At 42.2% G+C, this 288,358-nt stretch overlaps 2 protein-coding genes across 4 annotated transcripts; both read right to left on the bottom strand.

Moving 5' to 3' along the window:
- Positions 1–88,888: 88,888 nt before the first annotated feature.
- Positions 88,889–228,114, bottom strand: LOC121453360 (synphilin-1). 3 transcript variants are annotated; one of them, XM_041660086.1, is made up of 12 exons: positions 228,028–228,114; positions 159,204–159,306; positions 146,654–146,726; positions 127,734–128,602; positions 125,694–125,873; positions 118,675–118,788; positions 109,185–109,310; positions 105,903–106,072; positions 99,397–99,489; positions 97,795–98,854; positions 96,527–96,597; positions 88,889–89,448 (listed from the first exon to the last, which is right to left on the bottom strand). In XM_041660086.1, the coding sequence occupies exons 2-12, from the start codon at positions 159,258–159,260 to the stop codon at positions 89,364–89,366; spliced, it is 2,898 nt and encodes a 965-aa protein (XP_041516020.1). In that variant the 5' UTR covers positions 159,261–159,306; positions 228,028–228,114; the 3' UTR covers positions 88,889–89,363. The 3 variants fall into 3 exon arrangements, with proteins under 3 accessions (XP_041516020.1, XP_041516019.1, XP_041516021.1); XM_041660085.1 differs by having other exon boundaries at positions 227,696–228,038; XM_041660087.1 differs by lacking the exon at positions 96,527–96,597 and having other exon boundaries at positions 89,342–89,448; positions 227,696–228,038.
- Positions 171,124–172,095, bottom strand: LOC121453361. Its single transcript, XM_041660088.1, has one exon. The coding sequence runs from the start codon at positions 172,093–172,095 to the stop codon at positions 171,124–171,126; it is 972 nt and encodes a 323-aa protein (XP_041516022.1).
- Positions 228,115–288,358: the final 60,244 nt, after the last annotated feature.

Genomic DNA, 288,358 nt, shown 5'->3' on the forward strand with positions numbered 1-288,358 from the left:
TTTGACAGTTTTTGTAAAAACTGATATAATTTATAGTCTAATCTCATAAAGTTTTTTGTATACTGAAAGCCTCAATTATTTTTGCAAAATGAATTTGGAGAAAAATTCCATCACAGGCAGTTGCAAGTGATCTCCTCAGCTGCAGGAGGTGGGGTTGCCTGGTAACCATGCTCTCTCACTGTGAGGCAAGGGATGGACTGCTGACATTGAAAGGCAGGCTTGCTAGTCAAGCAGGAACTGTGCTGGAGCTTCCCTGGTGAGAACCTTGTGCCTGCCATTACTCACCTCCTCTGTGAGCTAGCTACACTGCCTTCCTCTCTGTAGCTAGAATCTTGCCTGCTATTCCCCCTAAACTGGGTCCGCTTTGTTTTTTCTTTTTTCTTTCTATTTTTACTTTTTCCAAACAGGTTTTCTCTGTTTATTCCTGGCTATCCTGGAACTCATTTTGTAGACCAGGCTGGCCTCCAACTCACACAGATCTGCCTGCCTCTGCCTCCCAAGTGCTGGGATTAAAGGCCTGTTCTACCATAGTCCATCGAAGCTGGGCGCTCTTGCTCTTAAAACTCTTTCTCATTTTCAGGACCAGATCCCTTGCCTCAGACAGGTGTTCCCACAGCCCCTCTTGACTTATCCTCTCCTAAACATGCATTTCCAGCAGCCTGTCTGTAGTGAAGGTCCAGGCTGACTCTCTTATGTGAGGTGCCCTTCTGCATGCTATGAATATGTTTCATTACCATTTGTTAATAAAGAAGCTGATTTGGCCAACAGCCAGGAAGAATAGATCTAGGCAGAAAAACCAAGCAAAGATAAAGGGAAGAACAGGAAGGTAACATCAGGGAGATGCCAGCAGCTTCTGGGGAAGCAAGATGTAAGGTGACAAGCCACTAGCCTCATGGTAAAATATAGAATAATAAAGATGGGTTAATTTAAGTTGTTAGAGATAGTTAATAATAAGCCTGAGCTAATAGGCCAGTTTGTGATTAACAATATTAAGTCTCTTAATGTTTATTTGGGAACTGGTGGGTGGGAGAGTTACACTCTCCAAATCCAGCATTTCTGATATTTGTGGTTTTGTGTTTGGGTCTCGTTTCTCCTGAAGAAGTCACAATTTGAATCTCACGGATGCCCACAGAAAACATCCAGCCCACTGACCTCCCACACATGTTCTTTGTGTATCTAAACACATTCAGAATTCCCTTTCGCATCTGTTTAAGGTCCATGGTACAGCACTGTGTTCCTTGCACGTAAACATCCCAGAAAACACCGTTCGCTCTTGCATTAAAAAGAGACTTTGATCAAAATGATGATTTCTGCATCTGAGGAAATGATTAAACCTAGGAATCTAATTTGACAAATAAAGATGCAAATGATAAAAAAATTAAAAAAAAAAAAAAGATGCCAATGATATCCGGAAGGTGAGTTTTTCTGTTCGTCTTGTGTTTTTCGGTACCGTCCTCATCTTCACACCGTGGCCTTCACTCTGGGAGGTTCCACAATTTCCTGAAGTATCGCCTTTCCATTAAACAGCAAGCTCGGCAGCCAAACCTTGCTTTCTTCTCTCCCTACGGTTTCTCTGCTTTCAAAGCCTGTGGGAAAGGCAGAGATTGCCTTCCAGAAGGGGACACAGAGCCGTGGAAGTGAAACTTACTTGGTCTGCAGCCCAGGGCTTCAATGTTTAGAATTCCTCAGGCTCTGTGGTCAAAGATCTTGCTTGGTATAAATCCTTGCCAAGGTGCACAGAGGTTTTCAAATGGAAAATTCTAGGCCGGCTTTCGCTTCCAGGGTGCTGGTGGGTTACAGGGAGTGGGTCTGTCAGGCCCGCTTGAAGATTCTCGTTCGTGTTATCACAATGTCAGTGCGTTTTAGACGTTTTATTCCTTTTGTACATTAATACGGCAGTGGGCATGGTGGGTTTGTCATGGAGGAGTTACGTTGGCCTGACCACCCACTTTGTCGGTTCCTTGAGGATCAGGGACACGATTAGACACAATAGGAAGGAAGGAAAGCTGCAGGGGGAAGGTGAGCCATGTCCTAGTCTTACTTTTGTGTCCCTGCCAGCCCCCATCCCTGCCCCCGCATGGAATTAGTGTCCTAGAAACTTTATCCTGCCTCATCCTTTGAAGCAGCTGGGGATGACGAGCACAAGCCACCATGCCCAGCCAAAACCGAGTTTGTCTGCCCCTCCACATTTTTCCTTCTTTGGCCTAATTCTCCCTGACTCATTCAAAAGGTTTACAGATTCACTTTACAACTTAGGGGTAGATTTTTTAGATCTCTTGTATTAGCTCAGGAATATCTTGTCCAGTTAGATAATCTATTGGCCCGTCTGTGTAGGAGCATTTTAAAGACGCGAAGTCTTTGTATCTCATTCACAGTCTCAGGCCCTGTCTTCTCCTTGTCTGTTTCTCTCTCCTTTTCTGTTTTCTCCTTTTCTCCATCCTTCCCTCCCTCCTTGATTTTTTTTGTCGTATCTCTTGTTTTGTTTGTTGGTTTGTTTTTGCGATAGTCTCGCTTGCTATTACAGCCAGCCTCAAGTCTGAGATCTTTCTATCTCCACCCCTGACTGCTGGGCTCACAGGAATGTGCCCTGGCTTTCATTTTACTCTTAGACTTTGAGTTCCCACTTAGCTTTGTTTAGCTGTCTTGGTTACTAAATTTGTTTCTGTCGGTAGTAATGTAATCCTAAAAGATGAGATGTTAGAGTAATCTGAATAAATACAGTGTCTTCTAAATGAGGCTCTTCAACCAGTATCAGAGTATACTTAAAATACACTCATGCACACCACACATATAAAATATTATATATGTATATATGTGTATTGTATATTATATATTTGTACATCTCTCTCTCTCTCACTCTCTCTCTCTCTCTATATATATATATACATATATATATATATATACATACATACACACACAGTCTCACTATGTAGTCTCAGTATGTAGGCCTAAAATACCTCAGAACTGGGATTAAATATGTACACTAGTGTGCCTTGCTAAAACTCTAATTTTTATCAATTAACTAATTAGCATCTTTTATTTGTATTTGTTTGGTGAATTTTGAGGACTCAGAAGACGACTAAACAGGATAGCTGCAAACCTACATTCCAAACTCCTTTATTTGGCTTAGGTCAGAGGGTAGGGAGACTCCATAGTGTCATGGAAGCATTTGACATCTTTTTACAGAGCATGGACTAGGTGAACTTTTCTGTTCCAACAGCCATTTTCCAAATAACCACACAGAGACTTAATACTCATTATACATGCTCAGCTAATAGCTTAGGCTTGCTCGTTTTCAGCTAGATCTTATAAGTTAAATTAATCCATTTCTATTCATCTACGCGCTGCCCGAGGCTTGTTTACCTGGTATATGTACTTCCCATCCTTCTCAGCCTGTTTCTTATGGCATCTCCTCGATTCCACCCTTCTTCCCATGGTTCTTTGCCCTGAATATCCTGCCTAGCCCTCAGCCATCAGCTTTTTTATAAACCCAATCACAGTGACATAGATTCACACAGTGTAAAGGAGTATTCCACGCTTCCTAGTTTCTAAGATTTTGATTAACCCTCACAATAACCCTGAGAGAGAATGGAGGGTGTTTGTCTACTGGGGTTCCATTTGCAAAAACCATGGTGGAAAAAAGTAAGGTATGAATTTAAGAACCCAGGACTGTAACATGGTGTTGTAGTACGAGCGGCGGGCTGTGTCCCCGGCACCAGACTGCCCGCACGGCTAGCTTTACCGGAAAAAATTACACGGAAACTGTATTCTTTTAAACACTGCCTGACCCATTAGTTCCAGTTTCTTATTGGCTAGCTCTTACATATCGATCTAACCCATTTCTAATAATCTGTGTAGCTCCACGAGCTGGCTTACCAGAAAAGATCTTAACCTGCGTCTGTCTGGAGTGGGAGAATCATGCTGACTCCTTGACTCAGCTTCTTTCTCCCAGCATTCTGTTCTGTTTACTCTGCCTACCTAAGGGTTGGCCTATCAAATGGGTCTAGGCAGTTTCTTTATTAATAAGAAATCATTCCCACATCAACATGGTGACCCAGTTTCATGCTTTTTCGCACTATTCAAGACAGCGGTTCTCAGCCTCCACCTTATTCTGCTGGTCTCCTTTATGCCCTGCCTTTTTCTCCGTAGGACAAGACCTGCATGAACTAACCCTGCATGAACTAAGGCACCTTCAGTTTGTGTCTCACGACTACTCTCTGCTATTGGCTTTCATATTCAAAGTTTCTCATCTGATCCTGAAGGCCAAGGGTTTTCATCTTTTGCTAATTCTCTCTTGATAATGGGGGCAATGCGAGTTTTGTTTACTGAGATTCCCTTCTCTTCATCCAACATTGATTCCATGCCCTCAAACACATTATGTGAGAACCTGTGATTCCCAACCCCCCCCCCCCCCCCTGCAATCAAGCCAGGGATGAAGTTAATCTCAGCCCATTACACTGCTAATGCTTATATTCACCTCGGGAAGCTTTCCAGAGAACTTCGAAGTCATTATCCCTCATAGGACTTAGCACTTTGCTGCATTTCCACTTTGCTTAAAGTTAACATGAACGTGTGATTTATTATGTCGATCAGGATGCACTGGGTGGGAAAGCAGGTTCTATTAATGATCACACCGGGGACCACTGGCCTTCTGTGGGACTGTACCACCCAGCCAGCCGCATGTATTCACCTGACTGAAGGAAAATATTAAGGCAGAATACCTACATGAGACTGTTGGGGACCAGGGTGTGTGGCTCCACAATCCCGGAGATTTTCTACTTTAGCCAATTGTTGCTTTTGCACAATATATGTAAGAACGCATTTCCTTGAGTACTTCAGAAGTATCTGTTTCTCTCATGTGACTTTTTCCTGTAATCCAGACGGTAACACTAGCATCCCACACAGGGTAGAAGCTCAGTAAATGCTTCTTAGGTGAAAGGATGAACGCCAACAGACCAGCTTTTATGTAAAGGCACAGCTATAATAGATTATTTAAGAGTATCTCAAGGAAAGTAGGTTTTGGCAAAGGAAGGGTGGAGCCAGTCACTGAAGTCTCTTCGGTGACCTTCGGGTCTGGATACTTGCACTATATGTTTTGGTGTCTGGAGCTCCCATCATGCCTCGCATCAAAGGCATAGCAGTAGAGTTTGCTTTGAGAAACATTAGAGTTGTAGTTGCTTGGGCAAAAATGGACTGTTAGTGACAACCAGGGATTATCTCTTCACATGAAAGTAGGGAGGCTGGAATCCTGGAAGCTTCTGAAGCCCTACTGATGCCCACTGGAGCCTCCACTGAAGCAACCCCCAAAGAAGACCCCTGAAACCTCATCTGAAGCGCCACTGAAGGCTTCCTTGCACCCCTGAAACCCCACCTGGAACCCAACCTGAAGTCCTACCTGGAGCAGGGTTTGGGTACAGTCTCTGGGGCTACTCAGTACCAACACATGGTCAGTAGTGAAATTCTGTCACGTGGCCAAGTTAGCCAGGCTCCAGAGGATAGTATCATGTGGATCAAAGTTCAGCACACAATAATCCACAATGAGCTGGAACATCAACTTTAAAGATGGTTGAAGCGAAACAACATTTACGTCTACTGGTCGACCTGGTCTTTCCTGTTTAGTCTTGGTACCGAGGTAAGAAGTCTGCTTAAGAAGGCAGGGTTAGGGAGGTGTGTATGGCACAGGGTTGCAGGGGAGAGAGGAAATTAGGGAGGTAGTTATTTGATGGTTCTGGCTGGAATCAAGATTCTAAATGAAACCAGGCACTAGAGACTTGTCCTGTACAAGCATCTCTGCTTGTTCTTTGCACATGTTTTGCCCCATGCACAGGCAGATAAGCATAAGTGTTTATGATCTTCTCAAGTGATTAAAAATTCCTTGCAATAATACATATCATAAACAGGGTAAGCTTTTTGAAGATTTAAGCAAGAAAAAGAGGAAAATATAGTACGGTAAAATCCTGTCTTCTTGACAGCGGTGGTTCATAAATTTGAGCTCAAGTTCTTCAGTAGCTAAAATGGAGACAGGAACTGATCAATTTTTTGTCTCTGTTCCCATTTATCATCTCCTCATGCCTGACATGTTACCAAATAACTGGGTAATTAAGTTATATGCCGCTTTCAAAGATTGCATCATTTTGAGAGACAATCTAATTTTTCCAGGTATAGACCTGTGTACCATTTCCCAGCCATGGTCTTCTAAAAAAAAAGATTCATTTTTATTTATTTGTGCAGATGCATGTCTACACTCGCAGTTGTGAGCTTCCAGATGTGGATGCTGGTCCTCTGGAAGATTAGCATGTGTTCTAATCCACTAAGCCATCTTTCCAGTCTGGCTTTAAAGATGTGTTTCTAATGGTTATTTCATCTTTATTTCAGTTCATAGTTTTTGTGTGTCTGGCTAAATTCCAAAGGTACATGCACACACCTTGACTAAAAACCAAAAAACCACTTCATTATTTAAAAGACTTTTTTCCCTTCTAGTTCTTGACCAAACATGGCATCTTGTACATACTAAGTACACATTCTACCGCTGATCTACACCCATAGCTAAGCACACATTCTACCACTGATCTACATCCATAGCCATTTTTATGTTTTGTTTTGAAGGCAGAGCCTTGCTTTGAAGCCCACACTTGCCTCGAACTTGCGATCCTCCTTCCATTTCGCAAGTGTTGAGATTACAGACAGAAGAAACAGTGCCCACGAGCACAAGGCACTCTCAAATTAAGTGCTATCAGTTTTCCAATGTGTAAACCACTGTTTTTCTTTTTTGAAGGAGTTTTACTTTCCTTCTCTGCCGTATGTATTGTCTAGCATAAACGAAGAACCACTCTGACTCATTTTACTCATGTGTTGGCATAGCAAGAGTGAGCTTTCTTCTTTGATCACCTACCATCCTATCTTCCTCCTCACAATGTTGTGTGGATCACCAGAAAGAAGTTAGTTTGAGGCAGGGATTGTCATGTGACCTGCCCTCTGTTCTTCATTCTTCCAGCGAGATGAGAATTGCCACTGTGAGCATAGATTTCCCCTGGAGGGCTGGGGGTGCATTGAGAATGGCTGCCATGAGTAACCTTAGTTGGGCTGAGCACTTTAATCCCAGCACTCAAGAGGCAGAGGCTGACAGATACTTGTGAGTTCAAGGCCAATCTGATCCACAAGGGCTAGTTCCAGAACAGCTAGGGCTGTTGCGCAAAGAAATCATGTCTCAAGAAACAAAAACAAGCAGCCACACAGGTGGCTCAGAGGCTAAAAGTGCTGACTGCTGTTCCCAAGGTCCCGGGTTCGAGAACAGCTCACGCTCTATGTAAATAATGGAAAAAAAGAAACAAAAACAAACAAACAAAAACATTATTTGGGTGAAGACGGAAAATTTTAATGATTAAAAAAGTCACCTTAACTCAATTATTGGCTCAGCCTTGACTGGTTGTTAGAATCATGTATATTTTGCCACGATCAGCAAGAGATTTATCAAAACCCCACCTTTGTTAAACTTTAAGATACTGAATAGGAGCACTATACATTGGCGAGAACTTGAGAGGGACTTCGCAGTAACACAAAGAAAATGACCCATCAAGCCACACTTTAAAAAGCATGCTAATGCTGTGTAGGTGGCAATAATTGCTCCAGCTAAGGATGGATGACAAGCTTTATGTTAGGGATTGCATTCAACTAAGCATCTGATAATTCCTTCCCTCATTAGAGATAATCAGCAGTGTCTAGAAACTAGATTGATGGCTTAAATGACATAGAAGAAATTATAGTGGAATGATAGCAAATTCACGAGAAAATGATTTAGTAAAAAGACTGCAGCTTACAAATAAAGCAGCCTCTTATTTCCCTAGGAGTCTTGTTTTTAAAAGCTATAGCACGATCTTACTACCACAAAATGTAAAAAAAGAAACACTTCATTTATATATTAGAAAAACCCACAACCAGCTCATGAAGCCAAGAACTTTGTATAAAATAAGTATAATATTCCAATTTAGAAAATGATGACACTTGACATGTACCTCCTGTGAATGTGATAAATGCATGGGTGTGTTTCCAAGGTCTGGTATCCTTGGCTCGCATCAGGTTCCCACAAGGACTTGTAACTTTCAAAAGGTTAAGGGTTCCTGTTTTTCTGCCCTCCTTGAGGGTCTGTATATAGCCAAGGGTTGATTGGCTGAGAATATGGCTAATATGATAAAAAATATGATCTTAACTTACTGATAATACAGGAGGATAGTTACTAGGTAGGCAAAAACCAGCAGCCTCAGAAAAGAAGACTTCAGAGGACATCCTTGGCCATAGTTTCCATAAGACGAAATAAGAAACTAATGCATAAGAAATAATTACAGAATTTTAAAGATCTGTTTATTGGTTATGTGCCAGGCTTCCACACAGTCTGTAAAGTTCCTGTTGGTGGCATTACTTCTCTTTTCTTTAGGATTTATTTTTTACCCTGCGGCCTCTAATAGATGGGAAGAAACTCGAGACCACGAAGCTCATCACATCATTGTCTCCGATTCAATTGTAATCATTTGGAACTCAATAATCTGAGAGCATGTACTTCTCTGTGCTCTGTGCACCTCTGGCTAGGACTAGCATTTCCAAAACATGTCTGGTAGGTGAAGAGTCATTGGGCTCATTCTACTCTGCAGATGCAGAATAAGGCCTTGCTGATGGAAAGGGAAATTTTGACATGATGGAATTAGGAGTAAATGTTCCTAGATTGGTGGATGCATGTCCCATCCCATGCTCATCTTACATATAATTATCATACGAATAACTATATTCTAAAATTATATAATAATGAATTAGATAGGGGGTAAATGTGACCTTGGTAATAACTATGACAATCCAGCTACATACACCATTGGCTCTGGAATTTTGTGCTTCGGTACTGGCTGCTCATCTTTTTGGTAGTCAACGGTCCTCTTTGTTCTGGCTTAAGTCTGGAACGTTCTCAGCAGGTTCATGTTACAAACGCTTTTCTTTAGTAGGAGGCCCTGTTTTGTAGGGCTATGGAAGGTTTAGGATGTAGGGACTGCCTAGGGGGAGGAGTTCACTACTGGTGTCCTTTGAAGTTCATTTAGCCTGTTCTTCTGTTCCCAGGTCAGCTACCATGTGAACGGCTACTGCTGTTCACTCCAACACTGTTCACTTCCCCTATAATGGTCTGAATTTGTCAGGAATTTTGAAGTGAAATAAACCTTTCCTCAATTGTCTTTTTTTTTTTTTTGATCAAGTATTTTGCTCTCAGAAAAAGTAACAAATGCCCAATTCACAGACCATTCCAGAGACACCATGTAGTAGAGTTGACAGTTTGACAGTATTGGCAGTATAAAAAGTGGCATGGAGTGGCACCTAGTGGCATCTGCATGGGGCTGAAACAACACCAGCTGTGAGATGTTCCCATGCTAAATTACCAAATCAGTTTTTTAACCAGAACCATAGGTTCTAGGTTCTGGGGATTAGGTTCTCAGGAGCCACATTTTGGTCTACCATGGGAATGCTGGAAATGTTTTACTCTTTTTAAACTATAATAAATGTGTCTTTAACCATAGAACTAATAAGATATGAGTACATTCACACTGTGAAAGAGGATATGCTGCAGAAAAATCCGAAGCTCTCCTTCCCCCCTCTAACTCATGGACGTCTTCTCGGTTGTCATTGTAGGAACCATTGCTCATATTGTTGTAGGAATTCCTACCGCCAGTAGCCTTTAAGTACCCGCCCACTTGGGCGTGGCCTCTTATACTATATATGCGGACGTAAAGCGCGAATCTGGCCTCTCTTCTGTTTGTGGGATTCGGTTGCTGTTTCCCGTTCCAGCAGAGGCCAGCCTGGTCTACAAGAGCTAGTTCCAGGACAGGCTCCAAAACCACAGAGAAACCCTGTCTCGAAAAACCAAAAAAAAAAAAAAAAAAAAAAAAACAAAAAAAAAACAAAACAAAACAAAAAACAAAAAACAAACAAACAAAAAAAACCGTTCCAGCAGAGGACCGTGATCTGTGAGTCTACCCCTAAATAAATAACCCTCTATTGTACTCAATTCTGAGCTAGTGTGGGTTTTTTTTTTTTAAGCGTCCTTCTTTATCACATCCTCTGTCACTTTCTTTGAACTCTATATTTGGATGTGAACAAAGTTGTATGGTTGGTTCTCCTCTCCCCTTTGCTCCTTTTCTGGCATGTTGTGGGAATTTGATGTGGTTACCCTGTTGGTTAAATTGAGTTCCCTAGTCACAGCGGCAATCTGCCATGTTTAACTTTCCCATCTTGAAACATGGCATAATAATTTCAAGGTTCGTCTCTGTCGTTGCCTCATTTGGCAGAATTTCTTTTTAAATGTCTGGATACCATTCTAGTAAATCACATTTGCACATCAGCTCATCTGTTACAGACATTTATATCAGTTCTATATTGTAAATATATAGCTGACCATAAGAGGGCATGTGTCTCTTCTATATAAACAGGAACAGAGTTGGGCTGCTCTAGTTTGACTTTCATGGAAAATTACCAACCGCTTTCCAAAGTGACAGCCCTATTTTACATCCCTGCTCACGGTAAGTGAGGGTTCCAGTCTTTCCCTGTATCCTTTTAGCCTAGAAAATGGTTATCCTATTAAATGTGATGCTAACTCCTTGTGGTTTTGATTTGCATCTTCCTGAAGATTAGTGATGTGTCCATCACCTCAGACACCCTTTGCCATTTTTCTATCTTGGGAGAAATATCTATTCAAGTCCTTTGCTTGTTGTGCTTTGCTGTTGGGTTCTAAGGGTTCCCTTTGCACTTTGGATATTTGCTCTGTATTGTACTCATGTATAGGTGTATGTAAGTATGTATGTGCAGGTGGGTGAATGGATGGATGGATGGATGGATGGATGGGTGGCAAGTATTTTTCTCCATTCTTTAGGAAGCCATTCTACTGTTGATGGCCTCCTTTGCAGAACAGATTTTTTGGTGAGATATAGTCCACAAAGCATGCACACACACACTTTTTTTTTTAAGACAGTGTCTCTCTATGTATCCCAGGTTATCTTCAGATCTAATACATAGCCCAGGTTGGATCCATGTTCCTCCTGGCTCAGATTCCCTAGTGCTGGGATTACAGGCATCTAGTGCCATCTCATGTTTGTTGGAGTATATTTCAAGAAATCAGTTGAGCCCTGGCATAATCAGTGCCCCCTTTACTCCCCAGCTGTGTCTTAACCTTCTCTTCCTCTGCCATTACTTCAACTTTGCTTTTGCCTCTAAAGCACTAGGGCTCCCCGCAGAAAGCATCCCTTTACTTTGAGACCAGCTTTAGCTGTTACCTCCTAACAGCTATGTGAGATATTCAGCTGTTCCTTAATCTGCCCATGAAACTACCCAAAGATGTACTGCCAGGTCTTGTCTTAGGTTGTCTACTATGGTTATCATTATTCATTTTTACATCTTATATTCCATCCTAAAACTATAATTTACCTTAAGATATGAAGCTTAAAATTTTGGAAATGAAGATAAAAGCTTGGCAGTAGAGTGTCTCTGTTGGGACCATTTGGAGTCCTGGCCTCCAGCTGCTCTCCCCTGCTAGAGATCTTTACTTTCCTTCAGATTTGAGTTACTGAAAGCTGTGTCAAAGTTGTTTACCAGCTCTGCTTCACGAGCACGTGTTGCCTTGGCCTTGAGGATCAGAGGATAAGGTTTCCGCCTGTTGGCTCACCTGACTGTGTTGGGTATATAAGCCTCTGTGGCACTATTGAAAAAAGGGGTTTGTTACCAGTGACTAGAGGTCTGTGTCTCTGTCTCTCTGTCTGTGATTCTTTGTGTGTTTCAACCTCCAGCCCCTTGCCCAAAGTTCGCGAACTGTATGGTAGCACAGACCGCAGACAGGCATGGTGTGCTGCATGTCTCAAATATACAAAGCTCTGAGTTCAATAGCCACCATTCCACAGTACAAAAAAAGAAGAGGGAGGAGAAGGAAGCGGAAAACAAGGAGGGGGAAGATGGTGATTTAATATTTTGGAACTCACTTGAGTGTTTCTCTTATACAAAGCATTTAATGGATAGAATGCTCAAAAATATTTTTATGTGCTTGAGATTCTTTGAAACCCAAAATAAAATTGTGGTTATTTTTAATCATCTTAATTCCATATTTATTTAAGATGGTATATACATTTATATGTGAGTCTAACCACATATTCTTAAACATATATGCATTTATGTGTGTACATCCAATGATTAATCAAAGACTCCCTTTTGTGTTGGTGGGCTCAGGGGATCAGCCCAAGGGACTTGCCACTGAGTATGTCCCCTCTGCCAATGGCTTCTTTCTTACTGCAGTCAGCTGGGTCTCTCACTGTAGGGCCCCTTGATGGTGCTGTTTGGCGAATCAGCAATGATTTGGGGAGTCGCCTTCATGGCCCTAGTTTTCAAAGGTGTTGATGGTTCATAAAGAATGCTCAGAAAACGTATGGCATCTTGCCTTTCTGCGGTCAGAGAACCAACATAAAAGCTTATTAAGTAGGGTATGAAGAATCACTCCTAGCAGTGCATTAGATTGCATCTCCACCTTAGGAATTAACTCTTGCTACTATAAAAAAATTTGCAATCAATGTTGAGTTTCTTTTAATGCATAACCCATAGTTATTTTAGCATAGTGTAATAAAAATAACTTGTTTTGACATGAAGAAATATTGTTTTTGAAGAACTCAGGCTTCTCATCTTTGATCCTCTTGGGCTCTTTTCTCCCAACAGATAAATAAATTAAAAGAAGTTCAAAGTAGCTGCCTGGATCCCCAAAGTGTCTCAGAGGGGAAAAAAAAGTAAAATACTCTTTTCCTACACCACAGTGTAGTGAAATAAATTAGTATAATGATTTATGTTTACTGTTTTAGTCAATTCTGATAGAGATTATAGAGACAAAATGACAAACTGCCTCCGTGGTAAACTTAAATCACGTCAGGCAATCTTTAGTTTTTCCTCACCCTAATTGCTCCTCCTGCTCATTTATCTTCCCAGGCAATCTTTGGAAGAAATACTAGTTCAATCAGGGCAAGTGCAAACCGCCCGAGATAAAAAGTTTAGTCTAATTTGTCTCACTAAATTGTGGTGCCTCTGGTAAACAAATCTTGGTTTGAAGGACTAAAGAAATCTGAATTATTATGGGTTTCGAATGCCTTCTTTTTCCATTCCTAAAGATACCATTTTTATACCAGTTTTCCTCTGTCTGTGTGCTTGTTTGCTTGCTGTCTTGCAAGATGTGTCCTTTTTCCAAATTAGAGCCCAGTATTATATGCAATATTTTATTTCCACACCATATTGTCTGATCAATTTTAGATGGAGAGATATAGACTTTTTAAAGGTAAAGAACCCAGCAATTGTTTTACATTAACACAAAGAAGGCAATGCTGAGAAGTGGTTATTTTATAGGGAGAGGTGAGAGCAGCAATGGTAGTTTAATATAGAGACAAAATCCTAGCCACTCAAAGACGAGTGATGAGTGGCACAGCAAGGGTGTGTTCCCAGGGCTGGAGAGGTGTCTCAGTAGTTAAAAATGCTTGCTACCCTTCCAGAGGACCTAAGTTCAATTCCCAGTACCCAGGTCAGCTCCAGGGGATCAGATACCTTCTTCTGGCTTCTATTGGCCAGAATATTCACCTCATGAACGTGATCACATGGTACACACACACACACACACACACACACACACACACACACACAAATATTATGGACATTAGAGAATATATTCTCCCAGATTTAATTAATAAAATTTTTTTAACAAATATTCAGAAAGGAGTAAGTTCTTTGATTGTAAGGGAAATCTTTATAATGAGTCAGCTATGCACCAAAACCTGCTGAGTTCTGGTCACATCTCTTTTTAGTTAACAGGGACCAGGGGATCCAGAGAAACTGGCTTTTAATCAGATTCTTCTCCACATTAGATCAGGATGACTATGGTTGCAGTACTTTAGTATATTTTTGCTCTGAATCCACAGTAAGAGTGACTGCTGATTCTCTCCACAGATATTAGAGAAAAGATTCTGGATTTGTGCTGTTAACTGATCCCAGAGACAAGCTGGGTGGCCTTGTCAACAAGCGTGGGGTAAAAATTAGGAGATGCAGAAGGCAGGCTTCTTTGCTCTTGCACGCCTAAGACAAAATATCCGTAGCCCTGTGGTCTGTAGAAATCTCAGTGTTTGCTTACAGCCCACTATAGAAGTGTCTGATCTGATTCTCCGGTTGTGGGTGAGAGCCCCTTCTCAAGGCCACACACTTAACAGTGTCCTTCGAATGCACAAGATGGATTGTTTCGTTTCCTGTGAAGTGTTAGAACTAAGAGAATTAGAGACAATACATGCAACGAGAGACGTGGATACAGGGTGACGCTGTGATCTAGATAGAATGGATTAAAGGTACTCTTAAGGACACAACGGGCAATAAGGTTGAGAGCTGGGGTGGGACATGGGACTTTAAAGAAGAGACACAGCTTCCAATGTTGGAGCAAACTTGGCTCTCTCCTGATTGGAAGAATCGTCCTTCCATCTCCAGGCTAGGACTTGGCAATAGGCCATTTTCTTTGACTCTTTTTCAGAGGAGTGATGAGCACTGAATGAATCACTGTGCACAGATTACTACACCTGGAAATTTTGGGGGAAATGCAGGAGATAAGAGTGGAAACTTCCAGAGGTGTACGGTCTAGGAGATGGGTGGGTTGTGAATTATCCACAGGCAAAGTCCAGGAAAACAAGAACATTTCCACAAAGGAGATTTTTATCGCTTAAGAAATCCTTGTGGCCAGGAGAAATCTTTTTGACACAGAATTTGTCTTCCTTGGTGAATCTTTTACTTTGCTGGGTCACATATTGGCTGATACACATCCACACTAAGATGGTGTACCTCATGAGACAGTAAAGGCCAACAGACTTACATAAAGCTTAGGCTGGAGAGATGGCTCAGGCATTAAAGACCAGGCTCACAACAACAACAACAAACACAAGTTACATGAAGCTTACCTACTTTCCTTTCTTCTCCCCAACTCCAAAGAAGCTATGAAGTGTATATGGACAAGAAAAAGATAAGTTGTTTTCTTAATGTTCTAAGTGTTCACTTTATTATACATGTAATGTTTTATTGCTCATTTGCGGGAGTCATTGCAATGCAGTGTTTAGGAAATGGGGACTCTAATGTAGAATCGCTGGCTGCTATCAGAGGGACTTCGGTGTGTTTTACATCAGTCGCCCATCCCACAGTCTATAGGGAATTGTTTCCATCCCCACTAAGAGAGGAGAACATCAGATTTCAGACAGATTGGATATTCTGCTCAGGGCACATAGATAATAACTGCCTGAGTCTGAATCTGAATTACATCTGAAGAGCCCAGTATGGATGCTCTCCTTCCTGTTGCCAGAGAGAACGTAGAAGACAATGCCATCACAGCAAAGAGAAGCCAGCACTTCTCACAGAAGAGGGAATGGTATGTACTGCAAGGGACAGGAGAGAGAAGGAATTTGGGACTGGGTGTGACATTCAGAGGCACACACCTTAGGCTGTCTTTAGGTAATACCCTCCTGAGGGTCCTGCGCTAGAAAGACGTAAGAGCCACATACAAAGGTGAGTCAGGCTGGGCTCGAGTGTTCCATTCAGCAGGGTGGAGCAGGAAGCTGGACACTCAAGGGACAGGTTCAAGTTAGAATGTATATTTTTATGTAGGTAAAAGATGTTGTCAGGTGGCCATAGCTATAAACCTCCCATGGCAGGGTTAGAAAGAAAGATAAAGAAGCGGGATAGAGGCTGGAACTTGACACATGCAAAATGGATTCCTGGTGCCCGCTCTGATGACAATTTTCTGTTTGCTATTTCAGTAACAAAGCATTTCTATTAAAGGAAAACAACTTCAATATTTAATAGGGAATGTCATCTTTTATTAAAAACCCTCTCAACAACAAAATGAACAGAATAGTCCCAAACAAAACATAAATAAGAAAAAGATCCCAGAGTGAAGCATTTTGGTCTCAGACAATAGCCTTGAAAATGTTCTGAATGGGTCAGATTTTATTTGTAGTCAGTAAGTAATTCAAGAGTAAAGATAAGAGGGGCTTCACTTCTGCGAGAGCCAGGAGGGTGTAGCTTAGGCCACACCTCTGAATTCTTATCTTTCTCCTGTATCAAGGTCATCTATGCACTTATCAGACCTGTTCCAGGGAACAACAGCAAAAGCAGCAGCAATCCTGAGTCCTTGCAGGAGCCAGGAGACTTGGGCCTGACCTTTCAAAGCATCACGGTGCTGTGTCAATGCTCACGTTGCTGGAGAGTAAGGGCTAAAGATTAAAGACTTCGTGTTGCCAGGAAAACAGAGCAAGCTACCTTTTAAAAAGAGATAAATGTCTTTCCTCAGCTCCGGGCTTTTTTTCCTGATGTTCTCGGCCACTGACTCAACACGGAATTGCTTGGTAGTCATTTTTATGATGAGGAAGGGCTGAAGGGGAAACCATGATGTTGAGAATTTAAAGGATTATTTATTTGCGTTATCAGCCAGGGTCTCATAGGTTATCTGCCTTGCCAGAATTTTAACTTTCAAAGCCTCTGGAATATTGACGAACAGGGGAGCTGGCTGGCAGGAAAGGTATGGACAGAGCGATGACTGGACACGTCGTTATCAGGTTTTGAAGCCTCGGGTTGGTCCTGAGTCAAGGCGTTTTACAGCAGTAAAGGCTGTTTTTCACCTTTTTATAGAAAAGGTTGCCTTTCTGTAGTGGAGACTGTTCGGTCCCATGTGTGACCAGCAAATGCTCTGCCACTGAGTCACACCCCCTGCTCTCTTCATTTTTTTAAAATTATAAACTGATTGGCCTAGAGGCTCAGACTTCTTATTAACTCTTATAGCTTATATTAGCCCATTATTCTTGTCTGTGTTAGCCACCTGGCTCGGTACCTTTTTCGGCAAGGCAGTCACATCTTGCTTGCTCTGTGTCTGGATCACGACTGGAGACTGTGCTTCCCTTTTCCCAGCATTCTCATTGCCCCGCCTCTACTTCCTGTCTGGTGGCCCCACTTATACTTCCTTCCTGGCTACTGGCCAATCAGCATTTTATTAAAAAATGATACAAGTGACAGGATAAAAGACCATTGTTCCACATCACTTCCCCCATTTTTTTTAAACAAGAACTCTGAATCGAATCTTCTTTGTTTAGCTCTTCTACTGACCATTATCTGTAACAACTTGTAACCAACATTCTAAACAAAGGCAAATATTCATGTCTTAGCTGCTTGACAAGCAAAGCGAATGTGTGATCTAGAAAACTATATTTTTAAAATTGAGGCCCAATTTTGGTTTCAGGTTTTCACACATTTCTTTCGCTCCATCAAGATCTTTCTAGTGGCCTCTGAGGAAGGCTCATATTTTATCTCAATGTTGCACCTGTCTGAGGCTGTTGCCTTCCTAGCAACATCAAGTTGGTAGAAGGAAGTGGCCATTTTACTGGTGCTCATTTGACAGCAGGGAAGTTGTTTATTTTCATTAGCCTAAAATTCAGATTTTCCCCACTTGGGGTTGTTGGTTGCATTAATTTTTTTTTCTTCTTAAACTGTGTCTTATCAGATCGTTAATATTTTTACACTTTCCTCTACTGTTTGTTGTTCTTGACTTGAAAACAGTAATCTGCATCTACTTTCCCTTAGTATTTTTAAAATACTCATATTTATATTTTCATGGCAACATCCATAAAGTTTTTCAGGATTTCTAGCTTCTTCCTAAACATACCATGAGATTTATCAAGCTAAATCCCACCAACATTTACATACCCATATTTACACCAATGTATATACCCATAGGTGTAGAGATGTAAGCCTGTAGTTCCAGTTACTTGGCAGGTTGAGGCAGGAGGATCACTTGCTAGAGCAAAGTTAATGAGACTCCCATCTTGAAAAACAACAACTTCCTCCATGACCCCATCAAACCACCTCAGATTTTCCAAGGCTATTCGTTGCTCTCCACAAACTGATGGTAAGGCCTTATTGCAGAAGATGATAACACCTACATATCTCATTGAACATGGAGAAGTCAAGTTGGTGCCTGCCTAGAACCTTCACCCCTACTGAGTAGTGTTCATGGTACTGAGGGGCACCCTGCACACTCACTCCCAGAGGAGAGAGAAACACCCACCAAGCTACAAACCCATTGATCTCCAATGGTGATCTGTCTGCATGATATGCTCATGCAATAGTGGCACAAAGTTGTAGGAGTTATCAACCACTATAAAATTAAATTTAAGGTCTGCTCCATGAGCTGGAACCCATACCTGACACAGCTCAGGTGACCAAGAACCTGAGTCTGAATAGGCCTTGGTGTTCTGCTAAAGGAACGCAGCAATAAAATAACTCCTCTCGACATTCTGCTATACCCATAGATCCGTGCCTTAGACAGCCATCACCGGAGGAGCATCCTCCTGCAGTAGATGGGAACGAATACAGACACCCACATCTGAACAATGTGCAGAGTGGGAGACCTTGGAGCACACTCAGTCCTAAATGGGATCTGTTCATCAAAGCCCACCCCTCTGGGTTCAGGAAACTCCACAGAAGAGGAAACAGAAAGAGTGTACGCCAGAGAAGATGGAAGACTCTAGGAAAACTGTGCCATCCAGATAATAGGAATGACGCACATATGAACGCACAGGGTCTGTGATAGTGTGCACAGGACCTGCACAGGTCCCAGTACTGAAGGAGTGGGACATGAGCTCTCCATCCTTAACCCAGAAGTTATATTCAATTGACAGCTCACAAAGGAAACATTAGTTTTCTCCAATGAAGCTTCACTGGCTGGTGTACAAACCACACTCAAGGGAGGCTTTATCCTAATCAGTAGCTGGGCAACACAAAATAAACTCTGTGGTGTTCTTGGAGATGCTTTGTTTTATAATGCTTTGTTTGGGCACTTTTAAACCTTAATTGTCTTCTGTTTATGTATATGGTTTCCAGTTTTGTGTTTTTGTGTGTGTGCATGTGGATGTTTGCTTTTTATCCTCCCACCCCCACCCTGTTTGCTTTATTTTATTCTGTTATGTTTGCTTATTAGCTTGTTTTCTTTTTTCCTTCTTCCCTCCCTCCTTCCTTTCCTCTCTTCCTTCCTCCCTCTTTCCTTTCTTCCTCCCTTTGGTTTTTTTAAGACAGGATTTCTCTGTGTAACCCTGTCATTCCTGGAACTCACTCTGTAGATCGGGCTGGCCTTGCAGTAACAGATATTCATCTGCCTCTGCCTCCTGCGTGTTGGGATTAAAGACGTGTGCCACCACTGCCCAGCTAGCTTGTTTTCTAAAGAAAGGGAGAGAAAGAAGAAATGAAACTGGGTGGTTCGGGAGGTTGGGAGGATCTGGGAGGAGACAGGGGAGGGGAAGCCATGATCAGAATATACTACATGAAAATAATTTATTTTCAATTAAAAAAGAAAAGAGTATTAACTCTATCCCCTAAAGTTTAGTTTTACTTTTCATATACTCCAAAATCAGTTTTGACTTATCAGTTACTCATTTTCTCCACTCTTGCTGAGAACCACGGGCGTGGGTGAGTCTAAGCAGCCATCCATCGTGGTTCGAAAGTAATTGAATTCGTTCCTTACAGACTTTTCACCATTTGACCTCCTGAAGTCTAGTTGTGGATCTTAAGTGGTGTTATAAGCAGATGAATGGGGAAATACTCTCAGTTTCACAAAAATTAAAAGTGGCAAAGAAACGAGAATTTTAAGCTCAATTCATTTGTTTCCAGGGAATGTTCTTTCACCAATTTCTCGACTCACCAAACCAGAAGAGCCTGGCATCAGAAAACAAAGGGTTAATCTTTGTAATGTACCTTAGGTATGCAGGTGAAGGTCTCCGGAACCAAACTGTATTTAGTACACAAAAAGTTCCTCTTTTTTAAACTTTTTAAAAAAGTGACAGAAAGTTGTTCCTTAATTAAGAGTCAAATTTCTAAACCACTGCTAATTAAGTAGACGTTATTGAGAAAGATGGTAGCTCCCGATGCATTGATTTACACAAGGCGGTGGCCATTATCACACCAATTCAAACCTTCTGGGAAGGCAGAGCACAAACCCGGAACTTAAATAAGATTCAGAGTTATTCTAAAAATGGCATGAGTCAATATTTAATCAATCAGAACAAATCTGTTTTTGTATAAAAATTTAAACACACACAATGAACACCTTGAGACACTTCTGGAATACATAAGGCAAAGAATTAAGAGACAAACACCGTCTTCGCTGGTGAGTAAAACCCTCCGTTGTTGTGGGCTGCTGCATAGCCGCGCGGTGTCGACACGGTATGATAGGGCCGTAGATCATGGTAATAACATTTGCAATAAACAATAACAGAACAAAGCCAACATCTATAAGAATCCCGGGAGGAATTTACGTTATCCATAATTTTTCTTTACATTTGAGAAGCTATGGCAGGAAAGGCCATTACATTCAATGGCACCAATTAATTTCTGCAACTTTTAACGACATCTTTCTGAGTAAAAACCTCACAGAGTGCCCCGAGCGGATGATAGATAGCAGCTCATGTTTGATTTGTACTGGATTCCTGATTTTTTTTTCTTTTAGTGTTTTTAAAGAGTCCCTCTGCAGCCAATCAAGCAATCAACATGAAATACTCAGATTCTCTCCTGAAAATACAAGAAAACAAGAAAGACAGCGCGGCCTCCATTGCTGGCTAACAGACGATCGGTGATGTTATTTAAGGACTTTTCGGGATGATGGATTACAGAGGTCTTTTACTTCAAGAGAAAATGACAGCCAGAGAAAACCATTTAATGCTTGTTCTAGCCAGGATGTCAGGGTATCACCCTTCCTTTAAGTAGAGATTTGTGCTTCATAATTTTCCTTTATTGACTTTTTTAGACTTTACCCAAAAAAGTATTATTTCTCTCTATTGTAGAAAATGCTTCCAGTTTGTGATGTCAGTGGAAAGATTTAAATGGGACAAGTAGGACCACACAATAGCTCATGTGTTTTCGGAGGGCGGGAGGGTGAGAGATGAAACCTTTATCGGCAGGGGATTTGGTCACAGTACACCTTTCTTTAATCATGTAAGCTCCGGTTAAAACGTGGTTGAGTAGTTTGCAAAACAGATCTGTAACCTGAAATAGTCTATTCAGCTGTGTGCTAAGAGTACATAAAATACCTTATGTTATTGACTCCTTATAAGGGTCTCCTGAATGGAAAATACAGTGATGGGGAAGCAGGGTGGTGGTGGTGGGAGGTGCTATTAGCATCTATGCAAGGGGTGTCTGCAAAGCAAAAATGGTACATACTGCCCAGACTGGCCAGTAATACCACAAGGAGAACATGCTGGCTAAGTAAAAATAGTGATTTCATAAATACTGTCTATGGCAGGCGAGGCAGGGCTAAGTTCACATACTTATGGAATACAAGTTAGAGGAGGAGGAAGACTAGGAGGAGTCAATGACATGCACAAGGGCACAAAGTAGGTAGCAGAGCTGGGGTTATTGAATTTACTCTTATATCCTAGTCTGTTACCTGCAGTTGGATTTTTTGTTGTTGTTAGTTTTTTTTTTTTAAATTCTTTGGGGGCTCACCACCCAGCCCTCAAATAAATACACAGAGACTCATTCTTACTTATGAGTGCCCAGCCCTAGCTTGGCTTGTTTCTAGCACATTTTTCTAATTTAAATTATCCCATTTCTCTTCTACATTTTGCCTCTGGGCTTTTTTACCTTTCTTTATTCTATATATCTTTCCTTCCTTCTTAGTCCACGAATGGCTGGGTGCTGCCTGGCTGCTCCCGGTGTCCCCCTCGACCTCTCCTTTTCTTGCTCCTCTCTCTTTTCTCTTTAGATTTCTCCTCCTATTTATTCCCTCTGCCTGGCAGCCCCACCTATCTCTCTCCTTCCTAGTCTTTGGTCATTCAGCTCTTTATTAGACCAATCCGGTGTTTTAGGCAGGCAAAGTAGCACAGCTTCACAGAGTTAAACAAATGCAACATAAAATGCAACTCAGCTTTGCATCATTGAACAAATGTTCCACAGCATAAATGAATGTAACACATCTTCATCTAATATCCCACAACAGTGAACAATCAATCCACTGTGGTTTCCTGAAAGCAGAACAAATAAAATAATGGTGAATCTTATTACTTAAAAACTTAAGTGAAAATTAGTGAAAAGTTTTCTTATTGATTAGTAACTTAATTATTTCTGAACTATTTTAGCCACTGGTTATGCAAAGGACTCTTAACTATAAGCAAGCACGTGTTAATAGAAAATTTTATTGTCTAGGTACTTGATAAATAACCTAGCTCCCTGTCTTTCAATTTCTGTAACTTGGGGTTGAGGAGGAGCTCAGCAGTAGAGTGCTTGCCCAAGATGTGTGAAACCCTAGGTCAAGTTACCATAAAGGGGAAAAAAAATCCTATTATTTTTCTAGAAATTTCAATGTCCCTAATATACTAACTTAAGAGTTCCAGATTACCCAGAGATCACTGGATCTCTACAAACCTCTGCTGGCAAGGTTGAGAATGACAGACAACTGGGTTAGAAATGACAAAATTCAGAATTTTCTATGGCTGTCAAAAAATTACAAACTGCTGCATGGTTTTAGATTATGCTCGGTTTGAATAGTTAATATAGGTGACTTACAGACCACAGGTGACAATAATGACAAAAGTGGAGCTATTGTTTTGGATCTATTTTTCTTCACTGTTTTTACTTATAATGTTACTTCTTAACTCTTCAGCTTCTAAAATATCCTTTCTAGGTAACTCCTCAGGGTCATCGCTCAGGATCCAGAAACTCAAGTGATCTCAAAGAGATTTACTCCGTCCACATTTTATGAACTTAAGAACGGAAGCTTTGGGATTGATATTGCTTGCCCAAGACTATAGACAGAAGTTTCTGTCCTGCTCAGTCCCGCAGCCATTCAGTTGCAAATAAACACACAGAGGACTATACTAATTATAAACTGTTTGGCTTATTGTTCAGGCTTATTACCAACTGTCGCTTGCAACTTAAATTACACATAATTCTTATTTATGTTTAGCCACATGGCTTGGTACCTTTTCTCACTAAGGCATTATCATTTTGCTTCCTTTGCTTCTGAATGACGACTACATCTCTGCCTTTCTTCTTCCCAGAATTCTCATAGTCTGCTTGCCCTACCTATACTTCCTGCCTGGCTACTGGCCAATCAGTGTTTTATTAAAGCAATATGAATTACAAATCTTTACAGTGTACAAGAGCATTATCCCACAGCACAAGACTACTGAGTTAGCCTGTACTAGCTTACGATAGAACCTTAGGACTAGACACCTAGTAAGTCGTCCTGTTTATAGTATCAAAGTAGAGTAAAGAAGAGATAGGATAGTATATTGTTCTCCTCAAAAAACTACATGAGTCCTGTTAGATACTGGAATATTCTTCTGTCTGTCCTTAAGGAACCACACAATAAACATTGCTTAGGAAAATCAGGTTCCTGGCTGGGGCATGGCTCAGTGCTCTCCCAATTTTCTAGAGGCTCTACAATCAATCCCCACCAGTGGAGTGGGAGTGGGGGAGCCAAAGTTGAGTTTAAAATTCTTAAAGCATTCCCCCTAGTATTCCAAATAGTCAGTGTTGGTTCTTGCCGTCCCCATTCTTCTCAGCCTCCTCCCTCCTTCCCTTCCTCCCTCCCTCCCTTCCTCCCTCCCTTCCTTCTTCCCTTCTTTCTTTCCTTCCTTCATTCCTTGCCCCTTCCTCCTCTCTCCTCATTATGTGACTCTGGCCTAGAATTCCTATGAAGATCAGGCTGAAACCGGTCTGCCTCAGCCTCCTGAGTGCTGGGATTAAAAGTGTCTGCCACTGCACCTGTCTTACCTATTTTATTTTTATCAAACAAAATGCACTCCCTGTATCAGAGAAGTGATTTCCTTATTCAACTTTAAACAAGTGTAAAGAATGGGAAAGGCAGGTTGAGAGGTCCATAGTGTAAAGAATGGGAAAGGCAGGTTGAGAGGTCCATAGTGTAAAGAATGGGAAAGGCAGGTTGAGAGGTCCATAGTGTAAAGAATGGGAAAGGCAGGTTGAGAGGTCCATAGTGTAAAGAATGGGAAAGGCAGGTTGAGAGGTCCATAGTGTAAAGAATGGGAAAGGCAGGTTGAGAGGTCCATAGTGTAAAGAATGGGAAAGGTAGGTTGAGAGGTCCATAGTGTAAAGAATGGGAAAGGCAGGTTGAGAGGTCCAGAAGAGAGAAGAAGAGAAATGAAATATGGACAGAAGAAGATACAGAGTGAGTACCAAGGTGGCACACCACACAGGATGCTATCATTATTTAATAATAAAATCAAGGGTGATAACAGGTGCTGGTGAGAATGTGGAACACATACACGTGGGATTATCATATGATTTAGCTGTTGGATAGGACTCAACATGGTAAACCAGGGGTAGGTATTTATTCATTCACAATACTTGAAAAGTTCAGGTCACCCACATGTTAATTGGCAGAAGAGTGGTCCTCCCAGAGTGGAATATTAGATCCGCATGTTGACTGATGAAGGATGGTCCACACACCGTGGGATATTACATCCACATAAAGGAAGGACATGTTGGTGAGTGTGGTCATATAAGACAACCCTAGTGCAGTAAAGAAGTCTGAAGAAGACTTATGTGAGATATTGGCTATATTAGAGGTCGATTCATACACAGAAGAAGGAAGCTGCAGGTGGAGGCAGAAAAAGACCACGGGTGGGAAAGGAAATAGTAAGCGAGCACTCTTTGGGGACAGTTTCACTGAGGGAAGACGAAAGTTTTCTGGGGCAGGAGTGGTGGTGACTTCACAGCCACGCGAATGTATGCAAGGCCATGGACTTGTGCTCTTAAAATATCGAAGATTTTCTTTTTCATGCAATATATGTTTTAATCTACACAAGGATATTGAGAAAACTTAGGAAATAAAAAAATTAAAATACTCTTCATATTTTAATATGTAACTCACCCTCTTTCTTAAGAAATATTTATTATTTTTAGCAAAGATGATTATTTTACTTTTCAAGAAAAGCAGTTATTGTTTGTAAAGGTTGAATTGGAGATGATTCTTCTCTCTCTCCCCTCTGGCAGTGTCTGCCAGCAGATACACTGGTGAACTCTTTCCAGCTAAGGAAATGGATCAGAGGTTTCACAACTAGACACTTTATAGAGCCAGAATCTTTCCCCCTTGTGCAGCGCAATATCTGCTTTGATTATTTTTATTTGAAAATAAATAGCTAAGTCTTTATTTTTGTAATACTCTCTCTGATCGATCCAAAGGCAGCAGCCATGAAATATTTGTTCTTTCTGCTCTTTTACAGTTAGTTTTTCTTTAATTACAGGAAACTCTCATTATAAATATGTTCTGTGTTATCAGGCAGCATTGGCTATTGGATACTGAGCCTCCCACGCCAAATTAATTTTCATCTTTACAGCTCCTACCTTGCAAGAATGTTCCAGCGTTTCCCATACCCATTTAGAGATCCATCAATGGGCAAACTGCAGAAGCAGAGGTAATACCAGGCATCAAATTTAAGATATTGAAGTCGATGCTCATTTCATATACACAGTATCTTGAGATGAACACCTGCCTAATCACCACTGCAAGTCTCTTACAGCCACTATGCAAAGATGCTTTAGGAGACTCTGACCGGGAGCAAGGTGACATGCTATGTTGCTCTGAGACAAAGGGACAAAGGACAAGGGTCCTTGCGCCAAAGGGTTTTTACCAGTGAGTACAGGCATTCCATGGACAGAACTAGTATACTGGATTTACATAATTTTGTGATTGGAATGGTTTCATAGCCTTTTCACCCCAGTGTTGCCAGGAAATGTGTCTGCTTGTGAATCCCCATTTCCTAGGTGTCTCCTAGTTAGCTTCAGCACCCGACTTGACAAGGTCCAGAGTTATCGGAGAGAGTCTCAGCTGGGGGACTGCCTTGATTAGACAGGGATTGTGCCATCCCCAGGCGTTTGGGCCAGGGCTGTATGAGGAAGGTAGCTGAGCATGAGGAGGAGAGCAAACCAGTAGGCACCATTTCTCCATGGTTTCTGCTTTGCATTTCTGCCCTGAATTTCCTCAATGATGAGCTGTAAGCTGGAGGATGAAACAAACCCTTTTCTCCCCAAGTTGCTTTTGGTTGTGGTGTTTATCACGGCATCAGAATGCAGACTGGGGCATGATGTATGAATAGGGACCATCATGCCACAGGGCTTTCTATTTACACTAGCATAATGCGATCATTTCAAGGGTGTCTAGTCCAGACCAATAACCGACCTGTTTATTAATAGGGATTTCCAAGAGACCCTCCTATCCTGGTTAGAGAATAGTGATAGGAATTTGTCTCCGAGACTCTGAGCCCTGGCCTCCATGTGCTTGTGTTTCTGTGCCCCCTAAACTGCTCTGTTGTCATCCTTACTTGGTCCTGTTCACATCTCTGCTTGGAAAGATGAGCCTTAAATCCAGACTTCAAAATGCTGATAAATCAGATGTTTCCTTTCTCTCGAGTCTGTAGAAGTCACAATAGTCAAGAGGGGAAAACAAAAGCTCCAGTTCCCGAGATCAGCTGCCCATTAATGGGAGAATGAATGAAGTATGGTATACCATATGAGAAATACTATCCAGTCAAGAAAGGAAACAACATACCTTTGCATGTTACAACATGGATGAAACCAAAACATGTTAAGTGAAAAAAATTCATATAAAGGATTGCGTATTATATGGTGCCATTTATAAGAAATGTCCAGAATAGGTAAATCCATACAGGAAACAACTAGCAGTTGCCAAAAGGGACGTAGGGCAGGAGTGGTAGGAAAATGAGGAGCAAATGTTTAATATTTACAGTGTTTCATTTGGGAACGATGGAAATGTTTAGGAAATATGGCTGATGAGATGGTAAGTAGGGAAATGCGCTTGCTGCCAGGCCTGGTGACCTGACTTCCATCACTGTGTCCTACATGCTGGAAAGAGAGAGCCAAAGCCCACAACCTGTCCTCTGACCTCTACACACGTACATAACACACACACACACACACACACGTGCACACACACACACACACACACACACACACGATCGCGTGTGTGCACACGCACGCATGCACGCACGCGCGCGCACACATGTGTGCGCGCGCGTGCGAAGTAAATAAATAGATAAATAAATAATGAAATGCTTTGGAACTAAATGGAGTTAATGACTACATAACATTGCAGGCACACCAAATGCTACTGAATTATATACTATAATTTGTTTTTATCTTTCTTGGCCATGAACTCCCTCACAGTTTAGAAGCAATGGTTAGGAAATTTGTAGAACTGATACACTCTTTTACCTTAACATGTGATGAAATGTTGTCCTAACAGTATCTGGGCAGCTAATTTTCAGCAGGTATGAGTTAAGTCAGAGACCATCAGTGCCTCCAAGGCTTTGAAAACCGTCACCATCAGCACGGGTGTCAGCCTTAATGACTTCGAAAGCTGGATCACCATGTGTCGTCTTCTCCCGTGAGTAGAGGTTCCCTTTGCTAGCGTGTGTCACTCGGGTTTCCATGCCCATGTCCTGGCAGTCTCTACCCTGTTGCTGATCTAATGCTCCCTTCCTGTTATACCACAACCTCTGTGTAGCCTGCTCTACATTTCCATCCCATAATCTTCCCTTTCTTTCTGATGTATCAGTCCTTAAAAATGGCTGTGTTTATTTGCATGTAGTATTTGCTTATCCATATACTACTTTTCTTGTATTGAAAGTACAAAGACTGTCCCAAGCCACCTCAGACAAGGAGGTCTATGCAGGTGAGCAGCACCAAGGTGAGGAGGGGCAGGCTAGTCTCTGTCTCCTTAAATGCAAATAAATCTCTTCCTGCCTCCCTCGTGAACATCGTTTGGCTCCTGCTGGGCTGTCTTCTCCTCACTGACACCTATTCCAACATTTTCTTGACGTTTTTTTTCGATTTGATCAAAGCACAACAGAGCCTCAACACATTCCAGGAGTAAGGTAGTGGGGAGATGCCCCACACCGCATAACTACTGCCCGGCTCTTCTCCATGTCGCAGAGTAACTCAGATCTACACAGGTACTAAGTCGCGGGTGATTTGTGCTCAGGGTGCATCTGCTTTGTTCAAAGACAACTGTTTTATCCTAGAGTCCGGCTCTGTAGATTTATCTCCCACAATTACAGGGCTTTGATCAGCTCAGAATAGGTGATGTCATGGGGTATGTAGCTGCCCTTTTTCCGTGCACTTCCCTTATCAGGATACATGTCTGTTGATTTGTGGGAAGCTGGCTGTTTTTCGTTCCTGACAAACGCCAGTGATTAAAATGTAGTGGCTTGCTCTTGTTGCCCTGATAAAGGTGACAGCTGCAGAGTTTGCAGTGGTGGTGGATATCGTCCATGCAGATTGCTTTTTAATGAAAGCAATATATTATCTACCTTGAGACCCCAAAGCCTTACCTTGTTAATGTATTTTATCCTGGCACCCCATTTATCTATGAATTAGTTGCATTAAATACACTCCTTACTATTTATCCAGCCTTTAAAGAGTTTTTCTAGTGAGAAGGTTTTGCTTTCTTCCTTCCCTTTCATAATTACGCTCAATAACAGCCAGGCCAGGATTTTAAACCATAGTTTTGTATAAAACACTGCCAGGTGGAAATATATTAGAGTACCCCCGGAGCTAAGACCTTGAAAATCCTTTGCTACACTGAGCCATTACAGGAATAACGAAAGGCAGACATGGCCATGGTGCCTGTTTCTCAGCACTGTTTTATAGGGGTGGCAATAATATTAAAAAGCCAAACCTACTGAAAGGCATGGTGAACCACATCAAAAGACAAAGCCAACTTAAGACATGTGCTTGTGTCAGGGGCTGTGCAAGCTGAAAGTTTACTTAAAGTTTAGATTTAAAGCTTTTCACTGTACGGAATGGAACACTAGCTTATGTAGGATAATGAAAAACCCCCAAACCAGCCCTAGAAACCTCAGCAAACCCTTAGTCATGTAATAATGTCTTTGCATCTCCACAGGACATACACAATGGTGTCATAGTTACATAGAGTGCTTGTCACTCTGCTGGGAGTGACTGGCGCCTCTTGTCCTCCCAGAGGACTGCAGAGCAAGGCACCAACTCCACACTGTGGCTTCGCAAATAACTACAGCTCGGAGACCTTGTAATGACCCACACACCAAAATTGGAAACAAATAACTATTTGGCGAATGTGTCTTCTCTGACCTAAACCCGATATTAAACTTTTTACAGAACAATAAATCAAATCCATTAAAGACAAAAAAGCCCAGTGAACCAGTCTGAACTAAATCCAAACCTACATATTTTCTCAAACAACTGAACTGTAACAAAACCAAAACATCAAAATATTTTCCAGCCTGAATCGATATGTCATTTGTTTCCAGCCTCTCAGCCATGTTTTCTATTTCAGGATTATTGTCAAGTGCTAACCATCCCATTAAAGAGGAAGCAGGGAGAGGAAGTGAAAGTCGTGTTTGGTACCTCAGACAAGTAAAACAAACAAAAAACAAAAACTGTAATCAATTATTTGAAAAGTACGTTTTAGAATGCATGCAGTCAAAGAGATGGCAGAATATGATCTATCAGAAAGAAGAAAATGTCAGCATATCATGCTTTAACACACCAAAAAGATGCAGCTTCTGGGAATGACTGAGTAGACATGGGGTCCGGGTCCCCCACTGTCAAACATATGAGTTACGTTAGACGTTAATGCAATATTTAACTTGGATCCCAGAGAATTCCTCGACCTCGGAATTCTCCTCCTTTGATAGCTAGTTTTTCTTAAGTATGAGTGATACTGAAAAGTGTGCAGAAGGAAATGTGGGGGTGAGCCTTGCAGAAGACAAGAAAATCCAGAACCTTGATGTTTCTGGTACCCCAGATAGATTAAGATTTTTGATGGTTCTAAAAAGGTAATTCATACTTAATATAACACGAATCTCCACATACATTTTATGAATTTTTTGTGGTGTAGATCTAGGATTATACCTTTGAAATGTATTTGCCCTTTATATTTAACTAACCTGTTGCATCCATATACGTGTATGTGCACATATGAACACATTTATCTAAAGGAATTGAGTTTCTCGTTGATGGCATTATCTTTATGGAAAAATAAAGATAAGAATCCATGAGATTTCAAAAGAAATGCAAAACAAAACCCACCTTTTTCTGCATTATTTCTAAAGCAAAAGATGAGAAAGTAGATGTTTGATATGTATTTGATATTTGCAAGATAATAAAAATTTCCTTTGATTTTGAACACTTAAAGCAGTAACTCCGAACGAGAGATTTACCCATACTGAGTATATAAATCTATGGCTGTTACTGGTAGCTAATGACCACCTTTCTTCTTCTTAGGACTCAGCCTACAGTGGCCACATGATTAGGTTCTATCAACAGAGTGTGGGAAGGGATAGTTTGATGTGTGCCTCTCTAACTGACCATTGTCTACCCCGTTTTGCTTCCTGATTGTCCTAGAAGCTGGGTTTTATGATGGCAAAAACCTAATAAGAAAGAGTAGACCTTGAGTGAGTCCCCAAGTCACCATTTGAAAGAAAGCACCCCGAGAGTTTCTGTGAGCATGATAATGTCCTATTCTGCCAGCTTGTTGCGGTTTCAACTCCTGTCTTCTGAGTGTTGCCTTAACCTACAGTCTGCATATGCACGTGTACGTTTGATGTAGGGTCTTGCTGCAGAAGCCAGGCTGGGCTTGAATTTATTCTGTAGACCAGGCTGTCTTCAAACTTGCAATCCTTCTGCCTCCGCCTCTCAAGTAGTTCACAGTCTAAATATCCCGAAGAGTCACAGTGACTACTCTGCCATGGTAGAGGCCATGGATGGGTGGAATTTCCTTCCTTATACTGTCAGAGGTACCCTTCATTTTCTGCCACACGAGTGTATAACATCTGCAGCTAACGTACACAAATTAACCATTTTCATGTTATAAAAATTAGATCAAAGGCATGTAATTTGATGATGTGCCATGATGTGTTTGGTGATATTCAGAAACCATGAAAACTGTGTGGGAAGAACAGCTCATGCGGGGGGGGGGGGGGGGGGGGGGGGCGATGATCTTTTCTCTTTCTCCTCTGAACTGACTTGGTTTTATCTAATAGAAAAGCAGTGATTTTATGTTAAGGAATATAGAAGGTCAACTCCTGTGGGTAGCCTTCTACACACAGCTGTGTGTGTGTACTCCTCAGGGCTCACACCTAGACATGGCTAAGCACATGGTTGTAGCATGAACGAATATCCAACACACCTAAAAGTCCCATTGCATCATTGCCTAACTTTCCTAAAAACATAAGGGCCAACTATCATCTGAGAGCCAACCCAAGTACAGAAGAAGATGTTCGTTTTCTTTTATATTTGCTAAATTTTATTTTAGGCTCAATTATATGGTTGATAACACTTTTCAGGATGGCCTTTATTTTTATTATGCAATCAGCTCTACGTCATTTACTTTATTAAAGTTAGGTGAATATTGAGCCTTATTTGCATTGTGCCTGTGATCGTAGTTTATTGTATGTCTCTCACTTGGTGGCAACAGACGTGTTCTGTCTGAAGTTCATGGGATGCTGAACACATGTAGTTAATAGTTTATGTCCCAATACAGTTATGTATTTTTAGAGATATGGGTTGCACTGTCGGATGACTGGGGACTCTTGGGTGTGAGATTTGCTCATATAAGCTAATAAATTAGCTTAGTATTTCATGGATCCTGGACAAAGCCAGAAGATTACTGAATCAGAAACCAAAAGGGCTTCATAAGGAAATGAGTTTGCCTAACTTGGCGCCTGTACCTGCTTCCCCATAAGTTGCAGTTCTAATGAGTCTGCTTTTCTTTTTTGTCTAGTCATTGTCAAACAATAACTGAGACTATTAAGGGACCCACGGGAGACCTAAAGCAAAGATCTCCCGTATTTCTCAGAGTGTCTAGTAAAGGCTGCACTAGCACCCTCATGTCAACATCTGTGTGATTCTGTTTGCTAATAGATTTCCTTTCACAGGTCCTCTCTTCTCTTTCTCAAAAAGAAAAAAAAAGTATCCTTTTAGGTTGTTGCAGATAACAGGTAGCTTTCAGGTTCTAGATCTCTCTTGAAAAGACATCTGATGACCACAGGATGGCTTTCAGGGAGAAAGTCCACTATCAGTGGGTCGTGGTGGCACATAGTTGTGATCCCAGCACTTGGAAGGTAGAGGCAGGTGGTTCTCTGAGTTAGAGGCCAGCATGGAATACATAGCAAGTTCTAAGCTTGTCAGGGCTCTATAGTGAGACCCTGAAAAAAAATAAAATGCATTTGTTTATGGAGAAAAAAAATGTGTACCATGTTGTTATGTTATTGTGCTTGAACTGTCTAGCTAGGGCATTCCAGAGAGCAGCGTTGTCTTTGACCAAGCTGCTGATGTTGCCTCTGACAGTGGATACTAAAGTTCTCTCAATATGCTTGTGTGTGGCCATAAGCCTGGGACTGAGAAAAAAAGGGGGGGTATGTGGGGGGCGGTAGGTGTGAATGGCCTGATGTGAAGAGTTTCTGGCCTCAGTCATCAGTGGAATTGCATTTCTGAGCACCCTGTGGCTCAGGGGACTTTGCTTTTACAAGCCCAAAGTGTCTTGTAACATGTGGGCAGTAAGGCCCATAAACACTGTGACACATTTGCACTAACGGGTTCTAACATTTAAAGACTTAGTTAATGGATCCTGTGGAAGTTTGGCTCTTAATTCTTGCTGAGAGTAAATTGTGTCGAAAAATGCTTCAACCCAGTCTTCATTTGGTAAATTAGTAGCTTGACATGTGCTAATATGTTAAGAAATATTAAGGGTGAAAGGGGCCTTTGTGGAGAAAACAGAAACTAAAACTAAAACTTGCTCCAAAATTTTCCTAGTGGTTACCCTCGCCGAAACCAGGGCAACCTTGACCATCACGCTCTCCCTGAGCAAGCATGGCTGCCCTGCTGTGTGAACCTCCTCCTCTTGCTACTTCACCATCTCGGTATCAGGAGCATCCAGATCTCCGATTGACCAAAATGACCTTGTGAGGCTAAAGAAGCGAGTGTCTCCAGCCATAGATTATCAGAAAACAAAGAAAGAGATCATCAGAGATCTAAATAAAAGCGAGCAACAGCAAAGATTCCCAGTAAATCATAGAGCGCAGTGCAGTGAGATAGCACTCTCTATACACAATTACGCTGTTTGGCTCCCATGATAGCCTTTAAATGTGACATGTTATTTGACATGTTTGCAATTAGGGCTTAGGAAAAAAATCAATTTTTTTTTCTATTCCACTTAAAATAAAAAATGTACTGTTTTCCAATGTAATGCACCTTTTTAAAAATTCAAGACAGACAAAAAAAGTACCAGTAGAACAAACATATCACAGCGACATTATGAAGATAGACATTTTAAGTCCAATTTTATTAGATCTTGTGAAAGGGCAGAATTCAGGAGTAATTACCAGCATGCTGTACTTACTTCCACATCGTTATCCTGAGTCATGCTACCCCCGACTGTGAGTGGGCAACACGTTGGCAGGAGTGAGCAGTCTACGAAGTCCTTTGAGAACTGTCCCATAGAGTATCGGCTCCTTCTGTCCTCATCTGGAGACGCAGGAGGACCAGAGGAGGGAGCTCTCCATCCCTAGCCTCCCGCCCTCCTTCAGGGTCAGTCACAAACTGCCCTGAGTTCGTGTACACCGGCTAAGGACAAACACCCCCAAGGTCAGATTCTCAATCGAACAGATGCTTTCCATTTTGCCATTTTTCCCTTTCCATAGCTTCTTATGCTTCTTAGATCCACTAAAAAACTGTGGTTAAACATTTGGTTACTTTCCCTCTTCTAGGAAGACATTTTGACCTTACCCTATTTGCCTCAACCACACTTGTAAGTGGTATGTCATAGTAATAATAACAGCAGAAGATTTGCATCGATGGCCCCATACTTCAGGCGCTTCCCCCGTGACTTTCTGAATCGTCTCAGCTGACCTCCCTGTGACCCTGTAGTAGCCAATTTTCAAAAGACTAAGGGATTCCGACAAATCCCAAGTAAACCATTCTCGTTCTTCTGTTTTCCTAATTATAGCTTAGTTGTCATAAAGAACTCGCTGTTCATCTCAGACTGGCCTGGTACTGTTCCAGAACTTTCACCCTGGTCTCCTTGGTGTCTTGTTACCCCAGGAGTGAAACTCTGGGATGGATTTTAGCTAGAACAAACCAAGCTTTGCAATAACCCGAAAACCTGCTGGTCCCGATCTTCCATACTGTGACTATGTCACCAAGAGGGCAAAAGGGACTTTGCAAATATGACTGAGATGGGAATGCCATTCTGTATTGTTCAGCGGGTGCAGTTTCCAAGGTCTCTGCAGGAGAATGAGTGTCAGAGTAAGAGAGAGATTGGGAGAGGAAAGTGATGGTGGGGGTGGGTGGTGGGTGGAGGGACCTTGGTAGGAATTCAGGTGGTGATGGAAAAACCATGAATAGATGCATGTCCCTTAGCTTCTATAAGGAATATAGCTCCTTTGATCTGAGGCCACTGAAACCCATTGTGGATTTTTGACTTCCAGAAAGACAAAGAATATGTGTTGCTTTAAGCCACAAAGTTCTGGTAATTTATTTCGGCAGCTTTGGTAGCAAATTCGAGCTTTCTTGCTATCTTAAGTGTTATTATATGGTCTGAAGAACTACCAGGGTTCGTGAGGGGCAATTTTAATTGGCAGCTTGACCCAGTTTAGAATCCCTTAGGAAGGGGTTATTCCAACAAGGCTGGCCTGTGGGCGTGTCTGTGGAGGATGGGTTTGATTATGTTAGTTGATATTGGAAAACACAGCCCAGAAGGAGGTGGTGTCAGACCCTGAATTGGATAAAAGAGAAGATGAGCGGAGTCTCACCATGTGTGGATTCATTCTCTGTCTGCTCCTGGATTTCCTCGCATAGATGCATTGTCTCCTGGGAGTGGGAGCAAAAAAAAACAAAAACAAAACAAAACAAAACCAACGGTTCCTCCTCTAAGTTGCTTTGGTCAGCAACAGGGAAAGAAACTAAGACAGGGCCCCAGAGAGGAGCCTGTAGAACCTGGAGGGCCTCTTGGGAGGAAGCCATCCTGAGAGGCCCTCAGGTCAGGCAGAGGCTCGCACCCAGGCCTGCACCCTCACCGCGAACACCAGCAGCACGTTCAGTGGGTTAAACCGCCCATGGAGGGGATAATGATTCAGGACACAGAACTCAGGAAGCCGCTGCGCTCACAGCTGTGGTGGTTACCACAGACCAGGATTGGGTCTAGATTAAAGTCAGCCATGGGAGGAAGCACAAGGGATAGCAACCTGGTAGCGTCCCAAACCCAGAGGCTCCCACCGAATCCTGTACAGTCTCACGTTCCTGGCACCCACATGTGACAGAGTTGGTATGTGGCAGGACGGGATTGCCAACCAAGGAGTCTCAAGGGAGATTTCATTGGGGCTCCATCACATGGGCACAGTTAGTGATTGATTGCCTGTGTGCTTGATCTCAGAGTTTGTAAGTCAACTGATACTGTGTGACTCAGAAACTCTATCCTATTTTGTGCTGTGGTGTGTTTGGGTCAGTCCCAAACCTAAATACAATCCGGTGTGTGTGTGTGTGTGTGTGTGTGTGTGTGTGTGTGTGTCCAGTTTGTGCTGAATATTACAAGGTCAGACTATTCGGCTTGACCTAAAGACTCCCAGGTACACCCACAGAATTGATTAAATATAAAAACTAACTGAATGGCATCTTTCACTTGGGAAAATTATATTCTTTATTTTCTGAAGAGAGAAGCTACTGCAGGATTCAATTCTCAGGAACATAGTATTAAAAGTCGTTCACCTTCTGTGTGATTTTTTGAGTTAATCATCTACCTAATTTTAATGTGTAAAATGGAAATAAGTGGTTTTTCAAAAGGAGAGCATTCTTCATAGTTTAATAGCATTAGTCCTAGCTCATGTCTATAATCCCATCACTTGGGATGCTGAAACAGGAGGATTGCCATGACTTGAAGGAGAAGCTGAGCTATGTGGTTCCATGCCAGCCTGGAATCCGGAGTGAGACCCCGTCTTTCTTTCTTTCTTTCTTTCTTTCTTTCTTTCTTTCTTTCTTTCTTCTAAGACATGGTTTCTCTATGTAGTTCTGGCTGTCCCGGAGCTCACTATGTAGACCAGGCTGGTCTCAAACTCTGAGATCCATCTGCCTCTGCTTCCTGAGTACTGGGATTAAAGGTATGCACTACCACTGCCTGGCTGAGACCCTGTCTTAAAGAATTGAACTAACTAACTAAATACCAAAAACTTCGGGGGAAACGTTGTTTTCTGTAGTAAAGCCTCTGGGGAAACAGAATAAAAATCACCAGAGGTGAGGGATGGGGTGGAGGATGGGAGTGGGGAATGGAGGTGAGTGGGTGGTGGGTGGTGGTCGGGGTGAGTAGGTGGTATATGAGGGTGGGTTGTGGTGGTAAATGGGGTGGGGATTGTGGGCGTAGATGGAGGTGGGATAGGGCATGAGGATGGGAATGGGGTAAGTGGGAGGTAGGGGTGGGGGACGGGTATAGTCTTATTATCTTAAGAGCTACTTGCTTAGACATTTCCACAAACTCAAAAGATTCAGCAGGTTGACAATACAGAATTCTTTATAAAATCTGAATTTCAGATAAATGCTGAAAAAAGTTCTCTCTCTATACCCCAGATATATGTATAATTACTACATGCCATACAAGTTATGTGTGAGTATGTGGGTATATATGAGATTTCGGGACTGGAACCCAGGGTCTTGTGTGTATTAGGTAAGTGCTGTATCAGTAAGCAATATCCTCAGCTCTCAATAAACATGTTAGGGAAAAAAATCAGTTAAAACCCGGCTTATGAAAGTGCATAGAGTATGATCTCATCTAATTAACACTTGTATTTGAGTGCTTGTTTATACTTATATTTACACACGTACTCAAAACGGGGGTGGAAGGAGGTAGGAGAGAAAAATGATGGGTACATGCAGCATCTCCACATGGTAAGTGTGTGAAGACTTCTTTATTTCCCTCCCTCCCTCCCTCCCTTCCTTCCTTCCTTCCTTCCTTCCTTCTTTCTCCTTTTTAAAAAAATTTATTTATTTTTAGAATGAGGCTCATGTAGCCTAGTCAGGTCTTTAACTTGCTACATTGCAGAGAATGACCTTGAATTTCTGTTCCCCCTCCCACCTCCCAAATGCTAAGATTATTTGCATGCGCTATCCTGCTCAGTTGATGTGGTTCTAGGGAACCCAAAGCTTCCTGCACACTGGATTAATTCTCTACCATCCGAACTTCATCCTTAGCACAACAAAGGTTTTTACTCCATTGTAATTCTCATTAGTGTCATTTTCATTATACATCTTATTATTATAACGTAAAATATTTAAGACTGCTTGTCCTTCCATTTCTTCTAACAATAAATATTCTTCAACGCATTGCGTATAAAATACAGCTGAAGCTCATTGGAGAAAAACATAGTATTTCCTCCTTTGTTCGACTGAACATTGACTAAGCAGTTTCTGAGTTCCCCTCCTTAAGATGCCTAGGATCTCCATAGTGACAGCAGGCCTGGTAAGTGTTGGTGGCCACAGCGTTGATCTTGGAGGTTTTCTTTGTTGCAGGAGTGGAGGGGAGTTAAAATGTGGCTTCTGCATGACTACCTTTCCCTTGCTATTTTTAGCACATAATCTCTTGTTCATTCTGGGGAGCCAAGACATGACTTTTCTATTTCACCACCGTGCCTTTGTCAGGGAGTGAGATTAAAGGAGCTGGAGTGAAATTTAAAAGCCTATGAACGTTTTCTTTTTTTTTCTTGAAGGCACCCAGATGGTTAATTCATAAAAGATGAAAATTCATACATTTGCCCCAAAGATGTGCTCTGCTTTTTCTGGTCCATGGAAAGCACTGTGGTCAGCACCACTAGGAGAAACTGAATACTCTTGAGAAGAGAGAGAGAAAAAATAAGATCTTATTTAGTTTGGATTCGTTTTGAATGACTTCCTTCTTACCACGAGTCCTGTGGATTTTGTTCTCACTGTAGAAAGAAGAGATAAAATAAAACAAAGTCAGGGGAAGGGAAAGGGAAAACACTTCTGTCACCATGGACAGTCCTGGGAGAAATCAAGGAGAGAAATGGGAAGCCTTTAAAAAAGGAAGCCCAGTGGTCTCGTGTGCTCTGAGCAGAAAAACACACCTTCTTGGGGCACATGGAAAATTTCCTCCACCAGCCTTGTTCCTGGGCCTACTCCGGTCAGGCTGACAGCCATGCCCCACAAGCAAACACCGAGCATCTAGATTTTATGACAGAAGTGTGAACATTTATTCCTCCGACAACGTACCGCAAGACTGCTTTGTGGCGGCCACTAAGATCTCAGAATGGTCCCTCTGAGGGAGAAGAAGGCGTTAACAGAGTCAGGTCATGTGAGGGCTGAGCTTTCTGCCAGCTGCCACCTTCTGGGTAGTATAAGTTCCACAAATCAATAACAGAAGGCTACTGCGAGGACATAAGATGCGGAATAACCAAATGGGAAAGAAAGCAGGGGACAAGGGAGGGAGCACCACTTGCTCATCCGGGTGGTGCTGGAGGCCATGGAGAAGGCTTCTCAGGACAGTGAACTGCTCAGCTGAGCCTTGAAGAGCTGGTGGGGATTGTAAGCAGAGGGGAGCTGAGGGGTCGTGAAGTTGTAGGGTCCAGGATACAGCTGGGAAATCTGTGGAGAGAGACGGGAGCCTAACTTTATGGTTCGAGTTGAGGCTGTGGGGATAAAGGGACAGGGCAGGTACCAAATGTATTTACAAGACAAAGTAGACAAAATTGGGTGAGAAATGAAGAGTGCTTGGTGGTGATCATGGGCAGTCGCGTGGGACAGGCTTCTCTGCTGCCTCTCGAACAGCTGAAGATAGTGATAGGGTCCCTGGTGATGAAGGCGATGAGGCCCACATAGTAATGACATCGTCCACTAAGGTATAGTTAAGGAAAGGGGGGGAATTAGGGACAGGAATAATGACAATTTGGGTTTGAACATCCTGAGTTTCAGATTTCTGGTGGATTGTGCTTTCCAGACATAGTTCCAATTATTATCTTGTATCCCATGTGCTCTTTTTCCCTATGTGATGCGGACACATTTTGTAATGGAGAGCTAAAGGGGTTCTGTGTTCTTCTGCTTTGAGCCTGGGTAGGCCTTTTGTAGGCAGAGTTTTACATGGGACTATGGATCAGCTCTGCTCCACCAGCCTGGCTCCCAAATAACCACACAGAGAATTAATATTATTTACAAATGGTAGGCTGATAGCTTATGCTTGTTATTAACTAGCTCTTACAACTTAAATTAACCCATATGTATACATAAATATACATATATATGGGTTATTATATATGTATACACACACACACACACACACACACACACACACACACACACATATATATATATATATATATATATATATATATATATATATATAGTTTTTCAAGACAGGGTTTCTCTGTGTAAAAGCCCAGGCTATCCTGGAAGTCGCTTTGTAGACCAGGCTGGCCTTCAATTCACAGGATCTACTTCCCTCAGCCTCCCAAGTGCTGGGAATAAAGATCTGTGCCATCACGACCCATCTTAACCCATATTTTTATCTGTGTTCTACCACGTGGCTCGGTACCTTATCTCAGAATTCATCTCCTGATTTCTCTGCCTCTCATTTGCAGCCTCTGAGACTCTGCCCTTCTTCTTCCCAGAATCCTCCTAGCCTGGCTCTCCCGCCCAGTCTCTTCCCACCCAGCATAGGCCAGTCAGCTCTTTGTTAACCCATGAAAGCAATACATATTTACAGTGTCCACAGCAGCTTTGTCATTGCCATGACAAAGGCATAAGGGAATCTCTTCTCTGTCTTCCAAGTCTTGCTCTATGTACCATGCTCTGCCGTCCTGGGATGCTGCCTTCCAGACAGCTGTAAGACAGAAAAAAAACCCAAAACTGACTCCTGTAGAGAAATCGTGTGGAGGGATCCCACGGAAGCCTAGCTCACAGACTAGCTGAGATCCTAGCCAGAAGGAGTATCGGCCCTCAGATATGCAAACATATACATACACAGATGATTTTAGGTCACAACGACTGAATAGCTGACAAACGACTCTGGAATATTCTGCTGGAGTTCCAAATCCTTCACAGACAAGTCCTCTCGGCTGTGGACTATTTAACATTAAGACCAGCGATCTGCAAGCCTCGTGTCGCTGAGCTTTGCCATTCAGCAGTACCTGAAACAGACAGGTGTGAACGAGAGCATCACAGAGCACTCTGATGCAGTTGTGGCAGAAGAAATCTGGAACTCTGAGTGAGCCTTAGGGTTGGGAATGTGGAACCTGGGGTCATCATGTATAGACGCTAACTGAAATCACAGAGAGAGATGATCCTGTGGCCAGGAATTTACCCAAAGAGCTCTTGGAAGAAAAGGAAGGTGCAGAAGGCATGAAAAACACTGCCAGTGTTCTGACAGAGAGGCAGAAGTAACTTGAGGAAGATTGGGTAGATACTGGCATGCTTGGGTAGAGCCATGGGACCAGTGGGCCAGCTACTGGTCACCTTCAGTTCACTGTCCCGCCAGTACCGTCACAGGGAAGAGCCCAGGGATGTGCAAAACTGTTTCCCACCTCCCTGGGTCCCTTCGTAGAGATGGCGGAAGCAGGCATACAGAGAGAAACAGAGGCTGCTGCAGATCTAGGCAAGGCCTGACATTGCATCCTGAATGCAATTTTTATTAAGAACCCCGGAGCAAGGAGGTATAAGGAAAGTTACCTCAGACTTCTTCTGGGAGAGAGCAGAGAATGAGGGAATGGGAGTGACTGCTAATTACAAAAATTCAAACAAAACGCAGCCTAGGACTCTCCAGTGAAAGAGGTGCAGAGGAGTCCAGCTCTGAAGTCAGGTCAAGCGGTGACACCAAGGGGCCGGAGGACAGTGTTGAAGTCCAGCGATCTTCAGTTGAAATTCCCTGGTAGGTCTTGTGTTTCCACCACGTCCCACTGTTCCAGGATTCTATTTCCTGGACTGCCAATCAAGGGTAGCAGGCACTGCAGGAGAGCAGGGAGGATTGACCAGAAGGTATTGGGGGTATGCAGCACCAAGAAGGGAGGAGCAAGTGGGAAGGAATTCTGTGGCCACAGTCTCTGAGCCTCTCTGGGACACACTGTGCATGGCGCTGAGAAAGAACAAGAGCACAGAAGCATTAGTCAAGCAGAAATTTCTGGACTACCATTTGCCAGATTTTATTCACAAGTCCTTGATGGAACATTGCTCCTTTACCACCCTAGGTCCAAGATGGAGACATCTTTGTAGGAAGCTGCTTTGAACAAAACCCTGAAAGAAACAGGGCCACATCCCAGCAGGGGAAAGCAGCAAAGAGACATTTGCACCAGCTCATCTGAACTGAGGGCTTCCAAGTCCAGCCTGCGCCTCTTTAGGATTTGCTCTTACTCTGCAGGAGACACAGGCTTCAAACATATTGGGAAGGAGACAATCTCTTCTTCCTATTGGACTATTTCCACGGCCAAGTCACAATCTAAAAGATGGACCTATTAAAACCCCAGTGTGATTTATCTTTGGAAAATAAAGATTTATTTTATCTTATATTTTTAAAATATCTGTGTCTATGTGTTTCTATACAAGGACCCCCGGGGTTGGGAGAAGCAGGGGAGCCAGAGATCTCAGCAACAGCACACTCCTGAATATGAGTGTTGGGAGCCTAGCTCGGATTCTCGGGAAGAGCGGCTAGCACTCTCAACCTCAGAGCCGTCTCTCCAGGCCCATCTGCTAGACCTTTAAGAAGGTTCAGTGTGACGGAGTGAGGTGATGAGAGCTGGACATAAAAAAACCCCGTGGTATTTCTTTTCAGCAGAGCGAATTCTGAACCTAAACCCGAGTTTCCTCAGGAACATCGTGGCATAAAATGTACTAAGCACCCTGCAGAATTTTTAGGAAGATTAATTAAGTCGACAAATGATGTCGTACGTATGTCCCAATTTACTGGGTCAGAGGCTGTGCAAACGGGATGTACAAATATAATGTATAGTCAGCGATTTCAGCTCTGTTTCCCATGAGAATTTATTGTCTCTAAGGTGGAGATAAGAAAACTGACATCTTGAAGAGATTACAGAATTTCCCCACGAACCAACACAGGTCTTAAATTTGCTGCAAAAGCAGGATTTGAACTCAAGCTCTCCTAGATGAAAACTTATTTTTAAAACAGTAGTGAGTCCCTTGCTATGCTAGATCCTAACCTTATTGGTAAGGGGCAGAGCCAGGCTTAAACCAGGTCTCCTGTCTCTGAGCTGGGCTTGTGTTAGGGTCTTGGTCTTCTGGGATCAAATCCTAGGAAGCGCGCACCAGTAGGCAGTGAATTATCACATATGCGTGTCACGAGCGCCCTCTACTGGCCCTTTTGAGAAGTGACAAGGGCCATCAGAATTCACTCTGTTTACTGCATCTCATAGCCTTTGATCTCACCCCACTCACCACCCGTTTTTCTTAACCGGACACTTTTGTCAGTTTTATTCATATTTTTAGACCTTTATTTATATTTTATTAGAAAGTCATTCTAAGTATTTGGAAACCCATGACTCTGTATAGTGAGTTTTGTTTTGATATTTTTTTTCCTGATTCTCCACGACCATGCCCCTAGGATTCCAACACATTCTCCCTGTGCCCCAATCCACCCCCGCCCTGCCCCAATGTCATTCAAAAATAATTTTGCTTGGAGAATTGTCTTCTGGCCAGTAAGAGAGCATGGGGCACAGTCTCACAGGGCGATCCTCTTCCACCTTGTGATGGGAGATGTCTTGCCTTGATGTCTTTGAGAGGATGGAGGAGAGCATTTGATACAGTATCTAACACCAGGCTGTGCTTTTATGCACACCAAGCTGCCTGGCAAAGCTTCTGACCCCTCTGATGTGCTGAACTTGGAATTACAATGTCCAAAGCTTCTTGACTGCAAAAGCCTCGGTTAACGTTCCTCTGCTTGAAGCGTGGCTGTCGGATTTCTTGGCATGGCTTAAATGCTACACTGTGAACTGTTAATTAGCTCCCTAGGTAAATGCGCTTTCTGGGCAAGTTCGGGCACCTGACTGTAAGCGCGGACACCCACTTGAGAAGAAAAGAACTGACTCCCAAAAGTTTTCCTTTGACCTCCTCTCATAGGCCATGTTACCTGTGTCCACAAACAGACATCATACATGCCATGATTACAAAATAACTGGATACTACACTGGTTGAAGTCTAATTTTAAAAATAACTCACAGCCTCTCTTCTCCCTTCTTTGTTCCACTCCCAGTGTAGAGAGACTGGAAATGCACACTAGGAAACATCACAGTAGCTTTTTTACTGGCTCAAATGTATCCATGAGTCAAAAATAGCTTCTAGAAACATGTTTAGGATTAAGTTCTTTTGTTGTTGTTGTTGTTGTTGTTTTGTTTTTTAGAATTAACTTCTTAAGTGAAACAAATCCAGACGTTTGGGAATCTAACTTCAAAATTCAAGCAAGTTGGTTTGACATGCCTATATTATCTCTCTCTCTCTCTCTCTCTCTCTCTCTCTCTCTCTCTCACACACACACACACACACACACACACGTGTGCGCAAGCGCCTCTTTGACTAAGGGTGTCATCGTGTCCCTAGTCTGGCTTTGAGATCCAGCCCTTCCTGCCTTGGTCTCACACGTGTCAGGTGACAGGAATGAGCTGACATGCCCATCCCGTCACTATGATTCTAAGTTAATACTGCTGTATCTGAAGAGAAGCACACTGCTGGTCATATGGTTGCTCCCACGGAGTGCGTAGGGAGACAGTGCTTCTAGGTGAATTGCATGGGACCACTGTTCCCAGAACCATAACAAGCTCTATAAACGTCAAAGGACGCAAGTATAAGGAACTTTTTGCTGGGTATTTCATAGTCTGTATTAGTTACTGACCCCTGATGATGCTGAGGTGTGTCTATAGTCTGCATCCGTTACTGGATCCTGATGATGCTGAGGTGTGCCTATCCCCTCTATCAACCACTGGCTCCTGATGATGCTGAGACATTTCCGCTTCTCCTTGCACGAGGGCAAATATGTTATTGTAAGCATCCTCCTGCTCGGTTCTCCAGCAGTTAGCAAAGAGTCCTTCATTTTCAAATTTGAGAAAACTCATCCAAACTTTTCCCTGATAGCTTACTTCTTGCAAATGAGAAAAGATTGTGGGGCACGGAGACAAGGAACTCAATCACAGCGCCTACAGGATCTGTCAGTGGCAGCCTGGAGGGGCTTTTCTATCTTATTTAGGTGGCATTTTCAGAGTTGGGACCGGGTGGCAAAGTCCTGGTGGTGTATGCAGTTGTACAGGAGTCTCTGCCGCTCCTTTCCTTCAGACCGACTGTGTTGTATAAGCATTTCATTTGAAGAGGTCAGTTGAGTAAGTGCACAGAATAAGATGGCCCGGGCTGCAATTCCACATCTGTCACCGGCCTGCGAGGCAGGCTGAGGTTGTTTGTTACCTTCCTTGCATTCTTCAAGTCTGAAATAGGAATAAGAAGGTCTCCACCCCCAGCATCCTGAGAGTCACAGGCTGGCAGTATATGGAGATTGCTGGGGTTTGTGTCTGGAAGAGTGGCCAGTGGCTCGTTCCTGCGCTTGACATAAACTGAATGGCTACGAAGTGCCAGGGGCTGACCCACATTCCGGAGATTCATCCGAAGCTAAACACACAGACCTAGTGTGCCCAGTGGGCCTGATTCTAGTTGAGAAAGACTAAGGATAAACTATGGCGGCTCGGGCTATGAAGGAAACCGAGGCAGAGTGAAGGTGGATGTTGATGGTGGTGCTGCCTTTGACAGAGAAAGAGTAGTCTCTGCCTCCATCTCTCTCTGCCTCTTTCTATGTCTGGCTTTTCCTTTCTCCCTATCCCCTCTCCATTTCTGTGACACCAGAGTCAACTATGAAGGAAGATAAGTTTCAGGCTTGGAAGCAGGCGCTAAGCACTGGCTTGGGGCTTGGGACAGGGCAGCAGTGGTGGTGTTAGAAGTCCAGCCAGCAGGGCAAAGGTGTCTTTCTGCTTCCTTGGTACCTTTGCATCATCTCATGCTGGCACCTGAAACACTCAGAGAAAGTATGAGTATTCATTCAATGCAGTCTTGAGAGTCCTTCTCTTTGTGAACATCCTTTGACCCGTCCTCAGCTCCAAGGGGCTTCACAGCCGGCTGAGAGCTGGAACTTGGGAAGCCTGGCTTGGGAAAGAAAATTAAACTTAACCCCAGCCCTCACTCACTCTGCCATTTCTATCAGTGCTATTCAGTGTCATTGATATTATTGTTAGCATCTGGGTTTTATTATTAAAAAATCTTGAATTTGTTTTTATTTTATGTATATGGATGTTTTCTTGAATGTATGTCTGTGCAGCATGTGTGTGCTTGTTACACTCAGAGGCTAGAAGACGGGGTCGGATCATTTGGAACTAGAGTGCCAGACAGTCGTGAGCCACCTTGTAGGTGCTGGGAATTGAACCCTGGTCCTCTGTGAGAGCAGCCAGTGCTCTTAATCCCCGAGCCATCTTTGCAGCCTCTAGCTTTTGCTATTATTTTAAAAGGATTTCTTAACAATAGACACTACTGTCCAGAAGGTTTTATATCTGTACATTAGGGTGGAATATACAGATACTAACTCCAGTTAGTCTTTGTGGAAATTAACCTAGACTGTTCGCACGTGCGCTAAGTAGGAAAGCTGTGTTCGCCTTTCCCAGGCAAAGAACCACAGCGAGCGGTGGTGCCTTCACTCCTGGGCACAGAATTCTGCTGGCGCTTTATTTCCAAACTTGAGAAAGAGCAACAAGTAGCACGCCTTCCTGCAAACACAAGCCTGTCCATCAAGAACACATTTGATTTCACAGAGGTATGAAGCCACAGGACCGTCATGTACCAGGGGCCGAATCCTTTTTGGAAGGATGCTAGGCTGTGCCTGGATTCTGATTGGTCCCACCTGTGATATCTGTTGCTTTCTTTTTACAAGTTAGTGTTTTTTTTTGGGGGGGGGCGGAGTGCAGGCCACAGCAGGCATGTGGGAGTCAGATCAACTAAGCGGGAGTTAGTTCTCTCCTTCTACCACATGGGTAGAACCAGGCTGTCAGGCTTGGTGGTAGACCCTGCCAACTACTGAGTCATCTTGCCAGGCCAAAACTTGCTTTTCAAACTTGTTTTGTGCCCATTTTGTGACCTATTAATAGAGAACAAATAGGCAGACATAGATGATGTGTTTTAATTTTAGCTCTTCTTCAATAGCTGGACCAACTCCCAAAAGATCCAGGTTCCTACAGCATAGAAACTGGAAAACACGCAAACATTTAAAACCATTTGCTAGATACATAAATTTATTATTGTTACTTTTAATAGAAATGGGGTTTTATGTAGCCCAGTTTGGCCTCAAACTTTCTCTAAAGATGAGGATGACCTGAACTCCTGATCCCTGAGTCTTCCTTACCAGTGTTCTTGATTCAGCTGTGTGCCACCATGGGTGGTTTATGTGATCCTGAGGGCTGCATGCTCGCTCAATAAGCACTCTGCCAACTGAGCCACATCCCCGGCCCTCAAAGCATTTTGAGCTGAAACCATTAAACAATGGTTCCTGAGTTCTTCCCACCATTCTACACTGCTCTAATGACCCATTTAAAACCAGTTTCCCACTCTGTTTGCACTGGTCTGTGTGGGTGTCTGCTACGGTGCAGAGCATGGGAGATGCCAGGACTTAACCCAGCCTCTGGGAGTTCACAGTTGGCATGACACAGGTTTGGCAAGCTAGAAAGCCCCCACCCCACTCCAAGGAGCAGTTCCTGTAGGCTAGAAGAAATGTACTCTGTGGGAGTGTTGGTGTTTGTCCTCCTAAAAAGCCATTTAAGCTGGATGATAAGCAATGAATCAGGCCTGAGAAATTATCCCTCTTATTTATCTGAAAGATTCCACCAGGTACAGAGGAGTATAAATGTTGTTTAAGATTGTAGACCGAAATAATTGTGCAGGACTACAGGGATGGGTTACTCCCATGTAGACACTTGCCTACTGATACACAGCTGGAGGCAAACCAAAAAATAGCCTCTGGAACACTGAGTCGGCAGCGAAGTAAATCGCTGTGTTTATGGAGGCAAAAGGGTCTTGGATAAACACATAAATAAAGTAAGAATAAGGAGCTCTGGTGTAATTGTGGGCCCTTTCCAACTGAGGAGAACCGGAGAAGTGCAAATTCTACTTACTAGGCTATCAGGGAGCCCCAAATACTTCATGGTAGAGTCAGGAAGTAAATGAGACTGGAGTGGAACTAGATATGCTGGCGAGGACATCTCTAGGACTCATATTCAGAGTCATAAAGTCAGTCTGGAAAACCAGTGCATGCAATAAATATATTTGTTTTTATCGGGGGCTCAGGCTGGGATGTTTGCACCCCACGCGATATGACGTAGACCGAGAATCCCTTCTCTCAGAAGGCCCTGTGGTCTTCACAGTGCATTTTCCATGAGGGGTACCTGGCTACCTGCTCTTCTGTGTTGCTAATGGGAAGACTGAGGGCCATGGCTAGAAAATATCATGTTCCTTACAGGCTCCTGCAGTTGAATGCTTTGTCTCATTACTTGGGAGTCTGGTCCTGGCCAGATGCTCTAAGTTGGGGGTCTTTGGTAGTACCTTATGCCTGACTCTCACACTTATTTTTCTTCCTGGTAGCTGGCCATGGAATGACCAGCCTCATTCTCCTGGTGACTTGGACAGAGTTGTTTGTGCTGCCATGCTTTTTCACTGCAATATTTGGGAGTCCCTTTTGAACACTGGGCCCCCAAAGTTTCGTCCTCCCTCAAGCTTCATCTCTCCGGGATTTTTTGTCACAATGAAAAGCAAGCGTGTTAATACTGAGTTCAAGCATGCGTAGGCAGGACCACATTTCAACAAGAATTAGCTCAAGAGACCAGTAAGGGTTTCACACTCAACAAAAGCCACATTTATTTACAGCAGGGCATTTTCAGGCTAACCAAGACTTCACTGTTTTAGGAAACCGACGTCCAGAATGTCATATTAAAATTGTGTATTAACCACAAGAAATGGAACGGTGTTGAGTGAGGGGACCCAGCTGGACTTCTAACTGCTTCTTCTTGCAGGCCCTCTAGCCTGTCAGTTAACATCCAGGGTTTCATCCCAGGTTCCGTAAACAGGAGATGGGGCACCAGGGGCCAATGTCATGGGGTGTTGAGAATCAAACAGGACAACAGCAAAGGACCTTAGAATTTGTAACATGATATTAAAGAGGATTTCTCCAGCTAGGAGAAACATCAAAAGATATTGATAACATATCCTAATTCCGTTTTTTATTAAACCACTCACTGCCTTGTAACCTTAGTCATGTAACTTAATATATCTGAGCTTGGACTTCCATATCTGCTCAGTGGGAATAATAATATAACTTGGGTAATGGCACTGTTGTGATGGCCAAATTTAGGGTTATGAAAATATTTAGAAATCCAATCATCTATTCAATAAAGCCTGCGTAATAAAGTGTCTCAGGAGACCAGATAATTTTGTGATAAAACAATAGAGCCAGTGAGAATGGCTCAGTTGGTAAAGGTGTTGGCCACACAAGCCCAGCAACCCACGTTCAAGCCCCAGAACCCACATAAAAGTGGAAGGAGAGGATGGAGTCCTCTGACATTCGTAAATACATAGCAGCATGTGCATCTCCCACAGGTACATTAAGTTAAAGCAATTTAACCAACAATGCAATGCCATCTCCTGGAAACTCCTGCTCACCATCTTTGATGATGTTCAGCTTCCCTTCTGCAGGTGTCTCAATCTCGGGGACTCTATTCTTGCATTTGGTAGTGAAGGACTAACAAAGACCTCTCTTAAAATGCCACCCAGAGAACTGTGGCCACAGATGATGAGCCAAGGTCAAAGCTCAGTCCCATGAGCTACAGAGCAAAACTATGGCTCTTACTCTCTCCTGAAATTGTACCTGTGTCATATGTACATTGAGTGCTGGGTTTGAAAATATTTATGTCCTCAAATTGGGTGACAATCTTTTAAGACTCCTACGTATTACTATTCTTTGAGGGTCCTTGTGACTCTGGTACCACCACACAGAAGAGGTGTAGTCTCAGACACCTTCAGTGCTAACCGTGTACTGTCAACTTGGATTTGTCCATCTCACTGATGTCTTCTGAGGGCCCATCTTTCTGGTTCCAGCCACACCCCTACTTTTATCTTCAGATATTTTGTCATCACCCCTTTCTCACTTGAGAGATTTTCTCCACCAGAATACTGCAGATATTTACAAACAAAATGTAATTTGATAGCTAGAGACTTTGGGAACCCGCAATGTTGTCAACTATGCTTTCCTGCAACCGTGTGTTCTGCTACAGAATCAACACCAACCAAACCATCTGTTCAGAGGAGAGGATTCCGGAGTCTCCCTTGCAATTTTATATGCAGGTCTTTCTGTTAGACACAATTCAAGTCACTCAAAGGTTTCACACTATCCCATCAAGAATGACCTAACTAAGGTGAGTGGACACTGTAACCTGTTGGCTTATCTACACTGTAGGTGGCCTGTCCCTCAGATAGGAGCTGGCACCTGCTTGTGGGTAGTAAGGGAATATGAGCTTTCACTTCTGGCCACAATGGTTAAGCTCAGATGTTCTTCTTGATCCAGGCTGGGTTAGTCTTAGCTAGAGAAGACTGGACTTGGAACACAATGACAACTTTGAGTTCAAAGGCACGGAGGTGTGCCGGGGAAGGTGCTTTCTACTGAAGACAAAGTGAGGCAGATGGAGCCGTGGGTGGGGTGGGGGAGCAGGTGTGCAGAGGGGCAGGAGGGGATGAAACTGAGCAAGTGAGCAGAAGAGCAAGACTGAGGAGGCTGCAAGTTATCCGCGTCTTGTTCTTCTTCCACTGAGGCCATCCAGAGGCCATGACACCCCGTCCTTCGCCATGTGAAAGATCCTTGAGCCTTTCCCATGTCCTAATGTGTTCTTCCTTCACAGCCACATTGAGCAGGCCTTTGCTGGTTTTAACCAGCTGACCTCTGACTAGGATGAGTGTGGGGTCTTTATTGCGGGGCTGGATTGGGGCCTGCCTGGGAGGGCTAGTCATCTCAGGTGGGCAGGCAAGCACTGGCCTTTCTTTCCCAGGATAGGCTCTGTGTGACCACAGATCTATCATCCATTAAGGAATTCCATAAGCATCACAGGAGATATCTACATGAATAAAATAAAGTTCTCTCTCTTTAGAAGCTCAATGCCAACAGCCTAAATATCTTCTTTAATCATATCTACAGCTCAAGAACAAAATATGATTTTAACTTACGATTTAAAAATATTTTTTTACTTTCCACTGTGTAGCAAATGTTATAAAAAGAAACCTTAAGAAAGTTTAACGCCAAGATATTCTAATTAGTCCTTTAGAAAACAATCTGATGTTATGAGGATAGTTTTATGTATTTATTATACAGAATATTTCAATGTTTAAAATTTCAATGTAAAATTCCTAAGACAAAAATTATGTGGATTGCTTATGCCTCAGAGATTATATATGTATGTACACATATATATGCATGTATATGTATGTATATATGTACACACTCACATATATAGTGTTACTTTCATGTTTCTGCCAAGGCCTGAAGCTCTGACATGGGAGCTATGCACATTCTCTCTGCCATTGCTTTTGCCCGCCGCTGCTCCCCAGACTTCAGATGTGAGGCTGCGGACAGAGGGGATAATCACGTCATCAAATTCCCTTTGTTTTCCTTTTCTCTCGCACTGCTGAGATAGAACACAGGGCCTTCCACATGCTACATAAGTGCTCTGCTGCTGAGCCGCAGCCTTTAGTTTGAATTTTTCTCTTTGAACCGCACATTCTGGCATGGCAGTTCCATCCACAGCCCTTGGAAGGAAGCATGAGAACAAGAAGGGGGGAGAGGGTGAGGAGAGCAGGGACCAAGGACTAGGAGAGGCGGCAGCAGAGGGAGTCACACCGAAGCAAAGGGTCCTGCCGAGCAGTGACAGCCTGCAATGTCTAAAGCTCTGTCTCCCTCTGGTGACCATTCTCGCATCTCTGATCTCCCGCTGTCCAGCCTGTTTCTCTGAGAAGTTGAAGCCTCTATTGGTTGGTCCCTGTCTTCACTTTCTATCTGAGGACCCTAATGCAAACCATAGTAGAGTACTGTTAACGGTGCTTGGTTCTAGAGTGTGGCTGCCTGGCTTTGAGGGCAAAAAAGCAAAATAAGAGTAGAGTAGGTGTGTACTCAGAGCCGTTAACAGCTTTTCAAGAGTCTGTGAAATAAGGGTCAAGAGTCTGTGAAAACACCGTGACAATTCTGTAAAGGTGGGATGGTCTTCTGGACGTCAACCTGCCCCATTGCCTTTTGAAATCCTCTCCCATCTGTTTGTTACCCATTTGAAACCAGAGTTATAACGCAGGCACACACACAAATCTAATTAGCAGCCAATGGTAAGAGAAGCATTATAGCCGGGCAGTGGTGGTGCATGCCTTAATGCTAGCACTCAGGAGGCAGAGGCCAGCGTGGTCTACAGAATGAGTTTCAGGACAGGCTCCAAAGCTACACAAAGAAACCCTATCTTGAAGAGAGAGAGAGAGAGAAAGAAAGAAGCATTATAAGGAAATAGCTTCCATGAGCAAATGTGGAGGAACTCTTGGGGAAGGGAGGCAGGGCCACAGGAGGAGGCTACCTCTAGATTTGTGGTAAGGGACTCTAGAGGAATGCCACTGGGGTTCCATTTGACCCAGGTCAAGAGACCTACTGGGAATAATACATCATTTACCTGCTACCAAATGCTTCTCAAGGGTGTACTTTCTGGGAAAGTGAGGGGAGATGGGAGTAGTATTGGAGAGATTAAGCAAATAACTGGTCCTTTGGTTAGCAAGGAGAAAAGGGGACACAGGAAAGGAGCACTTCCTGGAGAGGTAGGGTCTCTAGGGAATCTAGGGACCACAATTAGCAACCAAACAGGGCAGTGCCAGGAAGCCCTGCAGGATCACACATCGCTTTCCAGCTTTCCACCCCGTGGTAGATTGCCTGGCAATGCTACTTAGCTTCCCAAGGCCCTGGATTCCTATCACACCTGGAAAATGGCGATGAAGGTACGTGAGAGCCGTCGAAAGCTCAAATGTCTATCAATGGACCTAAAAGCAATGGAAAATAGCATCCACACCAGGAGCACTGAGAAGTGTTTGGGAGACACTGGGCCATACTCAGTAATAGTATTACTTTTTTTTTTTAAATTCAAGGCTAAAGAAGCACATTCAGATGTCAGAGACTGACAATTTTATCAGAATAGAAATGACTGCAGTGGAAAGTGCTGTTGAGGTCATCGAGGGTGAGACTTTGCTCTGGGAGGAATTCCTTTACTCCCTTTGCGAAGACCCTTCCTTAAATTCTGCAGTGGAAGAAGCAGCAGCCCAGAGGGAGCTATGTCAAGAATGCAGGGCCAGCAGTATCCTCCTCAGTGCCTGCAGGGGATGCTGCAGGAGAAAATGCAGACAGTAGTCTGTAGCCCTTTTGCACCCCAAGAGCTTAGTTACAGAAGGAATGGCAGGCTACCATGCCTTCCAGAACAGGAGTTGGTCTGTGGCGTTCTTGTTCTATGGATGTCTACAATTAAGCTACATGGTTAGGTCTTGCAGCACTCTTTCCCGCTTAGGTGGCAGCTGGTTGCTGAACTCTCATTCCTGAAGGGAGAGGCCCATTCATTCCAGAGGTATAGTTTTCCCACTATTTCATATGTTGGGGGCAATGCCATACATTTAGGTGTATGCATGGGTTTTTACGAGCAGCCACAGGGAACTTTGGAATGTGAGATAAAGGGACCCAGGCCTTCATGACTGGCTGTGACAAATGCAGAGACTTTGTCTCGTCCCATGCTTTCTGTGCAGAAGGGGATGGGAAGGCATCCTGCTAATTCTGGCTCAGATGGGAGAGTCACATGCCTGGTAAAGCTGGTTAGTTGTCCTTTTTAGTTCCACCTCTGTCACGGTTTAGGAAATCAAAGGGTTCATAACTCTCCAGGTATCTCTAGCCAGAGGGGAAAAAAACCCAAGGTGGTAAAAGAGAACAAAAACAAAACAAAACAAGCAAACAAAAACCAAAATAGATTCAAAATGTAATAAAAGAAAAGGAAAATCCATTTGATGGGCTCTGTGGATGAAGATATCACCTACAGTTTCTCCACCAAAGGTTTTTCAAAGATATCAGACTTCTTAAATCAATTAACATTTTATAGCCAGTGTCCCACAAATTTCACATCTGCAATGGATTTTCTTATTAATTGGAAGTGTTGTTGCTGGAGGAATTGTTAGATGTTTGCCGGGCACAAATGAGGGCCTAATTAGAAGGCGGGATGTACGCTAACAAGGCTGATCAGTGTTTACAGCAACAGAAGACTCGCTCACGGTTCTTGAGGCTAATGTCTAGGAGAGTGTTGTGTGGGCGGGAGCACCAGTGTGCAGCAGGTTTTGGCACCGCACAGTCTTCAGAAAGAAGATAAACCGTCCAGAGTCTTCTAGCCCCAGGTCCACTGGAGGAGATTATAACCACTCAATGCACCTGGTATGGGGTGAGATGCTTCTGCCGCTGTTCAGCTAGATGCTGGAAGGCTGTTAGACGGTGACTTTGATGACTTTGAGCAGGTCTCCCCTTTGGGGTACTCCCAGCTCGGGAGATCTCATGGGGAGTAAGACAAGGGCCAAGCTTCCAGTTGCCTGGTCCAGCTGTAGTTTCCATTTCCACAGTCATTGCTCTGACTGTTACCATAGTTACAGAAGACAGTCTGCTAAACCAGTCGAGAGCAGAGGATTCTCTACATGGCTAAAACATATGCATCTGCCACAGAAGGTGAGGTCTAAGGCATTTCAACTGCCTATGAGGTATTAGCTCGTTTATTGATGAAACAGTGTATACTGAAGGCCAGTACTGTGATGTGGGTAGTCGTTAATGTTGAGTTTCTGTGAAGACTCTGAAGCCAGAGCCCCAGACCTTGCCCTCAGGAGATGCCGAAGCTATTGAAGCCCTGTACACATGCCTATGGAATCCATATTTCACATGGTTATGATCCCTTGATAGAAGGAAACTGCCGTGCAGACCCTGTCAGAAGTCATCGCTGGCGTATGACACCAGCCTGCTGTTAATACAATAGCCATTAGTTCCCCTCAAGATCATCCTTCCAATGTCACCCAGACTACTCTATGGCCCTCCGAACCTTCACAAAGATATGTTTAGAGCCCCCGAACCTTTCCCCTGGTCTTGTGCCGTTGTTCAGCTTAGGACAGGTGTGTATGTACTGCATGATCCAAGAAGTTCTCAGCCAGTCACTAGGTCCATTTGGCCACACAGAAGAGCTGAACCGGTTGGTAGCACCTCCATCTAGCCATTTCTTACAAGCCAATGTCTACAAAGGTGACTGGTAACACAGATGCATAAAGACATTGGCCAGTTGGATGAAAAAGCAGCTATCATTGTTCCAGACACACAATAGCACGGACCAGACCGTTATGATCTGTTCAAAAGAACCCAAAACATACTATGGTGCAGAAGATTCTTACTTCATTTTACAAGCAGCTTAGACTGACTCTGCCATAGGCTGGTCATTCTATTCTCAAGAGACATAAACAGAAAGTGCTAAGAAAATTTAGAAATGAATGATTGGCATGACCCGAGTGACAGAGACCACATAGGGGCCGGGACACTGCAGTCAGGCAGCACACGAAGGGGGTGATCTCTGGGCTCTTTTTATTACTTTTTTAAAAAATAGCTGATGACTTTAGAAATGATAAGATGTTTTAAATTATAGATATAGTCTATATACATGACCATATTAAGTCCATATGTCCCTCAAAAGCTGTTCCTGGCTCCCCGTGCATGTTATTTTATGATGTAATATGTTATGAACGGGGTAAATAAATCCTTCAGGCAAAACACCTCTGAAAACTCAGAAATTCTAACACACGCCATCATTTTAAAATCCTGATAGCAATACTCTGCTTAAAGAACACTTAATCTCCGAAGACATATCTGCAGCTGAATGTTGCCCTAAGGACCTGCCCCACTTACCCTGAACTTGTATATGAAGTAAGATTTCAATAATGTTCCAAAGACAAAGTACTTATTTTAAAACAATTGAATGAATTATTGCTTGGTATGCATATGCTGATGTGTGTGGGCATATGCTTGTGTGTGTGTGTCTATGTGTGTATATATGCATTTTGGGTGTGTATGTTTGTATATATGTTTATATGTGTGTACATTAGTGTGTATGTGTGCATATATGTCTGTATGTATGTGTATACATGTGCATATGTATGTGTGCACATATATTCATGTGTGTGTATATATGTGTATGTATGTGTACATGTACATATATATGTGTATATGTGCACGTATGTGTGTATATATGTGCATGCATGTGTGTATGTATCTGTGTATATATGTGTGCATTTATGTGTGTATCCTATGCGCGTGTATGCATGTGTATATATGTGCGTGTATGCATGTGTATATGTATATATGAGTGTACATGGTCATGTGTAGAATGTCAGCACAGGGGTACATGTGTCACTGCATTCATGTAGAAGGCAGGTGACAACTTTCAGGAGTCTTTTCTCTTCTCCACGGTGGGTCCTGGAACTCAAATTTGGGTCATCAGGCTTTTGTAGCAAGTGCTTTTACCCACTAAGCCATCATGTCAGCTCAAGTGCTCCTTTTTGAATAAAAACAAGGTGATGTTTCTATAATCACACACACACACACACACATTTGTGTGAAGTTTTTCTTTACCTTGTTATAATAGGCAGAGTTACACTTCTAGAGGAAGGGGTAACTTCCTGTTCTGGTTCTTGTGCTTTATTACATTTAAAGAAATTTAAATGAATTTTTGTGGATCTGAGACACATTTCCCAAATGTGCAACACCAAAATCCTAAATGTAGAAGTTCTGAAATACAATCTTGAAAAATTGTTATAATTTAAAAATTTATTAAAAGGACATTAGTTTCCTTTTTGGGGCTTTTTTAAAAAGGGTTTATCTGTGTGATCTTGGCTGTCCTGGAACTTGCACTGTAGATCAGGTTAGCCTCCAACTCACAGAGGTTCACCTGTCTCTGCCTCCCAAGTGCTTGGATTAAAGGCATGTGCCGCCACCACCTGGCTTATTTACACTTTTAAAAGATTCATTTTCTTGAGGAATTATAATATGTATATAAATATGTGTGTGTTTATGTAACAAGTAGATACACACACACACATATATATATATACACATACACATATAAATATATGCGCACAGAACATAGAACACTTCACAGTGAAAGAGGCAACAATAAGGTATAATAATGACAGGTGCATGCATATGCAATAAGTAGAACTATTAATAAAATACAAGAATCTCAACTTAAAAACCCATATCTTTATGGCTTGTAATTGTTTACACTCATTTTTTTAAAAGATTTATTTTATTTTTTATGTGTGTGTGTATCTACATTTTCTGGACGCCAGAAGACGGCATCTGATCCTCAAGCTCTGGAATTACAGGCTCTTGTGAGCCCACCAATTGGACAGGCACCTTTTTTGCTATATCCATCTAAAATACTGTTATAGAGATTCTAAGTTTTTGACCACATAGGGGTAAAACTGAGGTGGCTTCACTACTGAGTATGCAGTTGCCCTGGAGCTGAGTTCTCTGTACTCAACTCAGTCCATAGGCTAAAAGTCCAAGACAGAAGGTCTGGGGAAACTGCAAGTGTAAACCACTCTGGGCCCAAAGCCAGAGCACCAGGAGCCTTAGGCAGGGTCCTGTTCGGATGTCTAGGGAAGCAGAGCTGAGGCCCAGCTCTTAAAGCTTTCTTCGTGTGTATTTGTGCTTCCCACGTTTCTGCTGAATGGATGGTGCTGCCTACCGGAAGGATGGCTCTTCTCGCTTATTCCACCAGAGACCCGGATTAACCCGTCTGGAAACACTTTCACAGGCCCATCCAAAATAAAGCTCTCTCGGATTCTACCAGGCCCCCATTCCACCTAATGTGGTGTAACTAACCAATGCACCCAATTAACCTAGTAACCGCTTCGCGAATTAACCTAGTAACTGCTTCACGAATTAACCTAGTAATCGCTTCGCGACTCAGCCGTCTGCTGTCCTCCATACCTGTCACGCCCCCGATGGAAGTTTCAGTTTTTCGGATTTGGGTTTTCACGGTTGCAAAGTTAGGGATTTTAATCTTTCGGGAATTTAGATTTTAATCTTCCTGGATTTCAACCTTTGGGATTGTGGCATCCAGGATGGGCTTTTGAGGATTACGGTAGACACTGGATTTATACACATCAGAATTCAGCCTGTTTATTTTAAAGTTCTGGGGCTGGATGAGTGCGTATCCCTGTGTAACCTCTACGGTTTTGTTTTGACAGGAGACAGAAAATACCGCCCGAGCCTTAAACCTGGGTTTATGGACTGTTTCAGATTAGACTTCACACTCAGCTACATCAACTCCTATAATGTACCAGGAACTGGGACTGTGGAAGAGCACATGTGGCCCCGGCACGAAAGGAGCTTGCTGTTTAATAGCACCGTTAGAGACTTGAAAATGCAGCTGAGTATAGTACCTGATCAAGGACATCCATCCATCCAGCACAGCCGCTTACTTGTTTCCCTAACACAGTCAGATCCCGAGCCACCTGTCAGCGTAGCGTACTGCGGGGTGTTGGAGATGAATGGTGAGTTTGGGCTAGGGAAGGACAGAGAACCAGAAGGACGTATAGGAGTACCCACTTTGTGCGTGCATGCATGGGTGTACGTGCATGCGTGGGTGTGGACGTGGGCATGCGCATGCGTGTGCACTCGTGCACTCACACGTGTGGGTCAGATAGCTTAAACCTCAGAGCAGCAGAAGCCAGGCTGAGAAAGGCACCGGGGCTCTTCAGTCCCCTCTGTGATTCTTCCAGCTCAGCCCAGGTCTGGAAGGGGTTGTAGAAAACGCCACAGAGGGGTTAAGAGATTGCTTGGTAGATTGATTTATGACTGCTTAATGATGGAGAAATTGCGTGAGAGAGCATCTCATGAAATGACACCCCCCCCCCCGTTTCTGTTTTTCATGCTCCATTCAGGCATAGAAAAATGTCTGTCTAGCCGACAAGAAGTCTATGCCGACACCGATCCATGTGGCAGCCGCGCCAGGAAGGCCATTTATTAGTAAAGGGAGGACAGAGAACAGGCCTGGGTGTCTGGTACCAGCCTCCCCACCCAGCCCTGCTGGCCCAGCTCCAGGTGCTGACAGCCAGAGGCTGGGCAGTGATGAAGTAGACACCGGCAGGCATTCCCAGCCAGCAGCAATGCTATTGAGATAAGCAGGCTGCGTGGCTGCCTGTGTCCCCTCTCTGTCACCAGGCAGGCAGACGAAGGCAGCCAGAGCAAGAGACTCCTGGACCAGAATGCCTGCTTTTGTCCAGAATTGGCCAGACTCTCTGTATCCTTGGTCGTGCCGGGTTTCTACACGGCCAGCAAAGAGGACGTTAATAGAAACAATCAGATATTTGGTGGCTCACCCCCTCCACCTCTGGCCAGGCAGCTGGATTTGGTTTTTTAACCTCCGGCCACTTCTCCACAGTCTCTTCTGTGTCTCCATACATTTTAATGCAGATGGGATACACAGAGCCAGCTTAGCATTGGAAAGCCTGTTTGGGCCCCGGCACTGAGGGCATTTATGGTGCAAAGCATTGCAAAGTCTTTTTAAGGGCATCCCTAATCTACCCACTAGGTGCCAGCAGTGCTCCCTCCAGCTGTAACCATCAGGGACCTCGTGAACTTTAAACTAAATGTCCCCTAGAGAGCAAAGCTACCCATAGTGGATGAGCACCTGTCATTCATTCATTCATTCATTCATTCATCCATTCAGTTTGAACCCCAAGGCTTTGTGAGCACTAGACAGCCACTCTAATATATCCCAAGCCCTCAGACCTGGGTTCTCACCCCGACTTTGAAACTTAGTAAGTCGCTTACTCTACCTCTGGCCTAATTTCTTTACTCATATTCTTTAGGGGGCTGGAAGTTTCTGAAACATAAGCATAAAGACCTAAGTTTGAGCCCTGGCACTCACCAGCAAAGCCAGGCACTGAGATGCTCATCTGTTATCCTACTTGCTGCGGGGTAGAGACAAGTTGATCCCTGGATTTGCCTAGTGAATACATGCTCTCCAGGTTCAGTGAGAGACTGCCTCAAAAATAAGGTGGAGAAGGGTAGAGGGAGACACTTGATGTTGATGTCTGGCCTCTAAACACAGGCACACACGAACATGTGAGTATACTACACACACGTACACACACACACACACACACAAAATATGAATGTAAATGTTTTCTATGGTTGTTACACAAACTGGGGAATAGTAAGTTGGTTATTTCCTGCTTGTGGCATTCCTTCAAAATTGGATCGTGTCATCCTGGGTAATCTTTACTTTCGTAACTTCAGGGTTCTGGTGACAGAGTGGCTCGGAATGGTGGTGACAGAGATGGTGGAGCTGGCAGAAAGTTCCTTGGCTCTGTAGCCTACCATGTAAGGGAACTTAGCTTGGTTACATCACTTAAGGCATAGTTTGGGGCCTCTGTCCGGGAAAGTTACTGTTGTCCCCATTCCTGAAGAATGCACGCAGATGCTCCAGGCAGGAGCAGGGAGAGGCCCTGTGTTCTCACTGTGACTCTGAGTTTTGCACGTCAGCCATCTCTCTTATGAATAAGTGGATCACTCATGGTTTCCGAGGCCCAGATTTGAATTCTGCAGACTTCCTGAGTCAGGGCTTAGAGTGGCTCCAAACTGAATTAACAGAAAAGTTCCTAATGGGTTGAAAGGGGGATCATTTTGTAAGAAAATATAATTTCATTTGTTTGTTTTAAGTTAATTGATTAAAGTTTGGTTTTTTGAGACAGGGTTTCTCTGTGTAGCTTTGGAGCCTGTCCTGGTACTTGCTCTGTAGACCAAGCTGGCCATGAACCCCTAGAGATCCATATGCCTCTCCCTACTGAAGTTTCCCCTCCCTACTCTCCTCCCCCCACCCTTTCTTCCCTTGGCCCTTCTATCCAAGAGATGTAATTTTTTGAAAGACAAAAAGTTTAAGAGCTTTTAGAGTTGCCGATCAGGGTTTAAAGAATGTCTGTTCTTTGTGTCCGTCCACCACGTCCTTGTTCCTGACTCTTATCCTGACTATATCACACTGAAATGTGTTGATCAAGTAATTAACATTCTCTTCTTGCTTCATAGGAATGGAAAACAGAAAGAAGCCCAGAAAGATGAGGCACGTTTTGGAGTTCACCGGAAGCATGACGTGGTGCTAGAGATACGGTTTAATGATGAAGAGCCCTCACCGTTCCTGCATAGGACCAGGGTTCAGGGTCCCAGCATTCGCACAGCCGCTTATCACCGTCTGTGACTCTAGTTCCAAGGGAGCTGATGCCTTCTTCTGACTTCCAAGGGCAAATGCATGCACATTGTACACATACATGGGAGCAGGCAGAACACTCGTACACACTGAATAAATCCTTTTAAGATGAGTATAAATGACACGCCACTCCTTCCTCCTATGTTCCTCCCCTTCCTGTCCCGCCCTCCTCACCCATCTGTCTTCTTTCTCCTTATAGCCCTTTTTTTGGTTAGGATCTGCCACTCATGATATTTCAGAGGGAAGATAAAATAGCAGAGAAAGGATGGAACAGTAAACTTTTCCATTTCATGAGCCACGTGTGAAATAGAAGTGTCCACTTCAGTTTTGTAAAAGTTGGGTGAACGTGTCACTGTTTGGGTGGAATAAATGTTCAGTACCTAGGATCCGAAGAAGAAAGAAGGATCTACATCCAGACAGGAGGGCATAAAGAAGAGAGGTGGGAAGATCCTATTAGGAAATTAACTGATGTTAAATGAAATCAGAAATTAATTAGAGCCGTGTTTGCGTAGATTAGGTGGTCAACATATTTCAGGGGAAAGAGAAGAGGAGGAAGGATTCTGCAGGGCAGTAAGTGTTACAGTAAGAACACGAGAAGGGAAGATGACTCCTCAGGAATTCAGAGGCTCTCACAGGCGTGGGTGAGTCAGAGGAAACTCCTGAGGTAAACATGGAGAGACATGTGTGATGTCTAGTTGAGTGGAAGCAGAGACCTCAACCCAGCCAATATTTAAGAACTCCTAAGAGACAGGCACTCATGGGACAGCATTCCATTACACAGAACCTCTTGAATTGCTAGAATTTTTCTCAGCTCCTTAAGCTCTCACGATAGTGCAGGAAGCAAAACGTGGTGCTTAGTGTCTTAACCAATCTATTTTTAGAAGGTGGGAGCATAAAACGTGCCTGTGTGATGTGTGTCCTGAGTCTCCAAGGCTTGCATAGGAAGAAACACAGCTGTCTTCTACATGGAAACAGGAAAGATGCTCCCCCTACTCACTGCCCCCAAGCCTGGCTGTGGCTCTCAAATTTTCTTTGATCTCTCCAGACAGGCATGTAGTAAGTCCATGTACTGGACCTGCTTTAGACTCACACAGTTGCGTCTGAGTTCTCGAATGTTCAGTTTCTGATCTCTAAACCCACACTTTCCCATATGAGAATGAACACATCCAACTCTATGTCTTCATGTCAGTCACGCTGTTTATTCTTGCCAAAATATGGTCTTGGGGTCACCTGATCCCTTCTTTATTTCTACTTAAGGCACGAAAGTCTAGCTTGGTCTCATCCGAGGAAAGGGCACCCCAGAAGGGCTGGACCTAGACTATGAGGCTTGAAAAAATCTTTCAGACTTAGGCTTCTCTGGTATTTGTTTAAACTGTATTTTTAAAATATGAGCAGGTATTGAATTTTTTAAATTAATAAAACATCTATATTGTTTTCTTAATGCTGAAAATAAGACTAAAGTACATATAAAGTATGAAGTCACATTTTTCTTTTTGATATCATTGTAATTGTCTATGAATGTTTCTATTCTGCACTAATTTATCGAGGAGCATGGTAAAGTATCTGCAGATAATAAAATGATTGATTAACCAGTTGTTCCCAGTAAATAACCCTCTGCCACGCTGTTTTCTTTGGTCTCAGGAAACTATAATTGTCACTGACTGCGCGCTGGTTTCAACATTTGTATGCGTCTTTGGGGTGCAATTATGTACATAATTCTCCTTGAGTTGTCTACTTTGTCAAAAGAGGGATCTATTTATACTTTAGCAGTGTGGGCTGTCTACTGAGTTCTGGATAGCAATGGAGGCACTATGTTTTAAACTTATGTCATCTAGCTGACCACCTGGACAGCAAATCTGGCCCCTGGCTCTGAAGGTCCAGGGGCATCCAGCTGGGGCCCTTCTCTCATCTTCTTCAACTACTCACTGTATGGAGCTTGTCCCTGAGGGGCTTAATGTCTTAGCAACTTTCTTCTTAAGGGGATAAAGCACCCTGACAAAGGTAATTTAGGGAAGGATGGGCTTATGTTGGCTCATAGTTCAAGGGAACAATTGTCATAGCAGGGGAGTCAAGGAGTTTGAAGCCTTATAAGCCCAGGTGCTGCAGCCCTTTAGCGTGGGTCTTCTTACCTCATCCAGTTACCACAATTCTTCCCTTGATACCCAGAGGCTAACCTAATTCAAAGAATCCCTCACAGGTGTGTCGAGAGGCATATCTCCCAGGTGATTCCAGAGTCTGTCAAGTTGACAATGGAGACTAATCATCAACTGAACTTCTACAAACTTCCCTGTGCAGATATAAAATAGAACCTTGAATATCCAATTAGTAGAGTTTGTTAGTGGAAAGTAGGGGAAAGGTGATTCATTCCCTTTGGATGCTGTAATGTCATTCATGGTTTAAATATTCCAGATAAGTCTCCCTATGTGCCATTTTCTTTCATAGCTTCATTAGTCAACCGCATCCCTTTGGGGATTATTTATTCCTCTCTCATGCACCCTCCTGTTTTTATGGGGCCTATTTAAAAATGCATGATAACTGGTCTCTAAGGGTTATGGATTACACTGTGGCTTCAGAAACAGGGACACACTCAGTTTTATCTTCAGAAGCCTCCTGTGTGGTGGGCTGGGCTGATTACCGCTGTGATTTGGGGATTCAGTTGTCCCTCCAGTCCATTCAATGCCTTCGCCCTGGCGGCTTGCTCCTGACTTCCCTGTCTGCAACTCTGCCCCATTTGCTCTCACTCTGTATTAACTCCAGAGGGTTCCCTGTTTTGCCTTAATGAGTCCACATTTTGTTTTTTGGTTGGAATAGTGCCTCCAGAATTCCACCTTCTTTCTTTTTATGAACATGTCTACTTGGGCCCTTTTCCTTTAGAAACCTTTGTAATCATTCCATCTACATCTTTGTGACCTCCCTGGGACTTTTTGTTTCTACCTTTTGGCACTCTTGGGTGTTACAGTACTTATTTACGTGTGCATCAATTACCCTATTCACTTAGAGTGTGAACTCTCCTGGGGTGGGACTTTTATCTGTTTTTACACGATCATGGTTTTACTATTGTAACTCTAGAGTTAAAAAAAAATGATTAAGGCTGATATAAAGAACAGATCCAAGAGACCTTCCAAGCCCACGCTGAGAGAAATCCCTGGCCACCAGCTCAGAGTAGGACAAGAAGGGAGATTGACTTCCAAGGGTCTGTCTTCTGATTCTTGGCATGTAATCTGGGTTTAAATCGTATGTATTTTGCATACATAGTTTTATATGTGAAACTAAGAGTTTGGGCTTGACTCTTTCCAATGCCATTTCTAGGTCTAAAACTTTGAAACGTGAAAAATCCTATAAACGTCATTTCATGTGGTAAAACAGAAAAAGGGCCCCTTCAGAATTCTTCTGAGCTCTTAGGGGAGGAAGAGTCTGTCACCTCCGTCTTGACAAGAATGTTGAGGGTGGGAACAGGGTGGACACTGTTCTCTCCTTTTGCTGCAGAGAGTCAGGAAGACATAAAGAAGCAGAAAGCTTCAGGTGCAGCCACGGTGCTGCCGATCCTGGCAGACAATGGGCTCTGTTTCCCAGAGTAACCTTGTGAGAATTAGCAGCCTACGCCAGGGCCCCAGCAAAGCTGCAGGGAAGGTCAGTCTCGTGCTCTGCATTCCAAAGGGCATTTACTGCTCTCTAGATATCAACTTTTCCCCAGCTGTCACCTGCCTTCTAACACCCTCTTCCCTGCCTGGTCTATGGATACACAGAGATTTCCCTTCTCCCTTCTTCCCTTTGTTAATTCCTCTGCGACTGGTTAAAGCACTTATTAAAGGATGAAGAAGACCCAAGGAATATTCGCAGTTGGAAAAGGGGTCTAATGTCTTACCCTATCTTCTAGGACCTGCACTGTGTAGACGGGACAGCCGCCTCCTGTGTATATGAAGTCCCCTTTGTAAGCTAGGGGTTGCTAAACAAAGCCTTGCTTCAGTGGAAGTCATATGTAAGCAGTCACGGCCCTCTACGTGACAAGGGTCTCGTGTACAACCCGAAGTCATGGTTTTGGAGGTATGACTGTTGACGGTTTTCTAATCAGACCAAGTAGCAAATGACGGCTTTCAGACAAAGAGATTTCCTAAACACTGTGATTGTTGTGGTCTTGCAGCACAGACTGCAGAAAGTGCATGCTGTGACTTAAGAAAATAGTTAAAGAGTAAGAATTCCTTAGTCATCTTGATTCCCAAGCAGAGCAGAGTCCCTGCTTAATTTGCCGTTAGGGGATTTCATTCATAATCCCAGGTCTCTGGGGCGAGTGGGAGCGCCCACTCCTGTGATGTGCACTGACAGAGACTGAGCCCCATTCCTGTGCGTACATCATCTCTCCTGGAGAGGCTGGGGATTACTAAAAGGAGAGGGCCCTGGACAAAGGCTGGGATTTCTGTTTATTTGTCTCAGAGCCATCACAATTCTGTGAATAAATGACAGGAATGACATCATTTGTCTCTTGAGCTGCTGAACTTTGAAACACGGCTGTTATTAAAGAAGTAGGGCCAGGGTCCAATGACAGTCTCAGACACAAGGGGGCATTGAGCTCCAACACACAGCCTTCCTTGCAGCAGTAACTACGAGTCAGATGCAGAGCAGTGTGAGCAATGAATGTGGGACCCTGTGCTGCCTTGGGCTGGGGAATTCAGATCAGAATCCCCAGGGATAGCACCCAGAAATCTGTGTTTTCAATATAAGTGGTTGGTAGTCCCGATGCATGGCCAAATTTGAGATTTATGCCCAAAAATACTCTTTTAGGACATCAGATAAGAGCTGGGGGGTGGTGTGCTGGTCCTCAGAAGAGGAGGTGTCCCAGAGATTTCAGCAAGAGATCTGTGCATATGCAAGAAAATGCATTTGCTGCAGTTTAATGAATCATGTATGTATGTGTGTATGTATGTATGTATGTATGTATCTATCTCTCTATTTATCATCTATCTATCTATCTATCATCCACCTATCTGTCATCTATCTATCTACTATCTATCATCATAATTTGTCTATCTTCACTCATCATTGATCATCTACTATTTACATCTGTGTAATAAAACCCTACTCCATAATATAGAATTTTCCTAGATAGCTTAAAAATTCCTGCATATTATTTCATGGTGTATCCACTGTCAATATGGTGTACATACTAGGCAACCATTACTTTTGTTTTTAAAACAATATAGTTAGTTGTTTCTGTTCTTGAAATAAGCGCAAAGGAACCACAGGATATATATTCTTTCTTCTGAGGTCCTCTGCTCAGAGTAACGTTTTTGAAAATAATCTGTATTGCATAAGGGTTTTTTTGTTGTTGTTGTTCAGTGTATGAATCTGCAAAATTTTGTTTAACCATGTATCTATTAATGGCTATGTGGACTGGTTACAGTCTGGGGACACTATGAATAGAGCTGCTATGAACATTGCTGCATGTGCTCTATGGGTATATGTTTTCATTTCTCTTGAGTTAATTAATATCTAGTAGAAATGTTGGTGTGTATGGTGAGTGTACGTTCAACATAAAAGTTATGAAAGAGGCCATATCATTTTATATTCCTATCCAAACACTGCATGTAAGTGGTTCTTTTTAAAGTGTTGGTTCTGGTGACGAGGATACTGGTGTCTCATTTTGTTTTCATTTGCCGTTGCTCCTAATAAATGGTGATAGTGAGAGCTTTTTCCTACTTTGCTGTGGTAACTGGAACTTTCATTACCACCTGAGGAGCTGTGAACGTTTTTGCTGCTAATGTTAATCCCAGGAAAGGCAGGGAGTCTTTGATGCTCAGACAGGATATTAACTTCAGGCTTCTCCTAGAAGCCCTTTATATGTTAAGAATATTCTCTTATCACTCAGTAAGGGTCATGACAAATTAAAACAATAAATGCATGGAGAATGGGAGAGCTCTGGCACCTCAGGTAAAGACTAAAGCTTTGAATCATTGGCTTTTATTAGAAGGAGAAGAATATTGCACCAAAGGCACAGAAAGTATGTTCAGTAAAGCCATAGAAGAATAATTCCCAAATTTAGAGAAAAATCTCCCTACCTTGTTACGAGAATCCTAAAAAATGCCAAATAGAATGAGAAAAGAAAGTCTCTTGACACATTATGTTTAAAACATTAAAAATACAGGGAAAATAAAGCATACTAGGAGCTGCAAGAGAGAAGGATTAAGTTACTAATAGAGGTAAGATGCACTAGAATAACATCTGCTTATCCAACAAAAACTATTAGAGCCAAGGATTTATCCTGAGTTCTGAAAGTCCACAACTGCCATTCCAGACTATCATACAAAGCAAAGCTATGTCTTGGGAAAAGAAATAAAATATTTCCATGATAAAAATAGACTAAATGAATTTATGATCACTAAACTTGCTCTAAAGAGGATACTTAGGCCTAAAGATAAACACCAAGATGTCACAAGAGTAAATAAACAACACCAGGACAGTTAATCCAAAGAGGTCAAAGAAAACACTACAAAGTCAATAAGCTGACAGGCATCAACACAAACCTTTCAATAGCAATCTAATCCTTTATGGTTTAAATTTCACAATACAAAGACAGCCGGAGAGACTGGATTTCTGTCTTTGCGCAGCCTCCAAGAAACAAACCTCAACCAACAAAGATAGATACCATTTTAGAGCAAATGGACCAAAGACTGCAGCATGAAACTTTATACCCCACAATTGCTAGAGGAAAAAGCTGGGAGTGTGCTCTCATTTACAGGTTGAGGTTAGGACTCTCTGAAGAAGGTTCTGATGGTGCACGGGACAAGTCCAACAATCAACGTGTGAGAATTTATGCAACTTAAAAGCTTATGCAATGGGAAAGGACCTGATATGCAAGTGAGGAAGCAGCGCAGAGAACGGGAAACAGTCTTTGCCAGACAGAAGTGCAGTAATATTTTGTTTGTGTTTTAACAAATAAAGCTTGCCTGAAGATCAGAATGCAGCGCTGAGCCACTAGAGGCCAGGGAGTAGTGGCACACACCTTTAATCTCAGGACTCTGGAAACAGAGGCAGAGGGATCTCTGTTAGTTCAAGGCTTCCCTGGGCTACATGAGATTAAATCTGTCTAAAAGAGAAACAGTTCACACAAAGGTGATACCGGCACTTGGTATCCCACACCTTTAATCCCAGCACTAGGGAGGTGGAGACAGGAGTGATATGGCTGGGCAGAGAGAGGAATGTAAGGTAGGATGAGACAGGAGCTCAGTGCAGTCTGAGGAGGCACTGTGAGGTGCAAGCTGAAGCAGTCAGTCAGAGGACCAAGGCTGAGGAGGCAGTCTGAGGACAGCATCTCCCCTTTCTGTCTGAGCATTGGTAGAGGTAAAAGGTTTCTCTAGTGCCCGGCAGCTCTGTTTTTTTGGTCTTTCAGCTTTCACCCACTAATATCAGACTCTGGGTTTTTATTAAGAACAATGGGAATTTGTGCTACACAGAAGATCAGTGTCTAGAACCCCAAAACTTACACATTAGAAAAAAAGATAAACAACCCAGTTTAAAAATGGCTGTGGAAGTTAAGAAAAAATCCAAAAAAGAAATACAAAAACATTTAAAAATTGCTGGACAACCTTAGCCTTCAGGGAAATGGAAATTAAAACTACTTTAAGATTCCATCTCCCCCCAGTCAGAATGGCCATCATCAGGAATAAAAAGGAGGACAAATGCTATGGCGGATGAGGAAAAGGGAAACTCTTCAAACTCTCTTGGTGGGAGTGGAAACCAGTTTAGAGGTTTCTCAAAAACAAACACCAAACAAATCAATCAAAAGCAAGCAAACAAACAAACAAAAAACAAACACCCCCCCCACCACCACCAAACTATCCCCAACAAACCTAGACTGGAACTGACATATGGCACAGCTATGCCCCTCCTGGGCATGTACCCAAAACCTCAAAACATTGCTTATCTTACTGTGGAGACACATACATTCTTGTTCATTGATGCTCTATTTATAATACCTAGGACACGGAACCAATACAGATGTCCATCAACAGGTGAACCGATAGGACAATCCGGTACATATACACAATGGGATACCACTCAGTTATAAAGACGAAGGAAATCATAAAATTTGCTGGTAAATGGCTAGAACTGGAAAAATTGATACTGAACCAGGCAAATGAGGCCCAGAAAAATAAATACGCTATGTTTTCTCCCTTATGCGGAGCCTAACAAATCTTTTGTTATGTGTGTTAAGCATAAGTGGAAGCCAGGGGTTGTGGTAGTCTGAATGTAATTGTCTCTCATAAACTCACCGGACATGGCATTATTAGGAGGTGTGGCTTTGTGGAGTGGGTGTGGCTTGTTGGAGGAAGTGTGTCACTGTGGAGGCAGGCTTCCAGGTCTCATATGTGCTCAAGCCATGCCCAGCGTCTCAGTTCTCTTCCTGTTGCCTTCGGATCAAGATGTAAAGAGCTCCTGCTCCAGAACCATGTCTACCTGAATTCCCCCATGTCATACCATGATGATAATGAACTGAACCTTTAAAAATGTAAGCCACTCCAATTAAATGTTTTTCCTTTATAAGAGTTGCCATGGTCGTGGTGTCTCTTCACAGCAGTAGAAACACTAACCAAAACAGGGATCTTTTATGGGGACATTATCAGATAGTAGGGACTGTAGATAGATGCAAAAGCAGAGAAGCAAAAGACTGGAGTGAGAAAGGTTTAAGAAGGGATAGGCTTGAAAAACCAAGGGTAAATCAGAGGGTTAATCAAAATGAAAAACCTACAGTAGGCTAGACATTCTTACATCAAAAGCAATCAAAACAAGGCCTCCAGAGATGCCCACAGACCAATCTGGCTAGGTAACTTTTCAATTAAGGCTTCTCTTCCCAGGTGACTCTAGGCTATGCCATTTACTTTGCTCATCCCGACCTTTATCCTCCTCTTGCTCTCTTTCCCAATCTCCCTTACCCCAAAGTCTGTGTCTCCTCTTCCACCACGTCTATTTAAATCTAGATCTTGTCAATGAGAGGAAATATGGCATTTATCTTTCTGAGCCTGGTTTATTTTGCTTAGCATGATTATCTCCAGTTTTCCCACTTTTCTGCAAACGACACAAGTAAATGTCACAGTTTTGTTCTTTTTTATGGCTGATTGAAAACTCCGCTCTGTGAGCAAGCATGTGTGCACTTGTGTCTATATCTTCTTTATCCATCCCTCTGTTGATAGACACAGGCTAGTTCCATCTCTTGTATGTCCGTAAACAAGAATGTGGAGGTATCGCTGTTGTGTGCTGACTTCCGTTCCTTTGGGAATCTAGCAGCAACATACCAATGCTCTTCGGCTAACATGCCCCATTCTTGCCAACATCTCCTTAATTCTAGCCATGCTGACTAGGGTGAAGTACTGCTGCTCTTTTCGCAGCAAGAGAATGGACTCAGCATAGACATCCATCAACAGATAAACGAATAATGATAAATGGTAAATACCCACAATGCAAACTTTTTCAGATGTAAAGAAAAATGAAATTATTTGTAAGAAAATTCATAGAACTGGAAAAAATGTTATTTTAAGCAAGATAACGGGGCTGGAGAGATGGCTCAGAGGTTAAGAGCATTGCCTGCTTTTCCAAAGGTCCTGAGTTCAATTCCCAGCAACCACATGGTGGCCTACAACCACCTATAATGGGGTCTGGTGCCCTCTTCTGGCCTTCAGGCATACACACAAGACAGAATATTGTATACATAATAAATAAATAAATATTTTAAAAAAAGAAAAGAAAAAAAAGCCTTTTCTTTAAAAAAAACTCAAGATAACCCAGGCTAATAAAGATAGAAGCTATATATTCTTCCTCAAATGCAGATCCTAGCCTCTAACTGTTAAATGTGCATATCTAGGTGGGAGAAATATGGGCCAAGGCCAGGAAACCAGAAAAAGGCCTTTGTAACTGATGTTTAACGTTTTAGTTCTTTGTTTATATTCTAGATATAATCCCCTGAAAGATGTATAGCTGGCAAATGTTTCCTCTCACTCCATAGACTGTCACTTGACTCCTGCTTCCTTCTCCGGGTAGAAACTTTTTTATTTCTATGCAATCCCACTTGTCAACTCTTGCCATTGTCACTTTCACTTCCCAAAGGGTTTGTCCCCTTCTTTTCAGGTGTCGTCTTCACAGACTTGGTCATTATATGCTTATTATCCTTTTTAAGTGATTGTAGAACACATAATGAAATTATTATTATTTTGTCTTTGATACTGATAGTTTTGGTGTTTCCTGACTTTGGTTTTTAATGCTGGGGCTTGAAACTCAGAGTCTCATGTATGCAAGGCAAGCACTCTATCAACTAAGCTAATCCCTGGATCTCTGTTTTTTTTCTTTCTTCAATACAGGGTTTACTACTTTTATAAATCTAAAACAGCTGACTTTGCTTTTTATTGTAACTTTCTCTACTGTTTGGTTTATTTTTCATTGACTTCATCTCTTTATTTTTATTATGTTACGGGTGTTAGAGCCTGGGCCATGTTTCCATGTTCTTTGACTCTTCATCAAGGAATTGAAATAAAGCATCATATAGATTTGCAAAATTTGCAGATTGATTTTATTCAAATCAAAGCAATGAAGCAGGTCAGGTCTACTGTGAAGAGTGACAGGTGACTGCAGGCCACATGAGTGAGGATACCCATAGGGCTTCAATAATTAGAGAGAGTTTTCATCATTCTTTCTTTTTTAAAATTGAAAACAGTTTTTTTAAAAATACAATATACTCTTATCATGATTTCCTCTCCCTCATCTCCCTTCAGTTCCTCCCCACCTCTCTACCCACCCAACTCTAAGCCCTTTTTCTCTCTTTCCTTAGAAAAGAAACAGAAAAACAGAGAACAAGAAAAAAAAATAAAGCCAAATACCAAAACACAAATACCATAACAACAAGAAAAAGCTTAAGGAACGCATACCAGCAGAATGAAAACTCAGAAGAACACAAAATTAGAAACCACAACCTATAAGCAAAAGGTCAGTAAGGTTTAAAGAATAGAGCCCAAATAAAGCATTATGAAATACAAAACAAAACAAAACAAAAGCTCCCCAAATACCACTGAGTTTGTTTTGTGTTGGCCCTCCTTCTACTGCTGGGCAAAGAGCCTGCCCTTGTTTGAGGTTTCTCGTGGGGCCCACAGGAGGGGGTCCGCTCCACCTTGACTGAAGGTCGAAGAGCTTAAGACTACTCTTGCTCTTTAAAAGTTATTGATAAGAGGTCTGATTTAAGGTGTGCCTACAAACAAGATATCTTCATCTAGGGTATGGTTACTTGGTGCTTTGGGAATTAAGATGACTCAGAGAGGTGGATCTACTCCACCTTGACCAAAGTTCAGAGAATTCAAGTCTATTACTGCTCCTTCAAGGCTATGACAGGAGGTTTGACCCAGGGAGTATCTGTCTACAGGATACTTGGTCTAAGGTGTGTCCTGCCTCAATGACAGAATGCTTAACTATATCCTGAGTTAAGTTGCTTGATGTTTCAAGTATTAAAGCAGGTAATTGCTCTGTTTGCTGTCTGTGTCATGTTAAAGGAGTCCATTGGCTTCTTCCTCCCTATTTGGATTGGAAATAATGGAAAATAAACACAAGCATAGCCAGTATTCACTGGATTGCCCTCCTGGTTCTATCCTATGCCTCTGTGTTTCTTTTGTATCTCTGTTCCTCCTGCTAATTTTTATAATCCACACACCCCTACCCTGTAATGTGTGAACCTCAATGAGGCTGGATCCCGACAGATTTCACCCCAACATGTGGCTATAACAGTTTGTATTCTCAGTGAGACTCCATTGGAGAACACTAATTTCTCCTTTGTGAGAGGTTTTCTATTGTGGATATCTTCGGGGTTAGGAGTGGCAGATTATATCTATACCCCCCCAATATGTAGCATTTTTTATGGGGATCAAGAGAAAAAGTTTAATTGCTAAGGGATGTTGTATGGGTGGCTAATTTGATTGACAGGCTTTTAAGTTATGTAACTTTTCTCCTACTTCCCTTCCCATAATGCATTTTGATTTTAATCATATGCATTTCCAATCATGCATACGTAGGAGACGATGTCTTGGTTAACTTTTTTCTTACTTGATATAGGCTAGAGTTATCTGGGAAGAGGAACCTTAAGTGAGAAAATGCCACCATTGTATTACCCATATGGACAAGTGTATAGGGCATTTTCTTCATTAACGATTAATGTGGGAGGCCCCAGGCCACTGTGGGTGATACCCTTCTGGGCAGGTGGTCCCGGGCTGTATGAGAAAGCAGGCTGAGCAAGCCAGGGGGAGCAAAGCAGAAAGAAGTGTTCCTCCACAGTCTCTGCTTCCATTCCTACCTCCAGGTTCCTGCCATGACCTGCTTTCAGGATGAACTATAAACTGTAAGCTGAAATAAACTCTGTATTCCCCAAGTTGATTTTGGTTATGGTGGTTTATAGTAGCAGTATAAAGCAAACTAAGACAGATGGTAAACAGGGGTTTGTAGTTGGTGTAGTTGGTGTTTGGTCTTTTGTGGACCAGCCACTCAGCTTCCAAATAAATACACGGAGTTTTACTCTTTCTTATGAATGCACAGCCGTAACTTGACTTTTTTCTAGCCAGTCTTTCTTAAATTATCCCATCTATTGTTTGCCTCTGGGCTTTTACTTTTCTATATACCTTTCTTCTTACTCTGTGCCTTGCTGTGTAGCTGGGTGGCTGGATGGCTGGAAGACAGGATGACTGGATGGCTGACTTCTGGCATCCTCTCCTCTCCTTCCACTCCTCCCTCTTCTATTTTTCTCCTTCTATTTATTGTCTGCCTGAAAACCTCGCCTATCCCTCTCCTGCCTAGCTATTGGCCATTCAGCTCCTTATTAGACCAACCAGGTGTTTTAGGCAGGCAAAGTAACACAGCTTCACAGAGTTAAACAAATATAACATAAAAAATGCAAGACATATTTACATCATTAAACGAATGTTCCACAGCATAAACAAATGCAAACACATCTTTAACTAATATTCCACATCAGGGGTTTCTCCCTAAATCTTCACTTTGAGGACACAGTGTGCATTATCAGGCAGGGACCTAAAAATCTGTCTAGGTGGGATTTGTCCTCTTTTCCAGTTATATTGTGAACGTGTGTAAGTAGCAACTGCCCAAGTTTGATTGTTATCAGGTGCAGACACACTCGTTCCTTTGTTGGAGTAGAGTGTGTATGTAGATCAGTACAGGTGGGGGTCCTGGGTTACTGGATGTATTGTTCAGAGTCACGTAAGTGTGCACAGTGTATGCAGATAAGGTCTCAGGATGCCAAGTGCATCATTAAGAGAGGCGTGTGTGCATAGCCCAAGGCAATTCCAGGTTGCTAAGCTAGTCCCCTGCCAGCCTGAGCAAAGCCCTTGATTCTACTCTTTGGAGTCAAGTCCCCTCTGAAGAATACCATTCTCATAGAGAAGCTTCTAAAGTGCTAGTGTTTCTTCTTTTCTAGTGGAGGCAATAAAATAGCAGCCCTTCCTCCTGTCTCAGCACTGCTGGAATGTGTCGTACCAGTCCAGGTGTATGTGTTTATAATAACATTCACTTTGAATTGTTTTCTGGTTTCCTTTAGTTTTGATTTTTATCCAAAGATAAAATCCCAAAAGCATAAACATGTAAGAAAATGGAAAGGTAACTGATTTGCCTTCTTCTTGTTTGCGATGAAATAATTTCCAACAGCATCACTTTCAGAGTGAGTAGTTTTACACGCCACATGCATAGACATACAAAATGGACCCACACCAAGTTCCCGCTGCTGCAGAACTTAGTTGTTTCCAATGTTTTGGGTACAAATTCATGCCATACATATCCTGATATATTTAGTAAATCTGTTATAATCAAGAAGATTGTGTGTGTATGTGTGTGTGTGTGAGAGAGAGAGACAGACAGAGAGAGAGAGAGAGAGAGAGAGAGAGAGAGAGAGAGAGACGTTCTGTAAGAGCAGTGATTGATTTAAAGTTGTCTTCGCTCAGGGTATTTTTCCATTTCACCCTGACTTTTACTTTGGCCTGAGCTTATATATGTTCCATGGCTAACGAAATTAAATTACTTGGTAAAATTCCCATTTTATTTTCTTAAAATAATTTTTATTTGGTGGGGGGTGGTTTTTGCAGTTTATTCTATTGAATATTCATATTGACGCAGATGTGAGTCCAAATACTTGTTTGAAGGCTTTTACTGCTCCTATACCCATCCTATACCCTGGCCCGTGAACCACATAAACCGGTAGACATGGGTATCTGGCCTTCAGATGTAGCACAAATATTAAACCTTGGGCGAGAAGAATTGGGAAGTTATGGCATATGGCATTTTATTTTCTTACGCTGTTACGATCGAGTCTAGTAACCTTGGGTTGGCCTTCCTGTCCTGTAACAGTGACAGAGGCGGGGTGGTACTTTGAGTTCTGATAAGTCATACTCTTGCCATTTGGCCATGGTTCTGAGTCAGTCTCCCAGTGCCTCTGTGTGGAAATGCTGCCTACTCATTGAATTCACAATACTTGGAGGATAGAATCTATTAGGTGATCAGCACTAGCTAAGACCTGCACCTCCTAGCTTGTCACCCCAAACCTTGAGACAATGGTTTTCACAGATAGGCATTATAATACCCCAGGGCTGTGAATGGCCTTCTTTCATGGCTTCTTTCCTTTCCCTCTTTTGTAAATTGTAGGTTCCACTAGGCAACCTACCAGACTCATTGTTCTGAAAGGGAACTGGACTGTCTTGAGATCTCCTGGTCTGTTTTTATAAACACAAGTTTCTCCAGTCAAACCTCTATTATCTTAAGACTATAATAGTATCCTACACACACCTCCAGGATTTCTCATGTCTTAGTTTTGATGGTAAATTTAGTGTATGCTAGGCAAGCACTCTAACGTTATTCTGCCTCCCAGCCTAATCTTCGCTAGTTTAAAAAATGTTTTTTAGATATATTTCTTTTATGTATATGCATAGTTTGCATGGATGTGTGTGCACCATGCCTAGTGCCCATAGAGGTCAGAACAGAGCATCGTATTTCTCAGAACTAGAGTTACAGATGATTGTGAGCTATCATGTGTGTGCTGGGAACTGAGCCTGGATCCTCTGCAAACGCCACAAATGCTCTTAACCTCTGAGCTATCTCTCCAACCCCACTTTTGCTAACAGTTTGTGTTACATCATTAAACATACACGTTGGGATCAAAGTTAATACAGGATGCTTACCATATCTTCTGTCCCCTCCCCAGCTAAAGAAGAACCCTCTAAGTACCAGATCAAATTCCTGCTTCTGTGCTGTAAGTGGAAGAGACCCTTTTATGCTAGGAAGGACATGGGGTCACTCTACAGCACAAAGTGATTCTGAATGAGGGAAGAACAGGGAACCATGAGCTGAGAGAAGTCATGGGAAGTGAGAATTGAAGTGCTTCCTCCCATTGGCAGTGAATGGGGCCAGAGGTGGAAGATGAGATGGTCTAGATAAATATTGCTATGGGCTTTTAGTTTGGATCTCTTTTATTATTCCTAAGAAACCTAAGTAAAGTGCGTCAGTAGCTTCAGAATCTCGGTTGGCTGTGGGAAGAGCTGCTTCACTACAGACTTGATCTGAGACTGAATACTGTCTGCCCTAGATTTCCAAAGACCCCAGAGGCCTGTGGACAGGGAAACTTGACCATGTCCATCTTGGTTGTGCACCAAGATTATACGTACTTACTGGACACCTGTTTAAACAGATTGAAAGCTGTTTCTCCTGTCCTAGGGTTTTAGTGTGCACCCTCATCCCCAAACCCCAAGATCTGGACAATTGAGACACACAGTTCTGGCCTCATTTTATTTACATTTCTCATCCTGTGGTTTTTCTAAGGTGGGGAGCCCATCCATGTGAAAGGTCCTCCTGCTTCTGGCTCGAGGATTTGATTTCTTAAACACATCCCAGGTCAACCAGAGTGTTAGAGTTTATTGCTTTTCACAAAGCAAACTCCTGCCAAGTGAAAGGCGAGAAGGGCATGTTTAGATGAAAGTGTGCGATCTTCAAATCCTGTAGTTTGTTGGCGTTTTATTGCTCGATGCAATTTCTCCTACCCTTCAGGGCATTTTGCTTAATGGTTTCCCAAGAACAGGATGACGAGGCTTCAAAGCAAACCCAGGTTTCAGCAACAATGCTCTTATTACAGTTTATATGAGTCACATGTCCCAACCCTTGTATAAATCTAAAGTTTTTCCCATAAACACTTTTGCCTGGAAAATATAGTGAGCTCTGTTAACAAGCCATATTAGATATCAAGCACTAACATGGAAAGAAACCAGGTAAATCCCACAAGATAGACCTTCGTGGGGGATAGAGGGAGGAAATGGAAGCCTAATCTATATTTTAGATGTGCAATGTAAAAAATCATTCGACAATATCTATCTAGTGTGGTGGACAACACTAATGATTGATATGAATTCCTCATTAACAACTGGCCTCAAAGAAATGCCTTTAAACACTGGATTATTATAAATACACCAAAAGAGAGATATATAACCCTAAGAAGCTTGTCCTTCATGATTACTTATTTCATGGGTCAAAGCGAATATGGGCCATTTATTAGCTTTAAAGTGGTTTTCACATCACCGGACCACATATATATCAATAAAACACGGCTTTATGAGGGAAATGTATTTTAGTTCTTTTTATGGTTAAAAGACAAAGTGCCAATTCTTACACTTATAGAGTTATTCAATCCTTCTTTTACTATTTTCGGCTTCTAGAATTGACTCCCCCTGAACCCTTCTACATTTGTGCTGGGTTAAAGACTTGCGTGGCCAAGCGAGGCAGTCTAAACAGGAATGTTTCTGGGAATGCAGGCCCGTGGAAACTATGAGGCGTGGAGAAAGATCTGCTTGGCCTTCGTGGCTGCAATAACTGAAGAGAGTTAATGTGCAAGAGGGGGGAGAGGAGGGAACAGAGAGGAGAGGCGAAGGATGGAGGGAAGATAGAGAAGAGAGAAATCTCATTGTTTGGGGGTTTAGTTAGCAAAGATCATGAGTTCTTCTGCCTGGCACCATGTACGAGTCCTAACCGCAAAAGAGTGTTGGGAAGTTGCTGATCTCCAAGCCTCTGCCCAGGACACCATACTTTCCCATGGGTTTATTACTAAAAAGCAGAAGAGATGGCGGCCTTGGCCTTGCAAAAAGGTCTGAGAGCAAGTGCTGCTCATACTGCTAATGGTTTTGAAGAGGGCTGGCTTTGAAGCCAGTCACCCACCCAGCCTGCAACACGTAGGGACTGTGGAGTCTGCATAGGAGTCTGGTAAAGTGCTAATGTTTTTGAACCATCCTCTGACAGACAGTCATTCTGCAGTTATCATTGCACAACAGAATTTTTAGCCCCCCCCCCCTTTTTTTTTTAAGTTTCTTTGTGTGTGTGTGTGTGGGCTTGGAGACAGACCTCAATGTTATTGGAACTTAGTTTCCTCCGGGCCAGATTTACTTAATTGGGTAGCCAATCAAGGAATCTCGTTACTGAACATTTTTGTATGGTGAAGGCCATGTGCTCCTTAGGGCTGTGGTATGTCTGGAAAACAAAAGGAGTTTGGGGGAGGAAGCTTGGCCTTTTAAAGGGCTCTGGAAGGAGGCTGGACGATATCAAATAAAGTAACTATTTTTAAATGTTCATTAGGCCAAAATAAATTCCAGCACATAGTCATGATCTTTCCTGCTGGTGGCAAGTTTTAAGTCTGGGGAAGACGGGTGGTCAGGCCTTCACCTGGAAGGTTGTCATTACACACAGAGCAGAACAATGGGTTTCCTGTCTTCTTCTGATCCCACTGAAGCTCGGGGATGATTGCTTTCAGCTGGGACATTTTTCACGCTCTGGCCATTGTTGGGAATGCAGCACCATGGCATTCTTGTCCTAGAGGAGTGTGCAGACACCTTGCACCCATAAATCTGGGACTCAGATACGTGGTTCCCTTTACAGGTCATAGAAATTCTGTCTACAACAGAAGAAAGAAAATCCTGTATATGGGCCGGCCTGTAAAGACAGCTGCCATCAGCAGCGTAAGGGCAGAACCTTCTGAGACTTCCTTTAGCATTCAGCTTCTGTACCTGCTGTCACATTTTTAAAGGGATTTAAATTTCTTCTTAACTATGGGCATGCATGCATGCATAAGAATGCACATGTGAACGCAGTTGTCCCTGGAGGCCAGGAGAGAGCTTTGGATTTCCTGGAGCTGGGCTTACAAGTGATGGTGAGCTCTCTGGTGTGGGCGCCGGGAACCAAACTTGGGTCCTCTGCAAGAGCAGTGATTGCTCTTAACTGCAGGGCCATCCTTCCAACCTTGCTTGTAACAATTTTATTAACAATTTAAGTATGATCATTCCTTCCAACAAAGATAAATGGTAATAGTAAATGTTAGAATCAATGGGAGATGATCAGTAAGTCATTTGCTTGTGAGTTCTACACATTAAATTAGCATAAATATGGGGACTGATGATGGGAAGGGAGAATCTGAGGGGAAAGAATGGAAGAATTTCATTCTTTTTTCACACGGATAGCAAAGTTTTTGAATAAAGCGGCTAATTGAAGAGGCAATTCTCCTCTGCTTCTTATTGAGAATTGACTCTTGGAACTCAGGTCATGTATTTTGTCCATGTTGTAAAGTGAGTTTCTATAGCCATATGCCACCTCTCCCACCTCAACTAAGTCTCTTACTCTCCTGCTAAGTTAAGGTCTGGCCCTTAATCTCGCAATTTATGGGGCATTAAGGAATAGAGCATAACTCAAGCTGGGGAAGGAAATAAAGTCTTTCTGTATAAGTTATAGGGTTCACATGTAGTTGCGCTGAATTAACTTTTGCTGTGAGGCCTGTGCCCCTTCCTGTTCCACCTTGAGAACCATAATCACCAGGCCTGATGGTCTCCTGCCCACCTAGCAGAGGAAGGAGAAAAAGCAGAGAGAAGAGCGAGCCTGAGCCAGACGCTTAACTGGATGGGAGACTGCTGGTCCTGAGAACAGGTGTGAGAGGACAAATAGGGCACAGGAGCCAGGGTCATCAGCTCAGGGCGTCTGAGAAGCAGCCAGAAAGTAAGAGATGCCTAAGGGATTTCCAGACAGACATAAGGTGGCAGGGTAGGCAGAGAATGCTCAGCAACATAAGAGAGGAAGAAGGATCTCTGGGGAGGAAGAGCCTCAGCGTGCAGCACAGCTAGGGAGAGTTTCCATGGGGTGGGCAGAATCCCAGGCCCCCTACTGTTCTTTAGAAGAGATCCCATGTGTGAAGACCTCACTCAGCCCCTGAAGAGTGGTCTTGGGAGTAAAGATAGAAATGAATGTTTTCCTCCTAGTGGGGTCTTTCCTAAAGCACACTCATTCAAAGCTACCAGAGGAAGAATGCCGTACGCACACGTCACAGTAAAAATGCTCAGGATTCAGGACTCTGTCCCTATATTTGGGTCACAGCTAGGAGACAAACTGAATAGCACTGGAAACTCTCTTCTGAGTATTTGCTACCTGTCTGTGGGTGGGAAAACACGGATTGATCAAGAAAGGCTGATTGAAGGTTTTAACGCTTATGTGAGTTGTGACAAGCTACTGGGAGTGGTGTCTTGTTGTGCACAGTTAGTACTGTGTGTGTACCTCTATTCCCCCCTGAGCACAGCAAGCATGCAGAGGCCACGGGAATCTCATGGATCTCTATTGACTTGTCTTGTCTGCCTCTGTTAAATGTGAACTTTAAATGTCATGTGCCTGGAATCAGGTGTAGAGGGGCACAGTTTTCATCCCAGCACTTGGGAGGCAGAGGCAGGTGGTTCTCTGAATTTGAGCCTAGCCTGAGCTACAAAGTGAGTTCCAGGACAGTCGGGGCTATACAGAGAAACCCTGTCTTGGAAAAAGCAAAAACCAAAACCAACCAAACAGAAAAGTCATGAGCCTGTCTCAACCAAATCCAAGGTGATTTCTCCCTCTTTTCAACACTGACCCTCCCATCCCCACCTCATATTGTTTCCTGATTCATTCTTTATACATACTTTTAAGTGATTTCTCTCATCCTTGCTAAACAACAAGTAAACTGAAGGCAGCAATTGTCTTACACTTTGAGCATGGACTTGAACAAATGCAAGATTCAGCATCAGAAATAAAAGAAGCAGGCTTAAGGTATGGTGGGGATATTTAGATTTATTCCACTCAGAGTATTTTAGAAAGTTTGGAGACACAGTAGAATTCACAGATACATTTCAATCATCAAGATAAGATGAAAAATTAAGAACAAAAGAGGATGACGGTATTGGTGAGATGGGTATTCTAGGAAAATCTTGGATAAGGATTGCTACTTAGATTGAGTGCAAACTTCACTTTTGACCTTTTTCTGGCAGGCAAGAGGAAAAGGAAAGCAAGTTATATAAGGTTCTTATTAGCTAATAAAAAGCACCAGGCCAGTTTTCTATGGAGGTAGATTTCCCCCCTAGTACTAACTCTAAGAGGAATTTACTTTATGGCCCCTTATGGAGTTATTGGCTTTTTTAAAACATATGATGGTTTCAATAAGTTTTATAAAAATATATATGGAAACATTTTTCTACACGGCCATTTCTTATATTGACTTTTGATAAATGTCATAGTGTGGAGGTGATATGGTTTTTGGAGACCCAGGGTATAATTCAACCATCAGCAATGACATGAAGTTGATGGATTGCATCTGGAATCATACCTATGGAAGGATGCTAGGAATGGTGTGTTTCCATAATCATGACCACAGGCTACTATATTAAGTATCAATTTGGCATCATTAGCAAACAAATGAAATTATAGTCATATAGAATGTAACTTTCATTGAATTTCTTTTAAAAAATTATCTGGACAGTTATGCCGTAACCTGCATATTTTGGCCCCAAATCTCCATGATGATAGAATGGTCTAAATTCCACATATTAGAACTGATTATAACAAGTTTTAAGGGAAAAAACTACTCTGGGAGAAGTGAAACTTTCTTAAAGCCATTTAATATACCATTTGGATTAAGCATCAACTAGAGTTAAGCAAGTTTCTTTTGTATAAGCCTAGGGCACGTTGACAAGCTATCACAGATTGTATATCTTGATAAGAAGATATGATCTCAAGATTGGTTGCAGGAAGTCTGGTTTGGACATCTCTTAAGATCATGACCCTCAGAGGTGTAGGAAGAAGGAGTTGGCTGGGAAGATGGGCCAAACCTACAATTTGCTCTTGAGCTAAGATGACTTTTGGGTGAGGGACTGGGTCGGTGTGTACTTACACACTGAACAGTCAAGGGGTTTCTAAGGAGGTACTTGCTTTTTGGTCAGGGAGAGCCTCCTCAGCCAAGAGTGACCCCTAAAGCAAAACACTGAAGGGCTCTGGGCCAGCAGTACTGCCTGCTGGCAGCTGAGGAATATGTCCTTGTGTCATAATATTACAGTATGAGATTTTACTTGCATTATTTTTTCAATGAGCTATCAAAACTGAATTCAATTCTGAAACACAAGTAATGTTTCCATGACCTAGGAGTAAACAGAAAAAAAAAAACCCAGAAATGTTGCTTGAGTCTAGTGATCTGATGCGTTCTGTTCTGTTAACTGAATACACCAATCAGGGTTCTATTTGATTGGTCTCACCAAAGGCCAGATACCAGTATTTAGTTAATAGAGCATATTCAAAAAAACACATAGGGTACTATTCGGAGCTTAGGCAGCTAGTCAAGTAACTGACTGTCTCCTGTCTTCCCTTCCTCCCTCCTTCCCTTCCTTTCTCTCTCTCTCTCTTTAAAAGGTTTATACTTTTGTATATGAGTGCTGTTTGCATATATGCCTACATGAGAGAAGAGAGTATCAGATACCAATATATATGGTTACCAGCCAACACATAGTTGCTGGGAGTTGAACTCATGACCTCAAGAAGAACAGCCAGTGCTCTTAACTGCTGAGCCACTTCTCCGGCCTCCTTCCTTCCTTCTTTCCTCCCCCTCTTCCATCCTCCCTCCCTTTCTCACTTTCTTTCTTTGCATGAAACATTTGTTCTCATAGCTAAAGAGGAAGTGCCGAGCCCAGGGAGGAAGAAGAATTACATGTAAGGGGCAAAATATGAGGGCCAGGTAAAGTGCTTCCTCAACAAACGTTCCTAAAACCCTTTGCTATGAATTTCACTCCCCTCTGCCACTGGCCATACTGAGCTGCATGCTTTAAGAGTATCCGGAAGTCTAAACTAACTTTCATGATCTCAGCTTCTGATGTTAACTTCTGGGACTTTTTTTGTTTGAATGCCTTCTTCATAGCATTGGCCCAGACACTGTGTTGAATTCATTATCATGTAGTGTTTGCTCATCTGATATTTTTGACAAGAAGGGAGCATCTTAATTTTCACACAAACCCGCGCATTTCTGCTTCCTAGGATTCCTTCAGTTATAGTGTGTTGGTTAATCTTGGTTGTCAACTGGATGCTGACCATATCTAGGGTCAGCATCCAGAAGCTGATGGAGTTGGGGTTCAAGGGAGTCAGGCTCCATTTTGAGTGGCAAGAGAGTTTGGTAGTGACATCCCTATGACACTGATTTTACAGATAGAGAAGGGGCAAGACTGAGGGGTCAAGGAGTACTGCTCCATAGTTTCAGAAAGCAGCCGAGGCTAGGCATGCGTAACTTGATCAGATCCCCTGTAAAGAGGTCTGAAAGGCCTTGTTGGTAAGCTGTGAAAGTAAAGTCCAACTTATAATGATGACATCAGAGTATTAGAGATACTAGGAACACGGGACATCTACTGAGGAAAGCCACATACACAGGATGGCCCAAGAGAAAGGTGAAATGGGTAACAGGCAGTGGTGGAGGAACAGAGGTGGAAGAAGGACCTGAGCTGCTAAGTCCCGTTGGAGCCCAAAGATTACATTAGGAGGCCAAGATGCCAGACATGGAGCTGTGGGGTTTAATAATTTCCCTACTGGATTTTGGTGTTGCTTTATTCTAATCATTCTTTGTTATGCCACGATTTTTCAAGTGGGAACAGTTACTCTGTCATTATATGTTGAAATCATACAACTTGTCGTTAAGTTTTGTTAGGAGCTCTCAATTTTTAGAAATTGCCTTTAATCTCAGATGAGACACGGGCTTTGGACCTTGATACTGTTAAATTGCTAAATACCATTGGAGCTTTTGAAGTTTGATTATATTTTGTGTTTTGAGATGGCCATGAAACTTTGGGCACAAGGAGTGTAAGATTGTGATTTAAAATGATGTGTTTGGGTTTCAGGTTGGCAAGGTTTGGTCATTGTCATTAACCATATTTGTTGACTCGATGGAATATAGAATAAAATATAGATGTAATACAGACTCACCTGGGATACTACCTTCCGGGCTCACCTATGAGGGATTATCTCAATTTAATTAGTTAATATGGGCCCGTTTGTCCACTGTGGGTGACATTTCCCTTGGCTGCGATCTGTATTAAATACATGAAGTTAGTGGAACGCTAACATTCATTGCTGTTTGCTTCCTGACTGTGAATACAATACAACCAGTTTCTTCTAGTTCCTACCGCCTCGAATGCCCTGCTCTGATTGAGCCTCACTTCTAGGTGAGCCAAAGTAAATTCATTCTTCCTTACATTCTCTTCATAGGGGTGTTTTACCTCAGCAACAAGAATAAAATAAGGGGTTCCAAGGTCTTGAAGACAGAGGGCAGGGAAGAATGAAACATTGGAAGATGACCTTAAAGGGAGTTGAGAGGAAGTGAAGAAGGGAAAAGAATTTGGAGGATGAGAGACAAGGAGGACGAGAAAGAGCCAGAAGAACAAAATGAAAAGGAAAGGGAGATTTGTGCTATGGAAAGAGATTGCCAGTGTCTGTTGACCAGCATCTCTAAGGTGATGCAGAAATCTTGTTAAGATTATTAGATTTACTGTTTCAATAAAAGACAGGGATCAATTCCATGAGACGTCTTACAAAACTATGCAGTGGTTAATAGGGGGAAAGCCATAAAAGCAAACCCGATCCATCTGCCATGAAAGTCATGAGCAGCAGACAGGATTGGGAAACAGTACTCCCTGCTGTGATGAATTCCTTGTACTCACTTAGCCTTATCAGGACAACACAAACTCACAGGAAGGCAAGGAAGAATAAGCATTTAGCCCATTTGTATCAAAGAGGTTCCGAGGGGTTTAAGCATGTTTGCATAATTTCTGTTATGTGTCACCATGTTGTTATGGTTCCTCACTTTTGAAATGGCATCTATGTGGCCTTAAACTTGTGATTGTCCAGCTTCTGACTTTGGAACAATAGGATTAGAGGCGTGTGTCTGCATTCCTGGCTTGTCTTTGTCCTTTGAGGGGGAAAATTCTTTTTTTTTCTGTTTATTTATTTAAATTTATAAAAAAACTATCTTTTCTCATTTTACATGCCAAAATCAGTTCCCATTCTCTCCTCCTGCTTCCTCCCTTCCCCCATCCCACCCTCCATCCACTCCTTAGAGAGGGTAAGGCTTCCCATGGGGAGTCCAAAAAGTCTAGCACATTGCTTTGAGGCAGGACCAAGGCACTTGCTTGAGTTCCATCCTCATCAACACACACACACACACACACACACACACACACACACACACACACCTTATTTGAAGATAGTCTCATGAGTCTTATTCCCCACTACCAAACCCATGGTAAACACCTAGAGTGTTCTCATTAGGAGTGGGGTCTTGACACTGTTTAGCACGAATAAGCAACAGGAATTCAATCTGTTGAGTGTGTGGTGAGAGTGTAGTGTCGTCTGATTGTTTCTGAGAAGCATTCTTAATTTGATGTGTTGAACTCTGGCAATACAGGTCCCTTTGGAGACATAAAAGAAGCCAACCTTTACAAGATGTTGACAGACGCTGTGACTGCTTTTTTACTGTGCAGCCAAGTTTCCTACTCTGCTGCATGCCATTAGGCATGTTGATAGGGCTCTGCTCGTTTTACTAGCCCGATGGGAAGGGGAAGTTGGGGCAGGAACCTCAAAGTTTCGCTCCTACTCTCTTTCTTTAACTTGCACATGTGTCTCAATTCCTAGAGAAAAGTAAGTTTCCATATTCATTTTGTATTTGTTGCACGAAACTTTGTGGTTAAAAAAAAAAAGGTCACCACTATTGTTAGGCCTCTCTCGTTTATCCATTTCCTTGGGAATTTGGGCAGTAAAGACATACCCATGTATGACAAGGACCAGCATTTTCAGTGACCAGCAATGTCATTAGCCAGAGAATGTGTGGGTTTCAGGCCAGCTTATAGGAATCTTCTCAACCTTCCTGAGTTACTCCCTTTTTGCTCTGCCATATTCATGCACTATCCTAAGGTTTAAATGTTCCTCTACACAGCTGGATCACAGAATTTTCTGGGTTGAAGTTCATTCAAACTCTTGACATTTTTTTTTGCTGTTTTGCCTGCATGTATGCCTGTGTATCATGTGCATGCCTCATGCCTGCAGGATGTCAGAGAGGGCATAGATCCCTTAGATTGCAGCTATAGATGGTTACGAGCCACTGTGTGGCTGCTGGTAACTGAACCCTCGTTCCTGTAAGAGCAGTCAGTATTCTTAACTGCTGAGACATCTCTCCAGCCCCATTTTCTATGTTCAATTATTCTCTCTGTATTGCTTTATAAACCTGTAGGATGGTTGGACCCTTCACTTTTCACCTTTAAAATCAGTTTCAGAAGAAAACTGGGACCTCTTGGGAACAGAGGGAACACTTTCTGGATCTCCATTTTTGCAGGCCACATTTTGGGCCAAGAACCATGTGCTACTTCATCATGTGGCTCCCGTGGTGGCCTCCTTTGCATCAGGCAGAAAACAGGAAGGCACACTTTATGAGCACTTGTCTAGTGTTTTCTGCTAGAATTACAAGCAATAGTACAAAGCACGCAAATAGAGCAGAAGTGGGGACGTCCCCAAACCAGACACAGGGCATCTTGTTTGAATACAAGGCACCACGAGAAATGACACCAGGCTGTGCAGGAGCAGCTACTTGCGGCACTTTGAACTCACTGAAACTTATAGGCATGTTGCATTGTAGACTAGAAGGAACCTTTCTTCTTCCTTCCTTCTATCCTTCCTTCTATCCTTCCTTCTATCCTTCCTTCTATCCTTCCTTCCTTCCTTCCTTCCTTCCTTCTTTACGTCTGTCTCTGTCTATCTCTCTCTCTCTTTTGTTTTTTTTGAGATAGGGTTTTTCTGTGTAGCCTTGGCTGTCCTAGAATTTGCTCTGCAGACTAGTCTGGCCTCTGACTCACAGAAATTCACCTGCCTCTGCCTCTCAAGTGCTGGGATTAAAGGCATGCACCACCACTGCCTGACCAGAACCTTCTTTTGAGCTATGTGTGTAGGTTAATCTTACCATTTTCCTGATTTCCCAAGAAGGCAGCCTTGCTTGTGCCATACCAAAGGGCTGTCCATGGCTCTATCCCAGAAAGATAGCATAGCAAAGATTGAAGGATAGCATGGCAAGTGTTAGTATTCAGGCATCTGTACTGACTGCCCTTGGGGTCTTGGAAGAATGCATCCTCAACTGCAGCCACTAAGAGCACCTCCTGTGCACATTTGCTCCATTCCCTTTTAAAAGGTGGACCTTGCTTACCTTCTATCTCTTTCTCTCTCCCTCTCTCTTTTTTCCTCTTTTTCTTTCTCTCTCTTCCACCACTCTTGTCCCCAGGGGCCAGTCTCTGCCCCCCTCTCTGCCTCCTTCTCTGTCCTGTTTTTGGCCCCTTCTCTCCTTTTCCAATAGACCTCCCATGTGAGCCCTGTTGCATGGTGCAACTTCTCTTTGCCGCATTTTAAAATAAATTGCAACATTGGTTCATAGTAACTTTTCTCTCATGACTTAGCCAAGCTATTTTTAATATAAGACTTAGACTCCTTAGGATAGGATAACTATTGAAACATATAGCATATGTTTCTTGCTTGATATAGTTTGTGGTGGTTGTAATTCTAAATTTTGCAGTTGATATTTGCTCTTATTGTATATAGTTTTGTATTAGGCTTAGAACTCTCTTATTTAGACAAAAGGGGGAGGTGCTGTGGGAACTTCTTCAGCCAGTAGCCTTTAAGATACCAGCCCACTTTGGGCATGGTCTCATGTACTATAAATGTAGACAGCCTCTTGGCTGTTGGATTTGGTTCCAGTTACCAGTGAATGCAGAGGACTGCAGATTTCTACCCTTTCTGTGAGTTTATCCCCAGATAAAAAAAAAACCTTTGTTATACTCCATTTTGGGCTATTGTGGAACTCTTTTGTACACCAACAGAATGTTAGTACTCAGGCATCTTTACTGGTCTGCCCTTAGGGTCAGGACAGGATACATGCTCATCATAGGATGCAGCCACTAAGAGCACCTCTGTGTATATTCGCTGTGTTCCCTTATACAAGGTGGGCCTTACCCACCTCCTGTCTTTCTGTCTCTTTCTCATTCTCTCTCTGTCTTTCTCTTCTGCCACTCTTGTCCCCATGGACTAGTCTCTGACCCCCTCTACCCCTTCTTTGTTCCCTTTTCTGCCCCTTCTTTTTTCTCTTCCAATAAACCACTCAAGGGAGCCCTGTTGCATGGCGTGATTTCTCTTTACAGTGTAGCAAGAATAATGAACAAGCTTTTTTTTTTTTTTTTAACCAATGTTTCATCTGCTATCAACTAGTGGTATAAACTTTGAACACAGAACTTACATGTCCTTAATTGTCTTTCTTTCTCTCTTTTTCAGGTTGCCTTTCTAATTTAAAACAGGAATGATGATATTGCCACATGTGGTAGTGCACAAAAGACTCTCAAATATCAACTCCTATTTGTCATTGTATTTCATTAAATCAAGTAGGCCCACATTTGCAAGCCTAACCATCAGATTCAGACACTGGGCCTGCTCTGTGCACCAGGGCACACAGTGGCCCATATTACATGACACGGGCATTATGAAGACACCACTATGGCAGTTTCAGAGCTCATAGACCATGCCAACGCTTTGAAAATAAAACTCTTGTAGTTTCAACAGAAACGTATTTTTCCATGATAAGATGAACCTTCTTGTAAGTCATTGCTTACAGGGATTAAGAGGTCTATGTCAACAATAGGGCTGTTATAAACTTAGGCTCCACACTGTCTCCCACAGGAATTAGACAAGCCTCATGATGTGCTGGAGGCAGAAAAAAAAAAGTAGCCCAAGAAAGGACTAAATCTTCGGTTGTTATGTGTTTTCCCATGTCAGCACTGTGTTTTGAGAAGGCAGAGGGACGGCTTGCTCCACAAACTTGTCTGATCTTCCTGTGCTTAATGAAGTATAGAATGTTTTATTTGACCCCCCACCCCCACCCCAGGAAACAAGATAAACAGGCCAGTTGGTCCTTGATATCGAGTATCAGCAGTCAAAATACTTGCAGAGCCTTTTAGAAATCAGAACATCACAGACTTAACAGGAAATTGATGCCCCGTACTCATACATGGCTATTAACAATCTTTTATTTTCTTTATTAAAAAAGTAGAAATGACAGGGGAAAAAAACACACTCTTGACAGAAAATAATACCAGTGACCTAGACTCACTGAGCTGAGCCAAAGCTGCCCTTGTTATGGAGGAAGGAAATATCAATCAACACTAGCAAATCCTCATGCAATTGACAGAACACCAGCGGTGTCAGAGCCTGGGGGATGTGCGTCGAGAAGGCTGAATCAGCCAAACAGCAAATGTTTCAACGCACACATTGCCCAATCATGTTTTCAAATAGCATCTTAAAAAACAAAGTTCTATATACAGATATGGTCCAAAATGTATCTTATGACAAGTCTCAGATATAAATTTAAGGCATCCAGATATTCTGCTCTGCTGGTGAGGTGTTGTTTCCGTGGTCTTGTTGCCGCCGTCTCCAGGAACTCCCGGTGGTGGCCGGACAGCATGCGTAAGACTTATAAAAAGTGATCTATAAGAAGAGTTCCTTTGATTCTGACTCAGCATTGTGCTTTCTGCCGTAGGTTTTCTTCGTGTTTCTCTTGATGTCATTATGCCTAAGCAGAAGAGAAACCACAGGCCAAAATTAGATAAAACCATGGTCAGGTTACACGACGACACTGCCAAACAGCTCGCCCAAAATGGAAGTTATCCATCCCCAAACCATCCTGAAGAGCAGCACTTCATTCCAGGAGGCAGATTAGTTGCTTTTCATACACACTACTGTTTAAATGTGATGAAAGCAGTCGTGATATAACAAGGCACACTCACTGAGCACATTTGAATGTGGCTCCAGGAGCAAATTCTTAGCCACACTGATTAGAGTCCAGGCACTCTGTAGTCAAGGGGATTTTATCAGAGACAAGCATGATAGGACGTATAATGTTGCTGGTTGCATGGAAGCAAGAGTTTTGTTTTTGTTTCTGTTTTGTTTTATAGTTTCAAGTGATTTCAAGGAATCACTGGGGACACTGTGGATTCCACAAGAAGCTGGAGTCTTGAAGGTCTGAAAAGGATGTCTTTAGGAATGACGGCAGCCTGGCATGCTGAAGGACTGCAAATAGGTGAGGGTATGGGAAAAAGAAAAGTCTGAACCCTGAGTGCTGCTTCCAGCCTAATCCTGACTCTGTACTGTGGAAGAAGAGGACAAAGAGAGAGATGTTCTTCTATGAGTGATTTTCCCCTCTGGATAAGATACATTCATTTTCATGATGTATTAGATGCATTTATTTAAAGATTCCAGAGAGGAGTGAGCCTTATTTCTGGGCAAGCCTGTCTACTACTAAGTTCTTACTGCTGCTACATGAGATATGATCAAAAGCTTCTTTTTGGTAATGGTTCTAATATGTAGATGCAGGACAAGCTTAAGAGTGTGGCTTTATGACCTCAAAACCACACTTGCTGCTTGATTACTGGTATGGCTTGGACATGGTTGGAATGTGTCCCCAAGGCTCAAGGCAGCTATGGAACCTAGAGGAAGAAATCTTGGGGTCCCGATTGAATCCTTGTGGGTTCATAAGAAGCATCAGTCAGGGGATGTAGTTCAGTGGTAGAGTGTTTGGCTAGAACGTATAAAGCCCTAGGTTCAATATCCAACTCTCAGAGAAAAAAAGGAAAGAGAAGAGGGGTGGGGAGGAGAGGCTAAAATAAGACTTACTGTTAATACGAACTCTTGAGCCAGACTGGTCAAATTCAAATCCTGGCTCCACAATTTATAACCATCATTACTGTGTAATCTTGGGCAAGATGCACAATTATCTATGTCTTTTTCCAGTGTGCAAATGTGAGTAATAATAGGATATCATTGATATCATAGATATCATTGTGAAGACTGAAAGAGCAGAGATGTGTAAAGCGTCTGGAATACTCGCTGGCCCATTTTTACAATCCATAGTAGGATGCCAGTAGATGTTAGGGACACTGACAATTTCTATGGCATTGTATATAGGAATAATAGAATGTGAAGAAAGTCGGGAAGAAAAGGCACAGCACATTCAGAAGAACATGAATAGTGGATGGAGGGCACTCTGCAAGAGGTTGAGAGCTTTTTTTTTTTTTTTTATTTTGTCCTTGGACAATGTCTCCATGTATATACCATACTCTGATCACTCCCTCAATTCTCTCTTCTCTCCCTCCCTTTAGATAAGTGTGCCCCTCCATCTCTACCAGTTCCTCTCTGAGACTTCTGCCCTTTGCTTTTGTTTTGTAACCCGTTTAATTTAAGAGGGGCCATTGGTGCGAGCATTGGATTAAAGCAACCCATTGAGTTGGTTACAAGAGGAACTAGTAGGCACACATTTGAAGACAGCCATTCCTCCTTCTCAAATCAACAAACAGTTCAATAGGAAGGGGTGGGGTCCCCTCAGCCCTTCCTCATATAACATTTCTTGTTATTATTACTCAGATGTATTTATATATTCTTGATGAAAATCCAATTAATTAAGTTGAAGGGTTTAGTTCTTGAAAGGGTATCTTTGCTTTGAGATAGGGGACATTGCTTTGAACACCCACAAGTGAACCCTCTTTCTGCAGGAAAAACCTAGTTTGATTAGAGAAAGCCAAGTCCCAACCAAGTGAACTGTTAATTTAATATGAGACATTTAATATGATAATAACTCAGTCTTTCCCGAATCCTTCAATTGCTCAATCTTCAATTGCCAGATTTCAACAGAACAAAAGTGGGTAATTCTGGCACAAATCATTCGGATAATTGTTGTGCCTTGATTTCACTCTTGGATATGAAATCACATTCTGAGTGACCAAAATTAAAAAGGAGGAGAGCCTTATATTTAAATAACTGGTTTTCAAGTGTTCCAGCGTGCTGAATCATCTAGGCACACACTGTATTTCCACAGCACGTGGCGCTCCCACAGCTACTTATGGGATCAATGTGCCATGGCCTGCAGCCTGCCACACAACCCACCCCCCGCCCCCCACTAACCAAAAGAAGAGCTTGCTAAGTGTGCTCTCTCTTCCGGCTTTACTTGTAGCCAATCTGTACAATTTATTTACTAAAAGGGGGAATTGTGGTTCAAAATCAAATATATACTTTAATACTCAAATAGAAGCTTACTGCAGAAGACTGAATTCAAATGCATCCACAGAGCATAATAACACCCCTCTCCCGGTAGGATAGTAGAGGCAAGATTTTGTCCTGCTTTCCACTCCCCCCTTTTCTTCCTCCTTTTCATCTGTTAGGCTCTTTTTCTTTCCAAATATTTAGGAAGCCTCTTCCATATTCCAGACACCATTCCAAACACTGGGAATACAAGGGTCTCAAGAGAGACTGCTCTCATGGAGCTCTGGTATGAGTTTATTCCTATTCTCCTGGGAGTGTCTTCACTATGACCTGTCTGAGTTCAGAGGCCAGGCCTTACTTGGGGGAAAACATCTTTTGTGTATGGGAGTGCACAGATGTGTACCTATTTATGTAAGTACAGCTGTGTGCACGTGGGTATGCATGCACATGTGTATACATGTGTCTGGCGGCCAGAGGACACCCTCAAGTGTTGTTCCTCAAGAGGTGTCTAACTTCTTTCTTGGGCTTTGGATTGCTTGTTGGTATGGGGCTCACTGGTTTTGGTTGATTGGCTATGTAACAGGCTGAGTCTGCCAATCTGTTGACTCAGCACTGGGAGTCCAAGTCCACACCACTCTGACTGACATTGTTATGTGTGTTCTAGGTTCAAGTCTTCATGTCTACACAGAAAGTACTTATAACCGACTGAGCTATTTTCTCAGTTCCCCCAAATTCATGTGTTATTGATAAAAATGCTGAAAAAAAAGGTGTGGCTTTATCAGCTAGGAGTAGTGGCATATGTCTATAATCCCAGAATTTAGGAGTCAAGGGAGGTGGACCTCTGAGTTCTAGGCCAGCCTGGTCTACAAAGCAAATCCCAGGGCAAGCATGGTTACACAGAGAAGCCCTATCCTGAAAAAATTCCTACTACTGGCTTGCCTTGTCCATCCTTGGCATGAGTGTTTGTGCCTAGTAGTCTTTTCCCATGTTTGGATGTTCTGTGGATATCCCTGGGAGAACTGATCTTTTCTGAGTGGAAACAGAGATGTGGATCTGGGGGAGAGGGGTGGTGGGGGAGGGACGAGGAGGAATGAATAGAGGGGAAACTGTGGTTGGTTGGGATGTAATGAGTGAGAGAAGATGAGGTCCAGACAAGGTTTGTATTTGTGATTATTTCAATCAACCTATACACCTCTACAATTCAGCCTTCAGAGAGATTATGGGGAATCCCTGCTCTCACAATATCGTAAGATGTCCTTAGTAATGGCAGACTACTAGTACGGATATAGAACTGGGAGACAGATTTCTTCTCTGAACTTAATTCACAACTGGACCTTCAGGAGTGGGAAAAACAGAGAAGATGAAGAAATGAGCTTTTGTCTTAGGATTTTTGTCTCTCTAGTGATAGTCAGAGAGTTAGGATAAGCAAGCTAAAGAACGCATCCTGGTGGGGTGGTTTTGGTTCCCAGAGAAGATTTCTTCTTTCTCTTCTATGAGCAACAGCAGATGAGTGACACTGTGGACATCAGCCCCAGCCCTGGGCCAAAAATATGATTCTCTTTGAAGTAGCATTGGGAACCTTGAAATCTATACAAAATACTTGACATTAGCTCTTGGCTCTGGATATATAATTCTTAAGTGGCTAATTCATGGGTAATAAAAAGCATTCTAAGCATGTTGACGGCTTCATGTGGTTTTCAAGGAGTCCTCCAATGCTGGTGCTAGGATAGGGGTATGACTCCTTCAAGAAACAGTGCCACGTGGTCAGAGAGGGTGTTATTGGAGGTAGCCAAGGTGGAAACAAGCCATCATAGGCAGACCCAAGACTTCATTAGCATTTGAAGACCAGGGATTGCAAATATTCCCCCAAAGCTGCAAAAACTCTAAGTCAACTTATCTTCTGTAAGAAAAACAGAAAAGATAAATTTGCTCTCTGTAAACCAAGTCATTTTCCAGAGCTGACATACTGAAGAGGCTGTTCAAAGCAATGAAGCTGAAGCTGATTTTAGAGGCCATTGAAATCCATTCTCTTTGCTAATCATGCTGTGATCAATTTAGAAAGATAAGTAGCCATCAGAAGCTGAAAAAAGAGCTGAAAGACAGTCTTTAAAATGCTGTGTTTATTGTTCTTACTTTTCTTCTCCTCCTCCTCCTCCTCCTTCTCCTTTCTCTCTCTTTCTCCTTCCTTTCTCTTATTTTTCTTTAATTTTTTTAAAAATATTCTCTGTGCAGCCCTGGCTGTCCTGGAACTTTCTCTGTAGACTAGGTTGGCCTCAAACTCAGAGATCCACCTGCTTCTGCCTCCCAAGTGCTGGAATTAAATGTGTGTGCCATCACTATCCGACTTCCTACTTTCCTTTTAGCTAGAAGAACTAAAAATAAAATTCTTAGAAACTAATGTAGACTTTGATTCCAGGGTTCTGGAGCTACTGCCACTGTTTCATCTCTGCTAACAAGAGGGTCAGTAGCAGGGAGCTGTCAACATCTCTACCCCAAGTTGAGGCAGCCCTCTACTATTTCAAGAAGTCATTTGATCTTCTAGCAAGTTCTTAGGTCAAGATTTGACTGATACATGAACCCTTGCACTCAGGTAATGCTGCAGGCACCAGAGTTGATTATGTATTACTCATTTAAACATTTCATTCTAGCCTCATTTTCTTTGAGGAATCTTTCTTTTAAGTAAGAGAGGCATTCTTGGTTCATCTGTGGAGTGGACCAGGCTTGTGCTAGATGCGTGCATGAGATGCAGAGAGAATAGGAAGAACTTAGTCTCTCCAGAGTGAAAAACAAACATCCAACAAACAAACTCAACTCCTTTATAATGGAAACCCATGCCAAACTAAGAGCATGGTAAAGTGTGCATGAGGGTATAGGGCAGTGAGAGGAAGAGGTCTGGGGGCTGACTATACATGTTGTTTGAATTTTCTAAGTTTTTAGCATTGAATTCAAGCCTTGTCACTACACAAGGCCAGTAAATCTGCTAGCTTAATGACCGAGCCCTTAGAAGGACGGTTCCTTAAGTGCTGTAGGAAAGTGTTCTACTCCTCTCAGACATCCAAGTGGCTCTGTAACCTCATTTTGTGCACTGAAGTTTTGTAATCTTATTACACTAAAATGCCCAGCTTTGTTCTTTTCCTTGTAAAAAGACAGGGTGAAATATTTCTGGCGAGAAAATCTGTCGTGACACTAATTATCTTGTTCCCAGTTGCTGTAGGAGCCTGGAAGCCACGAGAAACATTTTCATCTGTGCTCCCAGGGAGTTTGCCAAGTCTTTGTGCTTTCCTTGTCTTTGGGACAAAAGCAGAATTTTCCAGGCACCAAGAAGACCCATGCAGCCCAAGACAGGCACAGGGAAGGATGTAAGAATGGGGACCGAGGCCAAGAAGAACAAAAGGGGGAAAGCATCGATGTTTGGAAGGACGTAGAACTTTTCCCTGCCACTTTCTCATCTCTAACACTGGCCCAGGAGCCTCTGTCATGGGATGGCAGGAAGCAGTCCTGACTCTCATGTAGACTACCTGCTGGTAGCCAGCTGGTCATTAGTGACTATTAAGAGTCTAAGACTGTTCCTTTAATGCACTGAATTAACAAGACCCCTGATGACATACCTAACATGACTAATGTCTGTTTTCCATTCAGACTGGGAAGCAGACTAAATTTGACCTAGAGAGGGCAAGGAAAAAAAAAGAAAGAAAGAAAAGGAAGATCTTCTGGAAATTCAGTATTTTGAACTAAAATCTGTATGTATAGTAAACACATTCTTTGAAGGATTTTGGAGGAATGCTGAATACCATGCAATGCTTTTCAAATTATTGAAATGTTTTAGACCCAACAGTTTGCTTTTATAATGGGTTTTGATGTTAAACGCTTCTCAAATAAACCAGTCCAAAGGCACTGACCACATTAACTCAGGCACCTTTCCTGCCACTTCACCCCCTTCCCGCCAGGTCTGGAAACACATGCTGCGCCTCAGAAGGAGGAGTCCCATTTATTGGCTACAGGCTCCTCTCTCTTGTATGTATATACTCTATGCATCTGGGCTTGTGAACGTTTCGTTGGAGGAAGATCCTTCCTTTATCGGTAGACCTTCATCCTAATGGCGTCTGGACTGGAAGCCGTTCACCGTGCTAAATGAGAGAGCTTCTGCAGAAGCAGAGGCATGCTTCTTCTCCCAAGAACAGCAGTCCTGACAAAAGGCACCTCCAGTCTGTAAGCGGCGCTGAAGCAAAGCCCCAGCTCACACTCGAAGTTCTGATTTCTGATGGACAACTGGCCTCTTCTACCCATGAGTGAACCTAATTCTATACTTACTTGGCACCTTGCTCCCTTAAAAATGCAAACCGAAGGGCTAAAGTCAACTAGAAACAGGGTGAGTTTATGTACAGAGTAGATTCTCCTGACTGATGCTGGGATAAAGCCCCTGCAATGACTACCGGTCACCTTCCCAGGATCTAGTTGCCACCTGAACCCTTATCTCTTTGGGGGGCGGGGAAGACTTGCAAGTTTCTTCTCCCTTGGTGTTATCCCCTGCTGAAAAGGGTTGCAGATGCATCATTTCAGAGCGCATGCAAATCCAAGCAAAGGCATGGCCGTGCCTCACGGTGCACCCCACATACCGTGCATAGCCACGCAGATGTTCTTCAACCAGCGCGTTAGAGGGAAGGTGGATACAGCTGCTGTACACCTCCTAGAGAAGCGCAAGTAAGAATTATCTGAAGACATGCAACAAGCTCATCCCATGCACGGGTCCCGGTTAATGCAAGGCATGCAGGGCACATTCGAGGGAAGGTTCGTGCGAAACTGCGGAGATGGCTTTAGTGTTATTGCCGATCCTGAGATCCCCTTAAGTTATCGGGGGAGAAAAGTTAGGCTTTAATTTTTTAATGCAAGAAGTCTGCTGTCTTAGCTGGCGGGTGTGCCCTTTCTAGATGTAACCAATACATGGTGAAGTCTTTCATAGCAAGGGAGCTGGTAGATAATTTAAAAGTCAGCGAGGAGGCTGTTGGAAAGAAATTAACTGAAACTGGATTTGGCATCACAGCAAGAAACACAGACAGTTCTTAAGACTATGCTGTAATAGGAATTTAACAACCCAACGAGGAAAACCGATAAGCTTCGGACACTACTGGGCGGCTTAGTAACTGCAATAGGGAAAAGATCCGAGGCATTCCTTCCACAGGGAGCTATGCATTTTGGCTGCTATACTGTTTTTGGTGGCATGACAAGCACAGAGCGTGCAGAATTCATTGCCTAAAAAGATGTTCCTATCTCTTCTTCATGGATGTGAGTTACAGATGGGTTTCCAAGAAATGGTGCTATGAATGACTTCAACAGTGCCTTCTGCTATCTCCTGTATACTGGCAAGTACTTCAGCCTCTCCAGTATCTAATCAACGTGGAGAGATCTGTGTAGTATCATGCCAGGGGCCAGTCCCTGGGGGAGGGTCATTCATTTCAAAGGTCACTTGAGGTAAGTAGCTTAGATATGGGCTTTCTGTTTATTTGCTTTTTAAGCTGGGCTAGAGAATACCAGGTCCAAGAGAACAAACTCTTCCCGAGGCAGGATCAGAGCCAACAAAGGACTGATTTTATGCTGATGGGTAGTTTCATCTTATATGAATGCCTCCCAGTTTACAATTCCTAATGCCCAGAGCACAAGAAAAAGGGATCAGAACGAACCCGTGATTTCTTTACCCACTTCTCTCATCATTCTCCAAAGGAACGTGCAAGGGTATATATTTTAACCTGGCACATTTCATTAAAAAAATATGGATTTCTGAGTTTTGGGGTAACCCTTTCAAGATGGCACAAATCGGTAACCTGGGCTTTAACAATAACACAATCAATGAACAGTCATATAAGCACAGTTTGCAAATAGCACTCACGGGCTTATTCCTTCCTTTGCTAGCAGGGCTCACTGGGTTTCCCTTGGCATCTGCCGTCTTTTTTCCAAGTGATGTTAAGGGCAGTGTGCATGTCTTCAGCTGGCTGGCTGGCTGGTAGTTGTTATTGTTGTTTTGATTACCACTTAAAGTCTCCATGATGGATCGGAAGGTTCCAAAAGGTCTTTTCATTTGTTCCCCTGACTCACTAGTCCTCTGGGGGGCCCTGCCCCTATCTCTGTCCTTTTCTCCATTTAGTTCAAGGCTAGTTTGCTCCATCTGTACCACAGGCTCCTCAAAGGTGACTCTGAGTTTTGAGTTTTGGGATGTCCGGCGCTTGGATGATGGAGACTTGAGGGCACTCTTGGGGCTCATGGCAACTTTCTGGGCAGTGGAACTGTCAGGACTGGACTGAGTGAGGTCTGCAGAAGGCTGGCTGGGAAGAGTCAGCCCCAAGCCTGGACAATGGGAGTCCAAGTCTGGTTCACTGCTCTCTGAAGTGGGAGATGGGCTGTGCCCATCCAGGGATTTGGAGGCCTTTGTACTGAAAGGAAACCTGCGTCCAGATGGCAGGGAGTGTTTCTTTATCATCAGGTGTAAGCTTTCTGCGCTGTCCATAGTCTCCAAACTTTCCACAATGGGCTGTGGCCTGGGCCTGTCTGCTTTTCTCACAGGAGTATTTTTGGGGTCTTCAGAGTTGTTTGAGTCTGTATCAGACTCACTCAATGACCTCTGCATCAGCTGCCTCAGCCTGGCTAGCTTCAATTCTCTCTTCTCCAGGGGAATTTTTTTCAAATTCCTGGAGGATGCCTGAGCATCCTGGAATTCTAATGACAGCTTTTCCTGGGTGCAGACATTCTCTGAGATTTCTTTTCCCAATAACTGACGTAGGATTTTATCGGAGTCTTCGTCTTTTCCTTTGGTCCTAGCCCTGCTGGATGCCGATAAGCTTCCAAGAACTTGTATTCCCTCCTGGGCTCCTGTTTTGCTCTTGCCTGAAGCCTCATCATCTGCATCTAGGATTCTCCACTGGGACTTTCTAGAAGCTGGTGAGGAGGGTGAACTGAAAGGAAGACGAAGGAGATGTGAGATGATTTCCTACTGCACTGAATGCAGCCACAAGTCCTTGCATCAGCTTTACTATGATTAGCAGTTTATGGCAAACAAGATGGAAATTACTTAATGGTTTTTCAGGACAATTAGCAAAGACTCCATTCTAGCAGCTGTAGCCAGAGCATAACACGTCCCAAACTTCACGGCAACAAAATTTATTTGTTTTATTGGTTACCCACCACTTTGTATGAATTTTCTCACTTTCTGTTTGCAACAATCTAATAAAGCTATACGTCTTTATTCTCATTTCATAGGAAAGGCAACATAAAGGAATGTAACTTGTTTGTAGTCATGGCCCAAAGACATAAAAAGGCTGGAGACTACCTCAGGTCCTGGAACCTAGACACAGACTTTTCATTGTGAGAACTTTTAATTTGTTTTTATAAGAGTAAAATGTTTCCTGCTGTCATTTTCTTGAAAAAACATTAAATGGAATACTAGAGGAAGGATTTAAAGATTTCAAATACCCAACAATTCATTGACTGGTATTACCTGGGTGAAGAAGGGAGTGATTTGCCCTCTGATTTTTGGGCTTCTAGAAGTTGTTGGAGTTGGCTCTGCAGTGTGACACGCTCCACTGTCTGTCTGTAGGAAACAACCAAAGAACACAATGTCTGAAGCATGGCCACTGCCAAAACTAGAGGGAGAAGAATCTTCATGAAAAGGCAGTAAATGGCAATCTATTCAAAGGCCTTAAAAAATGTTTAGTTTCCATTCTTGTGACTCAAAGAGTTTTTCACGGAAGCAATCAAAAGTGTTGAAAAGGACATATTAATGACAAGCTATGAAGAAACTATGAGTAAGAGTGAAGGAATTTCAATCATTTCTGCATTGACAATATTATTTGAATATTGAATACCTATGAGCATACAAAAATCTCGTCTAATATTTGTATGTGTATATTATACTCTACTAGTCTTAGATGAAAAAGAATATTACAAAATCCTATGTGTAATATAGTCTCCTTTGTGTGTGTTTGTGCATATGTGTGTGTATGTGGAGACCTTTGGAAGTTGATGTTGAACATCTTCCTCTGTTGCTCTCCACCTTAGTATTTGAGGCAGCGTTTCTCACTGCACTTGGAGCTCATGATGCAGCTCGAACGGCTGGGCAGCAGCATTCAGGAACCTTGCCATGCCTGCCTCACACTGCCGGGATTGTGGGTGTGAGCTGCTAAGTCACTATAGTTTTAGGAAGAATTTCTCTTTCCCCATCAGCAGAACAGAAATCTAGAAGGGTGTATTTCAAAATGATACTGTTGTTTTCTAAATGACTGTCTTTGATGTTTGCTTGCTTTTGAGACAAGGTCCCTCTGTGTAGCTGTAGATGGCTTGGAACTTGCTCTGTAGACAAAGCTGGCCTTGAACCCACTGAGATCTAACTACATCTGCCTTCTTACATCTGGGATTAAGGGCACAGGACACTTAGCCTAGAAACTGAATTTTAGAAGTGTTTGTAGCAGTTTACTAATCATAAACATAAACAAAATGCAACACAAAATGCCTATGTGTACTTTGGGTGACGAATAGCCTTGCACACTCTTATAGAAAGAACAAATAATGCGTGATAACACTCCATTTCCTCTGGATATAGGAGTATGTATATCAGGGTGTGCTTTTAAGTCAAGAAAATAGGCTAAAAGTGACAGCTACAGGAAGAAAAAAATCACTTAGAAAACATATTAATTATTGTAGAAATTGGTATGAATCAATCAAATTGACTCTTTTTTTCTTTTGAGTCAAGGTCTCACTCTGTAGCCTTGGGTGACCTTTGGCTCACTGTCTAGACTGGGCTTGTTTTGAACTCATAGAGCTCCTTCTGCTTCAGCCTTTTAAGTGCTGGGATTAAAGCAAATTGACTCTTATTCTACAGGAATGAGAAGCATTTATTGAAAGCAGTAAGCAGTATTAGTACAGTCCCTCAAGAATGTCCATCCATGTCCACATTCCCAGAAGTCATAAACATGTCAAAAGGGAGGTGATACTATCTATAGCTGATGTTAAAATAGGAAGGTTTCATATGGATTTCTGGGGTGGACTGTTCTACTCATGTAAGCCTTTTCCAGTGGGGAAGTATAAGAAGGACTTGACCCTGCTGCTGATGTCATACACAGAGAAAGGAGATTATGGGCTACAAGATGCAATTGGAGGTGACCCCCATCTAGCAGTCAGAAAGTAGCAGGAACCTAGTCATCCAAATGCAAAAAACTGATTCTATAACAATCTGAAGGAGCAGAACATATATTCACCTTATACCCTGTGTTTTAGGAAAGTGGCCTGTCAACGTTTAGATCTTAGCATGACAAGATCCCTGTTGAAATTCTATCTTATAAAAATATAAGGCAAATTTGTCCTATGTTAAGTCACTAATTCTGTGATAATTTGTTATAAACAACAGAAAACTTACATGATTAGTTCAGCATAAAAATGGTAACAGCTCTCTTGAGCCATGGCGTAGAACTAAATGAAGGATTTGTAAGTATTCTTACAATGACTATCTTATCTTAGTTTGGACTAGAGGAAGCCTGGCATTCTTGCAGGATCATGCTGCATATACTTTTTTTTTGTCTAAATGTACTTCTGTGGAGTCAGATCCTGATAACATCTTCCACAAGTCCCAAGCATCTTTGTTTTTCTCATAAGCAGTCAGCATTATTTCTAATAATTCATCTCCCAAAACAAGCCAAGTTTGTAACCTTATTTCATCTCCCCTACTCTGTCAAACTCACTGAATCAATCTTAGACATGGGGCTGAACAGCTGGCTCAAAGGCTAAGAACATTTGATGCTATTGTAGAGGACCTGGGTTTGATTCCTAGCACCCATCCTGGGTCACTCAGAGCAATTTGTAATTCCAGTTAGGGGTTCCAATGCCTCTTCTGGTCTCCATGATGACCTGCACACACTTGGTGCACAGATATACACTCAGGCCCACATTCATACACATAATATAAGAACAAAAATGAATCTTAAACAACAATAATAAAAACAAAACCAGGAAGTTTTTCAAAGTAAGACCTAGCAAACTCTTAATGGACCATAGAGCCCATATCTTAGACTTGGGAGTCACTAAGCTTTTGGAACAACCATTCAGCTCTGTCCTTTAGCATGACTTTAACCTTGCCTAACACACAGGTGAACATGTGCGACTGTGTGACAACCATACTACTTACAAAAATTGGTGGTGAGCAGGCTTTGCCCAGTTTACTCTTTGCTGACACCGGCTTAATATGGGACTAATTTATATTCCACTTTGCTAGTTGGATACATACCAGGTTTGTGTGTGCATGTGTGTGTGGCTGTGTATGTGTGTGTGTGTATGTTATTTTAAGAGACAGAAGTAGGGGCTGGAGTGATGGCTCAGCAGTAAGTGTATTAACTGCTCTTCCAGAGGACCTGGGTGTGAATCATAGCACCCACATAGTGGCTCATAACCATGTATACAACTCCAGTTCCAGGTGATCTCATGGTCTCTTCTTCAGGTACCAGGCATGGAGACAGTGCACAGATATCTGTGCAGGAAAAACACTCACACACAGAAAATCAGTAAAACAATGAATTATAAAAACAAACAGGAAGACAGACATTATTAAGAAAGATAAAGCACTCTGCGAACGTGAGTGGCCGAGTGGGCTAGGGAAAGGTGCACACTCAAAAGTTGGTAGAGGAAGATTATACAGTCACCTTTCAAAAGATTTATTACATATCTTTTAGGAATTGTGAACAGAATTTTTAAAAAATCCCATGTGATATCAGTTATGTTGACTGTCGGTTACAATCAAAAGAACAATGGAGGACATTCTAATTCCCTAGATTTGAAAGAAGCTTCTAGAAAGGCTCAATCATCCATAATCACAGAGAGAAAGCTGTATTTGCATACTATGTCAGTGTGCCAGGATTGCTAGAAAAGTATCACAAGTTTAGGGGCTTAAACAGGAAATGTTAAAATGATTTTTTTTGTTTTTGTTTTATGTGTCTGCATGAGTAGTTACATGCATGCAGTGTACCACATGTGTGCCTTGGGCCCTCAGAGGTCACAAGAGGGTGTCAGATCCCTTGAACCACATGATGGAGATGCTGGGAATGATCTGCAAAAGCATCATGGGCTTTTAAGTACCAAAGCATCTCTCCAGCCTCAGACAACATTAATTTATCAGCTCACAGTTTGGGAGGCCTAAGTAGTCTGAGATGACATTGTCAGCCACGTTGGTTCCTTCTGGGGGCCACGATGGTATCCATCCTGTACCCTGTGCCTGTCTCCTAGAGTCTAGTGTTTATTGGTGAACTCTGGTTTCATAGTTTGTAGATATTTCCCCATGGACACTGTCTTCATGTTCACATGGCATACCCTCTGGGTTTATGCCCATTATTTATAGAGATGCTAGTCACCAGGTTAAGACTCACCACTATAACCCCACTTGAACTTGCTATATTCTCCGAATATCTGATTTCCAATTAAGGCTACACTAAAATATTAAGATTTTGGACCTTCCTGGCGAGGCAGAATTCCATTCCAAATACTAGGTTTATTAACAGGGACTTCAGTAGAGTTGAAGTTTGCCATTTCTAGAAATAGCAATGGCTATAAAGGAGTTGGGAACAGCATTATAATAAGGAGAAGGACTTAAGGCTAATTGTCCCCAAAGCTCACCCTGGGTAAAACTCAGGAGTTTTCAAGCTTTGGAAATGCTTTCCCTCCCTTGTCCTGTTACCCATGTCCCACAGCATAAAGGCCACAGAGCTCCGGGACTACTTCATGGGATTTCTCTACACACTTCTGGGTTTGCTCATGTCATAAAAGTACATACTACACAAAAGGTCAGTGCCCAAAGAGCACCTCACACATTTTATCTTTTCTCTGACTAACAATGCTTGTCCACAGCATTTGGATCTCAAGGTTGGATATGGCTGCCATCTGTCAGTGTATATAGCTTGCTCATCCCCGGATAACTAACGGAGAGAGTGGTCTGGACCTTGAATTTGCAAAAGTCACCAATATAACAGCAAAACAACTACGTAGCTCATAAAAATTTTCAGAGTCTGAGACATAAAAGCTGAGATTTAAAACAAATCTATTTTCTGGGTGTGGAATTTTAGGGAAAGTATTCTATGGGATGGTTTTAAAGCTTCTCTTTAAGAGTATGTCCATTTATCACTGGAGGGAGTGGATGGTGCTTCAGCATTTTTGGAAAGGCATTGAGTAACAATCCCCTTACATCCCCAAGATTTTAGGGTTCAGCCCAGGGCCTCTGCATGCCAGGCAAGTGCTCTACCACTGAGTTATCGTCCCAGCCTCTCTAATTTTAAAATACACGCCTTTTATTCTGTCTACTCCCTTATTCAGAAAGCTATGTAAATGCATAAAGACTTATGAAAGAGTCTGCTCACTGTGGAAAAATAACTCAGTGAGTTATTAGGTTATTAACTAATATATACTCTTTCTCCAGCTACAGCGAGATCTTGAAGTCTGCCCAGGCTCACCTGTCATGGAGAAGTTTTGTTTAACCGACAGAGCATTCTTGGAGGAAATCTTTTATACTTTAGGTTTTAAACTCAGATTACATTAGATTCTACCAATATGAGGGCCACAAGAGGCTTGCATGTCTGAGGCAAAAGAGGGCACGTAGAGAGATAAGGAGTTGCCTGAGCTCAGGGAAGGCACAGGGAGTCCAAGGTCACATCATACTGTTACCTGACACATATCTGCAACCAGTTAAGGTCTCTTGCCCATACTGGCCCTTTGCTCATCCAAGAAAGCTGTAAATAGGAGATGTTTCTTTTCTCACTAAACTCTGGTAGAGGGCTGGAGAGATGACTCAGCGGTTATAAGCACTGGCTGCTCTTCCAGAGGACCCTGGTTTGATTGCTAGCACCCACAAGGTGGCTCACAACTGTCTACAACTGCAGTTCCAGGAGATCTGATGACACCATATTCTGACCTCTGTGGGCAACAGGCACACACATAGTGTGCAGACAAATATGCAGCCAAAAACTTCAGGCACATAACATAAAAACATTTTTTAAAAACTAGAGTAGATTCATCACCCACTATACTATATTGTACTGTATTATATTATAAATATCTGTATTATAAATATCCTTGTTAAATGTATATAAATATGCACATATATTTTAAAAATAAGATTTTACGTTTTTCTTCTAAAATTTAGTTTAATGCTTAAAGGATTTTGTCCTTCCAATCTGTTTAACTTTTTGGACTTTTGATGATTCCAATTACCAAGAAAACTCCCTCAACCTGGCAGCTATTGTGTGATCTGTGAGATTTCTAAGAGCTGAGGTTGGTCCCTCACTAACTCCTTAATTCTTTCTAGACTCCCACCTGATGTCTTCATATTCCATCCCATCTTCTTCAACTATTTATGTTGTGGTTATCTTCCACAAACGCTTCTCTGACACCTGATAGGCAATGGGTACCAGTTTCATAATCAATCAGGCAAATGACTTAAAAAGTGACATTTACATTCTGAAACTGAATTAAAACCCTGCTTCATTTTTCCCAATAAATTTGCTGTGGATGGGTATCAAGACACTTATATCTATAATTTCCCAAAGACACACTTCCCTTGTTGAGAACACCGAAGGGGGGCATTTCTAGCCTTTCCTTCTCCCTCACTCTTCATGATGTCCTACACAAAGAATGAAAGGACAGAGAGGATGCTTGTGTGTTACTCAGGCTCTGCTGCTACCTGTCCATGAGGTGACAGCAATGCAGATGACACTCCCTCTCTGTGAAGACTGTGATTCCCTGCTGGTGCGCTTGCTCTGCACCTTATGGCTCATTACCATTTTGCCTCTTTAGAGCTGCTATGTTAAGCATGTACACAGGTTGTGAGCCTCTAGGATGGAGGAAGAAAAGATGAGAATGCCCAGATTTCACTAATACCTGGAATGAAGGGAACTCTCCAAAGCCCTTGGCTCAGATCTAAGCACAAGAAATACAAGGTAGACTTCGTTCTCTAGGAATCAAGTGGCCACTTACTCCTTTAGCTGCTTGGTCAACTTCACCACTTGTGAGGCCAGTGACATGCAGGTCTCTACTACCACTAGGTACCGGGAGCACAGGGTGTGCCCATGCCGCTCAGCACTCTGGGAGGGCTTTTCCCCAGCGTGGTTCTGCATAGTGACATTTGCTCCATATTCCACCAGGGTCTGCCAGAAAATAGAAAAACATATTGTATCAGGACTTGCTTTTTATTAAACAGATTGTGCGTGTGTGTGTGTGTGTGTGTGTGTGTGTGTGTGTGTGAAGATGGTGTCTACAGAGACCAGAAGAGGACATCACATTACCTAGAGCTGGAGTTATGGATGGTTGTGAGTTGTTTGGTGTGGGTACTGGGAACCAAACTTGGGACCTCAGGAAGAACAGCAAGCGCTCTTAATGACTGAGCCATCTCTCTAACCCCAGGACTTCCTTCTGAACATTGTTTTTAAAAGACTGTAACAGAATGCTGGGTGGATTTTTTTTTCTCATTATTCCAAAGCCAATTATCAGAGTCCATGGTGTTGTGCTGAAAACACCAATTCAGAGAAAAGTATCTCTGGTCTACCTAGATGATTCTAGAGGCTTCCCTTCACAAAAAACAACGATGGAACCAAACTGGTGTTACTATTTTCTTATGCACATGTAGCCTACAAGGGAGGTCTACGAACCCCTCATCCCCTTTACAAGATGGGCAATGCAATGTTTGTAATATTTTGTCATTTTGATAGTTGGGGTTCAAAGAAAGCATTCTTAAAATCAGTGGAGCTATGGGATGTGGAGAGTGGCATTCTGTCATCCTATTCTTATTCTCTTGGGTAACTGGATTTGGAATAACACTTGATAAGCTCTTGCCAGGCCTCCCTAGTCAGGAATAAAATAATTGGAAAGAGATAGTATAGGGGCCTGGAGAAGCTGTGAAGCAGTTCACTTGGGCCATGACAAAGATACCAATTGGGTAGACTTTGTAGCAAAGAGCTTGGTGTGACCTTCTCCCTTTCCCATGGGATAGGATTCTCTAGAGTAGCGGTGTGAACTTGTCCCTTTCCCAAGGGAGAGGGTTCTCTAGAGTAATGGTGTGAACTTGTCCCTTTCCTGAGGGAGAGGATTCTCTAAAGTCATGGGCAGCAGGTGCACCAGAGATGGAAGGATATGTGTATGAGGTTAAAGAGTCAAAGTTGGAACCAGATCTCTCATGTGAAGTACCAATGCAAGTACTCCAGGGGATGCTTCAAAGCCTCTACACCTGGATGCCATAGAACACAACAGTGAGCAGAGCCAGCTGAAGAGGTGTCGAAGCAATGACTTCCAAGGAGGCTGAGGCCTTTCTCAGCAGAGTAAGAGGACATTTGCATTTCTTTTCTAATACCTTCTATTTGTTTTTGATAGTATAGCTGGAATGGGGTGGATAGGATCCCACAAGGTGGATTAAGGGGCAGACATGACTCATTGTGAGTCCTTCATCTAGCCTCAGAGTGTGGAGAAGAATGGTAATGTTCAGTTTAAAACTGTTTTTGAGCAAAATTTAACAGGCAAAAGCGAGTGGAGAAGTTATGACATGTGACCAAAGTATCATGAATAGAGGAGAGGAAGACTTGACAGAGCATGGTTGAAGTCAATGACCTAAAAACATGGAAATGGTTCCATTTCAATACTTTCATTTAATACTAATTTAATATTGTTAGAGTCTGTAAGGAAGCTGTCACATGAATAGTAAGAACTTGTTGCTCCCTGACATATTCTTTGATGACATGATGATGCTGATACTGAAAACCTCGGCTTATTTTGGTAGTAATGATTTCCCCCCACAAACAGTGCTTATGTTTAATATCATCAACTGCTAGACTCAGAGGCCATTAAAGAACTTCATTTTCCTCTTAGTTTATGGCTGCTCACCATGAAAGGTCAGCTTTCCATAAAGCCGCTTCCTCCCTCTCTCAGGGTGTCACAGAGACCCTGTCAGCAGGAACCCCTAAGAGACTCAGTCTAAACACACACTGTTATTCCTGCCCTTGACTCGGATCCCGGCAGTTTGCCCTCCGCTCTCCTCCCCCAGTCCCTTTCTCAACCCAGAAGACCCCTTACTTGCTCTACTCCCTCATTACTATTATTTTTTAATCTTCCACACAGTGGATAGACTCTGTCTGAGTTATCCAAGTTTCCACGGTGCCTAGTGCCAAAAACACGGTTGTGTGAAGCGGAGTGACGAATGCCCTGGGAGGCAACCTACTTCTCCCCACATATTAAAAAGAAAATATCTAAACTGTAAATAGAAGTAGTAACATCCCCTGGGTTTCTTCAGGCTTCAGTCACTGATTAGTTTATGAAATGTTTGCTTCAGGATTATTAAACATTGTTTGAAAAGACCCATCTTTTTTTTTTAAATCTTCATCCAGTTGTCTTTCTTCCATAGAAAAACAACACCATTATTTTAATCATTTTGCATATATTGGTAAGAAATTTGGCTTTTTCTTCAGTCTACGCTTTCTTAGTTATCACTTTTTTCCATGTTAGTGTGTTAAATTAGGAGATGCACCATTGCCAACCCTGATGGGACGGCGTCCAGATACTCTGGATATTTCCTCTTCACTTAGCTCTCTAAGAGCTGATGTGTGAGCAGAGGTCCTCTAGAGAACTTCCTGGTATTCTCTGCATTTTTGCTGATATTATACTCTTGACTTTTATATTCAAGGTTTTGGCATACATTCTTAAGTGACTTTCTGAACAGCCGGCTCTCATTGCCCAGTGCTCTGTCTCGGATGCAGTCTTCCCTTCCCATAGAGACCCTTTACCGACTGAGTGCTCACCTTGTGACTTGGGTCTGTGACCACAATACTCCCCCTACCCCCTTCCGTGCCTCTGCTTAATAATCTTTAACTATCACATGCACAGAGAACATGAGATTTTTTTGTAAGATATGTTGGGCTACAAGTGTGAGGCTACTTGAGGCTGTTGGGTGAAACCAAGGCCAATCAAGGCTGAACCTGGTCTGCTCAAAGCCCAAGGGGATCCATGACCTAGCTTCTCTGACTCTGGGCCTTTTAAACACACTTGTGAAGCTCAGTCCTATCACAAAGAAAGGAAAGGACAGGGTTCTTACTGTCCAGTTTGCTACCCCTACTGTATAGTACAAAAGCTGATTTAGTACAGGCATTTTCCCAATGAATAAAATTCCTTCCTTTCCTGTATTGTTTCTTCTTGTCTTCCTCCTTCCTTCCCTCCACTGCCCCTGTTTCATTTCTCAAGAGACCCCTTTCTGACTGTGAGCAGCAAGCTGTGCACCTGTATGCATCCAAGGTAGCCATGCTGGGAGGCGACGTGAACAGCACTGTTGCCTTCCTGGTCCACTTCGTCCAGCGAGATGCCTTGTTCTTGCATGAACTGAAGAAGCCACAGGAGAATCTTCTCCTAGACACACACAAGAGCACTTGGGATTAGTGGAATATCATGCAGAGAAGCTGAATATAAAGAAACAGCAGTATAACTTACGAGCAGTGTGTAACATCAAATATTACTTATCCTATCAAAAGGATATTCCCATTCAGTAAGCACTAAAAGCTGTAGGGCTGACTGAAATGCAAAAGAGGATCGCAAAGAAGATTTCGAAGGTGGGAAGTTTCCTTGGAAGTGTTCTTGTTACTTAGGCTACAGAAGCGGGGGAGAATTTACAGAAAGTATCGGTCCGCATAGTCACACAGCTAGACAGATTTGAAGTTGAAACCTGAATCCAGGTCTTTTGATGTCAAGTCTCTTAAGGCGACACTTTCTGTTCTGTTAAGCTGCCTGTAGCTTTCAAGCAGATTACCCCAAGACCTTACACTACCGACACAACTCGATTTACTTTTAAATTTATATTCTTAAACCATGGCCCCCTAATCCTGAACATCCTGCAGTCCACAGACTGAACATGAATCATTGTCGTAAGCTGTCAAATCCAAGATAACCTTGCTGAGATAAAGCAGGAACTTCTTGTTCTTGTCTCTGACCAAATGCTGGTGGTATTTTTTTTAAAGTAATATCATTTTTTTTCCCCTTCATGTTAAAGGAAAGGAAGCAAAGGCAAAGAGACTAAGTCTTTCAGAAGCAAAGCCAGAGAGCGAGCAGTCAGGATGTTTCATCGTAATCTGTTTGCAGTTTACCCAATGAATGTTTTGTGGTGTTTTCATGTCATGGTTTTTGGAGCAAGCAAGGAGATGGGATTTCACTGTTTTAAAATAGAAGAATTAAATATAAAGTAAAAAACACGAGAGTGGTAAAAACAACAGCATGAAGCTTAGTGGGTGGAATGTGACATTTAAAAAGATGATCATGTGCTTGGAATAGCCTTGAACTTCTTTCTTCTTAACCTCTTAAAGGATTTTCTCCCCTCTGGTTATTTATTCCGACTGGTCATGAACTTTTTTTTGGATTAAATTTGCCCTCATCTTCTGAACATGCCAGTTAATTTGCTAAAGGAATTTTGGACCCAAACAGCTAACTCCTAAATGTTTTTCTCCCTGCTGGGCACTGTTTACAAAGGTAGCTAACACGTGGGGACAGACAGAATGTTTGTGCTCTACTCTGTCCAAGTGGGCAAGCTGGAGTAAAACCCCTCAAAAGCAAAATGAGGAAATGGAACTGATTCTTACATCTGAGTAAGACAGTACCTGGGAGAGCGGGATGAGTGCTAGCTGCGGATGGAGGTGGACCTTGTAGAGAGTCAAAGGGTCTTCAAGGGTCCCCAGAAAAAGGGGCAAGGCTAAGCCTGGAGACTCAGGTTGAGAACTAGAAACTGGAAAAGGGAGTCCTGATAGGCTTAACTCTCTTCTTCAAAGACCAACTTAGGGGAAATTGGGGCTGATGTTGGGCTAGAATAGATAGTGTTTTCATGTGTTTGAGACCATAAAATGGCTACTCTACTTTTCCTAATTAACTAGGCACACTTGGAAACAGGTTATTGTGTTATGCAACTTAGTTCTTTTAACATTTCAATGAGGGGACAAGAGAGATGGCTCAGGGTGACTACTGCTTTTGCAGACCCAAGTTCAATTCCTAGCACCCACACTGAATGGTTCACAATGGCCTGTATTTCTAACACCAGGAGACCTGACATCCTTTTCTTGTTTCCCAGGGCATTTGAGTTCACATATACATATCCCCTCACACATATAACACAAAATAAATCTTTAAAAGTTCTCAGTGGATTGAGACTTGGTAGGCACAGGCAGGTGGATCGCTACGAGTTTAAGGCCAGCCTGGTCTACATAGCAAGTTCCACAACAGCCCGGCATTCATAGAGAGACCCTGTCTCCAAAATCAAAATAGAAATAAAAAACAAAAAGCGACAACAAAAACAAAAGCAAAGTCTCAATGAATAATATCAGGATTATTACCAACTGGCATGAAGTCAATGGCTAAGACTTAAGAAAACTCCAGGAAAGAAGGCTGTGGGGTCTCTACAGATGAGAAGGACAGTCCCACCAATCACAGAACATAACCTCTTCAATAGGTCATTTTCAAGCTTGGGGGACTTGGTTTGTTCCATGATAACAAACCAAGGACTCTTAAAACTGCATATTGGAAGACATTTGGGGGAAATTAGCCCATTCAATCTTGTTTTATAAATGAGAAAACGGTAACTATCTTAGTCAAAGTTTCTATTGCTGAGATGACACTCCATGATCAAAGCAAGTTGGGGAGGAGAGGGTTTATTTGGCCTACACTTCCATATCATACATAGTTCACTACTGAGGAAATCAGGGCAAGAACCCAGGACAGTAACTGATGCAGAGGCCATGGAGGAGTGCAGGCTTGCTCAGCCTGCTTTCTTATAGACCCCAAGACTACTAGCCCAGGGATGGCCCCACCCACAATGGACTGGGCCCTCCCCTATCAACCACTAATTAAGAAAATGCCCTATAGCTGAATATAATATAGGCACTTTCTCAATTGAGGTTCTCTCCTCTCAGATGACTTCAGCTTGTGTCAAGTTGACATAAAATTAGTCCAGGACAGTGAGGAATGTTGTCTGACTTGTACCAGCTTCCTTTAGAAAGTAAAGTTCAAGAGAGCAGAAGATATTTGAAATGTCCTATTTGTAAACTGTCTTGTCGTGCAAATTTTCAGATTTTTCAGATCAAACTGAATGTTCTAGAGGGTATATCTATTCCACTTGTACAGACCCAGGCTTTACTAAAATCATAGTGTTTTGACTTTAGTAATTGGACTGTCATCAATAGAATATTACATTTTTTTTTTAGGTTTCTAGAAACATGGAGATGTGGAGAAAAATTGAGGGCCCTTGGCAAGGGGCCAGGTGATGTGGGAGAGTAAGATATAGGAGCGCTCTGTGAGAAAAGAGAGCTGCCGTGGATCCTGAGTGCCATGCGCCTGTGCCCAGATGTATTGTTACAATAATCTTTTCTTGTAGTGGCTGTTGGAGACCTTACCTAAGACTCACACAAGGCAGAAACAATTCTACTGACTCACCAGTGTTTTGCGTGGCGCCTCAAATTTCATTATATACTTTCTGTAGTACAGCTCTTTTATATGAAACTAGATAAACCACCAAGAGAACAGAACAAGAGTGCTGAGGAAGGGGGAGGGGCAGAAGACCAAAAGATCACTTGTGACCTGAAAGAGGAAAGGAGGATACTGGGGTAAGCTGGCTTAGTGGACAGATGGGATGTGGGGGAGAAGAGGTGAGGAAAGAAGTGTCAAAAATGCATAATGAAACCTAATTGATTTATGTTAATAAAATCTAATATATATATATATACATAATGTTAAGAAGATAAGGCAATTGGCCTTTTTACTCATATCTTGTAAAGAAAAATCTTTCCTGTCATACCATATGGATGGGTTCTACTCAAAGGGACTGCATGAGGGGTCTTCTGATTACATGCATTTAGGATTTCAAGACAGATGGCTAGTTTCCCTTGTTTTCACATAAGATCTTTAGCACTCATTATTAGAGAGATTGGGCTCTGCTTCTGGGGAGCATAGGAATGCAGAGTCCTAGAATGAAATGGTGACTTATTCGACGAGCACACTAAAACATAAGCAGGATAGAATGGCCACTTATCCAGCTAGCAAGGCCCTTGTTGATGCCTACATGTGTTAGAGACATACTTAATGATGTCATCCTCCCCTCCTAGTGCTTTAATGCATTCAGATTCTCTCTTCCTCTCAGCTGTGTTAGCGTGTGTGTGTGTGTGTGTGTGTGTGTGTGTGTGTGTGTATGTGTGTGTTCTTCTCCATTGCAGGAAAAAGTGTTGAAGGAGGGATGCAATGTCAGACTTTCATTTTTGGTAAATATTACTTTCAGAGGTTATCCTAAGCAGTCCTATGAATAGAGAAGCTTGTCTCTGCTGTTTCTATCTTGAGGAATACTCTCCAATATAAAGTCCGTCCATCCATTTATCAGTCCACTCACACATCCCCTTATCTATGCAGCTTACATCTATGGACCAAGAACTTCTCTTATCTACATATTTCCTCTTCTGAGGATTCTTTGGCCTTTGGATAACCTGTCTTAGCATTGCAACTTAAGTGTTCCCAAAGGCAATTCAAGGTCCTTAAAGAGGCAATTAATACATGCAATTTATAACATGTGCTGAACAAAGTCTAATAAAAGTTTAATTGAAATATATGTCACAGTTTTATTGCTGGTATCAATAAAATCTCTACAGTTTGTGGTACAACTTGGAGTCACCTTTGTCTGCAACACTAGATCACCAAATCTAATACATCAGTTTAGAGATTCATCCCATCTATCAAGATGTCAAAATACTAAAAAAAAACAAAAGAAAGAAAAAAGAAAAACAGTCATCAAAAAGATGGTAAGATGGGGTGGGGGGAAGATGGATGTAAAAATTAAGTATAACAAGGCCAAAATAACTTCTTAGTAAGTTTGGTTTATTCTTTACTTAAAGTAAAAAAAGTAGACAAACTACACTAATAGTAATAAAATCAACAAATTGGGAGATTTGCCAAAGCAGCCAACATTTGTCTAGTGTGTTTTGCTACATATTTTGGACTGGGCAGTATACTGGCCCTCATTAGATCTTCAGAACTCCCAAGAGGGAAGTTCTCTTGCCATATCATACAGCTGAGAACACAAAGGCACAGGACACACCTCTTTTCCCTTCTCTTTTCTTGTTTTGAATTCCCTTTCTCTTCTTTCTACATGCATGCATACAAAGCCATCAAGCTAGGACTCGGTAGTACTGAATCCCAGACACCTGGCACTAGGGCTCAGATGTCTTTGGAACTCTCTTTTCCATCTTTAGGGCTGGAACACTGTGTAGGAAGCTGCTTGTTTGTTCCTGGCTGCTCAGCCCCGAAATAATCACACAGAATCCATGTTATTTGCAATACTGTTTGGTCAATAGCTTAAGTGTATTTTTGGCTAACTCATATCTTAAATTAACCCATCTCCACTAATCTGTGTATCACCATGAGGCTGTGACTTACCGGGTAAAGTTTTGGTATCTGTCTCCGGCGGGGTTCATAGCTTCTCCTTTTTACTCTACCTTCTTTCTCCCAGCATTCAGTTTAGTTTTCCCTGCCTAGCTCTGTTCTACCCTATCAGGCCAAGCCAGTTTTTTTTTTTTTTATTAACAATGGTATTCACAGCATACAGAGGGGAATTCCACATCCGAAGGCTCTGATTTTTCCAGCAGCTCTGATTCTAACTGGCATGCTCCTATCGAGAAACTCTGGCTGTCAGTCTGCAGGTTGTGGAGCTCCGGGTTAGTTATCTCTCCAAGATCAGTACTTGGCATTTAGATGGTTGTTTGTGCTAATCTAAAGTTTTTCTGCCAGTGGTGGTAGGAGAAAGCACATCTGCAATCCCAGGTTGTGGGAAACTAAAAGGGGAGGATCGCAAGTTCTCTGTTAGCCTCTTCTGCATAGAAAGACTCTACCAGAGAACAAAAGCAAAACAGAACATAAACAAAACCTAGATTTTTCTACTTTCCTTTCATCTCCAACAAGAGTACTTTTAGATGGTTTCCTTATTTCTGCCCCTCGACATTGAAACAATAGTCAATGAAACAAAGTCCAGGAAAGGATACTTCTCTGGTGAAAGTGACTCACAGAACAGTAACAGGGCATGTGAAAGCACACCCTTCGTCATCGTGCCTTCTGCTGCCAATGACCACTCACGGGAAACTAGGAGCTTTTGCTTGCATCAAAAAGGTCCTTAAAAGAATACCAGACTTTCTCAGGACCAAATGTAAAATAAAGACTAGACACAGTCCAGCATTATGGAGGCACGTCGTTTAGACAGTGTTTTGACTAAATGCTTCATGAAAGACTCAAAAACCAAAGGAATCACAAATTCAATGCTGCATATCACACAGTCCCCTCCCCCCCCCACCAAGTATCAAGACAGGATAGGGTGACACCTCCCACAGCAGCTTCAGGCAGACTATCTGCAGGGAGAGCCTGGCTAGCACCTGAACCTTCATGTTGGCCTAAAATACCCAAGCCACACAGACAGTGGTTTTGAATAGACACCGTTCTGTCTCCATTGTTTCACCAACAGCTTTCCTATTGAGAGGCAGAGCAGACCTATGCAGGAAGCATCCCTACCCCAGGCCTGCTTCTCCAGTCCCCATAAGGCTTTAGCCTTCCTGCTCCCTGTAGCTAGTTCTGCTAGGTATAGGCAGGCAGTAAAATAATTGTGCCCTCTGAGAGTTCGAGTGTCAGCGTGAGGAAAGTCAATTCCTATCATCCAAAGATCTCTCACTCCAGGCGTCCACTAAACCCGCTGGATACCCTGTGGCACTGCAGTGTTTAAAGGCTTTTTTTTTTTTATAAGAAAAAGGACACAAATTGGGAGTCAACTGAAGCCTGTTTTTTTTCTTCTGGATCTATAGGAGGGTAGAGAGCAAGGAGAGGAAGCAGCGAACAATTTTCTTTGGTTGGTCTGATCCTTTCCAAAGGTATTTACTGAGGAAACAAAGATCAGAACACACTCTGTCTAGTGCCTGGCTGGCAGAGAAAGACTCGCATGTGCTGAATCCATTAGAAACTGCTTGATAGCAGTCTTCCTTGTGGAAATATTAGCCTTGTCACGGTTCCAAGTTCAGCTTCTCTGCAGGTTATCTGTTACATAAGTGGCTGTGGCGGACGGAGGATGACACCGGGAAGAACTGGCAGGTCATCTGGGCTTCTATATTTTCCATGGGGGTAGAGTGTTCTCTGAAGGGTACAATTGGCCTCCCTCAAATCTGCATTTTATGTCATAAAAATGCATCGCATCCTAGAGCAACCTCAGGATGAATACCAGCGTGAAGCTAATGTTTGACAAGCTTCTTTAGATGGGTCACTAGATTTTGCGTTTTCCTTGATTTCAGCTCACACAGCCTTCCCACGAGGGGCACTTCCTTTTGTTCTATTCCAACAGCTTAAGAATTCTGAGAAACGTGCTCGGAGACCCGAATAAAGAAAGTAGCAAGGAACTGACGTTTCCTTGAAGATTGCTGATGCCAGTCCTTTGCCCAGAGCCTCAGAAACAGGTCTGGCTAAGCCCTCTTTCCTCCCTAACTGAAGTCAGTATTGCAACCTTTCCACAAATACCCCAAAGGCCCAATTAGGCTTTGAGTGAGCAAACGAAATTAGAAATGTAAAGCCATCGATCGCATAGTTTAATAAATTTGCTCAATACCAAAAATGACTAATGGAGATTAGCAATGGTCAAATACTTGAGAAAAATGTAAAAACCTCTGTTTTAGCAAATGTGTAATAATTGTCATTGGTTTTCACGACAGAGGGTTGGACTGCGAAGCACAGTGCAAAAAAAAAAAAGACATAATTCTAATATTTCAATGATAGGGATTTATTCAGACTTTTATTGTTCCTCCCATCCCTCCCTTTAAATTCCATGCATTTATACAGTTACTTACTTCAGTGGTCTGTGTGAGATATTCCTGTACAAACCATCTGTACAGATGGGGACAAAACAACTCGGCCCCTGAAGACACTGGACCTGAGTGGAAATCTCGTCTGTCTCCCTCCCTCCCTCCTTCTCTCTCTCCTTCTCTCTCTCTCTCTCTCTCTCTCTCTCTCTCTCTCTGTCTCTCTCTCTCCCCCTCCTTCCCTCCCTCCCTCCCTCTTTCCCCCCTTTCCTTCCTTTTTGGTTTTTCGAGACAGGGTTTCTCTGTGTAACAGTTCTGTTTGTCCTGGAACTTGCTTTGTAGACTCAGGCTGGCCTCAAACTCACTGAGCTCCACCTGCCTCTGCCCCTTACGTGCTGGGATTAAAGGTGTCCGCCATCATCGCATGGCTCGAGTCTTTTCTCTTAATCGCATTAGCCAATGAGCCATTTCTTAACTTTCCTTCTTTGGGTTCTTGATCAATGGAATAAACAAGATCATATAGATAATTTACATAAACTCCAGTAGCATGGAGCTTGGCACACAAAGGAAACATGTGCATATGTGTGGTGTTTCATCTTTGTTGTTTATCTCAGTTTATATATGCATCATATCAACTGAAGTTGCTTTGGTACAGAATAAACTTTCAGCTAGTGTGATTACTAAAGACAAGCCAACCCAGGCATGATCATGCACACTGCTAACCCCAGCACTCGGGAGGCAGAGGCGGGAAGATCATTGGGTTTTGCCTGTAGTGAGTTGCAGTACAGTCTAGACTGCATAAAAAGACCCTATGTCAAAAGCAAACAATAGCACAAAAAGGGAAGAATGACTATGGTAATATTTTCTAGCCTTTTGAGAAATGTGATTGGCATGCTGAAGAAATAAGCACAATCTTCAGTTGGCAATGCCACAATTTACTGCTCCAGAGAAAATCTACAGAGCCAAAGGCAGTGGTGGGGTCAGGGGGCTGGAGAGGTTGGTTAGATACATGAGAAGCAATTTCTTCTGCCACAAATTTGATTAAATCTATTCTTACACTATATTGATGTCCTTATTTTTTCAAGCTTGAGATTGACGTTTTTGTGACTTCAGCATTTTTAAAAGATAAATTGTAACCATCACCCTCAAAGGGAGGTAGATCTGTGTGCATCAGCTAATAATGTCAAGATTTTTCTAATGTAGAAATCAATTTCTTGAGTTTATTATCAGTAATGTGTGCATGTACTTGTGGGTCAGAGGACAATGTTCTGGAGTCAGCCTTCTCCTCCTGCCTATCCGTGGGCTCTGGGGACTGGACCTGGTCATCAGGCTTTTGCAGGGAATGCTCTCTTACCCGCAAAGCATCTGACCGGCCCCGATGGAGTACTTAGTTCTAAGGATGCTCTTGTTAATACACCTGCTCCTTTTTGTTCTGGTGAGGCATCCTTGGCTGATGCCTTAAAGACTTGGTGTTTGGATTTGTGCTCAATAAAGTACTACCATTTTTTTCTTTTTGATAAATGTTAAAAATATCATTGTCAAAGTAGAAAATTAACAAACAAATAACCTTTTAAAAAGCCAGCTATAGTTCCATTCTGTCCCCAAATGACTGCAACTATGTTATGTTGTATTTTTTATAGTCTTAATTTCTTTCTACACAAAATTTAAAGTTGGTACTAACTTACAATGAAAGCTTTATATATTAGATTTTATCAATGTTATATAATTAACCCTTCCTCATATAATTCTACTATATGAATATAGCTTAACTCTTCATCTAAAATCTTGAGTTGAGATATCTAGGGTGTTTAAAATATTCCTTCATTAAAATATTACAATAAATATCATTGTTCATAAAATCTTTAGATTTATGATGTCATGTTGGATTTTGGTGGACATGTAAGAGAGGATACTTAAGGACACCATACCTGCCCATAGCAACCTGCATAATGAATAAGGCTTGGGAAGTCCTTGGAGCAACTCAGTTCTGCAATGGCTTCTGTCTCGCTCACCATCCAGCGCACACACTCCAACTGGCCATTCTAGAGTTTAAGGAGACAAAGAGAAAGAAATTCAAAATTACTAACGTTTAGCACATATCACAAAGATTGCAATTTTACCATGGGAAGACAGATGAATTTTGGCTTTTGTATTGGGCTTGTATTTACTTGAAACATAAATGTAAGACCTGCTACATTCATGCCTTGTGGTTTAGCTCTAAATCAGCGGGAGAATTTCTGCTTGCATTTGTGATTCTAACCAGTTATTTTTAAATCATTCTGTTGAGCTTTGTGGTAGAGTACCCACCCAGTGTGCGCAAGTTTGATTTCTAGCCCTGAAAACAAGTGAATGAATGGATGAAATTACTCTATTGAGATAAATTTACATTCTGTAAAGAGTAATTGTAGGTATAGTTTATTTTTGAATATATATTCAATATATATACAGCATATATATGTATATATATACACACACACATATATTACTCTAACTCCAATAAAATTAACAGCACTATCAACACTCTCAAAAGTTTCTAGCATCCCATAGCTTTCACCATGCTCAAGGCAAAATAAGCTCAGACAAGATGAGCATGTTGCTCTTTGATTCTGGCTTGTCTTTACTTGGTACAATACTAAGACTTATGTAAACTACTACAAATATTTTTTAATTTTTGAAATTAAAATCTAATTGTATCTTTTTGAAAGTAAGTTCTTATTTATTTTTCTTGAATGGATACCTAGAATTAAAATTTCTTCTTTCTTTCTTCTCCCTCCCTTCCTTCCTTCCTCCCTCCCTCCCTTCCTCCCTCCTTCCTTCCCTCCCCCCCTCTTGTTTGGACAAGGTCTCTCTATTTAGTCCTGGCTGTCCTGGATCTCACTATGTAGACCAGGGTGGTCTCAAACTCACAGAGATTCTCCACCTCCCAAGTGCTGATATTAAAGGCGTGTACCACCATGCCAAGCTCTAGAATTTCTAAGATTGTGGTAAGTATATATTTAACCTTATGAAAAGCTGTCAAGCTGGTTTCCAAAGTGGAAAATTACTTTTACTACCACAAACAGCAGCAGAGCGTTCCAGTTGTTCTCTATCCAAGCTAACACATAATATTGTCAGCAATCAGTACCTATCACCTAAAATTTATTTTATTTAGAGATTTATTTATTTTATGTTATGAGTGTTTTGTCTGCATGCATGTCGGTGAACTACATGCATACCTGGTATTCTAGGGGGCCAGAAGAGGGCATCGGATCCTCTGGAACTAGAGTTATAGTTACAGACAGCCATGAGCTGTCATGTGGGTGCTAGAAGTCAAACCCTGGTTCTCTGGAAGAGGAGCAATGCTCTTACTCTCTGAGCCATTTCTCCAGCACTCTTCACTTACAGTTTATAAGATATGGCAATTATTTTCAAAATAAAACACTACCATATTTTTCAAGAAAAATTAACAAATTTCTATTTGAAATAACAGTTTTCACTAAGTGACCAGGCTAAACATTTTAATTAGCAGAGCAATCAAAAGTTCAAAAGGTGACAATATTCTTATGAAAGAAGATTGTTGTTATTTTTAATGATGCTACAAAAGTCTGAAACAGATACAAGTTGTACATTTCTAGGAAACTACAAGTTCTCCCTAGTTATGATGAAGGAGAGCGGTTAGTAGAAAGAGACAAATCACCTGGGGTGTTAGAAAAACTTTTGTTTTATAAAGTCAAATCTGACTCTCATACTTTTGGGTTTAAAATTCTCTCTCATCTATAGTCACCACTGGGTTTTTACTCTCAGCATTGTGAGAGTTTCAGAACATAAACGAGGCATGGAAATAGTTAAGATGCAATCCGTGCTTACTGGGAAGATCTCTTTACCCTTCACAGAAAATCTAAGTGCCATATCCAGACAGACTCTGAGATGGATGGACGTCCTCGGCCCACCACTGGGCCACAGTTACTTAGCTCTAGGGCATGAGCCATCTCACATGGACAACAGAGACGGTAGCATCGCAGTAGGGGGGAAATGAGACGGCAGCACGGGCTCCATGGCCACTCCACTCACTACATCTCTACTCTCCTGGATTTTCTTAGAGACTGGTAAGTGAGGCCATTCATTGTCTTTCTAGCTTGCGTACTGTGGGTGTGAGCACAGAAAGGGTCCCCTGGAGTCAGGGAAGGGCAAAGGAGCAGCGTCTAACAGGATTAGTTTTTCTTTAGCATCTTAACCTGGCAAGATGAAAAGATCTATTCCCAGAGGAAGACAGGAGAGGCAATCTCTTCTTTCATTTTCTATTTGACTAACAGGATTCCAAGTCAAGAATTCCCAGTTATACACACACACACACACACACACACACACACACACACACACACATTCAGACACCTCTCTCTCTCTCTCTCTCTCTCTCTCTCTCTCTCACACACACACACAGACACCTCTCTCTCTCTCTCACACACACACACACTCAGACACCTCTCTCTCTCTCTCACACACACACATACTCAGACACCTCTCTCTCTCTCTCTCTCTCTCTCTCTCACACACACACACACACACACTCACTCAGACACCTCTCTCTCTCTCACACACAAACACACAAACAACACACACACTCCTACACATTCCCACACATACTGAATCTCTCCCTCACACACACTGACTCACAGTCTCTCACAGACACGTGCACACATTGAGTCTCTCTCACACACACTGTATTTACACAATGCACTCACATAGGCACACTCTCTCACACACATATATACACACACACACATACACACTCTCACACTCCCAAACACACATGCTATTCTGTCCTTGGAGATGTGCTGCATCACTGTGCATGGTATCAAGGTCCCATAAAAAAATCATCATTACAGTCAGTAACAAAACAGCCATGCTGCTGGTTTATCTATTTACTGTACTAGGCTGCTTCTCATTCTCTTAGCCTGCACTCCGGCCTATGACAAAGAGTTTACTGTAAAACAGGATGCTGTGTTACGCTGGCGGTACCCACATGCGTTTCATGTTTACCATCTCCTAACTGCATTAAAGGCCACAGTGCAGATATGTATCATGTGTATGTAAATATTCTCCATGGTGTTTGCACAAGGACAAAATCATGGGAAAATGCATCTCAGGATGTGTCTTCATCTTTAAGCTTTTACTGGCATGGCAGGCAACATGGTCCTTGTTGCCCTGGGGCTGCTCCGTTTGGGGTGCCTGTCTGGCATCCTGGCTTCTGGTTGGGTTTGGGTAATGCACATTAAGCCACAGGAGACCAGGAGAAGAGACAGAGTTTGAGGTCTCTTCTGTTCTTGGCTCTCGCGTTGTGGTGCTGCCTTGCCATTGGCCCCACTCCTTCTACTAGTCACGGGTCAAAGTCAGCCACGCCTTTCGGCTCAGCACGTTCTCTCAGGCTCTCGTGACCTCTCTTTTTCCAGGCCCCAGGCTTCAGGAACTGTGCCCCGGCTGTTGCCCCATGAAACATTCTCTTCGTTCTTTCTGAATGACGAAGATGGAAGCCATCTTGATCATACAAGAAGCAAGACAGTGTATATAAATTACTATTAACACAGAAATGTGAAGCCATGCCTCTAGTTTTAGTAAATAGAGACCCGCTGACTACGTCTCTCGCCCTCTCTTTCTGGCTAGTCTAAGTTAAAGGGTTTTTTCTTACCTTTTCATAACCCAATTTAGCTCTGGAGATTTGTTCTACCATTGTTATACTCCCTGTTACACTTACCTCTGCTTTACGTCCTGTTATTTCCTTTCTTTTGTTTGCTTTGGATTAGGTTTTTCTTACCTCTCCAGTTCCTAAGGTGTCTGTCTGAAGCTTTCCTCCCTGCCCACCTCCTTTACAGGCCTCCCTACACACACAAAGCTGTAGATGCTTCCTGTGAAGACAGTGGTTTGTTGCTTTCTCGGTCATCTGCAACCGTCTTCAATTTCCTCTGACCTTTTTTTTTCTGTCCTACTGACTGTTTTAGAGAGAACTAATTTGCCATCGTTGTGAATAGCCCATGCTTCCTTGCGGTGTTAGTTTCTAACTGCACTTTATTACTGATGAAGTATGTAAGCACGTATCTCAGTCCTTCACAATGTACTGGGTTTGTTGCTACAACTCGATATAGGCTATATCCTAGAAAATGTTTTCTGTGTACTTGACAAGTGGGTGTATTCGAGGGTTGTGGGCAACAGTTCTTGTAGGTGAATTTTACATCTGGTGAATCAAGGGAGCAGCATTTAAACAGTAAAATGCATCAAAGAACAGAAGGAAATATTATTTCACTTCCCTAAATTTGAAATCAAAATAACTTGCCTTAAATACAAGTAAAAAGAATACAAACCAACAAAAAAGATTATTAAATGCCAGCAGTATACTTCTGCCCCTTCAAGTTTCTGGGCTTAAAGTTATTTGAGTGTTAAAAAAAAAGAATGTCTGTAAGCGTGTATGACGTCACATTATCGCAAGATCAACATTTTGCCTTTGGGCCTAATCAGAACGACCAAAGGAGAAGTTAACCAAACAGAAAAGGAATCAGGCTTATTTCATTCTGAGTTTGCTCAGGTCCTTATACAATTCCTTCTGCCAATTCTATTTTAGAAAACAGACTGTGTTAGAAATCGGGCCTTTCAGAACTTTTTCTTCGCAGTGACTTTGCTTAGCCAGTTCCAAAGGGCACAGACTCCCAACACCGTCACTCTTGAGTCTCCTGGAAAACCCTCAATAAAGTCTGTAATGTAATGGATATATTTATTTATTATGCTCTGCTTAAGGAGCCTGGGAATGAGGAAATAATTTTCCTGTGGTCCTCTGCAAGAGCAGCCAGAGCTTATAACCACCGAGCCATCTCTCTGGCCGCTCTTAGGACTGTTTGATGCGATGAAACACTGTCAGCTGCTACAGGTGTTCAGAACAAGGTCCTAAAACCAGAGCCTGGTGGCTTCTTAAGACTCTCAGCTTCATCAGTGTCACCTGAAGCACACTGAGTGACGTGCAGGTCACCTCTGTGAAGGGTGAGATACCTGTACAAAATACTTGGACGTACTGCTTTGGGCCAATATAATTGGAATGATGGAGCAGAAAGAATGTTTTCTCAAAGCATTCAGAAGCCCAGGTCCCCAGATCTGAAAGAGCTTTTTAGCCTTGTGGGTTTGAGACACATGTGCGTTTCCCTCCAATTATAGCAGAAATTGCTGTGTAAGCCTGCAGCCCTGTTGGTGATGGCTGTACCGTGGTGGCTGAAGTTTAGATAGAAATCAACAGTTCCTGGGGAGATAGCACGGAAGCTGTTCCCACGAGGGCTGCTTGAAAGGCGACTACATGTCTTATGAGCCTTCAAGCTCTATCATGTTTAATCTATCCAAATGAGCAGCAGGGCAAATAAATTAAAAGAAATGTTTTTATTCAATTATATAATAAGGAAATAGTCAATCACCATCCATTAGTTAGGAAAACTAATGGGGACTATATTTCATAAACACTAAACCGGTCTATAATATGGCAGGTGCCAACATTTGTTGGCATTATAAAAATACTTGTCACTGATTTATGCCAAGGGTGTGTCACAGGGTGAGATGCCGATTTTACCATCGACACTGTTATCACCAGTAATCAAGGTGCCTGCTTTTGTCTCCAGGTATATGGGTCCTTAGGAATAGGGACTTATTCAAATTTCTGCCTCCAGCACCCAATAACACAGTACCTATTGGCTTCTGCACACAGACTCAACTCTACTGAATGAGGTTTTTTTTTTTTTCCCTCTAATTTTTTTCCCACATTGGCTGCAGTAAACTCAGTTCTGATCTGCCATGGCATCATTCACAACCAGAGAAAAATACATTCCCTGGCATCGTAGAGTTCTTTCTAAAAAAGTATTTACTATGCAAATTTTGAAATCAGACTTTCCCAGGGAGCAATATAAACTAAATTAACATTTTTAAGATATAAATTCTGTTGACCAATAAATGCATTAAAGATTTTAAAAATCAGTTTTGCAGATAAGATCTATTAGGGATGGGAGCATAACTTATTGCTTTAAAACTGCTTTAGTAAGGTCACAAGTAGGTTTCTTTAGCTAGCTTGTTCTCCTAGTCAACACCTATGCAATTCCATTTGTAAAAATGATGTATTTGGCTTTTAGGAGATCCAACCATCGTGTGAAGTGGTCTCATGCCGAAGTCAAGATGTGTTCTTTTTCTCTGAACGTCACTTCTGGCTTCTTAATAAGTATGACTAAAGCCTACATTTATCTGCCAAAGATCCCAGCAGACACTTTAGTTTACTAGCTAATCTCCCTGTGACTCGGTTTCTCTCCAGACACTCTTACCACAGTGCCACAAAGGTCCCTGCTTTCTTGTGTTAGGTCCAGGTTTTATCTCCACCCCAGTTGGTATTAATTTGCGTACACTTTGACAGATAGGATATTGTGCTATTTCGGGGGACTAAGTATGGACTCCTCAGTGACGCTGGACACAGTTTTGATGCTGATGTCATTTGAACTCAGATTTGATTCATTAAAAGCCCACATTATTGTCCAAAACTCCTAAGAGCTCGCCTCCCTTAACAGACACGTTGATCTAATTCTCCTTGCTTCTTATCCCCACATTAGGAAAAACTGACACAGTCTTTGAGAGATCCAGGTGTGGGTAAGAATCCAAATTGCAATCACCGTGAATAACAAAATTCTCAGCCCTGCAGGGGGTCATCTTCTTTTCTTTTCGTGCGTTGATTGGGAAATTATCCTTATTAGATAATAAACTGGATTGCCATCAAAATCTCAGAGTGGTAGTGACTGGGTGATTAACCCATAATACACTCATTTGCTCTTTGTTTACTAAGTCACTCTCTCCTCTTCCCATTCCAATAGCTTAGCTCACAAGAAATCTTATTTAAAAAAAAAAGTGGAGATCAAATCCAAAGACAAAGCCCGTGACAGCTCAGCCCCTAAGACGTCACCTTGATGGCCAGACCCGCTGGAGTCAGCTGCTCTGCGTTCCGTTCATTGAGGCAGTCTTCGCCCATCAGAGACGTGAGGTGCTGCAGACATTCTGCATGCCCCTTCGACGCAGCAACGTGTAACAGATTGTTTCCTTTCTCGTCGTGAATTTTGTCCAGATTGTCTGCAGCTAGGTGTGGCTGTACAGGGAGGGGGGTGAGAAGAAGGATGAAGGGAGAAGCCTCAATCAATGAACCAAAACCAGACACTATGGAGGGTCTCCTCTGGGTACAGGAATGAAGGAACAGCTCGTGAGGGCCCTGGTGACCTTGCAAGGATCTAGTTAGTTGGAATCCCTTGCTGTTTGTCTTACAACATGCTTTAGAACAGTGGTTCTCAACCTGTGGGTCGTGACCCCTTTGGGAGTTGAATGAACAACGCTTTCACAAAACATCCTCTAAGGCCATCAGAACACACAGATATTTACATTACAATTCGTAACCATAGCAAGATCACAGTTATGACGTAATAATGCAAATAATTTTATGGTTGGGGTCACCACAACATGGGAAACTGAATTAAGGGACCATAGCATTAGGAAGGCTGAGATCCACTGCTTTAGAACAGGTACTCTCAAGGGACAGATGGTTTTTGAGAGAAAGGATCACCAAGCTAGGACCAATAAGCTATGAAGGTTTGCAGTTGGTATTTTAGGTCTCTGAGGGGACACTGATGGCAAGCAATAGCTTCTCTATCTGTCACTACACGGCTAAGTGCTGGAGGGACAGGGCTATGCTTTATTGACTGTTGTAGGTTTGCTGGATGAATGAAGCACTTGTGTCGAAGGCCTGACTTGTCAGACAGCCTCCCTCTGCATGTTACCTAAAGGTTGTGGCCACTAGTGTGCTCATAGCAACCTCTAGACATACCAATGACTCGCAGGGGCATCTGGGATATCTGGAGGCAACCTGGTTCTTTGGCTGTTTTCACTCCTCTGAGTATGAAGTGTCTGATAGAATATTTTGGGCAAACCCAGTGGTGTTAGCATTTGTGACTTCTGAATGTATGGGATGAAGGAAAACAATGAACCGAAGAGAATCAGAGGCAACAGCTGGGGAAAATGGAAAAGACATTTTCACGAGAAACCAGTTATGGCTTCATGTGATAAAATCGCTCAATCACATTGTCCTGTTTGTGACAACAGGCCCAGCATGCTATAGTTTCTCCGTGCAAGCTTAACATTAGTGGAGTCGCGATGCCACGATGCAGGCAGTGCATTTCCTGAAGGAGACTTTATCCTCTGAGTAGGAGCCCAGGATTGCTACCATCCGATCAGCGTCTGGAAGCTAGGAAAACAGTGCAGCGGATGGAACGCTAGTTCAGTTGCACTTTCTCAATAGATGTTTCTTACACCAAGTAACTCTGTCTGGAGTCCTTGGAGACAATTCTTCACGTTCCCTGGACACGCAGTGCTGGAGCAGAGCGAAAACCCCGTGTGTGTCAGAGAACAATCAAACTCTAGGGGAAGCTGTATCTGCAAATGTTTTCCAAACCCCCTGGCCCAACTTTTCTGAATAATGATCAGGGTGAAACAGAGAACTCTCTGTTCCCAGATCTGGCAGGTCTGCCATCAGCTGAAAACTGACGTCCCCACAGAAACGGAGGGAGAGCATTCGAAAGCAAAGGGGGAAAAAAAAAAGGCATCAACTCAACTGGCAAACAGTGCGGGGCTCTTTGTTTTGTTTTCCTTTTAGATTAAATGTCTTTATTTCAGCTGAGGTCAGGCGATGTTAAACTGTACCCACACTCTTCTGGAGCCATTTGTGTCCCCTGAATTAACCTCCTAATCTTGGCGTTTAGATATCACGCCTCTCAACTAAAGCAGCAAGTAAAGATTTAGCAAGGAATCAAACAAAGGGGGTGAAAATGAACAAAACATTCTATAGGAAACGCTCAAAGAGCAAATAAAAAAGTTCACAGAAAAATGTGAAACAAACACTCCATCCTGTTAGGAGACGGAGTCTGTAGGTCAGACAGACAGACAGACAGACAGTACTCACCAAGAGCGATATCTGCCCTTCTCTCACAATGTTCAGTATGCTTCTTACTTTCTTCAGGTTCTCACTTCTTTCTTCTGCGCCTTGGGCGTTGGTCCAGTTCATGCCATTGACCTGCTCTTCCGGTTTGGCCCCTGTTGCCGAGGACTGCAGGTGGAAGGCCCTGAGCTTGCAGTCTGGCCCTGCCTTCTCAATTTTTCGACTATGAGGATCACTAAAAGCCTTGTTCAGGAAGTCTTTACTGTGGTTCTCAGACTCATATGGAGGGGCGCATTTACCCAGAGCAGGTAAGCTCTCAGAGTCTTCTGTGCAGAGCTTGTGCTGGTCCCGGAGGACGGTCGACGCTTTCCTCAAGTGAGGACTTTTCACAGGAGAAAGAACACAAAATGGAGTCATGTTGGGTGTGGAGTTCTCAGAGCTTCCAATAGGACAGGCTTTACCAGAAAGGCCATTGATGGTTGTACACAAGCCCAAAATCCTTTTCTCTGAAGACACCTTAGTGAAGGGGGCCAGCTGTTGACTGGATTTAATGTAAGGCACGTCCAGAATCTCATCCATGTCAAGGTCATAATGCTCCAGCTCGCCCAGTGCCTGGCTGGGCTCGGAGCCCTTACCTGGCAACCCCCTGACTCCATCTCCAGTGCTGAGTTCCTCGGGCTGGGGGCTCTGGTCAGTCTCCCCGCCTTTCTGGTACTCTACTGTATTGTTCTTTTGGTCATCGTTTTCGTTGTTTTCTAGTGTCTCTGGCTGATGTTTCAGTGGAGACACGCGCTTCACTGGGCGGAACTTACTGTATACATCAGCGATTCCAGTGGGCTTTTGTGGGTTTGTAATGAGAGTTGAGACACCACAATTCCAGCTAGTGCTTGAAACTGTTTAAAAAAATAATAGAGGAGACTATTAAACTGGAATTCAAACAGAGTTTGGCCACGTAGGTAGACATAGCTCACTTAGGTTATGCTCACAGTAGGCCGCTTTATAAGGGGATAAAAATCATGACAGGACATATATCCATAAGATTAATGCTTCATACTTACCACTGAAAGTCAGAGAAAGACAAGAAAGTCATGACATAATGTCCCAGAACTAATTGATAACAGCAGAAAGTTAAAATCCTGACAGATATTTTATGATTGGGTGTTTCTGATACTATTTACATGTTTGCCACCACCCTAAAACAAAAACGAAAGAGAATAGGACTGGGCTTCTACACTAAGCCAGTGAGCCAGTGATATATGTACACACGTACACATGCAGAAGCTTGTACTTGCCTGTACACACATCTCTAATGTCTAAGACATCGGTGTGAAGGAATCATAGCTCATCTTCTACAAACTCAAATTGTGACCTACTATGTGACCTGACAGGTTTCCGTTAGGTGTTTAGGGACAGCAAGGAAAAGCATAAAAGGTGGTTAGGTACTCATCTGTTCACAGGAGAAAGGCCATGATGGAGCCAATATACCCTACACTGAGCATCCTAGATTAACATCGTGTAGGGCCATCTCGTGGTGCTTCTCAGCCTATGACACCACATAATGCATTTCCATTTGACAACAGGACACACTCTTTAGAGCAACACTGTTCTTTGTGTTGGGAAAGGGAGAAACCAGAAAAGGGGGGAGTCGTGAAGGGCGAAGAGGGAAGGCAGACTAGTACTCAACATTGTTTTTTAAATTTCTCTCATTTTTGTGCAGTTAAAGATTGCAGGCTGGCCTACCTTCAACTGGTTGAGATGGACAGTGAGGCAGTCAGGCACATTGGGAGAGAAAAGATAAAAACCACATTCTCTTCTAATAAATACAATACAAGCAAGATGCTTGGTAGCCTATCTTAGAGCGGACCGACAAAGCTGCAGTCTTGCGCCCACAGCAGGGCTCTATTCTCCTCTACTAGAAGGCAGATGGCAGCACTCTAGCAAGCTAGCAGGCTACTTTAGAGGTTTCTATTCTTCTACTGTTAGTTTGTATCATCGTCCATCAGGCAGATAAAGCTTCCTTCCAACTACCCTCTAGCCTATGAAACAAAGCAGGTGGGAAGGATTTCATCTCAGAGTAAGCAAACGTGCCTGTCTTTGCTGTTGGGCACAGCCAAAGGGCGAGAGCCCCTGAGACAGCAGGCGTGTTCAGTCCTGTGACTTTTACAGTAACCTCTGGTAATGACTGCTTCTTACAGTGAAAGGGATCCCTCAATTCGTGCTACTAGCCGTTGTTCATACCGACATCTGTCCTAAAATCATGCAGGGAAGTTATGGAATCAAGCTAAGGGAGGAGTGAGTGGGCTTGCCCATCATAAAATCCCGAGTTCTGTCCCCCAAATTGTCAACAACTTGGCACGAGGTTCAGAAGGTCTGTTTTGCACATTTCAACCTCAAGGCTTTTCCAATTCTCAGACTTTAGAAGCGAAGAAGACTCTGAAAGCTATGGGAGGAGAGCTGGTTTCTTCCCAGTGAGCGGCATATATGTAAAGGACATATATGTAAAGGACACCCTGAAGGGAAGGAAGGCATCTCGATTGCCGTCTGCTTCTCTTACCCACACCATTTTGTGTCTAGAGTTCTGAGCCATACCCATCACTCAGCCTAGAGCAAACGACAGACAGACACAATATGTGAACTTGAATCTCACTCTGCACAATTCACTCAATCGTATAACACGCGTAAAGTGAATGCTTCTGCGGGATTTTCAGCTTAATTTCCCAGAGGGAAATAAGTTCCCTTCATAAACCCGAAGGAGTGATAATTGCCGGGAAAAGCTAGAGTCTTTAAAGTCATTCATGAAATGTCAATATGGAAAGGCAAAGGCCAATTATTCTAATCAATTTCCTATAAATATAAAAATGTCTACCTTTTATATGTTCTTGTCTTCCTAAAAATATGAAGCTATGAAAAGCTATCATTTGCCAGAAATTTCTGCCAAGCCATTTTCTCTGCCTTAAGAACACACAGTGCCTCTTTCACACGAAGCAACAGGGAGACAGAGATCATGGAGCTTATAAGGTGTAAGTAGGCATTTGATTTTACTCACCAACGTTCCCCAAATCTATAAATATGGTGGGAAAACCTATTCAGAGACAGTGTGAAACACATGCTTATTGCTTGGCATGGTATCTGCTCATATTTTGTCACTTACCTTGATTTCTTTGGAGCTCTTAAAAATTGTGACTCTTAGAACGTTTTTAAAATATTTAAAGCACATGACTTAGTGGGTCAATGCAACGAGTGCCCTGTACTGATATATTTATGTATTATGTGAGGTCACAGGTTCAAAGGGCCACTCTTTTATGTTGGCTTTATTTACATATGAACTTTTTTCCAAGCGATACAGGGAAATGGGTACCATATGTTTCCCAGCTGTTTTGTTCTGACAGGAGCCATTAAGACCGCTCTATGTAAATGAATTCTGCCTGTGTTTTATGAAAACACTTCTTGCCCTTCTTTCCACAGAAAGGTCTAGAAACTGAAGAAGGAGTGTCAACATTTGGGAATGTTGTCTTTTTCCTCAGTCAAGCCTATGCTTGTTTTGTGGGCTTAGGATGAAATCTGGGCCTTCAAGCCTGTCTTGATTGCCAAGGGGGGAAAACCTGCTTATGAAAAATGAACTAATGGGTGTCACAAGAAAGTTCAAATTTTGTGTCACGTCACGTATTTGGATGAGTAGAAATGCAGCAAACAAAAGGCAAACACCCATTTCTTTCTCCTAAGCGGGGCAAATAAACACAGCATAAGAAACAGATTATTAACGGCAGGCAAGGTTTTCCCTTTCAATTCTTTAAGGGTCCCACCAAATTTGCTTTATTGTTGTTTTGCTACAGAACCGTCATAACATTCTAGTCATCCGTGGAAACATGTTTCACACTAATGGGCTACTGGAAAGGTTTTTGAAGCTAGATTTCTTCGCTTGAAACCAGGCACAAATTGTTGACATGTGAACACAATTTAAATCCCTGAGAATTTTTATCTTAATCTTTACAAATTCGATGAGAACAGTATCTGTGTTTAATTTAGCTCTCTATCCTTCAAAATTCCCAGTAGATTGTTTACATAAGAAGGTTCTTAATGATGTTTTGCTTTTAGAGATGTTCATCTTTAACATCTTATTTATAACAGTAAATATGCCGATTGCACCTTCAATCTGTCTACCTGATGGAATCACAAAATTTTAAAATGATCAGTAATGAGATAGATGTTTATGATGCCAGTTTATAGGCAAAACAGTCTTCTAGAGTCTAGCTGGCATTTGGGATGCTCTGGGCATTAGCAAGAAGATTTCAGTCACCTCATAACTACCAAAAGCCAGCCATTTTCCCAGCAAGCAATAATGTCGATCTAGAATATGCAAGATTCGCTGAATGGCAGTGCATCTGAATCCAGGGGTCTGACTCTCTCCACCTCTGTCTGTTTCCACTCTCACCATTCCTGAAGCCCCCCTTACAATCCTCTTGATCCTGGCATGAACAACCATAGTGTCATTTATATAGTCTCTTAAGTCGTTCATTCCCCAAGGCATCGTCTGTCCCTCTATTTCCTTGATCCCTGCCCCACATTGCTCAGACAAAAATTTGTGGCTTTATCCCAAATCTCTCTTAAACCTGGCCCCTTTTCTGTACCCTTCCTGCACTAACTGGATTATACTAGGATCCTTTTTCATAACCATCACACACTGGGTTCCTTTCTCTCATTGGTCTCTCTAGGCTAGCTAAACCCTCTTGGGTAAGATTGAATTTGTCACCCAAAATTAGCTCCCAAACCTCAGGTGTCTCATACTTCCTAAAATGATATTGCCTCAGGTATACAATGAATATTCCTTACTGTCGGACACACCCTAGGATCCATGATAAACACCCTCATTTACAGTGTGAGAAAACTATTCAGTGGTCAGCCTTCTTCTTCCTTCTCATTTGCTTAAGGAATCTTAGTTTGGTGCTAGAATTTAATTCCTCTTCAAAATGTAGAATAGCCCTTAATAAACTGACTGCAGCCTTCAGGGTCAGTGGCTTTCATATGAATTAACTGGAGGGTTTCATGCTCATCACATTCCTTTCAATGATGACCTCATTTCAAGAAATATTGGTATTCTGTTTACAATATGACAGTTTCTTTCAAGAAACAAATATTCTTAGAAGTAAAGTACTTTAGAAATATTAAATAAATAAAAGCATACATTATATATATTTAAAGATAAAACAAAAAAGGGACTTTTGGATATAGCACATGATGTAAAATGTCCCTTAAGTTACAAGGTTTGAGGACACTGGCTTTTTTGTTCATAGCAGAATTCTTTAGCCTGGTCTGCAATGGTTCTTTCATTCACCTTATAATTTACCTTCTTCTCTCAGAATTCATGATTCCCAAAGCCCCGCCTTTCCGTTCTCCTCCTCTGTTAAATCCTATCTTTCTGGAAATGCTATGGCCATCTATCATTGTTCTTGCCTTTGGGCCTTTTCCTACGAATTCCTTGCTGCTGTCACTGCCAGCGACTCATGTTCATCACACGCGAGTCATCCAGTGTTGCTCCACTGAGCCCCTTCTTCTGACTCTCCCAGGAAATAGCTGGGAGAGTTTTTTAAAAAATGCTTTACGTCTCAGCTCCCTGGCAATACGTGAACACGCCTGCAGCAAGTCTGGATGTGCCATACCAACCTCACCTTCTCCTGAGGTCCCTCAAGGATACGGGTTCTTCAAGAAGCTACTTCTGCTTATGACCAGCTCATTGCCTAGCAAAGATCTTCAAAGGTGACCCAGCCTTTCTGTGAGTGAGTGAAGGGACCAAAAATTCCAAGTATAATAAACAAGTTTTGTTACAATGAGCCCATTTTTTTTTTCTAAACTGAGGTGAGCTAAGTTATTCAAGTGGCTTGGACAGTTAGAAGGCATGCCACATAGTGAGGTACTTTTAATGTCCTCTCTTAGGAAATTCTTGTCGGGGTGGTGGTGGTGCATGCCTTTAATCTCAGCACTTGGGAGATAGATAGAGGCAGGTGATCTGAGTTTGATGTCAGTCTAGTCTACTGAGTAAGTTCCAGGACAGCCAGGGCAACACAGAGAAACCCTGTCTCAAAAAATCCAAAAAAAATTCTTAATTTAAATTTCCTCATCTGGAAAATAACAAGGTTAGGCAATATTATTGCTAAGATCTGACCCTCCCTAAATATCTCTGATGATGTAGAATGTCTACAAATAACAGGGTTCTTGATTCTGACTCACAATGAAACACTATAATTCTTTTGGATTCATGCATTTTACCGGATCCTCACAAATTTATAATTATGAGGCTGAGACGATTGCTGACACATAATTCTCTGGCTCCTAGGCTTGATAAATTGTTTTCTTTAAGAAGATAATGGAACGTTTGCTGTTGCCATAGTAGACCCAACTTTTAAGACTAAACATCAATGTTGGCTCCTAAAATGCCCATTTATTTTACTTCTAAATATGGAGAGCTGTATTTATATTCCACATTAGAAACTTAGCATGAGACAGTGAGAAGAGAAAGAAAGGATTCTGTCAAGTTAAATGGATTCTATTTTCTGTGAGAAACAAACTGGTCAATTTAAGATGTGGAATTCTCCTCTGCATGCTGTGAATGTGTTTTGTTACTATTGGTTAATGAAGAAAGCTGTTTTGACCAATGGCATAGCAGAATAAAGCCAGGAGGGAAATCCAAACATAGATATATATATAGAGGGTTAGGGAGACACCATATAGCTGCCGAAGGAGACAGACACCAGAATCTTACTGGTAGGCCACAGCCTCATGGTGATACACAGATTAATAGAAATGGGTTAATTCAATATGTGAGAGCTAGCTAGAAATATGCCTGAGTCATTGTCCAAGAAGTGTTGCAATTAATACAGTTTCTGTGTGATTATTCAGGTCTGGGCAGTCAGGAAACAGAAGAACAATGCCCATCTACAAATTTAATTTAAGTATATATACAACACACTACATATCCATAGCAGTCTATAAGAAATATACCCTACATGTTCTCCAGAATTCGATCTCTTTTATTTTAACCGTTTTTTTTATAAATATAGGGTCTCATATATCCCAGGCTATCCTTGAACTTGCTATGTAGCCAAGGATAACCTTGTGCTTCTGATCCTCCCCCCCTCACTTCTTGAATGCTGAGATGACGAGTCACCAAAAATGTTCAGTTGGTGCAGCGTTGGAGACCAAGCCCAAGGCTAGGTGCGTACTAGGCAAGTCTAGTGCTGGCCTCCTCCGTTTCCTTTTATTCTCACTGCACTGGGAGGGCAATTATGAAAGAACGGGCTTGACAATGCTAAAGTCCTGAGCTTTGTTACCACTGGCCAAGTGACATCTGCAGTGGACCCGTGGAACACAAACACCTTAGGATCTCTAAGGACTGATGACAGATGGCTTCCATCTCCTCGTGTCCGTAGGAAGAAGGGGACGAGCCTGGATCTGAATGGGAAGTACAGGAGGAGTGACCTTTTGCACTGCCCTACAGGTTAGTCTGTAACCTGATCCAAGGGATGGCTGTTGAGGGAACTCTAGTTTTTGAGAATTGTGTCAGGACCTTATGCTGGGAAGAGTGATGTGTGTAAATGGAACACACACTTCTGGAATGTTCCTCTGGGGGTGCTTGCTCATCCTTTTCACTGATACCCCAGGCCCTTTATTGAGGGTATCCTGAGATTGAAGGGTAAGTATACACATGACTTTATTCTTATAAATACCCCATTCATCGATCTATTCACATGCTGTGAGGAAAATGTCATCGATTTGGGTCTTAAACCTCCTGTCTTTAAAAGGCCACTGACACCAAGCAGCTGTTATTGAACATGTCAGGTTCATGTTTTATTACTCCCAGCCCTGCCCGTAACTATGTAGACTTGCTCAGATAACTAACCAGTCGATCTCTGCCTGTTTCTTTGTTCTGTGAAAACTCACTGAAATATTCAAATCCTATAAACCTGGCTAGAAAAGATACATCTTTACCACAGAGGCATAGTCTGTCATGAAGTCAGACGCAGTATTTGGACAAGTTTAAATCCTGGGGCTTCAAAAGTACAGTTTACTCAGACTGGCAATTGGTAGGTCTGAAGAAAATACACGCTTTCAGAGCTAATCTGTCATGCAGAAAGTATGCTAGCCTTCATTGTGACATTAGCAAAACCTTGCGAGTGGATTAAGTTGGGGTTCATTCCAGGCCCATTCCCTAGGTTCCCTCTCGCCCCTCCTCCCTTCTCTCTTTCACTCTGGGATTGTGCAAAGAGACACAGCGAAAGGTCAATGAAAAGACTCATCAAGCTGAGACACACGGAAAAAGACAGCTGGGGAGTAGTAGCCCGAAAGCGCTTTCTGGATGTGCAGACACACACTAACCCCTTTTAACTGAAGGTGGCGACGTTTTACAGTGCTGATCTACTGCCAAGGACAAAGCACAGAGTTATGCTGCTCCTTAGGAAGAGAGCAGACAAGAAGCAAGGACAGACAGGGGCAGGAAATGGGTAAGGTTTTGTGTGTGTGTGTGTGTGTGTGTGTGTGTGTGTTTGAAAAATACATACTTTCTACTTGCCATCTCCTCGAATGGCAGCTTATTTCATGTTTAAGTGTGACATGTGTATCTTCATGTAGGAATTAGCTATGTCAGTACACACTTCACAGACATTTGTGTAACAATGTGTACCATGTGTTTCCTGGATCCCACAAAACGGTACCTTCATTGGGATTTTCCTTCACTTAACACTTTAAAATGGCCAATACATCCACATCAGACTTTCTGTATTTCTGACCACAGGAGAGTTCATGATTTCATCGGAGATTTTTCATAACATGTCTCAAAGATGGATGGGCAGTTTTTATGGATTCTCACTCGAAAACAAATGAGGACTCGGGGAATTTTAAGCATTGTGTGGAAAATCATGAAGCATTCTGATTTCTCAATCAGGAAGAAGGTTGCCTGATTCTAGCTTTCCATAGCACCAGAGGACTACTCTGTCAAAACTAAAACCACTCCCTAAATAGACAATTTACCGTCTCTCTATTTGGGTCACATGTCGGTCATGGAATCCCAGCAACCAGTGGCAAGGACAGATGGAGCCACTTCAGAGTCCCTTTAACTAAAATCCCAACATGAGCTCTTCCTGAATTCGGTCACTCCTCGAGTATCAAACTACAAAGTTAAGGGAAGAAAGTTTAGGAAAGAGTTTTAATAATAACTTGTCTAAACGACAGTCGAGCAGATTTTTTCCGTCTTGTTTATAATTGGCAGTATCAAGTCTAAATTTGGATTTATCTGATCGCTGAGACTCCTGGCTAAAGCTGTCAATCTCCTTTGAATATAATCAAGAGGTGCATGAACAGGACAAAGGATGCATAGCCAGAGTGGTCGGTCACAGACTGAGTGCTAAGGTCTTCTTACCAGACCCATTTATTCAGTAAGCATTTGCTAAGTGTCCTCTGTGCACACAATTCTCTTTTCCCCGCAGGGGAGACTGAAATAGATACAACCTTGTCTAGACAATAATACAAGAGCACATACAGACAAAAATATGATGGAAGTCAACGTGCTTTTATGGAAATGAGTCAGCATGAGGGTGTACATGACGGAGAAAACCTGTCTAGGAGGCAATTCTTAAATCCAAGGAGAAACAGCCAAGCATATGTGAATTTAAAGAAGTAAGAGAGAAAGGGCAATTCAGTGACAATCTGGGGAGAATGTAGCACATGTGGAAAGATCTAAAGCAGCAGAGACGCTGACAGAGAGAGCCACAGGGACGGGCTGGAGATGAAGACAAGGAAGGCTATTTGGGGCCCATACACAGCCACTTTTGTGAGGGCACTAATCCCATTCATGGGGGCTCCACCCTCACGACCTAACAGTCTCCCCTGAGGTTCCGCCTATATGTAATATCATCTTGGGGATTTCTAATATGCAAATTTTATAGGAGCACAAATATTCATTCTAACTCACAGGCATGTCCAATTCTTTGACACGCCAGACCTTTTTAAAATGTCACAACCCCCTCACCATGTTTTAAGTCAGTTGATGATTTTGTGTTGACCTGCATTTGTTGCTGCCATCCACTGCACTCAGCCCAGGCGGACACTCCTGGGAGCCCAAAGACATTCTCGGAGCATAGAGGACCCACGATGTAGAGATGGAATGAATGAGGCATGAGTGAGCAAGAAAATTCCACCTTCAGCAACACAGCAAATTGTCTGGTAAGTCAAGAGCTATTTAATGAGGTACACACCCAGTGTGTGTGTGTGTGTGTGTGTGTGTGTGTGTGTGTGTGTGGTGTGTTTGTGTGTGATCCTCTAAAAACCATGTCTAAGTTGATTCAAGAATTCCTCTTGAAATTCAGTGATTCAGTTAATACAGATACTGAGTAGATTGTTGAAAAGGAAGCTGGAGATTAAGAGTTGCAGGTAGAGTATCAGAAACCATCTGAGCAATCAAGGAGACCTAGAGGCAGGAAGGAGAGAGGGTGTTCCTACTGAATATTTAGCTCACTTGACTGCTGATGGTCAAACAGAGAAAGACATGTAAAGGAGAATAAGGGGCTCTCAACGCGTTAGGAAGGAAATCAAGAGGGAGGCAGCAGTGGCCAATAGACTCAAATACTCCCCCGAGGCTAAAAAATAAGTGTCAATGGATTTTATGAGATGGAAGTGGTGGTGGTTTCTAGCAGGGCAGCAAATATTGTAGATGCTTAGGGCAAATGGAAGCAGAGAACTAGAGGTGCGGCTTTTTATAACTCTTTGAAGTCAGTTGATTTCAACGGCTGTTGGCACTGCAGAATGAGTTCAAGGCCAGCTTACACACTTAGTTAGACTTGGTCTCAAAACATAAAGGAAAAGCAGGGCTGGGACTAAAACTCAGTGGTGGACCAAGTACCTAGCAAGTGACACGCTCTCCATTCACTCCTGAGTACTGCTAACTACTACCCCACACTCGTGCACACAAAAGAATGGGAGAAGAAAGAAAGGCTCTTTAGACAGTTCAGGAGGAGAGCAAAATACAGGGAGCTAGGAAACGATACGGTTGGTTGTGGTAGGTGCTGGTATAACCTAGACCTTCACTGTCTCTTTCAGAAGCTTTTGGTTGTGAAAATCTTAAAAGATAGTTGTTGGCACATGTCTAAATGACAATAATTTTTAAGCATAATAATAATAATAATAATAATAATAATAATAATAAACAAAGCATTATGAAATAAACCCATCTATTTAATGGTATTTATTCTATAAGGATGCTAAAAAATCGTTATATATGTGGCTCAGTATATATTTCTACTGGATATTACTGGTCTAGGGAGTCAGTTAAAGGGACCCAAGGGATTCCTTTAGCGGTGAAGGGGAAAGGAAAGGCAGTCCCTGTGAAGGAGCCCAAGACACTGAATGATTGATGTGGCTGGAAAGCCAAAGGCAGGGGGAGTGGCACTAGAAAAGCTTGCTGGACCAGTAGCAAATCACTCTTTGTCTTTCATGGCGACAGAAACATTTCCCGCTGCACAGCTTCATGACCATCTTTGGACACCATTACCTGAATTTTAAGCTTGGAGAGACACAGCAGATAATAAATTTTTGAGGAGATTGTTGTGTTTCATTAAGGACAACAGGTTGGATTCCCAGTGACTTAAGTCAAAGTGTCTTAAACTTGAATGTGCATAAATAAATAAACAGCCTGGGACCAAGCTTGGAAACTGTAGGTTCAGAATCTGGGTCTGCATTAAGACTTGAGAGTACACAGACTCAGGACCGGTGATGCTGCCAACATTGGTGTTGGTTCTGTACCACACTGATGGAGTAAGGCTTGAGAGCCTACACAGGCTCAGGACTGAGTGATGCTGCAAACACTTGGGTTGAGCACAGGGATGAGAAGGTCTAGCTGCAGAAGATCCTTCAACTCTGGGATTCTAGGATTCTAATACCTGAATATGTCTTGGAGGCCTGAATCTCCTCCCCCACTCTCTCCCTCTCCCGCCCCTCTCTCTCAGAAGCGGAAGCCCCAGAACTTCATGTACCCCAGGCTGGCTTGAATCTCCACTTTTCAGGTGCTAGCATTCCAAGCGTGCACTACCATGTCTGGTTTATGTGGTGCTGAGGACTGAAGCCAGAACTTCATGCATGCTAGGCAAGCACCTTACCAACTGAATTGTGTTTCCATTTCCACCCAGCCCTCTTTACAGGAGAATCAGAACAGAGGACATACGGAGACAGAGACTGAGATGGGATGACTGAACAACAGAGGAATCCATCATTAAGAAGAGGGTGGTGTATGACAGAGATGCCCTGGAGCTTAGAGGACAACATCTCTCCACAGCCACAGCTTTGCACTGGACTGGGGAGGAGTGACAGGGATTGGACCTCCTGAGAGGAAAGCCTCTGCAGGGCCATACTTCTTTAAGAGGCTGTCTGCGTGTGTATGGAGTGCTTGGTCTCTTTGCTTCAGTTTACACACACACACACACACACACACACACACACACACACACACACACACCTCGTCTGTCTGGTGATTTTCTCTGCATCCTCAGCTTTCTTGTCCTTCCTCGATGTTTACTTCCCTGCACTTATTTCTACCAACCACTTTCTCTAAGGAGCAGTGTGAGGGAGAGGAGTTTTTTAGACTCCAATAAAAGTAAGCCAGTAATTTGGAGAGTGGGGGCAGCTCCACTTATACAGGAACATTCTGTGGCCCACTCTCACAATGTTGGCCTGCATGCGAACTCTGTAGTAATGAAAAACGCATCAGCTGACATTGTTTGTATTACAATTGCAGGCACAAAAAGAGTCTCAGGGAAAAACCTGAAAAGATACAATTGTTTCAGTGGCAAGGTAATTATAGTTTTGTTTAAGTTACCATGTTTTAAAATAACAGATTATAACATCTTTAGAATTATACTATTGTTCAAGAAAGATAAAAAGTCTCACTGTGAAGCCCAAGGTGACTTTGAACTCAAGATCCTCCTACCTCTCCCTCCCGTGTCCCTGAGATTATAAGCATGCAATATCATATTGGGCTAAAACAACTGTTTGAGGCAAAGAACACACTTATCTGCACATGAAATTTCAATGTTGCTGAGATCTTTTAAATATTTTAGATGTATCATATTAAAGTATGAATTTTCCATTTTAAGATTTATTTTTATTATTAAAATTATGTGTATGCTTGTGTGTCTGTGGGGAGGGTATATGCATAAGAGTCAAGTTGCCCACAGAAGCCAGAGGAGGGCATCAAATTCCTTGGCGCTGCAGTCACACACCACTCTGAGTAGCCTAAGGTGGGTGGGTGCTGGGCACGAACTTAGGTCATCTGCAAGAACAGTCCTTGCTCTTAACCATGGAGCCATTGCTCCAGCCCCCAAAGCAATCTTTTTCTTTCTTTCTTTTTTTGACTGAGAGCTTGGAAAATTTGTTTCCCTCTTCTTTTCTTTGGAGTACATTTTATGTTACATCATGGGAAATGGATTAATGTGCACGCTTTTTTTTAAAAAAACTATACTAAAACTGCCCAGCTAACTTTTACTTTCATGTTTGTGGCATTAAACCTTAATACAAATTGAAATCAGGAGGTTTATATATTTAGCAACATTAACTATGTCACAACAATGTCTACGGGACACATTTGATGCCAATTTATTATTTTAGGTGATGGCTAAAATCCTTGTAAATCTTCAAACAGCGTGGAAGCGTTTGTTTTCATAGCTTCAGAGTTTGTCACAAAGTTTGAAGGAACAGGGTCTAAAAATACAGCAAATTGACAATGCTTTGAAATACATACAAATGACTTTTTAAAAGAAACCAAGTTTCGGAGAGAATGGTTTCTTTTATTTGGTGTCATACGAGCAACAATTCATATTATTCCAGCATCGAAAGTCTTTCCGAATCTATTCTCAGAGCTATGGGAGGCGTATTTATCACAGCGGCACAACCAAGCTTTCTAACCTGACTGAGTTTCCATTCCCAGATCCAAAGGAGGATTCGTATTTATTTGCCTTTCTGCCCAAGAAAAGCGGATAGTGAGATTAGCAGATACTTGTTTTCAAAGAATCACAGATCATGAATTTGAAACAAATGCATCTTTGAATATCTAATTAACTTCAAAAAAAACCTCCAAGCCGATGAAACTGGATATTTTATTTGAATACCATATGTTGCATGATGCATTTCTGCCCTCATTTGAAGACAGCCATGAAGTTAACACTCACTGTCTTGGAGATGTAGCTATTGGGCAGGGAATACGTGCAAAGGTTTCATGGATTACTTCCTTTATCAGATGTGAACATTTCACACACAAGCTTCCCTTGCTGCTGGTCCTCACCCTACACTACTTGATACACATGTTCCTGGAATTCAATTACCCCTCAGCTGACTCGTATTCATGGGGGTCTTGGAGACAGAGGATCTGGTTTCAGATCCGCTTGATGGCTCAAGAATTTTGGGCAAATTATGAACTGCGGGCTTGGGTCCTCATCAGTAGAATGGCCACAATAATGGTCCTTCCTCAGAATTATTTGGTGGAGAAGGGAAATGTTTACAGAAGATTTGGCACAATGCCTGGAATGAGGAATCCCTGAAGTCTCAGGGGCACCTTGCACGACTCCAGTACACCATGAACAGAATATGTTCTCTGGCTTCCCATTCCTCAGTAATTTGTCTCCCTCCTACCTCATGCGTATCTCCAAAATTCCTCCACCCTTTCTTCTTTGCAAAATCTTTCTCACACATGCATATACACAAAAATCTGAAGCCTAGTAATGATCAATGACAATATTATCCTTATTAGGAGAAGATAGAGACTCAAGTCCTTTAGCTAAGAGAAGGGTACTCCAGGGGGACTCCCAGGCTGTGGTGAGCTGGTGGAAGGTGCTAGAACTCAATTCAGAGCCTCTGACAACACCATGAGAGTTGCCTCTCTCACAGCCCACAATGCAAGCTGACCCAGGTGCAGGGATGAAGAGAGGTGAGCCTTGGGCTATATGTCCATTGACTGTTTTAAAGGCTACATCCAAGGTGAGCTCTATACCTGTCATCACAGAACACAGGCCGAAAGGACAGACCCCATGTGCAGGAAAGGTACATGTTAAGCCATGTATAGCATGTTAAGCTGTTGCACAGGACTGAGCAGACAACGGCGAGACTTCAGATTTAGCCGTGGGTGCTGCATTCCAAGAGGGCTGCTGGGAAGGTGTTTTCATCCTGAGTAGAACAATATGGGTGCCCAGGAGGCATTTGGCAGCATGGAGGAAAATGTAAACCCTGGGGGAGGGGGCACAGGACAGCCCTTTCCACACATCAAACAGTTCCCCTTTCCAGGAGGGATGTGTCCTGCTTCTCTAAGGTTCCAGGAAAGGAGCAGGTGAAATTCAAGGGACACCAGATTTGACAGAATAACAAAATTCATCTCATCAGAATTTGTACTCTGTTAATAAAGGGATGAATAGGACGGCTGCCTCTGTGGGACAAAAAAAAAATCACTCTTGAAAAAAATCTGATTGGCTTTAGACTGCCTAAATTTGTTTTAACCTTAAAATTTTGTGCCTGTAAATAATTAAAACGTTTTCATTACAAACAAATTTATATCACACTTGTGAGACTAAAACAATGCCCCAGTTAGCTTCACCTGCCCTGGCCTGGCCTTGGAGTATATGTCCTCAGCTGTGACCAAGAAGAGCACCACTGGTGTACACTCGCTGTTTTCTCTTTTAAGGGCCCTGGCCACCTCCCATCCCTCTCTCTTTCTCTCTCTGTCTCCCTCTGTCCATCCATCCGTCTGCCTGCCCGTGTGAGTGTGTGTGCTTGTCTCCCTCCCTACCTCTCCTCTCTTCTGTTCCCCAGAGGCTGGTCTCGCCTCTCCCCTCCCCACTCTTCCCTTTCACTTTCTCCCTCTAATGCCCCCTCCCCACCTGAGCTCTGTCGCATGGAGTCTTTCCACGGGGTACAGTTCTATATGTTGAACATCCCTGACCTGGAAATCTAATAAGATGGCTCCAAAATCCAAACCATGTAGGGGGCTGGCATGATGTCGAATAAGTTTTAGATTTTAGAGCATTTCAAGTTTGGGACATTTGGATTAAAGCGTGCACAGCCTGTTAACATTTTTAAGATGGGCAGTCTCGTGAGATTATATACTTCCCATCACTAGAGTGATGAGCTACAGGCTATATGAAAAACAAACAAACAAACACACAAAACACCTAAAATATAGAGAACTCCTAACTCTGAAAGACTTCTGGCTGCAGACGATTGGAGTAAGTCACTTTCAGTCTGTGATAAGATTTCATAAAAGCTGGACCCTGCTGGCAGTGCTGTCTACCACACATAGGAAACCGAGCTTGCTTTGGCGTCTGGCCACATCCTCTGCCCACCCCCTCTCCTGCTGTTCTTTAGTTGGATCACTATTCAGCAGCCACACTGGCTCTCTTTACTTCGTCATAATTGCTAAGTTTGCTCCTGGATCAAGGAAGTGGGCATTGCTCATTCTTTGGTTTTCAGTCCCCTTTGCTGGCTTTCACGTGGCTGGGTCATGCTAAGTTTCTGTGAGGCTTATTCTCAATCGTCAAGGTGATGCGATTTAGAATAAGCTGGAAAGATCTCTGGGCATGTCTGTGAGGGAGTTTCCACGATCGGTTAATTGAGGTGGGGCGACTCATTGTAAATGTGGGAGGCACCATTCCTCGGGCGGAGGTCCTGGGATGAATGGGAATGGGAACGAACGCTGTAAGCCCACAGATAGCCCTCTCTTCTTCCTGACGACAGATGCCGCGTGATCAGCTGCCTCACGCTCAGAGGCAATGGCTTCCCTGTCGTCCGGACTGTATACTTAGACTGAGAACTGAAGTTCCCCACACCCCCAAAGCTGCTTTTCTCAAGGCGATAAGAAAAGTAATCGACACACTCCCTGCCACCCTGAACACTTCCTCCTCAAGGACCATACGTTGTTCGACCACAGTGGTTCTCTTCCTAATGCTGTGACCCTTTAAAAAATTCCTCATGTTTAAGGTGGGTGACTCCAACCTTACAATTATTTTTGTTGCTACTTCCTAACTGTCATTTAGCTAAAGTTAGGAGTCGTAATGTAAACATTTGTGGAGATAGAGATTTGCCAAGGGGTCGCGACCCACACGTTGAGAGACTATCATGTGGGTTCAGGCTGCCATATTGTCTGCAAGGCTCTGCCTACTTAGATGCTCGCACGCCCTCTGACTGTCACCTATCCAGGTGTGAGCTCACTGAGCACAGGAGGATCTTGTGTCTTGGTGTTTTGTTTTGTTTTATTCTCTATGCTCGGATCAGAGAATTCTCAACACACAGTTGTTGACTGAACAAATGCAAGAATGAATGGGAATATTTGTTAAAAGACTTCGTAAAACAGCGAGGGATGGGAACACTCAACAGTCTTCCCAAGTCTTTGAATTCTAACTTGAACTCCAGTCTTTGGACTCCGAGGCTTGTCTCTTGATTCTTGCAGTGTGTAGTTTGTGCCACTGAGCACAATCCTTTTCAAGTGATTTTTTGAGAAAAAAAAATGTTGCTTTAAGGAGATAAATCCTTCAAAGGCTTAGAGCCAAAAATCTCCTGTCCATCTCAGCAAACACGTGTGTATTTTTAAAAACAACATCTTTATGCATTCTTTGAAAATGTTATGTATTTATACAACTTATTTCCATCATGTCCCTATACCGCTGCCTCCTTCCAAACTCCCCAGATATGGTTTACACCATTTCCCTCCCAACTTTATGTCCTGTCTCCCCCTGCTCCTTTTTTTTTTTTTAACAGTTTAGAGCAAATGAAAACTTTCATTTAAATTTAAGGCTAACTTCTGGCATGTTTCTGATTCATATTTATATATTACCAACACACATCCACATGTTCATATTTGAGTGTATACACAGGGAGAGAGAGAAGAGAGAGACAAAGAGAGAGAGAGAGAGAGAGAGAGAGAGAGAGACAAAGAGAGAGAGAGAGAGAGAGAAATAAACAAACCTGAAAACACATTATTTTTGCTGTTTCTTCTATGGAAAATGTGAGAGCAAAACAAACAGTCCAGGAAGGAAAGCTAATTAGTTCTCCAAGTCCTTTCAGTCAGAAATTCAGAATTCTAGTAGCTGTACAGGAAAGATACCCCTATTCATTTTTAAACATCATGTGCATAATTTAAGGATTATCTTAAGTCTCGTGCCAAGCGTGTTTCTCCAGCCTGGTGTTACTACGAGGAGAGGTTCAGTTTGGCTAGGTTAGTGGTAATTATATAGAGCAAAGGAACAAACACCGTTTCATAGTTTACTATCATTCCCATCAATATCCTTTCTATTTTCCTTTTTGCCCATCTCAGAGAGAAAAGAAGAGGGGTTTCATTTGATTTACAGGGGGGAAAAACAACCCTCAATGTACTTTTTTTTTCAGGCGGGGGATGGGGCAAGGAGACAAGGCCAGCCAGCTGGTTTCCATCTAGCCGCCATAATTCTCTGTTTAGTTTACACTATTAAACTCCAGCGCCTTGCTTTCATCTTAACTGTTATAGTATGCCTTATTGCAGATTCTAGCATGTCGCATCCTGATAGGGTTTCAGACTTTGGCAAAGCCTCATCCCTCACGTTGGTCCTTGCCATATGGGCAGTAAATGCATCCAGCATTTTTTCACTGGCGCCGGCATCATTATGTTTTTGCCACCATGGCTTTCTTGGGTTTTCTGCAGATCTCTGTGGAGCCTATGGTTTGAAGGTTATCAAGAGGACCTATGTCGATGTATATACAGCCGGGTCCTAGTTACGACCTCGTAGTCCTGTAGATGACCTCAACAGATACATCTGTTTGTTGAAGGTGGCAGGGAGGCGGCGGGAGCAGAGAAACCACAAGGGAAAAGAGCAGAATGCAAAAGCAACCAAGGGCAGGCAAACCGGAGCGCTACCACTGGTGGGTGAGGAGGGGCGAGGAGTCCGACTTACCTGATCTGTCCTCATTTTGGGAATCACATCTTCTGCACAGTTCTGGGATGGTCTTGAGAGATGTGACTGAGTACTGAATGGGAAGACAGAGGGAGAAGGGTGTGAGATAGAAATTTAAAATAAAGGTATTCCCTTAAACCACCCAGAAAAAAAAGATGAACACAAGGACTGAGGCTTAAGTACAACAGACACATTCAAGAGGTGGACCTCCTGGTGATCTAAGAGCATCCTAAGATCCACGGGCGAGCACCTCAGTAGACACAGGTTAAAGAGGAGCCTGGCGGCTCTTATTTAATGGACAAAGTAAGACACATCTGAAAGCTTTTCTGTGTCTCATCATTTCAAACTGAAATATAGCCAGAATTACTGAACCTTGAATACTTCCAGAAGATACTATTTGTTTCCTCAACCCAAAGAGCTAGCTAGTACCAGTGTAAAAAGCCTAGTGGAGGAGGATTCGGCTTCCTCAGCATCCAGACTGAAGGAGACATGTCTATGCCGGTGTGGACCACACTACATAAAATCCCAAAGCTGGGCCCGGAGAGATGGCTCAGTGGTTTAGAACACTTACTCCTCTTGCAGAGAAGATTGATGTACTTCCCAGCACCCTCATGATGGGCCACAACTATCTGTAGCTTCCATTCCAGGGGATCCAATTCCCTCTTTTGGCCTCTGCAGCTACCAGGCACTGTCATTCCTAACACTCTTACGCATACAATAAACACGTCTTTTTGTTTTAGGCTCCAACAGTTACCATGTGCTGCGGATTTTACTGTGTGTATTGTCTCCATGGCAAATACTGAGGTCTGGTCATTAAAAGCAAGGGGAACATAGGTCTCTTTGAAAGCTCTTCCCATCCATAGATTAGTTTGGAAGGAAAGACAGCATCTTTTAGTCTCTGTCACAGCATCAAGTTCAGGGCTGGCTATCAAGATAACAAATTATGACACTGGAGGCACAAAAACACATGTAAAATCAATAACTATGATTTATGGGGTCTACATTTGATAGCCATCAATTTGTCTTGAGAGAAGGATGTGTTCAAACAAAATAAATAGAATGAATAGAAGAGAATGAGGCCTTTAATCAAAGACTATCTTCAGTCATACTCATACTGCAATCCATAAAACACAATTTTCTCAGAATGTTTTGCTCTGTATCTCTAAGAACAGGCACATATCATGAATTACTTCTCCATTGCAAAATCTGAGGCAACTGAGAAAAAAAATAATTTAATCTAAAAGAAAAATGACCAGAGGAAACCCATTAGTGTTATTCTAGCCTCACAAGCGAGGACTGTATAATTAGAATGCATTTCTCAATGCAAAGGTACGTTAGTGGGTGTGATGTTGATAGATAGACCTCCAGAGTTCCCACAGAATATCAGCAAAGCAAGGCAGAAGGAGCAGGCGCTTGCCGCTACTGTCAGCTTGCACATCACAAACAAATTAAATTCCCAGTATTTCCAAATGAAAAATGAAATCTCAGAAGACTAATTAGAGAAATTATTCTTACCTGTCTGATGCAATAGCATCCTGTTTATATTGGCCATTCATCAGAGACTACAGGTGTCTCAGCACACACTCTACACACAGGTGGAGGGAGGGGAAGGCTGCGTGAACCGGAGTTGAGCCTCTAGACAATTTTTCCTTTTACATTATGCTTTGTGTGTTGTGTCTTGGGGGATGGGGTGGTCAGGGATAATTTAGACAGAGAAGCTTCGTCTTGGTAGTAGCAAGGTACCTCATGTTCCTGATCAAGTACAAGCTCTCTAAGGAATCTGGTAGCTTTCTGAGACCAGCTGGTGCAGGTTAAATAATTACACAGTCTATAATTCAATTAAAATTAGGCCTTTGTTTTGGTTGCTGTGCCCCATGAAACTCCCTTTGGCAACGGCTCACCGTCTCTCCTACTCCCCACTGCCATCTCTCACTCTCTCTCTTTCTTCCCTACCTCCCTTCTCCTTCCTCCCTCCCTTTTTGGGTTACCCCTCAAGACAATATTTTAGAAAAGAGGAAAATTGATTGATTATGTATAAATATGGGCAATGATACAGCAAGGATTTCTCAGTGGGCTTAAATGATATACACCCGATGAAAACAGCCCAACTGCTGTCTGCATCTCAGGCACGCGCACTCGCACCTGAAAGCCAGATTCTCTATTCCCCAGATCTCAGCTGTGTTAGCTGCAGGTCCAGCTCTACCTGGTTGACTGCAAAGGCTTGCAGGAGGCAGTGAGGTTAAGTTTGCTGAGGTTCAAACTCTGAACAGCACAGGGTGCTTGGCTGGTGTGTTGACAGCGTTATCACAGTAAAATCTGGACGCGGGGGCACACACCTGTAATCCTGGCACTCGAGTGGGTGGAGCCAAGCAATCTCTGAGTTCAAGGCCAGCCCGACTCTAATACAGCAAGTTCCAAGCCAGTCAGCCTGTCTCAGAACAAAACAACAGAACACCAAACAAACCAAGCAACTGACCAACAATCAAAACCAACACTCCACCCCCTCAAAAAAAAAACAAAACAGAGCTGGGGAGAGGGAGACATACAGGCTGTAGCTTTGCCCATAGCGCAAAAGAATGCTTTCTTTTGTGAAGACATGTATTTGAATTCTTCACATCACAACCAGTAAGAAATAATGACCCTAAAGAAAACAGTGATGTGCTACTCTTGGGCCTAGAAATTAAAAAACACAGCAAACTAAGAAAAAAAAAGTGCCAGCTAGAAAATTACAGTTTGGGGGACTTTTTAGGATGCATGGAAGGTCACACAGTCTATGCATTTAACAAATCTACCGTTCTTTATAAAGGCACAATAAAAGAGTAATTTGAGGGCTTATTTCTGTAAATAGTAACCCTACACGGGAAGATCTAATACAACAGAGTGATCTAAAGATGCTTACATTGTGGTGGGAAGAAATGCACAGGAAGCATGTTTCACAAAAGCAACACGGAAATGTATTTTCATACTTGCAAATCTGAGGATGAGCCCATGACCCAGTGACCTGTGATGTCTCTCATACAAGAGTGCATTGTGCTACCATCTGGAATGGGAAGCTTCCCAATTCACAGGACAGATGGTCTTTTATAAGGAGCTGTCAGATGGCTAACCTACTTCACTCATAGGACAATCACTAGTAGTAACTCCTGTCACATGGACTGACCAAACCAAGACTAATACATCCTTCTTCTACTTATCCTCCAACCTAAATTGTGTAGCCTGTTCTCTTGATTCCGTTATCCGTTGGTGATATGAGAGAGGGCTTTCAGTTACTTGAGAGGTATTGTTTTTCCTTTTTACTATTTTGTCCTAACATCTTCCTTTTCTTGAATCCTTCCAGAGGTTATTGGCTGCAGAAATAGCCTCTTTGATCAAACTTTTACTACGGCTTTATGTTTCAAGAGCTCCTGGTGAGGTTGACCAGTTCCCTCAGCTGTTTCAATGCCTCTATAGAGCTGAAGTCTATTTGCCTGTTTCTTTTAATTTTCAGGACCTCCTTGTCTGCAGTGATTTCCTCCAACCACGAAGTGCCACTGTTCCTTAAGGTCAGCATGCTCTCTGCCTTCTGCACAAAGCCCCAGGGCGGTTCTTAGCAGTCTTTCTCTTTTATGCCCTCAGTAAATGTCTGCAGTGTCTTAGGCTTGGCTTTTTCCTCTTGATCTATCAGCTCTGATATAGAGAGGAGGAGAAGGATATTATCTTTGACTTGTATGTACGTAGGGGCCAATCAACTGCCTGGAACACCAACACGTACATACACTGCACTCGAGCCTGGGCATAATACCGTAGATTTTCAGAAGTTTAAAAGTTTTCAAGTTTAGGTAGTTAGTAGGAATTCCTTCTGAGCATTAATACTGGTATAATTCATCAGGTCAAATTTATAGTTATAATTCATGGTTCAGATTTGACTAAAGCATGTCTCTGTTTCAAATCCTTCAGTGCCTCTGCAGCATGCACAGGCCAGACCATGTGCCTTAGTGTGGCATAAGATCAGTCTCTTCTCTTACTTTCCTTCACTTCTATTTGTAGTAACAAGAAATTTCTTATAGTTCGCATATCTACTGTTTTTCCTATGTCTTTATGAATTCTACTTTGTCCACCCAGAATGCCATTCCTCCCATTTCAACAGGAAAATTTCCTTTAATTTTTGCAGCCTTGCCTTGGTATCATCTCTATAATGCCCTCTATGACTCTCCCAGAGGGAAGGAATGTCAGCATTCAAAGTGCGCCCTCTGGATCAGTGGCATCAGTGCCTTCCAGGAATTCCTGGGACTTGGAATTCTTGGGAGCCATTTTAGAACACTGAATCAGGACCAGTTATGTTGGGTGCAGTCATTGGCTTGTGATGAGATATCCAGGAAATTCTGAAACATTCCAGAATTCACAAGGCCTCCTCTCAATCATACACATGGCGTCCTGTCTCTCCACGAATGCAAATGATTTCATTGCTTCTTCAGGTGGTAGAAAACATTTTAGCTATCTAAGATACTAGGCTCTTATTGAACTGGACTAAAAGAACTCCTTTAGTAGCCATGATAACAACAGTTTATACCTATACAAAAGCAATCTTAGAAGAAGCCATCATTATAAATCTAGCATTGCAATCACAGTACATTTAAAAGACTAAAATCTCACTCCATTAACATGACTACTGGCAGTTGTCCTTTTCTAAAATGGACAAAGATTTGAAGCAAGGTCTGGCTCTGATGCTTACTATCTCTATGGTTCTAGACAAATCAATTATTTCATACCTCTGGGACTTGGTTTCCTTATCTGTAGCCACAAGTACCAAAATGAGATAATGAAGATGGAGTTATTTTGCAAACTGATAAGTGCCTGGAAACACGTTTGGCTCTCCTCTCTAACCCGTTTTCTGTGAGTGCTCCACAGACTTTCCTTACTCATCTTTGTTCCTGCCAGGACAAAGGCAGGAGATCAAGAGAGGAGCAGGAATGAGCAGGGACTGGAAATGAAAAGGAAGATGTTGCCATCTAACCTCTGCACCTTATGTGAGTCCTTCTAACTACTTCCTTACTCAAGCGAGTTTGTAGATAAGGGTGGACACAGAAAGCTTGCTTCCCAAACTAACTACAGTCTCTTTTGTCAGACAAATTGTTTGTGTGTGTGTGTGTGTGTGTGTGCACATGTGCATGTGTGTGTATGTGTGTTTGTTCCAGGCCACAGCAGTCATGTAAAGCAATTTGAACATGGATGGGATTCATGAGTGTACATGTAGAACATGAGTTCTTCATTGGACTATGGGAATCTCTGATCACCAAGACTGATGAATGTTCAGGACTGGTAAACAGTGGCCTTTAGTCCTGAAGACTAGTTGGGGCCAGTTGAGTGAAGAAGCAGACATTATCCAAGTGGTAAAGAGCCATAGAAAATGAAAGAGCATTGTCCCAAGCACCTTTGCGAGCTAGAGATTCTTAAGGAACTGAGGTTCTATTACTTTTCCTAAGGACAAAAACAATGAGCCATCCATTCCCACAACTATCACGAGACTCCTGGTTTTTCCGAGCTTTCCAGAATTCAGGCAGCCACACGGTAGAACCACAGCCCTCCATGCAAGCAAAACTGCCTGTCAAAGCAGATAAATAGCTGAAGAGAGATTTTCTGAGCTTAAGACTTTTTTTTTCCTCTAAAATCTTGTTCTCTACAGAGGCCCGCCTTCTAATAGAGAAGCCTATGACTGCACATAGCCGTGAGCATATGGCACAGATAGTCCACTCCCATGTTACTAGCCCTCTGCCTCTATTTCACAGAGTCCGTGCCCTACCAGCTTCTTCCTTCCCTCCTCCTCAGCCTCTCTCTCAGCACAGGCTCTCTCTGCAGATCCTAAGCATCTCCACCACCTCGGGATGCTCCGCCTCCCTCACTGGCCACCAGCCTTCTTGCTTTTATGCTCATCAGCCACAGTTCTTGGGTTGTCTTTGTTCTTGTTTCCTGATGTCTTCATTTACTCTTTCAGCTGCAGGGTGTGGTGCTCAGTATGGCCGCTGGAGAGTTTTAAGGGAAAAACTCTGTGGACACTGAACTTTACAATGACTGGACTCTTGGGTTTTTCTTTTTTTTTTTTCTTCCATTTTGTTTTAATTACTAAACTCCTGATCTCTCTCTGGTCCTTCTTGTTTTTTTTTTTTTTTTCCCTTTATGTCTGAACACTTCTTTCCAGTTTCTTTTGTAGGGGCTTTACTCTTCCTTCTTCCACATAGGATATACTCTGTTACAGCCCTTCCTAGGGACACTCTGTCCTTTCAACACTACATTTCACCAGGAGACTTAGCCGATTGTTCAGTTTCTCCACTACCCCTCTGCAGGAACATGCAGATGGTCCACATCTTGCTTTATCTGTTCCACTCTCTGTAATTACATTTCATTTTACCAACTAGGTTTCATTAATAAGAATTACTGTAATCAATTCTATTCTCACATGTCCATGGTTTTTGCAGTGGTCTTTTGTTTCTTTTATATTTGTCAAGATTTGAAAAAAGAAAAATTGTTTTATGCCTTCAATGTTAGATACTGTCTGTAGCTGGTGTGGGAGAACTCAGCAGCTCTTGTTGGTCATTTTTAAGAGTACACCAGTATGTAAGTAATACGAATGTAATTAATGCAGTGTGTGGACAAGCAGCATTTGGTGGCCCATCCACACTGGAGAAGCAAGTGTGATGACAATGCTGAAGGGCCTCCTATGGCAAGGACTAGAAATGAATGGTAATGATTGAACTGAACTGTGAAGTCTATGAAGGGAATTTGGCCTTTCGGTCTAATGACCAATGGAACAGAATGGGTAGGCTCGATGGGTGTGGTCTCTGAAGATACACAGCCCTTTAAGAAGCGTGGAAGGAGGGTTATGCTCTCTCTTGGATGTGAAAGGCTTCCTGATGCCATGGCTTGGTGAGCTGGTCTGGAGCTTTCCCCATCCTTCCCTGCCTGATGAAGAGGCAGCGGCGCTGCTTCACTCTGTATCCGTAAGTTATTTCCATTTCCTCCCTTCATAAGTAAGTCCCGACCCAAACTCTAGTGCATTGTCGCAATTGAAGTCAGTCCAAAATGACTACAAAGCCCAGAAGTAGTCTTCAATGAAGACGTGGGTTCTGGAGCCAGTTGGCCCACATCATATCCTGATTTCAGCATTTTATCGGCAATCTTATTCTTTAATCTCACTGGTAACGCAGGGTAACTACAGTACCCTAACAGAGTGTGGTGTGAAGACTCTGAGCTAACACTGCAGAGCCTGGCAGTCCTGTCGGATGTACAGTAAGTGTTCAACAAATGTTAAGTACCATTATTATTTATATTTAGAGCATCAAAAAACACTAAAAAGTTAAGCCTAAATATTAAAAATTATAAATGAAGAAACAAATAAAAAAAACATTTATCTTGTAGTAGGGTAGCTGGCCAGCCAGGGACCTTGTCCAGCAACAGCGCTTGTCTAGCTTCAACTGTGAGCCAAGAGTCAATCAGCACCAAGAAACACAGACTGCCAGGAAGAATGATTGGTACTGAAATGTGACTTCCCATGAAGTTAATCTGACATTTCACAGTTATAATAAATATGTTACATGCTATGAAATAGAATAGTTTATTTGCCATCATAAACTCCCTGCGCGCACAGACCAAGTTTATACTATTTTCTCAAACCTAGAACTGTGCCTGGAACACTGTGGATGTTTAATAAACACTTACTGACTAGATTGGCAAAACAGTTAGCTATGAGCAAGTAGTTTGTATAAATAAGCTGTGTAGTCAGTCTAATAAATGCTGTGGCTACCCAGCATAGCCAAGAAGAGGACTCAACGGGCTAAGTTCAGAAAAGGAGGCAAATTAAAGATCAGTCTGGTGGTTGCTCTTTCTTCTTGGAAATCACCCTCTGGCTAAGGTTCCTCTTCTCTGTGAGCATTTGGGCCAAGATGGAGAAGGAGATCTGAGTTCCAGTCTTGAGGTCAGAAACATACAACACCTCATTTCTGGATCAGACAATCCCTTGTCTATTTCTTGGGGTGCTTACAAAACAATGAAATGCAGGGCATCTGGTGTTGAAATAAGAAAAATGCTTTGAACTTCATGGGGCTAGAGATGAGGAATAAGAGGCAATTTGTACTTAAAAGTAAGACACAGCAAATAAAACACTATAAAAAATGTAGTAGCATTGTGATTGCTGCTGAGGCCACACCACATAATCGGTGCCAAGAACGTTTAACTATGGCCAAGAACAGGGTGACTTCTAGGAAGGACATGGCTGATAGGAACCATGAAGCAGGAACTAAGGCATCAGGCTCCACATGAAGTTTCTGGTTACCTTCTAGGGAAACGTCAGAGTAGTAAAAGAAAGGGTTTTGCTTAGTTCCCTTTCAGCTGATTATATTTATTTGGAGTAGAGACCCAGGTCCCTTACTTCCAAGAAGCAATTTGTGACCAGTACCAAATGGACATGAGGTGATGGGGTTAGAGGTGCAGAGGTGCTTCCACTCAATGAAGTTTCTCAGAAAGTCACAGTCCCTTCTGAGTCATGGAGTTCCGTAATCCAGTCCTGACCCTGCTGAGTTCTGGCTGTACCTCGTGAACTCACAGGACTCTGCAAGTCTCCATTTTGTAATCTGCGACACAGGATAAAAGCACAACCCGTCTCTTGCAGTTTTGCGAGGCTTGTCTTGAAAGGTTTCAGCTGTGTGTGTGACAGGACCTACGTGTGACAGACGGTGACTGTGTGTGACATACGTCACCTCTCTGCTGTTCAGCCTCTGCTTTATTTATTCAGTCCTGGATAAGATACTATTTTTGTGAAAAAAATGGCTTTGCTGAATAAAATAAATATGCCATGGTTCCTAAGAACCCTGGAGGGTCTTGTTTCTGTTTTGATGATAGGAGAGCCTGGTTTTCAACTGAATAGAAGAGGCCTCTGTAAACCCATTTGCCAGGAGAGGAAGGTTTGTACGTGCCCTCTCTCATGGGCTACAGCTTGGGCATAGTGCTCTGCCCTCAGATGGCAAGGAGACAGAGATATACTGTTGAAACCTTGCATTTTACAGGGGAAACCCATCATTTTCAAGTCTGGAGAACTTCAAAATAAGTTGGTTGCCTTCTGTGTTTTGTCTCATTAGATAAAGACAGAAAGTTCTAGCTGTTTTTCTATACAAATATACAGCTTGCATTTTAATTAAAACAAGAACCAGTCCCCCTGACCAGAGGGAAAAACCATGAAATACAAAGCCGAAACTACGTAATTGGACTATAGTTGGAGGGTAAGGAGGGGAGTCTTAAACCCCAGCATGAGATTTGTAAACATCTTTTCCAAATGCTGCCTGGACTCCCCGCCATCGTCTTCTGCCACTGCATCAGGAAAGAGCAAAAGGGAGCAGAGAGAGAGGTCTATACAATCCAAAAAAATAAAATAAAATAAAAGCACGTTCATGGGAAACTTCGTTTTCCGCTACAGTGAACTAGCAGCTGGGAGACACGTTCCTTTCTGAGCCTCAGCATTGGAGATGCTTTCAGTTAGCAGCCTCAATGGCCAGTGTTCCTAGTTTACCGAAACAGGCCGAGAACACTTATTTCACTATTTATGAGTTGGTCTTCACTTTGTCTCCATGAAATCATTAACTATGAACAGTAGAGCTCTGTCAGGGTTAGGGTATTAAACACGAATCATACTGAATTATGATAAAACAATCTAACGCTGGAGAGGTTGCTAAATAGAGCTCCTCCAGTTTCAAGGGGGATTGCAATAGACTTGGACACCTCACCCTTCAGGCTGTCAGTGTTTTGGGCTGGATGATCCCTTTGAGGAGGCTTTCCTGTAGGCTGTGCTTTCCTGGTCTCTATCCATCAGAGCCAGTAGCATCTTCCCAGTATGACAGTGAAAACTTGGTATCACCAAATGCTCGTGGGTGGGAAACGGGGGCGGAAAAATTGCCATTGGTGTAAATTATTGCAATAAACTATATATCTTGTTAAGGCAAGAAGTGAGTATTCTGGAAACAGTGTGATCCTGACTAACCAGGAGATCCTTGGCAAGATATAAGGTCCCAATGTTTTGGTGTCCCCATCTGTCAAAGGAAGATGGCTACAATCCCTTCTCCATAGGATCAGTGTGAGGATGTAACATACGTGGCCTGGCCCATAGGACATAATTAGCGTTAGCCGTTACTGTCTCGTCAATGCTATCCAGTTCAAACCTGGTTTAAGTTTTAATGCAAGTCAAAGATCCAAACATTGGAGTCTACATAAAAGGGAACTCTTGGGGAAGATACATTCTTACTGATGGAAATCTGAATTTATAGTTCAGAGTGGTCAAGTCAGAGAGGTACAACCATTGCATAATCCTGTAGCCCTATTTGCTAAACAGCTTCAGTTATTGCTTAATACATTTTATCTTTCAAGCAGAGCTTCCTAATTCATCAAAATTATGGGCTGCTGCCAGTGATTCTTCTGTAAATACAACTGCTCTGTTGTACTTAAAAGAAAATCTTGACACCATGCCTGGTCTTTTCCCTCGAGTTCTTTATCCACTATTGGTCAGATAAATATTATTGTATTATTCATTGAAACAATAACAAAGCTACTATTTTAAAGAGCTGTATGCCAAGCTAAGTGTTTCACATATATTATCATTTCACCCAAACCTTAAAACAATTTTAAAAAGTTAGATGAGTATTTCAGGGAATTGAGACTCATGTGCTCCAAATCACCCAGCCAATGGGCAGAAGAAACCAGGAGCCTGGGCTGGTTGCCCGTTCAAAGCCTGTTCTTGTAAAACACGACCTGGATGGTTGTGTAATGCCTGCCTCAGTGTTTGAGGCCGGAGATCGTAAACTCAAGGCCAGCCTGGGCTACATCATGACACTCTTGTCTAAGAAAACCAAGAGTTAGGAGTTGTAGAACACATGCCTAGAATGTGTAATTCAGTAGGTTCTGTCCCTAGGATGGCAAACAGAAAAACAAATAAACAACTAAACTGCTTGAAAAAAAAAACAACTGAAAATAACAAAACAAAACCAAAAACAACTCTCAAACCTCAACTTTGCCATCAAAAAAAAAAAAAAACAAACCTCAAGAACTACTACCACCAAACTCCTAGTGAGTACACATTCTTTTGTTCTATATCTTCCAACTTCCCAACAAATCTTTATGCTATCCTTCACTTTCTTGGCTCTCATTCAAATCCAAATACCTTGAGAGGAAGAGTCACGAAAGAAGCTCATTCTAAAGACTTTCTCAAGTCAAGCACTGTGACTGATCGACATCCACACATCATGGAAAAGAGGACTTTTACTTCACGTGGGTCTGACTAAGGATCTGGGTCTGAATAAGGACCAACAAAAGTTAACTATTAGTTAGAATAAGCCGAATAACAAGGGACTATTTTTCTAGTTCAAACCCAGAAAGATCCAGCACTGTATTAAGGAGGCGATTTACCATATCTATGCCTACAATCCAACTGTCATGCAAAGTCCCCATTAGTTAGGGTATGCACGGTGAGGAGTACAGGAATCCATTTCTAGCCAGACATATGTCGAAGCATGTCCACTGTCTGGGGGGCAACATCCAGTGATGACTCAAAGCTCCAGGCCCAGAGAGATCAAAGAAAATGAGCTCAGAAGTGATGAGCTCCCAGGGTGATTGTGCCAACATGTTGCTGGGTATCAGAACTGACTTCATAGCATGGGATACATTGCATGCAGCTCTAGGCAAGCCACATGTAGACAATGTGCTCAGACACTTGCAGGGTTTGAGTGTTAGTGGACCTGGAGGACTCATCAGCCCACAGCGCTTTGGAATGATAGGACCTCAGAGGTCAGCTGATCTGATCTTCAGCACCTGATTTGTCAGTATTCCCAAGTGTCCAGTCTGTGTTTTATTGTTTTCAATGACTGGAAAGTTTCCCTTTATCATAATATTTATTTTTGTTTTGTGTATGTGTGTGTGTGTGTATGCACATACATGTGCACATGAGTGTAGTGTTCACGAAAGCTAGGAGAGGGTGTTGGATCCCCTCGAGCTGGCGTTACAAGCTGTTGTGAGCCATCTGCTAGGGGTGCTGGGTACTGAACTCAGATCCTCTGGAAGAGCAGTGTTTGACCTTAACTGCTTAGCCATCTCTCCAACCCCCTCCCTTTGTTTTTCATCAATTACATGTCAGGTTGGCTTCAGTCTGTGTTCCTGTGAATTTGAGAGAATGTTAGTTGTGATACAGACATGCAAGGAAACTGGGAATGAACAGTGAAGTCCACATGCTGAAGCTTTACAAACAGACTCATCAGTAATTTTCAAACAACCTCGGCACGCCTTAGGAATGGAATGCTAAGCAAGGCTGAATGTCTTGTACCCTTCCCCCGCCCCCAGCTCACACACAATTAGGCAGCAGTCTTCCATAAGCCCAGAGAGCCCCGCCCCCAAACCATACACTGTGTCTGTTCCTCAGCTTGTTTTCAGTTCATCAGCGTAGCTGGGGGAGTTGTGGAAATACGGACATTATAAACGAGTCAGCGCGTAAGCTTGAGGGCGGAGCAGTGTGAAAACATTGCTCGTAGGTAGTGATACTTACAGAAATGTCATCACTAAAGTCAATTTCATCCAAATCAAGGTATTCAGGGGCTTCCATTATTCTTCTTTGTACATTTTGAGTAAGGTCAAATACTTATAATTTCCTGGATAGGGCAGAAGCAGAGAAGAAAGGCCAAAGGTTAGTTATTTATAACGAAAAGTATTATCCCCATTTGAACAAACAAAATCGGGAAAGGTAATTGGGTAATAACACTGCCCCGGGGCACATTTCCTCCCCACAAAATCAGGCTTTCCAAAAGCCCTGAGCACAGCTCCTTTAGTCCTCAGCTCTGCTTCCCCAGGGAGCACCCATAATCCTTTGCTTTACTTGATTTGTACTTATCTTCTCCTGGGCAGTAACCCGGGTCAGAGTTTTCCCCTATGATAAATGCTAGCTTTCAATGGAGCTCGTGCCCTTATCATACACTGGGTGAACGTTTGGGCTTTATGGAAAGACAATCTCTGGGCACTGTTGGGGAAACTGTATTCAGGTATGTTCTGTGGGCATATTCTTGGTTGCTGTGAATGGAGCAATGATCACGACATCTCCATAGTAATCACATGAGTACAAGGCAGATACCAACTAATCAAAAGCAATGGCTAGTTCAGAAAATGTGGTATGAATCTCAAATTCAAAAAGAGAGGCAAGGAGGACACGGAAGGAGGTGGGGCTTGTCTAGATTTGAATTGAGCTATTGGGATGGCCTCTGCTTTAAGCAGCACTGACTGACAACACCTGAGTGACCTGGTGCAGGCACCAGAATGTCCCCCGTCAGCACTTGCTCCAGGGATGCCTGTGGCAATCCTTTACATCTGTCAGGGTAAGCGGCATCACTTCCCGCTTCATTTTTCCATCACTTATCATCATCACCATTGGCAGTGGCAGTGGTACCCACACATGTCAAGAACAGAAATAGAGATATCCTAGTGGTGCCTTGGAGTGCAATTATCCTCTGTCAGCTCTCAGACACCGAAAAAAGGATTCTGTTTTCAGCCGTATGCCTCTTTTATTACACAAATTGTCTTAGGTATCCACATGTGAGTTTCATAAATGGTTTGTGGCTTGCTCTTTGGATTCTGTCGTGAAAGTGTGTCTTGCTAAATGAAAAGATTACTGAACGGTGACAGCGCATCTAGGCAGAGGAAAATGAGCTCCGTCATACAAAAACAAGATCCTAAGCAGGCTTTTACATTTATGGTATTGAGACAGGATCATGCTATAAAGTAGTCCTGGCCAGCCTCGGACTATGTTGACCAAAATGGTCTCTAACTTAAGTGATTCTTTTGTCTCCTCTGCCTCCAAAGATTACAAGCATGTGCCAACATTTCTGGGTAGCTGGTTTATTTTCTTAAAAGGACACTTATTCTAAGCGCCCCCTCTTAAAGATTTCGATTCTTTCTCCTTTTTAAGTCATGAAAATGGTACAGCTATGCCACAGGGGAAAAAAATCACACCTCAAACCTATGATCTAATTTAATTTTCCATATTTCTTCTTCCCTTTCCACACACGTGCATCCCTTACAGACTTAATTACAATAAAGAACTATCCAAGATCAGATTAGGGTGTTGTTTCAAACTCGAACAAAATGATCTATTTATGACATATGGATACAGTTCTTCTGAAATCATGGCTTTAAAGAAAATACTGCATTTGTAAAAATAAAACTTAAAACCAGACATTTTATTGTTGACAAAAAAAAAATCTAAAATATAGTTCGGAAACCAAGTGCTCAGATAGAAAAGCTCATTCCTTTCCTTGTGAGCCTCAGAGCTTTGCAGCACACACCCTTGTTCTTGCGAATTACTGATAGCGATGATGTTTCCTTCCACACACACGGGTTCAGAGACAGATGAGACTGTGGGTTTCAGCTCATTCGTGAATAGCCTATCTTCCAGCTTACACTCTTTCCACTCAGTCTGCACCTCTGTGATGAACTGTGGATCGACAAGCCATTTCCATGGCTTCAGTGACACTGTGTGTCTCGGCCAGGTGCAGCTGGAAGCAAGGAGCACCCTCACTGCTTTTGGGATGGACTCTATCTGTCGCATTTAAAATGACATACGGTGATCCAGGGCTGTGGCAAGGGAAGGAGAAGGACTTGGGTAAGAGGATTTGTTTTATGTTTATCATAATTATACCATTGTACAATATGAAGAGAGAGTTCAGGATAGGACAGTAATGGACCAGGATCACAGAGAACACAGAAATAAGACACGATGAAGAAAGGCACACACTAGATGTGAGAACTGAGCAGACCTTTAAATGCACAGAAATACAGGACGAAATACAAATTGCAGATGAATATGCCTTAGGCAACCCAATTAACAAGTAGTCAGTGATCCCTTTTTGGTGTTCTGACAGTAGAAAGGGCAACGTTCCTGTAAATGTAGCCAGGCTAGCAGAACGGAATGAGAAGATAATATGAACTGTCACATCAAAGCAAATATAAAATCTTTCTATTTGCCCTTGAAGGGTAGGGATGCGATTTTCTTTTACTTTTTTTTTCTTTTTGACTTTTTATTAATTCTTTGTGGATTTCACATCATGCCTCCTGATCACATTCATCTCCCCATCCTTGGGCCTCTGCCCTCTACCCCCGCAACCTCCCCCCACTCAAAAAAAAAAAAAACAACTAAGATAACATTTAAAAGAAAAAGAAATAAAATTTCTTTGTGGAAGCTGCAGCTGTGGACCTGCCGGACTAGGTCCTTCACATGCTCCAGTAGATCACAGATAGGGTGGATGCCGGGTGGGCCAACTCACAGTCCTGGTTCTGGGCCTAGGTGGTAGCTGCTGGGTTGGTTGGCCTGCCAGCTCTCTCTCTGGATGAGATTTTCATGACTCTACAGGCCAGAAGATAATAAGCCTTGGCATCTGAAACACTCCTTGGCTTCCTACAGAGCCATCTCCTTTAAGAATGACTTATTCTGTGTGTAACCTGGTTCCTCTTTGTAGTTTCAATGCTTCTCTCTCTCTCTCAAGTTATTTTGAATGTATTTATGTTTTCACTTTTAATGTGTGGAAATCCCCAAAGTCTCTCAGTCCTGGCCGCATTTCCAGCTGTTTCTTTTCAGTTGTCCTTGTGGTCATTATTTGCTTTCTCCCTCTCATGAGCCTTTCTATTGGGCATCAGCATCACCTTTCAAGGCACAGGGATAGGGGGCGGTGAGGTCTGTCTAGGCAGCTGCTTCAAACAATGGCCCAAGACAAGAAAGCGAGCTGAACTCTGGTTGATTTTTCTCTCCTATTTCTCGGTCCCAGAGACCCCTTTCCCAGCTGATGACCTATATTCTTTAACAGAAAGTCGAACAACATGGAGTACAATTCGGAGTCCCATGAGCCAAGGCCAATTTTGTCCTAAAGGTGGGATTTGTTTGATCCTAGTAGTGTCTAAAATATGCAGGGGTTGTGGTGGTTGTGGTGGTGGTGAACAAAACAGAATCCAGCAACAAACGAGTTGCCGACTTCTAGACTTTGGAGGAGTTCACATCAAAGTTTTTATTCTGGGTTTCACTTAAAAAAAATATCTGATGTCTTGGCTTGGCTATGTGAGTTCACATTCCCAATAACCGTGGCTGGTTGCAGCTGAGTGGCGGATGTCTCATATTCTCATAGTATATACTAAGATGTTCACCCCAGCTCAGCTGATCCCTCCCAGGCTGCTCTGCTCAGGCCTGGTCTGCAGTGCAGTTAAGTTTGGACCCTAGAAGACACACTGCAAAAAGGAATGCAGTTTCAAACAGTGGGTGCCACCACTACCCTCCTACCTTTTCTAGTGGGTGGCTCCCGCCAAGACCACTGACTTCATTTGTATTCTAAGACTGAGTTTGTTGTATTAATGCCATTTGAAAGTCATACCACAACAGCAACAGTTTATTTATTTATTTATTTATTATTTTTTTAAATATTTATTTATTATGTATACAATATTCTGTCTGTATGTCTGCCCACCAGAAGAGGGCACCAGATGTTGCTACAGATGGTTGTGAGCCACCATGTGGTTGCTGGGAATTGAACTCAGGACCTTTGGAAGAGCAGGCAATGCTCTTAACCACTGAGCCATCTCTCCAGCCCCCAGTTTGTTTTTTTAATTCAACAAATAAACTACTGGCATGTCACAATTTTTTGTTTCACAGTCTCCAGGATTAAGGAAAGAAAACCCTTCACAAACATAATAAAATGTTACGAGGTCTGGATTAGGTTTCCTCCCCCTTCGCAACCGGAGGATGGAAGGGTCTCACTTTCTTATGACTGGTGTGGGTTTACATGGTGTGAGTGAAGGCGAGGCAGCAAGTCATGCCAAGTGCTAGCCCAGAAAGAGACCAAAGCCTTCCTCTCTCTGGCCTAGAGCAGCAGCTGAGCGGTAGTTAGACTGCTCCCTCCTCAGTCTGACGAGATTGGGTTTCTCCCTAACTGAAAAATATGTTTCAGGTATTCAGAAGGAGCAGTTCAGCTTCAATACTTTACACGAGATTCCAGTTACTGTGAATCACATTTAGACCCATTAGGTTACAACGGTTCTCCACCTGGGGGTCGTGACCCCTTTGACAAAACTCTATCTCCACAAACTATTTATATTAAAATTCATAACAATAGCAAAACTGCAGTTATGAAGTAGCAACAAAAATAATTTTGTGGTTGGGGGAGGGTCGCCACCACAACATGAGGAACTGTATTAAAGAGTTGCAACATTAGGCAGTGGTGAGAACCATTGCTTTAGGATTTTAGGGCTTCATCATTTAAAAGTCTATATAGTGCCAAGTATCCTCATCCCCAGCCTTACAAGCTATTGTCGCTTGACCAACGCTCCTGGGGGCTTCTGTTTGTATTGAAGCCCTCCTGTTGTCCACAGCATACATCTCTGAAGATCTGCCCCCTTAGTGGAGTATGACAATGGACCAAAATAATCCCAGTTCAGACTCCAGTGAGCTTTTAACTCCTCCCCACCGTATTGTTACCCATGTAGGCAGGTCTGCTGCACAGTTGAAAAGAAATCTTTCCTAAGTTTAAGAGAGAAGATGCAAGTTTGGCCGGGAGGGAAAAAAGGAAGTAATTTTGAATGGCTTAGCTTTCCCAGTTGAGTACAAAAATTGATAGAAGGGAAATATTCAGATAAGGGAGATACAGCCAGGTAGCCAAGGCTTTCAGGTTCTCCAGAAGCTCTGGGGACATCTTGGATGCCCATCTTCTTTGGGTGAGTTCAAGGAACTGGAAGAAACTTTACCCAAACGCCAAACTAAGGCTTGGCGTTCAAAGCACAGAGTGAAATGAAAAGCCTCCTGTGCCAAGCAAGTTCTGCCAGACTCTGCCGCCTCTCAGAGAGTGCCATTAGCTGAGAAAATGCCTTGGTGCTAAAGGGTCTGTCAATGCTTTGTCACTTTCCCATGAGGTCACCTCAGCGATGGTTCCACTACTCCCATAAGCTGGGAAAGATCTCAAAAGTAGCAAAGAATCCAATGTGATAAAAGAAAAAAAATTAGGCAAGTTATTAGAAGTAGTGTGCCCTTGTTGTTTTAGGATTTGGGGAGGCATTTTCATTTGTGTATGTGTGTGACTTGCAGACAGACTCTGAAAAAGCCATTCCAAATGAAGACTTGCAAAAAATCTGGCGGGTCATGGCAGCATCAGTGGAAAAACCTTGGAGTGGCCAAGAGGATCTCTCTGAGAAACTGCACTCGTGGTAATATACACATTCTGGTGTGCTTGGCTCATAAAAGGCTCGTTGATTTGTGACTACCCTCACACAGCACATAAATTGCTCTACCCAAATTCTTTTGAAAACGTATTGCCTCACTCCATTTAGAAGGAGTTAGTATGGAGTCATTCTGAAGGGTGGAACTGCACACATTTCTTCTCTCCTGTCAAAGTCTCGATTCCTACTTTTACTCCCGTATATTATGACGGCCAGGTAATTAAAACTAAGCTGGCCCTGTCAACATCCATGAGCGGAGTTTGCCCAGCGGTGAGGTAACTTCAGTTGATTTGTGTGGCAACCCGCTTCTTCACCCTGTAATCCACTAACACTTGGGAAAAGACCACCAGTCCCCATGCCCCCCTCGCTCCCCGCCAAATTTATACTCAGATACATTTTCAAACTGCAAGCCTGCTCACAGACACCGTGTTTACTTTGTTCACTATAAGAGCTGAAAAAAAAAATATTCCAAAGGAAGACCTGGAAGGCTTGGGTGGAAATGTCCCCAGTTGGCTCCGTGGTTTGGCTGGCAAGGAAGCAACTGATTCCAAATGTGGATTCAATTTCTTTTGCACTCTTCGATTCAACAGTGGCCAGAAGCATGGCAGTTGCTGAATGCCTACTCTCGAAGCAGATGATCAAGGCAAGAAATTTCTACTAGAAAGAGACAGAGCAAGGGGGGCCAAGAGGCACATATGAGGGACAGAGGGAAAGTCTAAGCCTGTGGAACTCTCCAGGTCTTCACGTAAGGAATAGTCTGAATATACATGCTGGGTAAGACCACATGCTCTACATCAGCGTGGAACATACAGTACAAGAGGAAGCAAGCAAGCAAGCAAGCCATTTCAGACTAATGTGGTACTTGCTATGATGAATGAATGCATACGGACTGGAAGCAAGGCCCTGGAGATGGGAAAGATCTGTCTGGTGCAAAGGAGAGTTACGAAAGGATGAGAGACAGAGCTCTGGGGAGGGCAAAGCGCTCTAGAGTCTTAACTGCATGGGCAAAGACTTGCAAATAAGAACTCAGAAGGAGAATTTCCAGGAGAGGGTGGATTTTACACTGACCACAGTAGCTTTTCATTTAGAAAGAGATTTGAAGGGTGAGGACTAGCCCTGGGTGATAGACAGGAGTGGCCATGAGAGTATTTTTGAATTCTGCCTGTTTCTAGAATATCAAGTTTTCAGGCATGTTTGGAAAACTGCAGTTGAGTATTTTGATAGCAAATGAAAGACATCCATGTACTAGGGTAAGGGTGCTGCAAGGGGGAGGATACTGTGTACTGCTCAGAAATATAGGGAAAGAAAACTGGCCTCCTGAGATCTCAGACTGGCTGAGGTTTTATGTGTGTTTGTGGGACTGCATGTGAGTGTTGTATGTGTCTGGTACATGCATGTGTGTGTGCTTGTGGGTACACCCATGAATGCATGCTGTGTGCTTGTGTTTGTATACAGAGGCTAGAGGAAGACTTCAAGTGTCCTGCTCAATCACTTGCCACTTTATTCTCCTGAGACAGGGTCTCTCACTGACCTGGTAGCTAGGCAGGCAGCCAGAAAAATCTAGGGATCCTTCTATATCCATTCTCTATAGCACTGGGCTTACAGGCTTGCACTACAACGCCATCATTTTACATGGGTCCTGAGGTTCACACTGAAATAAGCTTTCTTACCCACTAAGCCATCTTCTGAGTCTATAGAGTGAGGTGGTTTTTTACATGGATTCTCTATTCACTTTGTCTTATAAAGACCCTACAGGCAAACATCTTCAGAATTTCCATTATGGAAATAAAGAAGCAAAGGTTTGGAAGGGTTATGTAATGCCTCATCGACACACAGCCAAAAATATGGATTTTAAGCCAAGTCTACCCCCCCTGTTGAGTTCTTGCCAAAATTACAAGAGTAAAGCAACCCCACATCTGTTTAAAACAGTTTCTGTTTCCAAAATCACCTTCAATATGTTTAAGTGACTTTATTTTTGATAGTTTTTTGAGGAAAGGAGACATCGTAAATTATAATTTGCATTTATGCTCTTCCAGTTTCATAGATGACAACACTCAGGACCATAATGGCCAAGGTCATGCATCATGAACTAGAGAGGAGGGCAGCTGACACAAATCATGTTCTGCCAGGTTCTTAACTGCCCCAGGCTGCCCTGAAACATGGATACACTTGGAGTCATCCTGATCAGAATCCCACGACATAGTCCCATCCCTGGACTGTATCGCTCTGAGTGTTCAGGAACCTAAAACCAAGCAAGTTATTCATCTTTCCTGTAGAGCACAAATAGAAAGCCAGACACGATCATCGCTGGCACAGAGAACTGTGTTCAATCTCCGTTGAACACACCTTACACCAAGTAGCACATAAAATGGCGTAGTCTATCATCCATTTGCTGGTTTAATAGTTTAAGCTCCATCTTTAAGAAAAGGATTTAAGGTAATCATTATTTTTACAGTGGTGTACTTAGAAAATTCACATCTCACAAAAATATGTGTTGTATTAATGATACTGAGAATCTTACCATAAATTTATGGAACCTACAGAACAAAACTCAAACTTAGGTCTAACATTAAGTTAACTATAAAAGTACACACTGGAGCCATGGGTGCATCTGCTAATCAGGTGACCTGGAAATAACTGTCTCCCATTACCAATGAATTGTTATTTTATCACATAACTAAGATTTATTGGTTTTGCAATGCATGACTATTCTATACTACATCTTGTTGAAAAGGCTATTAAAACAGTATTGTAGTAGTAGAATTTTTGATAGAGATTAAGATTTCTCTGATGAATATTTGTACATTTGTCTTTTTTTTTTTTTGCAGTTTTAAGTCCTGATTTATCAGCTTAAAATTGTTTCCAATGATCGGGGATTGATTTGTGATTTCCGAAACCGAATACTAAGATTCAGGTAACTTACAATAAAGCATTAGTGATGGAAAAGACCTCAGTTTTAATCATAGGAAAGATAAGCATATTTACATTCTTTCAGGTTTGTATTGTATCTGCATATGTAATTTAAGACGAGTATTACATTTAAAATACCTTTTGAAAGATGAAAAGAATCCATGTTCACAGCAGCTGCACTAGAGAAGATAAACATAAAAAAATACATACAGACTCAGAGAAAAGAAATGTTGTGTTCAGTTCCTGGTGTCATTTCTTTTGAAGGATACTGTATAGGTTGGGATGAACCAAAGACAAAATAAGGAAGGCAAGAGAGCTTGTGAATGAGAAACTCTTCTCTATGAAACAGAAGTAGGGAAATATCTATCTCAGATAAGAAAAACAAATGAACGTAGTGTTCTTTTCTCTTTCAAAAATTTAATGACCAGTAAGTAGGTTAGGAACATTTGACTTCCAGAACATATCTTAGAGGGAGATTCTGAGATGCCAGGTTCAGAAAGGACCTGGTGTTTAATGACATGTTGAATGGGCTAGAATGGAATCAGGTGCTTTCTATGACCAAAGCCAGCTCGGCAAGAAACTGATCAGCTAGAAGTATGGTGGCAGCCATGAAAGAAGAGATTAGGGTCCTGCGTTGGCCTCAGTAAAAGAGGCTGTGCAGTCAGAGATGAAATCAGGAAACACCTTCCAGTCTATACAAAATCTCCCCAACAGTCCTGACCCATTTTTATCCCTCTCCAATACATGCTACCTTGACAGTGTCTGCTAACTCTTCCTTATCCTCATCCATGCAGTTTAGACTCCAGCAAGAATTTGATGTGACTATATAACCTTTTAGGAGAGAGAAAAGAGAAAGGAGTGAACGAGAGCATTAAGATAAAAATAACCTGAAAGGGAGAACTATTCAGTAAGCACAAGATTCTCCGTCATAGCTGAAACTTACCAACTCCACAAGAACAAAACTATGATCTAATGAGGACAAATCTAGGAGAAAATATCTGGGAAGAAAAAAAGAGGCATTGCTAGCACTGGGAAGTTGAGCTGGGCCTTGGCCAGTCATGTTTTGCACTGGTTTTTGGACACAACTGCGGAATGATCTGGAAACTGTATCTTTAGATACTACAGGAAATGGTCCAAATCCAAGTTTCAAATTGTTTGCACACGTGAAGATTCATGCTTTCTCCCTAATTGTGCAAAATGACAATTCCTACAGTGGATTTATTTGTTTGGCCATGCCTGTTGACAATATATGGAACACAGATGGCAAACCTGATTGCTGTCCTAGAGGGAAGCAGACATGGCAGCAACACACACAGGGATCATTGGAGACGACATCTTGAGCCGGTTACTTTGGCTTTCCTCTGATCATTTGTGAGGATTAAACTTTGGAGCAACCCTAGGCTAGTGGTTCTCCAGCTGCGCCATGCATGAAGCTCACCCAGAAGGTTCACGAAGAGATTGCTGTAGCGAGCCCAGACTTTCTGATTCAACATGTCTGAGATGAGGCCCTGGCATCTGCATCCCTTACAAGTTCCAGGGTCGTCCTGTTTCTCCTGGTCCCAGAACCGCGTCTGAGAACCACCACTTAAGATCAATGGCTATTCCTAGCTCTGGCTACATCTGCTCTCAATTAAAAGATGGCGACCTCTTCCCCACATCCTCCATCGCTCCAGATGTTAACTTCATTACACAAGATCCGTGCCTGGTGCCCTCTGATTAAGCTGCCTCGGTGGACTCAAATGAGCATTTCCCATGAAGACCACCCGGAAGTCTCAGAAGGTCCTAAGTCTTTTTGTTGTTGCTGTTGTTTTTGTAATTCTCTGTGTCAAACAAGGGGCACACAACGGTGCAAAGCATTACAGAATTGTGGCTTTGGTTTACTTGAAATTTACTTTCTCTGCAAAACTTCCTAGCAACTAAGATATTGCAAGTCTCTTCTGCAAATGATATCCAGCTTTATAATTTTGACAGTCTTTTTAGAGAAAAGATCTCAGTTTCAAGAGCTCCATTCACTAGGGCAGCAGAAGAATCCCTAGGTACATTGCTATTCCAAGAAAGTGAAAAAAGATAATTAAGAATTAGATTTAAATGTACTGCTTTGTACACAAATTTATGCATAGATATTTATAATAATTATTTACTGTGACCTAAGAGCTTAAACAGCTATGAGTAACTAGCTACAAAAAAAAAAATAAAAACCTAGTCATGTAATTTTAGTTAGAATTATAATGTTTTAAAAATAAGATCCAATCTAGGAAGCAAATAATTATAAGGATTTTAATAATTTATTGTCATTTGTGAATATACCCACGTAATGACCAAAAGCAGAAAGAAATAAATTATTTATAAACTCAATGTCCTTCTTCTGAAGAAAAATACATAGTTGTATATGTTTCTATGATTAAGCAAGGAGAATGAGCTATATGCCAAGAGCAACCAAATATCTGCACATCATACACACTTGGAGAATAAGACTAAACAGATATTAATACTTTAATTCAATACTTTTTATCTAGATGTATTTTTACTAAAGACCTACGGCAGGGGCAACAAATAAAACCTGCTCTCAGCTTACATGAGATACTATGATGAAAACTGCCAACACTAAGTATCATACACCTGCCTAACGCACTTCCAAAATCTGCGAGATCTTTTAAGGAAAACACAGCTTCTTTAGGAGTATCATGAGGAATTCGCCTAGGAAGTGTTGACCTCAGTTTCAATAACGCGGTTTTTTTCTAAAATCACAGCACATTGCACAAGTAAATACTTAACACGATGCCCATGCTGAGCTCATTTACAGAATGATGACTGCTGACTTTCTTTAGAAATTCTACATTAAAAAAAAACGCAGTCGTATGCAAAATCAGCAGTTCTCAACCCGTGGGTCAAGATCCCCACAGGGGTCACATATCAGCTATCCTGCATATCAGATATTTGCATTATGATTCATGACAGTAGCAAAATTGCAGTTATGAAGTAGCAACTAAATAATTTTATGGCTGGGGGTCTACACAACACGAGGACTATCCGAAAGTGCTGCAGCCTTAGGAAGGTTGAAAATCACTGTCCTCCATGAGAAGTGTCTTGAGGGCTGTTTATCTTCAGTGTGTAAACAGCTTAGTGTTCTTGTTCCTACTTGTAAAGTCTCCCTCAGAAATTAGTTTCTAGAGCAGTCAATTTTCTAGCCATTGTTTCAAAAACTCCTGCTGAGAACAACAGTCCCCAAACTGCTGGGCTGCAGCTATGAACCCCCCCCCCCCCCCCCCCCCCGCGACAGGACCTCTGCAGAATCTCCAAGTCCACTCACTCAGCCATCAAGCATATGGAGACGGAATGGCATCTGCAGGCTGTGTTGTGGACTTTTCCTGTCTGACGCCGCAGAAGGACACCAGCTTCATTTTGTAGTTAACCAGCATAAGCAGGAAAGGACTGAGAGCGGAGAAGCCGGAGGAGAGGGCTGTGAGAACAGCTGGAATAAAGACGCACGTTGCCAAATCCTTCAAGAAGCGGACTAAGACAAAGTGAGAAACCCACAGCGGAGCGATCAGCAACATTAAAAAGATACTGAACTTGGCCCCTCGAAGGACTTCGGTTTCTGAATCATCATCTCCAATCCAGATGTCCCCATATGTCATCTTTTTCTTCTCTGAAAGGAGGAGAGCCATCCAGAGACACACAAACACTAAGATAACTAAAGGAAGAATATCCACCAAAACTAGAAATATTTGCCCATAGTACAGCTCTACCTTGTCATTTCCAAAACCAGTCAAGCAACCCAGGTACATTCTGTTAGTAGACAAGGAGCCCGTATCATTTCCAGAATTCGGGGGTTCTGGTTTTCTAGTGTATATCAACACAGGGATATACACCGCCACACCAGCCACCCAAAGTACAGAAACCCCCTTCAAGGAGTACCTCTGTGGATCCGGGTTTGCAGCCCCACTCAAAGGGTAGACAATTTGGTAAAGCTTCCGGAGGTAGAGCAACGCAAAGTGTAACATGAACCAGATGGCCAGGGATGTAGTCAGGGCTGCAGTGAAATGCAGAACTTTGCAGCCCGCGGAATCCAGCAAGATACCAGAAGAGTAAACAATCTTGAGGATGTTCACCACCAGGTTTTTAGTGAGGTGGACGAACACAAGGCTGATGATGAGAAGAAAGGAGGTCTGCAGGCCCCCAGCGATGCATTTGCTTGTGGAATAGAATAAACATGTGTTTCCTACGAGGCTCACAGAGATGAGAACGGCACAGGAGATGATCTCAAGCGCGTCTGCAGAGGGCTTCATGATCGAGGCAGAACTGTGACTGCAGCTATCTCCTCGACAACTTTGTTCCTGAGGCCTTCAGAGAAGTTCAAGAGGTCTTCACTGACACCAGCTGAGTGTTTTCTACCCCCACTAGGTTAACAAAATCCTGCCCTGGTACACAGTCATGATTCCAGCATAGTCTGTGACAGAATTCTGCTTGCTTTGGTGAGCGGCTGTTGAAAACAGAGCTGCTTCCCAAGAGGATTATGTTTTATCCTCTCCAGGGACTTTTAACAGTGACGAGAAAGGTGCAGGTATCACACTTCTCAGAAATGTATTTATAGTATCCTCACACTTAAATATGTCATTCCTTTATAGATATGAGCAGTGTCCGATAACCAAAAATAGATAAAAAAAATTGGTAATAGTCAAGGAAAGGTAGCCAGAGGTTGCATTCATCACACTTCATGCATGTAAAAAAGCCTGAAGAATGAACAAGGCAGATTTCAAAATAACAAAGTGAGAAATAAAGAATGGGGACAATAGCACGGGAAAGATTATACAAGAACACACAGTGTTTTCACGCCGCTACCATTTGTGCATCTCTGCAAAGCAGGAATGCATCGCCTGTTGCAGTGAACTCGTGGGATGCAAGGAAAGATGGGAGACCATGTTGGCGAGGAAAGCAGGGAAGGGAAATGGAAAGCAATCGAGGAAGAAGGGATTTATGCTCACAACCGAGTCCCCAAATTGTTAACAATTGGGCAGCGATTAGTGAAACGCTCTCCTAGAGCACAAGGGGTGGAGTGACTTCTCTCCTAAAGGTGATACAAAAACAGGAAGCAAGGGCAAGGACATGATACGTACATATCTACCTGGCATTCATGCACAGTTTGGATGAATTCCTGTTCCTCAGCTATGTCACAGTGATCCATTCTGGGGACTGACTTCAGTCGGGTATCATTCACCAGAGGAGATGCATTCTGAGAAACGCATTGTGTGCGCACGATACAGCAGCTGTGTGAATTGAGACAGATGTGACGGGATCCCTCCTTGAGCAAAACTGTCATGCTGTGGGGTACAGCTATACTTTACCTCTACTGAAATTGTTTGTGGGTCCTGTCATCAATCATCCTATCCTGTACTGTCCAAACATGTGCTTCTGCCCGATCAAATGGTACACTGCAGCTTATAACAGGATAAGCAGGTAGGAAGTTTGGGCCCCACAATCCATGGGAATGGGAAGGAGGCTGGGAGTTGATGCTTTCCTGTTAACTTCATTTTCCTGAACTGATTGCTAAAATAATAGAGAACTTAGTGTTTACAGCTCAAGACAGGCTTGAGCCCTTGTGTTCATTTCTTAACTGTGTTCAGCAACTTCTTGAAAGCTTACAGTTAGCTAGGATAGATATATTATATGTAATATAATAATATAAAACCTAGAAGATAACACAAATTGACTTTTTTCAAGGAAAATCTCTTTTTATCTTTTAAAGTATAACTTTGACCAAACCAGAAACTATACATTTCAGAGGTAGGAAATTGGCTGATACCTTATCTAGCTACTGATAAAGCCACCATTTGGCACCTCTCAGTCTTTTCCTCAAGAGTATGGGAAACTCCTAGTGTGCACATGAGAAGAAGGAAGCTTATAACAGGATAAGCAGGTAGGAATTTTGTGCCCCACAATCCATGGGAATGAGAAGGAGGCTGGGAGTTGATGCTTTCCTGTTAACTCCATATTCCTGAACTGATTGCTAAAATAATAGAGAACTTAGTGTTTACAGTCAACTTTCTTTCCTTAGGAACATCCGTCAGCATCAAGTACAAGCATCCACTCTGCATCTAATGATTATAACAATATAAGTAATAACTATAATGCTTATGCATTATTATAAACTATAAATTAACTTACCACCAACTTAAACAAGGTACACTGTCTTGCTTTGCAAACTTAATATGATTTAATCTTTAATATCAATCTCATTTCAGTAATGAGGGAAAACAAGACCAGAGAGCAAATTGTTCTGAGCTAGCAACTGAAATGATGGAAACCTAGTATTATGGTTTGAATATGAAGGTTCCGCTGAGCCCCTGCGCAGTGACTCCTGTGTCAAAGGCTTTGTCCCTAGACGCTGTGGCTAAGAAGAGGTAATGGGCAGAGACTGGGGAGATGGCTCATTTGCGAAAGTGCTTGCCACACAAGCATAAGGACCTGAGTTTGATCTTCAGCACCCACAGGAAGAGCCTAACATGGTGGTGCAAGCTCAGAGTCCCAGCACTGGGTCCCTGGGTCTCACTGTCCAGCCAGCTTAACCTAATCAGCAAGCTCCTGACCCCAGTGAGAGACTCTATCTACAAACAAGGGAGACGGCGCCTCAAGATGACTTGAGGTTGGCTCGGCATCTACATGTATGACCATTTGTATGTGTGTCTGCACCCCCCCCACACACACGTACACACATACACACACCCACATTCATAGACATCATCAAGAGATGCTCCACTGATGGGCTCCTAGCTGAATGGGCGTATTAGGGGTAGAGTCTTTGACTCTAAATCTGTGAAGTTAAGTAAAGCATCCTCCATGTAAGTTGTAATCTCTGTCATTTTGGTCCAGCAGCGAAAAGCTAACTAACACAGCCTGGTATGCTTGGGTCTCCCTTCTTCTCCACACATCCTGGCAACCTGGAGATCTTCCACTGACTCTTCTCTGCATCTCCATATTTATTTATGATTGTTCTATCTGACAGATACAGCTTATACATTATAAATGTACTTCTTGGGGGAGAGTCTGACTTACACAAGTCACACAGATATCTGAACGGCAGTTAGCATTTTCTCTTTCTCTTTCAGTATTACTAGGTATGAATGTTTAAACCTCTGAACCTCATAATGAACTCCATGCATTCTGTACATCAGTTTAGGATGCCTAACTTGACATTAAGAATCAAAAGTCTATAGCTAACAATCATTAGCCCCCACAGTGACAGTGTTTAAGCACAGGCATAATGATTAAGTCGACCATGCTCCAGTGAAAGGACTCATACCCAAGATTATTTCGGATAGCAAAAATGATCATAAGTAGGGAAAATGGGACACAGAGATCGATAGGAAAGGAAGCAGGGTTCATCCGGAGAACAGCTGGGGGAGGGAAGGTGAATATAATAAAGACACATATGAGATTACCAAAGAACAGATAAAATGTTGTGGGATTTTTTGTTTTTTGTTTGTTTGTTTGTTTTGTTTTTTTGGAAGATTGGTCTTGAAGATTTCAAGGTATCTGAAAAAACTCATATTGATTTTGCCAAATGGCTTAGGGATTCTCTTTCCCCATATCAACCTTTATGGAAGGTAGAAAATTCATTTTCCCAAGCCTGCTTTCTTCCTTTCCATGCTCATAGAGAATGATTCAATGTTACGGTATAAATGTTTCACCATTCAGAGATTTCCAGCAAATATTTTCATCAAATTCCATCATACTAAATTCATCGAACTAAAAATTTCCATCCAAACTTTTTCATTGTAGTTTATCTCTCTTAAGAGTAACTGTGGGTTAATTAAGATGACCTGTGTTTCAGCTGCCGACAGAATCCTCATGTACATCTGTGGCTAATTCCTTGCCCTGACTTGTCCTCATAAGAAAGCTCTCACACAGCATTGCAAGGTCCTCCAAACCCTCCCAACCTCTGCAATGACTTCTTCAAGAACAAAATGTCTGGAGAGGGCGGGCAAGATGGTCCAGTGGGTAAAGGCACATGCTGCTAAGCCTGATGACCTGAGTTCGATCCCCAGGACCCACCCAGTGGAAGGAAAAACTCACTCCAGCAAACCGTCCTTTTGACTTCCCCATGCTCACTGCAGAAGATCTCCACTGGAATATCAAAGAAGGTTGGGACTCCTCTTAACTAGAGTTTGCTGTTTGTTCATGTGATATGGGGTGGGAAGAAGTAAAATGAAACACACACACATAAATGTAATTTGTTAAATTAAAAGTATTTTAGAGAAGAGAGATCCACGTGGGAGGTATTAGTTTTAATCTGCAGTCAGAGACAATCTGACTCCTAGAAAAGCCAGGGCAACTTGCCCTAATTGGCAGAGGAGATGTCATTAAACTCTGGGCCGCTTGCTTTGGATGGTTTGGGTAGGGGACAGGAAGAGGGCAACACCGAGTTGACTGAGTTGCATTACAAGGTCCTGAGAGACCTGGATGCCACTCAACGACCTCCGAGGACCACGCCAATGGGTTTCTTTAGCAGAATGCCCCTTCTCAAGAGCGTGTTTATGTCCTGGAGCAAAAGGGTCCAGAAACAACACCACATCCTCTACCCAGGAAGGTAACTGTGGTTCCTGTAAGGGGGGGATGAAAAAAAAAATTGTCCTTTGATAACCAAATACGGGTTCTGCCAATCCACCTTCTCTGAGGTCACTTGAGAACCAAGGAATTCAAAGGTTCTCTATGGCTTCCATTTATTTTGGCATCGGATGTAACAGAAAAGGAACTAAAGGGGAATGAATTTCTATGGCCCAGGCTATGTTCCAAATCTCAAACTGCTAAAAGTTATTTAGATTTTACTTCAATCCACAATCACATGGAGTGCGGTTCAGATGCAAATGTTTTCTGTGTGGCTTAAGACCATCTAGGTTTCCTCAAAGACACTTGTGGGGTTCTAAAGATTTTTGCCTGAAAGTTGAAAAAAAAAGTCCTGGGCTCTTCACTAGAGACTGTTGTTCATTTATGTGATACTGGGGTGGGAGGGGGTAAAATACAGCACACTCTGCCTTCCTTTGGGCATTATGGCCTCACAGTGGTGCTAAGATAAGCAAACTTCAGAGGCTGAGAGAAGGGCATTTACTCCTTTAAACTGAGTATATGATATAAATAAACGTCTTCTAAGATGTCATACCTGAAACTGGATTCTAAATCTGAATCTGTACGGAGACACAGATCTACATTGATAAAAGCAGGAAGGAGTTCAAGGAAGGCGAAAGTGCTTCTGAGTGGAGCTGGGCTACTTTTAAATGATCATTCAAGAAAGAAAGATGCCGCTCCAAACTGATTCAGAATCTTTGACCTTGTCACCAGTGACTGCCTAGAGTTATTTTTATTCTCTGGAAGACTGTGATGGTGTGACTAGCTAGGGTAGGACTAAACCACCTAACCCCAAATTAGAACTGCCTGAAGAACAACTTCAGTCTGGATGGGGCTAGAGCAATTAAGTGGTAATTGCCTTTTAGATACACTAATGTCACTAATTATATTACCGGGCTAAGTGCTGGGAAAATGTGTCTAAGAGCTCCAGGCCACTCTGGTGGGAGAAGGGAGTGAAGATTTATTAAGCCTGGCAAGGATGTGGGTCCTTCACATGCGTTATCACCTATGATCCTTACAATAACCGTACGAGGTAGTAGCTTCAGTAAGGCTGAGTGACCCAATCAGTTTCACTTGGTTCAGGACTGAGTCGGATCCGTGTGGCTCCAAGAGCAGTGGGTTGGAGAGGCCCTGAGTAGGAATAGAAATTGCTGACTTCTGGATATCCTGGATTCAGTAACTGTGGGATAGAAATATGGTAGCAGGGAAAGATGAGAGAATTTGAGAAGTAGACCACGACAGAAACATCTCTAAGCATGAGGATCCCAGAAGTGGAAAGTTAGAGTCCCAGACAGGAGAGTTTTATAGGCACAATCTGGGTCAGATTCATCAGAACACAAGAAGCCCAGAGGGAAGGAGCTTCCCACTGAGGCGATTGATCTCATGAGTTCATTTTTTTCCATGGATACTCTGTATTGGGGTTGGGGGTTGGGAGCTTGGGAGGTGTGGATGGGGATTCCAGACCCCTAAGATTGCCAACTTTGGTGAACTAGGGATTAAAGTGAACGGAGTAGTTTTATATACCTGAATCTTTCGAAGCCAGTCTATCAGACTAGCAATCTATCAAAGGACTCCCCTAGACTCAAGTTCAATACTCATTTTTACTTCAGAATGTGACTCTCCCAAGATAAGTTTGGAACAGACGGCCGAGCTCAACCAGATCCCTTGTTAGTTGTATTCACCCATATCAGGCCTTAGGAAAAGAATCCCTGCCATTTCCAAACCAAGTCCCCTTCCATGGAGGAGTGGCAGCTGATGGGAGTGGCAAGATCATATGCAGAGGAGACTACCTGCATGACTGGCGTCAAGTGCAACCAAATCCGTGAGGGAAAAAAGAGCAGCCATGCTACTTAGCATCTCGGTTCAATGCTGTAAGCATAGACTCTTTCTCGCTTGGCTGAATCTATCGTCTGATGCAGAGACAGAATTAGGTATATTCAGAGTGGAATAGTTATAGACATCTTACAGAACTCCGTCTCCCAAGCTGAAGCAAGCTGGAACACATGCTGCTTCCCTATTTAACCCGTTTGTGTGTTTTTGTTATCACTGTATCATTTTAAAGGGGGCACTGCCAAGGCCACTGGGTGTGGTTCATGTGCAGTTCAGGCTCGCTGGACGTTCTGGCTCATTCCATCAAGCCCCAACTGAATTCTTGGCTCATTCCATCCTTGTTATCTAGTGAAATGTAGATTTTTTTTTCCAGCTCTCTCCTCCCTGAGTTAATCTGATTCTGAACTTGGTAACTATTATGCATTCCTTTGAGTTCCCTGGCTTGAAGCATTCCATGTCAACCGATAAGCCTTTCATTTTCCCTTCTGCCAGTCCACTCAGTACTGCAGTTGCTCTAACAAGCTCTGGGTTTAACCGTGTGGAGACACAGCTCCTTATTCTTTCCGCTTAATTCCTGTCATCAAAAGCCTCAAGACTCCTAGGTCTTCAGTGTAACCCACGTACTGAGCCACACTGACTGACAGTCTTTGTAGTGTTAGTCTCTTTGTACCTATATTGTCTCCTATTCTTGTCAGATTGCTACGCCATCACCTGTCCCTCCCAAGCATTGAATTGACAGGGACTCAATGCCCTCACCTAAGAAATAGGAACGTGGAGTACTGTAAAGATACTCTGCGGGCATCATGAAGATTAAAAGAGAGAACGCAGGCACGTCTTTACAATACTGGCTGGAACAAGGGTCCAGTGGTTGTCATTACTGTTGTCACTGTTCTCATTGGATTATAGGGTCCATCTCAATTAGATACGCAGAGTGACTCAATCATTCAGATCCGGGACGAATAGGAAATCATGACTTTCAGTGGGAGTTCAGAAAGCACACATACAATCCTCTCCTTATTCTTAAATAAGTTTAGTCCCCAAGATTGGAGCATTAACAAGATCGTGTTCATGGCCATTAATATTACTAGCTGAGGTTTCCAAATTCATTTTTTTCTTTAATTCCTTTTGTTTAGCCAGTTTTCTACATGGTTAAGTTTGATTTTGCTAATGCATGCACAAGTGATCTCTCTCCCCACCTCTCTCTGCTGTCACCAGAAACGAATGAGGTAGAGGCAGCGGATCAAATGACGCTGATGAAGGGGCAGCTCTGAAAAGCCCACAGGACAGGAAGAGAGACATTTGGAAAAAGAATCACACTGGGGACCTTTAGGACATGATACAATTCTTCCTGAGGGGAGTGGCAGTGATTCTATACAGAGAATTTTAATTGTCCAACTCCCCATAGTTTCAAGGTCACAACAAGACACAAAAGAAAGACATCACAAAATGAAAATATTCATCCCTGCCTCCAGTAGCATCTCTCTGTATCCATTATTTTTATTTGTATTCACATTTGATAGTGTATCCAGGTCAGCAGTGACAAGGAAATGAGCCTTTCCAGATGGAGTAAATCAACATCTTTGGAATCTCACGGATGCAGGAGAATTCAAGCTATTCCTTAGTATAAAACAAATAAAATGCGAGTAGTTTGAAAGTGAAAATGCCAAGCTTGCCAAAGATTCAGGGTTCACGAGGTCAGAGAAGGTGATTCTGGATAACTGAACCACAGAGCAGGCCATTTCAAAAGTATCTGGAGATTCACAGAGACATGTAAATGAAGACAATGGGATAAAGCTCCAGGGGCCAATGAGCTATAGAAGAACAAGGAGTGGACAAGCTGATGGAGCCCAAGAACATAAATGACTTTGAAGCAAAGTTGACTCTGCCACGAACCTACTGTAAAGTCAAACTAATTGCATAATATGAATGTATAATTTTGTATAGAAAACTGCCATCAAGCTGACTCCAAAGATTAGATATAAATTTTTTTAAACTCAGACCATGAAGACTTTTATAATTGCAAGGTGGTTTTTCAAGATAATTCCAGTTAGGTGTTTTGCTTATTTACTTGTTTATTTATATATTTATTTTTACTGTCATTTCGAAAACACAGCTCCGTGTTATATTGGTTTTATTTTCCCTGTAGTCTTCTGTATTACTCTCTTGGTTATCTGTTATACATATAATCATAGATTTGCTTGAGTAAATTTATAGACATTACAAAATAAAACTTAAGTGTTAAACAAATATAACTCCTCCCCCCCTCAAAAAAAGCATTCTCTTCTTTTCTCAACTACTGCTTTCAGCTAGCAAATGTCTAGAAGCTAAAGAGATGTCAGAATACTAATACATAGCAAGCAGTTACCTGCCTGGCTTCTAAACCACACAGTTCTGCATTTTGCCCCTTTTAAACATAAAAGTGGAGGCAAAATTCAACATTCTTTAACGATAAGATGAATAAATGGTGGATAAAGAATTACATTACACATGAGGAAAGAACCTAATAGGGTAATACACGTAGTCCTGGATGCTGGAGTTGGTGAAAACCAGCCGTTTTCTGCTCACTTGCTAACACAAGTTCACCCACTCGCTGATCTGGAACCAGGTGATGCGTCCTGTCAGGCAGGAGAGCCCCAGCTCCACCTGTCCGTCCGCACTCTGCTCAGCTGGGACTGTTGTGGGTATCCAAAGCACGGGCAAGAATTCTTACAGGTCTGCTTGTTTGGGGATGTTTTCAGCAGAAATATCACTAAACATTTTGGTCTCAATGAGCCAAATGTAATTCTCACATCAGAATGCCAAAAAGAGTGGAAGAGAATGGTTTGGGATACTCTGTGGAACAATGTTTTTCTACTTCTGCGTGGAAAAAACCCCTGTACCAAGTGCAGACAGCACACCTGACTGCTGAGAGGTTTTGATAAGCCAATGAATTCTTGGGGTCCTGTTTGTTCAGAACAAACTACAAGGACATCCTCTTGAGAAGTTGAAGCTATTAGTATTTGTGACTAGCCATATGCATTCAGAAATGAAATATTCCTTTCAAATCCTACAGATATTTAGGCTGATTATCATTGAGCTTTGTGTGTGTGTGTTTGTGAGCATGTGCATGCTTTTGTGCATATATGTAGAGGCCTCAGATATCCTTCCCAATTGCTCCACACCTTATTTGGCTGTGATAGGATCTCTCACTGAACTCAGAGTACATCCATTTGTCTAGGCTGGCCAACCAATGAACTTCAAAGTTCATCTGTCACCATCTCCCCAAGGCTTTGATTACAGAGCACATACCCACGTTCATCTTTATTTTTTATTGATTTTATTGAGCTCTACATTTTTCTCTCCTCCTCTGCCTGTTCCCTCCAACCCTCTCCTATAGTCCCCATGCTCCCAATTTACTCAGGAGATCTTGATTTTGTCTTTTACTACTTCCCATGTGGATTAGATCTGTGTATGTCTCTTTTAGGGTACTCATTGTTGTCTAGGTTCTCTGGGATTCTGATTTGTGGGCTGGTATTTTTTATGTTTAAAAACCACTCATGAGTGAGTACATAAAACTGTCTTTCTGAGTCTGGGTTACCTCACTCAATATGATATTTTCTAGCTCCATCCATTTGCCTACAAATTTCAAGATGACACTATTTTTCTGTGCTGTGCAGTACTCCATTGTGTAAAAGTACCACATTTTCTTTATCCGTTCTTTGGTTGAGGGGCATTTAGGTTGTTTCCAGGTTCTGGCTAGGACAAAAAATGCTGCTATGAATATAGTTGAGCGCATGTCCTTGTGGTACAATTGTGCATCCTTATACACAAAAGTGGTATTGCTGGGTCTTGAGGAAGGATGTTTCCTAATTTTCTGAGATATCGCCATACAGATATCCAAAGGGGCTGTACCAGCTTGCATTCCTACCAGCAATGTAGGAGTGTTCCCTTCACCCCACAACCTCTTTAGCATAAGTTGTCATCAGTGTTTTTGATCTTGGCCATTTTTACAGGTAAAAGATGGAATCTCAGAGTTGTTTTGATTTAAATTTCTCTGATGACTAAGGATGTTGAGCATTTCCTTAAGTGTCTTTCAGCCATTTTAAATTCCTCTCTTGAGAGTTCTCTGTTTAGGTCTGTACTCCATTTTCTTTTAAATTGGGTTATTTGTTCTTTTGATGACAAATTTTTTGAATTCTTTGTATATTTTGGAGATCAGACCTCTGTCTGATGTGGGATTGGTCAAGATATTTTCCCATTCTGTAGGCTGCTTGTTTTGTCTTGTTGACCGTGTCCTTTGCTTTACAGAAGCTTTTCAGTTTCAAGAGATCCCATTTATTGTTTCTCTCAGTGTCTATGCTGCTGGGGTTATATTTAAGAAGTAGTCTCCTGTGCCAATGCGTTCAAGTGTACTTCCCACTTGCTCTTCTATGAGGTTCAGTATGACTGGCTTTATGTGGAGGTCTTTGATCCATTTGGACTTGAGTTTTATGCATGGTGATAGATATGGGTCTATTTTCATTCTTCTACATGTTGATATCCAGTTATGCCAGCACCATTTGTTAAAAAGCTTTCTTTTTACCATTTGATATTTTTTACTTCTTTGTCAAAAATCAGGTGTTCAAGGTGTGTGGATTTATCTGGGTCTTCGATTTGGTTCCATTGGTCCTCCTGTCTGTTTTTATGCCAATACCAGGCTGTTTTCAGTACTGTAGCTCTGTAGTAAAGTTTGAAGTCAGGAATTGTGATGCCTCCAGAAGTTCTTTTTTTGTAAAGGATTGTTTTGGCTATCCTGGGATTTTGCTCTTCCATATGAAGTTGAGTACTGTTCTTTTGAGGTCTGTGAAGAATTTTGCTGGGATTTTGATGGATATTGCATTGAATCTGTAGATTGCTTTTGGTAAGATTGCCATATTTACTATATTAATTCTGCCTACCCAAGAGCATGGGAGATCTTTCCACTTTCTGTTGCCTTCTTCAACTTCTTTCTTCAAAGAGTTATAAAGTTTTTTGTCATACAAGCCCTTCACTTGTTTGGTTAGAGTTACTCTGAGATATTTTATGCTCTTTATGGCTACTATGAAGGCTGATGTTTTTCTGATTTCTTTCTCAGCCCAGTTACCATCTCAGACTCATCTTTTTAAGGAGATGCTGAGGACTCAAGTCAGGTCCTCATGTTTGCACAGCTAGCGTTCCCCCGAACGAGCTGTCATCCCAGTCCCCATCAGTGAGATTTTATAGGTCAATTACACTTTACCCTTCCCAATTAAAAGGAAAATTAATACAAGTTACTGATTACTATTTTATTTCTCTCATAATTTCTGATTAAGTAAAAGTGCTCACCAATTCATCAAGGTTTCTGGAGAAAGACTTAATGGACCTTCAAATTACAGTTACTTCATTCAAGGTCTAAAAAATCTCATGTTTCTAGTTGAAATGTGATATTGGATAAGAAACCTGCTCCATAAGATAAGTGCCTTAACATTATTTTGAAAGTTCAGATCTAATAAATTTCTAGCATTTAGATGTCACAGCATGATTGAATGCATTATTTGGGACTTAAGCAATTTTTTCTTCCTTAAAACCAAATTGTAAATTATTATCCTTGAAACTATTATTTGAAAATAATTTTCACATCTACCTTCATTAATTTTCCTATCTGAACAATTTTACATGAAGAATTGTTCTTTTGAAATCTCACATCAAGTTATATTTGCTTCAAGTAAATTTTCAAACATTAAATTGCAAGACACTATTAAAAAGCCAAAAATCAAACTTAATTTTTGAAATCTCTTTGATTTGTTTCCAGAAGGGCACAAATTCTTGACTTTAGATTAGTTATGTCTTCTAACAGATATCCTGAAGTTTCTCTGAGTTCAAAAGTTCAAGGGTATTAGTTCTGAAGCATGCCAGAGGGCAGGCACTGTTTTCAATCAACATTCAGCAACAATCCGCACTCAGCAGCAGCTCCCACCAGCTCTTCGTGGTACAAGATGCTTCAAGCTCACGGACTGCAAAAGGCAGTTTTAAAATGTGTGATTAAGAAGTTGAGAGGAGCTGTAGAGTTGGGGGTAGATCCAGGAGGAGTCAGGGGATATGATCAAAATGTACTGTGTGAAATTCTCAAAGAATTAATAAACTGTTTTTAAAGTATGACTTTGTTCTCAAGGCAAATGCAAAAAATGGCAATAATAACCTACAGGGAAAAGCATTCTGTATTCTTTGGTAGATAACAGCAAAAAAATACATATAAAGATAGAGAGAGAAAAAATGGTATACCAGGCTAAACAGAGACTTAGAGAAAAATGCACCTTTCTCCTAGACGTGATGTTAAGAGTTTACTGGAAGATGTAGCCCTCCAGAATGAGGCTCCAAGGAGGCTGGGTAAAAAATGGCAGGAGAAGAGATTCCCCGTGCAACAATTAAATAGTCTCCAAGTCTCCTGTCACGTATTGAAAAGCAAGTTTTAACTTCTCTAACCCTGAAATTATAGCCTACTTAATGACCTGGAAAGACCGAAGGCAGATCTGAGGGTGAGAGCCCCCGGAACTACGAGACTGCCATTTTTTCACACACCGTTTCACACTGCCCAGTATCAGCTGAGCATGTTGGATGTGGCCACTGGGGTCCCAGCAGTGAGCCAGCCAAATGGACTCCCTGTCCTCGGGAACTCATTTCTGCGAAGCTTACCATAGCATTCTGCTTCATGGAGACCCTGTTCTGTCCAATACAGTGGCAACCGGCACTATACACCGAGATCCTGAAGTGTGGGCGACTGCACACAAGGAAACGAACTTACTTCTAGTTCCATTTTAATGCACTACCTTTAACTTGAAGTTGCAGCTTGAGACCCATGACTGCCAATCTTGAGCAGCACAGCTGATGTGGATTAACCAGATGACAGTAAATCCATAACATCTTTTCAGTCTTGTGAAATGAGGGGTGCGGTGTGTCGGAGGACAAGGAGATAAGTTGTGTCCTTTCAAGTAAGGTCAGTCAAAAGAGGCATTTTTAAGAAGAGATCTAATTAACAATAAAGAACAATCTAGGTAAAAACACAGGACAAGAGGACGTTCCCAGGCAGAGGGCATCGCGAGGCCAAAGTCCCGAGGTGGGAGTGAGCTCAGCAGAGTGAGAAGGACGTGACACTGGGCAGAGGGAGGGTCTGGGGGAAATATCAGAGGAGAAAGCTGATATATGAGTCTGTGGGGCCCTGTGTAACAGAGGATTTGGGACGGACTCTGAAGGATAAGAACCAAGAGAACACTTTCCAGTGAGAGAGTGCTGAGAGGGCTTTCGTTGAGTGAGATCAGGTAGAGGCAGAAAACCAAACTGCGGGAGGAAGGGTAGAAGCCACGGGCAGTTAGAGGGGTACAAGGTATGACACCCTGAGAACAGTAACCATGGTCCAACTCCGAATGGATCATGTGGACATGTACTGTGCCTATATTTATTTGTGAGGAAGGAAAGAAAGGAGCTGAGGGTGACCTCAAGGTCAGCTGAAGAAGGGATCCAGCCCTCCCACACTCATCCCCAATCCAGGTCACTAGGGAGATACTGACCTTGGAGTCAAGAAAAAGTGTTCAAAATCCTGGAAGCATTCAAAGCAGAAAAGTCCTCAGGAAGTATGGCCGTGTGTGCCTGTGCGTGTGAGCTCCTGCTGTGTGCATGTGTGTGGGTGGGTGTGTGCGCAAGTGAATAAGATGATAACAAGTAAAGTGGCCCCACTTCCCTCTGTCTGATCAAACAGAATGGCTTTCACATTAAGCATACGACAGTGATGATTGTGAATGCAATTATCATAGCTATTTTTCCATTGCGGTGCTAAAAACAATAACCGGGCAATTTACAGAAGGGAGGGTTTATTTCCGGCTTCTGCTTCCAAGAGTCTATCTGCATCATGGCAGAGATGGGAGGCGGCAGCAGGCACTGTGGCAGGATGGGAAACTGAGGGCTCACACCCTCACAATGCTAAACAGGATGCAGAGAGCCCGTACTCAAAGTGACCTGAGTATCTTAAACCCCACAGCCTGCTCTTAGTGACAGACTTCCTCCAGGAAGGCCACACCTCCTAAGCTTCCTTAAACAGCCACCAACTGGGGACCAAGTCTTCAAACGCCTGGACTATGGGGGACATTTCATTCAAGCCACCACACAAATGCCATTTTGGCAATAGTCATGGCCGCCAAGGCATTCTTCAGGATAGTGTTAAGTGCCATCTACACGTTCCTAACCACGCATGAGTGGTATCAACCCTCAAAGTGCTCTTTTACATCATAGGCAAAGGCATGCAGCAACAGGACAGCTGGGCTCCAGCCTACTACCTTTTACATGGTAAGTGTCGTTTCCTTGTTTTCAAACTCTGGATTCAGCAAAGTATTTCCTGACATGTTTGCTGGTAGAAAAGTCCCCCAGGGCTTCACACGTGCAATGGTGTCACTACATGTATGCATTTCACTTGAAATAACCTTGTAGAGGAAGGGAAAAAAGGCCAGTGACATAATACAGGACATTCTATCATCCCCCTCAGAGTCTGGTAATGAACCTGGCGACAAACAGCAAGATAACTGTTTATCTCCCTGTGTGATTCCTATTTATTTCATGGTATGGAGCTGTTCCCTTGCTGGGGGCTTTCCTGGCACTTAAAGAAATGCATTTCTCACTACAGCAGAGTCCTACCTCACCAGATACTAAAGACAGTGATTTTCCAATTTTACAGAAAACCCTGGCAGCTTTGAGTTTATGTTAAGGTGGATTTTTATGGGCAATTTAATAGGCTTTCAAAGGTCATTTTGACTAGACATAATCTTTGCCTCGTACACTGAGTTCATAACGTTATAGCACCATAGGTTGGTGTCTCACTGTGTACCAATATTAAGAGCTGCTTTAGTATCACTCGGAAGGAAAATAACAAAGGATCATATATGACAATATTTCAACCTAGAAGAATTTGTATATAAAGCTATGTTATAAGGTTTTCCTTGGGTGGGAGAGTCATTTATATGTGCAAGATATTTACACAAGGAAAAGAAACACACACATTTCTGAGGGGCCTTAACTTTTTGTTTAGATCCTTGAAGCGATGTTTTAAATTTCAGTTCGGGTTTTTAAATCTTTGTTGATATAACCTGTGGACAAGAAAGGGAAGTTTTCCCATGGAATCTGCTTACCTCTCTAGAAATGCCCGTGAAATGAAGCTAAGCTCTTGAACAAAGAACACACGCACTCCCGCACACACGAACCACTTTCTACTTAAAGATTATATGATCTCAAAGCCTAAACATTCTTTTGGAACATAAAGCCAGAATTTATATCTTGGCACTGGCAGATTTAGGAATGATGCCTAGAAAAACAAACATGTTTTCTTTAATTACTCCTCAAGGAAAAAGAAGTACAACTGGAGATTAATATTGTTGGTTTAAAAATGCAATCAAAAGCAGGGTTCCTACAGGGAGAAAGCCTACATTTGCACTGTGCTTTAATGCAAATTAAAAAGTATAAAAATAAATAAAAGGCCACTAGATGTGCTTTAAAGGGGTTGTTTCATTTACTGTTTTTGTTTTTGATTAGGTTTTTTTTTTCCTCGTGTTTAAACTCCTACCAGGCTGATCATTGAAAATATCATATAACTCGAGTCGCTTAATATTAGTGTGATTCCTTCATCGTAGAACTGTTCCAAGACAATCAGCTCAGTCAGGGCAACTTTCCCTTCAATTGCATCTGCTGAAAACTTTCATAAACATCTCAGGCCAGTTAATTCTTTCCATGGGCTTCAAGCCTCATTGACATGCAGATGAGAGTCCTATCAAATGACAAGTCTGGCAGCCAAGTGGAGTGAATGAACCCACCCACCCAGAAATGATGGGACTGTAGCCCTCGAGCCCAGAGGAGCCCTGGCAAGAGTTCCCTGTGCTCTTATCCAAGCCCTCTGCAAGACCAGGGTTTCTTGAAAAGCACCTTAGAGGAGGTTCAATTCTCAGAACGCTCTTCCCCGAATCCACCGAAATGGGAAACGAGACATGAGTAGTCTGTGTCTTAATGAAAATGAAGTTCGTGGTTTTCTGAAATAAGAGTCACATAAATTAAGAAATGCAACAGGCAGGTCATGGAAAAGGGTCAGTTTGAAAACCTGAATTCTGTGAACTCAGGGCCTGGCTGGATTAGTCTGGTTACCAATATGTCCCTGCACCTTGTGCCACATCTGGAGCATGGATGGGTGTATTGTGTGCCCATGTGAGAGGTCAGAGAAGCAGAATCAACAAGCAGCTGTGAACTTTTCTGCTAATCACAACCTCCAAGCAGCACTGCTTCTCTGAGCTCTGAAATGTGGTGCTTGCCACAGATCTATGGTTTCCATGGTGACTTGCCTCCACACCATCCTTACTCTTGGCTCCTCTCATGAGTCCTGATTGACCAAAGCAGCTGTCGATGTCCCTCCTCAAGTTCAACCGTTAGGTTAAGCATTTTGTTGGAAAGTATATGTCATGATTGGACAGCTTAATGAACCTTTACAAACTGAAACCACCCCCTTCTTGTCCTGTCTCAGCCACTATCTCCTCTCCCCTGTGTGTCATGAAGGTGACCACGTCTGGAATCACAGTATAGGAAAAGGGTTTGTGGTGTCATCTTTACATGAGTGGAATCAGGAAGGATGTTCTCTGTGCTTCTTATTCTCCTCTTCCTCAACATAATGTTTAGGAGATTCATTTACACTCTTGTGTGCACTGTTGACTGCTTTTACCCCTAAAATCCTACTGATGTGAATTCCCAGCTCACTAAGTAAGGGAAAATCACTTCTGAAAACATCCAAGGCTATGGAATTTGTCAGAGAAATAAATAGAATACAAAGACCTGGGCAAGAGGTATGGCGTATCAACTTTACAAAACTAAAACTTTATTATGTAAAACAAGGTGATTCCATGCACTCTGCACCATCTACATGAAAATGACAAAAATAAGTATTTGTTAAGTGAATGAACGGATGCAAAGAGCCCAAAACTTTCTTCTTATCTTATGTCATTTCCCAATACAACTGATATTTTCCTTGATTTGTAATGAAGATTAAAAAGAATGATTCTTTTCAAAAAGGTTCAAAGTAGAGATGAAAAATCAGAAGTTGAAAACAGTTGACAACAGCAGAACCCCAACCCATGCCTTTGTGGTTAGGATCTGTCTTGCCATTTTATAAAAACAATTTAAAAAATTGGTTTCTACTAAAGATTCCTAATGCAGGGATCCTGTACTTGCTATTTATCCTTCAGCATGAGATGTAGAAAACTCAGTAGCCAGAGTAGAAAACTTGTCCAAAGAAATGAATTTTTAACCCCATTAAATGAGACTCCAATAGAAACTGCATCATTAGGTATGAAGCTGTTGAAGTCTATGGCTTCTTCTTAAGGCAGGTGTGATAAGAACGTCAGTCATGAAATTGGCTGGGAGTTTTAAAAAAGACCACAGTGGAGACTATTACGCAGTAAGTGGTGGGCTTTCCTTGTATGACAATACAGAACGATAATATTAGGAACTGACATTGTGGGAGGGGCTGGCTGAAACTGGACAAAAGGAGCAGAGACAGAAAGATAAGCAAGCAACTTGCACTGAAAATACCACATTGACCAACTTAATGCAGATGAGAACGCATCATTTAAAAACATTGAGTTGTCCAAGAATCGGAAAACTGCACTTGGCTGACTAAATAAGTCAGGCTCACTTTTTCCCCAACAGCAAGGAGATGAGAAGCTAACAGAGATTCTAAGAGGCCGTGTGTGTGTGTGTGTGTGTGTGTGTGTGTGTGTGTGTGTGTGTGTGTGAGAAAGAGAGAGAGAGAGAGAGAGAGAGAGAGAGAGAGAGAGAGATCAAAGCATCCTGCTGTTTTGGAAGATGTCACCACTGGCCAGGAGCATCTCTCTCTGAGAGAGGTTATCATCTGGAGTGCTGGTGTACACTTGCCACCACACTGTATACAAACTCATTCGGTTTAGGTAAGAGTTGGCCAGATTTGCTATGCAGTCAGCCTTCCCCCATGAGGTCAGCACAAACATCCCGGGTTACAGCTGAAGCCAGCCAGCCAGCCAGACAAGAAGATGTTGCATGCTGCTGATTACTGATTGCCCTTTTTTGCAGCCTGTCTGGGTCTTCATGACATTAAAAGCAAACAAAAACAAAAACAAAGCTGCTTGCTGGCTACACTAAGTATTCAACTACTACAGAAGAAAAAAAAACCATGTTTTTAATCCACGGTTAGCCTCAATTTTTCTCTACAATCAAATAAGCAGAGAGAGAAGATGTAAAATGAAGAGAGACAAAACTACAAAATGGAATTTAGGAGTATAAAAAGAGCCAGAAAGAGAGAACACATAGATGTGCAAGAGAATACAGACTAAAATAAAAATGTTAGAGGTACACAGAGTACAACCTGATGTTCTAGACACACGAAGTCATTCTTACAATGGTCTTCACAGCTAAGTAACGTTAACAGTACTCTGTTACCTGTGGAATCTTAGCGACTACCTGGTCTTTGGTGCCCAGGCTTCTATGCAATCTTCCTAAGGACATCCCTTAGTGCCACTGGTCTCTGTCGACTTATCTCCCCATTCAGGGCCCTCTTTTTGTCGGGCTTTGCTATGAAGCAGCCTACAGGGAATTCAGAACTACCTCTCTCATGATTTCACTGTGCATGTTTTATTATTGTCTGGTTTTGCTCCACATGTAAGCACATGGAAACACACATAAGCACATGCATGCGCAAAAATCCTACAATAATTCTCCTTTGCAAACAAGGATGCTCAGCAAGAAGCTGTGGGTCAGAGTCTGAGCTAAAGATCAGAGAAACGATTTATCAGACTTTCCCAGGAATCAATAACAGAAACAAGTGGCAAAACAGGCAAGCAAGTAACACAGACAAATGCAGACATGCACACACACACACCAAACAAATTCTGGAAATGCATTATCGCACTTAAAGTTTTCCTCCTTATAATGAAGATATGATCTATTATATTTTAAAGTTAATCTATGTAAGGTAAAACATAACAAATGTTCAACATATTAAAACAGTGGAGAAGTTGTAAACCATATTTCTTTTGTTGCAAAGCTAAATGCCAGCCGTTTTAACACAGACAGACGTACTGTCTGGGGTACCCACTAACTGTCTGGGAAGGCACTGGAGGATGGTTTCTTTTAAATTCTTTTGCACAGGCTCTGATTAGATGTCCTGAGACTGAGTTTTTATGATGTCAGTATGTTTAAAGGCCCCTTGGATATTAATTACTGTTCTGGATCCAGAATCACTATACTAAATACATTTTGTAGAAATAAATAAATAAATAAAGGAGCTGGAGGTTTAAAATATAGGGGCCAAGTGAGGCATATTCTATTCATAATTAATAGTGAGATAAAGTCAGAGTCGTGGCATTGCTCTATGAGTTTTTATTATTAGAGAATAATTGGTAACAAAAATGGGTCAGTAGACCTCTGAACTACAATGCCAAGAGAGGTTTCACTGGGGTATTCTCTTAAGTAAGCTCGTTAGGCGATTTACTACAAAATAAAGCAAAGCTAGTATCCTAAGTGTAGAACCAGAGTCAAGGAATGAGTCAAGTGCAGCTTTGCTCCAGGATGAAATCATGCAACGGACCAGCCTAATCTAGAGCTATCACTACAGACATACTCAAAATGCCATTAGTTTCCCCCGGGAGCTTTCCTAATCCTCTGGTTCTGAACTAATTCTCCTGGGAAGCATCTCCTTACAACCTGGTCCATATCCATCCTTCGTTTTTTAGTTGTTCAACTGACCCAACACTGATGCTTCTCATTTACTTGATCCAGGCTGTTTTTCTACTTCTTTGAATTACAAATTTTTGTAATAAATTTGTTCTAGGCTGACATGGGTTCTGTATTTGGCATTGCCTTCTTTGGCATTAAAATTTTGCAACTCTCATACAATATCCCCAAACTGCTGAGTGAAGACATTAGCATGGTGAGCTTTAGAATAGGACTACTTTTTCCATTCCTTTTATTTACGTATTGGAAGTAAGTAATGAGTGAGGGCAAACGTGTGGTAGTCAGAGCACTACTTTTGGAGTCCGTTCTCCTCTTCCATGGGGAAGAACCTGGGGTTGCACTCAACTTGTGAGGTTTCAGCAGCAAGCATCTTAACCTGCCGAGTCATCCTGCTGTCCTAACTACCACTACTACTGCTACTTTGAAGTAGGACCTGATGGTTCAGGCCTGTTAATCCCAATTGTTTGGAGGTAGGAAAATCTCAAATTCAAGGTCAGACAGAGTAACTTCACAAGACCTTATTTCAAGATAAATGTTAAAAGATGACTAAAGCTGTAGTTTGTTGGTACGTTGCTTTAGTTTTCGTGAGGCCCTAGAACTAACTGATCATGGGTATGGGAGTCAGGGGGTGAGGGCACTACCATAATTAGTGAACATTAATGCTCCTCTTATGGTCACTCACTTTGTAAGTGAACAGTGGGACTCAGCTGACATGAGAATGCCTATTTCTTCATCCCTTATTCGGCAGCATCATGGCAGTCTGGTAGAGCAGAAGACACCTTTTATTTCAGCACTGGGAAGGCAGAGGCAGGTGGATCTCTTGAGTTCAAGGCCTACATAGGGTCTTCTAAGCCAGGCAGACTATATAGTAAAATCCTGTCTCAAAAGAAAAAAAAAATCAAGGTAATAAACAGTAGGAACTGCCAAGACCTTAAGGCCTAGACCGCAATGTTTCACAAAATGCCACTGGCATATAGATTGTTCCTAGAATGAGCAAAGACCTCATAACAAACTTAAAGGTATATATTTAATAAATAATTGTAAAGAAAAGGATAACCAGCCTATAGTCTACGACCCCAGAGAAGCTAGGTAACAAGGAGAACCCTGAGAGAGACAAATATGAATCCCCTTGGGAAAGGGAATAAGACAACACCTCCTGAGATCTTGTGTGTGAAGGAAGGGGGAGTGAAAGGGGAGAGAGAGGGGGAAAAGGGAGGGAGGAGGAGAGCATGAAGGAATGGGATGGTTGAAATGGGGGAAGGACAGACGGAGAGCAAGGAAAGGGATAATCTTGACTGAGAAAGGCATTATGAGGCTAGGGAGAAACCTGGCACTAGGGAAATTCTCAGGAATCCACAAGGATGACCCCAGCTAAGATCCTGAGCAATAGTGGAGAGGATGCCTGAAATGGCCTTCCCCTGTAATCAGACTGATGACTACCTTAATTCTCATCACTGAACCTTCATCCAGCAACTGATGGAAGCAGAAGCAGAGACCCTCAATTAAGCACTGGACCGAGCTTCCGGAAACCAGTTCAAGAGAGGGAGGAACGATTACATGAGCAAAGGGGTCATGGCCATAAAAAGGATACCAATGAAAACAGCTGACCTGAGCTAGCGAGAGCTCACTGACTCTGGATTGAAAGTGGGGGAACCTGGGGCTGGAGAGATGGCTCAGAGGTTAAGAGCATTGCCTGCTCTTCCAAAGGTCCTGAGTTCAATTCCCAGCAACCACATGGTGGTTCACATCCATCTGTAATGAGGTCTGGTGCCCTCTTCTGGCCTGCAGGCATACATGTACACAGACTATTGTATATATAATAAATAAATAAATATTTAAAAAAAAAAAGAAAGTGGGGGAACCTGCATTGGACCAAACTAGACCCACTGAACACGGGTGACAGCTGTGTGGCTTGGGCAGTCTGTGGGGAAACTGGCAGTAGGATCAGGAATTATCCCTAGTGCTTGAACTGGCATTTTGGAACCCATTCTTTTTGGAGGAATACCTTGCTCAACCTAGATATAGGGTGAATGGCTCCACTTGGGAAGCTTTACCCACTCTGAGGAGTAGATGGGGGGTTGGGGTTGGGGAAGGGAGCTAGAGGAGAACTGGGATAGTTATGTAAAATGAGAAAAGATTGTTTAAAAATAAAAATAAATAGTTGTTTTATGGTTCTCTTTTTAAGTAACATAGAAAATGTTGAGGAGTTAACTTTCAAGCTGTGTCTCAACTGCTGAAACACTTAAAAGTGAAGGAGAAAGCATCCAGCCATTTGAATGAAATTTAAGCACATTTATAGCATTTTTTTTAGACATTAAATCCCACTGCTAGTTGAAGAGGTGACATTAAAATATCTATACTGTGGTCTGCTCATTACATGCTTGATAATGTTTAATACGCAGAGGCCGAGGGGAAACTGGGAATACAAAACTCTTCTAGCTCTGGTATAATAAAAATATCTTCAGAGCATGTGTCATAAGGAATGCTTCTCAAATTCAGCTTTTCCTTCCTTACAGAGCTTCCATAAGGTAGTTCTTTGTTTCGCAGTATTCTATGAATAAGATGAACAGAACCATTGGGAGGGGGTGTTTATTGTTTGCATGCACCATGCTGAATGTATTATTTCACTTAAAATGCAAAGAATTTCCAGAAATCAAAATTTTAATTAGAAAAGAAGTGAAGGAAATCGTCTGGACACCTATGGGAGTACCACAGCTTTCTAATTGCTTGGAGGATTAGAACATCACATTCTTGCATGAAGTATTAGCACTCTACACATGCACACACACACACGCATGTGTGTTTGTGCACACATGCACGTACACACACACACACACACACACACATTATTGTTATTGTTGTACTCTGGCCTCAAGCACAGAAGCCTTTCAAGACAGGGAAAAAATATCACTCTCTAAAGCACTCCCACAAACGGTCAAAGAAAGTAGAGCTGGTAGGCAGATGTTCTTTGTGGTAAAGATGGATGTTATGATGGCCACTTTATCCCAGCAAGCTTTGAAAAGCATTTCTCACACAGACGGTCCAAAAAGCTGTAACATATTATAAATGACAAAGAATTCATAGTCTATCTTTCAACCAGTTTGTGGGGAGAAAATGAAGAAAAGCAAATAACATTGACTTCTGGAAGGTTCTGTCAAAGTGCATGCTTTTCTTCAGCTCACTAAAGCATTGGCTTATCTCTAATGTAATGACCAAAATTAGCTCACATCTGGGAATCATTCTTGCAAAGCTTGCCTCAAACTCTGTTTTAATTATTGGGTAATAGAGTTAATATGACTGAAAGGAGCCTTACACAATCCAGCGACGACTGCTTCTATTATAGCCATAATTACATTCATATTATTAGTGTCTCATAACCTCACAGTTCAAATATCTCAGTAGTCAAAATTATTACTTTTATGTGGCTACTAAAAGGTTTTAAAAATTGGCTTCTTGGCTTTATGCTGCTGTTAACGGGAAATGTCAAAAGACAAGCAAGGAGAGCATTTCAATCATATTTCCATCTACCCAAATTCCAGTATGTCATTACAAATAAATCTGAGAGTCCCACTAGTCAATGGGCAGAGGGAAGACACGCTCCAAGTGTCTACTGATTTGGCTGTCTAGATCATCTCTAATTTTACAGCTCTGCAGCCTACGTCTATGAATCTATCCTTTGCCATAGACGTGAACTAATTGAATTTATGGGTCAAACTGCCCTGAGTGAGAAAGGGGGAGCTTGGTGTCTGACTGTGGAAACACCATCAGCTATTTGAGATAAACTCTATTCCCTCTTCACTAACATCTGGATCATACTTTTAACCTCACTTGACGACGGTAATATACTTAGAAAATTTACACCCACGTACAGCAAATCACCGGAGAAAGGAAATTCATCTTCGAGTTTAATCCCCGAGAGGCCGAATTCTGGAGAACAGTGAAAACATTACCAACCAAATCATTCCAAGCAAGCATTCTGTTCTGTGCAAAAGTCACAGAGAGCAGGCTTTCCTAGGTGTGCAGAAGCAGAGAGATCATGCTCACCTTCATAGTCACAGCATCTGCTATGATGCTCTGCACAGAATAAAAGCTCAGCATGTCTACCTGATGAAATAAATTGTCCTGCCATGCCCTGGGATTTGGGGTGACACACCCTCCTACTGCTTACCCTCTCTCTTCCTTTGCTTTCTTCTATGTGCACCCATCCTATCATCGCCGTGAATGTATACAAAAACATATACACAACCACCAGTGTTGAGGAATTTTAGAATCTAGGAAGGATAAGGTAGCATCGTGTTGTATACCACATGGAGATGGGAGCAGAGGTGGTGGGAGCTGAGTTTCAGGACAGGATTGATCACCAGTGCACTCTTGGATTGGAGGAGTCAGCTTCATTCCAAGACACAGACAAAAAGAAGTGCAAAAAGGCGCACAGTGGTGAAGAAGTGGGAGAAGCTTTTGGAACTAGTCCATAAGAAGCAAGTGCCAGTTCCAACTCTACACAGCTACCCCAACTCTCCAGGGCTTTAGGTATATTCCAGGAGCAGTTTGGGGAGAGGAAAAACAGCTAAACAAAGAAAGAAAAAACAGTATTCTAATTATTTTAGTCTTATGTTTAAAAGTCAGAAATACGAGTTCTTCTTTCTCCCCTCTTCCTTCCCTCTCTTTCTTCCTCTCTTCTTTCTCTCTTTGTTTTGGAAGATGAGTTCTCCTTATATTCATGTGTTTAAGGGTTAAATAGACATAATTTAAAAAAAATAAGTACATGCTAATCAACTACTAATTATAAATTGATAATTGACTTTTCAAACTGGAAAATTACACAGCCCTTTCATTGATGGCACCTGTGAATTTTGTCATCTACCCACAATCATGTTGGTCCTCTTGTCATATAAGAGTTTAGTGGTTTTCATTACAAAGCTTGAAGAGGCTGCATTCATTACCTTGTCAACACATATGTCCATAACTCCTCAAGACTCAATCATGTTTGATGGGCTGCATATCTTTATTGTTTACTCAGTTCACTAAGCATTTTCATCCAAACATTTCCAGGCCTAACAACTAAGCCAAAGATTTCTGTTTCCAACTTAATGGTGAATTATAGATTTTCTATCAAAGACAATTTTAGATTAAAATACTAATTATGAAGGCACTTAAATATTTTTAGCAATTTAGTGAGACAAAGAAATGTAAATGCAAAGTAAGACAACAAAAATATAGAAAAACATCTTTAAGCTCTGAATGGATAAAATGCTGCTTGAAATGAAAAACTCTCAGTTGTTGGCTCTAATACCTGAAACAGAACTAAAGGAATACTGCACTTGACTGTCCACACCAGGGAAAGAACCTAATGCTAAGCGCCTGTTCCTTGATAAGCCTGAAACAGCTAACTGCATAAAAAGTGTTGGGATCTTCCTGTGCCTTTTTCCTGCCTCCAACATCTGGGCTTCCCTTATGTCCTTCCAGCTCAGTGCTCTCTGTCCTCTGGAGTCATTGTACGCTTGACATGAAAAACAGGCTCTAGGAAAACTAATCGCATAAAATGAGGAGAAAGCTAAATCTCAATTACAGAATAATTAATTATAAAAGCATTAGGTAGAATGACCATGCTGGCTGCTATGCTTCTTCGGTTAGAAGTCTCTCAACAATTTATTTGCGGCTACGTTTGCGATCTTTAATATCCCCAGTCTTTGCTTTTTCGCAGCAAGTGTCCAGAGATAATTGACTCATTTAGACAACAATTACTCCTCGCTCGCAGCTTACGTGCCAGGCATTGATCTATGCTCTGGGGTTAAAGCACTGCATACTACAAAAGCATCCAGCTCTCTTGAAATAGGGAGAGGAGCGGGAGGATATATAAGATTAAATACGTAATTCCAGGTACAGATGGGGGCTGTGTAGACAAATATTATTGAAAGGGGACGTGGGGCTAGTTACAGTTTTGCATAGAGTGGTTGAGAAAGATCTGGGAAAATGAAAGGTGGGTCGAAGTGTCTGGAGGGAATATAATAACGACCCCCACACTTTAGTTGACTATCAACAGAGCTGATATGTGTATACATATATATATATATACATACACACATACATACATACATATATGTATATGTCATAAATATATACATATGCACATATACCATAAATATATACGTATGTATATATGCCATAAATATATGTGTGTATATATATTTATGGTTTCCCATCTGCTTAGTAACCATAGAACAAGGGTTCTTAAACTGGATGGTTTTGCCTGTAAGGGACACTGGGACACTTGACCATTGCACCTGGAAAGAAGTTACTACTCATTTCTCACAAGATGCCACAAAGTGCTAAATAAAACACCCAGGGAAAAGCCCCTCAAATGACCTATTCATACTTAGTAGAACCGAGGCTGAGAATACTGCCACAGAGGTCAGCGAGGGAGTGGCAGTCCCCAAAGCCTCCATACCGAAGAAAACGTAAGCAGAAGATCATCATCTGTTTAGCATCTGGACAGAGATGATGTATTTACGAAACGTTCTTAGTGATCCATTAAAGCAAGACATAATCAAAACCGGACATTACTTCAGTTTAAAAGCAGTTCCATGTATTTAAAAGGCCATATTGCCATTGCAAATGTCCAGCATCCGACGTTTGATGCTGTTTTGAATAACCTCCAAATTATTGAAGTTTTTTAAAAAATGTATTCTAACTAGAAATAATGAGTTGCCATTTGGATGAGAGATTTCAGATAGAAGCATTAGGAGGAGGAACAGCAAGACTCATGGCGAGCAAGAGCGAATGCCTTCCCGAGCATAAGTTCAGTTCCAGAAGCAAACGTTTATCCAGAAGGGAGTGGAAGGAGGCAAGGCAAACAGCGAAACAGCTAGTCAATTTAGTCTGAAAGCTAAGTACCTCAGTCTCAATATTAAGATGTTGTTTTTATGGTGTCTCCGGGAAATCTGCTTGGCATGAGGATGTCTATGATTTCAGCTCATTGAATATGTTTGCTACAACTATTTTAAGATGCCATCTGTCCTAGCATCTCTTCCAGTACAAGTGCAGTCATATGTTCAAGGGGAAGGGAAGGAAAAAAAAGACGTTCTATCTTGTTTCTTACTTAAGGCAAATGTGGAGATGGCAGTTCGTATGCCTTCGCAGATAGCCCTTAGAATCCCTCGCTAAGATAGGAACAGTGTGGCTTAAACATTCTGCCACTGAAAAGAGCAATGCCCACTTATCGCAGTCACTATGAAAACAAGTGACGGGAAAGGACACTGGTGCTGTGGAAAGCCTTATCCGTGCTCGTCAGTGTGGCAGAGAGCCGAGGGGACTCCAAGATGCCTTGCAGGCAGGGACTGGAGCCACAGTTGGGTTTCCTCCCCACAACTCATGCATACAATAACCAAAGACAAGGTCCTTTCTCTAGACCCTTGAGCTGTTTCTTCATCTGTAAGTCAAATCCCAGGACTGCTATAAGCGTGGAACCAAACGTTGCCTGTAAAGGTTTGCACTTTACTAGGTCCGTGAGGACTCAATCGTGACTGACAGCTACGAGCAGCTGTGATTAGCGGCATGCAGATTGAAATGATCCTATGAAATCTTAGTGCAATAACTCATCATCAATGACCTGATTCGCAGAGGCAGAGATGACATCTCTGCTTGTAGGAAGCTACAGGAAACCTGTAATCGTCACCCCTGGTTACGATCCCCAAGCGCCTCAAGATCAGCAGAGCAGTTGCTGGTTCCATTTTCCCATTGCTCAGAATGACCTTTCAACTGAAGCACCTGGGCAATAGAGTAGTATGGGACACTGAGGCGAAGAGAGGCTAGGAGGTGAGGAGACAGCAGAACGTTTTTACCCTGGGTCTGTTAATAATGATGACGGGCAGTTCACAGCCTGGCTAATACGAGAAATGCACAGCTGATACACAGCTCAAGCCACAGCATCCCAGCATCACCATCCTCAGCAGTGTGAATTCCACTCTTCCGGGGAGGAGTGGCTTGAAGACACAAAAGCCCACTTGGCTTAACTCTCCTACAGTGACTGCATTTAAGTTGTTTTCCATTCCCCTCCTTCTGGTTCTATGATGTAATCGAGAAGCAGAATTGTAAGAGACAAGAGACTGCAGAAAATTCATCCAGGATGTTTCTTTTTTTCTTTCTTCAAATTCAGTTTCTGGCTGTACCCACTATGCCCCCAAGAACAGTCTCCCAGGGCTAGATCTCAGAGGCTGGAGATTGTCTAAAGCGAAGGGCATTTCCAGCCGAAGATGAGAGAGGAAAGCTTTCAGTGCTACATGGAAGAAAGAGCAGAGGGACCACAGTTTCCAGACGGGGTTAGAAGCATGGAGACTCTCGCTGTTCTTTCAAGTCATAGCAATAAGGGAGTACGGATTCTCACTGCAAGTCTTGTGTGAACACAGGCACACTGCATTTGAAACCTCGGCTCAAGTTAATTTCCAGAGGATTAAACCTGAGTCGTTCAATGAGTTTTTCTTCTTTACGCAATAAAATAGCTGACAGACTTAGCCAAACTGGAAGCCAAATTTTTGCATTTGGTAAAAGTCGCGTTAAACTGGAAAATTAAAAATGAACATTACCATGTATAATGCTGATGTTTTATATTTTGAGAAACAGAGTTCCGAGTTTTATTTAGTAACTAGAAAGTCCTAATGATTCCAGCAGGTAGTTCACTCAACTGACCACAGTGCTTTCCTCTGACAGCTAAAAACAATTTACGTTTTCAAACTGCGACCGAGGCCAGGGAATTGAGAGTGCTCAGCCTGCAAGCTCCGTGTGCTTCTCTTTCCGCACTTTAGAAATGTCCCCTGTCATTTTAAAGAGAGACCAGGTGCCAATCAGCCTCCCTGGTTAGCCAAGGTGGAAAGTAGAAACTTCTGGCACTAGATGGTGGGACCTTAAATATGCCCTTCCTTCCAGTCGAGCAAGCGGAGAACACCAGAGGCGCATTACGGGACATTTTTCTTCCCTTTTAGTCCATGACCACTTGATTCAATTTATGAATGTCTAATCCCTGTTTAAGCTTAAATTCTAAAGCACTTGAGGTAATTTATGAAAGTTCCCATGTAAGCAGTCTAGAAATCAGCTTCATAAACAGGTACTACTTGCCATCAGCAAGTGCCTAATAAATTTGTCTAGACACAGGTGATGGAGTAGTAAATTTTCCTTAAATCACCCATGGAAATCTCTGTAAAACCATGTGCTTCCTTTGGCTAATTTAAAAGAAATGTTCGCATATTTTAACAAAAGGGGTCAATGAAATAATTGTTCAGCTAAGCAACTGCCGATATTGGGAAAGTTTCTTCAAACTGAGGTCAGAATGTCCTTTCTAAGCTGCTCTCATGACTGCACTAAAAACACAACATTTGTTTGCTTTGAGGTGTCAAGAGATTCCAATGGTCCTTGCCCTAGAAATCCCCAGTATTGTTGATGAAAGAGAGGAACTGGTCAGGGTCTGAGAGAGGAAGATCATTTTGTCATTCACTTCCATCTCCCCATTCCCATCTACCACCCATCCTCCATCCCCATCTACCACCCATCCCCCGTCCCCATCACCACCCATCCCCATCCCATCTACCACCCATCCCCATCCCATCTACCACCCATCCCCCGTCCCATCTACCACTCATCCCCCATTCCCATCTACCACCCATCCCCTGTCCCATCTACCACCCATCCCCATCCCATCTACCACCCATCCCCCCATTCCCATCTACCACCCATCCCCCATTCCCATCTACCACCCATCCCCATCCCCATCCCATCTATCACCCATCCCCCATTCCCATCTACCACCCATCCCCATCCCCATCTACTACCCATCCCCCATCCCCATCTACTACCCATCCCTCATCTACCACCCATCCCCCGTCCATTCTACCACCCATCCCCATCCCATCTACCACCCATCCCCCATCCCATCTACCACCCATCCCCCATCCCATCTACCACCCATCCCTTGTCCCATCTACCACCCATCCCCCATCCCATCTACTACCCATCCCTTGTCCCATCTACTACCAATCCCCCATCCCATCTACCACCCATCCCCCATCCCCATCTACTACCCATCCCCCATCCCATCTATCACCCATCCCCATCCCATCTACCACCCATCCCCCATCCCATCTACCACCCATCCCCCATTCCCATCTACCACCCATCCCCCATTTCCATCGACCACCCAAAAACTCTTGCCAGGTAAATTAGTGTAAGTGAAGGGAAACCATGACGACACTGTGTGCTCACATCCACAGCCAGAGAGGATTACCACACGGCAGAGTGCAGCGTGTCCTCTACATTTGGCTTCTTAGTATTTAAAGTGGTTGGATTGTCTCTTTTCCCCTCCTCCTCAACTGCAGATTCCAGAAGCGGAGCAAAATTCCCATGTTCTCTCCTGAACAACCCAAATGAAATTCAACACATGGAAAAAACACCTCATGAGAGCAGGGGGAAAGACTCTCTTTACGGTTTCCAGCTCCAAGCGGGTTTCTCACACTGTCTTTTTTCTGAACTGCTTGCAAGGCCAAGTTATGGGCTCCTGATTAGTATAGCACATTTTGCTCTTAAACAGAGAAAAGAAATGGTAGCCAGGATTCCAATTTTCATAGATTATTATTTTTTTGAGCTGAGTTGAGTCTAAAATTAATAAAATTAACCTGTTTGGCTATCCTCATCAGTTTTCCATTCCCATTCACCGTTTGGCTTGGTCCCCGAAGACAGGCCTGGCCAGGAAGGAAGTCTGTGTTCAGAGGTCTCATTCACTGTTAATTCCCACACTTCTGTTCTAGAAGCTCGGTATCAACTAAACGTGAAAACAACTTGAGAAATCACAAGAGACCCTTCCCAGTTGCCCAGCTTGCACTTCACACAAATAGCACTTACGTTTCTGTTGGAAATATTATAAAAACGTAACAAGGATATCACACGGACAAAGGATAAGATAAAGGTTGACCGCAGAAGTTGGGTTAAGACAGCAATGGGAAGGAGGAAATCCACTGTTCAATGGTGAGCCAATCAATAATAAAAGCCAATAGGCCAAACCAAACAAGACTCCAACTGCTTGCTAGTTCTGGCTGAAGAGAATGCTCAGTGCTGCTTGAAAAGTGGACAGCCACTGAGTTTCCTACACGTGAAGAAGACAGCCTATATGAAGTGGTTTTGATTCTGCATGGAAGATTCTGTTAAGACTATTAGTTTTTTTTTTACTCAAAATGTCTTGGCATCCCATGTATGTAAAACAGAAGACAGCCAAGGCTCAACACTCACATTGAATTAGGTGAAATATGAAGTTGTGAGACCTTTGAGTAATGCATGTCCCACATAAGGAAGTGACTTTGCCTATTCTGTGTTCTAAAAGGCAAGGAATTTTGTTAAAATTTCTCTCTCTCTTCCTGTCTCTCCCTCCCTCTCTCCCTCTTCCTCTCTCTTTTTCTCTCTCTGAAACTAGAAGACAGAGAACTTGGCACTAAATTTCCAAGCTGTCACAAACTCAGCTAATACCATCCTACATCCTGTGCTTTACCAGTCTGTCCTAATGGAATGCTCAAGTCCCCCTCCTGGTACACATTTGTTCCTGGACTCCATACACATCCAGCTTTGGAATGATTACCCTATAAGCAGAGGTCAGTGTGAATTCTGCAATGAGCTGTCCTGCTCTCCAAATGAACATTCCTTCCAATACTCTGGCCAACAGACTGACAGATAAAGCTTCCTTCAGATACTACAGGGACTGTAAACCTGAAAATCTATAACTCTGTGTCCATATATGAGTTTTTGAGGCTTTACATGAGTGCTAAGTTTCTGATTTCACACAGAACGCAAAGGTTATTATTTATAATTATATATTGCCATGGTCAACATAATGAATGCCTAAATATGCAATAGCACTGTTGTTGTAGTATGACCATTTTCATGCCCAGAACAATGAAATAAATTATCAATCTTTGCAGTACCAGTACCAATTTAGAGTCCTTGGGGTTGCTGTTCATAAGCTGTGCGTATTTTTAAGTTGTCTGACTTAGGGCTGTTAACAAACACACATGCAAGCACAGGTTCATGACGCGTTGACATCCTTATATCTGGAGATACCTAAATGCCTTTCCCTGTATTTCAAAACACAAACGTCATCTGTTTTTCATGCTCTATTCCTATATAATTTATAATGCAGGGTTATACGATTTATGTGGAACACTGCATCAATCATACAAAAATTGCTGCCTTTTCCAACCGCTATCCAAAGCCCCCATTAAATTATGATTGAACTGAACCAAAGGCATGAATAAAGTAACAGCTGCTTCAAAGGGGGCAAAAATAGTTCAGGCCGAGAGTATGTGTTGCTTTTTTTTATGTATCAAGAGACGTGGGACTAAAAGCATGACCTTGCTCCCTTTTTAATGGAAGATGATGTGGGTGAACCCCTGACAAATGCCTGTCTCTTGGGTTACCTGACTCCAGAGGTACCCTATTAAAACAAACAAAGGAACAACAGAACCTTGTCTACTTTAATTGTGGCGTCAAAAACAAACTAGAGGAAACCAACTGTCACGGAGCAATGAAAGCAGTGTTATCATTTGTAACAGGATTCAACTGTGGGGATCAGTCAACCATAGTCTCAGGGGGGAAAGATATATAACACAGGCATTCTATGGAATGAGAAGCCCCCAGGAAGTTATTTAAATGGAAGTGAGGTTTAAGTTCACTTCAAAATTCATTTTAGTCACATATTTAAAGTGTATATGCTTTCTTGTTGGACCTTCAAATGATTTCTTTCTCCTCGTTCCAGAATGTCATCATCAACAATTAAAGAATGATAAATAGGATCATAGAGTGATTGGCTTGTTTTGGTACTTGTTTGTGTATGTGCACATGTGTTTACGTGTCTTCTAGTTTGTTTCTACTGCTATGATAAAACACCTTGGATATCAGTAATTTGGAAATGAAAGGGTTTACGTCAGTTTAAAGCTTATAGAGTTAACTTAAGGGAACTCAGAGCAGGAACTCAAGCATGATAGGAACTGATGCAGAGGCCATGGAGGAGCTTGCTGTTTTGCTCCCCATGGCTGGTTCAGCTTACTTTCTTGTACCACCCAAGATCAACTACCCAGGGCTGGCATCATCCCCCAGTGGGCTGAGCCCTCTCACACCAATTATTAATCAAGAAACTATCCCACAGACTTGCTGAAGTTCCTCTTCACACAGATGATTCTAGCTTGTGTTCAGTTTATGCCAACTATAAACTAACCAGCATCTGTTTGTCCTTTCCCCGTGTTCAAAACGTGGGGACCAAGTGTGGGAGCCACAATCTCCAGATGCACACTGAGCTCTGACTTCTACATTATGTAAGTTCAGTTCCTTTAGCTGCTATTCATCTACTAAACACTCTGCAGAAGGACAGGCCAGGAGCCAGCCCACAGGAGCTCACTTTTTTTGCTCTTCTTTACCCATCCCTTCTCTCCTCTCTTCTCTCTTCTTTTTTTGGACCTCATTTTCCTGGACAGCCCTTGCTGGCATTCAATCCAGCATCCCTCTGCCTCAGCACTCTTCATGTGCCACCACGCCAGGCATTCAGAACAATCTGTTTATGTGCTGCCAGGCCACTGTCAGCACACAGTCCTGCTAAAGAAAAGATAAAGTACTTCCTTTTTTTTTTTCCTAACAGAAGTCTGTGGCAAGGACCAAAGATACACGCTTAGTTTAAACATCAAATGTCTGAGATCTGTGATGACAAACTGCTGGATAAGAAAGCACTGTTAAAACGGAGGCAAAAGCTATCTATCAAAGCACAAAGCCCGTGGCTGGATTTCAAGGTCTAGAACGAACAGTGTAGGAGATGACCGAGGAAAGGGCTTTGATTTGGCAGAGATGGCTGATATCGTGATTAAACCATTAGATGGCTGATCTCATCAGTCTCTTGAACTCTCCAATTCTGCTTACTTATCGGTGGAATGGGGATGAGCAGACTTTCCTGGCAAGGAAGTTACAAACACTAGAGGAAATAACACATGAAAAAGTGGCCCACCCTATCTACCTATCACTCAGTTATATGTGCACACATACAAAAACATATTGACATACACACATGTGCCCATTTTCTTGCCAATTGGTGTATGTTATTTTTTCCTATGCAGCAAAAGGCTAATTAAAACATTTTTTTCTCTTAAATTTGCTTTCTTGGTGAAAAGATGGGTCTGTGATAACACTATTTAGGAATTAAATGCCAACTATAAACTATAGAGATTATAGTTACGACATGGGACACTACTGCATGCTATTCAAATTTAACTTCCCCCGGATCTGGGGAAGGATCCTGCCCAATGTCCAAGGCTGTCAGCTTTGCATAGGAATTGCCCCTTGATTACAGAATCACCTTTTAGTGTGGTCCTGCCAGTGATGGGATGGTGTGGGTTGTAGGCCAAACCTCACTGCTGTTCCTCAGTTCAGTACTGAAGGGCACCCTAGCCTCTAGGGTCTCCATCCAAACTTACCACCTTCATGGCACATAAACCAAAACTGAGTTGGTATGAAGTGGGGTGTTTGTTCTCCGTTGGTTATATAAGCTGCACTTTGCCCCGTTGGACATACCAGCCCTAGTGGCCATATCTGTCTACCAAGTAGATTAGGGAGAAAGTATCTTTATGGTTGAGTAGATTCTCCATGACTGCTAAGCACTTATAGGAAATGGAAGACTGATAGGAAGAAAAGATAAAGTTTCAGATTAAATAGGAACTTAGGTAGAGAGCACAGTGCTGCTCTGTAAATGAGGTATGAGGGATGCCAACGCATGCTTTTAAGGCTACCCCATCCAGTGTCATCAGCAGGAACACTGGTGCTGATGTTAAGTTTTTGAGTGTTTTCAAGGCTGCATCAGGTAGGGCAGTCTCCCACTTCTAAAACAGCTACTGTGTGCTGGCTGTGCAAGGCAGGCACTAAAACCCTAGTGGGAGTCAATAAGCTGAGAGATAGGACTCAGAAAATACCCACCCGACAAATAGGTTCCGTAATAATGTGACATTTTTATGGTCACATTTTTTAACCATAACAGCACTTGAATGGTATGCATTATAGTATTTCAATTTAGTCATTTATCTAGAAATGAGTTTTATCTTGGCCCATAAATAAACGGTGACACTTGAGCAATTTGAAAAGCCGAGCTTCCCCGTTGGCTGTGAAGCCATTTTACAATTACAGAAACACGTGCCCTTTTGTGCTATGTTGCTTAATCTGTGATTTATGACAGCTGTCTTGGTGCTAACCTCATTCTGTGAACTACACTAAGTTTATCCGAGCTCAGCTATTTCACTCTTGTTTCTAATCTTAATGGGTTATTTTCTCCACAGTGGCTATGTCTATCTAACAAATAGATTAGGGAGAAAGTAGCCACCTTTTAGTCCACCAAACACCTACTTAGTGTCTCAATGTGTTGAGACAAAAATAGGGAAGGCATTTTCCCTAACAGCCTGACTTGCTCTTCCAGAAAGCCTTGGATTCTCTGACCCCCTCCTTCTCCCTCTGTTTGCTCTTAAAGGCAATTGCTGCTGGCTTCCTCCTTCCACCTCTTCATTTTTAGCAGGCTCCCCCAGCCAGAAGATTAAGGGGATGACAATGGAAGGAGCATAGGATGGTTTCTTTCTGGTTCCATCTTGCCTACCTTTAAGTAGTGACATGTGGATGACTGTGAAATCACTCCTAACCCCTTCCCAAATTCTGCTGCAGATCTAGGACTTGACACATAAATCAGGAAACCCCGGAGAGGGCTATATGGCTGTGCACTTAATTTGAGGAAAACCGATGTCTTGCTCAAGGTCCAAGGAGATGAGATAAGCGTAGCTCCTTACATCCTCCCTCACCTGTGTCCACACGTTAGAGATTTGGCATGTGCTGCAAGGTTTGTGCTCTGGGGTTGCTGCCAATGACTTGCTTCACTACAGATGTGGATTTTCTCCTCCATGTTCTGTTATTTCTGTTGTTTTAAAAGGTAGGGATCAATGTACATTTACCCTACCACTTAAAAGAGAAGTCAGGATAAAAATCTTATCCTTTGAGTGTGAAACAAGGTTGTTTATTGAATATGGAGTCAAAGCTGTAGAATATAAAATGATATACCCAGATCATACATGGCTATGATATTGAGTAAACAATTGATATTGAGTAAACACACCAAGATGGTAAGTACTCATCTCTGAACAGAAGAATGGGTTTTCAACTAATATACCTTTGCATTTTCTACGTTGGATTTTTGGTGAACAACTACTGCATTATAACAAACAGCAAGCAAAGTTTACAGAAACACTCAGATGGCAGCACAATCTCCTTAAGATGCTATCCTACATAATGACTTTCTTGTGATGGTCAGCGTCAGAATCTAGCTCATTGTGAGATGGGTCTCTGACCATGACTGTGGAGGATTACTGTGACCGCACTAGTCAGTGTGGGAAGACACATAGCAATTATGGATAGGACAATTCCCTGGCTGAGGATCCCACTCTGCATAAATAAGACAGGGAACTGAGCATCAGCATGCGCATCCTCATTTCTCTGAGGATGCAGGGTAGCTCTTCAGGCCCACTGCCTTCTCCCATCATGATGAGCTGTACTTAAAACAAACCCATATCCCTTAAGTTGCTTCCCTCAGAGTATGTTTTCCCAGCAACAGAAGGGAGACTAAGACACAGCTGCATGTTTACCCATTCAACATATGCTGGCTGCTTTTCTGCTGTGGGCCAAAGGCTGTGCAAAGGTTCATAGATACAGCAACCAAGCAATGGGTAGTCTTGGGAAAGAAATGAAATGAACAAACAGCGGAACTTAGGATCTTAGCTTGGGATAAGTGTTATGATGGTGGAGCAATGAAGGGTGAGCGCTTCGAGAACGAGCATGTGTTGAGAGGAGGCACCACATCTGTTGAGTCTAAGGAAGTAAAGAAGCTGGTTTTTTTTTTTTAAGTGACTAGTCTCAGTGGGTTAATATTCAGGTACTGATCATGAATTCCCTGATTTGTTAGGCAATGCTATGATCTGAACTTTGTAGTCCATTAAATGAATATGTTGAAGACCAAACCCCCATGAAATGGTATTACCGAGAGAGCATCGCTGAGAGGTGATTGGTCAGGAGAGATTACTCCCCTAGCTGGAAAGCTGCCTTGTGTTTTCCCATCACATGAGGACTCACTGAGAACACAGCATCCACAAACCACAAGGTGGCTCCTCAATAGATATTGGGTCTGGTGGACTCCGATTTTGGGCTCCCCAGCCTCTGGCAGTATATGTTCTGTTTATTCAAAAGCTACCCAGCTTTTCATCCCTACCTACAGCAGCTTGAACATACTAATACAGGCACTCTGGTTCCAGGGACCACACGTTCAATCATTACTCTTTCCTAACAATGGACTGGACAAGCCTTACACTCGTGATTATTGTGCTGGGAACTGAAGGCTGAGAGCTGGATAGTCTTCCCCAGGGAAGAGCACACCAATTGTCTATCCAACATGAAATGGTCAGCGCTGAAAATATACATATGATTAAATTTACATACATGAGCAGGTTGTACTTATATATGTATATGCATATATGTGTACTTAATACATCTATATGTGCACTTAACGTATATGCATATACATATATGTATATATTTGTGTAATCGATCAGCAAAAAAAAAAGAGACCATGAATTTGAAAGGGAGCAAGGAGGGGTATATGGCAGGGTTTGGAGGGAAGGTGAAATGATGTTATACATCATAATTTCAAATAATAAAAATAATAATTTTAAAGTATACACAGCACTACTATACTTACATAGAAACTCTGAGTCTAATTTAATAGTTTTTATGCATCTTCATTATTTTACCTATTTATGTGGTGTCTCTGTCTTATGATCTATTTGCCCTCTTTCAGGTTGTGGTCATATTATCCACTTCTGTACTTGATATCAGTTGATTGCCCTTCTATTTCTAATAAGCTCGTTGCATCAAAATATCACTGAATTATAAGCTAAATAAAATAAGTTCCCCAGTGAGATCTCAGGAACATGTGCCAGGCTCTCCATGCATCATCGGCCAAGCATGTACCTGTCATCCAACATCACTAGGAAACGCTGTAATAAGTTCTCTCTGGTTGACTTCTTTATTACCTTTACCCGACTATAGGTCTAAACAACTAACTTCTTTTACTCACATGCTATAGTGAGAGTTCATCCTCAGACAAACTGCACTGCCCGATCTTCAATTTTTCTTTGCTATTTTACCTCCAAATACTGCCATTTTGTTTTAACTTCTTAAAAGAGAAAATGTATGAAAATAAATTAGCACACCACCTGGTCTGTTCAACAATTGCTTAGGAAACGCTATTGCTTGTGCCACAGTCACATGCCAGACGTGAAACCAAGCAGGAGCAGCACAGCAGCTGTGATTGAAACATGATGTCTGGCATTGGTGTGTTTGTGGACCAAAATAAATAACCTACCACACAGACATAGAGGTGAGGGCAGAGGGCAGAGGAAATGAGCTGACAGGGCAAGAAGGCTGGGAATGGACAACAAGGAGAAAATACCCAGGGGACTAATGGTCTCTGGGAATGCCAGGGAGACTGAGGTCATTCAGCAATCGTAGTGAAGAGTAGGAGGTAGGCCATGAAGCTGAATGGGTGGATGGGACCAAAATCACAAGGATCTATAGGTCATACTAAGGATTTTGGTTTTTAATCCAAACTAGTGAAGACTTAATACACACTTGCTACCAAAATCTTTGAAGAAATCACTTTTAGGAACAGTGCAGGAATAGATGAGAAAGCAGCACAAATAAGAAGTTGCTGCAGTGTTCAACACAAGTAGGGCAGATCCCATGCCTAGCGATAGATGGCCAAGGCAGCACAAAGCAAACCCAATGGTGTTTCTCTAGACTTTTTTTTCTCACATTTCTTTGTTAGGGCATTTTTTTACTTACTGGTTTTTTGCTTGTATATTGAGATTCCCAACTTGGTGGTCGCTGTGTGTGTGTGTGTGTGTGTGTGTGTGTGTGTGTGTGTGTGTGTAAGAGAGAGATTTCTTATGTGTGCTTTTTCTTTCTTCTTTGGCTTGTCTTTGTTTACCTATTTGTGAGAGAGAGAAAGAAAGGGCATGGAGTTGGAGAGTGGGGAGGTAGAAAGAATCTGGGAGGAGTTAGAGGAGGGGAAAATTATGATCAGGATATAGTGTCTGAAAAGAAATTTCAATTGAAAAAAAGACAGAAAGAAAATTTTACAGTCATCAGAGGAGAAGATGATAGCAACCTTAATAATGACAATATAAATGGGAATAGAAGAGAGACAAATAAAGAGAGCAACTTAAAAAATATAAAATGTAAGACTTGTTGAGTCTCTTCAGGCTAGGAGATGGGGGATGGTGGAGAACAGGCAGTTCTTCTTGTGACAGTTTCTTTGAAAGCTGGGACTGTTCACTAGCTAAAAATATGGGATAAAGCCAAGATGTTTGAAAAAAAAAGGAGATTCAATTTTTTGAGGGCATAAGCTTTGTGAGACACCTATCCCCCAATTTTTTTCTTTTTAAAAAGAGAACACGAGAAATCAGATGATGAAAAGACGAAGGATAGCTAGTTCAGAGCTATAAATAAAACGTGTGGACATTACCAGCAGAGATGACAAGCTGAACGTTGAGAACGGACAGCCCAGTCTACACAAGATTATATGTCAATATCGTTCAGTGAACGTGGTACTAAAACCTTTTCCTCCTCAAGATTCAGCTCCAGTCATCTTTGAACCTTACTGCCTGCCACTCCCACACCATATGTCTTAGCATGAAATGATATCAAAATACGATTTCCAGATTCTGTCGGACTCTAATGTTCCCCCCTAAATGTCCTGTCTGGTGAACACTCACTCAACTCAATCCTAAACTCTAAATGAAACACCATGCTTTCTGAGAAGCCTTTGGCAATCTGATCATCTTCGTTTATATGATAGGTAAGGCTCATTGTTCATTCCTCTTTCACACAACAGTACCTTACTAATTGATAGACATTTTCCTTCACTGAACAGAATATTCCTAGAAGGGAAAAACCACATTCATACCAGAAAAGCTACTAAACCGTGTGTTCATAGAATGAGTACATGAAGTACTGAACCTCCCTCTGCAGACAACACCAGTGGCCCCACTTTAACAACCCCTGACTACTGTTAGGAAAACAGGGAAATTTCTTAGCTATGAGGTAATATTTTCAGTATAATCCATGAAGAACTTCACTGTGTTCTCAGACCACTGGTACTTGCATCAGTATAATTGATTTGAAAACAGTATAATTATTTATAGCAATGACTAGGAATATATTACCTTTTTAGTGAAAATGTGACTATTTCACTGAAGGCAAAATATGAAAAGGAGAAACTGAAACAGTAAAAGGCAGTAGCAAGAGAACAAGGATAGACAAGGAGACATTAGAGCAGTCATTTTCAACCTGTGGGTCACAACAGAATATTTACATTACGAGTCATAACAGTAGAAAGATTACAATTATGAAGTAGCAATGAAATAATTTTGTGGTTGGGAGTCACCACAACATGAAGAACCGTATTAAAGGTCGCAGCATTAGGAGGATTGAAAAACCACTGTATTAGAGCATCACAGTATAAGGTCTCAGGACTGGGCAATTTAGCCCGGGAGTAGAGATTGACAGAGCAATTGCCTAGCATTTGTAGGGCCCTGGTTTGATTACCAGAACTGAAAACTGAGCATGATTCAATAAATACATAGCCGAGAGAGCTACTGTTTGCTTAGTTTTCAACATACAAAAACACATTCCTTAGAAAACAAAACAAAACAAAAACCCAGAAAGAAGGATTTCTACCTGGAAAATATCTGAAAGAAAATACTAATGGAAAAGAAAAAGAAAAACAGGACCCCAGTGGTCCAAATGATAATACTCCATCCTGGACGCATCAAGTCATTGGGCAATGGGTTATTTGTTTTTGCCTGCTGAGCTCCTTCCTCAAGAGGGATGCTATAAAAATACTTATTGGAGTGACATCAAAGGAACTTTCAGTATGACTCTGGTTAATTGTATAAGAAGCATTTCTGAAATTCCCTTTTCCCCCTCATCGTTAGAGGCGGGATATGTGGGCATTTTCCCTAAGACACAGATAGATAAAGTCATATGGTCTAAAAGTTTAATAACTTATGGTTATCAAATGGAAAGAAAGAGGGTTGTGGTTGGTTTTTCAAACTGGCCGAATTTTCTTGAGGGAACTGTCTAGTTTTTATTCTTGATAAATAGTTCAATGACCATGAGTTTGTGTGAAATAATGCTAATAATCATAAAGCAACCGATTTATAGGGATTAAGAACAAGCCTTTAAGACAGAAGTCAAAGATGTATCAAGCAGATTGATGCTAGTTTCCTATTCAGTAGGAGCTGAGAAGAAATCCCACCCTGACTTCATCTATTGAATCTACCAAGAGGATAGAAACGTGAAGAGCTTTTAATCCCACACCTTCCAGTAATCAAACCGAAGATGCTGAAGTCTCCCTGATTCAATCCTATTGCTATTTAGTAGTCACAACTGTGGCTCATTATTTTAAACATTCCCAATTATCCCATGTGGATTTTGTTTTAGCTTACTAACATCTTTGAAATAATACCCGTTTCTTCCCGATATGTGGTGACCGTGTATCCTGTACTGAGAAGCAGGCTAAAATCCTTTCTTCACTTTTTAGTTCTGCCATGGGAACACTGTGTGATGCTGGCCCTGGGGGATTTTCCTTTCTTTTCTTTCACTTCAAACTTTTACAAATTAATTATTATTTTCTTTTTAAACTTTGAAAGATTTAAGTAATGCAGTAATAAGAATAACGCATATCCAGTTCATCACTTCCCAGTAGAAATCTGGTTAGGTGGTACAGCCGAGTAGTAGAAGCCAGCAGTATAAGGCTGTGGGTTAAATCTTAGTACTTCACATTCAGGTGTGTGGCCCATGGCGATAATGCAGGAATGTCAACAATGCAGCCGTACATTCTAGATTTTGTTCAGTAACGGGCTATGAATGTGACATTTGCAAGATTTTATTACCTAGCTCGCCATTTCAATTTATGTGAGCGCCCTCTACAGTGTTCATACCAGGATGAAACTGCCCAGTGGAGGAATTTCTATTAAACAATGGAGGACTCAGCTTTGTTGGATGCACACTAAAAAAAGCAATCATTATATAAAACCTGCCAAAATCATGTTATTATTACAATCATTTCTGGGACAGGAAGTCGCTTCTGTCTATCAGGTCCCCATCAGGAAACAGAACATGGATACAAATACAATTTGAAAGTAGTTTAATATAAAGACTAAGTGGCAGTGTCGAACATGAGCTCCTAAGATTTCATGGAGCCCACGCCAGGGTGAAGTGTCTGGAGTGGGGCACAGATGTCATAGCCCAGAGACGAACCCTAGTGAAATGGCTGCAGCCTTCTGTGGCCGACAGGGAGCTGACCTGACAATGGGAAGCTCAGGGAACAAACTCGGTCTCTCTCTGCACTTGCCTGCATATCTCCAGCTGGGCTTTCTGATTAGTGGAAACCCAATAAGAAGCAAGAGACCAAAGGAGCCTGTCAGTTCATCCCCCGAACCCCGCAACTGCTTTAGCACATACAGTGAGTGAAGAAAAAGAAATGGCTCTGACGTCACCATTTTCCTCTAAACCCAACCACTAAAACTCACCTGAATAAGGGGAGCCATTAGTAAACATGTGTGAACTTGGGAGAGGAAGAAACTGTATCAAAATACTGAAAAGTTTAATAAACCATCTCAAATTGCATGTCTTATACACATTGCAGACAATCCAGCCTGTGCTCTCTGTTCAACACCACGCTCAGAGCACCAGTGACGTCTACCATCCCGCCTGCCATCATGATCCAATGGCGTTCACAGTCCTCTGTCTGGGAGACAATGGAGATCATCAGAGTTAAGACTTTGAAGAAGGTTTTAATCCACACGCCAGCTTTTATTATCTTAATTTTCTATCACATTATTGTCAAAGCTCCAAATTCTCGCTAACATCAAAAGTCCTAGAAAAGCCAGTTTTAAGACCTCATGGTTTCACTGCCCTTTTAACTGCCTACCACACAGTGACACCCTCCACTACATGGCATTTTTTTTTTCCTACAAATTTCACAGGGCCTTTCTTTATTCAGATGCTCTGGGTATAAATAAGTCATTTTCTTTTGTCAATTAAAGACCCTAACTTTGGTTAAATTGTACTGGAGTTAGCCTCGGGTCTTAGATTATAAACACATTCACTTTTCAAGACATGTTGAAAGTTTCACTTCTCCAGCCAATACACACTGATCATGTAATACCCACCAGACTCTGGTCTAGATACTTTTACAGGCTGAGAAATCAGTTCTTACCAAAATTAACACTGGTTTTCCACCGCAGTGAGTCAGTAATTATCCCAAAGGTGGGCAAAAGTGTGTTTAATAACAGTCCTAGAGACAGCTAAGGACATTTGCTGACAGGCGGTCACGATCCTGTCCCCTGGCAGCCGGTGGCAGCCCCTTCCCTAATTTTATCCAGCTTGTTCTGAGATTGGATATAATATGGTATCTGATAATGAGCCTGAGTCCTCTCAGCTCTGATCCAGGAGACAGCCAGTCAAGTGTTCTGCTGCCTTTGCCTCTCAGGACGGTCCCCTGCTTTGAAATGCCAGCCCCTGAGTACAGCAGCCTTGCCTCAAATAGATCAAATAGGAATTTGTCCCTGCAGGGTTTTTTTTTCCTCTTATTTTGAGCTGGGGGAGGACACTTTTTTATGCCTGGTCCTGCCTGAAATAGCACATAGCAATCTCTTGTTCTCAGAGACAAGGCAGGCGAGCTGGCATAGGGTCTCCTTCTCATGCTGTGTAAATGTCAGCTTTGCATTAAGAAAAAAAAAAACCTATTATACAATGCATCATACAGTGAGGTTTGCCAAAAGGGGGAGAAAAGGGGAAAAGGGGGTAGAACTGGTTTTCTACATGCATGTTTTAATGATTTTGGAAAACCGTCAACCTGGATCAAAAAAAATATTTAAATCTGACAGTTTCCCACTAAGGCCATAATGCAAAGTCTGGAGAGAATTAAATTTCAAGAAACTTTCTATTTTCTTGGTAAGTCCAACAAATAGAAAACTTTATTTCACTAAAACCCTAAACCTCCATGATGCTTATTCACGCAGGCTTTTGGGGGAGGCTTTTTTTTCAAATAGCCACCGAGGGCGTGTACTTGGGCACATGTGCCATTATAAATGACAACTTTGAAAAGTCAGGGCTTCTGAGCATGAAACACACTTAGAAACATCGCCGAAGTGAGGAGTAGTGAAGAATCTCCCAACAGGGAGAGGCAGAACCCCCCTTCTCAGCAAATCAATCTGGGACTTGCAAAGATCTCCACTCTATTTCTTAGCAACCCTCGTAAACACTGTACGACATCCAATACCCGAGATTTTTCACCATGTTAATCTCTGAGTACTCGATTCAATTAAAGATTAGGCTTCTCAATTGTAGTTTTAGTACACAGCGGGCTGCTAAATTATGATTATCAGTGGCTAAGTGTGCTTGCATCAGCACAACGCCGGGAATGAGCATGAATCATTTATTTCCATTGCTATGACTGCTCTTCTCCGAGGCGCTGCTCTCTGAGTTCGAGGGGTTTGGAGTTCATTGGAATTCTACGGTTAACACACAGCTCGGAGACCTCATTTATGAAAATTCCTTTAAACCTTTCACCACTTTGACAAATCCAGTCCAAATTCACTGAGCCAATTCAAAAGTAGCTCTCAGCCTTTTTTATAGGTTTTCAATTACACTAGCACAGCGCCCCAGAGCCACAGGGTTTGGAGAAGTGCAAGTGAGATGTAGAGAGACATGGATTCCTTTTCAAGGGCCTCGGATGGATGAAAGCAGTATTCCCCAGATTGGAGCCAGCGGGTGGAAGCTGTGTCCGTATTGAACTCTCTGTGTCCTACTGAAGCGGCCATCAGATAATTTACACATTGGCTCATGTTTAGTTATTTACCATATGGTATATGGGATGACTTGTTTAGATTTTCAGGATTTGCTTTGCGAAAAATAAATATTGGCATATTACTTCACGCTCCAGTTGCCCTAGATAGAGTTTTCTTTATTTAAATTGCTCAAAATGTTGTCTGAATTCATTAATCGTCCTGATACACAGCATGGAACAGCAGGGTTTACTTTTCCTGTGTGGATCTGGGAACATAATTTCAGGCAGGTCAAGGGGCCCTCTAGAGTGAATGTTGCAGAGTGTTTGTTTACATTGTGAAGATATGTCTTTGCCAAGGCCCCTTCTTATTGGCTTAATACAGAGTTGAATGGCCGATAAGTAGACAGGAAAAGGTTAGGTGGGACTTCCAGGAACAGAGAGGACTCTGGGAAGAAGAAGGGCAGAGTTGCCAGTCAGACTGAGAGGAAACAGTAGGTACAAGATGAAAGACAGGTAATGGCATGGGGCAGAATGTAGATTAATATACATGGCTAATTCAAGTTATAAAAGCGAGTTGAGACAAGCCTAAGCTAAGGCCGAGCTTTCATAATTAATAAGAACCTTCTGCGTGGTTATTTGTGAGCTGACGGCCCAAAGAAACACCTCCTACAGGTGAAGATGGCATATGTTGGTCAAATTGAGGTTAGGCCTAATTCTATTTTTTTATTTCCGCACTTTTCTTTTACACTTATTTATTTGTGTGTGTGCGCACTCACGCACGCACATGCATGCATGCGTGTGTGTGTATACATGTGCCACAGCCCTCATGTGCCACTGAGGTCTCACCTGTGTAGAGGTCAGAACATAACTCATAGGAGTCAGTTTTCTCTTTTAACCATGTGGGTAGTGGGGACAAAACTCAAGTCATCAGGCTTGGCAGCCGCCATCTTTATCCACCAAATCATCCTGCTGGCCTTGAAGGCAGTCCCCTTATTATTACTGAAGATTAATTTTATTTTTAATTATGTGTGTGCTCCTGAGTGTGTGTGTGTGTGTGTGTGAGAGAGAGAGAGAGAGAGAGAGAGAGAGAGAGAGAGAGAGATCAATGCAGGTGTCTCTAGAAGCCAGCAGAGGGTGTCAGATCCCCTGGAAATGGAATGGCAGGAGGTTGTGAACTGCTGGATGTGGGTACTGGGAACTGAACTGGTGTCCTCTGCAAGCGAAGTATGTGCTTTTAACAGCTGAGCCATCTTTCCAGCCCCTCAATCACCCTTTAAATGGGCTTGTGGTAACTATATTCTTTTTCCTATTTTTAAGGGTTTTTACTACTTAGATGAACCACCGATAAGTTCTCCTGTTTCAAACCTGATTTTGTTTTTTACAAATTGGTATGGTTTACGAGAGTGGCAATCTTTTTGATGTGGTTGAATGGATTGTTTTAAGTGACATTTATCACTGAGGATAAAGCAGACACGCAAAAAACATGCTCCTAACCATTTAGGAGCACTTGCAGACATTAAATACTGCATATGCAAAGGTGATTGCACTCAGGATGTAAATCTCCCATCTTCTTAGGGGGAGGAAAGCCAACTGGAAATCACCCGCAAACAGAGCTCATGATGACTCTAACAGCTCTCAGCTGCAGCCTGCCTTTTCCTTGTGTGTTAACACTCTGTATGTCAATGGGCTTTTGGTAACCTCAGTAAGAGGTCTGTCTAGAGGATGACTCTTTGGGTTTGGTTCGTCCTCCTGTTTGTTTCCTACCCTGGAAAGAGTATTTCGGTTTAACATAGTAGAGTTCTTGGCATAAGAGAATGAAATCAAAGATAAGCAGTAAATGCGTAGGCTCAGTACCCAGCTGTGCAACTTCTCGCTTCCTGGCTGTGGAGGTTTCCAGTGTGACCCAAAAATGGGGCTCTGTGACTCTGGACAGAGGTAAGGGGTGGGAACTAGAGGCTGATGAATATGGTATGCTAAGTGTGGACAGGCTAGCCTCCATATAACAAACACTTCAGTTTCTAGGCTTGCAAATACCATCCTTCATTCATTTCCTACCTCCTGAATGCCCATGGCATACTACAGCAGGAACGCTATAGCTACACTACATCCTATAACATGAATAAGAAGGATGGCAAAGCTTCCTTCCTTATTCTCTGACCCGATTCACAGAGCATACAGAGCCACAGACATCTCCGGTCCAGTCAAGAGCTGAGGTTTATGCTAAGTGCTGAGTGAGTCCGATGAAGAAAACTTGGTAAATCTGGAGTCCAAGTCTACAGTCCACTACAGTCCAGTTTGGGGCCACAAGCAGCTGGCAAGCATTGGAAATGTGGCTTGTCTGGGTTAAGTATAAAATGCACATCAAATTTCAATGGCTTAGTGTGCAAAAAATAAGAAGAATGTGAGGTATCTGGTTAATGATTTAGAACACGTGGAAATGTTCCAGCTGTAGATGCTCTGGGTTAAGGAAGAGGTTATTAAAACCAGCATCACATGTTCACTTTTCCTTATAGTATGCCTACTAGGGAACGTGAAATCACCTATTTGTTTTGCATTCATGGGATTTTTACCTTTCTGTCTGTAAAAGGAAAATTCTAGGGAGGTTCTGGGAGGCTGTCTCAAGAACAGGCCAGCAACAGGGAGAAGTACCCATGGTAAGAAGAGGAGACAGAGACTGGCCATGTTGCTGCCTTCTGAGTTAGTTTGTCTGCTGCATTCATTTGCACCAAAGAGAGCCAGAGAAGAAAATCCAAGATAATAACATCTCCAGTAAATTAGGAGCAGCTTGTGGTTTAAAAGGGAACAATTCTCTACTGGGGGCCAGACCAACTGGTTAACCCCATCTTCACCCCATCCGAGGTTAATTCTTTTGGCCACTCTGACTTTCCCATCTGCGAAGAGGAGACTGATCAATTCCTCTGTCTGCTTGCCCTCCCCTCACCCCCATTTCTGTAAACAAGATCTCTGGAGGAGACAGTGGCTTGTGACTACAGCTCTGAAGCAGCAAAGAGCAGAGAAACTTCAGCAGAAAATTCTGTATGCTTCTGTATTCATTAACCCTAATACTCATTTAAATAGCTGAGCTCCTCCTGGACAGATGCAAGTACCACAAACTTGGCCTCCATATCTGTCAGTGCACTGATGTGTCTGTGCTTGGAGGACAAAGGTTAACCTACAACAGGCCTCAATTCATATCTTCAGGTGGATCACCAGGACAAGTGGCGCTCATTTTTGTTGTTGAGGATCTACTTGGCTAAAATTTTCAACGTGCGAATTGCACCTGGTAGTGGGAGTTCACATTGAGATGACCAAACCAGGAAAGCCACGCCTAATGATGCTAAATGCCCACTGTGTGAGCAAGGGAGAATGAGCTGAGACCTTAGAGCCTAGAGTGCTGCCCGAGTCTGTGCTGGGGTCACTGGAAGAGGCTTCTGCAGTAGAAGCAGCAGCTTAAACGACTTTCCACAGGAAAGGTTGAGGGAGGCTCCAATTTCCATGGCTCAGCGTTGACTCTACAGTAGGAGGCAGGGCACACAGAAGCATCCTGAAGTAGTGGACAATGCGATTCTGACTTTAATTGCATTTTACCACATGCTTGCTGGAGATCTTAAGTTCTGCCCATTTACCTCATTTACAATGGCTTGCAGTGTCTGTTTCCTTCTGGAAATGTAGAGTGTGCATGTGAATGGTTCTCAGAACCAAGCCTTTCTTGTCTGCTCCAGAAAACATAGCAGTATAAACACTAGGAACAACAAGCCCTCAGAAAGGAACTGGTGTTTTCAAGGTAGTTCTGAGGTAGGGTGCTGGAATCATCCCTTCTGGGTATCTTTTCCATTAACCAGTTTGCCAATGGTTGGGGTGAATGTGCTAGGATGTTTTTGAAATGATTTATTTTTATTTGTGTATGCGAGGGGTGGTATGTACATGTGAGATTGCAGTTGCGTGTGGAGGCCAGCAGGGGGTGCTGAATACTCTGGAGCTGTGCCACCCAGTATGGGTGCTGTGAGCTGAGCTAGGGTCCCCTGAAAGATCACAGAGCTCTTACTACCACTGCTCATCTCTCTAGCACCACGTTTTATTCTCCAGAGGCAGTCATTTAACCTTAAAACAGCACTAAAAACATAATGTGCAATGAAATGGGAGATTCAAGTCCAGGCTTGTTTTGATTGGTCAGCCACCTAGGCGAATTCTCCTGCCATCTGGCCACCACTAGGAAGACGTTTGCAGGGAAACTTGCAGTTGCAGCTCTCAGTCTTTGTTTCCTCGCCAGAAACCAAAGGCTTCGTTCATGAGTCTGTCGTGAGAATCAAATAACCAAGCACCTAGTGCAGACCACCACAGACCTCACAAAAGCAGCCACTGGCTATCCTCCTTTGTGGTAAGAGCAATGATTCTTCTGATCTCCAGGCCATAGATGTTAGTCCAGCAATTTCCATTGGGTTGCTTCATTTTCAGGCTCTATCTTAATGTAGTCATTAGGGACTAATTAAAAGCCAATCATGAAAAAAAAACTTTTGATAAACTATCTGAACAGCAACTTCAAAGAGCATCTGACGTCATGCCTAACATTCTGAGCTACGCTTGTGAGAATCAAGTTCAAGGAAACCAGATAAACCCTAAGAGAAAATAACCTCTGAAAACCTCTCTAAAGTTGAAAGATTCAGGACGCATGTGGTGTGAACAGCCATTAGGCTAAGCAGAGTGGTCTCGTTCTTCAGCCATATGTGGGGAAGACTGGAGTGCATACGGAAGGCTATATGGGAAGGCGAGTTGTGATTCAGGGCACATATGAGGAGGTAGACATCAACGATTCTCAAGAAAAAAATAATGGGGTTGAGTTTGAAAAGATAATAGATGCACTAATACTGTCTTTATTATTGCATCAAGAATATGCAAAAAAGATGCAATCATATCCCACTGAGGCAAGAGCTCATGTAAAAGCCAGAAGGTGATGCACGTCAGTCAATACGAACACATCTTTCCTTCTCCTCTCTTGCACCCTCAGAAGGCAAAGCCCACACCACAAGACCTCAGGACCCAAGGTTCACAGCCTGGACTTCTCCCCAGGGCAGTGACAAGGTTGTGAGTGCTTCTAGTTCCACAGCCTGGCTGCATCTACTGCTCCAGAAAGAGAACCTGTAGCTGTGGAGAGAACGGACCGGAACGGAGACTGGAGGTATCATCTTCCGGAGCCTCGTAAAGTGAAGCATTGATGGTTTACAAGGAGAAATAAAGATTCGAAATCGGGGCGGGAGGTTCCTGTGTGTGACTGGGGGAAAGGGAAACGAAGACGTTTGACCTAGTTTCAAGGTTTGGAGCCAAGGGATGCAGTGAGCGGGCATAGTTTTCAGAAAAGACAGAACGGAATAGGTGTCTGCTATGTCTCCTTCTACAGCACCCACTCTCTCTTCTTTTTGGTATTTTCTTTTTAAGCCAGTCTTAGTACCATGCAGAACAGGGGCTCTGACCTGGCGCTCTCGAGTTACCCTATTTGTCCCTTCCCACTTGAGTAGGCATAGGTTGACACTTGGTTTCTGTTACTCATGAAAAAGCATGATCCCTAAGAATTTCTATTTCAAAAAAAAAGTAAAGTTATTTTTTAATGAGTGATGGATTAGAAGAAAGAGGGAAAAAAAACCTTATGTCACTGTGACAGGAGTGACTCAAAACGTTTCAGTCCACAAAAGGCACTTAGGGATTTTATAGCCAACTCTACCCTGAATAATGAAAAGCCAGAGCAGACTGCTTTAGAAAATGTTACTGCACCAGATAATGGCACGTTCACTCATTCAATTAACATTTATTGAGTATCTTCAGGGTTCTTAGGCTTGGGCAATAAAACAAGAAAATACTATAAAAGTGTACGCTGGGGTTTAAGCTGGTCCATCTAAGGCTTGTCCACAAAGCACGGCTGTATGTGCTGTTCAGACTAATTGCGTGAAGTCCCCGAAGCCAGGTGTTCTGTCTGGCCCAACAGCTGCCTTTGATAGTGAGGACACCACCTGAATTTCAGTCTGGCTACCTATAGATGAGGCAGATGAAGCAGCAATTTGAATATGTCTTCAGGAGAAAGACAGAACAGATGTGTCTCGAATTCCATTCCTTTCTAGTAAAATGTCCGCTAACATTTGTGAAGGAATCCAGATGAGGCATTGTGCAAGCCTGCCTTTTCTCTCTTTGCCTTCCATGAGAAAACCTGACTATTCTGTGGGTTTAACTTTTATAAATGCACCTATGGTTCACTGTAAGTATGTCTCACTTGCTGCCTCCTGCCTACTTCACGGTGGCCAGGCCCAAATTAATTGTCAAGCGTTCTTCTGCAGTGGGCATTTGATGATTCTGCCACCCTCAACTAACCCTGCTGCTAGTGGTGATGCTCCTGAGGATGCACTTACTGACTCCCTATTGCATGCCACCTTGGGGAGACTGAAAAGCAATGTTTCTGGTTCAGGAACAAGCATGGCCCCCTGGCTAGGCCAAATGGTTCTGCTATGCCAGATTCAAGGCCGGAGATTGGCTCCTTTCTCCAGACACCTAGAATTGCTCTGGCCATACTCAATCAGGTCCTCCTGACTTTCTTGTAACTTCTTAAGGCCTCCTGGAATGTTGGTTTGTCTATCCACAGTAGTCCAGGAAAATACGAACCCTAAGTAACAGCTAATATGCACAACAGACTCTAGCTTAATAAACTACGTTTGCCTTCATGCTGCCTCCTTTCTGGGACTGATTTTTTTTTTCTTTCACCCACAAATGAATCACTTATGGATTTCTCCATTTCTCATAAGAGCACAATCCTCCTTTAAGTCTCTTAAGCTTTTCTAAATCTCAGAGTGATTTTGACCCTGTGCTCCCGCCACATATTATCAGTCACCTGACCCTAAATCTGGAGCCTCCACGATAGATCCCTTGCTTCTTATATTCCATAAACACCCTTCACCTCTTTCCAGCCATATCCTGCTGATTCTGCCACCAGTGCTCCCACCCCCAGTCTGCCATCCTATAAGGATAGACGTACGTTCTTTACCACCATGGTGCCATTCTTCTGAGAAAATGAAGCAGCGGGCAATTCTCAACTTACACGCTGAGTGCGCCATAACCACGCAAGCTCTATGTTTCTGTTTCATGAATTAGTCCTCAGCAGAATGTTCCTTCTAGAAGCAAGTATACTCACATGTCTTAGATTTACTCTTCAAAAAGCTATGTTTTTATTTCAGTTCCTTCCCAGCTCAGGTGTTGTCTTTCTAACCCCCTCAAATCTGGGGTGGACTTTGAATTTGATAGGCCAGTGAGAGAGTAGTGACCGCGTTTGCAGATACTCAGCACTGTTGGCTGCTCAACTGCTCCCTTCACTGCTCTCTGAAGATGGAAGGGAGGTTCATGTCCCAGTTCACCCATGCATTTTGGTAAGAGCCTGACAACAGGCAGACAAGTAATCAAGATGATCCAAGATCAAAAGTCATCCTCCCAGCTGACTAATGATATCATCTACAGGAACCCAAATTGGATTAGCAGAACCTAGACCAAACTGCTGACCAACAGAACCACGAACTTTAGTAGGTGTTTTAGCAACTAAATTATAGAGTCAATGGGTAACTGATATGTTTATTTTCCTCATAGTCCTTCACAGTTATTACTTAGTTCCTGGGCTCTCAATTCTAACATGTCTTCTTTCATGTTCTGCATCATTATTTAAAATTTTAGGTATCCTATTCTCTTGCTTTTAATTTTATTATGAGAAAAACGCACACATGTGTGTTTGTGTGTGTGAGTGTGTGTTTATGTGTGTGTGATTTATTTTATTGTTTTCGTTATGTGCATATGTCTCTGTGAATGGGTGCCATGTGTGTGCAAATGCTGGCGGAGGCCAGTAGGGGGTGCTGAATACTTGGGAGCTGGAGTTAAATTGTGAGCCACCTGGAAAGGGTGCTGAGAACAGCACTCAGTGCCCTTAACTTCTGAACCATCTCTCTGACCTGTTTATAATTTTATATTCTACACATACCCAAAATGAATATACAATAACTGTTTAAGAGTCAAGTAGAACCTTTGCAGGGCCCAGGCATCAATGAACAATCTTGCTTTTTGGTTATTAATTTTATTTATGGTTCTGATTATTTTTCTTGAATCAAGTTCTGATTTTGAAGCTCTAGCTAGCACAGAAATCATTATGTATTGCAGGTGACCCTTGACCTTGTAGTTATCCTCCTGCCCCCTACCTCTCAAGTGTGGGAATTACAAGTTAAATGTCACTATGTCCACCTATGATCATTACTTTCGAAGGCTTAATAAAAGAATTAAGTTTCCAACCATAAAATATAAAGTCAATTACTGTATTGGAAAAGAATGCATAGTATATATCTAAGAAACAAAATTAGGTATTCATTTCAGGAATTTTTACTTTGCAAGTAAATTTACATATCAAAAAGCAAAAGTAAACAAGTGTATGCAGGTTCACATTGCACAGAAACAGTTGTTTGATTTTCCCCGTACATTATCTGTCTCTGAAGACACATATTTCTCCTATGGGATTCGCATCTGTAACCTGAAAGATTGCCAGACTCTAGGCTTTTGCTCTAAGAGTGTCACTGATCCTCATGTGGCTCTTCAATTAAGATTTTGCATTTAAAAGAGAAAGTCCCTTGTGTTGTTTCTAATGATGCACCTGCTACTTGGGAGATTTCTTCTTCTCATAAGAAACAACTTAAATCTGGCAAGACACATGGCTCCAGGCTTTCTCTGATAATATCAAAGAGCATTTGTAGGTTTTAGATGTTTTTGTGGGTTTCCCTCCTCCCGGGCGCAGTGAAGTCCCTCCAAGTCCTCCCAAAACAACAGTGCTCGCAGATTTTTTTTTGGCTTCTACTCTCTGTTTCCACTGTACACCTGCACTGCACAGCTGTCTGGACTCAGCAGAGCTGTGATACGGTTCAGAAAAATCCACTCGCTTCAGCCACTTCCTTTCAGATGTGGACAAGTAGGACGCATCACATTAACGAATGCAGTATCGTTTTGGATCATTCAAACCTTGTAAACTCTCTTCATGAAACGCTTCGGGACAATAACGCTTATGTTCGAATGGATAAAAGCTCTCATGCAAGCCTCCGTTTTTAATCAATTACTGCCATTAATGGTGTTCTATGACCCTTCAGAAAAGCACGATCATCATCTTTCCTGATTCTAGACCTAAGAGTACATTTGCATTTGACTACGGTCGATCCTCAGCTAACACTCCCTAAGAAAGAGACTTCTGTGATCATCCCCCAAAATGTCACACATTCTTCTATTAGTTGTAAGGACAGTTTACAGGTGTCTCCCGGCACTTTGCTATGCAGAAAGTAATTTAATATCACGGCACATCAGAATCAGCCAATAGACATTGCCTCCCAGGTGTGTACGCATTAGCATACTGCCTTCCCACAATTTGCTCTCTTGACTTTTAAATTTTTCAATATGTACAAATGAAATACAGGTTTGAATCTATTCCCAACTGAGATGTCTGCTTCATAATGAGAAATAGGTTTTCTGCCTGTTTGCAGATTCAGCACCAAAAGGATGCCTGACCATAATGTGTTTAGAGCTGACACCTTGGAGAACTGACATCTGCACAACTGTAATCCTCCTAAACCTCCCCAGATAGCCGTTATTTAATTTTGCAAACTGTATCCTGGCAGGGCTCCACAGCACGTTTGTGTGTGGCGAGACTGTCCTGCAGTGGCGGTTCTTTCTTCTTAGGGGCTCTTTGATGGACACTTGTCAGTAACAACCCAGAGGAGTGGGGCCCCACCTTCAGCAAGTGAAAAAACAGGGCACGGATAGCAATGCTTCCTTAATTAACTTTCCCAAGGAAAGCAATGTTCCCACAGGAAAAAACAACACGTTTCCACCCTCCTAGCGGCCCATTGGAAATGAGCAACAATGCAGTTGCCTTTTTGTCTCCTGAAGACTTTCTTTGCTGCAAGCAGTAACGTGTTCCTCAAAGAATGCTAGTATTTCCTGTGGAAACTGTATGGCTGCCAGAACTGGCTCGGAATATTCCCCCTTTTCTTTTCGTAAAAATGAAATAAACAAAACGTGGCATTTGACAATAGCCAACACTGGCTTCATCCCCACTTACCACCTGCAGACGAAAGTCACCGCCACGGAGAGGGTCGGGAAAGAAACCTTCCCTATGACATGGACATGCCCGGGACTCCGGACAGCGCCGGGAGGAGGAGCTGAGGCTGGACGGGGCAGCCTGGGTGCCACGGGGCTGAGGGGCCGGGGTCTCCCCTCGGGCAGCGACACCACCCGGAATCCCCTTCACGTTTGTTATTGTTCTAGTTACTAGTGTGGCTATCACTATGCCTTCGCTCCTCCTTGAGAGCTCCTAGGAGCCTTGGCACAGCCCATCCCCGCCTCCGGGACCATCGGAGGTAGCCGCAAGCGAAACGCCGGCGCAAGGGCCAATGAAAAGAACAATCCCCTGCACGGGAGCCAAGGACCGCGAGGCGGGAGCGACTTGGGTCCCCCGGGGTGAAGGCGTCTGGGTGACCCCAGCGAATCTACCCCAGTGACTTTCAGCAGCGGCACCGCGCGGCCCGGGGCAGAAGGGACCCGAGGCACAAAGGGGGCCCCGGGACCGTGGAACCCTCAGGGTATCGCCTGGGTGCAAAGTTGCACGGGCTCATCCGCCACTGCCCGCGTCCCTCTCCTCCCCGCAGCGCCCGCGGGGGACCTGGACTCACCGGAGCACGGAAGGACGGCGGGAAGGATGGACGGACAGACGGCGAGAGCGGCGGACGCAGGAGACCCGGCGGACGGCGGAGGCGCTGCCGCGGCCCCGCTACGTCACAATGCGGCCGGGCGGCCGGCGCCGCTCCCCGGGCCCCCCAACGGGCGCGCGCGGGCGGGGACACCCGGGGCGGCGGGGCGCTGAGTCCAGGGACGCGACCACCACGCGGGGCGGCCCGCCCGCCTGACAGTGACTGTCCCTCTGTGTCCCGGCCCGGCCCACGCCCCTCGCCAGCAGCCGCCTTCCCGGGTGTCCCCAGCCAGCGAACCTGCTGCCTCTGCTTACCTCGCGCGTTCACCTCCGCTGCCTTGGCTCTTCTTCGCAGCTCTCTCCTCTGTCCCCTCCTACTTTTGGCCCCCTCTTTCCACTTTCTCCCCCGCCTCCCCTCTGGCTTCGCTGCCCCCCCCCCCACTCCCCGCTTCCCCCCTCTCTTTCTTCCTTGGAAATGAAATCTCCCCTCACCGCGATCCATGAATCAACCGCTGCCACCTCATTGGTCCCCAAACCATTCCAAGGTTCCAGGGTAAAACCGGGAAAAGACACTCTCGGAGAAAAAAGAAAGGTGGCCGTAGTCCTGGGAAACTGTTGTGTATGACAAGCGTTTTGGCAGAGTGTTGTGCCTTGGCACGGCGTCTTCAACCCCAATTTTCCCCTCTCCAAGTCTCGCCCACCCTGGAGGACTTAACCAAGGAGTAAAGGGGCAGGGCTGGGGGCGTTTTACCCAGAATGTTCTGTACTCCTGAGGGGGTGGTGCTAGAGATTTTGGTCTGAAATGACAGTTAATCCAGCGGTGTTCTAATGTTCCCAGGACGCTGTGATAATAGTAACTTTGCTCTTAACATCCCTGAAGGTGGGGGCAGCAGGAATGCCGCTAGATGAGGCATCAGAGTTGCTGGCAGCAGTGGGTGCCTGCCTCTTTCCTATTTCCGAAACAAAATCCGGGGAGAGTGGGAGCCTTGATAACAACATTGGCTCTCTGTTGCTCCTTGGAAACCTTTAAACGGTTTTGGACAGATCTCAGTTTCAGGCGGGGGACAAGATTTGGAGACTGTCTGAGCAAAGCCATTGATGACTATGCTCTTGTTCCAGGATATAAGCTGCATGCTTGAGTTTGTCCTGAGGAATGTGTGAGGGAGTAAGCACTGGTCAATTTAGGGTCATCTTGGGCCCCTATCAGCCAGTTCTAGAGGATGGGAGTGACTCTGAGATCCAGGGAAACCCAGCAGTACCTGGGTGCTAGGAACGGAATATGTCCCAGGGTATCTGTCACTGGAATAGACTACTAGAAAGAAGGAAGGGCCTGGCTGGTTAAACACTGGTACCCTGAGTAATTGAGTGACTGCTGGGATCCATAAGGCGACTCTTTTTTTAGGATAATCAGAGCAATCCTTGTCCTGCACTCAGCTGGAATCCTGCCGGGAAATGCTACCACAAATGAAGGCCACCCCCAGAAATGACAGCCTTGAGTGGTAGCAGAAGACAGCTCCTGTCCTTTCATTCCATTTCCTACTCAAAGACTACATTTCTCCCCTAGGTTTCACCCAACATATCATGGAGTTCTGCCATGTGTTTATATGTAACTTATCACGTATAAGTACACGCATGGAGCGTGGCTTCACAGTTCTAAAAATGCATGTTTTCCCTGGGTAGAAAATATGAAATCAGATGATATCATATGCCACTAAAAATACTTTAAAAATATTGGGTTTAATTTTCTCACATCTGTTTAAAATAAAACGTCTTTTTTTCCTGGTGTGAAGTCTGAGAAGAGCACATCTCTCCTCTCTCCAGCAGATATGGGTGGGGTTAGTGGTTTTTTCTGACTTGGTGGTATACAGGGTACAAATGCTTGCTGATTCCTGCCCTCCTGAATTCGCTGAATCCCTTTCTTGAAAAAAAAATCAGATTTGAATTTATTAAAATCAATTATTAGACTTATAAGTAGATGTCTCTTCCATTTGCCCCAACATCCTATAATTCTAGCATTGAGCCAGATGTTTACATGAGTCAATAAGGAGAGGCTGGATTTTGTTGTATTACAGAAAGTGGATTGCCTGAGGAGAAGAGGTTTTCCTGGCCACAGCAGCCAGCATGCCACAGTGAAAGGCAGAAACCTTTGTGATGTGTCTTCGGCTATTTACCCTACTTTATTTTTTTTCAAAGTTCTTTTGTTACTTTTTTTTTCCTGCTCCCAACATGTTTTTGATTACATACTCACCATTGTTTCCATGTGATTATTTTTACGCTGTGATTTAAATCTAGGCTTGTATACACTTTCCCACATAGACTGTGTGTTTGCTTTTGTTTGGACTGTTTGTTGGTTTGCTTCTCCTATACAAACCCTTGCCAAATCCAAACCACAAATTGATCCACCAAAGTGTGGCAGTAATGAAGTAGTTCAGTTCAAACAGCTGCTAGATTTTAGATTGGATGGCAGGAATGCTGGCTTCCTCCGCATAATGTTGACTTCTTCCCCCTCAAACTAACCAGCTGATGCTAAGTTTTTCTAACTGCTCATTATTAACATCCAGTCTCTGACAGTCAGTGTCCTAAGGACCGTCTGCTGTGTGTCGAACCAAGAGTGCCTCATTAAACCACAGCCCACAGACCATTTACCCCTCTTAACTTACCCTCTACCTGGGCCTGTCATGGCACTGGGTGTGCTCCACTTCGTGCTCATGTACTTTTGCTTCTTATGCATTTCTTATCCCTGCCATTCGGTTGTCACTTCCCGCCACAATGACAGCAAGCTCCTAGTACTCACATTTGGATCCTCGGCACTGAGCACATTTTTATACCCGGAGTTAGCTACTGAAAATAATTAGTGAAGAAGTGTATCTCGCTGTAGATCATCTGCCAGAGAGCTGCCACGGAACTGCGCGTTCAATTATTACAATTAAACATCTGCCTCCTCTTTCCTTTTGCCCAATTTCCATAATCTATCTTTATGAGTCTATGAGGATTGGCTAAAACTACCACAATCCAGCTAGTGATCAAACAGAAAAGTGTTTTCTATTTTTAAGTGCAGATTTTATTAATAAAACATTCAGCTTTGCAGTTAAGGCTTTTTTTGAGTGAGTCTGGCTCATTGAAGAGAGGCCTATTTGAGGTCGTCTCTGATTTCTGCTTGGGAACTATAATTTGGTTGCATTGGGCTACTATTTTTTTATTCTGGAGCCAAGTTTGCCTCATTTGTTTGGCTCTCAGCATGTTTGATCCTAAATTATTTATATCAGGAATCTGATGATAACATCTTATGCAAATGTGTGTGCCTATCAGTCAAGATAGGTTAGGTTGTGCTGTGGTAATGAACAACCACACACATCACCACCCTGAACTCCCACAGATTAGTTTAAAGAATGTATTTCTTGTTCTCATTATACTGCAATTTCAGATCTGCTGCGTGCTGTTTCACAAGTGACTTTGGTTACTCAAAGCGGGGGAGGCTATCTCTAGCATCTCCCGCTAGAAATTAGGTGGCCAATCTCAGACATCTTGCTCACAACTCACTGAGCACCACCAGCCGTGCGGCCCCACCAGATGCCAAGAGGATAAAGGAGCCCAGTCCTGCAGTTCCTCCACCGCACTGGCTAAATAACACTGCAAAGAATTGTGAACACTCTGCCCATGCTGTCGAGCTGTGAGGAAGAATTTCAAAAATATATTCTAGAGTTAACGTTGATTTCTGAAGTAGCTGTGGAAACAAAAGTAGGGGAAAATGTGACTTTCTCAAATGCTCAGAGACATAATTCTTGAGCATTCCCCGCTCCTCAGGGAAAGGAAAAATTACAGACAGAAATGGTGTTGTGTAGTTTTATGCCAAGGTGTAGGACATGCTCATTTTTTCTTTATATCTTCTTTTCCCTTATTCATTCTTTTATATCCCCCCATTTCTTCGCATGCCCAAACAAAGCCTGAAAGGGATTTGACACCCATCACCTTGCTTATCTCTAAGGCTGATTCTCTCTTCATTCATTTTCAAGTTGGTTTCCCCACCACCACCACCACCAATTTGCCATTTCTTACCTTCACCTTTCGTCGGTTTGCTTCATCTTAGCACCTGGAATAAAGCTCTAACTGGGTGTCTTAGTGTCTTGTCCTATGGATATGATAAAATATCCTGCTACAAGTGATTCAATGGAGAAAGGGTTTTGTGATGGCTCACAGTTCAAGGGTACAACCATCAAGGCAGAGAATTCAAGGAAGAGGGAAGGAGACAGCAGGTATAGCATCCACAATCAGGAAACAGAAAAGGATAATGAATGCGCTCAGTTAGCTCTCCCCACCCCACTCCTCTTACTGTGCATGTATAGTCATTCCTATATAAAGGCCAGACAAGTACCCTGGATGCTTTCCTGTATTTCCCCTACCTGTATTTTATGAGACAATACCTTTTCACAGAAATTGGAGTTTACTGTTTGGTCTAGGCTGGTGTCCAGAAGGCTCCCAGATCTGTCTCTGTTCTCTAAAACACTGGTCTACAGACACAGATGTCTGACGTTTTATATGAGTGCTGGGGGTGATTTGAAACCAGGTCCTTTTGCTTTCGCAGCAAACGCTAGCCCTTGCCTATCTCCCCATCGCCCATCACTGTGTATAGGCCAAGACCCAAGCCAAGCAAATGGTTCTGTCCACTTGTAATTGGGTCTTCCTACCTAAGTAATCTAACCAACAAAATCCCCCACAGGAATGCCTGCAGACTAAATAACCCCTCACGCTGTCTGTCCCCTCCTCCTTGTGCTAAACATAATACTCATGCTGAGTTTCCAGGCTATGTAGTAGGTTCCCTCCCCCAGAGTAGTCACCGCCTACCCTATCCTACCCCAGCTTCTCTCTGTGTGTCTCGGTCATTTCTTCAGCATCAGGTTATTGGTAATTCCCAGGCCTATCAAGCTGACAGTTGATACTGCCCATCACAAAGCCATGGCTTGACAACTTGACAATGAACTCCGTCACCTTAAACCATCACTTTTCACTCCATGTCCCCAGTCTCATGTCCATCTCCTAGGGCAAGAATGTATTCAATCCAGTTTCAAATGTCCCCCTAGCCTAACACATCTGACAGCGTTTAAGGGCTTAAGGCCCATGTCTCAACTGAGACTCAAGACGAATCTCTTACCTGTGGGCTCATGTAAAATAGAAAACAAGCTACATACTTTCAATATACAAAGAATAAATGTCAATCTTCTGCAGGAGAAGGACTGGAGCCTAGAAAAGACAGGGCCAAAGCAAGACCAAAAAAAAAAAATCCAGCAGAAAAAAAAATACCGAATTCCACTGTTCCATGTCTGGCATTTGGGACTCAGGCGGAAATTGTCTGATAGCTCAGGCAGCCCTGCCTCTCAGTCTCTGCAACCTGTAGCACATATAACCTCTTTCTTAAGCAAGTTTCATTCCCTGTTTGCAGCTATCCTGGACCTCAGGGGTCCAAGAATCCCTAGTATCCTAGGCCCCATTGTAATTCAGACTTCACCTTCCATTTTACACAATAGGATCTCAGGGCATCTTTGAAAGGGGTTTCAACCCTGTTTTACACTGTCTGGCTTTGACTACTATCTAAAATTTTAGAGCAGGCCTCCATTACCCTAAATCTTGAATCTTTTGTGCCTGCAAAACCAGCATCGTGTAGACAATACCTCCCTGGACCACAGCTGTGCTGATCCCAGGGAAATACTTTCCTGGGTCTTTTCGAAGCAGGGGACCCCCTACCATTTAAGCTTTCTTCTCTCAAATGAATTTGGATCTTCATAAGGTGGAGCCTCTACTTGGTTGAATTTTGTTTTCAGGAAAGTCTTCCTATTGCGCAAGCTCAGCACAGACCGTTTCTCTTCAGTGGTCCTGATGTCTTTAACTGTTTCAGATGCTTTCTCAGCAACTTCCTCTGCTAGACAAATGAAATCCATTACGTTTAAATTTAACTTCACTCGTGCTAATCAGGATATGGCAGAACAAAACCAGATTCTTGGCTAAGATATCCCAAAGATGGCGCTCCTCCCTCCTCTCTCCTACATAGATTGGTCCTGGGAAACAGGCTGGGGCAACTCAGGGGTGAAGAAGAGATCTGAAGCTGAAGAAAGGATCGAAACACATAGAGATAAGCTGGGGTAGGATCGGGTAAGCTGTGATTACTTTGGTGGAGGGAACCAACTATATAACTTGGAAACTCAGCATGCATATTATGTATAGCACATGGAGAAGGGGCCAGTTAGTCTCAGTGAGATGTCTCTGTGGGGACCAGTCTCAGTCGGTAAAGATCTGGGAGGAGGAAGCTATGGTCCATTGTTCCTACATACGATGGTCAATTGCTTTTAATACTTGGGCCAGAGGAGGACTTTACATCCCTTTGAGTCTCACTTGGGGAAGGCTTTGGCATTTCCATCTGTCTGAAGAATCAGGGTCTTTGACACAGTTGTACTCAACTACCCACTTTCACTGAGGACTTCATCTGATGTCTGCATCTCCCAGTTCTTCACCTCTGAGATCTCACGAGACAGGCCTCCCTTGTCTGTATATCCCTCATCTTCCAAATTCCCATCAGAAGGGCCCACTAGGCTCTGCAGTATTCAAGGGCTTTTTTTCTAGCCCAAAGCTTCAAACTCATCCACATTCATCCTATGAACCAGTTCCACATGCTTAAGGAAAACCCACATGGTCAGGTTTATGACAGCAGTGGTCCCAGTAGCAATTTTCTTCATTTCTTTCCCTATGAATGTGATAAAATACCCTGACAAAATGAGCATGAGGAAGGAGGATGTGTCATGGCCCACAATTCCGAAGGAAGTCAAGATGGCAGGTTCCTGAAGCAGCTGCTCATACCACATCCCTTATCAGGAAGCAGACAGGGAAGCTTTCTGAAGAAGCTTTCTCCTTTTTATAACTTTGGGAACTTAAGACCAGGAAATGGTGTCACTTGGTTTTAGTGAGTGTCCTCATATCTCAATTACCCTAACCAATGTGATCCCTCACAAGGGTTGCTGGGAAGCTTGTCTCCAAGGTGAGTTAGATCATGGCAAGTTGATTATGAGGAGTAACCACCTCACTGAGGAAGGAAGGATGAAACCCAAATCTGGCAGTTCGGCTGCATTATTGTAGAGAATAAGCAATAAGAAGTTTGATAGAGAGTTTTATAGACTGCTAATCTGATTCTCTTGGATTATTTGAGGACTACAATTAGTCATATTACTCTGTTTTGTCCAATCATATAAGGTGATTTTTTGAGGGGGGGGTGTAATATTTTTAAATGGAGGCAATTAAGCCAAGCAAAATTGAATTGGATGGATTAAAGACAGCTTGAGGCAAAGAGAATATCCACAAGAGATTGAAGTTAATTTGTAGTATTTTTGAGCTACATGGGGCCAGTTGACGTCTCTCTTTTTTCAAGGGAACCATTAACATTGGTTGTCTTTAACAGGTAACTTAGGCCTTTGAAAAGATAAAAGAGTCTCAGGGTAGCTCATGCTTAGCTCTAGTTGAAAGGTTCTCCTTGAATATATTTATTCGCTGATGTCTCTCAAGGCTGACACTAACAATGGTAAAACCTACTGGGACCATGTTTTAGAAATATCAGCGGCCGGGAAATCCCAATTTCCCGCACCATTAGGTACCACCTTTGCTCACATGACTTAGCTGGAACCCCAAGCCCATTCTTCTCTCATTGACTACTACTGTAGCTCTTTATTTATCTGTAAAAAAAGAAAAATGCAAAAAAAGGGGATAAATATAGACTCTTTTTTTTTTTTTGCCAGAATGGTCTGATAAGTTCAGACATAGACTTTCCTGCTTTCCTTTCCATTCTTGCCCCATGAATGATTAGCTGAGATGAAAAAGATTCCACTCTCTGTATCTTTCAAGACAGAGATGAAGTTTTCCCCTTCAGGTAAACCAACCTAAGCTCCCTCTGGTTGCAGAATTATCCCCAATGTAAATCCCACCCATAACTTATCTTTTCTGTGTGTAAAGCATTCAAATCACACAGAAACACCGATGTTCAGGTTTGGCGACCTTCTTATTGCAAAAACCTGAATAAAATTATTTCTCTGTGCCTGATTCTTGCCACTGACAAGATCCTGTTCCCCTTTGAGTCAACTGATTGTTTTTCTGTTTAAACCACTGATGTGAAATGATAGCATTTTACTATAAAATAGTCAGTTCTAAGCAAATTTTACAAGTAATGCTCACATTCTACAACAATATAGCATGAATTTTAAAAATTCATCAAATTTACAGCTTTATTATTTAAGATTTTTTTAATATTGGTGAGACTATTAACTGTCCTACATCATAATATTTGGATTATGCTATCCACTTGCACTATACCTGTTCTAACATGGCACATGTATAAAACATAATTATTATTAAATAATACCAAACAGATGCTTGATACACCATGGGATTAATACTATTTTCTATCAGCTTCCAAATGAGTAATTTTCCTGCAGGGTTACACAACTTTACATCTTGGACCAATAGGAGAGATAAACGTTGTTCATGATGCAGGCCCGGGGTAGAGGTTTTCATCAGTGCAGACCTCACAGGTAAGGATTATTTCAACGAGCAGCAGAATGGAAGAGAAGATAAAGCAGAAGGAAGAAAGAGGGAGAGAGATGACAGAGAGCGAGGTGGGGTAAGTGGAAGGGAAATGGGGTAGATGTATCTTCAGAGGCAACAATTAGGTCTTTTTCTTTTGGGATGATGAGCCCCTGCCTAACACAGGCCATGTGTGCAAAAGCAAACTTTCTCCAGGGCCATCTGACCCTGACCGGGGATTTCCATTTGCCTGAGTGGGGGAAGAAAAGTGGGAAAATTCACTTAAGATGGAAAACTTGGGCTTGGGAAGTCTCAGGGAATTCTTATCCTGTACAAACCGAGTACTCCTTGGGAAGTGCTTGTTTAGACATAAGGAATTTCTCTAAGGGGAAGCTTTAGAACTTGAAATTAATTTGATTCTTTTTAAAGGAAGGCAGGTACTCTGAATGTGGTTAGTTCATGTGAAATGGAATACAAGTGTCTTAGGACTTTCACCTAGAGAGTGGTTGGGGACTGATATCTACAGCCCACATTCTGCTGGGAACTGTGTACTCAGCTGCCTAGGGTATTATCAGCAACTACAGAGGTGATTTTTTTTCTCATTTAGATAATAATGTTATGTTAGCTTGTAATCTTCACTGTGCATAGCACTGTAATGTATATCCACCTCCATAGGATTCGCTTTCTTTATGAGTAATTTGCCCCCACCTGTAATGCCTTCGGGATAAGTATGCTTGTACACCATCAATAGGCTTACAGATAATGCAGGTGGCGGTGAAATGAAAGAGGGGGATTTAGATCTTAAAGGAATTAAAACTATAACCGACTTTGGTTTCTGTCTTTATCTTTAAGCAGCTTTTGTGGGCTAATAGAAGCGGTTTCCCCCTTGAGGGAGCCAGGCACAGGCATTAGAGTTGGTTACTTCTAAGCAGCAGCAGACAGAGGTCAGTGCACAGAATGTGTAATTTTAATCCTCACCACTCCAAACCAGGAGAAATCCAATTTCCATGCAGTTCTGGGAAAGAAAGGCCGGTTTTGAAGCAAAGGAAGGCGTTCAGTCTTTTAGGCATCACTATCTTGTGTTTTAGTTTTATATCTGTTAGTACCCAAGTCCCTGGCCCAAGCACAGAGAGTCCTCTTTAGAAGAAAACTAGGGAATACTAAATCTATATTTAGATGACAGATTTTTAAAAAAGGTTTTCTTATAAATGATGGGGAATTTTTTTTAAGGTAACTTGTGGGAATAGAGAAAGAGGTCTATGTCATAAAATTCAAAGTCCAAAAGAGCCCTATAATTCAGAGGTTAAACTCAGTAATGTAGGCGTCACATTTTCTGAATTCAAACCTCACCCTTGGTTTTCATTGTCTTCAATAGTAGATGTGACCAGACATAATATTAGATGTGACCAGACCTTAGTCTCCTTGACTACAAAGTTGGATGTTCATAGATTTTACTTCAAAAGACTATACGATTTAAATAACTTAATAATATGTGTGTGTGTTTTCAGATCCTGCTATCTCCAAAAGGGGGTGTCAGATACCCTAGCATGTCGTAAGCCACCCTGTCCTGTGGGCGCTGGCAACTGAACAAGGTCCTCTGCAGTAGAGTATGTGCTGCCGAGGCATCTCACAAGCCCCAGAACTATTTCTTAAACCATATTATAGTTCACTTTGTATTTTTCTTGACTGGTTGGCTATCTGGAGTTAGAATCTCACTCTATAGCCCAGCTTGGCTCTTCTGATGTTTTTGCCTCATCTTTCTGGTTGTGTGATTACAAAACAGGATTCCAGTATGCCACCTTGTGTGGCTACACCTTGGAGCAATCTGCGGTGTGTACATAGCCATCTACGACCCTTTCTGTGCAGCCATTTAGGTTATGCGCAGTGTTGCTTAGAGAACCTTTTTGGTTCATGTTCAAATGTTGCTGTTGGCTCTCTGACAGTTTAAGACTTTAAAAAATTTAGATCCTCTCATTTGATGTTTAGCTTGGGTCTGTAAACAGCATTTAACATTCTACTCAGACTCCCAACGTTGGCTAGCCATCCAGGACCAGATGAAAAGGAAGAATTTCCAAAAATGAAGTGTCTTTAATGAGAGAAGCATCATCAGCATTCTTAACTCTAGGGCAGAATGCAATACGATTTTGATATGTTTCCCATTAATGTGATGTAAATGGAAAAACACGGTCCATGGGAAAAAATATAAAGTACTTAGCTATGCAGTCATTCAGCAAATCTTTCTGGGCTCCTGCACTGCACCAGGTACACAGTGCATGCTAATCATGCAGAAAGCACGAAGGTGAATAAAACTAAACAATAGGATGCTCGATAATAATAATATGTAATAGATATAATAAATAATAATAATAATAATAGTGAATAAAAGTGCATTCTAGGGGCCCCAAGCACTGTAAAGGCGGTGAGATGGTAACTGACAGGAAAGGGAAGACAGGATCTAAGTGGTCAGCAGTGCTTCTGGGTTCTTCGGAATGAGAAGTGAATGGTGTGAAGAACGAGCAACGTGAGCAAACAGAACAGTGGGAACGATGAATAGGGGCTCTGTCCACTTGGAGGAAGCAACTCGAGTGCCAAGCACTCTCCCACCACCCACTCACAAGACAAAAAGGCCTTCAGAGCTGCTCTCAAAAAACCTGGTGATTTAAGAGGGTCTTGGACTGGCACACAGATGTCTAACATCCACAATCAGTATCTCCACCACCACTCATCGTAGAGAGGGTAAACCTGGGTGGAAATGGGGCAGAGTAAAAGACGTGCAAAGTTTCTGAATACACAGTCTGTGCTTTCACAAGTCTCTGGAAAGGACGTCCTTCCAAGGCGCCCTCCCCGGTGTGAGGATCAAATAATGCTGTAGGTGTGTCCCACTAGACTAGATAGCCCAGAAACTAGAGTACAGATCTAAGAGCAAGCTGGGTAGCAGAAAACTATGAAGGCAAGACAAAGTCTTTGAGCATCCTCAATAATCAGGTAGACACTTTGAAATTTTATTATCTAAAATTAGAATCGTGACCTAGAAATCTAAAGCTCTGTTCCATTAGATTGCCCCACCTTCTAAAATCTACCATGCCTTGGAAGTGACTTTTGACAACTGTATAGACGAGAAGGAAAGAGTGGAGTTATGGTACAGATTGGAGGCAACAGAATTTTTAAAAATGGAATTGATTAAATGTTCGCAGCACCCAGAACTACTCAGAAGTATTATGTAGAAGCCGTGCATGTCCACAGTGGAAGTTTTTAGAATACCCAAAGGTATTCTAGAGCCACGTATTCTCTACCATAACTTCTGCCTACATAACTATGGAGCGCCTGGAAGTCTACACTGAGATGTGCTACAAACATCATACACAGAGAGGAGTCCAAAATCAGTGTGGAAAAGAATATAGAAAATATCATCACTAATCCATATGTGTATGTATATATGTACATATATATAATTATATCAGACATTTGAGCTAATTTCCCCTATTACTTGTTTTTACACATAGCTACGAAACCCCCTGAAATCATATATTTTATTTCTCCTGTGTTTTTACTGGACAGCTCTATTTCTAGGAAACGTGTAAATCATCTCTCCCTAGACATCCACCTCAAACCATCCCGTCAAGATGCACAGCAGTGTTGTCGTGGGGAGAAATGGGTGGTTCGCCTGTTCCCAGTTTACATGGAGAAGTAACAGATGGATGTGACTGCTACCCAATTGGGAAAAAAAAAATGGCGCTTGGTAGAAAACACATCAATAAATGTCATCGGGAAATTACTGATGTGTTCTGTGAATGCTCCATCAGGGGACCTGGGAGTCTTATAAACAGAGCAAAATAAAACTGTTCCTTCCTGTTGCCCAGTGATAGGGGCTTGCGGAATATATATTGACATTTGGATGTATTGTGCTTTTTCAAATTGAAGAATGTGCATGGGTATCTGTTATTCTACAGCCACAACCAATCCCTCTCTTCCTCTTCCTCCTTCTGCCTCCAAAACAAGCAACCTGAAAAGAAGTCTTTGCCACCCTTAGATTGAGCACCCTGTTGCACTATTCAAACTTCACGACAGTAGCCTCACTCTGGTAGACTACAAAATATGTTCACGGGATTTGATGAGAACTGGATGGAGAAAAACTATTGCATTCTCAACAGTTGGCTGAAGGAGAATCTTTCCCCTGGAACTGACCGGAGGAAATGCTTGCTCTGAGCAAACGAACACGTCATGCTTCAAAGTGACCAGACTGTGCACTCACTGTTTGCCTGAGCCCCTGACTTCCCCTGTTTTGGGATGGTTACAGAAAAGCCGGTTTTGGAAAAGTTTCTGTTTGGCTCTAAGACTTGGCAGGGGAGCCGAGTGTCCTCTGCTCTTCCTTGAGTTAGTTATAAAGCTGGTTGTCATCTCGAGTCCGGAACACCTGCTGTTCCAAGGACTGCTGGCTCAGGAAAAGAAACATAAGTTATTTTTATGAAATAACTCACCAGCTCAAGAGTTTAAAAAACTCGATCCTCCGAAGCAATGCATTTTCTTCCCTCATAATCAAATATGGTATTTTCAAAAGCCTGAGATTTCCATTTCCCCCCAATTTCCTTTCGAGTGATAAATCACTGAGAAGCAAGTGACAGGTCACTTGGACGAACCGGAGGAAAGAGCATGCTTTGGTTCATAACTCGGTCCTCGGCAGAAGAATGACACAGACAGCTGGAGCTCACAACCCAGGGAGGAATATGAAAAGAAATTGTAAAAACATAAGACAGGAAAACCCTTAAAAAATTTAGAACTCGCTCGGTCTCTGAGTGCAGTACAGAACAGCCCAGTCCGGTGCTTGGTCTCCAGCTGCGTTCCTTCACATAGCAGCTGCGGCTCTCGTGAGGTTCTCCCTTCCCTCCCGTTTTACTTCTTGATTACTCAAAGTGCGTCTTTCACCACAAAGACGAACACATAAGCAAGACTTGCCAATCATAGTCTCATGTTCACGACCATCACAATTTCCTGGGGGTGGAGGAACGCCGGGAAGGGCATTAGTCTCTGCTCTCTTAGGTCTGTGAGCTCCTGAGGTGATGAAAGACTACAAGGCATGCTGTGGTTTCCATCTTTGCTACCTTGAGGGGACAGACTTGTTTAGGATAAAATCAATAGAGAGAAAAATAGTGCCGAGAAATGGAAAAAGAAAGGCAATCCTGATGGAGAAGAAAAAAGTCTGAAGTCCCGGGTTTTCTTGCTTTCGTGCTCACAGTTTCCACCCGGCTTTCCCGTTTTGGCACAAACTGGTTTGAGTTGGGTTTCTGCCTCTTGTAATCAAAAGACTCATGACTAACACACAATCTTTGATTGCAAGGAAAAACTGTGTAACAGAAGGGAAAGAAACCAAGCACCATGCTGCAAGCTTGCAATTCCAGCACTCTGGAGGTAAGAAAGGTCACCACAAACTTGAGGTCAGCCTGAATGCCATAGTAAGTTCCAAGCCCGTATGTGCTATATTGTGTGGAATCCATTCTCAAAAATACGAGGGTGGAGGAAGGTAAGAAGGAAGGGAATCAAGAGGAAGAAGAGGAGGAGGAAGATGAAGCGGAGGGAAGTAGAGAACAAAAATAAGATAAATAGAATATATTGTTTTCTCTTTCCTTCTATCAATGCAGACATTATACCAAGATCATATACAAAATTTCCTTTTTTTGATATGCCTGGGCCTTATAACATAGCCAGAAGTAGTCTTGGACTTGCTATGTGCCTTGAACTGACTTTAAACACACACTCTTCCTGGCATGTATCACCATTTTAATTTATCCATTAGTACTGGGTAATGACTAGGTAACCCCAATAGAAATGAACTAAGCCTAGAGTGAACCTGGTGGGCCAAGCCTGCAGTCACAGCTTCTGGAAAGCAGAGGGAGAATAAGCGCTGCTGGTTCAAGGCCCGCCCGCTCCACATAGCAGTTTCCTAGCCAGCAAGACCCTGTTTCATAAAACACCAACAACCAAGCAAATGCTGCAAACCGAGCAGACGCAGTAAAATCCCCACTCCTCACAGTACACATGGTCTACACTTGAAGGTGTAGACTTTGAGCTCTGCCTCTCAGATTGTCCCATCTGCTTTCCTGTCTTTCTCCCTTGCTCATTCTTGTTTCATGACTTCTTTATAAAGACAAAAAATGATATTTTAGAATTTAATATTTAGTTTAAGAAATGTCTGTATGTGTGAGTCCCTACACATATGCACGAACACCATGGGCATGTATGATGTCCACAATGCCTACAAGGAGGCATCCGATCTCTTGGGACTGGAGCTATAGATGGTTGTGAGCGACCCTGTGGGTGCTGAGAACTGACTTTGCAACCTAAAAGAACAGCAAGGGCTTTTAACCATCAAGTCTTCTGTCCAGAACATCTATTTTTAAAAAAAAAAACAACAAATACATATTCATTAAAAATCTAAATAGTAAAAAGTACATTAAGTGAAAAATGAAATAACCAAACCTTGCTTTTATGAACTTATTCCTCGTGTTTAGTCTTGTGTCCGCTTTTGAATTTGCTTACCCATTGAATATACTAAAGCTATTTTTATTTTTTTATAACAAAAATGGAATAAAAGAATACATGCTCCCCGCTTAATTCCTTTTGAAACCAACTTAGGGCATATTAAGCACATCTTTATAGATCTAGCTCCTTATATTTAGTATCTAATTAATATTTCGATGTAATGAGGAACTTGCCTCTGGTTTTCTTCATTTGCCTTTGGCTTTTGCCATGAGAGCCAGAGCTTTACATACAGAGGGTGAGAGTTCTACTTCTTTGACTCTTACCTTCTCTTCTTTCCATTCCTCCTTTTAGAAGAATTTAGTGCTTATATTACTGGGGCAACAGTTTCCTAGTTGCGAACTGTACACTGATGGAAAACTGGGCGTTGCCTGCACCCTTAGATACACTGGGTCCTGGGAGGCATGATTCAAAGTGTGACATACGCAAAAGCATTGCCATAAAGGCTCTGACCCCGCGGGAGTGAGTGCACACACTCACATCCACACACGCTTAGCTGCCCTGCCTCTTGTTTGTGTGTAACGTTTAAGTCATGCCCGGGGCTTAAGGGTCTTGACAGCGGACCGACCTCTTATCCTACATCTGTGTCATTTTCACGGCCAGCTTCTGTCAATTACCACACGAGACAGTTAGTAAAACAGTTTTTCACCTTCAGGCAGACGTCTTGTGTCCATTTGTCTGGATCAAGAGGCTTACCAACATCTCTAATTCTGAATTCTGTTGGTGTGTTTGAGGCCTGGCAGACTGACAATACAATCGCTGTTCTTTAATCAGCCCAGCGGACAGGAATCATTTATTTCCCCTTCTTCAGGGATCCCTTTCCAGGGGGAACTTCTAGAATTCAATACATGTTCAGTTCTTTCATGCTTGTTTTGGGATCATCATTAAGCCCGTAGACTGTACTAATGGCACGATATAACACTTAAGGTTGCTGAAGCCTGACCCAATTACCTGTAATATTTTCCTCTACCTTCTTCCTTGGGCAAGAAAACTAGTGCAAACCATCCCTTCCCATGGTGTCTTACCACCAGGCTGGCTTCTCTTTACTCTGGCATTTTTATGCTCATCAGCAGTAGGATCAAACGTGCTGATTGGTGGCAGCACTTGTCTCTTGCCCTCCTGAGAACAGATGACCTGACGCCAGCAGGGTGTGAAGTGGTTCGCCTGTGGCCACCGAGAGACAGCAGGACCCATTTTCAACGCCGCATTATTGCCTTTTTAGGCCCTCCTGACAACCAGCAAATAGCACGAGGTGATTTTTGTAATGTAATTTCCAGTTGTGGCAGATAATTGGCGGAAACATTCAAGCCAATTAAAACAGCAAGTCGTAACCCTGTTGACAAGGAAGACAGACTTAAGGTATATTACCTTCCCCAAATGTAACTCAGGAGAGAGCCTGCAAGCCGTGCTATGCAGCCTCTGTGACTGCTCTTCTCTTTGGCGATATAAATAAGTTATAGATGGCTATATCCGAAGCAGGTTCCTTTCTAACTGAAGGCCAGGCATTGTCTGTGAGATTGTGGGTAAGCAATGTTTATTACATACCACCCAGCTCACCTTGTCATCTCCATATCTCAAAATATCCCTCACTTCTCTTTCCTCCAGAAGGACAAACACATTTGTTTTGCCTCTTGTCCTGGGCAGAGCTGTCCAGGATCCCCCTGTTTATACTTAGTCTCAGATCTGGGATGAATACCCTTTCAAGGGCATCCAATATCCTTCCACATCCAGGATTTACCTCCAAAACATTCTTAGTTTTCATCCCAGCCTCCTTGAGGCATATGACATGCAGTTGCTCAGTTCCTGAAAGTGATGGTCACCTGTGATGAATTCCCTGTGTAGACTGTGTGACCAGAAGCTCCTGCATCTGCTTGAGACTTCCTTTATGGCAGGGGAAAAAAAAATAAAAGTGAAGTTTTCAAGCACCTTCTCCGGGAAGTACTTGGTGACAGGGGTGTTTTTAAAAAACCTCTCAAAGCGCATTAGAGGCCACTCCCTGCCTTGCTGACTTAGGCCTGGCTTTCTGCCAGTCTGACAGGAAACTTCACGCTCTATCCTGACTGAGCTGGAGAATACAGAGCACGGTACAGCCGTGCTCCAGCCTCCTCCTGCAGCAAGCGAAGAGAGCTCTGCCAGGAAGCGCTTTCTAGCTGGAGACAGCCCCTAGATGCTCAAGAATCGGGGAATGAGAGACCTTGTTGGAAACATGCAGACTTCAGTAGTTACTTTTCCCACACATTATCTCATGTCCTCCGTGGCTAGCCTGTTCTTGGCTGCCATTCAGCCAAAGTGTGACAATGGCTTCCCTAGAATCTCACGTGGAGTTCAACCAGAGAGCTAAAGGAGACACATGCTGGGTCAAACGTGATTAAGAAGAGCCAGCACTGCTCCAAGTAGACTTCCTGAATGCATTCCCCTGGCCCCAGTGCCTGTTTGTAGATGCTTTAAAATTCCCTATTTCAGAACCCTGTTTATTTCCCTCTCTGAGCAGCACCTACCTGTGTGGCTCTTCAGTCACGTGTTTGAAGCGGCCTCAGAAATGTGGCACCTGGTGTCATTCTCAGGCAAGATGATAGACAGAAGAAATGAGTCTGTGGTCCTGATAAAAGACATGGCCTACTGGTATCTCCTAAATATCAGCAGAATTCTTTTCAGAGTCAAAGAAAAGAAATGGCAATGTCTCCTTAAGTTAAGTGGGTGTTCTCCGGCCAGCCCTTCCAGGTCCATTTCCTACCTTTTGTATGGTGATGAGGAACAGCTAACTGGTGTCCTAGAGTAGATTTCCTGGCTGTCCAACTCTTCAGGCTATGTTTCCATCTAAGCACGGTGATTTCTACTTTTTCTATAAAGATCCAATTTGCATAGCTTTAGTGCCATATAAACAAAATTTATAGACACAACACCAGCTGATTTTATACCTAACAGTGGTGATTTGAAGGGTTAAAGAATAAATTGAGGACTTTAATTGTGTTTCCTCTCATAAATCAGCTAGAAAGGGTAAATGAACTTATTTTTAATGCACTGAAGATGTGTTTGCTAATCACTTTCAAGAGGAGTGATGCCACACTGGGAAACTTCGCATATCAAGACGGATGAGATTATTGCACTTATAAATCCCTTAATCAGAGATCTTAATGTTGGCGGTGGGACATTACGAACAAGCTAATTGGCAATATAAGTAAGACCTTGGGTGGGAAGAAGATTTTCAAATCAATGGAGTAAACAATCGGCTGACACCGGACAGATAAGAGCCATGTGTTTGTGCACGACTGTCTGAGAGCCAGATTTCCCGTTGCTCTCAGTCTGAGAGGACAAATATACATTGTGAAGTGTCACGGAGTGGGGGTGGGGTTTCACATCTTCAGCAAAGCTTTGCCATGGCCCCAAATTATCCATAGGGTCTTCGCTTATCTTCCCTCCTTCTTACTTAAACCGTGTGTAAAGGTAATAAAAAATACCACCATCTCATAATTTTGAAGTTAAGGATTAGGAAGGAGGTGGGATTATTTGTAAAGATTTTTAGAAATGTCCTAATGGTTTGGGGTTATTTGGGGCTATGAAAATAGAGCCTCTTCCCTCCCCCTCCCTGGCCTAAATAGTGTTCCCCACTCTGTGATGTAGTCACTACTTATCAGTACTGTAGAATTATTTCTCGCGCACCCCAAACTTTAGCTAATAGCGATTTTGGCAAATAAAAAAAAAAGGTTTTTTTATTTTATTTTGTTTGTTTGTTCGTTTTTAAACTGCCATGTTGCCCCTGCTCCAGGGACACTTTTTGGGTGTGCTTAGGTGTTCTATACATAGAAAGTGGGGGGACTCCTAGCACTGTGAAATGAACTAACCAGAATGTTGTCCAGTGAACCGGGTGGCGTGGAAGCAGTAGACTAAATAAGCAAAGAAATCCTGGGAAAGAAATGAGCAGAAAAGAAGTCAGAAAACCTGGGGAAGGAGGTAGAGACTGGGTGATGGTGACTTATTTAGATAGGAAACGATCAGTCTGGTTTCTTGAAGGTAACTCCAAGTCTTTATTTCAAATATTTCTCCACAATACACACCTTCTGGGTGTGCATCAGAATAGATCAGATCTGTTGTTCTCATAGCGCCTGTTCTGAGACAAACCTACCCAGAACTGAAGGAGATTCAGAGTCCCTGGGCAGAAGGAAATCAGGAAGCTGCAGTCCTGGCAGTGACTGATGAACCTCAGCTCCCGGAATTCCTCCTCCTTTTTTTAAATCTCTACAGGAAGAGCTAGAGTTGGTCCTTCTGCCCAAGAGCACGGTCCAAGACATGGATACTCTACTGAAGTAACTCCTGTGCATGTTAAGTGTCTCCATCCCAAATGACTGAAGAACTGGATGGATAAAGCAGTGTTTTGGCTTTGTGTAGGTATTGTTTTTCTTTCTAGAATGATATTTTAGGAACACTTTCATCTTTCTTTCTCACATATAAAACTGCCTAGACTCTGGAAACACTGACTAATCAGAAAGAATAATTGTTGAACAATAAAGTCAATGAACTAAGTATCAAGCTGAGATTAAACAGTTGTGCTCCTTTAGCCCCATGGGGAGCCCCTCCCTGTCCTGATAAAGGAAACACATCTTTTGTGAATGTTACCTTTGAGAATGGAATTAAGGTAACTGTTGGGTATTTGATTTAAAATTTTTGGCATGTAGAAGAGCCAAGTTACAGAAAGGACTTTATCAGCTGCAAGGATCATGCACACTGAAAAGAGTAGCCGCGTCAGAGTGTCTTATAATCTTTCTCTGGAATTCATCTGTTCGTCAGAGTGCCACCCCCGCTTCACAGCTCTTAAACACACAAAAGGCACTCAAAATTCAGTGGTGAACCCTTATTCTTTAATATTTTAATAACTAGGGCCATCGGCATGGACTAGAGAGATCCATAAACTGAAAACACATATCCGCCGTGAGATTGGATAAAAACACTAGGCCGCTCAAACACCAGTGCCTTTGAAACAGGCAAAGCATCTGGTGAGAGCATAATACAAGCCAAGAAATCTGGAAAATTATGTCAGGAATATCATCTCCAATAGTACCAGCCTTTAACTTAAGGGCCAAGTGGGTTTCAAACATGAAAAAAATATATATACGGGACCAAGAAAATGGGGAAATGCCTTTGGTGCTGTCATATGTGATCCTGCTAATGTCTGCTGCTGTGTGGGTGTACAGGTGACTGTCAGCTTTCTGAACAGGCTGCACAGAGTGTGGAAGCGGGAGCCTGTGAGGAAACACAAGACCTGAGGTTGGATGTTCAAGCCCCAGTAAGGAATGTATTTATGTAAAACCACCATGCTGTGCAACAGTAACAATGCCACAGTGTCAACTGAAGGCGGATATGTGGAGCTTCCTCAAATGTTCCCTCTGGCCTGCCTCCCATTTCAGCCAATAGGAAGGTGTGTGTGTGTGTACACGGACGGAGTGAACCCCACAGAAGAAAATCAGCACTCATCAGCAGCAGGACTAGGGCTCTATCATGAATCTCTTCCCCCCTCTTCAGGCTCCTCTCACACGACTGCCACATAGCCTGATTTATTGTACCACAGTACAATAAATTTCATTCAACATAAAATGGTCACAGAGCAAGCACGGCAGATTAGGAGCTAGGATGGCCAGTGTAGACCCACAGTGACTTCTCCCCACTTTTCCAGACGACTGTGTCTAGAATACGCTGTGAGAGCAAGAGCAGGCCTGAACCACTCTGTAATTTTGGATCTTCACAGAGTTCGCCGTTGCCATCTGCACTTGGTCACCAGCTCTTTAAAGGAGGGCTCTTAATTGCATAATTTGGCAGCTCATGTTCCCTTAGACCTTCTGAACAGTCCTGACGTTACCCCAGTGATATATGGCCTGGGTCATGGGTCTACCTGACCAAAACACATTTTGCCAAGCCAAATATTTCTGTCAGTACAAAATAAACATGCTTGCCAAAAACTACAAACCCACAGTTCCAATCTGTTAACACTTATAAAAGACAAAGATACTTTCAGAACAGCCAGCTTCCTTTAATTCTTTAGTCTCCCATGTCATTTTGCTGTGTTTTAAAGCGTCTTTCAGCCCTCTGGGTACATCAAGGGAAGTATAGGTGGTAGGAGAAAACCTAATTGCCAGAGGAAAGAGTTACCCAGCTGATCTTGGGGAACAATTGTCAAGCCCCCCAGCCTGAGTGATTTCTCCAATGTGAATAATACATAACTTGAAATCAGCGCTTTAAGTTTTGCTCAACAGCACTCAAACATCGAAATACTCATGTTTTGAAATAGTTTCAACTCATATGTTGAAATAATTATAACTATGGCTATTTAGAGAGGCACAAAGGTTCCCATGTTTCCACATTAAGCATTATGCAAGAAGGGAAATTCTGATCTCACGGGGTGATATATATATATATCTCAGAGGCTAGTTTATTCAGGTGAGAGAACCAGACCTTTACAAGAAGGATGGCTGGGATGGTATGTGGTGTTGGACATTACCACATTCACTTCTGAGCCATGGTCTGCGTGCCTGTGTGCGTGCGTGTGTGTATGTGTGTCTGTGTCTCTGTGTGTTTGCGAGAACATTTAAAGATTGTGTTTGTATGGTTTATTCAAAGTCTTCACATCACAGTAGAGGGTGAGCTTCATGGAGCAGCATATTTATTAAATGTCCTTGTGAAGAAGTACAACTCTGCAGTCTTGTGATTTGATGAATTTGCTTTGTGATTGTCTAGTGGGTAGGTTTTGTGGTGGGTTTATGTGTGTGTGTGTGTGTGTGTGTGTGTCTGTGTGTATGTGGGTGTTTTAAATTACTCTTAAGCCTCCTGTCTATGTGGTTGCTTGAAATACAGTACATCATGCTAAGTCAAAAATGCTGCTGAATCTATCTCTTCTTCCCATTTTTTCTTTTACATTTTAAAGTCAGAGTGTCATTGTAGCCTAGGCTAATCTAAAACTCTATGTAATCCAAAATGTTTTTCCATTTGGTCCTCCTGCTACTACCTTCCATATGCTGGGGTCATATGTATGTATTAAGGTGTCCAGCTTCTTTTTCGGTTTTTCAATGTGTGAGGACAAACAGGTCTATTATATCAATTCATACTGTCTCTGAGGAATCAAGTCGAGGAGGAGAAAGGTTAGACACGGCAGTTCTTCGTGTTTACATTTTATGTTCTTATGTACATATTGCTTAATCATGTCGTTAATTAATACTATTGAGGTGGGGCATGATAAAGGGTAATGATTTTGATGTCTAAGAAAATTTCAAAATCTATCCTGTAGTTTCAGAAATTAATTGATACCTACTATGATTGTGATTTTGGCAACATTCACAAACCTAATAGCATGTACACTACATCTGTAGGTCTTATTAAATGTAACCTGGCTACTTTTCATGAAGATAAAAATCGTTATCCAGTTAATAGAAGTGACTGTAGAGTTCCAAGGAAGTTTAAGATTTCCAATAGTTCATATATTGTATATATGCTTCCTTTATTAACTCATTCTGTCCTCCTGTCTCCAACACACACACACACACACACACACACACACACACACACACACTCAGATCCCTGTGAGGATTTGACGGATATGAATTCCCTTCAACTTCCTGCTGGTGGTGCCTGGTGAGACTCAAGCTGAGAAATAATTTAAGTGTTTATGATTCCTCTGAAGAACTTTTAATAATGACTAGAATTTTTCCATTTGTATATCAGTTTATCCTAAAGGTCCTTTAAAAAAATTTACTCTTACACTTTCATGTCCAAATTCTGAAGGACCAGGGAAATAGAAAGTTTAGATTTTACCTGGCATGTAGACACTGTCCAGTGTCTGATGTCACAGGGATGTGAGGAAGGACAGTCCCCTTAGGATGCTGTATTGTAAATAAGAACATTGTGGTTTTTTCTTTTCCTTTTTTCTTTTCTTTTAGCTACCATCTCTGAATCCCAGATCACCCTCTTCCTCCAGTCTCATACTCTCTACACACAAGTCCCACAGATATTTATTTCAGTGATTAAACCACAAGGCTCCTACTTACTGTCTTGTTCTCCGTGACTCTCTTATACTCATGCTCTCTGGCCCAGAGGTAGCACCACCCACAATGTGGCCCTCCCTCATCAATCATTTATCAAGACAGTGCTCTACAGATATTTCTATAGGCCATTATGATGGAAGTATTTTCTCAATTGATGTATTTTCCCAATAATCCCTCTTTCCAGTTGATCTAGCTTGTGTCCTGTTGGCCAAAACTAACTATCACAACTTCCCTTGCCATTTCAGAAAGCTGAGGTCCTGTTCTCTCCTAGCCCATCACTGTCTCAGTCTGTTTAAGTCGGGCCAACCCAACTACCATTTTCTTCATGAGGACTTCCTGTTTTTCCTGGGTCAAGAAGATAGCTGTTTGGAAAGCTGATTGTCCTTTCTTGTATCAACTGTACTTAAGGCTTTAAAACTTTATGTGTATGAGGGGTTTTTTGGTGTGCTACTCTACAGTCTGAGAACAGAACCATATTTACCTTTCTGCTCTATGAACATACCGTGTCCTCAATACATATTCATTGAATAAATAAATGAAAAAAATTAGACTTTACGCATGGCATAACAGTTATGGAATCAAGGTCCATGCATGACAGAAAGGATGAAGAATTCTTTAGGGTTCGCAGATCCTCTAACTGCAGTGAAGCCCCTCAGAAAGTCAGCCATATCTCGTGTCTTAACCCATTTTCCAAGAGTCAAGAGCCCCCCTCATTGAGACCCCTTCCTGAGACAAAGCATTTCCAGGAAACAAATCCAAAGTGGAGAAGGGCTGTAGACAGAACTGTCTCATGTCCAGATAACTAGCTTCATTGTTTTGCCAGAGTTTGCTTATCCATCAAAGTCCTTGGAACATTTTTTTTTTCTAAATCAGCTTCAGGCAGAACTGCAAGAAAATACGATGTCTCTAAGTCTAATTGGGTGGTCAGCTGACCTCAGGCCTCTTTCTTTAGGGCCAGTGCCTCTCCCCTCTCTATTCTCTCCTAGCGATTGTTTCTTTTCTTTTGCTGTGGAAATCACCATGACCAAAAACAACTTATAGAAAGAAAAGTTTGTTTTGGATTATGGCTCCAGAGTTCATAATGTCAAGGAAGACATGGCAGCAGGCAGCTGGAGCAAGAAGCTGGCCCATTATATTTCACCACAGAGGGAGCCAAAAGAGCATACAGGAAGCAGGGAAAGACTAGAAATTCTCAAAGCCGGACCCTAGTAATGCACTTCCTGCAGCACATCCTAAAGCTTCTGTGAGCTCTCCAAACTGGGAATTAATCGCCCAATTATCAGTTATCAATCAAAATATATGAGAGCCACCATACTAAGGGGCCTTAAAAGGAGTCACTCTGCTCTCCCTGAGTGACTCTTGAACCTTACTTTCATCCTATGGGTCTGTTCATCTTTCTAACTCTCCCTTTAGCTGAAGGTTGACGTGTTTCCTTGCTTCTCTATTTTGTATCCAGCTCTTCTCAAAGACCTAGCAATATGGCCTCAGCTTCAGCTTGTCAGCCCCAGTTCTAAGCTATACTGTTACAATTAATTTCTTTACACAGGAACAAGATTCTCTCTTTGTATTATAAAATTAATCCAATTAACATTAATTCACATGTGCTAGTTTCCAGTGCTATCTTCAGAGAATAAAACTCATTAATAAGTGTGAGTCTCGGTAACAGATGAAACATAGTGTAAATCTATGCTTTAGAGGATTAAGACAGAAATGATGCTTCATTCATATTTTGTATAGAAAGCCCACGATGAGTTCACACCAGTGATTTGGGGGTTCTCATTCACTGCCCTATTCCCTATAAGGTCTGAGTAGACAATGACATTTCCTGACTGGTCTTCATTATTTTCATATGTGAATATCAATAATTCCATAATTATAAACAATCTATGTATAAGTACTATGCAATGTTTTGCAAAAACAAATGAAAAATCATTGTCTTTTTCTAAGATAATTTGATTTATTTGCCTTCTCTTGGCCTCCACAAAATCTTAATCAACTAGAAAACAGAAAAAGAAAAAAGTAATAATTTTTAAATTAAGCTTTTAATGTTGGGTAATTAGAGATTTGCATGCTCTTCTAAGATATCACACAGAAACTGTGTATTTCCTTTGTGTTAGTCAGTTTCTGTTGTTATGACTACCTGAGCACTACAGCTAGAGGAGAGGATAGATTTTGGTTTTAGAGGTTTCTATCCATCATGGTCGGGAAGATGTGGGGAGTAAAGCAGCTTACCTGGTGGAGGCCAGGAAGCAGGGAGGAAGAATGTCAAGGAGCCATGGTTGGTTATCTTCCTTTCTTATGTGTTTTGTCTAGGCCCTTAGTCTATGGGATGTCTCCACCCACACTCAGAGTGGGTTTCTTCTATTAACCAATCCTCTCTGGAAAGGTAAGTAGAATTAATTACCCATAGGTGAGTAGAATTAATCTCCTAGATGCTTCATAATCTCATCTAGTTGAGAAAGAAAATTAAACATAATACCCTAGTTTCCTTAAATGGCAACAGCTTCAAAACTATAGTATAAAAACCACATGTTTATATTGTTATAGGCAAGATGCAGAGTAGTTCCATCGTCACAAGGATTTATCCCTCATTACTTTTTGATTTTTTTGTGCTGGGGAATCAAAACCAGGGTCTTACTTCTGCTAGACAAGCCCTATACTGTTGAGCTATATCACTAGTTCTCTGCTTTTTAATACATCTATCCAGCATTTTAAGAATGCCATGTAAATGGAGTAACATGACATATGATGTCTTTTTAATGTTGACTTTTTCATTCAACATAGTTCCCAGAGTTGTCATGAATATTCTTTTGCTTCTAAGAAGTTTACCTTGATATGGATGGACTCATTGGCTTGACCATCCACCTGTTAAAGGACATGTAGTTGTTTTCAGTTTCAGGCTATTATGAATAAAACATGTTATTGCTTTCTTTGTACACCAAATTTTCATTTCTCTGGGATTGCCCAAGCATGCAATTACTGTGTCATATGGTGGTTGCATGCTTAATTTTATAAGAAAATACTAAATTCTTTCCTATAGTGTGGTGTTTCCATGTTTTTATTCCCATCAGCAACATATGAGTGACTCATTTTTTTTTCAGTATTCTTGCCAACATTTGGCAGTGTTGCTATTTTTTTAATTTTAGTCATTTGAATAGGCATGTAATGATATCTTACTATAGCTATAATTTACACCTAACTAATGGCTAGGTATATTTTTTTCATATGCATATTTGTTGGCTTTCTGTCTTTTAGTAAGATGTTTATTTACCAAGTTTAGGGAATGGCTTTGTGGCATAGTAATTGCTTGGTACGTGTAAGCTCCTGGGTTTGGTCTCAGCTCTGCAAAAACAAACAGCAAAACAATTCTGTTCACATCCTCTTCTAATTTTATTATTTATTTATTGTTGAGTTTTGAATGTTGTTAATATATTCTACATACCAGTCCTTGGCCAGAACATGGTTTGAAAGTCTTTCTTTTCTTTCTTTTTTTCCCCTTTCTTTTGTAAGATGCATCTTGTAACAAATCCTATTCAAAAGACAAATTTTAAAACTTTGATGAAGTCCAATTTGTTAATTTTCTGTGTTTTATAAACTTTTATTTTGCTGTCAAGTTTAAGAACTTTTGCCTGATTCAAGATCTCAAAACTTGATTCTCATTTTATTTTTCTAAAAGTTTTAAAGTTTTCTGTGTTTGCAATAAGTCTGGGACCCCTTTTGAGTTAATTTCTATCATGGGTGTAATGGTCTAAAGCTTAATTTTTATCCCACTGTTCTCTCACCCCCAAAAGTTAAAAAGCTGATTCCTTCCATTGAATTACTTTGTGTCTCTGTTAAATACCAGTAGTGCGTATTTTATGTGTTTATTGATGGGTTTTCTTTCTTTTTTTTTTTCTTTTGGTTTTTTGAGACAGGGTTTCCCTGTAGTTTTGGCGCCTGTACTGACTGGAACTAGCTCTTGTAGACCAGGCTGGCCTCAAACTCACAGAGATCCACCTGCCTCTGCTTCCCAAGTGCTGGGATTAAAGGCGTACTCCACCACCTTATTGATGGGTTTTCTGTGTTGTTCCATTGACCCTTAGTTCTACTGTTGAATTTCATTCTGTCTTACTATCTATACAATAGACCTGAATATTGAATAGAGTAATTCTTTTTACCTTATTACTTTTTGAAGATTGTTTCAGCTATGTTAAGAACTTATGCCATTCCCTGTAAGGGCCAAGGTATATTTGTCTTGTTTTGTTTTATAAAAATAAAGTAAAACAAAATTAAAATGAGATGAAAAGAAAAACCTTATTGGAATTTTCATGAGATGGTACTAAACTTACAGATGAACTTGGAAGAATAGGCATTTTTTTCTTATGTTGGTTTCCAATTCATGAAACCAGTCTTTTCTGTTTGTTTAGGGCTTTAATTTTTCCCATCTGCGTCTTGTAGCTCTGAGCACATAGATACTGTGCCTAACTCCATGGAGTTTATGCCCATTTAATCTTACTTGGAAAAACTGATAGTGGTAATGAGATTTTAATTTTGGTTTCTGTATAGTCATTCTTTGCATTAGAGTAAGATGGGTGTCTTTGTGTTGATCCTGCTGTCTATAATTCTGCTAAACTAAGGCATCAGTTTTAGGAGTACTTCCTGTAGATTCCTCAGGAGTTTCTGCACAGACAAATATGTCACCTGTGACAGGAACTGTTTTGTTTATTGAAGTCTAGATGTGCACGCACTTAGTTTTCTTCTTCCTCTTCTTTGTTTTACTGTGATGGCTATACTTCAGAGACTGCTGATCAGAAGTGCTAAAAATGTTCTCCTGATCATTTTACCATTAAACATGATATTGACGAGAGGTGGTCTATAGGCATACTTTATTTCTTTATCAAGTTGAAGAAGAGTCCCCTTTATTCCTAGATTAATAACTGTAATAATTAATCTTTAGAATCAACCGAACTGGACCTAGAATCACCATGGAAACACACCTCGGGTATTTCTAGACAGAATTAAATGGAGAAATCAACCATACACTACTATTTGTTTTTCTCCACTTTGCGACTGTGGATACAGTGTGACCAGCTGCCTCATGTTCTGTGTTATGCTTTAACTACCACTGATGGGCTGTGTCCCCTTGAACTATAACCCAAAATAACCCCTCACCTCACTTCTCAACAGGTATTTGACCTGATCCATGAGAAAAGTAATAAGCTTAGGGTTTCCACTGTTGCTGAATATTCAATTTTGTCAATTTATTTTTTTGCATCTATTTATTGTTGGTCGAAATGGCTGGTTCATTTCACGACTGCCCTGAGTCAGAATAATCACACAGCAACCATATTATTTGCAAAACTGTTTGCCCAATAGCTTAAGCATATTTCTAGCTACCTCTTATATCCTAAATTAACCCATCTCCTTAATCTATGCATCACCACGAGGTTGTGGCCTACTGGCAGAGTTTCGTTGGATTCCATCAGATACATCTATCTCTGACATCAGCTACATGACTTCTCTCTGACTCTACTTACTCTATCTCTCTCTCTCTCTCTCTCTCTCTATATATATATATATATATATATATAAAGATATATATAATATCTATAATATATATATATATATATCTTTTTACCTGGCTTTACTCTGTTTAGCCATTGAAAGCAGCTTTTTTTTATTAACTAATGGCAATAAAACATATTTACAGCATACATCACCTCCCACATCAATTTATGATAACTTTTTTCTTTAGCCTGGGTATACGATGAATTATATTGGTTTTTCTGTGAAACACAGATTCTGAGTACTTAGAATAAATACTATGTGCACATATTATATGTGCTAGTCTGATAACCATTCTTCTGACAAAATACCTGAGATAAATCAGTTTAAGGGAAGAAAGGACTTGATGGCTTGTGATTTCAGAGGCTTCTGGAATTTGTGAAAAGGCAAATGTTACGGCTAGGAGCGTATGGTGGAGAAAAATTACTCACTGAAGCTAGGAGCCAAAACCAAAGAAAAATGAGGCCAGGGCTCCAACATCTCCTCCAAGGGCACATTATCCATGACCTCCCTTCCTTGTGATGCTGTTTTCACTAAAGATTGCATGACTTCTGAACAGTGCCACCAACCAGAGACCAAGTCTTTAATAAGAGCCTTTGGGAGTTATTTCAGACCCAAGCTATAGGAGTTTGTACTTATTTTTGTTTGTTATTGGATTTAATTTGGTAATACTATGTTGGGCTTTTTCCCCACCTAAGTTCATGAGTGGGACTAGCCTGTGTTGTTTCATTTTCCCTGTTTGATCCTATTGCCATGTTAGCACTGCCTTCGAACAAGGAGACAGGAAACCTACTTTCCTGTTTCCTTGTAGAGGTTGCATAAAATGGTTTTAATCCTGTAAACATTTGGCTGTATTCTCTAATGAAATCATTTGTGTTTAGATATTTTTTTTCTTCTAGGAACTTTCAAATTATTATTTCAGTTCCAAGTTTAGAGAGCTATTGCATTGATCTAATTCATCTTGGCTCAGTCTGGGAAGGTGGATTTTCAAGCCTATTTCTTCTTAGTTGTCAATTTTATGAACATTAAAAATTGTTTGTAATATTCTTGTCCTGTTTCTCTTATGTCTTCAGGCTGTATAGTGATGGCTTCTATTTTAGTCTTGATATTAGGGAACTCTGCTTTTATTTTTTTTCCTTGTGTTACTAGAGATTTGTCAATTTTATTGATTTTTTTCAGAGAACAAGCTTTTTGTTCCATTGATTTTCTTCTGCTGTTTCCTTGTTTCCAATTCCATTGTTTAAAGTTCTTATCTTTATTCTTTCTTTCCTTTGCCTCTATTGTGTTAAAAGTTAATTTTTTCAACATTTATATTTGCCTTTTAAAAGGTACTTATTTAAGAACGGGCACAATAATTCATCAACATAGTCTAAACTCATATAAATACTGAATAGTACTTGTGTGGGTTAATGCCAAAAATAGACACAAAATGAGAATTATTTTATTGACACATAGTAAATTAAAATCCTATTTAAAATTCCACATAAGGCGCAGCGGCGGCGGCGCCAGACGCACAGAGGCGCAGCGGCGGCGGCGCCAGACGCACAGAGGCGCAGCGGCGGCGGCGCCAGACGCACAGAGGCGCAGCGGCGGCGGCGCCAGACGCACAGAGGCGCAGCGGCGGCGGCGCCAGACGCACAGAGGCGCAGCGGCGGCGGCGCCAGACGCACAGAGGCGCAGCGGCGGCGGCGCCAGACGCACAGAGGCGCAGCGGCGGCGGCGCCAGACGCGGCGCAGCGGCGGCGGCGGCAGCACGGCGGCGGCGCCAGACGCGGCTGAGCGGTGGCCAGACCCAAGCAGCTGGGACAGGCTGCAATAAGGAGAGCAGATCGCCCTACTACAATTGAATCAAAGAGGTAGGCCTTTGGTTGGCCAGGTCACTGGCACAAGGGGAGCCTGGTCCTGTCCTGAAGATCCTTCGGAGGGGTGAGAGGGTTCTTGGCCTGCAGCAGGAACCACAAAAGAGAGTGAGGGCATTTTGTAAGCGGAGCCCTTGGCCAGCAGGGAAACCTGATCCGGTTTCTAAAGGATCCATTGGATAGGATCAATAGGAGGAGATGGGCAGGCGCCAAGGCAAGAACTCACCCAATAATCCGAAAAACAACATGAAAACATCAGAACCCAATGATCTTACAACAGAAGTATTTGAACAACCTAACACAGAAGAAGTGGAAAAAATCGACTTTATGAAGATAATAGAGTCCCTTAAACAACATGTAAAAAATGCCCTTATAGAAATGGATGAGAAGTACAACAAAAAGTTTGAAGAAATGAGTAAATACGTACATGATACCCTGGGAAACCAAGAAAAAACCATCAAACAGGTAATGGAAACAGTTCAAGAATTGAAAACTGAAATGAAGGCAAAGAAGAAAATACAAACTGAGGACCAGCTGGATATGGAAAATCTAGGCCAACGAGCTGAGTCTACAGAAACAAGCATAATCAATAGAATCCAAGAGCTAGAAGAAAGACTCTCAGATGCTGAGGACACCATAGAGAAAATAAACGAACAGATCAAAGAAAACAGCAAAGCCAACAAATTCTCAACACAAAACATTCAGGAACTATGGGACACAATAAAAAAACCAAACCTAAGAATAATAGGAATAGAAGAAGGAGAAGAGTCACAGCTCAAAGGCTCAGAAAATATTTTCAACAAAATTATGGAAGAAAACTTTCCCAACTTAAAGAAAGATATTCATTTAAATATTCAAGAAGCATACAGAACACCAAACAGACTGGATCAAAGAAAAACATCTCCTCGCCATATAATAATCAAAACACAAAATATACAGGTTAAAGAAAGAATATTAAAAGCTGCAAAAGAAAAAGGGCAAGTAACTTATAAAGGTAAACCGATCAGACTTACACCTGACTTCTCGATGGAAACTATGAAAGCCAGAAGGTCCTGGATAGAGGTTCTGCAGAAGCTAAGAGACCATGGATGCAAACCCAAACTACTATACCCAGCCAAGCTATCGTTCACTATCAACGGAGAAAACAAGACATTCCAGGATAAGAACAAATTTAAACAATACGTAGCCACAAATCCAGCCCTACAGAAAGTAATAGAAGGAAAATCGCAACCCAAGGAATCCACCACTGCCAACACTGCCTACAATAACCCAGGCATCTAATGGCCCTTCACGAGCACATCTCAAAGAAAGGAGACACACAATCTCTACTACCAAAAGCAATAAGAATAACCGGAGTAAACAACCACTGGTCATTAATATCACTTAATATTAATGGGCTCAATTCACCTATAAAAAGGCACAGGCTAAAAGATTGGATACGAAAACAGGATCCAACATTCTGCTGTTTGCAAGAAACACATCTCAACCACAAAGACAGGCACCTACTCAGAGTAAAGGGTTGGGAAAAGGTGTTTCAAGCAAATGGTCCTAAGAAAAAAGCAGGTGTGGCCATACTAATTTCTAACAAAACTGACTTCAAACTAAAATCAATCAGAAGAGACCGAGACGGTCACTTTATACTCATAACAGGAACAATTCATCAGGAGGACGTCTCAATCCTGAATATATACGCCCCCAATATAAAAGCACCTACTTATGTAAAAGAAATATTACTAGAACTCAAGGCAGACATCAAACCACACACACTAGTAGTAGGAGACTTCAACACACCTCTCTCTCCAAGGGACAGGTCAATCAGACAGAAACCTAATAGAGAATTAAGAGAATTATTGGAGGTAATGAAGCAAATGGACTTAACAGACATCTATAGAACATTCCACCCAAATAGGAAAGAATATACCTTCTTCTCTGCAGCTCATGGAACCTTCTCAAAAATTGACCACATACTCGGAAACAAAGGAAACCTCCACAGATACAAAAAAATCTCAGTGTCCACCTGTGTCTTATCAGATCATCACGGATTAAAGTTAGAAGGCAACAACCACGCTGCCCCCAAAAAACCGACAAACTCATGGAAACTGAACAGTCAACTACTGAACCACGCCTGGGTCAAGGAAGAAATTAAGAAAGAAATTAAAGTCTTCCTTGAATTTAATGAAAATAAAGGGACAACATACTCAAACCTATGGGACACAATGAAAGCAGTGCTAAGAGGAAAGTTCATAGCACTAAGTGCCCACTTAAAGAAAACGGAGAATGCATACATTGGGGACTTAAAAACACACCTGAAAGCTCTAGAAAAAAAAGAAGCAGACGCGCCCAGGAGAAGTAGAAGACTGGAAATAATAAAACTGAGGGCTGAAATCAACAAAATAGAAACACAGAAAACAGTCCAAAGAATCAATGAAACAAAAAGCTGGTTCTTGGAGAAAATCAACAAGATCGACAAACCCCTATCCAAACTAATTAAACGACAGAGAGAGAACACGCAAATAAATAAGATCAGAAATGAAAAGGGGGACATAACCACAGACACAGAGGAAATTCAGAGAATCATTAGATCTTACTACAAAAGCCTGTATGCCACAAAACTGGAAAATACAAAAGAAATGGACATTTTTTTAAATAAGTATCATATACCAAAGCTAAACCAAGACCAGGTGAATGATCTAAATAGACCGGTTTCTCGCGAAGAATTAGAAATGGTTATCAAAAATCTCCCTTCGAAAAAAAGCCCAGGACCAGATGGTTTCAATGCAGAATTCTACCAGAACTTCCAAGAAGAATTAATACCTATACTCCTTAAGGTATTTCACAATATAGAATCAGAAGAGTCATTGCCAAATTCCTTTTATGAAGCTACAGTTACCCTGATACCAAAACCACAAAAAGACCCAACCAAGAAAGAGAATTACAGACCGATCTCACTCATGAACATCGACGCAAAAATCTTCAATAAAATAATGGCAAACCGAATCCAAGAACACATAAGAAAAATTATCCATTATGATCAAGTAGGCTTCATCCCAGAGATGCAGGGCTGGTTCAACATACGCAAATCTATCAATGTAATCCACCATATAAATAAACTGAAAGAAAAAAACCATATGATCATTTCACTAGATGCTGAAAAAGCATTCGACAAAATTCAACACCCCTTTATGATAAAGGTCTTGGAGAGAATAGGGATACAAGGGTCCTACCTAAATATAATAAAAGCTATTTACAGCAAGCCAACAGCTAACATTAAATTGAACGGAGAAAAACTCAAAGCCATCCCACTAAAATCAGGAACACGACAAGGATGTCCACTCTCGCCATACCTCTTCAATATAGTGCTTGAAATTCTAGCAATAGCAATAAGACAACATAAGGAGATCAAGGGGATTCGTATTGGAAAGGAAGAAGTTAAGCTTTCGTTATTTGCAGATGATATGATAGTGTACATAAGCGACCCCAAAAATTCTACCAAAGAACTCCTACAGCTGATAAACAGCTTTAGTAACGTGGCAGGATACAAGATCAACTCCAAAAAATCAGTTGCCTTCCTATACACCAAGGATAAGGAAGCAGAGAGGGAAATCAGAGAAGCATCACCTTTCACGATAGCCACAAATAGCATAAAATACCTTGGGGTAACCCTGACCAAGGAAGTGAAAGATCTACTTGACAAGAACTATAAGTCTTTGAAGAAAGAAATTGAAGAAGACACCAGAAAATGGAAAGACCTCCCTTGCTCTTGGATTGGGAGGACCAACATAGTAAAAATGGCAATTCTACCAAAAGCAATCTATAGATTCAATGCAATCCCCATCAAAATCCCATCAAAATTCTTCACAGATCTGGAGAAGACAATAATCAACTTTATATGGAAAAACAAAAAACCCAGGATAGCCAAAACAATCTTATACAATAAAGGATTGTCTGGAGGCATTACCATCCCTGACTTCAAACTCTATTACAGAGCTACAGTATTGAAAACAGCTTGGTATTGGCATAAAAACAGAGAAGTCGACCAATGGAATCGAATAGAAGACCCTGACATTAACCCACAAACCTATGAACACCTGATCTTCGATAAAGGAGCTAAAAGTATACAATGGAAAAAAGAGAGCATCTTCAACAAATGGTGCTGACAAAACTGGATGTCAATCTGTAGAAGAATGAAAATAGATCCATATCTATCACCATGCACAAAACTCAAATCCAAATGGATTAAAGACCTCAATATCAGTCCGAACACACTGAACCTGATAGAAGAGAAAGTGGGAAGTACTCTACAGCACATGGGCACAGGAGACCACTTCCTATGTATAACCCCAGCAGCACAGACACTAAGGGCATCATTGAATAAATGGGACTTCCTGAGGCTGAGAAGCTTCTGTAAAGCAAAGGACACTGTCACTAAGACAAAAAGACAACCCACTGACTGGGAGAAGATCTTCACCAACCCTGCAACTGACAAAGGTTTGATCTCCAAAATATATAAAGAACTCAAGAAACTAGACCGTAAAAGGCTAATCAACCCAATTATAAAATGGGGCACTGATCTGAACAGAGAATTCTCAACAGAAGAACTTCAAATGGCCAAAAGACACTTAAGGTCATGCTCAACTTCCTTAGCGATCAGGGAAATGCAAATCAAGACAACTTTAAGATACCACCTTACACCTGTCAGAATGGCTAAAATCAAAAACACCAATGATAGCCTTTGCTGGAGAGGTTGTGGAGAAAGGGGTACACTCACCCATTGCTGGTGGGAATGCAAACTTGTGCAACCACTCTGGAAAGCAGTGTTTCGGTTTCTCAGGAAATTCGGGATCAACCTACCCCTGGATCCAGCAATACCACTCTTGGGAATATACCCAAGAGAGGCCCTATCATACAACAAAAGTATATGCTCAACTATGTTCATGGCAGCATTGTTTGTAATAGCCAGAACCTGGAAACAACCTAGATGCCCTTCAACGGAAGAATGGATGAAGAAAGTATGGAATATATACATATTAGAGTATTACTCAGCAGTAAAAAACAAGGACTTCTTGAATTTTGCATACAAATGGATGGAAATAGAAAACACTATCCTGAGTGAGGTAAGCCAGACCCAAAAAGAGGAACATGGGATGTACTCACTCATATTTGGTTTCTAGCCATAAATAAAGGACATTGAGCCTATAATTCATGTTCCTAGAGAAGCTAAATAAGGTGAATCCAAAGACAAACACATAGGCATCCTCAGGAATATTAACCTTCATCAGGCGATGAAAGGAGACAGAGACAGAGACCCACACGGGAGCACCGGACAGAAATCTCAAGGTCCAAATCAGGAGCAGAAGGAGACGGAGCACGAGCAAGGAACTCAGGACCACGAGGGGTGCACCCACACACTAAGACAATGGGGATGTTCTATTGGGATCTCACCAAGGCCAGCTGGCCTAGGTCTGAAAAAGCATGGGATAAATCCAGACTAGCTGAACATAGCGGACAATGAGGAATACTGAGAACTCAAGAACAATTGCAGTGGGTTTTTGATCCTACTGCACGTACTGGCTTTGTGGGAGCCTAGGCAGTTTGAATGCTCACCTTAGGAGACCTGGATAGAGGTGGGCAGTCCTTGGGCTTCCCACAGGTCAGGGAACCCTGATTGCTCTTCGAGCAGATGAGGGGGGGGGGACTTGATCGGGGGAGGGGGAGGGAAATGGGAAGCGGTTGTGGGGACGAGGCAGAAATTCTTAATAAATAAATAAATTAAAATAAAATTCCACATAAAGTAATTCTGGATATTTTAAGTATTCATTCTCAACCAAAAGAGGTACAACTCAGAACAAAAAAAAAAAGTCAAAACATACCTCTAAATCACTATGCTTAAATATGTTGAGAGCTAGAAACATTTTTGTAAAGGAGCTTTCTTTCAAGGAGGCACAAAGAGCCTTCAAGCAGAAAGCAAACTGGAGAGAAATGAATTACCCGCACAGGAAAGAGCGGATCTTTCAGCTGAAATACAGTTGGAAAATTTGGGTAGAGGTCAGACATGAGAGAGGACGAAAGGCAGAAATGCTTGAATCAGAGAAAGATTGCTCCCTGAAGAGGATCACACTGCCAGAAGAGCTAGGGTTTGCAGCAGAACTACGGCAAAAAGAAATGCAGAGAGAAAAGGAGACCTTCTTTTGAGGATATCTATGTTTTTAAGGTGGTAAAGAACGGTACCGAGAATAGTTCAACTTAGCGATTTAGCTCAGTTCTGCCTTCCGGCAGCTTGCAGTCTAGCCAGTTAATGACATTTGTTGGTTCGCTTTAAAGCACAGTACACTTAAAGTGGGTGTTCACCTATTACTTTGTATTTTATTTGTTTGAAAGGGACTTCAAAGATTTATTTTCTGAAATTATATAAACCCTCAAAATTTAGACAATGTATCTGTGTTAACAAATTAGACTGAATATTGGGTCGGAAGTGCGCGTTCCCTGTCCATGTCCCCTGCACCGCACCACGAGGGCAGCCAGTGAGGAATTCCATAGTTCAGTCTGCAAGGTAACTCCAGATGTTCGCACGGCCCAAGTCTCTGAAGGTGCCCTGTCCTCTTCTATTTTGATTTCTCCTCTTCCTTAATTTCTACAAATGTAAGATTTCTTTGATATTTTTTCTTCAGGCTCTTCCTCTTTTATCCTTAAATTCCTTCCATATTCAGTCTAGAATTTCAGAACTTCCTCTTCCCAGCCCCTTGGTCCAATTCTGGTGTGTGCTTTCAGGCCCCGTCTTCTTCAGAGGTCATTTTTTTCTTCCAGAATCTTCTCGTTGCTGCATAAACAGATTCTTCTGGTCGTGAACACACTATGTTGTTGTTTTACTCTTGACTTCCTAAGTAGACTGCTGGCAGAAGCTAAGTTTTCATGACTGCAGCTTTCTTAGTCTCAGACACAGAGAAAGTATTTGATGATAAGAGATGTTGAACAAAATGCTATCTGGAAGTAGTAAAAGTTACTTAATGACTTTTCTTTAAAGCGGTTTAAATAACATCAAATTACTCAACGTTTTCAGGTAGTCTTTACAAAGTAGGTTAAACTCAGAATAATTCATATATTTTCTGAACATAGGTTCAGAGCTATCAGCAAAACCTCACAATAAAAAAATAAAATCCTAAGAAAGAAATTAAGGCTTTTGCTTAAAAGGAAACATAGTGGCCATAAAGCACTGTTATCCAAAATATTTAAAGATTAATTCAAATATATTAATAATATGATTTTAAAATGGGCAGACATAGGATTAGATGCCTCACAAATATGTAGATACCAAATAAGCAGATGATGAGATATACCATTCCATAAGTCATCAGGAGAATGTGGATTAAAACAACAAGATGCCACCTTGCAGCTATTAGAGCTGCAAAAATGCAGAACACTGACAACACTGAATGCTGGCAAGGACAGCAAGCAAAAGGAATTTTCATCCATTGCAAGTGGGACTGCAAAATGGAGCCCTCATTCTAGAGTATGCTTGGCAACATTTCTTCTTTCTTTCATTTTTTTCCTCCACAAAAGTAAACACACTCTCCTCTTACAATCGACCAGTCGTCGTGTCCTTTGGTATTTATCCAAATGGGTTAGAAACTTATGTTCTCACAAAATGCTGTGTCCAGATATTTACAGCAGCTTCGCTCATGACTGCCAAAACTTAAAAGTAAGATATCCTGCAGGAGATGAATGAATAAACTATGATATAGCCAAACAATGGGATCCTCATCAACAAAGAGGGGTGAGCTAAGTAGTGATCTGAATACACAGAGGAACTTAAAAAGCATGTTATTAAACTAAAGACAGGAATTTGAAACGAGTGCATACTCTTGATTCTAATGGCATGACTTTTTAGAAAAGATGAAATTATGAACACAATAAATAGATCAGTGACCACTCAGTTAGGGAGAACAAGAAAAAGATGAAGGATTTTTTTTTCTTAAATGAAAATAAAAGTGTAATTTTTCCCTGTGTTAGTGTAGCAGAGGGTCTGTGCCATTATGAATTTGTTGAAAGACATAGAATAGACATCTTATTGTAAGCGATGGCATTTGAGTTGATAAAAATCAGTCAGTGTAGGCTCATCAACTCTGACAAAAGGACAATTCTAGTGAAGAGTCCAGACAATGGGAAGGGATGGAACGTTGAGGGTGAGAATCAGGTTATTCATAAAATATCTCTGTGTCATCTCACTTTTTCTGTAAACCTAAAACTGTTTTTCAAAAGGTCTACTTCAGAAAGAAAATTTCTCCTACAATATTTTTTTAGTATGAATGCTTAAAAGTCAGCAGTTCTGCACACAGGATCTTGTGACTGATGCCGTGCCATTCGGTCACCTTCAAAATAATTCACAGAAATGTGGTGTTGGAAACGTGGAAGCTTAGTCCATTCCATCACATAAAGCATCATTGTGGAAAACCAGGAATGAGGCTATGCCCCAGAATAGCCAGCTGCTTTCTTTACCTCAATGACATTCATGTTGGTGTCACTGGGTTATGACATTTCCCTTGAAGATTCATATACTGAACCTTGATCCTCAATGCAGTAGTGTTCAGACCTTTGGTCTTACGATGTTATTGGGTCACAAGGGCTCTAAAATAATGAACTGACAAACTCTGGTCTATGAGAAGATATAGCCTAACTAAAGAATGTTGTTGCTGGAAGGGTATATCATATTTCTCCCTTTTTTCTCTCTCTTCCTTCCCCTTCCCCTCCCTTTCCTCCCTCTCTCTCCCTTTCTTCCCCAATCTCCTTCTCCATTTATTCTCAACTCTTCCTTTCTCTGACTCCTTGTCATCCTTCCTGACTATCATGAGAAGTCTCCTTTGTCTCATACTTCTGCTACCAAGATATTCTTTCTTGCCTTAAGCCCAAAGCCACAGATCCACCTGACCTTGGACTGAAACCCATGAAACCATGACCGAAAATAAAGCTTCCCCCGTTTAGATGATTGCACTAGATGTTTTTCTGTTGTTGTCACAGAACCATGACTCAGGCAACTCTCAGAGGAAAGAACTTATTTGGGCTTATGGTTTCAGAGAGATTAGAGTCCTGCATGGCTGTGGGAATGGGATGCAGAGACTGTGCATTTTTAAGTATAAACCCAGAGAAGGAACTTGAAGTGTTGTGAGTATTTAAATTCTCAAAACTTCAAAACTACCACTAATGACACACTTCTCCCAACAAAGCCATATACTTCATCAGCCTTCGCCAGTAGTGCCACCAACTGGAGACCAAATGTTCAAATAGTCAAGCCTTTGGATAACATTCTCCTTCAAATCACTCTAGTTGTCTTTCTCGGGTATCTTGTCACAGCAATAAAAAGCTAAACGTAAGTTCTTTAATATTGGCACTATAGTGAATATCAGGTTTTTATTGATATAATAAAAGGGTTAGACAAATTCACAGGTCTTGGTGGTATGGTTCCTAGGACATCAGCATCAAACAGGACATTTTGGAGATGAAGACTCTTCTGATTGAGAAACAAACTCTGGAAGTGAGTCCATAAATTTGGTTTTTATAAACTATAGAAATGACATTGACAGTATAGTCTTTCAAAATTTATTCTCTTCTCCCTCCTTCCTTCCACGGTCCACCATCTCTCTTCTAACTCCCGTGATCCCCCTCTGCTTTTTGAAACAGAGTCTGACTGTATATCCCAGGCTGAACTTGAACCTGTAATCTTCTGGTCTCTGTCTCCCAGTTGCTAAGCTTGCAGTCACGCACCATCATGCTTAGCTATTCTCTTTGTTACAGTGGTCTCTGTGTATGTTTGTGATGCGAGGCAAATTTGAGGACCATCAGATCATCTCTAAAGACCCTTCAACATGAAGAGTCTATTTTCATTTGGAAAAATTCAGTCTTCACAAAATTGCAAATGTCTGTGTGTAAGTATGTGTGCTCTTGAAATCAAGTACTCTAAATGGTTAACTGGCATCCTTCTCCTTCTCAGGTCATTTCTCTAAGCTATTTAGAATATTATACATTTCAAATTACACTATAATATCCATGTACAAAGATGTAAATATTTTCTATTGGTTATTTTCAAGTAACAAAAGCAGAACGCTTGCACACAAAGGGAGGAACTGACTTGAAAATGACTGTAGAAGAAGCACCTCTGAGGCTTGTGTTAAGGGACAAAGATTTCAATGTGACAAAATAGCTCTCCCACTTCTGTAGTTAGAAAGGCACACATATTTAAGTGCCAGGTGTCTAGTTAGAGTTGTTTTCACTGCCACAGTCCCTAGTGAATGCCAACAATGGTTCTTTGATCCTATAAGGAAACCTGGGAAAAACAATAGAGACATTAATTTGCCTGTATCATGTACCAACGAAAATGCTATTAGCACACGCTGAATTATGGATTAGGGGATAGCTACCAGGATTCAGTAAGAAAATAAGAATGTGATATCTACAGTCTAGCTCAAGCAGGATGACAGAGTTTGCTTTCATTTGGAAAATGTGTCCAGAATAATACAGAATAATAGGCACTGCTTTAACCCCTGCTTTTGTCAAAAGCTACTTCACAAGGTGAGACCACAGCTATCAGAACTCTGAAAGTAAGAAACGAGAGGTGCAGTATCCAGTATTCTACATAGTACCAGACCGTGGATGTTGCTGGGGAAAACAAGGACATTCCACAATTGTGACTGCGTGAGGCCGTGTTTACATTCCCTCTGTGAAGAAAAAGCCACGGCCCAGCTCCAGGGGGTTTCTCCCCATAATCTGACTGTGACTCTTTCCAAGTATAACAGAGGGAGCATGATGCATTTGCATGCCTTGCGGTAATGCACTTTTAACTCTTTTATTTCTGCATAGAAACCCTGGTAGTTGTTAAATGCTGTTGGTGGTTGCCTCTCGGTGTAATCCGAGGTAGGAGCTTCAGCCCAGTCATGTATTTTGTTTTCCTACTAGCGTCCTTCATTTGGGGCTCTATTTTTTTAAGCAGAACAATTTCACAGACATTCTGGGTTAGCATTAGAAAGGAGCAGTGTTCACTGCTGTTCTGGTGAGCTTTAGCTTGGTCAACCCGACACAAAGTAGAGTCACCTGGGAAAGGGTACTGCAGCTGAGGAGTTGCCTAGCTCCAAATCGCCTCTGGGCATGTCTGTGGAGCATTTTCTGGATTTCTGGTTGACTCAGGGGTTTCCATCCAACTGTGGGTATTGCCACCCCTGGACAAATGGGCTGTATAGGAAAAGTAGCTGAATGAGCCACAGAGTTCTTCAGTTGCTGGGTCCAGGCTCCTGCCTCGAGTTCCTGCCTTGTCTCCCCTCAGTGATGAACTTGTGGCCGGAGCGTTGTAAGATGAAATAAACTTTCATACTTAAGTTGGTTTTATCACAAATCAGAAGTCAAATTAGAACAGTTGCTACCAAGGTAAACTGCTCTCTTGCTTTCATTTTTCAGACAGCACATTAATGGCTTTGAGCATAAATCACAGAGATACTTAAGAAACAAGCAAACAAAGATACAAAAGGCTCCAAAAGCAAAACCCTTTAAAATCCTGATCTAAAGGAGCCAAGTCAGAAGAACTATCTGTAAGGTGTTTATCTCTCTATCATTCTGCCCCCTCAAAGGTTTCCTTCTAAATTACAGAATCTAGTTGGGTCAACAATGAGGACTGTGGTACAGACAGGGTGACCACAAGGAGGGTTGCTGACACTGACTGTGGTCAAGAGGCTGAGAGGCACCCACGCCAAAGCATCCACCCCAATGAGTGCCTGAGGAGTGCCCAAAGCACAAGGGAGAAGAATTAGAGAGTGGGGTCTTGGGATAAAAAGTGTGTCAGGGAGGAAGAAATGGGAAGATGGAAGAAGGAAAAGAGAAGCAGAGGAAGAAAGTACGTGAGTCACGTGAGATGACAACGAGGGACAGAAAAAAGTCAGAGGTGGGAAGTGGAAGGAAGTGAAGGTGGAGAAGGGGCTGAGAAAAAACGGGAGAGGGCTGTGGTGGAGGTGCTTAGCCGAGGGTCTTCAGGGACCTGACTTTGCTTTATCTAATGTGGCTATGACAGCTGCAGCTGAGACAGCTCCGGCCCCTACTCGGGTGGAGGGCTACATCATGCTAAGTGCATCTATGCGAAAGTGGTGTTAGCTAAGACGCAGGACTAGTCTCCCGATTCTTTCTGTTTTCCTAGAGTGGAACACATTTTAGGGTGGGATTTCTCTGCTGTAGTACTTGGAAGCTACTACCCAGTCCACAGGAAGGTCATATTCTGGTATTGTCACATTCCAGATAGGCTAGAAAATCTCCCAGCTCCCCCGTGATTGCTTTCCCATTAGTCTTTCCACAGTGGGCTTTTAGTTACTGCTCGATGCTAGCTCACCTCAGGATTCCCCGATTAGGATTCCCACTGTGATGGGAAGATGCCCTTCAACCTTGTTCACACCCCCGTGTTTCTCTTTTTAAGCTGACTATTTCTTTAAAAAAAAAAAGGGGGGGTTTATATGTTTACTCGACAAATAGCAGTGTGTATATGCCTAGTGTACATGGAGGTGGTGTTTTACTTATACGTTGAGCATGATGGATACAACTAGCCTTGTGCTTTCTAGATGACATATGGGGACTGTCTTCTTCTAATATTTACTTTTAAGATGCAGGCCTACTGGGAAATTTTGGAAAAGAAGTGTCTAAATATTTCCTTAGTTTTACTTATGATGTCATAAAATTTAATTTATTTCTGTTTAACCTGCTCATAAAGTCATGGCATGTATTTATTAGGCTTCTTATGATATTTGGACTGCATGGAAGCTTATTGAGAACAATGAGGTTTGTATTAGTGTGTCTTGTGATAATATCAAATTTCTTTCCCAAGGTATTTCATTCCTATTTCTTAAAGAGAAAGTTTTCTTAAATATAATACAGCATCTACTGCCTAATGTGATAAGGAGTAAATATTTATCAATGAAAAAATACCTGCTTCCTTTTCTTGTTTTACTTCCTTAAGCCTTTAAGATATATCACAATTTACCTTTTTAAAAAAGATTATTTCATGTATGAGTATTTTACCTGCATGTATGTCTGTGTACCAGAAGAGGGGGCATAGGATCCTCTCAAACCAGAGTTATTGTGGGCTGCCACGTGGGTACTGGGAATCAAACCCAAGTCTTCTGCAAGAGTAGCCATTGTTCTTAACCACTGAGCCAATTCCCCAGTCCTTAAGAGATAAATATCCACAAAAGGTAATTTTCCAGATGATGTCATACAAATTTGCATATCTAGTATATTATTAAGGGGCATCCAAGTCTTTGTCCCTTCACAGTTTCCCTTCTAATGGATTTGTTTTGCCTTTTCTTCCTTTGCAGTTTCACCTAATGCTGGGAGCAGAAATTGCCCCTTGAGACCCAGTGTTCGGGAACCCACAGATTCAGATATGGGACTGTAGCTCTTGGTTCCTGCCTTTGTCCTATCTCTACAAAATCCTGGAGCCCTTGTCCTAAAGGAAGACGCTATTTCTGCACCAGCAGCTCCAGCGTCTGGCTGTTCCAATCCTTTCGCTTGACTCCTTTGGCTCCAGTTGCATGAAAATTCTGAGCAGCCAGGGGGGCAGCAGCCTAAGCTCTTGGGTGACAATGGCAGGGATGACAAACCCAAGATCCCTTTTATTCTGGGCCTTGACTACATACATCAGCCAGGCACATGGCTGCAGTGTAATCCTCCGCTCTTAGCGGCAGTGAGCACCAGCAGGAGAGGTGCAAGTGCTTTAGAGCCCTTTAGACTTGACAGCTTCCCAGGGCTCTTGCAGCTGTATTTTCCAGTCTTCTGTCTTCTGCTGTGACTCTCTGTTTTCTCTCTATTTCCATTGTTCGTCCTTATCTTGGCTAACTTTACTCCCCATCTGGAGCTCTTCAGCTCACTCCTGCTTCTGTTGCTCTTCACATTGCTGTCCCCACTGCTCCTGCTAGGTCCAGTGGCTGCTGGTATCTCTTCTCATGTCACCAGTTCAGCTCACTCTGCTCATGATAAGAAGCCACAAGTAGGCTAGGAAGGACCATTTGGGACAAGTCGTGTATTTGGTCGAACACTGTAACACCGGAAAATATCCCCGGGGTGACTGGAAAGATAGACAGCCGCCTATCATCTAGCTAGAAGAGGGGGCGTGGTGGGGGTGTGGCCTGCAAATCCGGAGCTGCAGTCTGCACCAGCCAAAGCACACCTTCCAGTCATACCAGCCACCGACTTTACTAGAAGAATCGATCATGAGTCTCACATTTCATCAGTCACAAGTTCTCTGTTGAGTCTCAGGGAAACACACCCCTTCCCTGGCCGCGTGGAAAGAGCTGCAGGTGAGCAAGGTTATCTAGAATTCAGCAAGGCTTGTTTTTGCTAAGGGCAATTAGGAGGGCAAAGCTCATTCAGGTCCTCTGGAACTCGGTCCTCTGGAACTTAGCGAGTCCTCCTGCCGCGGTTGTGGCTGGGTAGCCATGGTTGCAGTGTTCCTTGCAGCTGTGGTCTGCTTTCCTCCAGGTGTTCATGATGCGTTCAAAACCGGTAGGCTGCCGTCATGACAGCCCAGCTCTTCAGCAGCAGAGGCTGCAGTGTCTGTCTGAAGGAGAAGAGTCAAACAGGCCCGTCTCCTGATGGCTTAGCCTATCCGAAAGAAAATGGAACATATACAGGTATTTAAGATGAAATATCTAGTATTAACATTAACACACTCTCTAATTGCTCAACTCCTAGCCTCGGGAGAGTTGAGCCAGTCTACCTGCCTCATGGTTAAACAAAAAATTGATTCCCTTCCTCCTCACCACCTCTCGCTCCTCTGACTGGACTCTGGCGGTGGTGGACACCAGAGCATGGTTCACCAAGACTTCCTGAGAGAGGCCGCAGGCCGAGGACTCTGCTAATGTCATCTTTATCAATTATGTCTGAGAAGAAAGAAATTTCTGAGCCTTACACTGTTGCTTGTCTTGTACACTCTGTTTTTTCACAGCTTTCTACCCATGGGACCTTATAAACAGGTTTGTACACGCACAACTCACAGGTACCATCCTCAGGCGTTTTGCTCCTAGCTGTAATCAGATTTTTTGTGTGGTCATTTTCTTCTGAATACTTTGGCCCAGTCCTTTGCCACATGACGTCTGTGGTCAAGCCATGTAATGTGGTGATGATTAGATAATTTCCCCTGTTTTCTTCTAATTGTGTATGCCTCCAGGGTATCTCTCTCCACAGCTATGTTTAATTTACAAATGGAGGAGATGTAGACAGCATCTCATTTTCTTTTCTTCACAAATTGGAATATATTAATTTTAGAGAAAATCTCATATGTCTATATTGGGAGTTCAATATTTGCAAATGGCATAATTATGATAGATTTTAAAGAAGACTTTATTATTCTTGAACTATGGGTATACATTCTAAAATATTACATTTTCCTATGTGTATTTTTGCTTGTATACAAAGACCTTACAAAAAATAGCATTTAGTTAGGCTTTACTTATGAGTATCATGTAGTTTTATTTTGCCTCTTGAAGAATTTAAAAATTACTGATGCTATTTTAATTCTCACTCCATTTTCTTAGCTGTAAGGTAAAATATAATGAATCCATTTTAATAGTTTAAAACTTTTCCGCTATTCTGTTTTGAGCCCAGGGGTTCCAGAACTCTGTAATGTTTTATTATTTTCCATATGAAAATAATGAGACTCTCAATGGAGTAGAATAGACAGCCCAGAAATAAATCAAAACCTATATAGTCAGCTAATTTTTGACAAGAGGTACCAGAAAGACATAATAGGGAAAGGATGGTTTCTTGGCACATGGCTGTTGGGAAAACAGGGCCTCCAAATGGGAAAGGGGGAACTGACTCTTCAGCTCACACAGCGCACAGAACTCAGCTCCAAATGGATTGAAAGCCCAAGAGAGGGAACTGAACACATAAAACTAAAAGAGAACATGGAGGAACAGTTAGTTAGCATTGGCCCTAGCAACAATTCCTTGGTGTGCACATCCAAAATGCAAGCAACAAAAGCAATGTCAAGCTGAAAGTCTTCTGCACAGCAAAGGGAACGCTTTATAAAATGAATGGTAGCCTACAGACCAGGAGCAAATGTGTACTCAGGAGTTAATCTACAAAATCTGTAAGAACTTTCAGAACTCAATGACAAAATGATCTTCTAAAAATAATATTTAAATGAACAAAGAGTCTGAGTAAAAATTTGCCAAGTAAGGCATAAAAACGGCTAGCAGGCCCAGGAGAAGGTGCACAGCAGCCCATTCATCAGAAAAAGACAAAGCGAACCCAGATGCGTGCCCACCTCACAGCTATTAGCACAGGTCTTACAAGACAAATGATGAGGAGGAGAAGAAAAGGGGACCCTTGGATATTTTCCATGGAAACGAAATGGCACGGCCACTGTGGCAAACAGACGGGATGTTCTTAAAAGAGACCAAAACATGGATGTGATGGTGATTTGGCCGCTTTTGCGACCCTCATGAAGCTGTTTCCACTGTTGGAGAAGACAAACTTCCTGAAACAGAAGGATCAGTGTTTGGTCAAGGGAGTCGGAGTAGCTACACTCACCTGCTGGAACTTCCTTTGTCTAGAGTTCAAGACAAAATTAGTAAAGATCTTGGTTCTCTTTCTGCTTAAACACCCAAGAAGCATGCAGTCACTACCTGGCAGAGTTCCTCCATAATCTTTCAGTATTATTCACAACTGCCAAGATATGGAAACAATGTAACTATCCATCAAGAGATGAAAGGATAAGGAAATACATGTATACTGGAATAGAATTAATCCTTAAAGATAAAGAGATTCTGCCATTTGAGACCATGTGAATGACTTTGGAATACATTATACTGAGTAAAATAAATCAGACACAGAAAGACAACTACTCCAGGATCTCATGTGTGAACTATTACAAAAGTCAAACGCAAAAAAAAAAACAGAACAGAGCAATGGGTCCCAGAGGCAGGGTGATGGCATTACAGGGCATCTCATACTTTGGAATTGGCCATAGCCCTGTAGTCCGTGGAGGTGCATCCATTTTGTGTCACAGGGTCCTGTTCCTTGGCATCTGACAGTTCAATATGAAATTAATTACAAAATCACTTCCTGTCAGAATGAAAATGAGGGAATGTATTCGGTTCTGCAAAGAGCATAAGGCCCCCACCCTTTCTCTCCTCCCATCCTGCTGGCTGTGTGCCTCTTACTCCCCAGTGCTCATTTCAAATGTCACCTCCACAAAAAGATTTTCCTTGTTCTCCCTCCTCTATTCCCTATTCCACTAGTGTTGGTTCAAAATTCTAATAAACGTATTCATGTTTACAAAAGCACGTAAGGCAAAACTGTATGTCTCAACAGATGTCTGACAAAGGGCATTGTTAACCCCAGTGGGTCCAGAAGTAGGAAACTTACAAAGGCTCCAGAGAGGCTACTCATGTGTCCTGTTCTGCCTCAAAGGTGGTCACCATCCTGGCATCTGTACCATACACTTGTTTGCATAATTTTGAAGTCTATGGAGTGGGGTGTGCTTTGGGGGTCTTTCTTGCTTCATTTATTACTGTGGTGTTCCATGTGACTCATTCATTATCTTTGCTGAGCAACAGCAAAAGCTTTCATTATATAAATATACTGTAATATAATTATTATTCTCACCATTAAAGTATAATGCTTCCGGTTTGAAACTATTACAAATAACCCTGCTAGTACACACTATTGTTCCTGTGTTTCAATACACATAGGAGTAAATATACATTCTCTCTGGGGCACATATCTGGGAATCAATTATTAACTTACAGAATTTTCATATTTAAAATGCACAGCACATAACTGTTCAGAAATGGTCAAATTACTCCAATATTCCATCCAACTGTGAGAGTCCCACATTAATAGTGATCATTTGAAGCTAAAGCTACTATAGTGGGTTTGTTATTGCAGCTCTTTGTGGCTTTGACTTGCATTGTCATAATGACCAATAAATCTATTTTTATGGTGATCTTCCATTTGGATACTCTCTCTTTGATGAAGAGCTTGCTCAAGATTTTTGACCATTTTCCTTCTGCATTACCTGGTTTTTCTTCCCCTGAATTTGTAAAGGATCTTTACATATTCTGAGTATTAATCCTTAGAAGGCACACATATTGCAAACATCTGCTACATTCTGGCTAGTGTTTCATTATATATTTTGATAAGCAGAACTTGATTTTATGCAATTCAATTTATAAATATTTTCTTTATGGTTGGTACATTTACATTGTTTAAAAAGTATATATTTACTCCTCAAGGTATATTCTTGTTCTTTCATCTAGAAATACTCATAGATATACAACACACATGGAATTGATGTTTGAATTTGATATGAGGTGAAAATAAAATTTTCCTTCTGTAGGTTGTTATCATGATTGAAATGGGCGCTCTTTCTCCAGTTCTGAGCAATGCCATTTTTGTTATAAATCAAAGGTCCATTTGGATACGGGGTTGTTTTCAACTCCTCTGCAACATTTCCAATGTTTCCTTAGTTTCTTCCTTCATTCTTCCAATTCCATACTGTTTTAGTAACTGTTGATTTATAATTTATCTTGATATCCATTCAGAAATTTTCCAACCTTGATCTTCTGAAATATTGTCAGGGCTCCTCTTTGCTTTTGTTTCCATATACATTTTAGACAGCTTCTTTGTTTTCAAATACACACACACACACACACACACACACACTTGACTATTTTTAAATTCTAAAGCTGACAAGAGCATTAGGACAATAAAAACACATCGCCACTTGTGAGCACATTAAAAAACCCACAACAATATGACACCTCACTATATTCACCAGATTTATGTTTAAAACCCTCATCCCCAAAGGTAAGATTTCATAATACCAGAAGGAGCTGTGCAGTCTGCCGAGGGAAGGAAGCAGCCAACGGTCTTACTTAACTGTGACGCCACAACTCTGATCAGCATGGCAAGATTCCTAAAGGCATAATAGTAGCTGTCCTACTCTGGTGGTAACCAACGCTGTCTAATTGCACTTAAGATCCACTCAACAGGAGAGAAATAATGCCAAGTGCCATACACTTGGTCAACTACCGGAGACTAGTGACATCATGGGTCTTAGCGGAAAGCTTGCTGCTGCCACTTTACTAAACTAGGAAATTTATAGTGAACTGTAACTCCTAACTGCATCCTAAATACTTACCCTTCTACTCATAGGTAAGTACAGCTCTCATCTCTCAATGAAGAAGCTTCTCTTTGAAGCAGACCCAGACCCTCTGCTGTGTGAAGAAACTTTTCCTAGGGAGACACTACACACGTCCATTCACCTCTGATAGGGAGCCCACAGCAAAGGGTGGATACCACCAGAGTCCAATTTGATGAACCAATGACTTTCATTGGTGGTTACTTAGAGGAATGTGAATGGGGGGGGGGTTACTTACAGGAGCAGAGATGCTTCAAATGCATCTCCAAAGCCCACCCCAGCACAGGTGACAGGCCACAAAAGCCGGAGTCTACAGAACTGCACAGCCTGCAGACAAATCAACAGGTTGGAGAGTGTCCTTTCCAAGTAATTCTGGTTTTAACCGCTTCCCGGCAGCTCAGCTGGTCTCTGCTTCTTCCAGGCAGCTTTAGCTTCCAAGAGTCTTCTCTGCAGCGTGGTTCCTCTGGGGTTTTTTGAAGTTAGGCTTGTCTGAAAGCAATTTATTGCTTACTCTTAAAATGAGGGTCCAAGCAAATCTGGTCCGTTTCAGGGACTTCCTGAAGCTATTTTTAGTTGTTTACCTCTGTTCTTAAAAGACCTGCCCTGCAGGATGGAATGCTTCAGTCTCCAAGGAAACTGCTACACAACATCCTCACCGAAAGAAAGCCACAGCTGGTCAAATCAGTGACCACGTGATCATGAGGTACACAGCTCCAGCTGAGATGACTACAACACAACCCCCACACCCCAGGTGCAGGAAATGATGCACCAAAGCGGTCAGAAGGATTTAAGAGCCAGAGGACCAGAAAGGCCGCTGCAAGATTGTGTCTCCTAAAAATGACTGGGAAGCTATACTTAGGATACCGCAATAATATAGATTCCTAAACAAGACCTAAATAATGACAATGCCAGTAGACACACTAATGTGAGAGCAATGACTCTCACAGGGCCCAACACTAGACAAAAAAACTACAGTCAACTGAAGGACATTGAGAGAAGGAGAATTAATCTTTCCCAGGGATGACCACCTGCTCTGTTGTTTATTCAATACCAAGTGGTCAGCCCTGGAATCAAATCAAAGCAGCACTAAAGAGACTCAGCAGATTCTGCTCATGTATTTACACACGCATAGATGTATGCAACAATAATAATTAAACTAAAAGAGACCATGGATGTGAGTGAGTGGGACTGTGGGAGAATGGAAACAGGAGAATATTGATGTAATTATATTTTAGTTTTTAAAAAATGCCAAAAATGTTGTCTCTCACTGATACTCAAGCATGACAAGTTACTTACCATTTCTCTGCCTCTAGTCTGTCTTTTGTAAGCCAGTTACCCTAGTTCAGAGGGTAAGTGACTAACTTTTGCAAAGCTCCAGTCAGAGTGGCTCACAGGAGGCAGTGGAAGCTGGGTATTATTGCTGTTCTTCAACAAAAGCACCCTTTCATTTGACTTCCTTCTAGGATTCATTATTATGTGTCTGTTTCCCTTGCAGCATTACAAGCTCTGTGTGGGTACCTCCCTTGGATTGGACTAAGGTCAACAGCAGGCTTTAGAGATGGATCATGCATATCACAAATAGCAAAATGTTAGATTTATTGAGGCACCCACGGTGCCAGACAGTCTACTTCGGATATGCGCACAATATCTTATACCCCGTCAGTGAATAAGCCATTGTATTCTGTATTCATGTTTCTTGTCCTCTGTCCTCAAAACAAGATGACCACACTTGGGGGGTGGGAGGGTGACGGTTTGTTGGCTATGCTCCTGTTCTTCTTCGAAGGAAATGCCCCTCTGAAATGAAGGAAGGGCTTTGACCTGATGTAGAAGAAGATGTAGAAAGAAACGCTATTGGCCGAGCGCACACAATGAAAAGCAACCCAAGGAGGAAGGGTCCACTGTAGCTCACAATTCCAGCATACAGTCCATCACAGCGAGGAAGGGCAAGTAGCAGAAACTCGACAGTTCTGGCCACAACACATCTGTAGTCAGAAGCGCAGAGGCATGAAGATGGGCGTGTGAGTTCTCAGCCAGGCCTGGAATGGTGCTGCCCTGCCCTTCCCCCAAGGCCAACCTGATCTAGAAGGTTCTTCATTAAGACTATTTTCCCAGACGAGTCTACATTGCATCAAGTTTATGATTAAAAGTAGCATAGGGGATAGAAAAGACAAAATTTAAATTTTGATGCATTCTTCCTTTTTTTTTTAAAGCAGGATTGTACAAGGGCCTTGCATGTCAAATAGAAAATTTCTTGTAGCACAAAAAATCTTTTCTTTTCTTTGCCCCCATTCTGTGTTCCAGTGATCTGATAGCCACATCCATTTCCCATAATAACGGAAGCATACACTGAAATATTAAACAACTCATCCAATATGTATAATTTTATACATAATACACATGAAATGTGCTACTAATTTTTATGTTGACAAAAAGAATCCTTAATTGTAGAAATGTAAAACATTTTATTTTATAAGTGTATGTAATGACATTTTGTTGTTTTCAAATTTTAAACATCTTCAATTTCACTTATATAAAATTTGCTTTAAAAATTTTTAATTTTTTTAATTAAATTTAAAAATTTAAATTTAATTTAATTTATAAGCCGGGTGTGGTGGTGCATGACTTTAATTTCAGCCCTCGGGAGGCAGAGGCAGGTAGGATCTCTGAGTTCAAGGTCAGGCTGGTCTACAGAGCAAATTCCAGGATATCCAGGGCTACACAGAGAAACCTTATCTCAATAAAATAATAATAATGATGATGATGATTTATAGAGTCATAGAGATAGCTCAGTGTTTAACGTGTTTGACTCACAAACATGAGGGCCTGAACTCAATTCTAGAACTCATGTTTTAGGTTTTTTTGCTTTGTTTTTAGAGCTCAGTATGGAGGCAAATGCTTGTAATCTCAGTGCTAGAGAGACCTGGCTAGCTAGACAACAGATCCACCTCAGTAGCCATGCCTATTCAGTGATCCCCAGGTCCAAAAGATGACTTGTTTAAAAGATGGTGAATGTCCTGACTAACAGCACTTGAGATTGTCTTCTGGACTCCACATGCACACACACACACACACACACACACACACACACACACACACACGTGCATATGCACATGAACATATGTGCACTAATGTGAACACTCATACATGCAGACTGATTTATAGAAGTCAAGTAGAGTGGTCCATGACTACAGTTATAGCACTTGGGAGACTGAGGCAGGACAATTGCCCTGAATCCAAAGTTGGCAGTGGTTATACAGTGCATTTCAGTTCAACCTAGAATACAGAGGGAGTTAGTCAAAACACCTATATCAACCATTCAGACAATAAAAAGTTACTACAGAGGGAGACCCTTAGTCGAAACACCTATGCTAACCAACCTGACAATAAAAAGTTAGGCTATAGCTTCTAAATGCTTAAATATATAATATAAGGACTTCCGTTTATACTCTTGACAGGACCTGGCAAAAGGGAGATGGGTCTTTTAATAAAATCAAAGACCAGGTTCCATTCGCTCACTGCCAAATACATAACTTGCTCAGTTGTTGTATTTTCCCTGTGGAGTGAAATCCTGCAAGAGTATCAAGTGCTGCTGAGCTGATAAGCCTTTTGCCATTCTGAAATTAGACTTTCAGATGCGGCAACAATGAGACTCTGTCTGCTCCGGCTTCGAGTGGAGCCCCTGCACACACAGACGCTCTGCCAAAAGTGGGCTTCTTCCTTCCTAACCACTTCCTTCCCCACACCGCACTGGCGACCCTTCCCAACCCATCTCCTGGGACGATCAGATTCAACAGAGCAGGAAACCTGGTAGAGAGGTTAATACGATCAGATCCCAAACCTGGAAAGGCTTAAATCTGAGGGTTTAGTTGCTAATTTTAGTCCCAGGGTAGGACAGTCACAAAGTATACTATGCCTCTGTTTAAATAATCTTCCTTAATGATGATGGAAAGGAAAAGAAATCAGTTTAAAGATGGAGACAGGAAAGAGTTTTGTCGTCAATGTTCCGGCTTGTGCTTATGCCCATTTAGCCAGTACAGAAAAACAAAGCCACACAACACTCCCAGCTTAGAGGGGAAAGACCAACACGATTTTGGATTTGTTACAAGATATAAAAAGTATGATATAGACCTCCCACTGAGTTTCTCCAGACCAGTTTAAACCAGTCCTCCCGCTTCATTGTGGTGGCATTTCTCTTAAAATTCTCTTTTGCTTCCCCAACCCTTTACCTCCCCGCCAAAGTTTAAAATATAATGCTAATACTCCTAATCAGTTTGGTTTTAAGATTCTTACTGTGTTTCAAGGCTTCAGCCAGCATTTTTTTCGCTCAGGTTGAGTATGTTGTTAGCATCCTGGCAGATGGTACAGCACTCGCTGTAGATCTGTTTCCCTTATTTAGTTAAACTCCCTTGCACAATGCTTCCAAACCAGATACTTTCTTTTCTGAAGGATGTCAGTACACTCTGCCTGGCTTCCTCTCTCAAATGTCTCCACTTGAAGCTGGTAATGGCCTTTCTGTTTTTTCAACACAGCACCTTGGGCTAAGCAAGATGTCCTCACAAAGCCGATAAATAAGAAAAACAATTGCATCTTTGTTTATCAACCCGAGGTCTCCGAGTCTTATTCTCATCTGCATTTTGCCACTTAAGGCAAAATCAAGGACTCGCGGGCTGCTTGTATTTATCTCTTGCCTGCCAAATGGCACTCTGCTCTCTTACTCCTCAGACCAGGACCAGAAATCGACTTTAAGTTATGATTATTTGATGACTTTATTTGGTTCTTTCATATTTCCAGGGCTTTACTTTTCATCCATAAAATTAAAAATAGAAGGGAAAGCCATATTTGCTTTCTTAATTGAATCTTCGCTTAATTAAATTGGATTTTTACAGGCAGCACTCAAAGGCATAGCCTTGGGCTTCTTATCTGCATCCTCGGGGGACTCTCGCTGCCTTCAGCCCTGTGGCCGAAGGTTGTGGTTTGCACTGTCGTTGTTTTTAAAATACATGTCTCTTACTGTTTTTTGGAAAGTAGCCATTGCTAACATGGGGTTTCTTCCTTACTTCCAAGTTTATGGTGGCCAGATGCTCTAGGATAAATGCTTATTTGAAACTTGATTGTTTTTTTCTTTCATAGCTAAAGCTTTATGTCTAGAAATCAGTGAGCCTGCAAACATTGTTTCTTCTTAAGAATTAAAAATAAATCACATGTGCACCTAAGAGTCTTCTCCTCTTGTGTGTATGTGTGTGTCTGTGTATGTATGTGTTTGTGTGGTGTGTGTGTATGTGTATCTCTGTTTGTTTGTATATGTATGTGTGTGGTGTGTGTGTTTGTGCATGTGTTTGTGTGCTTGTATGTGTTTGTCTGTGCATGTTTGTGTGATGTGTGCGTGTGTGTCTGTGTATGTATTTGTGTGGCGTGTTTGTCTGTTTATGTACTTTTCTACTTGTGTGTGTATTTGTCTGCATATGTGTAGGTGTGGAGTGTGTGTATGTGTCTGTATGTGTTTGTGTGGTGTGTGCATGTATGTGTGTCTGTGTTTGCCTGTGTATGTGTATGTATTTGTGTGGGGTGTATGCGTGTGTGTGAAGTGCTACAATCATCAACTCTGCAGATTCCCCAAATATTCTCCCAGGAAACTAATGTGTCACTGTTTGAAACCAAGAGGGGAAAGTGAGAAGAAAAGTGACAGGTCACAGGAGGGTGTTGCGCTGTGCGGGTCAGTTTTTGTCAGCTCGACACAACGTGAGTCAGCTGGGAAGAGGGACCAGTTGAGGCATTGCCTCCAGCAGAAGCACACGAGGATGGGAAAGGATAATGATAGACTGATCGATTAGGCAGCTGTCAGTACTAATGGTCAAGGCAATGTTCAACATCAACTACACATAAGGTTTGCATTTCACAGTAGAACGTTTACTATGTGCGGACATTTATAAAAGTTTTGCTTTCCAAAACTCAATGAATCTTCCTAATTTATTGTAGGTTGCTATGATGCCCTTCATCAATCGTGCTGGCTAATTGTCATTGCCAGCTTGACTGGATTAAGGAAAATCTTTGGGGACTTAGTGAGAGTCACCTGTGGGATAGCTACAACTGCATTCTGAGAGAGGATTAACCTAGGACCTGTGACCAGCACTGGCCCAGGACCTGGGATCCTTGGCTGAATACAAAGTGGACAGAGGAGACAGCAAGGTGAGAGCCAGAATCCAACTCTGTTTACTTCTGCACTGTGGATTAAGTGTGTTCAGACACCTTTTGCCTCTGCCACATGCCTCTTAACCATGACAGAGTCTATCACTTCAAATTTTGAGCCAAGAAAATCTTTGATCTCCTTCCTTGATTTGCTTTTATTGGGTCATTTGCCACAGAAATGAGACAAGTAACTAATCAACCAGCTTTTTGTTGTTGTTGTTGTTGATAAGTATCTCTTATTGATACCTCACTGCTTTCTTTGTGAGTACCAGTAATGTTCAGAAGAGCAGGCGAGCAAGTGAGAGGGGCAAAAATACCGAGGCAGTGAGTCCCGTCAAGAAAGTCAGGACAGGAAGTTCTAGAAGCTGAGTACGGTGGGAGGCTCCGATCATGCAAGGTCCACATATATAGTGATCTGAGCATGTGGTCAGGATCGCAGCAAGAGCTCAAGGGAGACAGCATGGAGGCAGACAGGTCACATTCACAGAAAGGCGGAAACTCAAGCTTAGTGCAAGAGATGCACCAAGGAGAAATGGAATCAGAGCTGATGCTCTGCAACTGTCTGCTAGAGTCCCTTCAAGCAAGGCTTGCTCTCGGGGCAAACTGCAAGAAGGGAATCCAAGTGATGAAATATGAAGAACAACTATGGAAAGATCGTCAAGAGAGGCAGAGAGAGGGTTTGCAGGAAAAATGGGACAGATAAGGTGAAAAGACGAAAGAATGTCTCTCTGTCGCTCCTTCCCTCCCTCACACTTCAACCACCCTCCCGCTCCTTCTTCTCCTCTTGAACAAAGCAAGATCTTGTTCATAACCTTGGTTTCCAAATTCCACTTAGATTAGTATAACCAAGTACATCTGGTGATGGCCTGGAGTAACTGAGGGCACGTAAAGCTTATAAACAAAAATCACTTAGGATATTTGTAACCAAGTGAATTCAATATTCAGCCACCAAAAAAAAAAGGGGGGGGGCCTTCAGATATTATCAGTGTTGAAAACTAAGGTCAGGCTGTCTAGTGCTTAAGTTCACATAGACCCATAAGGAAAATGAACCGTCTTTCTGCATAAGTGGGAATTCCAGTTTAAAAACAACAAACAAACAAACAAACAAACAAAACTATTTCCCTAGGGTTCCTCATGTCTTTGCTTCCTCAGTGCTAGGATTATAGATCTGTGCTACTGTGCCTGCTCCCCACCCTACCCCAATCATGTTCTCCTGCTTGAGGGTTAAGAATTTACCAACTGAGCCATTTGCCCAGTGTTTCCCTAAAGGAGAAGGTCTCAGCACTCTGTTCTTGCCTGCAAACCATACTGGTGACGACCAGATGTCTTAAGGGTTTCCTTGCCATAATAAAACACCCTGACCAAAAGCCACTTGGGGAAGAAAGGATTTATTTCAACTGACACTTCCATGTCACCATCCATAATTAATGACAGTCAGGGCATGAATGCAAGGCAGGAATTCATGGTAAGAACCTGGAGGTAGGATCTGAAGCAGAAAGCATGGAGAAACACTGCTCTTTATGGCTTGCTCACCCTAATTTCTTATTCATCTCAGGAACCCCTGCACAGCCCAAGTGGGCTGGACCCTTCCACATCATTCACCAATCAAGAAAATACCCCCACAAGTTTGCCTATAGGCCAATCATATGAAGGTAATTTTCTCAGTTGAGGTTCTCTCTTCTCAGATGACCCTAGCATGTGTCAAGTTAACATGAAAACTAGCCATTGCATAGGGTAAAGATTGTACCTCATGAAATCTCAAACAGTGAGGGATTGACAACACAACGATGGTGTAATTAAAAGTTGAATTGATACCTTTTTGGTTTCAGGATGTCAAACTGTTTTTGAAGTAGTAAGAAAGCATGCTTTATTCCTTATGGGGTAAAATAAGGACAAATTTTCCATTACACTGAGGAGGAGAAACTTGATCTGTTTACTTTTTAAAAGAATGGTAATATGGAATTAAATTTTGTGGTTTTTCTTTTATTTAGGCCTAAAAAGAAAAAAAACAAAAACATATATAGATAAACATATATAGGGTTGAAAATATATTTCAATATTTCCTGCTTTGATGAGACTATATAAAACATCAATGGTGGAGAGTAATACACTATCTGAATCATTGCTCTTCAAGGAATAGGCCATGAAATTACAGCATTAAAATCTCCCAGGAACCTGTGAGAAATTATGACACTTGGGGACTTAACCAAGACAGAGCAGATCAGAATCTACATTTTTAAACAGGTCCCTAGCTGACACAGAAGCACATGAAGATCTAGGCAACATTCCCCAAAGTCAACATAAATGAGACCCTAGAAACAACCCTTTTCTCCACCGACCACATAAAAATTCTCCTTTCAAGCACCAATTGTTGGCACAGTAAGCATAACTTCGAAAGCAAACCTTCTGACACCACCCCTGGTCCCTTTGTTCCACATCTCTTCTTCTTTAATGCTACTGAGAGCAGAGGCCTTCATCTTGCACAGGTTCTTTCCTATGATTTTGGAAATCTGGATAACAGCTATGGAAGGATAGCAGAAAGAAACCACACTGTGGCTCAGCGGTGGTGGCACATGCCTTAATCCCAGCACTCAGGTGGCAGAGGCAGGCAGATCTCTGTGAGTTCCAGGCTAGCCTGGTGGATAAGGCTGTTACATACAGAAACTCTGTCTCGAAAAATCAAGAAGAAAGAAAAAAAGAAAAAAGAAACAATGTTGTGTAGTGTTGCGTCTGGAGCTTAACTCCAGTCCCTTGCATTCATCCCAGTCCCCCTGGCCTGGGAGTTGCATTAATCTGGACTCCAAATCCCAGCATGCCAGGTCCTGACCCCTCCCTGGGGAAGGTCAGAACCACTCCCACAGGGTTTTTAAGTGAGTGCCCAGAGGAGAAACACATGGTCCGGGTTTGCATTGTACTCCCTGCTTTCCTGTCTCCCTGCCATGCCCTCGCCCACCCAAGAGCACTGTATTTAAGAAAGCGATGGGCATTTCGATTTGGTTTTATCTGACCTAATTGGATTTCTTTGCGCCAGCAGAGCCGCCCCTCTTAGGATTTTTCCCTAACATGTAGTAGTATCAAAGAGTTCCACAATAACCCAGAATAGAGTATCACAAAAGGTTTATTTATTTGGGGATAAACTCATAGTAAGGGTAGCAATCTGGTCCTCTTCAAGCGTTGGAAACTGGAAACCGAATCCAGCAGAAAAAGGGATCCAGCCTGCTTTTTGTCTGCTCTTAAAGAGTGTGAGACCACGCCCAAAGTGGGCCGGTATCTTAAAGGATATTGGCTGAAAGAGTTCCCATGACAATGTTGAGTGGCTCGTAGAAAAAAATAATGCGAAAGATAGGGAAAACACACACACACACACACACACACACACACACGCACACGCACACACACAGAAAAGTAGCAAGGAAAGGAGAAACAAATTCTTGTATGTTTTACTTTATTTATATGAAAACAGATTACCTAAATATAAAAATGATGGATAGTGATAATTTTCTCATACTATCTTTGAAGAAATGGTAGTCTATCAAACAAGACACCAAAATAAAATCCAACAACAGTATTCTGGAAACACTGTCATTCCAGGAGACACGGAAGGAAGTTTTGACAGCTCTGGTTGGATCCACTCTGGATTTTGTGTGAAAATGTGTTCTGCTCACTCGGATGAAAACTAAAGGGTAGGAGTTCTTGGTTGAGTGGTGAGGGAACGTTTGCTTTTCTTAAAACCGAAATGGGAAAGGCAGCTTTCAAAGTGTCTGTTTCATTTTGTATTCCTATCAGAAATAAATGAGAGCTTCTGCTCACACCAGGATTTAATTCAGCTGTCTGACTGTTTCTAGGGCAATGTGAACAAGTGCACGTTCTCCTTAGACAGGGCGCTGATGACAGACCGGAACCAGCGATTGTACTGGAGTTATGTACAGAGAGCAGATAAGGGGTTAACCTGCAGGCGTGTGGATGACACAAAGGCAGTTACCGTTTGGTTTTCTTTTAATTTTTCTCTAGGAACGGGAGTTACATAAAACTTGGCACATTCATGTTTGAGTGACTGGGACAGACCCTTTTTTCTGCTCTTCCTCTTTTCTGTCTCTCCTCCCCCCCCCCCCCCCCCGGGACTGCTTTAGCATTTTATGAACCTGGCTCACATACCAATGTAAACCATTCAGATCTACTTAGCTCATAAGGACATGTTATTACTATTCATCAGTAATCAGGGCTCAGGAAAGCTTCTAAAACCCCAAAGCCCTGTGAATTGGCTCCTATCTTAAACTTCCCTGCACACAATCCTGCCTGACCCAGTGAACTGGACATTAAATGCTACCATGCCCACCTCTCAACAATGCCTGTCTTCTCTCTGTTTAGTCTTCCAGTCCTTCATATCATAGGGACCTCAGCCAGTGATAATCAAGTCCATACAGGCCTTTATAAGGGACTTATTTCTACGGGCTTGCTGCAGATGACAGCAGCCTTTGCCTCAAGGAGGGATGGGTCCTTCCATCACTCAACTTCTCCATTTCTCTGGCCAGTAGACAGATCCCGTTGATCCCCAAGTTCCATTGCCTCCTGAATCAAGTTGAAAAGCTATTTCATTCCGTTTAAAGTCTTCCTCATTTCGAGTATTTCTGATACAGGGCAGTCCCTAATTATCAAGGTTTTCTTCACTAGACCATCACAAGGCCATTGTCTGCATGCTAAATTATGACTTTTTCTTTACTCTGCATTAAAAGTTGGGCTAGAGAGCTATCTGATGTTGCTTGCACCTCATC

The sequence above is a fragment of the Microtus oregoni genome, unplaced genomic scaffold (genome assembly GCF_018167655.1).
Source record: "Microtus oregoni isolate MIOR12 unplaced genomic scaffold, Mior012 000011F_ref0000422, whole genome shotgun sequence".
In the NCBI taxonomy this organism is placed as follows: Eukaryota; Metazoa; Chordata; class Mammalia; order Rodentia; family Cricetidae; genus Microtus; species Microtus oregoni.

Coding starts and splice junctions, on each gene's coding strand:
- LOC121453360 (XM_041660086.1), bottom strand. CDS start 159,260: ATGGAAGCCCCTGAATACCTTGATTTGGATGAAATTGACTTTAGTGAT. Junction 146,727..159,203: donor ACTTTAGTGATGACATTTCT/GTAAGTATCACT, acceptor CTTCCCATTCAG/TACTCAGTCACATCTCTCAA. Junction 89,449..96,526: donor CATCTGCGTGGCTATGCACG/GTATGTGGGGTG, acceptor TCTTCTGCTTAG/GCATAATGACATCAAGAGAA.
- LOC121453361 (XM_041660088.1), bottom strand. CDS start 172,095: ATGAAGCCCTCTGCAGACGCGCTTGAGATCATCTCCTGTGCCGTTCTC.